At 34.6% G+C, this 246,531-nt stretch overlaps 25 protein-coding genes and 3 long non-coding RNA genes across 43 annotated transcripts; 15 read left to right on the top strand and 13 right to left on the bottom strand.

Annotated features, from left to right (window-relative positions):
- Positions 1 to 14,072: 14,072 nt before the first annotated feature.
- Positions 14,073 to 19,809, bottom strand: LOC123684060. The gene is made up of 3 exons (XM_045623162.1): positions 19,737 to 19,809; positions 17,386 to 18,438; positions 14,073 to 17,291 (listed from the first exon to the last, which is right to left on the bottom strand). Exons 1-3 carry the CDS (start codon positions 19,737 to 19,739, stop codon positions 17,193 to 17,195), a joined length of 1,155 nt encoding a protein of 384 aa, XP_045479118.1. The 5' UTR covers positions 19,740 to 19,809; the 3' UTR covers positions 14,073 to 17,192.
- A 4,787-nt stretch (positions 19,810 to 24,596) lies between these two features.
- Positions 24,597 to 25,364, top strand: LOC123684059. Its single transcript, XR_006748095.1, has 2 exons — positions 24,597 to 24,938; positions 24,997 to 25,364. It is a non-coding gene; the product is annotated as an uncharacterized LOC123684059 (long non-coding RNA).
- A 12,712-nt stretch (positions 25,365 to 38,076) lies between these two features.
- On the top strand, positions 38,077 to 40,274 carry LOC123684058 (uncharacterized histidine-rich protein DDB_G0274557-like). Its single transcript, XM_045623161.1, has 2 exons — positions 38,077 to 38,234; positions 39,262 to 40,274. Exons 1-2 carry the CDS (start codon positions 38,138 to 38,140, stop codon positions 39,933 to 39,935), a joined length of 771 nt encoding a protein of 256 aa, XP_045479117.1. The 5' UTR covers positions 38,077 to 38,137; the 3' UTR covers positions 39,936 to 40,274.
- A 1,093-nt stretch (positions 40,275 to 41,367) lies between these two features.
- Positions 41,368 to 49,439, bottom strand: LOC123684056 (glycogen phosphorylase). Its single transcript, XM_045623160.1, has 6 exons — positions 49,084 to 49,439; positions 46,847 to 47,085; positions 46,498 to 46,790; positions 44,493 to 45,123; positions 42,457 to 43,432; positions 41,368 to 41,732 (listed from the first exon to the last, which is right to left on the bottom strand). Exons 1-6 carry the CDS (start codon positions 49,324 to 49,326, stop codon positions 41,577 to 41,579), a joined length of 2,538 nt encoding a protein of 845 aa, XP_045479116.1. The 5' UTR covers positions 49,327 to 49,439; the 3' UTR covers positions 41,368 to 41,576.
- Positions 49,440 to 55,778: 6,339 nt separating this feature from the next.
- LOC123684054 (coiled-coil domain-containing protein 85C-A) lies at positions 55,779 to 62,927 on the top strand. Its single transcript, XM_045623157.1, has 3 exons — positions 55,779 to 57,231; positions 62,121 to 62,434; positions 62,626 to 62,927. Exons 1-3 carry the CDS (start codon positions 56,226 to 56,228, stop codon positions 62,668 to 62,670), a joined length of 1,365 nt encoding a protein of 454 aa, XP_045479113.1. The 5' UTR covers positions 55,779 to 56,225; the 3' UTR covers positions 62,671 to 62,927.
- A 101-nt stretch (positions 62,928 to 63,028) lies between these two features.
- Positions 63,029 to 65,808, bottom strand: LOC123684055 (serine/arginine-rich splicing factor 7-like). 2 transcript variants are annotated; one of them, XM_045623159.1, is made up of 3 exons: positions 65,228 to 65,808; positions 64,996 to 65,169; positions 63,029 to 64,383 (listed from the first exon to the last, which is right to left on the bottom strand). In XM_045623159.1, the coding sequence occupies exons 1-3, from the start codon at positions 65,560 to 65,562 to the stop codon at positions 64,254 to 64,256; spliced, it is 639 nt and encodes a 212-aa protein (XP_045479115.1). In that variant the 5' UTR covers positions 65,563 to 65,808; the 3' UTR covers positions 63,029 to 64,253. The 2 variants fall into 2 exon arrangements, with proteins under 2 accessions (XP_045479115.1, XP_045479114.1); XM_045623158.1 differs by having other exon boundaries at positions 63,029 to 64,223; positions 65,228 to 65,803.
- A 394-nt stretch (positions 65,809 to 66,202) lies between these two features.
- Positions 66,203 to 66,741, top strand: LOC123684053 (mitochondrial import inner membrane translocase subunit Tim10 B). Its single transcript, XM_045623156.1, has 2 exons — positions 66,203 to 66,332; positions 66,388 to 66,741. The coding sequence occupies exons 1-2, from the start codon at positions 66,306 to 66,308 to the stop codon at positions 66,676 to 66,678; spliced, it is 318 nt and encodes a 105-aa protein (XP_045479112.1). The 5' UTR covers positions 66,203 to 66,305; the 3' UTR covers positions 66,679 to 66,741.
- Positions 66,742 to 67,136: 395 nt separating this feature from the next.
- LOC123684051 (zinc finger and BTB domain-containing protein 24-like) lies at positions 67,137 to 68,943 on the bottom strand. Its single transcript, XM_045623153.1, has 3 exons — positions 68,706 to 68,943; positions 67,926 to 68,646; positions 67,137 to 67,649 (listed from the first exon to the last, which is right to left on the bottom strand). Exons 1-3 carry the CDS (start codon positions 68,871 to 68,873, stop codon positions 67,369 to 67,371), a joined length of 1,170 nt encoding a protein of 389 aa, XP_045479109.1. The 5' UTR covers positions 68,874 to 68,943; the 3' UTR covers positions 67,137 to 67,368.
- Positions 68,944 to 69,393: 450 nt separating this feature from the next.
- On the bottom strand, positions 69,394 to 73,452 carry LOC123684049. Its single transcript, XM_045623150.1, has 6 exons — positions 73,175 to 73,452; positions 72,268 to 72,620; positions 71,721 to 72,168; positions 71,346 to 71,655; positions 70,297 to 70,718; positions 69,394 to 70,136 (listed from the first exon to the last, which is right to left on the bottom strand). Exons 1-6 carry the CDS (start codon positions 73,258 to 73,260, stop codon positions 69,632 to 69,634), a joined length of 2,124 nt encoding a protein of 707 aa, XP_045479106.1. The 5' UTR covers positions 73,261 to 73,452; the 3' UTR covers positions 69,394 to 69,631.
- A 2,058-nt stretch (positions 73,453 to 75,510) lies between these two features.
- LOC123684050 (tRNA pseudouridine(38/39) synthase) lies at positions 75,511 to 77,468 on the top strand. Its single transcript, XM_045623151.1, has 9 exons — positions 75,511 to 75,673; positions 75,727 to 75,851; positions 75,908 to 76,109; positions 76,160 to 76,372; positions 76,514 to 76,661; positions 76,718 to 76,865; positions 76,922 to 77,068; positions 77,127 to 77,263; positions 77,338 to 77,468. The coding sequence occupies exons 1-9, from the start codon at positions 75,599 to 75,601 to the stop codon at positions 77,412 to 77,414; spliced, it is 1,272 nt and encodes a 423-aa protein (XP_045479107.1). The 5' UTR covers positions 75,511 to 75,598; the 3' UTR covers positions 77,415 to 77,468.
- Positions 77,424 to 78,579, bottom strand: LOC123684052 (TIP41-like protein). Of its 2 annotated transcripts, none has more exons than XM_045623154.1 (3): positions 78,282 to 78,579; positions 77,830 to 78,229; positions 77,424 to 77,768 (listed from the first exon to the last, which is right to left on the bottom strand). In XM_045623154.1, the coding sequence occupies exons 1-3, from the start codon at positions 78,455 to 78,457 to the stop codon at positions 77,466 to 77,468; spliced, it is 879 nt and encodes a 292-aa protein (XP_045479110.1). In that variant the 5' UTR covers positions 78,458 to 78,579; the 3' UTR covers positions 77,424 to 77,465. The 2 variants fall into 2 exon arrangements, with proteins under 2 accessions (XP_045479110.1, XP_045479111.1); XM_045623155.1 differs by having other exon boundaries at positions 77,830 to 78,237; positions 78,282 to 78,551.
- A 166-nt stretch (positions 78,580 to 78,745) lies between these two features.
- LOC123684497 (TWiK family of potassium channels protein 9-like) lies at positions 78,746 to 103,735 on the top strand. The gene is made up of 7 exons (XM_045623783.1): positions 78,746 to 79,603; positions 84,414 to 84,629; positions 90,757 to 91,018; positions 99,440 to 99,608; positions 99,703 to 99,884; positions 100,109 to 100,329; positions 103,421 to 103,735. Exons 2-7 carry the CDS (start codon positions 84,453 to 84,455, stop codon positions 103,733 to 103,735), a joined length of 1,326 nt encoding a protein of 441 aa, XP_045479739.1. The 5' UTR covers positions 78,746 to 79,603; positions 84,414 to 84,452.
- Positions 103,736 to 104,995: 1,260 nt separating this feature from the next.
- On the top strand, positions 104,996 to 111,792 carry LOC123684047 (lipid storage droplets surface-binding protein 2-like). Of its 5 annotated transcripts, none has more exons than XM_045623145.1 (6): positions 104,996 to 105,154; positions 106,313 to 106,444; positions 106,959 to 107,156; positions 108,544 to 108,823; positions 111,022 to 111,132; positions 111,403 to 111,792. In XM_045623145.1, the coding sequence occupies exons 1-6, from the start codon at positions 105,146 to 105,148 to the stop codon at positions 111,444 to 111,446; spliced, it is 774 nt and encodes a 257-aa protein (XP_045479101.1). In that variant the 5' UTR covers positions 104,996 to 105,145; the 3' UTR covers positions 111,447 to 111,792. The 5 variants fall into 5 exon arrangements, with proteins under 5 accessions (XP_045479101.1, XP_045479102.1, XP_045479105.1 ...); XM_045623146.1 differs by having other exon boundaries at positions 104,997 to 105,154; positions 108,556 to 108,823; XM_045623147.1 differs by lacking the exon at positions 104,996 to 105,154 and adding an exon at positions 105,749 to 105,906.
- Positions 111,793 to 113,281: 1,489 nt separating this feature from the next.
- LOC123684046 lies at positions 113,282 to 116,934 on the bottom strand. Its single transcript, XR_006748094.1, has 2 exons — positions 116,056 to 116,934; positions 113,282 to 113,551 (listed from the first exon to the last, which is right to left on the bottom strand). It is a non-coding gene; the product is annotated as an uncharacterized LOC123684046 (long non-coding RNA).
- On the top strand, positions 113,447 to 115,817 carry LOC123684045. Its single transcript, XR_006748093.1, has 2 exons — positions 113,447 to 113,843; positions 115,662 to 115,817. It is a non-coding gene; the product is annotated as an uncharacterized LOC123684045 (long non-coding RNA).
- Positions 116,935 to 120,307: 3,373 nt separating the features above from the next.
- Positions 120,308 to 123,106, top strand: LOC123684044 (cytochrome P450 4g15-like). Its single transcript, XM_045623144.1, has 6 exons — positions 120,308 to 120,462; positions 120,920 to 121,149; positions 121,297 to 121,677; positions 121,732 to 122,454; positions 122,513 to 122,698; positions 122,785 to 123,106. Exons 2-6 carry the CDS (start codon positions 120,933 to 120,935, stop codon positions 122,955 to 122,957), a joined length of 1,680 nt encoding a protein of 559 aa, XP_045479100.1. The 5' UTR covers positions 120,308 to 120,462; positions 120,920 to 120,932; the 3' UTR covers positions 122,958 to 123,106.
- On the bottom strand, positions 122,963 to 134,661 carry LOC123684042 (DENN domain-containing protein 5B). 2 transcript variants are annotated; one of them, XM_045623140.1, is made up of 20 exons: positions 134,400 to 134,661; positions 134,231 to 134,340; positions 133,993 to 134,169; positions 133,670 to 133,914; positions 133,550 to 133,616; positions 133,244 to 133,466; positions 132,993 to 133,127; positions 132,670 to 132,875; positions 132,308 to 132,613; positions 131,657 to 132,247; positions 130,800 to 131,061; positions 130,522 to 130,587; positions 129,787 to 129,898; positions 127,408 to 127,658; positions 127,214 to 127,353; positions 127,038 to 127,156; positions 126,224 to 126,432; positions 125,919 to 126,098; positions 125,519 to 125,714; positions 122,963 to 125,146 (listed from the first exon to the last, which is right to left on the bottom strand). In XM_045623140.1, exons 1-20 carry the CDS (start codon positions 134,473 to 134,475, stop codon positions 124,951 to 124,953), a joined length of 3,867 nt encoding a protein of 1,288 aa, XP_045479096.1. In that variant the 5' UTR covers positions 134,476 to 134,661; the 3' UTR covers positions 122,963 to 124,950. The 2 variants fall into 2 exon arrangements, with proteins under 2 accessions (XP_045479096.1, XP_045479098.1); XM_045623142.1 differs by lacking the exon at positions 130,522 to 130,587.
- Positions 134,662 to 134,923: 262 nt separating this feature from the next.
- Positions 134,924 to 142,170, top strand: LOC123684043 (integrator complex subunit 6-B). Its single transcript, XM_045623143.1, has 14 exons — positions 134,924 to 135,084; positions 135,134 to 135,282; positions 135,348 to 135,563; positions 135,742 to 136,007; positions 136,064 to 136,271; positions 136,328 to 136,533; positions 136,594 to 136,740; positions 136,853 to 136,961; positions 137,410 to 137,558; positions 137,612 to 137,845; positions 138,976 to 139,176; positions 139,234 to 139,436; positions 139,519 to 139,900; positions 141,564 to 142,170. The coding sequence occupies exons 1-14, from the start codon at positions 135,035 to 135,037 to the stop codon at positions 141,822 to 141,824; spliced, it is 2,781 nt and encodes a 926-aa protein (XP_045479099.1). The 5' UTR covers positions 134,924 to 135,034; the 3' UTR covers positions 141,825 to 142,170.
- Positions 142,171 to 144,318: 2,148 nt separating this feature from the next.
- On the bottom strand, positions 144,319 to 147,547 carry LOC123684041 (proteolipid protein DM beta). 2 transcript variants are annotated; one of them, XM_045623139.1, is made up of 6 exons: positions 147,371 to 147,547; positions 146,956 to 147,112; positions 146,744 to 146,903; positions 146,308 to 146,458; positions 146,107 to 146,255; positions 144,319 to 146,002 (listed from the first exon to the last, which is right to left on the bottom strand). In XM_045623139.1, exons 1-6 carry the CDS (start codon positions 147,372 to 147,374, stop codon positions 145,874 to 145,876), a joined length of 750 nt encoding a protein of 249 aa, XP_045479095.1. In that variant the 5' UTR covers positions 147,375 to 147,547; the 3' UTR covers positions 144,319 to 145,873. The 2 variants fall into 2 exon arrangements, with proteins under 2 accessions (XP_045479095.1, XP_045479094.1); XM_045623138.1 differs by lacking the exon at positions 147,371 to 147,547 and adding an exon at positions 147,163 to 147,340.
- A 141-nt stretch (positions 147,548 to 147,688) lies between these two features.
- LOC123684040 (NEDD8 ultimate buster 1-like) lies at positions 147,689 to 151,988 on the top strand. 2 transcript variants are annotated; one of them, XM_045623136.1, is made up of 10 exons: positions 147,689 to 148,044; positions 148,107 to 148,366; positions 148,580 to 148,781; positions 148,937 to 149,094; positions 149,155 to 149,351; positions 149,448 to 149,609; positions 149,661 to 149,787; positions 149,838 to 150,078; positions 150,627 to 150,768; positions 150,855 to 151,749. In XM_045623136.1, exons 1-10 carry the CDS (start codon positions 147,916 to 147,918, stop codon positions 151,025 to 151,027), a joined length of 1,791 nt encoding a protein of 596 aa, XP_045479092.1. In that variant the 5' UTR covers positions 147,689 to 147,915; the 3' UTR covers positions 151,028 to 151,749. The 2 variants fall into 2 exon arrangements, with proteins under 2 accessions (XP_045479092.1, XP_045479093.1); XM_045623137.1 differs by having other exon boundaries at positions 147,691 to 148,044; positions 151,662 to 151,988.
- Positions 151,989 to 152,042: 54 nt separating this feature from the next.
- LOC123684039 (cilia- and flagella-associated protein 44) lies at positions 152,043 to 176,049 on the bottom strand. Its single transcript, XM_045623135.1, has 27 exons — positions 175,716 to 176,049; positions 175,267 to 175,429; positions 171,301 to 171,458; positions 169,920 to 170,083; positions 169,416 to 169,546; positions 168,730 to 169,053; positions 168,024 to 168,266; positions 167,560 to 167,670; positions 166,162 to 166,356; positions 165,837 to 166,107; positions 165,241 to 165,352; positions 164,779 to 164,892; positions 164,478 to 164,720; positions 162,935 to 163,459; positions 161,905 to 162,091; positions 161,568 to 161,759; positions 161,199 to 161,477; positions 160,507 to 160,706; positions 157,627 to 158,048; positions 157,296 to 157,464; positions 157,061 to 157,199; positions 156,811 to 157,007; positions 155,037 to 155,313; positions 154,745 to 154,975; positions 154,490 to 154,689; positions 154,050 to 154,302; positions 152,043 to 152,606 (listed from the first exon to the last, which is right to left on the bottom strand). Exons 1-27 carry the CDS (start codon positions 175,871 to 175,873, stop codon positions 152,133 to 152,135), a joined length of 6,132 nt encoding a protein of 2,043 aa, XP_045479091.1. The 5' UTR covers positions 175,874 to 176,049; the 3' UTR covers positions 152,043 to 152,132.
- A 2,394-nt stretch (positions 176,050 to 178,443) lies between these two features.
- Positions 178,444 to 195,428, top strand: LOC123684037 (G-protein coupled receptor moody-like). 4 transcript variants are annotated; one of them, XM_045623131.1, is made up of 3 exons: positions 178,444 to 178,581; positions 191,755 to 191,895; positions 193,768 to 195,428. In XM_045623131.1, exons 1-3 carry the CDS (start codon positions 178,565 to 178,567, stop codon positions 194,597 to 194,599), a joined length of 990 nt encoding a protein of 329 aa, XP_045479087.1. In that variant the 5' UTR covers positions 178,444 to 178,564; the 3' UTR covers positions 194,600 to 195,428. The 4 variants fall into 4 exon arrangements, with proteins under 4 accessions (XP_045479087.1, XP_045479086.1, XP_045479088.1 ...); XM_045623130.1 differs by lacking the exon at positions 178,444 to 178,581 and adding an exon at positions 182,307 to 182,446; XM_045623132.1 differs by lacking the exon at positions 178,444 to 178,581 and adding an exon at positions 187,542 to 187,665.
- A 479-nt stretch (positions 195,429 to 195,907) lies between these two features.
- On the bottom strand, positions 195,908 to 198,258 carry LOC123684038 (UMP-CMP kinase-like). Its single transcript, XM_045623134.1, has 2 exons — positions 198,104 to 198,258; positions 195,908 to 196,537 (listed from the first exon to the last, which is right to left on the bottom strand). Exon 2 carries the CDS (start codon positions 196,516 to 196,518, stop codon positions 195,922 to 195,924), a length of 597 nt encoding a protein of 198 aa, XP_045479090.1. The 5' UTR covers positions 196,519 to 196,537; positions 198,104 to 198,258; the 3' UTR covers positions 195,908 to 195,921.
- LOC123684035 (probable methylmalonate-semialdehyde dehydrogenase [acylating], mitochondrial) lies at positions 197,640 to 201,835 on the top strand. The gene is made up of 5 exons (XM_045623128.1): positions 197,640 to 197,951; positions 199,782 to 200,142; positions 200,390 to 200,670; positions 200,728 to 201,150; positions 201,231 to 201,835. The coding sequence occupies exons 1-5, from the start codon at positions 197,928 to 197,930 to the stop codon at positions 201,699 to 201,701; spliced, it is 1,560 nt and encodes a 519-aa protein (XP_045479084.1). The 5' UTR covers positions 197,640 to 197,927; the 3' UTR covers positions 201,702 to 201,835.
- Positions 201,836 to 203,195: 1,360 nt separating this feature from the next.
- On the top strand, positions 203,196 to 204,446 carry LOC123684034 (proteasome inhibitor PI31 subunit). The gene has a single exon (XM_045623127.1). The coding sequence runs from the start codon at positions 203,322 to 203,324 to the stop codon at positions 204,171 to 204,173; it is 852 nt and encodes a 283-aa protein (XP_045479083.1). The 5' UTR covers positions 203,196 to 203,321; the 3' UTR covers positions 204,174 to 204,446.
- A 1,721-nt stretch (positions 204,447 to 206,167) lies between these two features.
- Positions 206,168 to 208,174, top strand: LOC123684033. The gene has a single exon (XM_045623126.1). The coding sequence runs from the start codon at positions 206,218 to 206,220 to the stop codon at positions 207,844 to 207,846; it is 1,629 nt and encodes a 542-aa protein (XP_045479082.1). The 5' UTR covers positions 206,168 to 206,217; the 3' UTR covers positions 207,847 to 208,174.
- Positions 208,175 to 209,349: 1,175 nt separating this feature from the next.
- LOC123684032 (general transcriptional corepressor trfA-like) lies at positions 209,350 to 230,375 on the bottom strand. Of its 2 annotated transcripts, XM_045623125.1 has the most exons (4): positions 229,970 to 230,375; positions 222,676 to 222,802; positions 214,156 to 214,247; positions 209,350 to 211,603 (listed from the first exon to the last, which is right to left on the bottom strand). In XM_045623125.1, exons 3-4 carry the CDS (start codon positions 214,239 to 214,241, stop codon positions 209,662 to 209,664), a joined length of 2,028 nt encoding a protein of 675 aa, XP_045479081.1. In that variant the 5' UTR covers positions 214,242 to 214,247; positions 222,676 to 222,802; positions 229,970 to 230,375; the 3' UTR covers positions 209,350 to 209,661. The 2 variants fall into 2 exon arrangements, with proteins under 2 accessions (XP_045479081.1, XP_045479080.1); XM_045623124.1 differs by lacking the exon at positions 209,350 to 211,603 and having other exon boundaries at positions 211,771 to 214,247; positions 229,970 to 230,371.
- Positions 230,376 to 235,629: 5,254 nt separating this feature from the next.
- LOC123684022 (ADP-ribosylation factor GTPase-activating protein 2) lies at positions 235,630 to 241,370 on the bottom strand. Of its 3 annotated transcripts, none has more exons than XM_045623113.1 (10): positions 241,206 to 241,369; positions 240,936 to 241,127; positions 240,751 to 240,879; positions 240,494 to 240,607; positions 240,243 to 240,386; positions 239,900 to 240,186; positions 239,558 to 239,844; positions 239,308 to 239,499; positions 239,131 to 239,252; positions 235,630 to 235,834 (listed from the first exon to the last, which is right to left on the bottom strand). In XM_045623113.1, the coding sequence occupies exons 1-10, from the start codon at positions 241,281 to 241,283 to the stop codon at positions 235,751 to 235,753; spliced, it is 1,629 nt and encodes a 542-aa protein (XP_045479069.1). In that variant the 5' UTR covers positions 241,284 to 241,369; the 3' UTR covers positions 235,630 to 235,750. The 3 variants fall into 3 exon arrangements, with proteins under 3 accessions (XP_045479069.1, XP_045479071.1, XP_045479070.1); XM_045623114.1 differs by lacking the exon at positions 235,630 to 235,834 and adding an exon at positions 238,584 to 239,077 and having other exon boundaries at positions 241,206 to 241,368; XM_045623115.1 differs by lacking the exon at positions 240,494 to 240,607 and having other exon boundaries at positions 241,206 to 241,370.
- Between the last annotated feature and the right edge of the window lie 5,161 nt (positions 241,371 to 246,531).

Here is a 246,531-nt window from a genome sequence, read left to right as displayed (position 1 = left end):
GAGACCTCTGACCTTTCCGAAATACAAAATTCTGAATCCATTTGATATTCAACAAATTCACTGTTATTCCGGTATTTCAGCTGTACGTAGGAATCTGAACGGAAAATGCAAAATATTCATTTTCCGTTTTGTTAGGTTGCATTATTCAGTTTAACTCTCTAGGTGGAATTTCGTGAACAAACTGGAGAACATAAAGTGTGTCAGTTTGGAAAGTTACCACCAAAATCAGAAAAAATTCAAAAAGGAGGAAACTTTGGTTTGTTTGGTTATACGGTTGGTTTCAATCAATTTGTATCAACCGTGTGACATGAAATTTTGATTGGGAAATGAGATTGAGTAACCCCTTTTTTAAGGTAATTCGATAACGAGAAATACTCTGGCCGAATCTACCAAAGATGGATCACTCCAAAAAGTTTCTTCTCAACTTCAGTACTTTAAGATCCAAAAAATAGTTGGATCTCTGTAAGAAAATTGGATTTTGATTTTGATCTAAGGGAGGTATCAATGTATCGCTATCTTATGGTCTTTGGTGTCTCCCATCAGAGCTATTTTGGCCATTAGTCATCGTAGTCTACTGCTCACCCAGTTCTAGAGTTCTGATGAACTCCAATATATAGAACATCTTCAAGGAGGGTACTTCCTCACTATTACAAGTCTCTTGCCCAAAGCATTTTTAGGTTGGCTAGCGATGAGGAGGCATTCCATCACCAGGTGATCCGGAGTTTCTTCATCCTCCTCGCAGAATCTGCAGTCATCGTTTTCTGCTAGACTTATTCTCATGATGTGCTCCTTGCTGAGGCAATGTCCTATAAATCTGAGTGAGACGGTGCAGCATGTTCTTGCTGAGATCAAGATACTTCTTAGATCTTACAGTATCAAATTTCGAAGAAACTCTTTGGATGATCCAGCCCAAGAGGATTCCACCAGATTGTTTCTGTTTTAGATTTTTTCTTCTTCTGAAACTCGTTCTTGTAGGTACATTTACGTATACCACAGAAAGCTTCTGGTCTAACGAAATGAGTATGTGTTCCTTTTCTGGTCTCTTCATTCCCTTCAATTGCTTAGTGATCGGGAACCAAGACTGAACAGACCTTGTTCTTCTTGCTTACTTCATTGAGTTTCTTTCAGCACTGCAATACCATCTTAGAATCGATGATATATGAGCTCAATGCTAACACATGCTACACCTCCTCACTGGCTTCCTTACAAAGCATTGCCACCTGAGAAAGCACCTAATGAGAATATTTGACTTGTACAGATTCTATGAGAAAGAGGAAGAGGCTCCTGAACACCTAATATTTGCAAGCCAACCTAAAAAATACTTCGAACGAGAATTTCTAGGAGTGAGGATGTAAGCTGCTTGAAGCCATCCCAGATACTGGATGTCTTATGACCTCTTGAACTGAAAGACTAGCTGTAGATGGTACAGCAATGTAAGGTAACCCCAAGACATTCTCCGATAGAAATCCTCTCACTAGAAAATGAATTATGTCTATATTAACAAGATGTTACAAATTCGATGTCTAGCTTAAAAAATGTCACTTTTTACGTAAAGGATTTGTTTATTGAGTTTAATGAACTGGAACAATTGATTGCGTAAATCACTCTTACAGTTAATCAAGTGCTGATTAGTTATTTGAAATGCGCTCAGTGGAAATAATTCTCCAGACCTGATATTGATCTGAAGCTGAACTGTCTTTCATTATTCAATTTCAGACCTCCGAGAGTTCTTTCTAAAATTAACCAGACTTGTAAATTGACCTGAGTAGATATTGACGTCACTCTACTCGAACAGAAATTCAAGTGGATGCCACAAATCTATTGCTTTAGGCTCGTTCACAAAGAGGGTAGAACGTAAGTCGAAAGCAATTGATGACGCGAAAAACATTATGTTGAGAGATAGGGTTTTACATAAAGGTGTTCCTATAGGAAAACGTAATATTTAGGTATATCAAAATAAATGAGTTTTATAATATGGTGGAATTTAATTAATGTCTTTTCTGAAGTCGGAATCTCATTTATCGAAAAGATTCATGCACTGATGACGAATAAAATTGATAAATTTAAATATGTCTGTCAGTCTGACCGACTATAAACACGATAACTCTTTGACGGAATCTTGAAATATTCAAGGTAGCTTTGAATCTCAAATTTCAGTTTCAAATTTTAGTTTCCTCATAATTTCAGTACTATAGATCCGATCTATAGAAATTTTGCATTTAGATGTAAACGGTGTTTTTTTCGAGGTGAATAACTTTAAGTTTGCATTACTTTTCAAGATGACGACCGATTTAAGATCTGTCAAGTGATTTATTCTCAGTTGGGTTTGGCAATTCATCATGAATAGACTCACGCCTGAACAACGCTTGCAAATAATGAAATTTTATTTCGAAAATAATGGTTCTGTGCGGAATACGTATCGCGCACTACGTCCATTTTATCGTTTAGCGATGAAGCGCACTTCTGGTTGAATGGCTACGTCAACAAACAAAACTGCCGCATTTGGAGTGAAGCTAATCCTCAAGTGTATGTCGAAACACCGTTACATCCAGAAAAACTGACTGTTTGGTGCGCTTTATGGCCTGGTGGAATCATTGGTCCGTACTTCTTCAAAAACGATGATGGCCAGAACGTTACAGTCAATGGTGATCGGTATAGAGCCATGATTACTAACTTTTTCATTCCTGAATTGAACAACCATGATGTCCAGGAGCTGTGGTTCCAACAAGACGGCGCCTAATTTCACGTTTTGGACCTGTGAATTGATCTTGTGATTTAACACCGCTAGACTACTTTTTGTGGGGCTATGTAAAGTCATTGGTCTATGCGAATAAGCCAGAAACCATTAACCATTTGGAAGACAACATTCGCGGTGTTATTGCCGATATACGGCCACAAATGTTGGAAAAAGTCATCGAAAATTGGACGTCCAGATTGGACTACATCCGAGCCAGCCGTGGCGGTCATATGCCAGAAATCATATTTAAAATGTAATGCCACAAGATTATCTTGCGGATAAATAAAATTCATGTCAATCGAATAATCCATCGTTGTTTAATTGCAATTTAAAGTTCTATAGCTCTAAAAAAAACACCCTTTAGAATGGCAATTCCAAGTCATTGAATTGAGCTGAATGCTCAATGCTAAATGTCTTGTGGCTCGCGTGATCAAAACCAGAGAGAATTCAAGAAGAATATCGGAAAACTAGCTCAATATTTCTCATCTCACCAAGTTGAGATTCTGCATGTATTTATGAAATAAATTCCTGAATGGAAGTTAAGTTTTGATTAGAAATGCATTGGGGGTAACGTAAACATTATGTTTTGCTTTGTGTTTACGTTCGACATGTTTCACGCTCGGTGTGATTGTGAATGAGCCTTTACCTATATTAGCCTCTGCTCTCAGACTCTCTGACGCAAATTGAAGGGAAGGGTTGTCTTGGTTTCGATGCAGATGATCATATTTTATGCAATATATATATTCTTTCAGGTAAGAGCAATACAAAAAATTGTTGACTTCAAACAATGGAGCATGTGTCGATAAATCTCAGTATTAGCAAAGGAAATGTGAAAGGTGCATCATACATTTCAACGTATGATACAAAAGAACAGATAAAAACATCAGCAAAAATTCTGTCTCCCTGTATAGGTGTAGTGATTGGTTTGTGTATTTGTTTACAGAATAAGCTAACATATTTATATTCAAGGGCTCCTTCTTCATTCAAACAGAATCCTTTCATCCTTCCTTTGCACCAGAAGTTGACAACGCATATAATATAATTAAATCTGAAAACAAGAAAGAAAAGAACCAGAAAGGAGAAATAAATGTTTTAGTTTCCATTATGTACCACATTAAATGATGACAATTGAAATCACCACAATAAATTGAAGGATCAGAAAGAATAATAGGCCAAAGAGTATTAAGGGGTTTGTACATATTGAAGACGAAAATAACACAAAATTTGAAAGTATTAAAAAAATACTCAGTCAGCTTTGCCTTTCTGGACCAATTTAACAATACTAACTAATTATTTTTCGACATAACAAGCCAAATCACACACATAACTCAATAGGAAATCTATCAATACATAACCTGCTGAACATCCTCTTTCACTGAGTTCTTCAGTTGTCATGCGAGTTTCTTGAACAAGGATCACCACCGCGTCACCATCTTTGACCAATGTCGACAAACAAAATTACTCCTGTCCTTAGAAATTCCTTCAATATTCAAGTAAATAATATAAAACCTACTCTTCAACCAGGACCCCTTCTCCAAACGATGATTTTTCGAATCCTCAGGTGTACCAGGATCGCTACAGGTCCCTTATAAAGGGTGATTTTTTAGAGCTATAGAACTTTAAATTGCAATAAAACAACGATGGATTATTCGATTGACATGAATTTTATTTATCCGCAAGATAATCTTGTGGCATTATATTTTAAATATGATTTCTGGCATATGACCGCCACGGCTGGCTCGGATGTAGTCCAATCTGGACGTCGAATTTTCGATGACTTTTTCCAACATTTGTGGCCGTATATCGGCAATAACACGGCGAATGTTGTCTTCCAAATGGTCAAGGGTTTGTGGCTTATCCGCATAGACCAATGACTTTACATAGCCCCACAGAAAGTAGTCTAGCGGTGTTAAATCACAAGATCTTGGAGGCCAATTCACAGGTCCAAAACGTGAAATTAGGCGGTCACCAAACGTGTCTTTCAATAAATCGATTGTGGCACGAGCTGTGTGACATGTTGCCCGTCTTGTTGGAACCACAGCTCCTGGACATCATGGTTGTTCAATTCAGGAATGAAAAAGTTAGTAATCATGGCTCTATACCGATCACCATTGACTGTAACGTTCTGGCCATTATCGTTTTTGAAGAAGTACGGACCAATGATTCCACCAGGCCATAAAGCGCATCAAACAGTTAGTTTTTCTGGATGTAACGGTGTTTCGACGTACACTTGAGGATTAGCTTCACTCCAAATGCGGCAGTTTTGTTTGTTAACGTAGTCATTCAACCAGAAGTGCGCTTCATCGCTAAACAAAATAAAAGTAGTGCGCGATACGTATTCCGCACAGAACCATTATTTTCTAAATAAAATTTCACTATTTGCAAGCGTTGTTCAGGCGTGAGTCTATTCATGATGACTTGCCAAACCAAACTGAGAATAAATTACTTGACAGCTAGTAAATCGGTCGCCATCTTGAACAGTAATGCCAACTTAAAGTTATATACCTCGAAAAAAAACACCCTATATTAAGGAATCATCTCCCATAGATTTACACTGATGCAATCCATTAAAAAAACATTACAAAAATACAAAATCAATATGACAATATATGTATTTGAATGAAATGAAACAAAAAGATGTGCCGATTGATTTAATCTTTTTTTTTTACAAACAAAATTTACATTCCTTAGATTGAATCAATTTTCAACATATTCACGCTATTTAGAAACAATATAAAAAAATTTACATTGCTCTTCGGGAAAGTAGAGTTTTTTTTACCACTGTATAAACAATGTCTATATTAAGTACTTGATTTACGGAAAAACCTGGCTGTAGGACTAATACTGTCGATGGCCATTGTCATTGTCATTGTCATTGGGTCAATAAATTGCGTTTATTATTATTATTTACGGAAAAAGTTTTTGTTGAGAAAATTGAATGTACCTATCATATATTTCAGTATTTATTTTCCATTTGCCATCAAGTTAGCTGTGAGTATTGGATGAACGAGTAGGCAAAAACCCTCGATTTTACGTCCGTGCTTCCCTCAAATTTCCTGTTCGGCGAGATGCCTCTGAAATTCGTTATTTCAAAAGCTGCATGGTGCCTCTAATTTCATTATTCGCAAGGTAGCAGAGTGAAATCATAATTCAGCTTCCGAGAAGAATATCCTATCAATAATTAATTTACTGTCTAGAGTAGCATAGCGTCTGTATCAATTACCCATTTACTGTATCGTACCAAGTTTGTGTTCGTTATATAAGAATATTGCCTCTACTTGCTTTTACGCGGAACTACGCTCACGTGCAGATGTCAATATTACTTCCATTGCCTCCAGAAGGAAGTTGAAATATTGTGACCACTTAAAAAAAATATTTTGAACTCCGCTTTCAAATTTTCCACTACCAAAATTGCGTTGTGAGTGTAGCTACTGTTGTTATTTGAAAACACATGAAAAAAAAAGAATTTCGTGTGCTGATAAAAATATTGCTTTTTGAAGGGAAAAAAATACAATTGAAGCAAAATCTTGGCTTGATGAAGAGTTTCCGGGGTCTGCACCAGGAAAATCAACCATCATTGATTGATATGTTAAGTTTAAACGTGGTGAAATGAGCACCGAAGACGGCGAACGGAGTGGACACCAAAAAGAGGCTGTCGCCGAGGAAAAAATCAAAAAAGTTCACAAAATAATTTTGAATGACCGAAAAGTGAAGTTGTCAAGATAGACATTATGAAGATATCATCTGAACGTGTACATCATATCATTCACAAATATTTGTACATCAGAAAGCTGTGTGCTAAATGGGTGCCGCGCGAGCTCACAATCGACCAAAAGCAACAACGTGTTAATGGTTCTGAGCAGTGTTTGCAACTGTTTAAGTGCAATAAACCTGAATTTTTGTAAATGTAACAAACTACAGGTTGTTACATTCAAAACAATTGCCGCTAGACATTAAGTATTTTTGATAATATTGTTAATTTAACTAATAAAGAATGTTACGCATTTTATGAGCACACACAAAACTATTGTATTTTTGTCCACCCTGTACCAATTGGAATCAACATGTGATACATTTTTGGCATCAGCTCAGCTAGAGTAATCCGAAAATTGAGACAAAATGGGGGTGTTCTATTCCAAAAAACTGACGGTGACTTTCGGAAAGCACAAGAAGAAACTAAATCATCATTGATTGTTATGCTAAGTTAAAACGAGGTAAAATGAGCACCGAAGACCGCGAATGCAGTGGACGCCCAAAAGAGGCTGTCACCGACGAAAAAATCAAAAAAGTTCACGAAATAATTTTGAATGAACGTAAAGTGAAGTTCATCGAGATAGCAGACATTGTGAAGATATCATCTGAACGTGTACATCATATCATTCACAAATATTTGTACATCAGAAAGCTGTGTGCTAAATGGGTGCCGCGCGAGCTCACAATCGACCAAAAGCAACAACGTGTTAATGGTTCTGAGCAGTGTTTGCAGCTGTTTAAGTGCAATAAACCTGAATTTTTGAGTCGATATGTGACAATGGATGAAACATGGCTCCATCATTTCACTCCGGAGTCCAATCGACAGACAGCTGAGTGGTCTGCACATGATGAACCGAATCCAAAGCGAGGAAAAACCCAACATTCAGCTGGCAAGGTTATGGCATCAGTATTCTATGATGCGCAAGGTATTATATTCATTGATTACCTCCAAAAGGGCCAAACCATCAACAGCGATTGTTATATAGCGTTATTGGATCGTTTAAAGGATGAAATCGTTAAAAAGCAGCCTTATTTGAAGAAAAAAAGGTGCTGTTTCATCAAGACAATCCCTCGTGTCACAAACAATGGCAAAATTGCATGAATTGGGCTTCGATTTGCTTCTGCATCCACCGTATCCGCCAAGTCTAACCCCCAGCGACTTTTTCCTGTTCTCAGACCTCACAAGAATGCTCGCTGGAAAGAAATTTAGCGCCAATGAAGAAGTAATCGCCGTAACTGAGGCCTATTTTGGATCAAAAGACAAGTCGTACTACAAAAATGGTATCGAAAAGTTGGAAGATCGCTATAATCGCTGTATCGCCCTCGAAGGCAACTATGTTGAATAATAAAATCGAAATTTGCCAAAGAAATGTGTTTTACTATGGTATACCGGGGACTTTTCAATTGGCCTGTTACATATAGACAAAACGTTCGCTTAGTCCCAATTGATCGCCTTACTGGAGTATCGGACTAGAAATTCGGAGGTTGCGGGTTCGAGTCCCGCTCGGGGAGGTACTTTTTTCAGAATTGAAAAATTGTCTGAATGCCATAAAATTAATTCAATTTATTAACACACCGACATTAAACGATTATTCAATAGTCCTAACCTAACGCTGTAAATGTTTACTCAAGGACTTGATAACACCAAATCTACCCTTTCCAAATTCCAACTTTTATCGACCATGGAAGCAGGCGACGCATCCCTTAATTTCTATGGTATCAGAATTGAAATGTTTGTGAATCAACCTAGAAATCTGAGGTCGTTGGCCCTTCGTAGAACCCGGCTCGAGGCTTTGTGCACCACTTGCATCCAGTGACCCACTTTTCAATGCTCCATCGACTAACGACCCCATTCCAGGTGTTGTGCCGATTTGTCGGCTAGCAACAGCCTACTTTCGGTGGAAAAATTCGCCTCTAAAACAATTCTGCCACAGGGAGAATCTGGTGGTAACGACCTCTCCTCCACCGGAACCGGAAAGATCGGGCGTGCAGATCTTAATCGTTCTATTTTTAACGTTTTCGCGAAGGTGGTGAAACTATGAGTCGAGATTCTTTCGTTGTTCACAATTGTTGTTCTATATTTTCGATATTTTCTAAGAATTTTCTGTGGTTCTGTTGACGCGATCAGCATGAAATTTTGCAAAATATTTAATTTTTTTTTCAATCTCAAGTTGAGTCAAGTATTTATTTATCAAGTACTTGAATCATATCAAGCTACTTGATTTTTAGCAGTTTTATTGCGTAGTGTCACATCAATCAAAAATAATAAAATGAGAAGGAACCTTGCAAAAAACACTTTCATTCATCAAACTTATTGGATAAAAGAACCGAAAATATCAACTTTTTTGAAATAGAAACATAAATTACATCACTATAAATCATAACAAAATAAAAAACGATTAACATATGAAGTTTCTTGATGTTGAGAAACCTCCAGGCTTTGTTTGATTTCATAATTTTCCATCCAGGATCTAAGAAACATGAGGCATATTATAGATTTGTCGCCTAACCTATTGCGGGTTTTTGTAACTGTAAGAGCAGCTCTGGAAAATTGTTTTTGAATAGGAGCTGAAGATGCTGGCGTTGACGAAAAATCCTTGGCCATTTTTGCCAAGTTTGGAATAGTTATTTATAATACAAGTGCAGAAGGCATTGATATTCTTCCACGAGTTCAAAATTCAAAAACGAGCCACGAAGTGGCGAGTTTTGGAATGAACGAGTGGTAGAATGAGCCTTCTGTACGAGTATTATACATTATTTTCTCTAATTCATTGCATTTTCATTGAAATTAATGAAATATTTCCATAAATATAATTTAGTGATTTTTGCATTGAAAAATGTTGGTTAGCAGAACTGATTTCTTTAAGGCAAATTGATGAATTGACAGATAAAGCCGTGGCGGAAAGTTCGGAGTGCCAACATAGAATAATAAAATATAACCATGAAAACTGTGCGTTTCTGATATATTCTCGCACGATTTTGTTCTACAAGATGTGGAAGAATGAACGGAATAACCACAGAATTAGAGAAAGATATTTTTGAAACTACCAAAATCTACCAATGGATTTCATAGAAATGTGAGAAAACTACTAATAAAGTCACCCTGGCATTCCCATGATTTTCAGGCATTTTGAATTGAAATTGAAATACTTTCAATATTCTCATAGCTTCTTGCAAAAAGTCAGGTCTTAAGTATTTTAATCTGCAGTCGTGTCTTCGCTGATTGGGTCCTTGAAATGCATCAAAATGATCCGAATTTTCTTTTTTAGCGATGAGGTTCATTGTCACCTCGGAGGGTACGTTAATAAGCAGAATTGGAATTCAGAAAATTCAAGAATTATTGCTGTAAAGCTTTTCCATCCTCAACGTTTCACTGTTGAGTGCAGTTTTTGAGCTGATGGTATGATGGGACCTCACTTCTTTTGAAAATGAGGCTGTTGCAATTATTAGGGTGTCAAGAAGAAGCTTTATATATGGATACCACACAAGTTAACGCAAAAAACTCATGGACCTAATTTTCATCTGCGAATAGCTGTTCAATCGCAACAAAGTCGACCAATTTTTGAAGCGGTTGGTGAGTGGTGATGAAAAGTGGATCACTTACGACAACGTCGAGGTACAAACGTGGTAAGCTGTTGGAAACGGTGGCCAAGCTAGGATTGAGGGCCAGGAAGGTTTTACTGTGTGTTAGGTGGGATTGGCAGGAAATTATCTACTATGAACTGCTCTCCTAGGACACAACTGTTAACTCAGAACTGAACTATCAACAATTTGACCCTCTGAAAGACGCAATCACCCAGAAGCGACCAGTTTTAGCCAATAGGAAGGGAATTGTGTTCCATTAGGACAACTCCAGGCCACACAGATCGATAGTGACTCGCCAGAAGCCCCATGAGCTTGGTTGGGAGTGTCTGGACTTGGCACCAAGTTAACACTTGGTACCAAGTCCAGACTATAAGGTGGTTGCATAAAACCCTCCCATAGATGCTTATCATCATCTATTCCTGTCCATGTCGAACAATTTTGTTGGTGGAAAATTCGTTTCAACAGAGGCTTGTGAAAATCGACTGTCTCAATTTTTTGCTAATAGGGACGAGGGCTTCTATGAAAGAGTCATAATGATATTACCTTCGAAATGGCAACAAGTTATCGAACGAAGAGGCCCATATTTGACCTTAATCGGATCATTTTAACTTTGGCGATTTAAACCTTGTTTTACATGCAAAAATAATGGATTTCTTTTGACTACACCTTATAATATGACTTTTGAAATTCTTTTCTGTGAAGTTTCCAATTTTGTCAAGAATAACCTTTTCCTAATAAGGTGAAATTCCCAGTGAATTGATCGCTTCATATCGGTTGTCCCAAACTCGATGGCCTATTAGACGTTTCTGGAAAACTAATCATAATTTTGAACTGAAATTTACATATTGGGGTTTGAGACAATGATCTTTCTCCCTAAAATATTTTGAGATCTCTACAACTTCCGGTTATACCGGAAACAGACTACTACTTCCTTATTTCAAATGGCACACCCAGTATATTATTGCATCATTAGATAGCTTTTTTGATGGCAATTTCGGCAATATGCCATACCTTGGGTAAAAATTCAACGGTTCATGAGTTATTGGGATTCTTATGAAAAAAAAGGTGGCGATGAGGACTCACATCTTTTTGAATATTTCAGCAGAAAAAGCCTTTTTCCAAAAAAATTTGTTTTTTTTCGTTTACGCAAATACGTAGTGTTATAAGACTGTTTTCGGCTTGGACCAAAAATTTACAGGGTGTTTATAAGAGGATCATGAACTTGGACAACTGAAATTCATCAAAACTCAAGATTTTCAAATTAGAACCTATATTTTTTATTATTTCTGTCGATTTTACGTACAAAAATAGTGGGGGTTACTTCAGCAAACCCTATACCTAAAATGAATTTTTCAAGAGTTATCGGGGAAGAACTTCAAATGAGGACAAACCGCTATTTATAACTGTGGGAATAACTGTCTGTTATTTCCGTAAAACACAGAAAGAAAATAAAATTCGATGTTTGGATAACTAAATTTTACATTTCATGAATTTTAATTAATTTTTCGTTGGTATTGTTGAGAAATCCATAAACCAATACAATTTTCAATTACGAATAATTCATTACAATTCTTGATATGTCAAATTTAGTTATGGAAACATCGAATTTTATTTTCTTTCTATGTTTTACGGAAGTAACAGACAGTTATTCCCACAGTTATGAATAGCGGTTTTTCCTCATTTGAAGTTCTTCCCCGATAACTCTTGAAGTATTCATTTTAGGTATAGGGTTTGCTGAAGTAACCCCCACTATTTTTGTACGTAGAATCGACAGAAATAATAAAAAATATAAGTTCTAATTTGAAAATCTTGAGTTTTGATGAATTTGAGTTGTCCAAGTTCATGATCCTCTTATCAACACCCTGTACATTTTTGGTCCAAGCCGAAAACAGTCTTATAATACTACGTATTTGCGTAAACGAAACAAAACAAATTTTTTTGGAAAAAGGCTTTTTCTGCTGAAATATTCAAAAAGATGTGAGTCCTCATCGCCACCTTTTTTTTATAAGAATCCCAATAACTCATGAACCGTTGAATTTTTACCCAAGGTATGGCATATTGCCGAAATTGCCATCAAAAAAGCTATCTAATGATGCAATAATATACTGGGTGTGCCATTTGAAATAAGGAAGTAGTAGTCTGTTTCCGGTATAATCGGAAGTTGTAGAGATCTGAAAATATTTTAGGGAGAAAGATCATTGTCTCAAACCCCAATATGCAAATTTCAGTTCAAAATTATGATTAGTTTTCCAGAAACGTCTAATAGGCCATCGAGTTTGGGACACCCGATATACCCAGAAAAATTCCAGGTATTCACCTGGAATTACGCAATGAATAGTGCAACGCAGATAATGTCCTGGAGGAATTAATTAATTGTTCTGTCAACGAATTAGCTCAGAATCTAGATTGCGTTACTCGGAAATCATTGAGAATAATAGAGAGTGGGCTGGTGGAAACATAGTGGGAAGTGAGCAAATTCCGGGGAAGACTGAAAATGTCAAAGGTCAACGAAAATCCGAGGTAGTCTAACAAGGTGGGTTTAGAACTGCCTACGCAGAATTTGGGCCGCCGTTCTCCCTGGATATTGCTGCTCTCATTCGAGGACTTGGAAAAAAACCGAAATAACCAGACGGCCTTAGAATTACTTCTATACCTTTTTTTTTCTGTGTCCGTAAAGTATGGAACGAATTCATTTTTAGCTAAACAGACCATTTTAAGAAATAATCCTGAAACACGTCGATTTTTCATTTCAATTTACCGTATTTTAAAATAATAATCTAATATGCAGGGTGAATTACGTTCGAGTAATGATGCACCGTAATTTTTTTTAAATAGAACACCCCCATTTTGTCTCAATTTTCCGATTACTCAATAGCTGAGCTGATTCCAAAAATGTATCACATATTTATTCCAATTGGTACAGGATGGACAAAAATACAATAGTTTTGTGTGTGCTCATAAAGTAACGTGTAACATTCTTTATTAGTTAAATTAACAATATTATCAAAAATACTTATTGTCTAGCGGCAATAAACAAATATGACATTTCACAAAAAACTACTTTTAAATTGATAAGAAATAATTTCTTTCATATTCTGTCTGCTAGACCACAAGTACCAAACATGTTTGGAAACAGCTCATTTTTACTAATCTAAAAATGTAACAAACTACAGGTTGTTACATTCGAAACAATTGCCGCTAGACATTAAATATTTTTGATAATATTGTTAATTTAACTAATGAAGAATGTTACGCATTACTTTATGAGCACACACAAAACTATTTTATTTTGTCCACCCTGTACCAATTGGAATCAACATGTGATACATTTTTGGCATCAGCTCAGCTAGAGTAATCCGAAAATTGAGACAAAATGGGGGTGTTCTATTCCAAAAAACTGACGGTGACTTTCGGAAAGCACAAGAAGAAACTAAAATTCAATGTTTCGATATCTAAATTTGACATTTCAAGATTTGTAATCAATTATTAGTTATTGAATATTGTTATAATTCATTAAAATTTAGTTTTCCAAACATCGAATTTTAGTTTTTTCCTCTGATTTCTGAAAGTCACAGACCACTCTCAGAGTATTCATTTTAGGTATAGGGTTTGCTTAGATAACTCCACTCTTTTTATACATAGATTCGACTGAAATGATAAAAAATATAGGTTCTAATTCGAAAATCTTGAGTTTTGATGAATTTCATTTGTAAAATAGAAAATGAAAATGGTTGTCACTATTTTTTCAATATTCTGCTTTATTCTTCACGCTTCTGATAATGCTATAATGATTATTCTATATACACACGAGAAATCACAACTTGATCTGAAATATAGTCATATAAATATTGGATTTTTTTTTCAGTATTCTTTTTAAATTTCTATGGTTCTGATTATGTGATAAGCTTTACATTTTGAACGAAGCTTGCATCTCGTGCTGACGTTCATCTTCATCTCAAAATTATTCTTATTCTATTCATGGGAGTGAAAGACGATAAAGATAGAATAACATTTATTATATCAGTCAGTGAATTACATAAGTATAATTTATTTACAAAGACATCAGCAAATATATTTATATCTTTCGTACAGAAGCGGCTCATTCAAAATTCCATAAATTCTATCTACAATACATATCAAAATATAGTATTTACATTTATCATCAAATATGAGGGAGATATGTACACTTCATAATATAACAACCAAAAACAATAGGTTAATAAGAAATCAACTGAAATTATTCATCAGTTATCATCTGCAACAAGGAACTCGAGAAATATATAATATGAGCAGTAACCTTACACTATAAGAAAAATAATATTTCAAATTCAACAACAAATCACAATCCGAAATACAACAATGTTACAAAAAACTCCTGGATGTCCTTTAGGCTTTTCAAAGTATCTATATGTATACCTGAGAAGTTAGTTCAAATGGAAATTCTCCTATACACTTCCTAATTTTTCAGGACAATGAAGGTAAAAGGTTTGAATAAATACGAAACAAAACATTGAACACAATAATGTTGAAATTGGATTCAACTGTTGATATGTTGAAAATTGACAATTTTTTTTGCAATTCCGAAGGATTCCTATAAAAACTCCGGCACTGGAAACTTCCAACTCAACATTAACTGATGAAAGAGTGAAAATTCGAGAAATTCCAAAGTTTTCCAATTATCGAAGAAAATTAGAAAATTTTTCTGATTTTTAGATCCATCGAACGAACACACTATATTTTCTTAATCTACATTGGAGGGTTTAAAGATCCTTTCAGGAATAGGAAAGTTCAATTTATACTAAAATACTCTATCCTATGAAAATATTCAACTATCTATGGAAAAATAGAAGAGCGTATGGCTGGAAATATCTTATACTTTTTTTTTAAGCATCTGAAAGCTCTAGTCGACTAAAGAGTCATTTTAAAACAGTTCTGCGTTACAACAAATATGTATGTTCATCATGTTTAACAATGAAAAGGTATCTGAATGGTTCAGTGAAATCTATCCCAATTTCAAAATCAGTAACATTAGAAAATATATACCGGTTGTCCCAATTTCAAGTGTTTTTGAATTCTGAAAATTGGGATTATGATATTATTCGATATTGTCAAGCTCAAATGTTTTTGCGACCTAAGTACTTCCAGTTATACAGGGACTAAGAAGATTTTTTTCTTCAATTTTTCTCCTCGAATAATATCGAGTTTTCCAGAATTATTATCTTCATATCCTGTTAAACTGGTAGTATTTTGGTAGCGAATATATTTGAGCTTAATAGAGAATATCGAATAATATCGTAATACCACTGTTTTCGAATATGATCAGTTTTCCAGAAACTTTAACTTGGGACACCTTGTATATATTTGATGTAGTTGAATGAATAAATCGTGAGGTTCAACAATTAGAGTAAGAATAATGTTAATAAGAAGTTTTATCACAACTAAAATCCAAAAATGTCCAATATAAAAGATGTAATACTCGAAATATATAAGTCTGAAAGAATGAGTTAACATATTTCGATAAATATAACTGCCCTAATATAATACTGCTTTCTTTCGATCTCCTCGATTTCGTCGATTTATTTCGACAAACTACCGCTACCCCAAAATTTAAATTCACCCAGACGAAAAACTCCACCTAAGAAGAAAAAGTCGAAATAGAAACACAGATATTTACAGAAATTGTGCTCTAGTGGAAATGCATTCGAACAGTTTCGATTCGTTACCTCGGACAAAAGATCAACGACATCAATGATTATTATTGAACATTTAAACGGCAATATTTCTGTTTGAAATAAACTACCATGAAGACAGTCCTTGTTCTCTGTATCACAGAATGAATCTGTAATATGAAGAAATTAAATTTGCGCCGATTATCATCTTTTTTCGGTCAATATACATTCAGGTTGACTCTGTTAATGATTCAACATAAAAACAAGTATTTAGCAATGACCTACATATCGATGAATTCGCAAATATTGCACCAATTCGAATTCTACAGAATTTGTACAAGTCCGACATAATGAACAGCCCTATTTAAATGTAGGTTCTATAACAGCCACAAAACTGTGCTTAGTCGTTTGATTGGTTGAAAAAGAGCCCACCCAATTGACTAGATTCAATATTCAACGTATGTATGGATTAAGCACATATACAATTCTCCATCAGCATAATGAAGGAGTACAATCGACATTAATTATATTTAATACTTAAATAATCTGCATATACATATATCTCTATTTGCAATAAATAATCTGATCCAATCCTTTATCCTGTATTACTCTTTCTCTTCAAATCATCTACCTATATTAAAAAAGCACCGCATTCGATGACCAAAAAAAATGTGTAGCATTCCCAAAAAATATTTCGAAAATTATTCTTGATTTAAGGGAATACACTGCCTAATTACTAACTTCTGCCACTATATTGACACAACAACTCTTACCCTGATACACCAAATAGTGATATGTGCGAATAATTTCAAAAAATTTTCTGGGAAAAGAAGATATTCCATAGAGAAATGAGTATTTTGAATGAATCAGATGATTTTGTGAGTATTCTTTTGTAAATATAAAGTTGATTTGAGTCATCAACAATTATTGTCCCTCCACTTTCTACCTAGCCTTTAGAAAATTGAATATCAGTCTTATACATTCCAGTGGCGTAGGCGAGTACCTCCCTCCTGTTGAATTCCTTTTTGGAAATTTCATTTTCAGACGAATTCAGTCATTTCACGGTTCATTCGTTTTTCATTACAATTCAATTCTTGCTAGAGACTTTTTCTTGAAATCTCTGAAAAATCAATTTCCAAAATTCCCTACGCCACACCCTTCACATTTTTAATTAAAGCCTTCTTTCCCTTTTTTTTCTATCTGAAATCCTTCATTCACGTATGAAATACTACATACAAGAATAAAGGATACCGTTAAAAAACTAAAAAAAATCAATAACATCTTCATATTTCACGTCAAAAAGCTTGGCATATCAATGGTCCAAGTACGAAGTTGAGGAACTGACCTAAATTTCAAACCATTTGGTTCAATTTCTGAATAGTTGTGAATTCTTAAGAATCAAGATTTATTCTAAGTCAGTCTTGAATATCGTCAACTAACGCTTACGTTTACTGAGACTTCTTCAGCACAGATAGCTGATGGGTGAGACTATCTTCGTCAGAAACAATCCTTTTCTTCATTGGAGGCCTGAGATCTTCTCTGTATTTCTGAAACAAAGAAAAACCTATATCATCAACAAGTCCTAAAAGAACTCGATAACGTTAAGAATGTTAAATATTGATTCAGAAAGTGCACACTTACATTCTTCAGGCTCTTCTCCATTTCCAACATCCTTTTCAAGGTATCGAATACAGAAGGGCTTCTTTTCCATTCGTCATTGCTAACAACCACATTCATGATGGGGGCACTGAAGGGATGCCTCACAGGAGTTGCAGGTCTCATCATCACTTCTTCCTTTTGCCCTCGCATAATTTTTTTAGGTTCAAGAGAAACTGGCTGAACAGTGGTTGATGCTGGAACCTTGATAACTGGACCCTTATCAGCGCCATCTCTACTCTTCAGTTGAGTTTTAGGAACGCTGCTAGTTATCTCATCATTCTGGACATTCGAACGCTTGTAGTTTTCATGTATATCATGTCGGTATTCATTCTGCTTCTTTTTGTTCTGTTTGTTCCTGTAGTTTCTATTCTTGAGTTTTTTCAAATCTTGTACTTCCTTGTCTTCTCTTTGGTGATAGGGAGGAAGTCTAGTTGCTGGGATGTCTTGCCATTCGTTATCGTAATCCAGGTAATCCATGTATTGTTTGTTCGCTTGATTGTTATAGGTGTTTTTATGTGATTGAGCGAGCATTTTTTGAAAATAAGCCATGCTCGCCTTATCGTACTTATTGAAATTGTTGGCAGCGTAATCTTCGTTTTCGTAGAGCATTTCGTGTCCTATTGGTTGAGATTCCTCTCTTTCCTCTCTCTGAACTTCCTGCAGAACTTCATCTTGGAATTCTTGAGGATCCATACCATAGTAATAGCTGTCATAGTTATCACTCAAATCCGATACTGGCTTCTGGTAATATGTAGGTAGTACTTGGTATATGTCGTACTTAGAAGTACGAGGGTAGTACACAGGGTAGGTTTCTTGAGGATAGTAGCGATAGTAGTCGTCCAGATATGATCTGCTGTAAGGGTAAATATTGTAGTAGCTGTAAGGACTTCTTTGGTCTCGAATGACAGGGTTGTAAGCTGACCATTGATAACCATGTCCACGGTTGCCAGAGCTATACCCTTGTCCGCCATAATATGAAGCATAAGCCGCTTCTAGTGAAGAAATCATAGGTAGCCATATCAAGAAGTGGAACATCTGCAAAAAAAGATTTTTTTCGTTTCTTTCTGATTTGGAATATGCGGATAATATTATTACAAAAAGAATATATTGACTTGAACCTGTTACATGGTAATAAATGTTGTTTATTGACCTGAAAAATGTGAAGAAGGGTCCGTGTTTCTTGTTACCATGGCGATGAGTAAGAAATATAGACAATCTCAAGGACATCCGACAAGAGTTGATTACGATTATTCTAGAAGAGTGGATGGATGTGACAAAAGTATTCAAACAGAAATACATCAAATGGATTATTGATCTGGTCTGGTGCGTCGTTTGCTGTTAGCGTCTTCAACAAGTTAGCAACAGGTATAAGCCTCAGCAATTCATAGCGGTGACAAGAATTCATGTTGAACTTCATGGGATTGTAAGTATTCCTACAGGTTTTTTGGCATCATTTCAATTTAATAGCTTTTATAAGAGTTTAATTCAAGAAATGTCTAGGGTGTTCTCCATTCATTAGATGTAGATTATTAATAAATTGTTTTGATGTGAGAAATAGCGAATTGACTTTGGATATGTTGAGCATAGACATGTATTTTCATTATAATGTTTCACCTTATAAGTTTATCTAAAGCTTTCATGTTCAACAAGGGTCGACAAATCGCTCTAAAGACGTCATGAATAGGTAAACACTTCATGCCAGACTATTGACGTAAATAGAACAAAATCGATACAACTCTTGATGCTAAACGATTAATACTTTATGCGTTTTCTTCGGAATTATTTTTAGAACACAAACACTCTTTTGGTTTACGGTGCTTCATTGAAAGGAGGATCAAAGTTTATTTCTTTGGGGAGAGAAAGACAGCGCGTCAACACTGAATAAAGTTTCTCACAAAAATTAATCAACTGCTGAAACTTTTAGGGTTGCGTTTACCTTGATAGAGTTGAGGGTAGAAAGCACATTGAAAGTCGGCATCTTAGACAACATACATATGGACGTTCTGAAGTGCGCGGACGAAGAAAAAATGGTAGTAAAAGATTTTAATGATTCGGTTATTTTCTTTTCACGATTTTTGAACCAAAACAAGATATTTGGTTGTTTGAAAAAAATTTTGAATGAAATGATCGTAGAGAATTTTTTCGAAGAATACGAGTTTTTTGAAAAAGATCAATATGTGGAATATTGACAGTAATAGGTATAATTTGAAAGTAATTTTTTGATTATTTTTTGGATTATAAAATTTTCAAAAATTATTCAAATTAAAAATTTTCGAACAAGGTTATACTAAGTTTAAGATTCTTGAAATATATTATTGATAAGACAATCTTACCATATTCCTGTGAATCTCACGTAGGTATTTCAACACACTAAGAAGTTATCAGTACCGACTGTCGGTGATGAAATGATTCCCCTTTAATAACCACCCCTATTTATAAGAATGTATTCCCCTCTTCGTTCACCCACACGTTATCAATGAACTTGGTGCTTGGTGGGGATGTGGAATAACTGAATTGCGACAGCACACGGTATTGGTAGCACGTTCAACAAGCTGTTCGCGGATTGGTCACTTCTCCAAGGAAAATATTGATCCAGAGGATACTACGGATGCGCCAAATTTTTCAGAGAAACATCTTTTTTCAAGGCATTTCCGGGCTATGCCCAAATTTTCAGTTTCCATTCATAAACGTAGCTCTGGAAAGGATTACCCGACGGACTACAGGTTGTTCTGGATGACGTCATCGTCTAGAATTCTACTACTCATAAAGGATATCATGATTCATGCAATCGGTTCTAACCCCTATAGTAGTCTGTATGTCTAAAGCAACATAAAGTCTGTGCAGATCACATTTGTTTTGTTAGAGAAGTATTTTTCGATTTTAAAGAACCGTTTCTTGTCTTACAGGATACTAGTAAACTCTAGCAACTCGTAACAAAAAGAATATGTTACAACTTTGCTTTCGAGGCTTTATTGTAAAAAACTGGTTATACATTTATGATTCGAAGTATTGTCCATCGCTGGCTAATAATTTCTTACATCTTTCGGGCAGTGTTCGAATCCAGTGTTGAAAAAACTGGTCATCTTTTGGAGTGATCCACGAATTGATAAAATTTTTTACTTCTTTATAAGACCGAAAATTGCTGGTCAGCCAGGCCGTATGCCATTCGTCGAAACAAGTGATGGTCCAAGGGAGCAACGTCTGGAGAATATGGCGGGTGGGGTAGGATTTCCCATTTCAACGTTTCCAAGTATGTCTTGACCACTTTCGGTACACATAAAATCACTTTATCATGTCTCTTGTTGTATCGCGGCCGTTTGTCTTTCAATGCTCGGCTCAAATGCATTGATTCCGTTCGATAACGATCGCCTGTGTTTGTTTCAGTTGGTTTTAACAACTCCTAATATACCACGCCGAGCTGATGCCACCAAGTACTGAGCATGACCTTGGAAACGTATATGTTCGATTTGGCCGTCAACGTGGAAGCATGGCTGGGATATCCCCATGATTTTCTGCACTCGGGAATATCGTATTGAACCCATTTTTCGTCTCCACCCACAATGCATTGCTGAAACCCCAACTCGTACGGCTCCCAATTTCCTTGTTTCTGAATCATTGCCATGACTTTCAGGCTTTTTGAAATTTCTTGTTGGTCTCTCCCAATGATCCTTCCAATTCTTGTTGCGTTTGACACGAGTCTTGATCAAGTAATGCCTCCAATTCTGCATCTTCGAAAACCTTCTCTCTTCCACCGCCATGCTGGTCTTCGACGTGAAAATCACTGTTCTTGAAGCGTTGAAACCATTCTCGGCACGTTCTCTCACTAATAGCGGCCTCACCATAGGTATTTGAGAGCATTCGAAGAGCCTCAGCCGCAGATTTCTTCATATTAAAGAAGAAAACCAAAACCTCCCTGCACGAGAATTTGGCTCTTAAGCTGACATGTTTAAACGAGAATAACTTAAAGATGCAGACATAAATCGATTAATATTTCGATGGCGTTAAGTTAACAAATACCTAAGCTTATTATATGACATCTACGATCTAATTATTTCGACTACCACTTACGGCTACAGCCATCTATTGCAAAAAGGCGGAAGCAATGTTGAACACCCAATATGTATATCTAATGAGTTGATTGAGCGTGAAATAAAAAGCACACAAATATGAAATTAATAAATTCATTAATTCTCCAAGTAGTGTAAACAAATTGATTTCTTGTCAGACACAAATATTAATAAAAAAGTCACTTCGAATCAGTAATAGACAGCCAAATAAATATTCCGATGAAATACATTTTTTTTTTCGTTTCCTTCCAGCAAACTCATTATTGGATTACGATGCAACGGAAACGGAACCAAAACACGTGTCAGAAAAAAAAATCGAAATGCCGAACGTGATTTAAACAGGATTTTCCTTTTCCACAAACGAATATGCTGGAAAGAAAAATGTTTTTTATGTACACCACAATCGACACGTGGCACCCTTGTTCAGAAGTTGTTGGTAGGTGGGCTTTAAGCATGGATTTCAACCCACTTTTGGTGTTTCCTATTCAGGTAGCTTTTCTGGAAACGGAAGCTCTTCGGTTGAATATGAGAATCATTCGTGAAAATGTTCATTTTTTTGCTGTGCTGTTCAACTTGGGATGGGCATGTGTCATATAAATGTTTTCTCTTTGTGTTATTATTTTCATTGATGTAAAACAAATTTTTTGTTATCGCTATTAAAACTAAGGTTTTGGATTGATTCGACTATGTAGATCAAGAAAATGCTTGCAGTTGGGCGATTAGTAGATTATTCCAGAAATCATAGGTGAAAATCTGAAACTTTCGAAAAAAAACTTGATCATATTCCCGAGGATGCAACTTCTCCTGGACGTAAGCTACCCCTTGAAACCTCACTATGTTTCAGATCAGAACACGATGTTCAAGAAACGTTTTTATTTGAGGGGTCTGTGACAAATAATAAAGGAGATTTTTAGAGGCAAATTCAATTTTTTTCCAAATTTCGAGTTCAAATTTCTTCAAAATCGTGAGCTCTACAAAGAATCGGTGAGCGGTGCCAGAATTGACGATCTCTGATTAGCCGAATTTCAATCTCACCTGAAAAATTTTTTGTCCAAATATTTTCGTAAAATTTTCCATACCTAACCCTTAGCAAATTTAAAAAAAAATAAAAATTCCTTCATGGGAGAATTGTATCATCTTATTGATTGATTCGACTATGGAGATCACGAAAATGCTTTGCGTTGGGCGATCGGTAAATTATTTCATAAATTATAGGCAAAAATCTGAAATTTTCAATGAATTATAATTTTCCCGAAGCTGCCACTTCTTCTGGAGGTGGGGTACGCACTTGAAACCTCACTATGATTTAGAGCGGAACTTGTAGTTTGAAAAACGTTTTTATTTGGCGGTCTGTGATGAATAATTCAGGAGATATAACGATTTTTAGAGGCAAATTCAATTTTTTTCCAAATTTCGAGTTCAAATTTCCTCAAAACCGTGAGCTCTACGAAGAATCGATGAGCGGGCCAAAATTGACGATCTCTGATTAGCCGAATTTCGATCTCACCTGAAAAATTTTTTGTCCAAAAATTTTCGTAAAATTTTCCACACCTAAGTAACCCTCAGAAAATTTAAAAAAAAATAAAAGTTCCTTCATGGGAAAATTGTATCATCTTATTGATTGATTCGACTATGTAGATCACAAAAATGCTTTGCGTTGGGCGATCGGTTCATTATTTCATAAATTATAGGCAAAAATCTGAAATTTTCAAAGAAAAAATTGATAATTTTCCCGAAGCTGCCACTTCTTCTGGACGTGGGCTACGCACTTGAAACCTCACTATGATTAAGAGCGGAACTTGTAGTTTGAAAAACGTTTTCATTTGAGTGGTCTGTGGTGAATAATTCAGGAAATATAACGATTGTTGAAGGCAAATTCAATTTTTTCCCAAATTTCGAGTTCAAATTTCCTCAAAACCGTGAGCTCTACGAAGAATCGGTGAGCGGTGCCATAATTGACGATCTCTGATTAGCCGAATTTCGATCTCGAAAAATTTTTTGTAGAAAAATTTTCCAGTACAGTACCTATTTTCAATTGTTTTCCCAGTTCTGGGTAGTGGAAGAACTGCCTTCAGAAAAAATAAATAATAATAGTAATTTACGTAACAAGTCCAGAAAATAGGGTTTTTTGGACGAATAGACAAAATTCCAGGACGAGCGTAAGCGAGTCCTGGAAGTCTGTGAGTCCAAAATAGTAATTTACGTAACAAGTCCGGAAAATAGGGTTTTTTTGGACGAATAGACAAAATTCCAGGACGAGCGTAAGCGAGTCCTGGAAGTCTGTGAGTCCAAAAAAACCATTTTCGGGCGTGTTGCGTACAATATTTTTTCGGCAACCATGTAAAATAACACTATCGCTGCTGCTTTCCATATTTTATTGCGATTGCGATCGAAAATCATGCAAATTTTTGACAACTAATTTCATATGAACTGTCAGCCGTTATCTCGGTTTCTATGGATTCTATGATTCTTTTCCGGCCTAGTCCGGGAAGTACGTACTTTCCGGACTAGGCCGGGAAATGCTACTTTCTCAGAGAAAAAGCGTCCGGGAAGTGAGCACTTCCCGGACGGTTGCCGAAAAAATATATTATCCTTACACGGAACTTTAATTCCTTTTCACGAATTTTGAATTTTTTCATCGATACTCACTGCCAAGTCCTTGCGGGTGTTCCATTAGAAATCCTCAGGACCTGCTTGAGGGAAATTTCAAATAGGATCTGGGACTTGCGCTGAGAACAGTGCGGGGGCGTCAGCTATATCTGGGGCCAGTTGTAATATTTCAAAGCTCCGCTGAAATTCGTACATAATGCATGGCCCTGAAGCTAAGAGCGTGGTCGTACGTTAATGCTCACATTATTTGTGTTATTTCCTTGCAACACAAAGGGTAATTAGGATAGGAGGATGATGCTTATGAAATGTGAAATGGGGATGATTAAGGATTGAAGATCTGGTTCCAGTTCAGATGAATACAAGAGTTCTAACAAAATTTTTAGTATCAGATAATAGTATATTATTTCACAAGGAGGAGAAGTGTCACTTTTCATGGCGAGCTTATTCCCCGCCTCACTCCGTTCGGCGGGGAATTTAAGCGAGCCATGAAAAGTCACTTCAATTCCGAATGAAATATGCTATTTTTTTTTCAAACGTTTTGTAATTCATACAATCAAATTCTGAACAAAATCGTACGAGAATATATCAGATTTGCACAGCTCTCATGGTTACATTTTATCATTTTATGTTGGTACTTCCAACTCTCCGTCAGCCGTCACGGATTCATGTGTCACTTCATCGTTTATTTTCATTTCTGCTCAGAAGTCAAGTCGTGAACAATAACAAATACAATATCTACTCTACACCTAGTAATATCGATATTCCTGGAACTTTTCTAAATAGAAATATATCAAGTAGATCCTGTGTTATCTCGAACTTATCTAATAGTATAGAAGAAGTTGTTTCATAAAATGGAAGGTAGAATCAAGCAAAATTATTACATCTCGTATGGCTACTATTTACATTTATTTTGCAGAATTGTTGAACTCTCCAGGGTGAAAAGATTCGAAAATACTATTACGTACAATCCACACATAAGTATTTATATATTTAATAACTGCATTGGATATCCAAAAGGATTGAAATAACTAGAAATATTTTTGATGAAGAATATTGTTTACAATGTTTTCTTTACGGATAAGTTATCGTAAAGCATTGATGAAATATATTGTAACATAACTAACCAATTTTAGCAGATATATCATTAGTGTTCAGAATAAATGATTGAGAGAATTTTAATTCTCATCAACAATATTAATGCACTTATATTTTTGATTACTAAAGAAGAATTACTGCAATTGTGCTAATATGTGATTTTATGAAAATAAATGAGATTTGTTTTGATATATTCTATTCATTCTATAATAATTTGTAGATTGAATGAACTCTCAGTCCATATTTTTGAAATTACAATTATTGAAAACTTTGATTGTTACATTAGAATGCATAATATATCCCTGCATTGAATGATAATCCAGGTATGAAGTGGTTACGTTTGTAGTACCTTCGCAATTGTATTTATAATGGGAACGTTCAAAATTTGACTACTCGATGCAAGAATATAGCTAGCCAAAATTTTAGCAATATCCAGTTTTTTCTGTGCTGCAGTTCTACATAACTTTCAGCAACAGAAGAGCTCCTCCATCCTCCATGTCATTTCAAGGATATTATATTTTCTCCTTTATTTAGCAGGTGAGAGGTAGATAATTATTTATTGTTATACTGCTCAACTCGATTCTTCTGAATGCACCAGAATATCTGATAATTAATATTATCTGCAATTTTGTCCCAAAATTATGATCATGTCCTGCCAAAATTCAGATAAGATAAAAAGATAAGATGATATTGAGGATGATAAACATATCTTGACATCGAGGAATTCAAAAACTTTTCTATGTCTTCAAATTCTAAAACTACAGATTTTTTTGGAAACGCTTTTTTTTTTCAAACGTACAATAACAACGTCTTTTCTCGACTGACAGGATCATCGAAAAGTTCTACTTTTCCTCCGCCGGAGGGAAAAATACTTTTCCCTCCGGCGGAGGGAAAAGTGGTTGCTAAGGAAATGATTAATTGGTTACTAAGGACAAGAATGAATAATTCTAATTCAAACGTCATTTTTATTGACCAAAGTTATATTGTACAATTGATTAATATTGCATTATGAAAATTGAAACCATATAGTAATGGACGGTTAGAATTATGTTCAAAAGTTGATGGCTCAATGTGGTCAAATTTGTGGAAGAGAAAACCCATTCGTTGTATTGTTGTATAGGTACTCAACCGATAACATAATATTGATTTTCGAAATCGAATTATTCGAAATGACAACCTTTATTGAAATCTTTGTCAAGAAAAGCGTTTTTATAACTGCATGATAAGTTTCGATGGTAGTTGTCTATGACTTGACAGTTGAGAGGAGTCTTTATATACGTTATTCTAACCTGAAAAAAGTCACGTAGTGCTGGGTCACCCAGTATATCTATCATATCATAAAAATAGTTATTAGAATGACTTGAAATAATAGTTATTTGTTTTACTAGACAGCAAAGTAGTGGATTGACTGCCTTGGCTGAATTCCTATGACTTGACAGTTGAGAGGAGTCTTTATATACGTTATTCATACCTGAAAAAAGTCACATAATGCTGGGTCACCCTGTATATCTATCATATCATAAAAATAGTTATTAGAATGACTAGAAGTAATAGTTAATTGTTTTACTAGACAGCAAAGTAGTAGATTGTCTGCCTTGGCTGAATTCCTATGACTTGACCGTTGAGAGGAGTCTTTATATATTCTTTATATCTGAGAGAGAGCCACGTGGGGAAGGGACACCCTGTATTCTCCTTCAAATTTCATTTTCCGCTATGTATATATGGATTTTATGGATTGCATTTACCCCTATATTCACATTGGTAGGACACAATATAGAAAATAAATCTAATATTTATACCGAGGTATACCTATTCACTTCTTCGAAACGAACATTTTTAGCAGAAAATTCAATTTTTCTCTCGAACAGGGAAATCAGCTAGCGAATGATATCATTTCTTGGAATCGAACATGCTTCTAAACTCGTTTGATCGTGTGTTGATTCAATATGTTTTTACCTTGATAACAGTATGAAAATTCCCATACATAGAAAACTCAGTCGACCTGATAGATTCAGAGCTTCTTTAAATACTATTTGAAGTTAGAATCCGAAGATTCTAATGGCGTGTTCTAAAGGGTGTTTTTTTTAGAGCTATAGAACTTTAAATTGCAATAAAACAACGATGGATTATTCGATTGACATGAATTTTATTTATCCGCAAGATAATCTTGTGGCATTACATTTTAAATATGTTTTCTGGCATATAACCGCCACGGCTGGCTCGGATGTAGTCCAATCTGGACGTCCAATTTTCGATGACTTTTTCCAACATTTGTAGCCGTATATCGGCAATAACACGGCGAATGTTGTCTTCCAAATGGTCAAGGGTTTGTGGCTTATCCGCATAGACCAATGACTTTACATAGTCCCACAGAAAGTAGTCTAGCGGTGTTAAATCACAAGATCTTGGAGGCCAATTCACAGGTCCAAAACGTGAAATTAGGCGGTCACCAAACGTGTCTCTCAATAAATTGATTGTGGCACGAGCTGTGTGACATGTTGTGCCGTCTTGTTGGAACCACAGCTCCTGGATATCATGGTTGTTCAATTCAGGAATGAAAAAGTTAGTAATCATGGCTCTATACCGATCACCATTGACTGTAACGTTCTGGCCATCATCGTTTTTGAAGAAGTACGGACCAATGATTCCACCAGCCCATAAAGCGCACCAAACAGTCAGTTTTTCTGAATGTTACGGTGTTTCGACATACACTTGAGGATTAACTTCACTCCAAATGCGGCAGTTTTGTTTGTTGACGTAGCCAGAAGTGCGCTTCATCACTAACCAAAATAAAATGGACATAGTGCGCGATACGTATTCCGCACAGAACCATTATTTTCGAAATAAAATTGCACTATTTGCAAGCCTTGTTCAGGCGTGAGTCTATTCATGATGAATTGCCAAACCAAACTGAGAATAAATCACTTGACAGCTGTTGAATCGGTCGCCATCTCGAACAGTAATGCCAACTTAAAGTTGTATACCTCGAAAAAAAGCACCCGTTACAAGCTCTATGACAAAATTCTACATATGATAGTCGTGCTCATTCTGAACAATGTTTTTTCTATAAACATAACTCCGATTCATTTCCGTTTGGAAAATAGAAATATGTATGTACATAGGAATCTGTCAAAGTTTGTCATAGAGCTTGTAGAACAGCCTGTATATTCAAATCCCGAGACTACAACAACTTTTGGGGGATTTTTTCGGGATAATCAATAAAAAATTGAAAAAAGCACTGACTTGGCATCAGGAGCTTTGACTCTGACCACTCCACTATATACCTACCACTTGGTTGATAAAAGGAGTTGTCTATAGACCTATCATGGTAGAACGAATAATTGGAGTTATAATTGAATTTTGTAATTTCATGTTAACAGTTTTAATTCAACTCTGAAACTGACATATAACTCCTTATCTCCAAATGCATATATTCCCCTAAAGAGCGCAATATTTGAAACCATTTCAAATATATCGAAACATGTTCTGCAACAGCTAGCAACTTGTAAACAGGTCAAGTTCCAACGCCATGTTCCAGAGGAAAAATTTGTGTGAGTTCTTGACCTAAATATCGTCAGACAAAAGCATTACACAACACCAGAGTGTGTGCGTCAATTAAAGTATCTGGCTGCATCAAATTCAGCCTCGTTTACTGAAGTCCTTGGACGTGTATAAGGGCATTTTAAAGGGGTTCGAGCGAATCTTACCTCTAAGCAATAAAATACTGTATTATGAAGCCGAAATCTTTTTTCTTCTTCTAATTATTCATCATGAAATGCTATCATATCAACGGTAAAACAAAAGCTTAGTTCTGACATCTTTCGACACATTTCGATGGTTTACCAGTAAAAGTTTGCTGATCTTAAATTTTAAATTGCTCTCAGAATCGTAGGTATCAAAATAAACCCTTCTGAAACATTTAGCTAACATCAAGTGAATCTAAAATTTGTTAATTTTGAAGCATTCAAAGCATGGATTCAGTCCCCAAATAAACAATTGAATTATGCATGTTATAAAACCCAATAATATAATAAGCAAACAACTTTTTGAGTACATATTTTAAAAGAGGAGTCATACAACACTTTGAGAAGGTTGGTAGAATAGCAACGATTGTTCTGAAAGCTGTAAAGGTGCTGTTCCTAACGATTATTTCACTTTCCATAAACATATATAAATTTCTGTCTCCACAATGACTTTTTTTCTTCTTCTGCTATTTACCTATGATTTTTTGGCATCTCTTGATATAACCAAATATTTTGTGACCCATAAACTACAATTGAGCCTAAATTGAGGCTTTCAATGCCCCTAGCTCATAAAACCAATCTTGCAGGCAGAAACTCTGGTTCCCTGTATATGTGCCCAAGAATCTCAAAAAAGTCTAAGACCCTGACCTAAACAGTGAAAATACAAAATTTCCAACGCTTCTTCTTCTTTCCAATACCTTTTCTGTAGAAAGATTCATCTTTGCTTTCGAAATAGACTTGAATCTAAGCAATCACTTCTTCATTCATCAAAAATAATGTATAGAATGATTTTTATTGCTGGATCCACTTCAAATCTCGCCAGAATCTCAAAAAAAAGTTCCCTGAGGTTATTTCAAGCACAGATGTCCTATATCTTCAATTGGCATTACAATTTTCCTCTAGAATGATTCAAAAGACCCATTATTGAAGAAATAAAGATTCCATCCGAAAATTGAGGAATAAATTACTCTTGCGCTTAGTTAAAATGAAATCAGGAATTCCTGCAGCTCGACAAAAATCCATTTCATACCACAATAATGTCTTTTCTGTTTTTTGGTGATGGCGACGTTTGTTGTCTGAAGTACGGAATCTTTGTTCGCTCAAGGAGCAAGCAAATGGAGGATAGGCCGAAAAGAGAAACTATTCAATTTTTCATGGGTTTATAGAGAATTCATTTACTCAGGCCAATGAGTTATTTATAGAAATAAATATAGCGGGTGTCCTTCAAGTTATCGTATACAGGCAATTTCTAGCTTATTTGACAAGATAATACAAAAAAAAAAATTGATTCGAATAGCATCGAAGTACCTTTCCAATGATGTATAAAAATGGTTCGTACATTCGACAGCCTTGTGGTAGCTACCCCTAACTTTTTATTTTCAAATGGCAACCCTGTATATTGTCAGTGGAAATTACGTGTGCTTCTATTTGGAATTCAACGATAACACAAACTTGGTATTTTTGTATTAATAACAACAAAAACATTAACATTTTGAGAAGTATGAATTGAAACCAAAATACCTAAAAAAAAAAAAACGAAGAAACATTTAAGGCAAGTTTTTTACTATAAAAAACATCGGTTTTTTTAAAACAAAAATTCATCTACTTCTCATATGTGAAGTTTTTAGAAATATTAGTGAAGGCATTTCATTTTTATAAGGATATAAGTAAATAACGTAAAAGAAGTCATAAAACATTAATGTTTTTGTTGTTATTACTGAAAACATACCAAGTATGTGCTATCGTTCTATTCCAAATAGAATGACACCCAATTTTCTCTGACATTATACAGGGGTGCCATTTGAAAATAAAAAGTTAGGGGTAGCTACCACAGGGCTGTCAAATGTACGAACCTTTTTTATACATCATTGGAAAGGTACTTTGATGTTATTCGAATCAATTTTTTTTATGTTATCAAATAAGCTAGATATGGGCAGTATACGATAACTTGGGATCAAAGTTGAGTTTCCATCAAGGAATAGTTATTTATAATACAAGTGCAGAAGGCATTGATATTCTTCCACGAGTTCAAAATTCAAAAACGAGCCACGAAGTGGCGAGTTTTGGAATGAACGAGTGGTAGAATGAGCCTTCTGTACGAGTATTATACATTATTTTCTCTAAATCATTGCATTTTCATTGAAATTAATGAAATATTTCCATAAATATCATTTAGTGATTTTAGCATTGAAAAATGTTGGTTGGCAGAACTGATTTCTTTAAGGCAGATTGATGAATTGACAGATAAAGCCGTGGCGGAAAGTTCGGAGTGCCAACATAGAATAATAAAATATAACCATGAAAACTGTGCGTTTCTGATATATTCTCGCACGATTTTGTTCTACAAGATGTGGAAGAATGAACGGAATAACCACAGAATTAGAGAAAGAAAGTTCGGAAAAATATACAGGATGTTACTAAATAGGAGGTTCAAAACAAAATGAGAGATTTCTTGGATAATTTCAAGCAAAAAAACGATCTATAGACAAGGGCCTGCAAATGCTTTGTTCTCGAGATACAGGGTGATTCATGTAGTCCTACTTTTTTATGACGAATATACTAGTTTATTGAATCTTCATTAATCTTCGCTACAGATTGGGTAAATAAGTACAAAAATTTATAATTAATTTACTCATCACATCCTGAGAATTTTCCTGAGAATCTTTTGAAATTTTTTCTTGATACTACAGGAAACCAAAAAGTGTAGTACTAGACCAAAGTTTCATTCTAAATTTTTCTTAACTACCAGTGTTCCACCAAAAAAAAGTTCTGGAAGAAAGAAGCGGGCACTGTTCCAGAAAAAATATCACCCTGTAGATTTGCATTCAAAATTAGCATATCACATGGTGAAAACTTTTAATTGAAATATTTATACCAAATTTCAGTTAAATATCGTGTGAATGAAAGATGCTATAAGAAAAAAACTAAAAACAAAATCAAACTTCAACACCCTGTATCTCGAAAACAAAGCCTTTGCGGGCCCATATTAATGGGACTTTTTTTTCTTGAAATGATGCAAGGAATTTATCATTTTTTTTTTTTGTAGCTTCAATTTAGGAACATTCTGTTTTTACCGAATGTCGGTCTGTCCTAATTTTTAGGGGCGCACAGCACCCTCCAGATTTCTACCTCCATGGTCCTAATCCTCCTCCGCGTTTCAACTCCCACGCCCAGAGAGCGTTCTATTTATAGATCCTCCCGCCCGAAATTCATTCACCAGGTCACCAAGGAAGGGGTTCGGTGGCCTTCCAAAATTTCCAGACTCCTCGTGAACTGCGTAGTCGAGCTAGATGTGAGAATCTGGGGTGCTCAAATCCTGGCCTGTTGACCGAGGCTAGGTTCACATCGAATTCAAGTTGAAATAACGATTCCTTCAACCAAGAGATTCTTCACATTTGGTGGGAGATCTAGCGGTTCATTTCACGCATATCCCACAAAGCTGCAAAATTTCAAATTATGCTTCATTAATTATCTTTATTATATTATTAGGCCGATTGAAAAGTCATCAACATTAATCAAAGTAGGTAATTAAGAGGTGATATATCTATCTAAACATTCTAAACCAATAAGTAAAGTGATTTAAGTAAGGTCTCACTTAAATGTCTTCTGGGATTTCAGGACACAGTCGTAATAAATTCAAAGGCAAATAAGAAATATATCATCTAGTTTTTATTCGAATAGATTTTACTGATATTAGGCCAATTGAAAAGTTCCGGTCTGATGCACAGATGGCGGTGCTAGTATTAAATCCATATGATTTTTAGTTAGTACCAACCTTCAAATGATACATGTCCAAATTTGACAGCAGTCCGATCATTGGTTTGTGAGATATTGCGTTGTGAGTGTAGCTACTTTTGTAATTTGAAAAAAGATGGAAAAAAATAATTTCGTGTGCTGATAAAATATTGTTTTTTGAAGGGAAAAATTACAGTTGAAGCAAAATCTTGGCATGATGAAGAGTTTCCGGGGTCTGCACCAGGAAAATCAACCATCATTGTATGGTATGCTAAGTTCAAACGTGGTGAAATGGGCACCGAAGACGGCGAACGCAGTGGACGCCCGAAAGAGACTGTCACCGACGAAAAAATAAAAAAAGATCACGAAATAATTTTGAATGACCGTAAAGTGAACTTGATCGAGATAGCAGACATTGTAAAGATATCATCTGAATGTGTTCATCATATCATTCACGAATATTTCTACATGAGTGAGCTGTGTGCAAAATGGGTGCCGCGCGAGCTCACAATCGATCAAAAGCAACAACGTGTTAATGATTCTGAGCAGTGTTTGAAGATATTTAAGTGCAATAAACCTGAATTTTTGCGTCGATATGTGACAATGGATGAAACATGGCTTCATCATTTCACGCCGGAGTCCAATCGACAGTCAGCTGAGTGGACTGCATACGATGAATCGAATCCAAAGCGAGGAAAAACACAACAGTCAGCTTGCAAGGTTATGGTTTCAGTATTCTGGGATGCGCAATAGATAGTTTGTAATATTCATTGATTACCTCCAAAAGTGCCAAACCCACAAACAGTGATTATTATACAGTATTATTGGATCGTTTAAAGTATGAAATCGTTAAAAAACGTCCCCATCTGAAGAAAAAAAAGGTGCTCTTTCATCAAGACAATGCATCGTGTCACAAATCAATGAAAACCATAGCAAAATTGCATGAATTAGGCTTCCAATTTCTTCTGCATCCACCGTATTCTCCAGATCTGGCCCCCAGCGACTTTTTCCTGTTCCCAGACATCAAAAGAATGCTCGCTGGAAAGAAATTTAGCACCAATGAAGAAGTAATCGCCGTAACTGAGCCCTATTTTGAAGCGAAATACAAATCGTACTACAAAAATGGTATCGAAAAGTTGGAAGATCGCTATAATTGCTGTATCGCCCTCGAAGGAAACTATGTTGAATAATAAAATCGAATTTTTCCAAAAAAAAATGTGTTTTACTATGGTAGACCGGGTACTTTTCAATTGGCCTGTTTAATATCTCAGATCAAGTCATGTCAAGCTCAACTATGTAATTTGTTACGAGAATGATTTTCAAGTCGAGTAGTTGGTTAAAATATCAAGCTACTTGATTTGATGAACCCCTAATTTCAGAAATTGACGATTCTGAAGTTATTACTGAAAAAATGAACCAATAGGAGATACAATTCCCATCTCTATAAATCCTCTCAGCTTTATTGGATAACAGCATCCAGAAAATCATAATGGAAAACACTTCACCTCCAACAAAACGAGCAAGAACTGAAAATAGGAGGTGAAGTATTAATCAATTTCACGTTAACCTGAAAGAAAAAGGAACAGTGCAGATACAATAGATATCAGGTAAGACCACTCGGGATAAAAATAGCTTCTATCGGGATATTGGGGGGATGTAGTCCAGTCGAAAACTCCAGGCAGGGATAACGCGACTGTCTGGAGCCAGGGGCGACATAGCACGTTCCAATTTCCATGCATCCTGTCTGACGGGACTTCCCAAAATTGGAAAAACACCCTGACATGTCTCGACGTATTTTGATAGTTTTTCCCATTCATTCATTATTCATTTAATCTCCGAATAGACGTCTTCGATGTGGGTTGCTGGAGAGAAGGAGATTGGAGAATCATTTCTGAATTTTGAGAGCTCATCTAGGTCGAATAGAAATTACACAGGGTGTCGGTAAAAAAGGGTGGCAAACTTTAGAAGAGAGAGAAGATTCTGCATATAAATAACAGGCCAATCGGAAAGTCCCCGGTCTACCATAGTAAAACACATTTTTATGGCAAAATTCGACTGTAACGGGTGTTTTTTTTCGAGGTATATAACTTTACGTTGGCATTACTGTTCAAGATGGCGACCGATTTAACAGCTGTCAAGTGATTTATTCTCAGTTTGGTTTGGCAATTCATCTTGAATAGATTCACGCCTGAACAACGCTTGCAAATAGTGCAATTATATTTCGAAAATAATGGTTCTGTGCGGAATACGTATCGTGCACTACGTCCATTAGCGATGAAGCGCACTTCTGGTTGAATGGCTACGTCAACAAACAAAACTGCCGCATTTGGAGTGAAGCTTATCCTCAAGTGTATGTCGAAACACCGTTACATCCAGAAAAACTGACTGTTTGGTGCGCTTTATGGGCTGGTGGAATCATTGGTTCGTACTTCTTCAAAAACGATGATGGCCAGAACGTTACAGTCAATGGTGATCGGTATAGAGCCATGATTACTAACTTTTTCATTTTTGAATTGAACAACCATGATGTCCAGGAGCTGTGGTTCCAACAAGACGGCGCAACATGCCACAATCGATTTATTGAAAGACACGTTTGGTGACCGCCTAATTTCACTTTTTGGACCTGTGAATTGGTCTCCAAGATCTTGTGATTTAACACCGCTTGACCATTTGGAAGATAACATTCGCCGTGTTATTGCCGATATACGGCCATAAATGTTGGAAAAAGTCATCGAAAATTGGACGTCCAGATTGGACTACATCCGAGCCAGCCGTGGCGGTCAAATGCCAGAAATCATATTCATATTGTAATGCCACAAGATTATATTAACAAGATAGTTGCCTTCGAGGGCGATACAGCGATTATAGCGATCTTCCAACTTTTCGATACCATTTTTGTAGTACGATTTGTCTCTCGCTTCAAAATAGACCCCAGTTTCGGCGATTACTTCTTCATTGGCGCTAAATTTCTTTCCAGCGAGCATTCTTTAAAGGTCTGAGAACAGGAAAAAGTCGCTGGGGACCAGATCTGGCGAATACGGTGAATGCAGAAGAAATTGGAAGCCCAACTCATGCAATTTAGCTATGGTTTTCATTGATTTGAGACACGGCGTATTATATTGATGAAACAGCACCTTTATTTTATTCAAATGGGGCCGTTTTTTAACGATTTTATCCTTTAAACTAACCAATAACACTATATAATAATCGCTGTTGATGGTCTGGTCCTTTTGGAGGTAATCAATGAATATTATACCTTGGGCATCCCAGAATACTGAAGTCATAACCTTGCCAGCTGACTGTTGTGTTTTTCCTCACTTTGGATTCGGTTCATCGTCTGCAGTCCACGCAGCTGACTGTCGATTGGACTCCGGAGTGAAATGATGGAGCCATGTTTCATCCATTATCAGGTTTATTGCACTTAAACAGCTTCAAACACTGCTCAGAATCATTAACACGTTGTTGTTTTTGATCGATTGTGAGCTCGCGCTGTATGATGTACACGTTTAGATGATATCTTCACAATGTCTGCTATCTCGATCGAGTTCACTTTACGGTCATTCAACATTATTTTGTGAACTTTTTTGATTTTTTCGTCGGTGACAGCCTTTTTTGGACGTCCACTGCGTTCGCCGTCTTCGGTGCTAATTTCACCACGTTTAAACTTAGCATACCAATCAATGATGGTTTATTTTCCTAGTGCAAACCCCGGAAACTCATCATCAGGCCAAGATTTTGCTTCAACTGTATTTTTTCCCTTCAAAAAGCAATATTTTATATATAAATGAAACCTTTTATTGGAGAACTCTTCATATATTATGTACAGTACAGTTCTGTGGTCTCCAAGGGTGCAATTGGTGAATGAATGAACGAACGGTATGCATTAGTCAGTGTCTTACTCATTTTTCAATTCTTGAGAAATATAAATATAGATTTTATTCATGAAGCATTCTGATCACTTCATTGAATTTTTTTTGGAAAATTTAAATAGTTCCACTGGGAGTTCTAGGATATGTTTACCTCGTTAAAACAGTAAATAATTCAATTCACTCCATACATAAAACCGTGACCTATCCTAGTTTCCAGAATAAGCAAAAAAAAAAATATTACCTACCTATTACCATTTTAATTATTAGCGTGAAATGTATCTTGGGATTCCATCATAGGTAATTGAATAAAACAACAGGACTTCCGTCTTAGATGTAGATTGATTAGGTATGTTATGGAAATTGACGTGAAAATAACTACTGTTGACTCATCAAATGTAATTAATTCATTTTACCGCAAAGAGCATAGTTAACACAGAAGATCCATTGAAATTTCGAAAATAAGCAATAATTATTTAGCGATTGTTCTCAAATCAGATCGAATTTAATCAAAACAACATGTGGCATGTAGATGTAAAATTATAATTTCAAGCCCTATTAAAAATTTCATCTTGATCTGAAAGAAAATGCAAACAAAAAATATCGAAAAAAAATTCCAATATTCACTTGACTAAGAAACCGACGATGTTGAAATTTTAGATGTAGATATGAAATAAGAATTTCAAGAAGCTTCATTCAAAATTTCAAGCTGTCACATTATCAAAAACAGAATTTTCGAGGAGAATCTTATACCCGATATTTCCCTGACAACAGATCTCAGCTATGTTGTTTGGACTTGGGCAGCGTAGTCAGAATCACAGAAAATTCAGGCAGAATAACGAAAAAAAAATCTAATTTCTTGTAGAGTTCTACCTGGCGAATTTATTCGCTGATTTCTCATTTCATTGAAAAGACCTGTCAAAACTAGTGTGCGTTCGTATATGTGAAGAGATTCTGGATAATATTCTGTTTCATATTGATTGTGTACCAGAACCGTGAAAATTCAAGAGGGATATTTAAAAAAATCACCTAATATTTTCGTAACACTTAGATTGAATAGGTATAAATGTTATAATATATGCAAAATAAGCACCTGCATGTGAATGGTATTTCGAATTTACTGAATGTTGATTTTCAGAGTTGGAAGATTCATTAAACAAAATTAATAAAATGGCAGAAAAATTTTTAGGTACTTCGTTATGAATATATTACAGGAACATTGAAGATTTGATGAAATTCTATCTAATTGATTGAATAATGCAAGAATAATTTTTGTATTGCTTATATTTAGACCTGGACTAACCAAGCGATCTTACTGCGGTTGTAAGACACAATAAACCAAGTTTTTTCCAATTTTAAAAGAGGCCATTTACACTGCTCAGAATTGTGGCCGAAATTTCCATAAAAACTCTTATATCTTCAGAGGATCAGAGGTAGATGAATGTGTCTTGTATGAATAAATACCATTGTGTCAATTTCATATATGAATCAGACGTTCCCAAACCGGTAGTTTTGCAGTCATTAACATCTGTATTTTCCTCCAAGGAATACTCAGCTGATAAAACCACTGATCTGACATTGATTTTATTCAGTTTCAGTCCACATCCGAAGCTCGAAGATGTTTTCGTTCAAAATTGTCTTATTTTTTATAATTTATGTTTATATCGGTGAAGTGACTTCGAGAAGTGTGTATAACAACGAAAATAGGGAAAATGGTTAGTGATTTTTTTCTATAGTTATTAACTTTGTATACTCGAACTGTATTGGTTTTGCTCCACGATTTGTTATTTTCTCTTTTATCGCATAATCATATCTAAAAATCAAAAAAATTTAACGAGATGCACCGGGTATTAAATTTAATGATTTTATTACTAAAAACTATACGGGCTTGACTTTTGTAGTGAAAAAAATATTAAATTCAATACAACTATTACCTACAATATAGGTTCTCAATTTCATGAACATAATATGTTATATCATCAAGTTTCCGAGAATTTTTTTTTAATACAATTCCTTGTTTTTTGCCTTAAAAAATATAACACCTGATTGTTACTTTCAATTCAAACTTCATGCATATTACTTTCATAGTTTTCTCTACTGCAAAAAAACCTAGCCCTTATTCAGATTAGATACTAGAGTTGCTTTAGTTATTATATTAGTACGCAGTGGAAGCGTGCTGGGCCCATAACCTGTAGTTATTTTATTAGTACCCAGTTTAAAGAGTGATGAACTGAACGCTATTATTTTATTTCAACAACTTAATTGACATCGAAAAAAACTACTATCAATTTTACATAAGGTAACTAAAAATAATCAATAGCAGGAGTGCATATCAACAATGTATTTATCAAGAGTTGCTACTGTCACTAGGCTTTTTTTCCATACGGATTGTGTATTCTGCTATAGGGAGGAAATAATGAATCATCATCATCGTATCATCAAAACTTCTATCTATATAAACATCAACATCAAAAAGGCGTTCGATTTTTTTGACCAATCTTGGCAGAAATGTTTAACTAGTTAAATGATCTATTATTCATGGGAAATTTGACTTTTCACTTGTTGTTACAATTATCTGGTATATTCCTGGAAAGATTAAGTCGATTTCGGTTTTCCCAGTATACATTTCTAAAATATCAAATATTCAATATATTCCATTCATCTCAAAAGATTAAACTTCCAATTGGTAACTATGATGAATTCAAAATGACTATGGTTAACGTCTTATTAATTTTTTTTCAGTTGATATAAAGGATGTGCACACCATAAGAAGAAGAGCTGCATTCGTCAAACAAATAATTGGTCATATCGCAGGACATTTTGGACTCCACCATCCTAGACATCCAGATTGCGAAGACAAGCACTTTCATCATTTTCATGGATCGACCCTGGATCATCTACATAATTCACATTTCGGACATAAATTTTTAAATCACGGAGACGAAAACCCATCTTACGGGTATAACCAGAACTTTCCTGAAGAAAAGAAACATGGATTCGACTTGCAACCATCTACGCCACATGTAGGTCCTGATATTCATCATACCAATTTCCATAACACCGGCAATCCAGACTTTCATGGATTCAACAAAGATAGACCCGATCATAAACAAGAAACCCCTGAAGAAAAAAAAGTTGAAAAGGGTAAGCCTGCAATATATCCACCTTTTCATGAGCATGATGGTGATGACAACGACCCTGTCAGTGATTTCGATTGGAATAATGATGAAAAACCTGTAGTTGGTGAAAAAGGAACAGTTGATCGGAAAAACAATTTGCCGGGAAAACAAGAAAATGTCGGGAATGGAGAAGACGATCATCACGTTTGGATGGATCCAGAAGAGGAGGACCAAAATAACGAAGGTGGTGTGATACCTTCAACATCACAAATAGATATAAGGTTTCGAAAACATTGACTTGTTTAATAGAAGCAGAACTTGATATTAGGCTAAACTAAACCTCTATTCGAAGAAACCGATGTTATTATAAAATATTACAACAGGGAAACAAAGTGAAAAATCCATCAGGTCTTTGATTTAATGACAACAAAAGGCTGTTTTGAAGGGTAACTGGGTAGAATGCCATATTCCTCTGCAGAAGTTGGTTGTCTTATCATAGGATGTGATGTTTTCTCTTTCTGTATAAGTGATTCTTATAATATTTGTAAATAAATTATTTATTAATAATTTAATAATGTAATTTAAAATTGAAAAGAATATGACCTGACTCGAAAATAAAAACTTGAAACTATTGAATTACAGTGTTTTTTTCTGTATTCTCAAAGTAATTGTAAAGGGTGTTTTTTTTAGAGCTATAGAACTTTAAATTGCAATAAAACAACGATGGATTATTCGATTGACATGAATTTTATTTATCCGCAAGATAATCTTGTTGTGGCATTACATTTTAAATATGATTTCTGGCATATGACCGCCACGGCTGGCTCGGATGTAGTCCAATCTGGACGTCCAATTTTCGCTTACTTTTTCCAATATTTGTGGCCGTATATCGGCAATAACACGGCGAATGTTGTCTTCCAAATGGTCAAGGGTTTGTGGTTCATCCGCATAGACCAATGACTTTACATAACCCCACAGAAAGTAGTCTAGCGGTGTTAAATCACAAGATCTTGGAGGCCAATTCACAGGTCCAAAACGTGAAATTAGGTGGTCACCAAACGTGTCTTTCATTAAATCGATTGTGGCACGAGCTGTGTGACATGTTGCGCCGTCTTGTTGGAACCACAGTTCCTGGGCATCATGGTTGTTCAATTCAGGAATTAAAGTTAGTAATCATGGCTCCATACCGATCACCATTGACTGTAACGTTCTGGCCATCATCGTTTTGGAAGAAGTACGGACCAATGATTCCACCAGCCCATAAAGCGCACCAAACAGTCAGTTTTTCTGGATGTAACGGTGTTTCGACATACACTTGAGGATTAGCTTCACTCCAAATGCGGCAGTTTTGTTTGTTGACGTAGCCATTCAACCAGAAGTGCGCTTCATCGCTAAACAAAATAAGATGGACGTAGTGCGCGATACGTATTCCGCACAGAACCATTATTTTCGAAATGAAATTGCACTATTTGCAAGCGTTGTTCAGGCGTGAGTCTATTCATGATGAATTTCCAAACCAAACTGAGAATAAATCACTTGACAGCTGTTGAATCGATCGCCATCTTGAACAGTAATGCCAACTTAAAGTTATATACCTCTAAAAAAAAACACCCATTATAAATTAGGGCTATTGCAAGAATGTGCGGACACAGACTGACAGACATACACGAAGCCAAAGTTGTTAGATATGTTCTGAAATCGCAAAAATCAGTTAATAAAAAAAATGAACTCATAATAAAAAATACTTTATAATTTAACATATTATGGCACTAACAAACACATAAAGAGTATTGTTGTTGAAGAAACATTTGTCTGAAAGAAACATAGATATTATATAATATAAATTGTTTCTCTAAAAATTTAGAAATACTACATCTGATTCAATACTTCAACGAAAAATTACTGAAAAAATTATATGAAGTAAATATCACAAGTTTTTCAATCTTTTGGTGGTTCATGAGGAGCTGGTAGTTTTTCATAGCTGGGTTGGACACCCCAGATGTCTTTTCCGTATTCTATGATGGTCCTATCGCTTGAGAATTTACCAGATGATGCAATATTGTTGATTGCCATTTCTGCCCATTTGGATTGATTCTAAAAAGGGGAAAAAGTCGAATTATTTTCAGTAATTAAAACATATTTTTTCTCTAATTCTGTGGTTATTCCGTTCATTCTTCCACATCTTGTAGAACAAAATCGTGCGAGAATATATCAGAAACGCACAGTTTTCATGGTTATATTTTATTATTCTATGTTGGTACTCCGAACTTTCCGCCACGGCTTTATCTGTCAATTCATCAATTTGCCTTAAAGAAATCAGTTCTGCCAACCAACATTTTTCAATGCAAAAATCACTAAAATATATTTATGGAAATATTTCATTAATTTCTATGAAAATGCAATGAATTAGAGAAAATAATGTATAATACTCGTACAGAAGGCTCATTCTACCACTCGTTCATTCCAAAACTCGCCACTTCGTGGCTCGTTTTTGAATTTTGAACTCGTGGAAGAATATCAATGCCTTCTGCACTTGTATTATAAATAACTATTACCATATTGATCAGAATATAAAGGGGTGTTTTACCAAACCAAAGACATGAAAGTAGTTTAGGAGGGTCTGAAATGAATATTGCGAGTAAAAAATTTGAAGTCAGAGAACAAAAATTTTTACTAATTCATTATTTCAAATAACTGCGGGAATAGAAGCTCTGAAATATAATTTTCATCCAGCGCCATCTGACCTCTTCACTCAAAATCAAAAACATTGCACACCTCAACTGATGTCACACAACTAATAAAAAAATGATGTTATTACCTGATAAACCTCACTGACTTCTTCCTGTTTCTTGATATATGCCTCATAATCAGCCAATAGGTAGAATCGATCCCATTTGAGCAATATATCAGTCAAGTCCTGGAATTCATTCGGATTTTCCGGACTGAAGAAACCATTTTTGATCTGATCCACAACCTGTTTGAGCTCGGGATTCGAAGAATAATAATCGTTGGCATTGTAGCCTTTCTTCTTGAGTTCCTCTACCTCGTCCACTTTCATACCGAAGATGAATATGTTGTCCATGCCCATCTCTTCAGCCATCTCGACATTAGCGCCGTCTAGTGTACCGATCGTCAAAGCTCCGTTCAGCTGGAATTTCATGTTTCCTGTTCCCGATGCTTCGGTACCTGCTGTAGAAATCTGCTCGCTAAGATCAGCCGCAGGAATGATTTTTTCTGCCAAAGTTACCCTGTAGTTTTCGAGGAAGATAACTTTCAGTTTGTCCCCGACAATAGGGTCGTTGTTGACAACCTTAGCAACAGCTAAAATAAGTTTGATGATCTTCTTGGCAGTGTGGTATCCAGGAGCTGCTTTACCTCCAACCATAACCGTCCTAGGTGTGATTTTAGCCTTAGGATTCTTTTTTATCCTGTTGTAAAGGGTGATGATGTGCAAGCAGTTCAACAACTGCCTCTTGTATTCATGGATTCTTTTAACGTGGATGTCAAACATCGAAGCTGGATTGATTTTCACCTTGTACTCGCTCTCTAGGTATTTAGCCAGCTTGAGCTTGTTCTCTTGCTTGACTTTCACAATCGCGCGTTGGAAATTGGAGTCCTTGGCGAACTTTTTTAATTTCTGCAACTCGTCCAAATGGATGATCCAATCCTCGCCTATTTTTTCGGAAATTACATCACTAAGACCAGGGTTGCACAGCAGTAACCATCTTCTGGGTGTTATACCATTAGTTTTATTCTGGAATTTCTCTGGAGTCAGTTCGTAGAAATTTCTAAACCTGTAAAGAAAGAAGAATATTCTTTAGGTTCATTCAAATTATGATGAATGCAAAAAATTCTAAGAACTGACGATAGCCATATAATTTAATGTTTTCTATCGTGATTCTACAAGGCCTCTATGAGACCTCTTCGAAGCTTCTAGCCTAGGAGCTAGAGGTTCATTTGGCTAACTCATACATCACAAAGCTTGAAAATTCTTAAAAAAGGCTTTATTATCAGTTGATTAAGAAAAATTTGTTCTGGCAGGCATCTCTCTAATCCAAAGAGCCAGTTCTGCAGGTGCATTCCCTCTCAGAGACCATAGGGATCTTTTATTCTTAACCCTACCTATTCCTTCTACCCAAGGATGCTGGCAGTTACCTCGTGAGTATCCAAGACTGACTTTCCCATATGCCACCATGTGTTCTGTTGTTTCTACCTCCGTTCCACCATTACCCAAATCTCAGCTCCAGGGAGCTTTAAGAGCTTCTGGTATATGATTTGCCTGAGCAAAACCAGGACTGTTCCTCCAGAGGGTTACTCATTATCCCACTCCCATTATTGGACCGCTGTCTTAAATTGATCTTTTCCAAGCCCACAGAAAGTCTCAGGGCAATCAAGTGTTAATTTTGATGCTCTTTCCGCAAGGTCATCGGCTTTTTGATTTTCTTCAATAACACAAAACCCCGGTAGCCATAGTTGAGTTACTTTATTGCCTCTGGACAAGCTTTATGGTTTTAGGACACTTACATGTCAGCAGAGACCCCAGGCTATGTGATGCCAGGGACCTCAGTGTAGCCTGGCTGTCTGTAGTGATATAAATATGCGCCCCTTTGAGGTTTCTTTTAGGACATCCTTGAGCGCACGTATGGACAGCTAGTGTGTCGGTTTGTAAGATAAAGGACTCACTTTCCAGGGCTTTAGAGATCCTCATTTTAGGTCCCACCCAGACTTACAATTGGAAAAATGCAGACATTCTGACAACCAAAATGATGAATAAGGCATCGTCAATTCAAAAACAATTCAATGAATAAGTTAAACAACTTCTCTTGGTTAAAAATATTAATCTACTTTACTCACAAATCATTCTTGATGATATCCGAATGAATTTGGGCCACTCCATTGACAGCATGGGACCCAACAATAGACAAATGAGCCATGTTAACTCTCTTCTCTCCGTCTTCTTCTATCAAAGACATTTCTCTCATTTTATCCCAGTCTCCAGGCCATTTTTTCTCGACATCTTTCATGTGAAGGAAATTAATATGATAAATGATTTCAAGGTGTCTTGGCAGGATAGATTCCAGCATAGATACCGGCCATCTTTCTAGAGCTTCCGGTAGAACGGTGTGGTTGGTGTAGGCACAGGTACGGACTGTGATACCCCAAGCTTTTTCCCATGGAAGACCCTCGATGTCCACAAGAATTCTCATCAGTTCTGGGATAGCCAAAGAGGGGTGTGTATCGTTGAGCTGTATGGCCACCTTGTCTGGTAGGAACTCAAAATTGGTTCTGACGCTCTCTCTCGAACCAAATTTGGCAGCTTTGTATCTGCGGATGATGTCTTGCAGGGTTGCTGCGACCATGAAATACTCTTGTTTCAAACGTAGTTCTTTGCCTTCGAAGAAGTTATCGTTGGGGTATAATACTCTGGAAATATTCTCCGCCAGGTTTCGGTCAAGGACTGCTTGGATGTAATCACCGTCATTGACTGGAAAGAATATATAAGTTTCAAAACCGTACCTACAGAATGAATTGGTCTGCGAATTTGTCAGTAGCAAGTCTAATTGTATCTGTTAAGACCATTAGATGCTAAAAATTCGAAAAATACAAGCATCGAGACGAAATGCTTGAAGAACTCTATAGCTTAAAGATGTATGAGCTTAAAGTTAAATATGCTGAGTGAACTTGTACTGAAATGTTAGCTGAACGCCTTTTTGGAAAGATAATTCGACTTATAACGGTGTTTTTTTTCGAGGTATATAACTTTAAGTTGGTATTACTGTTCAAGATGGCGACCGATTTAACAGCTGTCAAGTGATTTTTTCTCAGTTTGGTTTGGCAATTTATTATGAATAGACTCACGCCTGAACAACGCTTGCAAATAGTGCAAATAGGCCCAAATTGAGATTGCCGTTGTTCCCGATTTTCATAAGCGAATTTTGTTTAGCGATGAAGCGCACTTCTGGTTGAATGGCTACGTCAACAAACAAAACTGCCGCATTTGGAGTGAAGCTAATCCTCAAGTGTATGTCGAAACACCGTTACATCCAGAAAAACTGACTGTTTGGTGCGCTTTATGGGCTGGTGGAATCATTGGTCCGTACTTCTTCAAAAACGATTATGGCCAGAACGTCACAGTCAATGGTGATCGGTATACAGCCATGATTACTAACTTTTTCATTCCTGAATTGAACAACCATGATGTTCAGGAGCTGTGGTTCCAACAAGACGGCGCAACATGTCACACAGCTCTTGCCACAATCGATTTATTGAAAGACACGTTTGGTGACCGCCTAATTTCACGTTTTGGACCTGTGAATTGACCTCCAAGATCTTGTGATTTAACACCCATAGACTACTTTCTGTGGGGCTATGTAAAGTCATTGGTCTATGCGGATAAGCCACAAACCCTGGACTATTTGGAAGACAACATTCGCCGTGTTATTGCCGATATACGGCCCCAAATGTTGGAAAAAGTCATCGAAAATTGGACGTTCAGATTGGACTACATCCGAGCCAGCCGTGGCGGTCATATACCAGAAATCATATTTAAAATGTAATGCCACTAGATTATCTTGCGGATAAAAAAAATTCATGTCAATCGAATAATCCATCGTTGTTTTATTGCAATTTAAAGTTCAATAGCTCTAAAAAAAAACACCCTTTACAAGGTAGAGGCAGCAAATGTTACAGAATGATTCTTTTTCAGGTTTGATTTTTAAGTCTAAATGAGTCCAATTGCTCATAATCTTCCACCTTGTAGGTTTCTTGAGTTTTTTCAAATAGAAGCTAAATTTGACCAGATCATTACACATCAAATTCCACGTTTGTCAACTTGATATTCATCAAAACTTCTACTCACAAAATTTCAGGTTGAAGTCGACTGGTGACTTGGCGCTCCACAACCTGAGGGTGTTGACCACATTGTTCTTGTAGCCAGGAATTGGATTGTCATATGGAAGAGCAAACACTACTTGGGTATTGACCCATTGTCTTCCCCCCTTTGGTGAATCAATAACGTTCCCGAAGAAATTAACAGGAATCATATATTCAGGACGAGCTTTCTCCCATGGATTACCAAATCGTAACCAGTCGTCTGGCTCTTCTTTTTGTTCTCCATTCACTATTTTCTGATTGAAGATACCGTACTCGTATCTGCAGAGAGAGAGAGAGGTATCAGTAACCTGTCAAACAAATTCACTTGAATTCACCTTATGCCATAACCGTAGGCAGCCATGCCTAGCGTTGCCATGGAATCGAGAAAACATGCAGCCAGTCGACCAAGACCGCCATTTCCAAGACCAGCATCTTCTTCTATGTCCTCCAGTTCTTCAATGTCCAAACCAAGTTGGTAGAGGGCTTCATCCACTGGAGACTGAATGCCAACATTGATCATGGTGTTGGACAGGGATCTTCCCATGTAGAATTCTAGGGATAAGTAGTAGACCCTCTGAAATTTGAAGTTGTTTGAATAATACGAGAGGATGTCTTCATTTTTCTAAATAGAAAGTTATTAAGTGTTTCTGAAGATGGAAATATCGTTGTCGAAACTTCTTTAAACATATATAAAGATTACATGGATGAGTACTTTAGTAAAAAGGTCATTGTTTGGTAAGAGCACAAGCTATTAATTATAATGAACCAAAGATTATTACTTTCGATCTAAGCAGCATAAAATCATAACATTTGAATATTTGAAAGGTGTGATGACGTTTCATTCCGTTTATAAATGATTTTTTGTGCAGATGGGTCCAATTCCAATCGTTTAGGAGTTATGAAATTCTAAATTTCTGAGAATATTGTCAACTGAATTGAACGATAGATGAAAATTCAGGAAGAATCGTGATGTCTATTATTAAAACACAATAAAGAAGGATGTTTATATTCGAGAGGCTCGAAGTTGGCGTTGACTCGAAAAAAGGAATGATAGAAGCCAAAACATAAGCTGTCTGTTACTGCCAAGATTATAATATATTGACAAGATGCATAACAATTCTGATTTCTCCCACTATTTCCATTTTTATCTCATTTCTGATCTTCGATAATAGATTTTTGAAATCGAGACTTTTATATTTCAAAAAAAATGGCACCGCCAGTACCATACTTCTTTTTTTTCTCGTTAGTACAAAGCTTCAAAAGATACGTTTCAAAATTTCATAACATAGAATTAAGTCTGGATCTAGATTTTGGAGGTTAAGTGCAGCTACATTTGTTGTTGTTTGAAAAATGGTTAAAAACCAGTTACGTGTATAAAAAAAACTGTTTTCAATGGTGAAAAATATTGTGAAAGCAAAGCAATAGCTTGATAAGTACCTTTTATTTGCAATCTTCTCCATATAGAGTGTTAATATGACAAAAATCTTGTTTTTCCCTAGTTTGGTAGATTTTACAGTAATTGTTATTATTATTTGATTGATTTTCAAATTCTATTTATTTCATTAAGTTTTAGATATTCGCTCAAGAATTAAATAAGACTCTATATTTATTCATATTAAATTTGAATTTAAATTTTTCATACACTGACTGAAAAAATTTAAATTGTGTATAAATTTTTTATACACTGACTGAAAAAATTTGAATTGCATCTGAATTCTTCTAAATCTTTTCAACTCTTCACAAAACTAAGTACGCCACTGGATGGAGATATATTGTTCTGTTTCTATCAGAGTGACTTATTTGACCGTCAAATAAAATTTTGAATGATTATTGCATTGAAAATCAATAGTATATGTTAAAAAATTCAGAAAAAAGTCGGTAAGACAAACATAAACTGTGACATTGAAAAAGTGTTATTGCTGACACTATTTTAAGAAAAAAGGTCCATGAACTTAAGTCCGCAAACGCTTCCTTGCCAAAATACAGGCTGTAACCATTTTTTCGTTTTGGTTTGAAAGTCTTAGTTTCAGAACTGAAATTAGTACTTTTTCAGGAAATTATTCATCGAAAAGATTATCTTTATTCATTTTGGAATTTCCTTCAACATTACGGATAAATAACCCCCGCATTCTCCGTCCCTGAATATTTTTGGAACAAATTCGACACTAGTTTGTAGAGTTTGAAAAGTAATAACAATGCTACAAAGGTCATTTCGATATCTTTTGTGGTTTCCAAGATATAAAGAATAAACTTTTATTTTTAACTTCAACACCCTGTATTTTAGTAAGGATGCATTTGCGGAGCTACATTCATAAGAAGTTTTTTCCTATCAAGACTATCAAGAGTAGCGCCTTGAAATTATCTGACGTTATTTTAGAACCACCTGTATATTCAACAAAATCTGAAAATGAATATTTTTGATAGCAAGTTATCGCATAAGCTACAGTATTATTTTCTAGGAGAAAATATTCATAATTCGTGTAGCAAGGATTAAAATATGTCCTAATACCTACATAACAGAAAAGAAAATAAATATACTGATAAGAGCGATAAAAATAGTGACAGCTCCTACCTTTGGGTCTTTTTCGTAGTAGTATTGTTGGGTCCTTATCCATCTTGAAACTAGATGATCCCTGACTGTATGAGCAAGGGCAAAATAATAATCCCTAGGGGTTGCAACATTTCTGTCCTTAACCAGAGTATAGTGCAAATGCCTATTGAATGTTTTTTTAATAGCAGTCACATCTTCTACTTCGGCGATACCACGTACACTGATCTGCTTTCTTTTCTCGAAATCGCTCTGAGGTTTGGACATTTTTTTTTAAATCAACACTTCGAATATATCACAGATTTAAGAACCGACCATACACAATACACAGAATGTACTGTGTTGTGTGTAGTCTGAAAATACCAAATTGTTACATTAGAGGTCACCTTCTCAAAATCTTGAATTTATAAAGCGGTACGCATGCCTTGCTTATGTGGTTGAACGTCAAGTGTTAATACCATAGCCGTAACATACAAGTGGACGACAGTTTCAATGCTTCATTCTTTATAACAGTTTTTTTAGTTATTCAAGCAAATGTTTGCAATACGAATTTCCATCTTGATGATATCATTCTTATATACCTAGTCCTAGCCCAAAAGGCTAAAATTAAAATCAAATATACAGGGTTAGAACTAACGGGTGTATTTTTTCGAGGTATATAACTTTAAGTTGGCATTACTGTTCAAGATGGCGACCGATTTAACAGCTGTCAAGTGATTTATTCTCATTTTGGTTTGGCAATTCATCTCATATAGACTCACGCCTGAACAATGCTTGCAAATAGTGCAATTTTATTTCGAAAATAATGGTTCTGTGCGGAATACGTATCACGCACTACGTCCATTTTATTTTGTTTAGCGATGAAGCGCACTTCTGGTTGAATGGCTCGTCAACAAACAGAACTGCCGCATTTGGAGTGAAGCTAATGCTCAAGTGTATGTTGAAACACCATTACATCCAGAAAAACTGACTGTTTGGTGCGCTTTATGGGCTGGTGGAATCATTGGTCCGTACTTCTTCAAAAACGATGATGGCCAGAACGTTACAGTCAATGGTGATCGGTATAGAGCCATGATTACTAACTTTTTCATTCCTGAATTGAACAACCATGATGTCTAGGACCTGTGGTTCCAACAAGACGGCGCAACATGTCACACAGCTCGTGCCACAATCGATTTATTGAAAGACACGATTGGTGACCGCCTAATTCCACGTTTTGGACCTGTGAATTGGCCTCCAAGATCTTGTGATTTAACACCGCTAGACTACTTTCTGTGGGGCTATGTAAAGTCATTGGTCTATGCGGATAAGCCACAAACCCTTGACCATTTGGAAGACAACATTCGCCGTGTTATTGCCGATATACGGCCACAAATGTTGGAAAAAGTCATCGCAAATTGGACGTCCAGATTGGACTACATCCGATGCAGCCGTGGCGGTCATATGGCAGAAATCATATTTAAAATGTAATGCCACAAGATTATCTTGCGGATAAATAAAATTCATGTCAATCGAATAATCATCCATCGTTGTTTTATTGCAATTTAAAGTTAGCTCTAAAAAAAACACCCTTTATTTAGAGGGGCCACTTCAGGGATATCGATAACCGTTAGAAAGACAGGGTGGCTTAAATTACAAAAAAATTGCGTTATTTAGGGAAGAGTGTGTTGGTGTGAACAGATCTGAAATATCTCCATTGGTTTCCGATATATCTCAAAAAAAATGAAAATCGAGAATTTCCTTTTTTTTCTGTACAACCCATTTGTTTTTCAAGATAACTTCACGAAATTTGGTTTATAGCCATTATCCAATATTGAGATACTAAAGGTATCTTAAGTTTTATTCTGTTTTCCATTGTTTCAGAGACGCGATAGTCAAGTGATGATTTCACATAACAACTCTTCAAATTTGCGTACGTAGACTCGATATTTTTGTGAAGTGTGATACATTGTTGAGTTCGTAATTTTTTTCTTTATCACCTCATAAGGAGAACCAATATGGAGTCCATAAAAAAAAATTGACTATCGCGTCTCTGAAACAATGGAGAACAGAAAAATATCTGACGGCACCATTGGAATCTCTATATTGAATGATGACTATAAACCGAATTTCGTGAAGTTATCTCCAGAAACAAATGAGTTATACATAAAAAAAGAAAATCTTGATTTCCAGTTTTTTCGAGATATCTCGGGAACCATTGGGGATATTTTGGATCTGTTAAAACCAACACACTAATACCTAAATAACGCAACTTTTTTGTGAATTAAGCCACACTGTATCTCTAACGGTTTTCGATATCCCTGTAGTGCCCCTCTGAATAGATCTAACCCTATATAATAATTTATTTATTTTTCCCTGAATTCAAAGACAGATTTCTGAATTTATTTTACATTCAATTACAAACCATTTTGTAAGTAAAGTTTCTACGCCATTGTAAAAATGTTTTCGTAATAATTATGATAAGATTTCAATTGTCTGGCCTCTCCCAAAATGCTTAAATTCACCAGAAATAACATTCAAGGATGGATAGTGAAGAAAGAAAGTGTCATCCTCAAACATTCCATTAGCACATGATATTACTGATTAGGTAAACATCGAATCACTGACTTCAAAGCATGATATTATCAAATTGTTCATGTCATAGAAAAGTGGATATAGATAAAAACCATTCAGATTTTATTTATGTTTTCAAATCATTCAGAAAGATCGGCATATGACAGAAGTTCAGAGAAAATCAATCAGGGAAGCATAACAAAATAAAATATAAAAAAAAATTAATTCGAACTAGAAGATATGTTGTCAATTTCATCATTGTCAGCTTATCCACGACAACAATTTTCAGAATTTCACAATTCTAAAAGGTAAAATATGTGTCTGATTAATGATTTTGCTGACTTTTTTTTGACTTATAAGTATCCTGTATCGGAAAAATAATTGCCACTTAGGAATTTAGTCTAGGTTAAAATTGCTTCGTACTAATTCAAGAACTCTTTTTTTTTTTTCAAATGAAACTAGCACCTGTTACAATACATTTTTAATCATGTCATTAGTTATTGTGTAACAATAGTTGATTCCATCTCAAGTATACATCGATAACGATAGATTATGCTTTTACATTCCAGTAACACAATTAAAGCAATATCCCACTCGAGAAAAAATATTTAAAAATAGATTAGTGCAGTAACAAACATAATTATTTCTTGCAACTCACGATGATATCTGATCGCTTAACCATAGTAAATACAACTATTTCTTTATGAGCGAACAAACAATGTGATGACATTCCAGAAGAAATACATAAATGAAAACCTGAAAAATGCGGAAATAAATATTAAGATCTCAACATAAATTGACTTTGAATGTACCTATAAAAGGGAGTGCCTCCATAGTACCTGAAGTATCGTTGACAACGTTTTATCAAGGTTTTTGAAATGCCCATTATCATCAACATTAATCAAAGTAGGTAACTACGAGGTGATATATCTATCTAAACGTTCTAAACCAATAAGTAAAGTGATTTAAGTAAGGTCTTCTTAAATACGCGACCTCACTTAAATGTTTTCTGGGATTTCAGCACACAATCGTAATAAATTCAAAGGCAAATAAGAAATATATCATCTAGTTTTTCTTCGAATAGATTTTACTGATATTAGGCCAATTGAAAAGTCCCCGGTCTGATGCACAGATGGCGGTGCTAGTATTGAATCCATATGATTTTTAGTTAGTTCCAACCTTCAAACGATACGTGTCAAAATTTGACAGCAGTCCGACCATTAGTTTGTGAGTGTAGCTACTTTTGTTATTTGAAAAAAGATGGAAAAAAGAATTCGTGTGCTGATTAAATCTTGCTTTTAGAAGGGAAAGAATACAGTTGAAGCAAAATCTTGGCTTGATGAAGAGATTCCGGGGTCTGCACCAGGAAAATCAACCGTCATTGATTGTTATGCTAAGTTTAAACGTGGTGCAATGAGCACCGAAGATGGCGAACGCAGCGGTCGCCCAAAAAAGGCTGTCACCGACGAAAAAATCAAAAAAGTTCACGAAATAATTTTGAATGACCGTAAAGTGAAGTTCATAGAGATAGCAGACATTGTGAAGATATCATCTGAACGTGTACATCATATCATTCACGAATATTTGTACATGAGAAAGCTGTGTGCAAAATGGGTGCCGCGCGAGCTCACAACCGATAAAAAACAACAACGTGTTGATGATTCTGAGCAGTGTTTGAAGCTGTTTAAGTGCAATAAACCTAAATTTTTACGTCGATATGTGATAATGCATGAAACAAGTCTCCATCATTTCACTCCCTTCCAATCGACAGTCAGCTGAGTGGACTGCACACGATGAACCAAATCCAAAGCGAGGAAAACAGTCAGCTGGCAAGGTTATGGCATCAGTATTCTCGTATAATATTCATTGATTACCTCCTAAAGGGCCAGACCATCATCAGCGATTATTATATAGCGTTATTGGAGGTTTGTATAAACATAAGTGTTAACAGCGTCTTCAAAACCATAAAAAATTCAATCTGAATATCGAAAAAAAACTACGAAAGCACTGACCTGAAGTCAGGAGTTTTTGAACGCTATATCATCTTGCTCCAATTGCTCTTCTGGAGGCCACATATATAACTAGATACATTGATATGGTCTCCAAGGGCGCATGAATGACGAGCGCTAAAAGTCTCCTGACTCATTTTTTGTTCAGTTGCAGGATGTTGCTCCTCTATATCAATACAAATATCATCTAGATTTTCAGGAATACGAAAGAAAATTGGCCAAATAACTGGTATTGTTTATAATAGTAAATGAAATATAACTATTTATTCCCCAATATTCGACTCTAAATTCCTATAAATAACCTTCACAAATTCGAGCAATATATCCCAGAAGAGCAAATTTTTTTTGGGTGGTTTAAAAATAAGTTTTGATGCATATTTATTTTTCGGACAATATAAATTAAAAGAAATTCAAATAACACAGAATACATTAACTAAATATCGATTGAAGTGACCCAGTTTCCTATGAATTCATAGAAATTCAAATGAATTTATCAAATAAAAACTTTAACTGAATGAATAATTACCTACCTATAGGTAAACATTTACTAAAAAAAATTTTACATGAATTATTCATCATCAATTATCATACTGTTATGAAAATCATTACGCTAAATTTTTTGAACTCTTATACCTTCCCATGCATGATCATATAGAAATTCATTTTTGACACTACAAACAAACATCAACCCTGAAAATTGGAAGATAGCAAAAGCCAATTCTCTCATCTGCTTCTACCAACCTAGTTTTCTATCTTTTCTTCGAATGTGTAAATGCCAGAAATTTTCTTACCTACCACTATTGTGTGTGAATGAAAAGGAATCTTGGGTATAGGACATTTACACCATGACAATACAATCCAATTAGGTGCAAGCTTAAAAGGATTCCTCTATTTCTCGAATTCCTGTTTGAAACCAGTATTTATGGAAATTAGAAGTGTAATTTTCGAACGTTTAGTTATAATGGCAGCAGTGTGGATTTTTTTTGACATTTTTATGCCATTTATGGAATTTGTTCATGGAAACATACAAGTTTCAAGAACGTTCATAAATTGTTGAATTGTTTAATCGAAATCAGTGCTAATTGTGAATACTGAAAAAAATTCTAGGAGAAATCACCGATGACATTAGTTAGTTAATCGGCATTATTATACAGGTTGATTTTTCGCATAGGTATTTTCTACACCGATTTTATTTTCCCTTTTTTTTAGATTCAGAATTTATGAAAATAATATAGATATCAATTCAAAAATCATTAAATGTGTTTCTCTATTTCAGTATCGTAATGAGTTCATTACAGTTCTAAAAACAGTGCTGTAATGAAGTCATTACAGCACTGTATTGTCTACACAGACGTCAAACTTCCAATCCTATCAAAATTCAACACACGTCAATTATTGTCAATATAATATAATTTGGATAATTAAATGATTTGCGATATTATTCGCAATTTCTCTCAATTCTGTTGGTGTTAAATGGATTTTGTTAGACATTATTCACGAATTCAATGCGTAATATTAAATTTTTTCAAAATTCGAAACATACGATTCAAATTGAAATTCCGTAATCTGTCAATTTTTGTAACAGTCGCACCAACTGCCAAGATACAATACAAATTTCCCTAGGATATATGATCTGAATTTTTCATTGAATTTCGATGATATTTCACAAAACTTGACTGAAATAGAGAAAATATCGTCTAATACTATTTTAAGTGTAAAATTTTCAGAAATTATTATTAATCAACCTGTATCAACCATTTTTTTGGAACCCTTTTTTGGAGAGTATTTTTTCACCCTACAAGTGTGATATAGTCGTTAATTTTTTCAATGATTCATTAATATTAATAGGAAATTCTCTGCGAATTGTTGGTATGAACACTCAAAATTTTCGAAAAAACCCAATTAATTCAGAAAACACCAATAATATGAAAAATATTCGAACTGACTTGTAGTCAAAAAACCAGTCAATCCAATTCATAAAAACATAGTGTAAGTATGTGAAATTTTTTTTATGAATCATATGACCGAATTTGAAAAAGAACTCCGTTTAAATTCTAAATACAAAAACCGAATTCTCCTACCCAAAATCGGACTGAAAGCAACACGTGACAAAATAAAAGAAATTCCATTATAACACAGAGTCAACTTCTTCAGAAAGTGTTCGTACCCGGAATGAATAGGTCGGCCAACTAGACGAGTGCAAATAACCTTTCACTATCGCGTAGCCTCGCTTAAACTCTCAAACCAGTCTACCTGATGACGTTCTAAGTAACACCGCGGCCATGTTGCCTTACCGTAGTCAAACACAAGCCCTTAAGTCAATTCGCGAAAACAGCGGGAAAACATACGAAACAAATACAAAGGTTCAACAGTGAAACTGTGACAATAAAGTGAGAGTCAAGTGCAGATCGCCTCAAGTGACCAACGTATCTCCACAAGAAAACAAGACACAGCGACCAGTGAAACTCTCAATATGTGATTTAAGTGTGTACTACTTCAGTGACCCACTTAAATTTAAAGTCAAATTGAACTGGTACACAAACAGACAGTGAACATGTTGATGTTGAAGTGACAAAATGGTACCGTTCTGAAAAAGTGATTAACATGTCAAGTAAAAAACAGCCGTTTATAAAACCAGCGAACGAAGCTTCTGGAAATTCTTTACCCCCGAAATACCAGCACCCTCCTCTGCCCCCTAATTCGATTAACAGCCAAGGTATCCTGAAACAACCGCCAGTTAAAGATGCCAAAAATTATCCATTGAAAACTTCGGAGAAAACACCTACCAGTTTTCAACTACAACAGTTACAAGAGCAAGGTAAATACTACCCGAATAATATCAAATTTTCGTATCCCGCGTATCCTCCCCAACACAGACCAGAGGAGTTGAGGCACCCTAACATTGGCACTACCCAAGCGCAGATCCATCAAGAACTCAGACCTATACCATTGGATGAACCTGGAATTCCCCAAGTTCCTCACGGAGATCCTAGGTTGCTGCACCAACAAACTCATCATCGACAACCCTACAGATACGAGGACGAACTGTTAAGAGCGGATATGTTGAAATTCGTGAGGAAACCGGAAGAATCCAGGGTGATATCCAGCAACCAACAGCATATACAAAACATCCTTGCCGAGCTCAGGTCTTTAAAAGAAGCAAATCAGAGATTGGCTGATGACAACCAGGAGCTACGAGACTTGTGCTGTTTCTTGGATGACGATAGGCAGAAAGGTAGGAAGCTGGCTAGGGAATGGCAACGTTTCGGAAGATACACAGCTAGTGTGATGAGGCAGGAGGTGTCAGCCTACCAGAATAAGTTGAGGGAATTGGACAACAAGCAGCAGGAACTGATAAAGGACAACTTGGAGCTCAAGGAACTGTGTCTTTATCTGGATGAAGAGAGAGGTAATCACTCGATGTGTCCATCCTGTGGTAGTGCACCCTCCGGTAATCTTAGGGACGATGGAGATGGTTCTAGTTCTAGTACAAATGCCGATGAGCCAGGTCTATCTCAGCAGTTTCCAGGGAACAACCAACCCCGTAGATCTGCTAGTAGAGAAAGGATTCTGCATGAAAATCTAGCCCGCCAACGGAGCACCTTTAACGGTAATTATTTTTTCACATAGCTATCGCTTTCTTCCTCCGAGTAACATTCTGAGCAGAGCCGGATTTAAAAAAAAATGAGCAGAGCCACTGATTCAGGAATTCTACCTGAATTTTCTATGGTTGTGGAGCCACTATTATCACGAATTTTGCTCGAATCTTGAAATTGCTATTTTATGTACAAATTTCTACTATACAATGCACGTAAAATCTATACCCGATCGGATTTGGATTCACAGAAATAATGTATATTTATTTTCCAATATTCTTCTTGATTTTCTATGGTTTTGCACAAAACTTCTTGAAATGGTTGTTTTTTTATATTTTGCACGGAGCTTGAAATCTCAACTTTGTCGTCATCATTTTTCGATATTCTTCTTGAATTTAGTTTTGGAAATTATACCGTCCTAATGGTTTTCGACCTTTTTGCCAATAAAACAATTTATCATGACGTTTAGGCTGATATATCTCTAATATTTTTTTTACCAAATTAATCTTTAGTAACATGAGACTTACACTCAGATAACCCTTAGAAAAAAAGACACGGTGTTTATAAATGATAAATCTCTTCAGACAATTAACTGAATCATTTTTTGGAGATTTATTTTTCCCATGAAGAACAATGTTTTATCAATACACGCAACTCGTTTCATCCATTTTTCAAACAACAACAAATGTAGAGTATGAAAGGAAATATTGAATCTCCCTCCAGACTTAACTCTATGCTCCGAAATTTTAACATGCGCATCTTTCGAAGCCAATCTCATAAAAGAATGAATGTTTTATTCATTGTATACAGTAATGTGCATAAATAACTATAATATACATTAGTATTATTATTAGTGATGACGTCACACACCGCCATTTTAGTTCTCCTGTCAGTGTTCGGAATCCAAACAAACAAATTGTCATTCAAATTAGTACTTTGTCGTTGAAGAAATTGGCTTATTTTGATAAATAAGATTATTTAAGGAACGATTTTACTATTAATAGATAGATTAATGCCGGTAAGTTCGAACTTGAAGTTCAACTAATAAAAACGGCTTTTTACAAAATCTGGGGAATGATACAGGATTCAAACTTACTGGTATCAACCTCGTTCCTTCTGTCTATCAATTAATATTGAAATCGTTCCTCAAACACACTCTTATTTATGAAAATAAGCCAATTTCTTCAACGACACCGTACTAATTTGAATGACAATTTATTTGTTTGGATTCCGAACACTGACAGGAGAACCAAAAATGGCGGTGTGTGACGTCACACTAATAGAGCGTATTGCATCAAAAAGGATATGTAGTGTCAAGGACTTGAATATTATAGGGAAAAACAATTCTTATTTTCATTTTATCGGTCTACTTGAAAAATTGGATATTTTTTAAGTAACGGTTTTTCTGTAAAGGTTCAACTTTATCCAGTGCATTCATAAAGTGTATTTTGAAGAATGGAAAAGACGGCACTGATTTCTAATAAGCTTGGGAATTACGACGCTACACTGATTTTCAACATTCCCTAGAATTAAATCACATAGTAACAGGTGCATCTTAAGTTTAGGTCACACGAGACATCTCACCATAATCCTCGAATTTCTCGGAAATGATGAGAAAGTCAGCACTTCGCAACTTCTGTTGATAAAAATGTTCTGACCTGGCGAAAGTTGCAATAAGGGAAAATATCGCACTTAGTGTTGAATCAGGTTTCGGAGAATGGTAATAATGTTAGAAAATCGAATTGAGGGAATTCAATAGTGTGAATAGTGAATTAAAAATATGACGAATATGAAGCTATGCATGTATCCAAACATTGCGCCCTTGCAACATTTCTTAAATGATAGATCTGGAAAACTTAATTTCCTTTCCATTTGGAATACCAATACAGGGATCTGCAATGACAGGTACCTACCTAACATGCTCCAGGCTATCTTCAGTTAAACATTCCTTACCTTCAAATTTCTACCATACAAAGTACCAAAACGTACATACAAAGTACCTACCCAAAAACTAAAGAGATCTCTAATAGATTCAAGGTGAATTTAATTTGAAAATAGTCTGAACAATACCTCTTCAATTTTTTTGTAATCACACTAACAAGATACAAAAAAGTTGTACATTGAATTTGTCTTTTTGGATTAATTTTTCATTTTGCTTCAGTTCTGATGCGGTTTGATTTTTCATCACTTCAATATGATAAAATTTCGGGATGAAAAAACTGTCAATAAGTGATATTTAATTGGCTTTCTATAAGAATAAAATTTTATTTTTCTAAATTGTTCCATATAGAAGACATTCGATAAAACCAAACATTTTCTTCCAATTTAAAAACATTTTGAAGTTATTACCCAATAACTTGGAGGAGAGGAGACTAAAAAGAAAAAATATATATATAGAAGCCACCCTGTATAATTATGATGAAATTCAATACAAAAAGATGCAAGAAAACGATTTGTGAAATTAGTTCTCGAGAAACGATTTCGACCACGCTGTAGATAAATATTACTACAAATGAATATTAATATATTTCAGCTCTCATAAACGGTAAAATGAATATTCAAAACTAAATAAGTTTTTATTGATTTAGACACAAATCTATAAATGTTGACGATTACCTGAAGAAGAGAAAGTTTGGTGTAATTTATGTTGTAATAAAAAACTGTATAATTGACATCAATTATCGAAAATAAACTCTCTCTATTGTGAAAACGCTGTAACCTGTAATTTTCACATCAACAAAACCTAAACTTATCTTAACCAGTGAATCAAGGATTAATAGTGGAATGGGTAGTTCTTCTAAGCATTCGACTAGACATTTTTTTTAATTTTTTTTTTGTTTATTGATTATTCATTCCTTTTTTTCCTTTTCTTCGTCAATTTGTTCATATTTTATATCGCTGTTTTATCATTATGAATTGTTCAGTCGACCACCCTTTGAACCAAAATCCTGGTTGCGCCACCGGTCTGTAGTTTCAATCCATTCTTCATCACTTCCTATGAATACCGACGACGAACTTTTAAAACACTAAGGCGAACTTCTTACAGAAAAATAATGCATTTTAGACCATACTGAACAACGTTTCGTGTGTATCCGTCTGTCTGTGTGTCCACATATCTACTAGAACGAGAATAACGTACTGTAGGGTGCTGAGAGGAGGACGAGTAAGCATAGTTCCACACCAATTGGCAGATATTTTTGATAACAAGAACTGACAGTCGCAGATAAAATCTGAAACTCTAATATTAGTGAAAAATATTAACAAAAACCTAAAATAGAAATTCAATGGCGACGCATAACGACTGAAATTCTTTTATATTTGTATTTAATATTTTTTCATTGGAGCAAATACCCATATTGAACTACTAATAACCCAAGCATCCAGTTCATTTCAAACAGGAAAGAATGCAATTATCTTTTGCATATTTTCCACGAGTCGCAATCAATACCGGAAGTCTACCTACTAGCTAATAATTGTAATGAATTCTTGGAATACCGCTAGTTTCATAAATGAACTAGAATGCATTCACCTTTTGAAATCTCAAGGGAAGCAGAATTACTTGAACAATGACGGATTATGTCGAAAAGGCAATAGATACCACAAACGATCCATTGTTGTGAGGAAGACACCCATTCGAGAGGGCATTCATCAGGTATTTCTTGACAAAAATCTTCAACCGCACTCATGCCTTTTATTCCTGGTTCTATCTCAGGTAAAGCGAAACGGCCAGAGCCTTATAATCACTTATGGGGTGAATACAGGGGCGGATCCAGGATTTCTTCAACTCTTTCACTTACATCATGCAACACTGTATTATTTTTTGACATTTCTTATGTCATTTGTCATTGTTGGACCACAGATTACTAGTCTGTGGTTGGATCATCCCCAAATTTCTGTCAGTATTCACAAATGAGCAATTATAAAGCAATTCTTACAATAACTAAACGAGTTAAGTCGCTAATCTTTCCATGATTGAATGCTATAACCTCCTGAACACAAATGAAATAAGAAATGTCAAATATTAATACACAGCGTTACCATTATAAACATTTTAGTTTATTTTAATTTTAGTTAGGAACGTAAAGGGGCCTGTGAGAGGAGGAGATATCCTCAGCTTGCTGGAATCTGAAAGAGAAACTAGAAGACTCCGTTAAGAATGCCGATGACGATCTGAGGAGTTTTATTGACTAAAATAAATAGCTAAAAATAGTTCCTATCGTGGGCGCCCGCAGGGGGGCCATGGCCCCCCCTGAGATTTTGATTGTCTCATTTTTCAGCACAACACCCTAAATATAACTTTCTCAATCCAAAGGGCAAGGTAAAAAGGAAAGTAATGGATTCACAACAATTTTCCGGTTTTCAATGACAATCATGGACGCCTTATCGTTTTTCAATAATTTTCATTCTGCCCCCCCTGAGAAAAATGTCTGCGGGCGCCCATGGTTCCTATTGGGAAACCCTATATTTATGATAGATGAGAGTATTGGAGAATTCAAAAACTAGTGGTCCTAAGGAATAATATTTGTTAAAAAGTATTGTGAAAAATGACTCTTTTTCAATTCAAACATTGATAAATAAGGAATAACAATCAGCCATTCTATCTCTAACTGCAATCAGAACAAATCCAGCCCTAAATTCAAATTTGATAAAAAAAAGTATCTTATTTGCATTAAAACTCAAGTTTATCGGCCCAGTAGATATATTCCTACATTACAAAAAGGGAATTTCAAATTATATCATCTAGCCATTGGAAAATATCTACTCTTTATGTGCTTAATAAGCAACCCTGAACGATTTGGGGGGATTAAAAAAAATATTCAAATAGCATATTACACAATTCCATAAAATATCTGTAAATAATATTATAATTAGATAATATAAAATATACATTTCTCCATTTCAGATCAGATAATGCAATATGTTAGAAGTCTTGAGCAACGAGTCAACGAACTCGAAGAGGACAAGAGGTCTCTAACCCTCAAAATAAATCAAATAGCAACTTCAACCGGAGATCCAACTCTGACAATACCACAAGATAGTGCAGCAGGGGGTTTGAGTGGTAGGCCAGAAGCTGTCGTCAGGGCTCTTCAGGTTCTTGAAGTAAGAGAGCAACTGGAGAGAGAAGGACGTATGCCAAATGAGAATAGAGATGTACAGGACAACTCCGGACAAGACATGGATGATGGGGAGAAAGCACTAGTTAGAGAAATGTGCAATGTAAGTTTAATTTCTCGAAGAGTTGATAAGAGAATGTGTCTTTACACCCCCAGATTAATTGAAATTCCTTAAGAAACTTGACCATGCTCCTCAACTATCATTTCCAAAGAGTTTTTTCACTAATTTAGCACAAAAAAATTGAACATCAAATTAAAAAGTGAAATTTGTTGGTAATATATCAAACTTTTCAGGTTGTCTGGAGAAAACTCGAGGAAGTTCCTGTTTCTCGAAGATAGATGTAGACCAACACCTTCCTAGCAAATCAACGTGTAGCATTGAATTTGTACAAATGTAGCTTGCCAATGTAATGAATTATTTAAATGAAACTGTGTGAATGGTTGAAACACGAATTTTAAATGGAGTTCTCAGAAAAGAACTGCTATTTTAATTTTCGTACTGTTTTAAATCTTTTTATTTATTTTATTTACTATAAAGTAGTTTTGTTATTTATATTTAAATATTTTATTCAGACAATAAAAATTTCAGTTCCAAATTCCTTTATGTGGTGTTTCCCTCTATTATTATTTCAAACTAGTTTGAAGGACTAAAACTTCATTTCAGATGGTTCACTTCTCAACAAAAAAAAAACAAATATGAACATAACGCCAAAAATTTATTTAGTAGTGCAAATTCATTATGAAAATACACCTATATTAAATACGAATCTACACACACTAATACAACTCTTCAAATTATTGAGAATACAATGTATTTGGAATTAACCATAAAATCTAAGTTGAAATATTAAAGACGTGGCTTTGAAAAACTTCTTATATCAAGAATTATTGATAAAATTGCAGGGGACACAATGATGAAAAATAATTCTATATTTTCATAGTATTGGATGCACGGATATAGCAGAATGGCAAGAACACTATACAATTAACAAAAAAAAAACTAATATTTATAATTTTTGTTCTGCCTCTCAGTAATATTTGGTCAAAGTTTCATTTCAGACACTACAGAAAAGAAACATCCGGACCGAAAATATACAACTTGCACAGAAAAATTTTTACAAGGTAACCCAAAAACATTTTTTTTGTGGCAGAAATACAAAGTTTCAGAAGAATGAAAAAATTTTGACTCAATAAGTTAGTAGTAAGAAACTAAATGGTGATTCAACTAAAATTAAAAATATCTACCTATTGTCAGTCACATAAAAAAATTGTAATTCTAAGGCAATTCAATTTGATATAACCAATTCATGAACAGTATACTACCAAAAATGTTCTCACCACATCTTTCAGAGTAAAAGAACCAAATAATTTATTCTGGCAGTTAACGAATATTTCAATTACTTATGGAGTTTTTTCAAGAGAATATGTTTAAATCATGATAGTGTGAATTGTTGTACTTCCATACAGGTTAATGGCATCTGGAATTGATATCGATAACATAATTTCTCTTGGAAATTATCCATCAGTTAATAATGAAAACTTCACTGTTGAGGAAATTTCCATCGAAATGGAAACAATCCTGACTGAAATAAGGAAAAAATCTGTTTTGAACAATTAAGTATTTACCTAAAAACCCTTTTTCATGTCCACAACTTAAATCAGCAATTTTGACATCCGATTCTGTAACCAATATTTTGCTTTTCGGTTAGTATCCCCTCTTTTACCATAATCTAACTGTGCCTGGTCAGTACCGATGCTTCCTGCTGCTCCTTGAGGGGCGGTAATCTTCGTACCTCCTAGACGATCGGCGCTGGCTCCTCCTACCATCATGACGGTAATCATCCCGATCCCTGCGTTCTCTACGGCCCCTTCTGCCACGTTCACGGTCGTAACTAAAAAGATGCAGCTAACATGAGCCTGGTCTAACCAATGGCACCAAGTAACATGGCCATAAATTTATGTATCCAAACCCATTGACATTTTACATGGACCCCATCATCTACAAGTCCATATAATTTGCATAACCAAACCATACAATTAAATACCATGTGCCTGACAAACCACAAACAACAATTAGCTCAGAATGGATAGTTCAAGTGCTTGTCAAGAAAACAAATTAAATATGCAGAGCTCACAAATTCAGATTCTTGATATGATTTTTTTTTTGTTTTCGCAGCTGTTTTTTTAGTTTGTGTGATGGCTGTGCTAACAAAAGATGAACAGCATGATTAAAATAGGGATACCCTTGCAGAAAAATAAATTATCAATGGTATCAGTTGAAAACATTTGTCATGAGGAACAAGTATAACTTATTCGAAACTGCTAAACAATTTCAGGCTAACCATGTTATCTTATCATAACTTTCTTATCAGAACAATTATGCTGGTAAGAATAAATCAATAAAACTACAAGTAGACTACATGTGACCTAATTATATAAGACATAATCCCACAAGGAAGCCTTAGTTGATTTCTTTATCCAAGATACTCCATTTTTCTACCTATTCATTTTTATTGCTAAAAGTATTAGTAAAATGCCTACGATGCCTACAAAGAGTCAATTTAATCCTAAAAATTTCTCATTCCCAATAACAACTGTTCCAACCTATGCAAGAACTCATAATACATTGCTATTATATTATATTCACTCCCTAAAATAACTTACTGTGAATCCCTCTTATCTACAGGTCCTCCGCCATTCATATCAGGACAATCTCTATAAAAATGTCCAGAATATCCACACTGGTAACACCTCATGTTGGTGTTGAAGAATCTTCTGCCAGAACCTCTTGTCCTTGGTCGAGCATGTGTTACTCGAATGCGACATCCTGCAACTTCACTAGAATACAAAAATTAAATACCAATACTTCCATCAAAGTTATGAAAATTAATCTTACATTCCATCGGTAGCTCTGAGCGCTGCACTGGCGCTTTTCCTGTCTTTAAAAACAGCAAAACCAAAGCACGGAGTACTATTTGTCATCCAGACTTCTTTTAGAGTCCCATACGGACTAAAAACTTTCTCTAAATCTGATTTTCGAACGTCTTCTCCAATATCGGCAATATGCAATCTATAACCATCGGCTTCGCTACTTCTGGATCTAGACCTTGAACGCGATTTGGAATAACTGGAACGACTTACAGCACTTTTTATACTTTCATTGCTGCTCCTAGACGTACTTCTGCTTTTTCTCGCAACAGGTGATGTGGAATTTTCCCGATCGTCCCGCATTATCGTACACAGTAATCTTTGAACTGTAATTAAAGCCTAAATGATACTCACTTTGTACAACGGGTATGTTAGAAAATGCTCTTATTTATAAACAAAATGTACAAAAATTAATATTTTATAATATAAGCATGATTCTCTAAGAAGCTTTCAGCAATTCGACAACAACGTAACTAAACGATTCTAAAACGCAGAATAATGAAAATTGGAATCAATTTTGTTTGACAACTGACAAATGCACGTAGGAAGTTCAAAGATTACACAAGGACAACACAACCCAGAACAACCTGATCATAATTTATATTTCTTCTTTTATGATGAAAATTGCTATCTTTACAAAGTGGCTGTTGTAATATACTCTACAAGCTAAATTACTCAATTAAATTGGATATATTGCAAAACATATTTATACTGCAAAATATGCAGAACTCTTTATTTTCCTTAAATTCAAAGATTCTTTAAATCCTATTGTTTATATTTCTGTTCGAAGCTAATTCAGAACTCTCACAAATATTTTTATCGCAAATTCATATATTTTTCGGATCAAAACTTTTATCTTTCAATTCAAAGAAGAAAAAGGTAAATAAGAATAATATTTTCTTCTTCTTTTCCTTTATTTGTCAAGGTTGAAGGAGAAGAAGAATTTGTAATCTTCTATTATCTATGACTCTAACCTATAAGCCTACAACAACAAATGAGAATTTTAATTCAAGTATAAATAATAGAAATAATTTGTAAAAATTGAAATGGATATACAAGCGAATATTCGGAATGTAATATATTTTTTCAAATTCTTATGCCTTCTTCTATCAATTTGTTTCATTTCAGTTCAAAGACTTCCTTCAACTGTACAATCAAATGACTGAAACCTGCTTCAGTAAATGTATCGACAATATAAACTCAAGAAAATTAGATCCCAATGAAATACTGTGTATAGAAGACTGTTCTTCAAAATTTATTAAATTCAATCATAGGTTGATGGGTACTTTCGTAGAAGTTCAAAATGTAATTGTAAACCAAAGAATCAAAGATGTTGAGGAACAACAAGCCAAATTAGCAAAGGTTAATGCAGATATCGCCAACTCAAATAATATTCAAGGATTATCTGTGAATACCTAGTATTGTTAATGTAACTAGTACTATAAGTAGTTAGCTATGAATGAAGAAATTATGTCCATATAATGTAATTGTTTTTTTTAAACTCTTCTCTAATTACTGACAAATTTCATTCTATTGAAAGGTGTAATATTCAGATGCCATTATGTATATATATATATATATATATACAGTCTGTAATTAGCATTTATAAATGATACATCAATTAGTTAAAAACTATAAATTTCACTGGAGGAAATCAATTTATTGATTCTTATTGTACAAAACTATAACAAATATTAACAAACCTAATTTTTCTTTAAATAAATAAATGATTAAAATTCAGAGGACATTCTATTAAATTTAAAAAGAAATATTGCTAACAAATGAGAACAATTGTAAGCCCTCTTGTTGATAACTTCCATAGTAATATGATTTTTATTATCAAAAACTTAACAGATTATATATTATAAACTGGGTAATGAAAATGGAAAAATAGTATATTTACTTTACATATATGTACATCATATCAATATCTGAAAGTTAATTGATATAAAATTTGAAAATATTTTAAACAAAATTATTTATATCCTACCTCAGCTTTCCATACAATTGAATCTTGAATTGTGTTGGTATAAATTAATTATCAGTTTGGTGTAGTGCACTTAAAATTCTTTTAAATGTAATGGAACAAATTCAATCTAGTTATACTTCTCAAGTAGATTCTGGATTCTCATATTTGATGCCATGTTTGGATTTTAAATGGGAGACAAGAGATACTTTTTGAGGGTAAGCAGAAGAACAAATATTACAAACATAGGGCCTCTCATTTGTATGTTGTCGAGTATGAACTTTTAAAGCATAGGGACTAGTGAAACCTTTTTGGCAGAAGTTGCAAATATGGGGTCTTTCACCTGTGTGACTATGCATGTGTTTCTTCAAATCTCGTACCTTCTTTCCGCAAATATTACACATCATTTTTCCAATTTCCGGATCTAAAAAATCATAATTGGATATAAATAATAACAGGTCACAATAATTGGAAATTTCAATTGTAAAAAATTAATAAATTATAGATGTTTGTATATAAATAGTATTTAGCAGCTTTTTAGTAGAGCTGATGTGAGCTAGTGAACTATTACTTTTGTACTTATTGTTTTCCTATTGGAGTTAACCAAAAAAAAACTTAATTTTTACCACATACAGCCCCAATATTAAAAAATAATAATATTAAATGAATCCATTCTTTTAATTACTATGATGAATTTTACCTGCATGAGTCTTCATATGTCTTCTGTGCTCTGCACGAACTTTAGACGTCTTGCCACATTTCTCACAAGTGAAAATGTGACCTCTATGGATCAATAAATGGCCCCTTAAGGATTCTGAATTTTTGAACACTTTTCCACAATGATGACAAGATGCTGGTCCCTCTGAGTGTAATTGAACATGCCTTCTTAAATTATCTGCCCTAACAATAATACCACAAATACTACAAACTCCTGGAACAACATGATTTGTCCTTCTGTGATTATAAAGTTTAAATCGTGAAGAAAATTCAATTCCGCACTCTTTGCAATAACATTTCTTGACAGGCATCAACAGTCTAGAACAGTCTTCAGCTTCCCTCAAATTAACTTCCCCAAATAATTTGGGATTAGAATCTTCCTCTGAATTATAGTCATCATTTGTTATATCTGGATCTGGTGACCAATCATTTTCATCTCTAGTATTATCTGCTTCAGTAGCATGCTCTAATTCAGTCTTAATGTAAATCAAAGGCTTCTCGTCCTCTTCATCAAATTCAATTTTTTCTCTATGTTTTTGAGATTTCTTATCTTTAATTGTGGATTTATCCCTTTCTTCTGCAGCGAATCTCTCGCGAAGTTCTAATTCAGAATTCTGAATCACCTTACGAAAGTTGTATAATCTGTTAACATTTGAAAGACATTCTTCACAAATTTTTGTTGGATAGCCATATATATCAGTTAACTAAAATTTGAATTTACCAATTAATTAACATTACGAGACTATCCAGAGAAAATCATTACCTGAACAGAAGATATATCTTTTATTCTCATTATCAAATCTTCCTGATCAAATAAGGAGGACAAAGATTCCTGAGTTCTTAGGCAAGTTCTGCAAATACTTTCCATGTTATAATTGTTTATTATATGCCGTAAGTTCCTTGCTAATAGATCTAATGCATCATAATTCATAAAAAATAATTTACTCTTTACTTTGATATGTGAAAGAACAAAAAAATAATATAATTATTTTTGACAGTTAAACTTGAAAAATGACATATTTATGTCGTTGATATTTACTTTTCTTCTTCTTTAATTAAAATTCCCATTGATAAGATTTTATTTAAGATAATCTTGAATTTTTTCAGGAGTGAGAGGGCACACCATTATTTGTAGGATATTTTACAAAAATATTATTGTTTATAAAATAATTAATTTGAGATTTCATCCAGGTTTATGGACATTATTACTTTGCAGATTTTCGCCAATTTTTTATTTTGAGAACCTAGCAACCTAGTATTCCTAATAAGCCTATATGAATACCCATTTTCAAATTATTTTTAGATGATGAAAGTCATTTATTTTCAGTTATAAAAATTTAAACTTATTGCAAAGGCTTTAGATTTTCCCTATATTAGATGAAAATAAGACTGAAGTAGACTGCCATTTCAAATTCATATCATATTATCCACTATTTGATGAAAGAAATCTATGGAATGGTAAATTATATTGATATAAATTTATCAGAATTATAAAAACAAACTTATTATGATAATATACAGGGTGTTTCCTAACTAAAATAAGAAATTTCAGTTATTTGTTAGGTAGTTTGTTCTGTGAATGTATGTTAAGAATTAATATATGAAATGAAAATGAATGCTTAAAATACTTTGAAGATGAATAAAAAAAAAAATATGTTCAATTATAAAAAGTAAAAGTAAAATTTCTATTTACAAATTTTTCATGTCATAGGTCAACGCAGCAGAAGCTTCTTGTTGCATAAAGTTCATTTGCTTTTCAAACTGTTTTTCTTTTTTACCACCTCTGTAGTTTGATTCATTCTTCTTCTTATCAAAATTGTTTTCTTCAGACTCCTCGCAACTTGTTTGTCCACCACCAACAAAATAGTTTTTGAGTCGTCTTCCATAATTGCTGATGATTCCTTCCTTTTTATGATTTTTTCTCACAGCATATTGTTTATAATTATTCGTCCTTTCTGCATTCATTGCAGTAAATTGGGATTTGTAAAGCTTTTGTATTTTTTTACCAGTGTGTTTGAGTTTGAAAAGTTCATCGACACTTCCTTTTATAGATTCAGGAGTGATCATACCATATGTTTGGTTTTCAATGTTGAGAGCATTATCGAAAACTTTTTTAGCCTCATCATATTCATATTGACATTTCTTCAAATATGCTATATTGGTTAGATCTGCAGCTTCGCCATTGGATTTTTCTCTACGAAATACATTACAATTAGATAAATATTTCACAACTCAAACAATTCAAAAGTGAATTATTTTCAGTAAAACAAAACAATTTCCCAATATTTGCTGGAATGTACTCTATAATCTCACATTATAAATATTGCAATGAAAAAGGTCACTAATATACTCACAAATCTATCAAATATTCGATGTATTGCCTGTAAACATCATTGTAAGGGGTAATAGCATTTTGTTGAAGGAAATTAGCAAATTTTGCAATACAAATAATAATAGCCTTGTGTTCATCTTCTAGCTCATCTTTCATTCGATTCATTTTGTCAATTACTCTCTGTTTTTCTCTTTTCAATTCTTCCTTAGTCAATATACTTTGCTTGACATGATCATTTTCAATCGTCTTATCAACTGTTTTACTTTCATAATAAATATGCATATGGGTGGAGAAAACACATCCACATAGGTTGCACATTTTATTACTATTCATTGCCTCACAAAGGACCAGAGCTGGAGCACCAATCAATTCTTTGGGAACATTGTTAAGATAACATGGATTATGACAACGTTGTCCATAATGCCACTTCTTCACATTGCGCACCTATAATTTGATTGAAAGTTGAACGGAAACTCGGGATATTCATCCAAATCCATTTTTTTTCAAATTTAAGTTGACCTTTTTCATATAATTCCAATAGAAATGATGCAATTCAAAATGATTATACTGGCAACACTGGGTATTATTTTTTGACATTCCTTATGTCATTTGTGTTTAGTAGGTTATGCCGTTTAATCATGAAAAGATACAAGCTTCAACATCATTAAGAAACTGTTGAATTGTATCATGAAAATAAATGCTCATTTGTGAATTCTGAGAGAAATTTAAAAGGAATTCAACGTATTTTAGACGAATGTCAAAGTAAAATTTCTTTACACAATAAAAGGATACTATTACCAAGTACTAAGCTGTACTTGGTACCCCACTGAGATTTGTTGACAATGCGATTAATAGTGAATCGATCAACTGAATAAGGTCATCCTTGAATTCTTGAATTTCACTAATGAGCATAAACTTTAATAAAAAAATTTCTAAACATTGTTGAAGCATGTATCTTTCCATGATTAAATGTCATAACCTAGTTAACACAAATGACATAAGAAATGTCAAAAAATAATGCAGTGTTGCCATTATAACCATTTTATATTTACAAAATCAAAATTTTCTTACCATGTATATTTGAGCACATTTGGCACTGGTACACACTGTAACAGGTTGAGCCAATTCTTCTGATTCAATGTCAATGATAGGGACGACTAAATTTTTCTTTAAATCATTTATATCCAAATCATTAAGATGCAAGAGTTCCGTTTGCTTTTTTAGTACTCTCAGTTGATCTTGAATAAGTTGTGTAATATCTGCCATTGGTTGTTTCAATTGATTAATAAGACTTCTGGCTTCATTAACACACATAGTATCTGCTACTTTATGAGGTTCTAAAGGTTTCTTTACATCATCTCCAATGATATGAATAATCATTCTACAATAAAAAATTATAAATATATACAAATATGTTATCAACATGGAAAGTTGAATGAGAACTACCTCCAAGATTCTTCAGCAGATTTATCCCAACTCTCTACAAAATATTGTCTTTCTCTTTCAGTGAAGCCTATTCCATCAGCAATTGCTGCTAAATATCGGAAAGCCTCATTGTCCAAACAAAATATATTTGCTTTGCTAAGTGGAATAGATACATAAGGAGGTCTTTCACTTATGTCTTCCAAAACCCTCCTCAAACAAGGAAGAGTTTCCCCAGGTCTGTAGCATGTACCACGAGTATTCGTGAAAACAAAGAGAAGGTTATTACTTGCCGATTTCTCCAATCTAGAGAGGATCTGCTTCATACAGAATTCAAAAAGTACAGTGATCTTGCTACTATTGGGCTTCATCAAAAACATGATACCATGTATCATTTTAAGAGGAGCTATGTAATCAATAATTTTTTGACAATTTATTGTGTCTTGATCGATACCACGAGTGTCTCCAATTCCTAAAATGAAATAATAACCATTAAAATTGAACATATATTAACCTTGGCCAATTTCACATAGACTGAATTCAAAATGATTCAATTTATAATCATTCTTACCAGGTGTATCTATGAGTTGAATAAATCTTTCACCACCACTTATTGGGAAAGTATAATTTTTGGGATCTTGTGTCGATGATTCACCAAGATTATTATGCTCATTGGAGTCCGATCCTATGGAAATTTCCCGCAATTCGTAATTTTCATCAGTGACTGTGAACTTGCAAGGTATCAAAACTAAAGGATTTTCTTTTTCAACTTGATCCAAATTATCAAATCTCAAATAATTGGCAAAAGCATTGATAAAAGTAGATTTGCCTACTCCAGTTTCTCCTATGATCAATATATTGATGGTATTATCCTCAGAGGGTTCAATCATTTCAGTATCTACCGTTTCAAAATCATCAATCAAACTGAAAAAAAGGCGTTCCCTTTATACGAAGTGAAAATGAGATCAGATGTTATAAAAATTAATTATTTATTTCCTTATACAACGTTTATTTGAAAAAGATAGGAAATATATTGAAGAAGACATAACATATAAGATAAATTTCCCAGATAAAAAGAGGTCATATGAAATCGGATTAAGGCGATAATAAAAATTCAATTCGGAAACTAACATCAAAACAAAAAATGAATTTTCTGAGAGTACAATTGAATTTTATCAGTTTAGTACATAATTATTCTTTGAAAATTGTTTCCATCAATCTGTTACTAGCTATTGGTATTTATCAAGGTTAAGTCGGTTATCAATTATATAGGTATTTCTGAATTGAATAAAAACCGAAAAAGATACAGTCAAATAAAAGATAAATAAACAAGTGAATAGTGATTATAATAATGTGTATCGAAGAAAGGAAAAATCTTTGTGAAGATATTTTACTTTCCCATTCAACTTAACCTAGAATTTGATTATATTTTCGAAAAAATCCCTCTACCAGAAAACAAAACATTTCAATTATTATACCTATCCATTTGAGATCCCTTGACTGCTGAAGAATAAAGCGGATTTTTGGACTGCGAATTACTACTAGTTGCCATTTCTGGCTGCATTTTAAAAATTAATCGAAAACTTTCAGGCTATCACTATTGAATGAAAAATATTTGATATGAGGAATACACAATACAGCAACGGCACTATTTGCAATATCGACTGTAAGCTAAGTACCATAAGCATTTAGCAAATTGGCAATTTCAAGAACTTCTTAAGTTTATATAGCGTTAATCTGTAATAGCCGTTTCCTATTGGTTACAGAGCTGCGTTGTCTTTCCTCTTTGATCGTTTGGGGGAAATCCCTACTTTGGAATTGGACATCGACGATGGAATTGGATCTGACAAGTTCAAATTTTTCACTTTTCAATAAGTCAGGGTTGCCATGTTGGGGTGCTTTCACCCAAATTTTGCGTATTTTGGATATTTTCGGAAATTTTGGGGACAATATTCCATGGAGGTATTTTTTGGGGGTTTCAATTTTTTCACTGGGGATTTTTGGGGTAGAAATATTATAATTTGATATGATTTGTATTGAAATCGTTCGCTAACAATTCATTACTATATTTATTAATGAAAATAAACAAATCTCTAACAAAATTTTGAAACAACGAATTATGAACGAACTCATGTTTACGTCTAAATCTCTCCCACTACTATGTTATTATATTATTATTATATGAATTGACATATATGAGTTGACAGTTGTAAAAGTGCTGTATTCTGAAAAAAAAAATTGATTGGAATTATTATACATAATATTTCATGGATGAAAACATCCTTTATATAGGCTACTCCTATATAGTTTCAATAGAGAAGTGGAAGCAGCTACTTATGCAAATTTTGATATGAAGATACAATTAATTTTTTAAATCTGTTCTGGGGGTTCACAGATGTATCATAGTTATATCGTTAATAAATGGTTCTCAACATTGAATATCCAATGATAAACATGATAAGAAACATATATCAGTAACAAGTGCTCATTGAAAGTTTAAAAAGGAATTTCAATCCCAAAAGCAATATATTCATGACTTGCAGAGAACATATTTTGTTTTATCTTTGATAACAGCATTAAGCATTTTTTTCTCAATATTTTATTTCAGTTAGAAGAAATTCAAAAATCTATGTCATTACAAAACATTCATGCCATTTATTTCAAGTGAATATGATTTGAAAATATAGGGACAAACCTCAGAGGAACAAACACTATACACATTTGAATATTACACATTATATACACAGTGTGTAATCATAAACTGGACAAACATATACATATAGTCATCTAGATGACACCAGGAGAATTATTTTCGCTTTATGACAAGGAATTCTAGAGAAAAAAACAGAAAAAATATTGAAAAACTTTATATTGGAAGCAATTCATTAAATGAATAAACATATAATTTGAAACGAATTGGTAGAAACTACTCTGGAAGGAATCTAGAACCTTGGAATATAGATGAATTTTATCATGATTCATTAAGAATTTTGTCCCAAATTTTTTCTCTTGAATTCTTCTTCTAGCTTTTTCCATGGATCTTCTATAAACGAAGGATGTAGAAATGATGAAATATCATTCGAACCATTAGAATTATTCTGAAAAATTGTATGAAGTCATTAATGAGTTTCAATGAATAAATTAATAGATTTAGTGCTTACATAATTCTTAGACCAAGAATTGTTTCTTGAATTATTGAAATTTCGGTTATAAGGGCTTGAAAACCTATTAGAAGAATTATTGTGTGATTGATTATAATTATAATTTGGACTTTGATTCCATTTTTTTCTATAATTATTTTTTACAGGACTGCTACAATTGCTTGGAGTGAATCTTGATTGAGGTGAACTACTGAATGGTATGAAATCTTGATTTTTAGATCTATTTTGATTACAGCTTCCTGAAGAATCTGCCATAATTCTAATTCAATAAGTTATTTTAACAGAATAAATTATATGAAACAAATTCTAAACATTATTTTAAAACCAAGTTATATGCACTAACAAAATGTCACTGTTTGTTTACAAACATAAACCAGATGACTGAACATAGATAGCACAGAATACTAATAATAATAGATAGATAGACCCTCAGTCTTATGATGTAGAACACAAAATTATTCAATATCATAGAATATTTTTTATATTTATATGCTTTGACTTTATAATATACCTAATATCAGTTATATATAATAATATTAATTAATTAATATATAATAATAATTTATATCAATTATAAATTGATATTAGGTCCATGACTTTATATTAGTGTTTCATTCATTTATTCTATGCCCTGAAGTTGTATAAAATAACCTAAAAATTTGACCTGTTGATTAATGATCACTACACTTGCACTACGATTTAAGTTTATTTCAAATTTTTATCGAAGAATTCAATATAAACATGGACGGGATAAAAGGAATTCAAGTAAATAAACCTAATAGAAATTGTGACAATTTGGAAGAATTATCGAAAGAAGTAACATTTTTTTTACTGAATGTAATCGAATGATTATATGAATTAAATTTCAGGAACTAATTTCTCGTGTAAAAAGCCTTCAGGCTCATAATGTTCAGCTCAAAAGTATACTATCGAAAAATTTGAAAGATAAAGGAGTCGTTCATTGTAAAAAATTGAAACCATTTGATTTTACAAAGTAGGTTAATTAGGACTATATCTAAAGTGAATAATAATCTTAATCATTAATTTCAGATGTTCAATGAGGCATGTTTTATTGAAATTTTGTTATTTAGGGTGGGATTATCAAGGTTTCACTACTCAGGAAAACACAAATGAAACAATTGAATATTATTTATTCAAAGCATTAGAACAGACATGTCTCATCAAAGACAGGGCTTCTTCAAATTATCATAGGTGTGGTAGGACAGATAAAGGTGTCAGTTCTTTTGGGCAGGTAGGAAAATTATTCTCCAGGTTTTCCTTTGAAATCAGTTCTTATTTCAGGTCATATCAATAACTCTCAGAAGTAAATTAGATGAAAATAATTTAGACAAAATTGAAGAAGAAATTAACTATTGTCAGATACTCAACAGAGTATTACCAAAAGAAATTCAGTGTATAGCATGGAAACCAGCTCCTGTAGGATTTAGTGCAAGATTTGATTGTAAAAGTAGAACATATAAATATTTTTTTCCTATGGGGAAATTGAACATTGAGGTAATTTTAAACCTTGAAAGATTTATGGGAGAATCAATGGTTCTATGAAAAATGTGGTTGATATTGAAGATGAATATTTCTCATTCATAAAATATTAATTTATTTTGGCTGGCAAATATTCACTCAATTTTTAATTTCTAGAATATGAAGAAAGCATCTAGTTATCTTCTTGGAACACATGATTTTAGAAATTTGTGCAAAATGGATGTAGGGAATGGTGTGGTAGAATTTACACGGACCATTGCAGAAATATCTATTGAAGTAGTGTTTCCTCACCTTGACTTGGACGGTAATATACATCCAAGATTTATATACTTTTAATTGCAATAATTTATCCAATTACAGAGTATAGTATGTTTGTTTTAACAGTAAATAGTGGAGGATTTTTATGGCATCAAATAAGATGTATGCTGGGAATATTATTTTTGGTTGGTCAAAACAAGGAATCCCCTGAAATTATTAAAGAACTTTTAAACATAGAAAAAAATCCTTGGTAACATAGTTCAGAATTAGTTTGAGGATTTCTTATTAAAAAATTTTATTTCACAGCAAACCAGATTATAATATGGCTAGTGAAATTCCATTAAATTTATATTCATCTAGTTATGACCTGAAATGTGACTGGTACTATGAAGAAGAAAATTTGAATACTGTTTTAGAAGAATTAAAAAGAATATGGACTATAAACTCTGTTAAGTAAGTGTTGTATTCTATAAATAATGGAAATAATATTGAATTCATCAAATAATTGTAGGTCTGATATGATAAGAATAATGATAGAAGACTTACGAAATGAACTAAAAACATCAAATGAAAAATGTTTATCTGAAAATCTCATTCAAGGTATAAAATCTAAGAATTATATTCCTGTTATGAAAAGAAAAACATGTGGTAAGTTACACGGTTCTGTAGAACGAAATATGTAAATATATTCTTGAAAATTAATTATATTGCTCATTTTACAGACAGTTTAGAGAAGAAAATCGTCCACTACCTCAAGAGAAGTAGACTTGTGGTAAAAGATCAGGAGGATAATATATAAAACAACTTCTGAAGAATTTATTGTATTTATTTTTAAATAAACTTTAAATAGCTATTCTTGAATTCCATTTATCGATTTACCACTTGCACACGCTTCACTTTTCCTATTGTGAAAAGTAAGTTTTTCATATACTGCTGTTCTTAATGGCATATGGGGTGATAGTAGATTGGGATCACCAAAGCATGTAAGAGGTAATTTAACAAGGTTGAATGCACATTCCTTACTACTATATTCCCTGATAATGTAGTTCGTTTTGAATTCATGATAATATCTAGTATCGTTAACTCGTATCATAACATTATCCACTCTTAGGAAAAATCGTAAAAGTATAAAGAAACAACTTGGCATCACTCTCTGAAAATTATTTGTGATCAGCATAAACAATTTCAAAGAAACAAAAATGAAGAGATCTTACTATTTTGATGGTACATGAGGAAATACCATTATCATGTAGTTCATCCTCAAATAACATTAATTCTTGATAAAACAGGATTTTTTCTTTGACTTTAAGTTTTTCTAGATCAATTCTTTCCTCAGTTGATTCAATTGATATATCTTCCGATAGTGTTCCTTTGTAGTCTGTGGAAAATGTCCAATCAAATGGTCTGATTTTTTCTTCCAAATGATCTGGTGACCTACTTTCTTTCCATGCTTCTGCACATGCAACTTGAATAGGCAGCCTTCCATTAGATACTAGTTTAAGTGCATCTAGAGTATTGAATTCTATTTTTCCTCCAGCAGGGTGTATCAATGTGAGAATATTATTAGGAAACACCATTTCAGGTAGATGAGGGAGTTTCAATGTTTTGTTGTACCTACGAAACTATTTGAGCATTTTTACATTCTGCTATTAGTATACCAACTTACGTGCATAATATACAACAATCTTTAGTGGTATCACTGCAAATATTAGGAGTTGTACACATTGAATTCAATATATGAGATTTTTTGAATTTTATAATCCAATTGTTGAATGTGTATTGTTCGGAATTTATAGGCAAACGTTGAATAGGGCTATCCTCATTCACTTCAGATTTACTCATGTTTGTAATTAATAAATATTTGTGTTTTCTTCAATTATTTAGCTTGTATCCTTTATAATAAATAAACAATGATATGAGGTGCAAAGATTGAAGGGACAAATGTCAAAGTTGTCAAAATTCCTGGTTAAAAGAGTTGAAATTTGAATTAAAGTAAAAATAGGAATTTCACGAAAACAAGTTATGTTAACATAGAAAAAAATATCCTACTTGCAAATCATGGTAACCGATCATATTCACGGAACCTATATTCTAGGTCAAATATTACCTGTTAATTAAGATGTTTGAAAATACATGGGTGTCCATTGTTTAGATTTTCTTCAATTTAATTCTAGTGTTGGCTGGTTTCTCTCTTTCTTCCGTAGGTTGCGCTTTCTAGCTTATTGCTATTCGTGTTGATTGCGTCATCAGAATCATAGTAAGGAGAATATTTATTATTTTCTGTATGACTGCTGGAATCCAAGGTTTGGCAACTATTGCGCGCTTATTGTCAACCTAACTTTCACGTCGAATGGAATATACTTAGAACATTAATATCTATATTCTAAGGGAATATAGAATTGAGAGGGATATAGGTACTGCTCCATAAAAGTTAAGGGTGTTCATAAATTTTAAAAGTTGCCGATTCTTGTCCACCAAATCCTTTGATGCCCAGAAATCACGTACCCAATTGTTGGTGCTTGATGCTACCATGGATGTGCAAATTTACATTATTACATAGACCAAGCTAATTACAACATTATTCCATTGTTTCATGCTGCTATTATAGGCCAATTTTCATGTTTTTGGACGATAATGCGTCACCCCATCGTGCGAGAATTGTCAATGAAGCTGTGGAAATCCACGATTGGGATCAGCTACAAAGAGCTTTAGATTCTCATCAATCTCTTCCTCATACGTATCAAGAACTCAGACGACTATTACCACAACTCTAGAGAGAAATTGATCAAGACTGCTTCAACAATCTGATCGAAAGTATGCAAACGCAATGTCAAGCTATGGTTGATGTTCGAGAAGGCTATACGCTTTACTGAACATTATTTTTAAATTTTTTGAATGAACTGATTTTGTATTATAAATACTCGAAATAAATTTTCAACTGCAACTGTGAAACTCATAAAGGAATGGGCAGAAAAATAAAACAGATAAGTGAGTAAACATTTATTATTATTATTATTATTTGAAAAATTGCTGAAAACTTTTGGAACAGTCTCAAAAGCCCTGAACTTCCTCAACTTTTGTGGAGCAGTATCTGTCTATGTAATTGAGTGAAATATATCAGTGATATGTTATTATTTCCGCGCGCTCCTTGTCAAATTTTATAGTTCATGTTGGGGACAAAATTTGCTTACTGAAAATGACATATGCTCCCTCTATCTATGTTTATTACTCTGAGATCTATGTTTATTACTCTGAGGTTCGACACATAGACTAACTAAACTTTTAGTTTGTCTATGGTTCGACACAAAATTAGAAAATGACAGATATCGTGTCAAAATCATGGATCGTAACGAGTGCAAAAAAATGAAATATCTGCCAAATCCATATTACGATTCCAGTTCAACAGTAATCGTAGAGAATAAGATCCCAAACATATACAAATCGCGTTTTAAACGGCCTTCTTACACGGATTCTTGAATAGCAAGCGCCTGTTCGAATTGATACCAAAAACCCTAGTGTCCCTAGTTTACCGCAGTCAATCGCCGTCGCGGCGTCGGTTTGGTCGTCCCAAGGTCCAGACTTTTCAGCATCCGCGTTTGCGATCGACCTCCGATATATTTTGTCGGGCAGAAATTCTTATTCCCAAATGTTGCGTCAACAATTCCCTGTACTGTTGAACTTTGGAAAAGAATACATATGTTGTCTTCGTTGATATGCGTTTTATCGATCAATTTTCTACGAATTAACGAGCTTTTTTGAAGAATTTTGTTTCCTCTTGTCTCCTCTTCCAAGTGCTTTGGATTCATGATGGAAGGAAATTTTTATGGTATGAAACATTTTTTTATTCACTGCTAGAATTTTTTTTTAATTTTAAATAACAGGCCAATTGAAAAGTCCCGTCTACCATAGTAAAACACATTTTTTTTGCAAAATTCGATTTTTTTATTCAACATAGTTGCCTTCGAGGGCGAAACAACGATTATAGCGATCTTCCAACTTTTCGATACCGTTTTTGTAGAACGATTTGTTTTTCGCTTCAAAATAGGCCTCAGTTTCGGCGATTACTTCTTCATTGGCGCTAAAATTCTTTCCAGCGAGCATGCTTTTGAGGTCTGAGAACAGGAAAAAGTTGCTGGGGGCTAGATCTGGCAAATACGGTGGATGCAGAAGCAATTCGAAGCCCAACTCATGCAATTTTGCCATTGTTTTCATTGATTTGTGACACGGCGCATTGTCTTGATGAAACAGCACCTTTTTTTCAAATGGGGCCGTTTTTTAACGATTTCATCCTTCAAACGATCCAATAACGCTATATAATAATCGCTATTGATGGTCTGATCCTTTTGGAGGTAATCAATGAATATTATACCTTGCGAATCCCAGAATACTGATGCCATAACCTTGTCAGCAGACAGTTGTGTTTTCCTCGCTTTGGATTCGGTTCAGCGTGTGCAGTCCACTCAGCTGACTGTCGATTGGACTACGGAGAAAAATGATGGAGCCATGTTTCATCCATTGTCACATATCGACGCAAAAATTTAGGTTTGCACTTAAACTGCTTCATACACTGCTCAGAATCATTAACACGTTGTTGCTTTTGATCAATTGTGAGCTTGCGCGGTGCCCATTTTGCACACAGCTTTCTCATGTACAAATATTCTTGAATGATATGATGTACACGTTCAGTGATATCTTCACAATGTCTGCTATCTCGATCAACTTCCCTTTACGGTCATTCATAATTATTTTCTGAACTTTTTTGATTTTTTCGTCGGTGACAGCCTCTTTTGGGCGTCCACTGCGTTAGCCGTCTTCGGTGCTCACTTCACCTTGTTTAAACTTATCATACCAATCAATGATGGTTGATTTTCCTGGTGCAGACCCCGGAAACTCTTCATCAAGCCAATATTTTGCTTCAACTGTATTTTTTCCCTACAAAAAGCAATATTTTATCAGCACACGAAATTTTTTTTCTATAATTTTTCAAATAACAAAAGTAGCTACACTAACAACGCAATACCTCACAAACTAATGGTCGGACTGCTATCAAATTTTGACATGTTTCGTTTGAAGTTTGGTTCATACTAAAAATCATATGGATTTAATACTATGGCACCGCCATCTGTGCATCAGACCGGGGATTTTTCAATTGACCTAATATAGGTCTGATCTGTGTTAATCACAGAAATATTGGAAATGGACAGGTATTTCTTCACCAATCTTTTCGTTAATTTTGCATCGTCCGAAATTTTTCACATAGCTTTCTTTAAATTGTCTAGCTAATCTTTCTGCATGCAGATATTAAATTGAAGAATCTTGTTTTTAAGGTAGCTATGGATTATTTGAAAAAATTGAAACAGCCATTTCAACGTTGGCCATTTGCCAAAGAATCAATCTTTGGATAATAGTTGTAGTAGGTAGGAGAATCGATAGACATTGAAATTAGCTGGGTTTTAAGCATACTCAATAATACATCGAGTGAAATGTTATCTGTAAGTTGAGAACCCTTTGATATTCGAGATTAATAAGAAGGATTTTCAGTTCAAAACATTCATGAAAGGATATTAATCTGATTTTGGCCGATCCATTGAATTCTTTACAAGATTGAGTTGATAACTTTCCTCGTTAAAATCGAATGAATAGCAAGGACTTTCATACTTGATCTCTGAATCGAATCTGATGCTGATCTTTCAGTTTTCGAAGACTGTAGTTACTGTTCAGATAACGAACAATTTTTTATGTTTTCTTCATTTAACAAAATGAATTCAATTAAATTCAAATTAAAAAATTCGAAGTCAGTTCAATTCAAGCAATCTTTATGTTTCTGTATGCAAGATAGAAACAGTTTCTATATGCAATAGACACAACTGATCTACTGGTGTTGTTCGAACCATGGGAATCTTACTCGAACAAATAGTTCCTCAACTACACAACCTCAAGAGTATTTCTACGTCTGCTCCCTCAAATTATTCATTCAACACCACCACGCTTGCTATAGTTGATCAAATCCTTGATTCCTATCTGAGCGAACATAAAAAATGCAAGCCGCCCCAGATTTACGTGTTAATGTTCAACAAACTGCCTGAATATCGATTGCATTGCAGATTCGAAGTTTGCGAAGTCAAGAAAATCTTACACAAACTCGAAACCAGGCTAATTTATAAAACACATACATAAACAAGGATGGCAGTATTTCTGAAACTAATGCAATTTAAGTTCGCATTAAAGGACATATTGTGAATAAAGGCTAAATGTGAATTTATATACTAACTGACTGAGAAACTGCAATACCCAGAAGGAGCTGTTCAAATTTTAATTTTTTTTTTGTAACACAGATAGTTTAGCAAGGAGTAAATGAATGAATTTGGAGAAAAAAATCGTGAAGATTTTTTATGTGAACAATTTTTGTTACCCAAAAATTGTAGTCGTTTCTTGCAAGTTTTTTAAATTTTACAACAACCCAGCTTTTCGAGGAGATCCAAAGTCGATGTTTAGTTGTTGTTAAAATGCCTAGAGCACGTGTACGCGGAATTTATCGCCAGCTAAGTGAATTTGATAGAGGTCGAATTATTGGTCTACGGGAAGCGGGGTTGTCATTTCAAGAAATCGCTAACCGTACGAACAGAAATCCAACTACTGTTATGAGATGTTGTCAAGCGTGGTTTGATAATGCCCAAAATCGAAGAAGAGTAGGCACCGGACGTCGAAGGGGCACAATTGAAGTTCAAGATCGACGTCTAAAACTTATGGCTATTAGAGACCGATTTGCGACAACTCGATCATTGGCTGATGAGTGGTTAGGAGAACAAGGCCATCCTGTAACTGTCCGAACGGTTTACCGCCGGATAAGGTCTTTTGGACTGCAGCATTATCGAACCCATCTTGTGTTACCTCTGACGGTTGAGCATCGCCGGCAACGATTACAGTGGTGCAAAAAACGTCAACATTGGAATTTTGAATGACATCAGGTCGTCTTTTCTGATGAATCCCGATTCATGCACATGATGGCCAAAAAATGGTTAGACGACTTCGGGGAGAAAGACGTGAACCCCAGTTTGATGTTGAGCGTCATAGGGTGCTATTGCACATGCAAGTAGATCTTTATTCGCGGTTACATGACAGCGCTGCGTTACCTCCAAAAAATGGTGGAGCCATATGTTCTCCCTTACCTTAACCGGCTCTTGAATCCAATATTTCGGCAAGATAATGCCCGACCTCATGTTGCCAGAGTTAGTTTAAACTTTTTCGAAGCGACCCATGTGAATCTTTTGGCATGGCCGCCCAGGTCCCCCAATCTTTCGCCCATAGAGCATGTTTGGGGCATCATGGGTAGAAGGCTTGGAAATATACCCCAGCCCCCACGGACTTTGGCGGCTCTGAGACATGAAGTACAGGTAGCTTGGGACAGTATCCCTCAAAAAGAAATAGACCATCTTATAACATCAATGCTGAGACGTGTTGGGGAGTGTATAGATAATCGCAGTGGACAAACACATTATTAACAAATCTATTAAAAAAACTGTAAACCCTTCGTTTTTTCTCAAAATTTCAATCATTTACTCCTTCCTATACTACCTATGTTTTACCAAAAAAAATTCTAAAGTTAAACAGCTCCTTCTGGGTGTTGAAAAAACTTTAAAAAGCATCTAACGGTTATCATTGTCTTGAAGTTTTATTACTCAGTCGACGAATTTCTAGAAGATCGTTCCAAAATAAGTTGACGCTTCTTTGTTACCTGCTGTTTTATAATGATTTGTTGAAGGCATTTGAATCAATGATATAATTGTTTTCGTTGCAGATTTCAATCTTATCATTTTGTAAATGAAGAATAGAAGCAATGAGTTACCATCAAATTCATCAGCACCTTGGTGCAGACTCTTCAGTCATAGTAACAACACCACCTGATTGGAAAACAAGACTGAAAAATTTTTGGAAAAATTTACACCTAAAATCTGCCTGCCAACACATAGGCCTTCTGGTCATATTAACTGTCTACACTGTTGCAGGAGGTATGGTAAGTAATATCAATAAAAGATAAATAGGAAAATGTAAAAAGGAAATTCTTTTGAAATCATCAAAATTACTTCTGAGAGGTATCACAAAGACCTAGATATTCGGGATAGAAAAAAAAAAATCAAATCATTCAGAATTTAGAGAAATTGATTAAAAAGTTTGTTTATTTCGGAAAACACGTGACTATCCAACTGAATTTTACGATAAGATGATCTCATTCACCTGAATATGTAGGTAGATAAGATCAATGGATCTTCGTTTCAAACACTGATCAAACCCAGCAGAAATAAATCAGGCCCCAATAAAAATTACCACATCTCAAACGTGTTTATCGATTTGAGTAGAAAATATGGTTTACTGCACGAGTGAAGAGTGATTTATCTCTTAGCAAATTTACATCCACTTATTACAAATGAATCTAACTGAAAGTTGAGCGTTTTATTACAAGCAAGATAAAAATAATTTCGAAGTGGGCTCAACCCAAATATTGCAGAGCAATTCAAGAATGATCCAATTGGATATTCTGTTTTCTTTTCCAACTTATAATCATTTCAATTAGAGTCATTGAAATTGGATTGGTAAGAATCAATTTCAGTGTTTTTTTAAATATTTCGCAGACAACTCGATATTCAATCGGAATTTTTCAGCTTATCAGCTCATAGGAAACGGTGAGGCAAATAAATCACCTAACTTGTTCCCCAATTTTCCGATCCTAACGATGATCAGAAACGTGATCTGCAAAAACACACAGGAAAACTTAAACGGGCTGAAGATAGACGACATGCAGCATCACGTCTTATCCCCCTACCAGTGGCGGATCGAGATTTGAAGCGCCCTGGAGCTGAATGAATTTTGGCGTCTCCTTTAAAGCTCCCTCATGAATTGCTCAATGTCGTTTTCAACACTATTAGCATAATTTGAATACTAAACTAACTTATATCAAGCAGAAATCAAAAAAATCTTCTGTGTCAACTTATTCCCTGGCTGTAGATTTCTTCAGCATCTTTCTAAAGGGTGTTTTTTTTAGAGCTATAGAACTTCAAATTGTAATAAAACAATGATGGATTATTCGATTGACATAAATTTTATTTATCAGATAATCTTGTGGCATTACATTTTAAATATGATTTCTGGCATATGATCGCCACGGCTGGCTCGGATGTAGTCCAATCTGGACGTCCAATTTTCGATGACTTTTTCCAACATTTGTGGCCCTATATCGGCAATAACACGGCGAATATTGTCTTCCAAATGGTCAAGGGTTTGTGGCTTATCCGCATAGACCAATGACTTTACATAGCCTCACAGAAAGTAGTCTAGCCGTGTTAAATCACAAGATCTTGGAGGCCAATTCACAGGTCCAAAACGTGAAATTAGGCGGTCACCAAACGTGTCTTTCAATAAATCGATTGTGGCACGAGCTGTGTGACATGTTGCGCCGTCTTGTTGGAACCACAGCTCCTGGACATCATGGTTGTTCAATTCAGGAATGAAAAAGTTAGTAATCATGGCTGTATACCGATCACCATTGACTGTAACGTTCTGGCAATCATCGTTTTTGAAGAAGTACGGACCAATGATTCCACGAGCCCATAAAGCGCACCAAAAAGTCAGTTTTTCTGGATGTAACGGTGTTACACTTGAGGATTAGCTTCACTCCAAATGCGGCAGTTTTGTTTGTTGACGTAACCATTCAACCAGAAGTGCACTTCATCGCTAAACAAAATTCGCTTATGAAAATCGGGAACAACGCCAATCTCATTTTGGGCCCATTCGACGAATCTACGCCTTACTTGATGATCGTTTGGCTTCAATTCTTGCACGAGTTGGATTTTGTAAGCACGCAAACCAAGATCTTTCCGCAAAATCTTCCATAAAGTGGATGGACACAGATCTAATTCCTGTGCTCGATGGCGGATAGACTCATTCGGGTCTTCCTCAATGCTACGCTCTACAGCAGCAATAGCTTCTTCTGTACGCACCGAACGGCGTCTCTGGGGATGCGAGTTATCAATAAGAGTAAACGTGGTGCGAAAACGTTCCATGGTTAATCGAATTAACTGCTCTGATGGACGATTTTGTCGACGATAAAATGGACGTAGTTTGCGATACGTATTCCGCACAGAACCATTATTTTCGAAATAAAATTGCACTATTTGCAAGCGTTGTTCAAGAGTGAGTCTATTCATGATGAATTGCCAAACCAAACTGAGAATAAATGACTTGACAGTTAAATCGGTCGCCATATTGAACAGTAATGCCAACTTAAAGTTATATACCTCGAAAAAAAAACACCCTTTATTATTATTGTTTGAAGCTGAGAAACTAATGGGCAGAAGACCACCAGGACGTTCCATCAAAAGATGATGAAATAGCTGGCAGTCGAATTTACATCACAAATACGCCTACTGAACTAAGAGATCGATAAGAAACAGGACTAAGGCCTAAAATATGAAGATGAAGAAGAATCTGGGTTGTTGCGGCTCGATCAGCCTTCCGGGAACTGCGACCACATGGATCTTTTGTTCTCAACTCTATCCATTCATACAAACCCAAGGAGGCCATCTTAGGAGCTTTGACTGTTACATCGTGAGTATCCAGGACTGACTTTCCCATATGAATGGTTCTTATGCCAGTCAACCCTGGACATTTGCACACCATGTGTTTAGATGTTTCCATCTGCTGACTTTCTCATTTCCAACAGTCAGCAGTCTCACCATTAGCCTAACCTCAGCTTGTGGCAGTTTCAAGAGCTTTCTGGAATAGGTCGATGAAATCACCACAATTTTTTTGCCTAAGCAAGACCAGGAGTGTTTCCCTATTGTCCAACTTCCATTGTTCCATATTGGTCTTTTCTATGCCCACAGAAAGGCTCAGGGCCAACAGGTGTTAACCTTGAAGCTCTTTTCTCAGAATCATCGGCTCTTTAATTTTCTTCAATACCAAAGTGCCCCAGTACCCATAGTAGAGTCTTTATTATCTCTAGGCAGTTGCTTCATGGTATTACGACAGTCCCTTGGCTATATGATTCCAGGGACCTCAGCTTGGCCTGACTGTTCGTAGCAATATAAATGTCAATTCAAATAAAACGCAACAAATATCATTTGGTGTCCATCTGCACAATAATACTGCCAAATCATGGTTTTAGAAGAGACCGAAGTATAGTATTCAACTTTGATTGTTCAAGTCATTATCCTCTTTTCATCTGCTCCAATCTCTTCCTGGTCGCTACGCCCCTGTCCCTAATAAATCAGGATTTGAGTCTAGTGTCCCCAAGATAAAACCCAAAATCGAAGAAGCCAATTCGATTTCACCTATCGATTTACGAAATTACCATCATGGGTTCCAATATGTAAACTCGCGTTGGCCTACACTATGACAAAAAAGTTGGAATAATCGATTTCAACTTGGAAAAGTTCCAAACACAGGAAAACGCTAATATACCTTCCTCAAATGGGATCTAATTTTAACGAGCAATACGAGAGAAAGCGTAGGAATTAGGTAATACGATAAAAAAAACCAATAAAAAACGCTATTCGCATTCTTGAGGTTAGCATAATAAAGAGCCCTTTTAAGATAAAACTTTCTGAATATCATTAGTGTCATAGGAATTAATAGTGTCGCATGAGCAAGGTGAATTGATTTTACTGACTTTGACAGAGTTGCGGTTGGATAAAGGTATTTTGAATATACATATTGTAAATTTTTTCAGTTGTATGAAGGGAATTAAACTTTACTTTATCCTTTACCGATCTACGGTGAACGACAAGACGACAGACTATCTTCCTATTGTATCTGGGGTCCCTCAAGGAAGCGTCTTAGGCCCTCTGTTGTTATACGCAGTCGATCTACCAATGCACAAAAACACAACGACTGGTATATTCGCTGATGACACCACTGTACTATCAAGCCATGAAGAGCCAGTCATAGCATCACAAATGCTTCAGAACCATATTCTTGAATTTAAGAATGGTCTGGCAAGTGAAGATTTGAAATTAATGTGACAAAATCAGTTCAAGTTAATTTCTCACCTCCTAAGGGACACTGTCCTCCAAAAAAACTTAACAACATCCAGTTACCCAAAACTTCACATAATATAATGCATCTTGACTCTTTTGGCAAAAACGTATTACAAAAATAAGGGAACAAGATTGCCTTGGTCTTAAAAAACAATCGTTTACTCTGTTTAGAACTTGATTTTACTTTCCACAGTTTCAATTATATTCGAAATAAGCTACGATATAATATAAACTTCACGCGGAATCGAATATTGAACCCAATAGAATTATTAGTGATCGATAACTTTAGAGACAAAAGTTGACTATTTCACGCTCTACTAACTTGAGGAATGTTAGGGAGGTTGAGCATTCGCCAATGTTGACACATTGCCAACTAAATGAAATTGGGAAAAATCAATATCTGTTTATCACCTTGTCTGATATACATATATGTACAGGGTGGGCAAATTTCGATGTTTTAGCAATACAACTTTTAAACCAGAGGAGATAGACAAAATCTGATACCCTATTCTCGTTCTCTTTTTCTGAGAAACAGGAAACTCACAAGACTAGTATTCATTTATGGCCTCCTTCTTTTGTTTTCGAGTTATAAGCGAAAATTGAAAAAATGGCGATGTCGAAAAAAATTTATATCTCCGCTAATACTGATCATATAGCTCTGAAATTGAAATATTATACATGAACTTTTTTACGTAGAATCCAGTGGCGTGCTAGTCTTTTCAACAGGGTTTTTAATCACGAAGCTATGGCCCAAAGTTATGTTTTTTCAAATAGAAACACTAGATTTCTGTGGCATTTTTAAAAGCTCAATTTTTTCTGATTTCAAAAAGATTTATATAAATATTTACATCGTTGATTCCTCATAAAATATACTCGTTTTTTAATATTAAAATGGAACTTCTTATAACAACCCTAGAGTCAGTTCTTTAAAAAAAACTCCAACACGAAGCAATTGCTAGTAAAAGTTACACAGGGTTAGAACTATTCAGAGGGGCACTACAGGGATATCGAAAACCGTTAGAAATACAGGGTGGCTTAAATTACAAAAAAGTTGCGTTATTTAGGGATCAGTGTGTTGGTATTAACAGATCCAAAATATCTCCAATTGTTCTCGAGATATTTTGAAAAACTGAAAATCATGATTTTCTTTTTTTCTATATAACTCATTTGTTTCTGGAGATAACGAAATTCGGTTTGTAGTCTTTATCCAATATAGAGATTCTAATGGTGTCGTCAGATTTTTCTGTTTTCCATTGTTTCAGAAACGCGATAGTCAATTTTTTTTCTTATGGACGCCATATTGGTTCTCCTCATGAAGTGATAAGGAAGAAATTACGAATTCAACAATGTATCACACTCCAAAAACATATCGAGTCTAGGTACGCAAATTAGAAGAGTTGTTATGTGAAATCATCACTAGACTATCGCGTCTCTGAAACAATGGAAAACAGAAAAAATCTGAATACACCATTAGTATCTCTATATTGGATAATGGCTATAAACAAAATTTCGTGAAGTTATCACCAAAAACCAATGAGTTATACAGAAAAAAAAAAGAAAATCTCTATGTTCAGTTTTTCGAGATATCTCGGGAACCAATAGAGATATTTCGGATCTGTTCACATCAACTAATTCATCCCTGAATAACGCAACTTTTTTGTAATTTAAGCCACCCTGTCTTTCTTACGGTTTTCGATATCCCTGTAGTTGCCCTCTAAATAGTTCTAATCCTGTATAGCAAACTGTAATTATTTTTTTGAATGCAGAATCACCCTGTATAATAATCTGACTTTGTTCGCATAACGATGCTGAAGACACCAAATAATTGCTCATACCCCCTCTATCTACATATATGTTTATTACTCTGACGATTTGACCAATCTAAAAATCGCCTAAAGTTCTATTGAAATTTCCACTTCAAAAACTGGGAAATAGTTAATAGTCAACAGCAGAAACCATAAATCCATTATAATAATTAGATCCTCTCCACGAACTATTTACTTTGGATCTAGAAATAAAACGTTGAGGGTCTCCCACAACACTCTAACTTTGTTTATTCGATGCATTTCTACATAACGAAAATTTCTGTTATAAGTATTTACGTTTCAGGTCTTTCGCAGGCTGGAATATCCAGCGGAATTAGAGAAAATAAACGTCTACAACGTTACTTTGTCTACGAGTAGGCGTTTGTTGATACAGAGCATCCTCGATAAGGAGAATTTCACGACATTCGAACGGGAACTTCAGAATTACGAGGAGATCTTGAGGAGGGCCTTCGAGGCTGGAGTGTCGATTCGACCGGAAGAGCAAATCGCCAAATGGACCATCTTGAGAGCGGTATTTTTCTCGTCCACTGTGCTCACTACGATAGGTATGTTTTATGGCTTATATGAAAACGATATTTAGGCTTATTTTCTTTATAAATATCAAAATTATCCCGTCAAAACCTTCAGTATTTGATAAATATTTTTGATATATACTTTCTGGTGTAGAAGTCCAATCCCTAACTGACAAAATATTATAAACTAGCCAAAATATAAACTTGAATTCTCTAAAATTGTTATTCCAATTCTGAATGTTGATTTGCATATCCCATTCATAGAAGAGTAAGAGCCTAATGAATTGAATGAATGTATTAACATAAAGACAGGCATACGTTTCGGAATCTTTGTATTTTTAATACAATTTTTTTCCATCAGTGTCCCATAGTCCAATTTTTGAATTAACAAACTTATTAGGCCACTCGAAAAGTACCCGGTCTGATGCACAGATGGCGGTGCTAGTATTAAATCCATATGATTTTTAGTAAATACCAACCTTCAAACGATACGTGTCAAAATTTGACAGCAGTCCGTCCATTAGTTTGTGATATATTGCGTTGTGAGTGTAGCTACTTTTGTTATTTGAAAAAAGATGGAAAAAAAGAATTTCGTGTGCTGATAAAAATATTGCTTTCTGAAGGGAGAAAATACAGTTGAAGCAAAATCTTGACTTGATGAATAGTTTCCGGGGTCTACACCAGGAAAATCAACCATTATTGATTGGAATGCTAAGTTTAGACGTGGTGAAATGAGCACCGAAGACGGCGAACGCAGTGGACGCCCAAAAGAGGCTGTCACCGACGAAAAAATCAAAAAAGTTCAGAAAATAATTGCGAATGACCGTAAAGTGAAGTTGATCGAGATAACAGACATTGTGAAGATATCATCTGAACGTGTACATCATGTCATTCACGAATATTTGTACATGATAAAGCTCTGTGCAAAATGGGTGCCGAGCGAGCTCACAATCGATCAAAAGCAACAACGTGTTAATGATTCTGAGCAGTGTTTGAAGTTGTTTAAGTGCAATAAACCTGAATTTTTGAGTCGATATGTGACAATGTATGAAACATGGCTCCATCATTTCACTCCGGAGTCCAATCGACAGTCAGCAGAGTGGACTGCACACGATGAACCGAATCCAAAGCGAGGAAAAACACAACAGTCAGCTTGCAAGGTTATGGCATCAGTATTCTGGGATACGCAAGGTATAATATTCATTGATTACCTCCAAAATGCCCAGACTATCAACAGCTATTATTATATAGCGTTATTGGATCGTTTAAAGGATGAAATCGTTAAAAAACGGCCCCATTTGTAGTAAAAAAAGGTGCTGTTTCATCAAGACAATGCGCCGTGTCACAAATTTATGAAAACAATGGCAAAATTGTATGGATTGGGCTTCGAATTGCTTCTGTATCCACCGTATTCGCCAGATCTGGCCCCAGCGACTTTTTCGTGTTCTCAGACCGCAAAATAATGCTCGCTGGAAACAAATTCAGCGCCAATGAAGAAGTAATCGCCGGAATTGAGGCCTATTTTGAAGCGAAAGACAAATCGTACTACAAAAATGGTATCGAAAAGTTGGAAGATCGCTATAATCGCTGTATCGTCCTAGAAGGCAACTATGTTGAATAATAAAACCGAATTGTGCCAAAAAAATGTGTTTTACTATGGTAGACCGGGGACTTTTCAATTGGCCTGTTACCACAAGCGCTTCCGCCAATTTGCAACAGAATTAAAAACTTCCATTTCCTCTACTTAGTACCCTTCATTCTTCAACTTAAAACGATATATTTACTTTCATTCTCCCGACTTAACTAAGAGCGTTCTTTTAAATTACACCATTTGCTGACCTAGTTACATTTCCATTGAAACGTCTGGATTTTTCCCTTTAAAACTTCTATGGCGCCAGACTAATTTCCTGGGTAACTTCATAAAGTCATTTTGTAGTCCACACATTGAAAATTGAATAAAGGAAACCATTTGTTGGCTGTCACATCCAACCCAAAATGTAGTACGATAACCGAACAAGACTTGAAAATCCAATAACCATTTTTCTTGCAAAGCAAACGATCCAGTTATGATGTAAGAATAAGCTTTATTGGAACATTAAACTTCTGATGGCTTTGTCAAACCGAAGGATTTTACGAGACAGTTATTTATAACAGTCGAGTTTGGACAAGGTCGAGGAAGTAGCTATAAACTTTCTATTTTCTTTCACGCACACTCTCCTCCCAGTTAGGAAAATGTTGGAAGATGTTCTCTTTGTATAATATTAGGGGGCGTTCCATTATGAGTTTCCAGATGTTTTTATTTTGGCTGGAACTTAATAAGAAAATATTATCTTTGGAATTATGAGTGAAGTAATCACTAATATCTGAGTATTCTGGGTTGTTAGGGGTTGATTTCCAAATTAACGTTTTTTAATAATGAACTTCAATATCCATATACAACAGACAAAATCTCAACTAAGTTTGTAGTTCATTTTCTTCTCAAAATCTCTCAGTATTAAAAAATGAGCACTGCTTTCGATAAAACAATTTCTTAATATTGTTGAAGCGTGGTATATCTCCATAATTAAATTGTATAACTTACTGAATCCTTCTTGAATTACTCTCAATATTCACAAATGAGTACTGATTTTGATGAAACAACAATTTCCAAACTTTGTTGAAGCTTGTATATTTTCACCTACTGAACACAAATGACATAAGAACTGTCAAAGAATAATACACAGTGTTGCCGTTATAACGTATTTAAATAATTTCTATTGGAAAATCCTTCACAGATCAATAGAGTTTTATGTCAATGTGCTTTCCTCAATTTTTCTGCATTATTCTTATATACTAACTGAAAAATAAACTGCAACACCCAAAAGGAGCTGTTTAAATTTTGATTTTTTTTTGGCGAAATATAGATAGTATAGCAAGGAGTAAATTATTGAAATTTGGAGAAAAAAACGACGGGCTTACAATTTTTTTCAATAAATTTGTTAATAATGTGTATGTCCACCGCGATTATCTATGCACTCCTCAACACGTCTCGGCATTGATGCAATAAGATGGTCTATTTATTCTTGAGGGATACTATCCCAAGCTACCTGTACTTCATGTCTCAGAGCCGCCAAAGTCCGTGGGGGTTGGGGTAAATTTCCAAGCCTTCTACCCATGATGTCCCAAACATACTCTATGGGCGAAAGATCGGGGGATCTGGGCTGCCATGGCAAAGATTCACATGGGTCGCTTCGAAAAAGTTTAAACTAACGCTGTTAACATGAGGCATTATCTTGCTGAAATATTGGATTCTCGAGCCGGTTAAGGCAAGGGAGAACATTTGGGTCCACTGTTTCTTGAAGGTAACGCAGCGCTGTCATGTTACCTCGAACTAAGACTAAAGGTGTCCTACTTGCATGTGCAATAGCATCCCTTACCATAACGCCTACTGTCCGGTGTACATGACACTCAACATCAAACTGAGGTTCACGTCTTTCTTCCCGACGTCGTCTAACCCTTCTTCGGCCATCATGTGCACTCAAGGAGAATCGGGATTCATCATAAAAGACGACCTGATATCATTCAACATTCCAATGTTGACGTTCTCTGCACCACTGTAATCAGTGCCGGCGATGCTCAACCGTCAGAGGTAACACAAGATGAGTTCGATAATGCTGCAGTCCAAAAGATCTTATCCGGCGGTAAACCGTTCGAACAGTTACAGGATGGTCTTGTTCTCCTAACCACTCATCAGCCAAAGATCGAGTTGTCGCAAATCGGTCTCTAATGGCCATAAGTCTTAGACGTCGATCTTGAAATTCATTTATGCCCCTTCGACGTCTGTTGCCTAATCTCTTCGATTTTCTACATTATCAAAGCACGTTTGACAACATTTCATAACAGTAGTTGGATTTCTGTTCGTACGGTTAGCGATTTCTCGAAATGACAACCCCGCCTCCCGTAGACCAATAATTCGATCCCTTTGAAATTCACTTAGCTGGCGATGAATTCTGGCGTACACGTGCTCTAGGCATTTTAACAACAAATAAACATCGACTTTGGATCTCCTTGAACAGCTGATTTGTTGTAAAATTTAAAAAACTTGCAAAAAACGATTACCATATTCAATTAACAAAAATTGTTTACATGAAAAAACCTTCACGATTTTTTTCACCAAATTCAATCATTTACTCATTGCTATACTATCTATGTTTTACCAAAAAAAATTTAAAATTTAAACAGCCCATTCTGGGTATTGCAGTTTCTTTGTCAGTGAGTATATTTTGCCTAATTAACAGATTAATAGCTCTAAATAATGGAAATCCCTTGGAAATTATTGTTCGGTGATAACCAGGCTTCATGAATATTGAATGGAATCCTCGAATTTTCCCTATAAATCATATTCATCAGTTTTCCCATCCAAAGGCCGCTAAGGTCTGAAAAACACATTTATTTTCTTCTATCGATTTATTTCGAAGCCCGTCGAGAAAACCCATCCAATTCGATTGAAGGGATGAAATATGTGTATTAACTTTCAACTTTCGCTTTTGAAGACGAATTGCACACGTGAGGATTCTGTTACATCAAAGAGATGCCTTATATATCGCACTCGTAACTTCTGTTAGTGTGAAAAAGAAGGAATAACTGACGAGATCCGTAGAATTATAAATGAGAATACTAGAAGTCCAATGTCTCTATGGAACACGACCGTACTTCACGACTCTGTGGCTTTGAAAAATGTGACTTGTATCAATTAGAGCTCTATGTCCTATACTTTTGATGTGTTAGTATTTCGTTCAAGTTTCATTGTATTCAAGTTGTTCCTGAAATTTTCCATATCAAATACTGAAAAAAGAATAAAAGTTCCTTCATGGAAATATTGTACCTTCTCATTGATCGATTCGACTATGTAGATTACGAAAATGCTTGCAGTAGGGCGATTCGTACATTATTATAACTTGATGTTTAAAAAACGTTTTTATTTGAGGGGTCTGTGACGAATAATTCAGGAGAAATAAAGATTTTTAGAGGCAAATTCAATTTTTTCCCAAATTTCGAGTTCAAATTTCCTCAAAACCGTAAGATCTACGAAGAATCGGTGAGTGGTGCTAGAATTGACGATCTCTGATAAGCCGAATTTCGATCTCACCTGAAAAATTTGTTGTCTAAAAATTTTCGTAATAGTAATTTACGTAACAAGTCCGGAAAATAGGTTTTTTTTGGACGAATAGACAAAATTCTGTGAGTCCAAAAAAACCATTTTCGGGCGTGTTGCGTACAATATTTTTTCGGCAATCATGTAAAATAACACTATCGCTGCTGTTTTCCATATTTTATTGCGATTACGATCAAAAAACATGCAAATTTTTGACAACTAATTTCATATGAACTGTCAGCCGTTATCTCGGTTGCTATGGATTCTATGATTCTTTTCCGGCCTAGTCCGGGAAGTACGTACTTTCCGGACTAGGCCGGGAAATGCTACTTTCTCAGAGAAAAAGCGTTCGGGAAGTGAGCACTTCCCGGACGGTTGCCGAAACCTAACCCTTAGAAAATTGAAAAAAATTAAAAGTTCCTTCATGGGAATATTGTATCATTTTATCGATTGATTCGACTATGTTGATTACTAAAATGCTTGCAGTTTGGCGATCAGTACATTATTTCATAAATTATAGGCCAAAATCTGAGATTTTCAAAGAAAAAATTGATAATTTTCCCGAAGCTGCCACTTCTTCTGGACGTGGGCTACGCACTTGAAATCTCACTATGTTTTAGAGCGGAACTTGAAGTTTGAAAAACGTTTTTATTTGAGGGGTCTGGGAAGAATAATTCAGGAGATGTAACGATTTTTGGAGGCAAATTCAATTTTTTCCCAAATTTCGAGTTCAAATTTCCTCAAAACCGTGAGCTCTACGAAGAATCGATGAGCGTTACCATAATTGACGATCTCTGATTAGCCGAATTTCGATCTCATCTGAAAAATTTTTTGTCCAAAAATTTTCGTAAAATTTTCCATACCTAACCCTTAGAAAACTGAAAAAAAGTTGAAAGTTCCTTCATGGGAATATTGTATCATTTTATTGATTGATTCGACTATGTAGATTACGAAAATGCTTGTAGTTAGGCGATCAGTACATTATTTCATAAATTATAGGCAAAAATCTGAAATTTTCAAAGAAAAAATTGATAATTTTCCCGAAGCTGCCACTTCTTCTGGACGTGGGCTACTCACTTGAAATCTCACTATGTTTTAGAGCGGAACTTGAAGTTTGAAAAACGTTATATTTGAGGGGTCTGTGACGAATAATTCAGGAGATTTAACGATTTTTAGAGAGAAATTCAATTTTTTCCCAAATTTCGAGTTCGAATTTCCTCAAAACCGTGATCTCTACGAAGAATCGGTGAGCGGTGCCATAATTGACGATCTCTGATTAGCCGAATTTCGATCTCACCTGAAACATTTTCTGTCGAAAAATTATTGCATAATTGGTCTTTCCTAGTTCTTAGAAAATTAATGCTCAAGTGCATCACGTAGATTGTTGGCCTTACTTATATTGCCTCTACTCCATGATATAACTTTCCTGACACTGTCGCTATGAAAATATATTTCCATCACATGTCAACAAACTTTACGATGCGTCCTAGGTGAAAACATCCTTTATCTTCCCCATAAAGGGAGATGAAACGCTGTAGAATAACGTATCCAAATTCTCCAGGAAAGAAATAGAAAATAACCGAAGACAAGTGAATTTTGTTCGTATATCAAATTGGCGAATTCACCCAATACATTTTCTTGAGAGAATTTGATAGCCTGTATCTTTTTACCTGAGCTAAATATCGAAAAATGGTAAATTGAAAAGTATTTGGCTATACAATTCCGAGATTTGTGCAGCATTTGACGCCATAAATCAGTTTATCAAAGAGCCACCACTAGTATTTTATTTGATGAGATAAATCTATGCATACATTCAATGTACAGCTTGAAGACTCGCCCTGTATATTAGTTCAAATTTCCTCCTCATGCAAGGTAATTCCTGTCCTCATAATGTTAGGATGGAAAATAATTACACCTACCCTATGGGATAGCCAGCATATTGCCTAGACGAATCAACTGTGCAACTTGGAGGGATATTATAATATCTGTGGCGTCTTTTAATTGAAATTTGGGATAACTTGGACCAACTTGCGTCGTTGTAGATAGGTAATTCGAAATAGGGATGAAAATAGGCGATATTAGCCTGATGAAAATTAAATACTTTTGATTTTTTTAATGTTAGAGGTTATTTATAACTACTCTTCATCAATCATCTTTTGGGAAATGTCTGGGATTCCCCGAAACTTAAAAATTGATATTTTTAAGTGGTACCTCAATTTCTTGGAGCAGGATATTGTGATATTAAATGGTTATGAAGTATTAGGCCAATCGGAAAGTCCCCGGTCTGATGCACAGATGGCGGTGCTAGAATTAAATCCGTATGATTTTTAGTTAGTACCAACCTTCAAACAATACGTGTCAAAATTTGACAGCAGTCCGATCATTAGTTTGTGAGATATTGCGTTGTGAGTGTAGCTACTTTTGTTATTTGAAAAAAAAGAATTTCGTGTGCTGATAAAATATTGCTTTTTGAAGGGAAAAAATACAGTTGAAGCAAAATCTTGGAGTCTTATAATGATTCTGAGCAGTGTTTGAAGCTTTTTGAGTGCAATAAACCTGAATTTTTGAGTCGATATGTGACAATGTATGAAACATGGCTCCATCATTTGGCTCCGGAGTCCAATCGACAGTCAGCTGAGTAGACTTCACACGATGAACCGAATCCAAAGCGAGGAAAAACACAACTGTCAGCTGGTAAGGTTATGGCATCAGTATTCTGGGATGCGCAAGGTATAATATTCATTGATCACCTCCAAAAGGGCCAGACCATCAACAGCGATTATTATATAGCGTTATTGGATCTTTTAAAGGGTGAAATCTTCAAAAAACGGTCCCATTTGAAGAAAAAAAAGGTGCGCCGTATCACAAATCAATGAAAACAATGGCAAAATTGCATGAAGTGGGCTTCGAATTGCTTCTGCATCTACCGTATTCGCCAGATCTTGCCAAAAAATGTGTTTAACTATGGTAGATCGGGGACTTTTCAATTGGCCTGTTAGGCATATGAAAATGATGATTTGGATCACTTCCATAGCTTTGGATGCGTACGTAATTTTTCAAGAACTGTGATCTATATGAGGTGGTAAAAACACAGCTTTCAATACTCCGGTGTACTTCAGCTTCTGTATATTTCAAAATACCCATTCAAAAGTAAATAAAAGAACTTTTGGAATATTTATTAGGAAGATTCTGAATTGGGAGATCAAAACATAAACTAGTATTTGCGAAAAATACATTCGATATAATATTACCAAAATAAATCAATAACTTTTCATCATAATTCTTATTTATTCTCGAAATCACTTAATATTTTTTTCCAGGATACGGAAATATAACTCCAGAGACAACAGAGGGTCGAATTTTTTGCATCGTTTTCGCATTAGTTGGAATTCCATTAACTCTGACTGTTATTGCCGATTGGGGAAAACTTTTTGCACATGCTGCTTCAAGTTTCGTTAAACATATTCCACCACTGCCATATGGACTGAGGTAACATAAAAAAATATTGATATTTTATTTTGGAATCGGCTCTTTTTGAAGAAAAACCTAGCTGATTCAGTCTTATGTGATAAGATTTTTTCAGGTGTGCGTTCCTTGTACAAAGAACCACTTCTTACGCATTTTTGTCAGTCTGTTTTTTATTCCTCTATCTTGCAATTGGAGCTGCTGCTTTTGTAGAGTGGGAAGAAGATTGGACTTTCTTCGAAGGCTTCTACTTCTGCTTCATCACGATGACCACTATTGGTTTTGGAGATTTGGTACCAAGTAAGGGAGAAAAATACTATATTTATAATTACTAGTAGTTAGAGCTCCTAAGTAACAAGAGTCATACCAAATTTAAAGATTTTTGCAGATTTATTTTCGAAGAAATTATTCTTTCTAATATACCTGAGTTTATAACTATATAAAATGAGGTAAATGTAAGTAGTAAGATTTTTAACAAACATTACATTTTATCTATCCCTAACAGTCCTTTTGTTCATTTACAGAACAGCCCACGTACATGCTTCTCTGTACTTTGTACATACTTATCGGACTGGCTCTTACCTCAACTATCATAGAGCTTGTGAGAACTCAATATGCCCAATCTTGGAAGCAGCTGAGAGCTCTACAGGGTCCGCTCGCTGACCAGTTCAGAAAAATAGCTGACAATGCCACAGGCTTGGATGTCCTCTCTTTCCAACAAGATTTCATGAAAGTTATTACTGCTGTGAGTATTTTTTTCACAAAGAAATGATAAATGATATTTTGTAGAAAGTATCACATCATTCTATGTTTTCATGACGTTCTTAGATTAAGGCCATCAGATTTTTGTTCAGAAGACTGAATAAATTCGATTGAAGCTAAAATCTACATGAGAAGTGATAGGAACAAACGCACAAAAGCTCTCGATTCATTTCGATTCTTTTCTAATTTTCTTTTTATTTTCAATATTCTCTTATTTTGCCCGTCAGATTGGGAGTTCCATTAAACATCAACTGTACAAGTTTCTAAAAACGCATTAATTTCAAAAGTTGTCCAAATCGCCTTCTTCAGCCAGCATTGTAGGCAGCTCCAAGCTTTCTGTCGAGTAGGTTATAATGAGTAGCCAAAATGGAGCAGGAAATGGAGAATTCCGAGGTTATGAACGGAAAACAGAACTGAAATATACGATGCATTAGCATAAAACACGAAGTGGCTGTTTTCCAGTCTAATAATCACTTTATTATAGCAGAAAATTCTCTCGTACTCTTCATCAAAAACAAGGAAAATACTGACTTGAAATCGGGAACTTTTGAGCGCTCTTACATTAATTGAATTAGAGTACCTTCTTTCAACACAATGTTATTTAGCACAATGTTGAAAAAATTTTTCTCTAATTCTGTGGTTATTCCGTTCATTCTTCCACATCTTGTAGAACAAAATCGTGCGAGAATATATCAGAAACGCACAGTTTTCATGGTTATATTTTATTATTCTATGTTGGTACTCCGAACTTTCCGCCACGGCTTTATCTGTCAATTCATCAATTTGCCTTAAAGAAATCAGTTCTGCCAACCAACATTTTTCAATGCAAAAATCACTAAATTATATTTATGGAAATATTTCATTAATTTCAATGAAAATGCAATGAATTAGAGAAAATAATGTATAATACAGAAGGCTCATTCTACCACTCGTTCATTCCAAAACTCGTCACTTCGTGGCTCGTTTTTGAATTTTGAACTCGTGGAAGAATATCAATGCCTTCTGCACTTGTATTATAAATAACTATTTTGAAACGAAAAATTTTAAGAGAAAATTCTAAAAAACCTCAGTTATTTCATATCATTCAATCTTTTTCTTCAGATGATCAACACACATTCTGAAAAGAATCATCTCTCTAACTATCATGGTTCCAATTTTGTATAGTAACTTTTCAGCCGAGACTGGAGAGGGAGTCACTACCTATATTCGTCAAGAGTCAGTCGAAACTTATCGATTGAGACCATTCTAGACACAAAATTCGAAAAATACTGACATTGTGATGAAATGTTTACTCATAAAAAATTTAATGGATTTCTGACTAGTATTGTATCTAATTTCGGTATTTACATTAATTTTCTTGTTCAGAATCCAGGGAGTATACATTAATTAGGGTGACCATACCACTAATAGAGGGCGGAAAATTTGTAGACATAAATTTATCTAAGTTTAATCTTTCAACTTATTTCTCCCTCAAGAATTCAGTGAAAATATATCAATTACTCTGAGCATCTAAAAACTTGGAAGATAAATGAGACATTTCCTACAGATAAGAGTTTCATGTTTAGGCTTCAATAAGGAAACGGATGTATTTGTCAGAGTTGACTTGAGATCAGTTTATAAAATGAATAGTTTCATGTCGAAAGATCGATTGAAGTCTAGCAGTTTGATTTATCTAGTACAGCAGATAGATGCATCATTTTGCTTCAAAATATAAATTTTTGAAATTTTCAATCGAATTTCCAATGATGATTTTAGATTTCTCCTTCATAAGATGAGCTATTTAACGTTGAATCATTAACTATCGGTAGAAATTTGCATTGTTTTTTACTTTGGATACGGAAAACCTTTTTATTTGTTTCTCATTTGTAAACGTCAGTTTCCAAAAACACAATATTAATCAAGAAAGTTCATTTTATCAAGTCACTAACTTGTAAAACTGACAGTTAACTTGCAAAATTTTTACAAGTTAGTGGTATTATTTACATTAGAAAATTTTGTTTCATCGTCATATATGTTGAAAATCATGGTACAATTGTTATTTCCAGTAACACAGATTTTTGATGATGAAAGAGTTGATACTGATGATGATGAACCATCTGTTGACTCAGAAACTGCTGAACTCGAGGACTGCAGAACATTTGTACTCTCCTTACTACCAAATAATTTGCTAGACATTTCGATTTTTTTGTTGACCGTATCATCTCCATAACTCATCGCAATTTCGGTGCTCTTCCACCCTCCTGCACGCTTTAGTGCTAAAATATCTCCACCCGAATCCGCAACCATAGTGGCTCCAGTTCTGCGAAAAAAGTGGCCGGTGTATAACTCTGGGTCTTTTAAACCTAAATATTTCGCTATTTGCTTTGGGATACCACCAATAGTGTGCTGGCCAGCATTAAGGGAAATGCACTTTCCATGTTGGTATGTCAAAAAAATCCTAGGCTTTCTGTTCCAGGAGGCCGAAGATTTACATATTTTCTGTATAACATGCAAGGCTGGAAGCTGCAGCCATCATCGGTTATGGTGAATCTTTTTGTTGTTAAATTTTTTGTTTGCCGCAATGTCACAATAACGTATTTTCCCATATCTTCTACATCATTCATGTTTAAGGAGAGAATTTCGTCACATCGACAACATTCAAAAATCCCAAAACGCTCATTTTTTCGTTTCAGAAACGCTATTACCTTTTGAAATCTGCAAATGACAACTAAACGTCATATTTTTCAATAAATGTCTATGAAAGCTTACGACATTTGAGACAAATTATTGAGATTTTTTTGGAATTTATCTAACCTTTTTACAAATGAGAAACAAATAAAATATAAAACAATACACGCAAGGTAACGGGTTTTACTGGCTCAAGGAGGTAACTGACTCGCCTGCGGCTCGTCAATTATATCCTCTATTCGCCAGTAAAAACCCTCTTACCTTGCTAGTAATGTTATATACTATTTTTTCACTCAGCTTGTCAATTTGAGATAAAAAACCACAACAGATGAAAACACAATATATGAAAATATTGAATATTGACAAAGACAGACATAATTTTAAATGGTTGCTTCCATTTTTTGCAGGTATCAGTACCTAAGAAGTTAACATCTGTTGGTTCAACGAAGAGAGACAAGAAAGTCAAGGTTACCGATTGGGAAGATGCGATGGAAGCTGCAATCAGGGATATGATCGTTAAGAGTTCCAACAGCCAAAATTTTCCACCTGTTGTACAATTCATAATATACGAAACTTCAGTTTACTTAGATTTTTATCGAACCCTTCTTCCTATCATTTATTTCAACATTTTAATCAATTTTTCGAGAGTTATCGCATTTACAAACAGATGGCTTTATCATTTCTTCATCAATACCTATCAGAGGTTCTCGTCACTCAAATGAGGCGCCAACAATTCGTCTCATTCGGAAATGGGTAAGAAAGTTTGGGAAAATAGATTCAACACTAGATAAACCAAAACCCGGGCGCTCAAGGTTATTGAGAACGTAGGAGAAGGTGTCTGTTTGTGATGATCCCGACCTCCATTCGAATTTGATTCCAAATAAATATATTTCATTCAATATAATATAAATTCATAATGATATAGTAAAATTGTGGATTCGAAAATATATCACAATCGGACAACGTAATCTAACCATGTTGATGGGGACATGTAAAAATTGCGATACTCCCTGTATCTATGTTTATTACTGTATGTTTTCGAACAATAAATTGGTGTATGAATTTTCATAATAAATTTACACAGTTTTTCGACAAACGGCTTATATTTTGTTCAATCGCATTTTTACATAATATCAATTTTTTTGAGACACCTTGTACATCAATTCATAATTTTACTAGGAAATTCAATAGGTAAGTACGTATTTATTCATGTTTTTCAATTTAGCACAATCAAGTCGTAGGTTTTGATTTAATACCATTCTGTTTTCAATGCAGAGATAAATTGCTTTGAAAACTGAGTCATGGAGAGTAAAACTGGAATTAGGTTTGAATCTTTGAATTTTATGGATGTTTTCAAAATTAATTGATAAAAACACGGTTTATGTTCAGATTGGAATACAGTACAGTATGCATAATTTCTTGACATGAAACAATTCATCTTGCATTTTCTTAATTCGTAAAACTCAAAATTCCCTTCAGTTTTTGTCTAAATTATATGATCCTTCACTTTTGCTAGGACTCAAATGATTATCAAAGCATTTATCCACATATGACTTATGGAATATAAAGTATGAAGGAATTTCACAACTTTACCACATCACACTGAACTTAGTACAATAAATTTTGATCAGGAGATGTATGACTAAGGAATCACCTTTTGCTCACTATACTCCACATACTATACGATGTGGACTTTGTACCAACAGTCTGATTGAAAAAGGATAGATATAACAACATTCCCCCAACCAGAGCAGGACTTATACTTTCCAACACACAATGTGTAGGTCGATATATTCTACTCAAAAGAAAGAAATACTAAATCTTCTGGTAAAATTTGTAGGGTATTACTTTTGTATTGAAATGATAATCCTGTTTGATATTTTCACCTTTCTATTCGTGAGAAATTGGATTAGAAGCTTCGAAAGTTGGTCTGAATACAGACCTGTCTTCAGTCTAGAGTACATGAGACGCGTCATGCAAGTTCCCCTTTTATATATTGTTTGTTGGGATATCACATTATCATAGTTCGCATTTTGCCGGTAGAAGATTTATACATAACAAAATATTGACACTATTACCGAGTGAAAGTTGTCTTACGTTCTGAATTAATTTATCCTTATACAAAGTTTGAAATGGTTGAGGTGAGTTGTCATTTAGAATTAGATTCATTAATTTACAATTCAACTCAAAACAATAAGAAAATTTAGACCAGAATTTCACAAGAATAATGCCAAGAGTTACTGATATGTTTTTTCAGAAAATATTTGAAAATTAATTTTTAGGTTTCTTTGTTCTTTCTTTGTCAGGTAGATACATATGTTTTCTATCCAGTTCAATGAACAAAGGACCTTGTTTTGCTGGTATATTAATGCTTTTGTTGTTTTTATTCAGAGTTGTATTTCTCAGAATTTCAGTGATATTTTTTTAATAATGTACCAAAATTCTAGAGTTCTCATTTCGAGGATCTTGAAATATTTTCATTCCATATAGGTACGGAAGAAATTCATAATGATATAAAATCAATTCCATATAATGAAACAGTTGCTACTATAAAGATAAAACCAATAAAATTATTCCCAGATAAAAAAATATCAACGCCAATTTAATGCATAGATATCATTCATCCTAAATCGTTAAAATGAATGTATCTGGTTACAAGAGACTATTCAGATTTCTTATCAAAAATAAATGCATGCTTCCTCCGAATGAATACGTAAAAAAACCAGAATGATAAACATTAAATTTTTTCTCCTTGGCATTATCTGATCAAAGTCCTTCCTAACTAGAGATTATTGTCGATTTAAGTGGAGATTGTCACTTCTGTAGAGCCTCATTCCTCAACTGACTGTTGCATTGTATTTTGTGTTTTGTGTTTAATACGTGTTAAAACTTTGTGAGTAAAATAAATCAATTTTTTTCAACAAACCTTTCACATCAGTAGTTGTTTATATTTATTCCATTTCGAAATCAAGCGTAGAATATACGTGGAGTTGAATCTACGACTGATGAGATATTCTAATTATTTGAATTTTTTCACTATTTTTTCGTAAGTAATTATAATTAAAAATAGATGTGAATCTAAAATGAAGATCGAAAGGAAAAAGGAATATCTTTCCCGTTTGAGTCCAATATTCATTCTTTCTACACGTAAAAAAAGATATATCACTTGAACTTTGAATTCCATCCACTTCAATTAATAATAATCACTTTAATACAATTGGAGATGAATTAGCTCAGTATCTGGATACAAATTAAAATAGCACTCGAAAACAGTACTTTGACTTTGTTTTTTAATTCAGATCATGGCAGAAAATACACAGAAGACAATTGAGATGGCTCCAACCTGTATGACATCAGTGAACAGGGTTGTGAAGCTTCCAGTGGTTGAAACTACCCTTCAGACTGCATCCAATGTTTACGAGAAGGTTAAGGTAAGATATTTAACTGAAAAATATTAAAAAAATCCTTACGTTTATGATTACTTGATGATGAAAGGCGATCATAGAATTGGTGCATTGCATAGATTCGAATATGTAAAATTGATTTAGTACTGACTTGAAATCAAGAGCTTCTGATGCTATATGCATTTTGTCAAATTTGAAAAGTGAAAAATTAGGCAGCTGTACAACAATCACAGAAACATTGCCTCTAGGTCTCACTTCGCACTTTTCAATTCAGAATATTTTTCGTTTTCATAGGACTCAATGTGTTACTTTCAACACAATGTCATTTATCACTCTTTAGAAACAATTTTCAGGATAAAATCAAAAAACATATGAATTTTATGTGATCCAGAATGTTCTCAGATAAAAAAAAACTTTATTATTCCTCCATTGGAAAGTAACATACCTAAATTTTTAACTAATCCATTTTTAATTTCATTATTCCTTTTTGACACCCCTATATACATATATAAATTAATAATGATATAATTTCACTTTTCAGGACTTCAATGGATATGCTAAATGGGGATTCGAAACAGTGGAAAATACTTTGTACTCCGTGGTAGAAGCTGGAAAGCCCTATGCCATTGATGCTGCTGTTAAACTTGATGGTCCAATCAAAAAAGTGGATGGTGTCCTTTGCAGCGGTTTAGACTTCGTCGAAGCCAAGGTTCCTGCAGTCAAATTACCACCATGCGAGGTAAGGAAATAAATTCACCTCACAACAACACTCTGACAAACATTTCAAGGTGTTCTGTTCGTTTTAGAGAGAAACTAAAGTTTCTACATAGGCGTACAACTTTGTTTCCGCCGTTTTTCTGAAATTCGAGGCTTTATTGTAAAAAACTGGCTATTCATTTATGATTCAAAGTATTGTTCGGTTTGGCCGGGATATCCCCATGATTTTTGCGCTTGAGATTATCGTAATGAACCCATTTATCGTCTCAGTCACAATGCGATGCAGAAATCCCTTCCGTCTTTGCCTTGCAAGTTGCTGTTCACAAGCAAACAATCGCCGTTCAAAATCTCTCGGCTTCAACTCGTACGGCACCCAATTTCCTAGTTTCTGAATCATTCCCATTACTTTCAGGCGTCTTGAAATAGCTTGTTGCGTCACTCCTAATAATCCTGTCTATTCTTGTTGCGTTTGACACGAGTCTTAATCAAGTAATGCCTCCAATTTTGCATCTTCGAAAACCTTCTCTCTGCCACCGCCATGCTGATCTTTGACGTCAAAATCACCGTTTTTGAAGCGTTGAAACCACGCGTTCTTGCCCTAATAGCGGCCTCACCATAGATATTTGAGAGCATTCGATGAGCCTCAGCCGCAGATTTCTTCATATTAAAGCAGATGACGAGAATTTGGCACTTAAGCTGACATGTTTAATCGAGAATAACTTCATGATCCAGACACAAATCGACTAATGTTTCGATGGCGTTATGTTTAGAAATACCTAAGCTTGTTGTATGACATCTACGATCTATTTATTCAGACTACCACTTACCGCTACAGCTATCTATTGCAAAACGGCGGAAGCAAAGTTGTACACCTAATAGTTCAATCGATAGTATTCTTTTTGGTATTATTCACACCCAGTGAAATTACAATTATGAATTATGAGTTTGAGCTTCAAACCTGTGAAAAAAATCAGAAAATCAGCTCAAAGAACTTGTCTTTCATCCGTCCAAAATTTCAATTTTGGTCTATTGATTTACTAGCTCTAATAATCTAGTGGCTCTACTGATCTACCGGCTTTTTGGTTCTAAAAGCTTCTGGCTCTATCTACACTATAGATCTATCGGCTATTTGGAGCAATTAACAGATATACTGACTTTTAAGATGTATAAGTTTTTTTTAATCTATTAACTTCGGTGTACAAAAGCTTTTCTAACACACTCAAGCCTTGGTCTTCAGAAAACTCTAACAAGAGGACTTGGTAGAAGTCGAAACCCTAACAAATTGCCTCTTTTTTCTCTCAAAGACCCTTGGCAGCGCACCGAACAGCACATTTTTCTTCTAACACCGTAGACAAAAAATTAACACATGACACCATCTTCACCCGTTCAATAATCCTACCCTTATTCAGATCATTTCACAGTTATACAACTCCACGAAGGGATATGTTAGCGATACCGTCACTCCAAGGGTGGACGCAGCTTACAAAACCGTTCATGCAGTTGTAGAACCGGCAGTCAATGCAGCTATGACTGTTGTTGATCCCGCTGTACAAGTTGCTAGACCAACTGTTGAGGCTGCATACAAGATGGTGGAACCTGTGGTGCAACCAGCTGTCGATAGAGCTACCGCTTTGAGGGACAGGCTCTTCAATGGTGAGGTCCAAGAACAGGCGGAAGATCAAGAGGAAGGTCAGTATCATGATATGCAACTGTTGGATTTTGTCTGTAGTTGACTAGATTGGAGTTGTAGTGAACACACTCTCATCCACAGAACTTTTATAATCCTAGATTCTGCGTTGAATAGCGAAGTCATTTTAATCTCATGGAGTCAAGGCCGTACGTCATACATGACAATATACACTATACAGGGTTATTTAGAAAGGCACTGCAGGGATATCGAAAACCGTTAGAGATACAGGGTGGCTTCAATTACAAAAAAGTTGCGTTATTTAGGGATTGGTGTGTTGGTGTGAACAGATCCAAAATAGCTCCAATGATTCCGGAGATATCTCGAAAAAACTGAAAATCGAGATTTTTTTTTCTGTAGAACTCATTTGTTTGTGGAGATAACTTCACGAATTTCGGTTTGTAGTCATTATTCAATATAGAGATTCTAATGGTGTCTTCAGGTTTTTTCTGTTTTCTATTGTATCAGAGACGCGATAGTCGATTTTTTCTCATGGACGCCATATTGATTTTCCTTATGAGGTGATAAAGAATAAAATTTCAAATTTAACAATGTATCACACTGTACAAAAATATCGAGTCTAGGAACTCAAATTTGAAGAGTTGTTATGTGAAATCATCACTTGACTATTGCGTATCTGAAACAATGGAAAACAGAAAAAATCTGAAGACTCTTTAGTATCTCAATATTGGACAATGGCTATAAACCAAAAAGAATATCGATATTCCTGTAGTGGCCCTCTAAATAGTTCTAACCCTGTATAGTATATTGTTATTGTCAATATTCCCAGTTTCAGGAATAATTCTTTGCAGCTTCTCGCACACAGTGCTCACACTTTTTCTTCAAAAGTTTTTTGCCAGGATTTTGCTTGTGCCAGAAAGTTATTTGTTTTTTCTCTAACATTGATAATATTTGGACAGTGGTTCCAAATACTTGTGCTCCTGCTGTGAGGTTCTATGGAAGATTGTTAATGTAGATGAGAAACAATAGTGGGTCGAGCACCGTTCCTTGTGGTACGCCACAATTGGCTTCATTACTGATGTCTCTCCATATACTTCAATATTAATGGGTGTTAGGTAAAATTAGGTAAAAAAAAGCGTTTGAACGATTTGTTAAACGTTTATAGAGATTCTGTTGATTAGAGTGTGGCCACTACAAGTTCAGTATATGTAATATTATACCATGTGAATTCAAAAAATGTCATATTCACTATAGGTGACTAGAGTGAACAAAAATATAACTAAAAACATTACTGCGAAGGCCTATAAGAAACCTTGTATATGACCTGTTTTCTTAAATCGGTTACTTAGAAAGTATTCAATGTTTGTTTTAGGTGAAATAGGGTTCTGATATACGGGGAGTTCAAAAAGAATGTCAAAATTCAGAGTCTGAGGTCCGATTGCACCGGTTAAGTCCATTAAGAATAACATATATGTAAAATAACGACATAAAGATTGCTTCTCAAAAAGGTATTTTCATTCATCATGAAGGAATATTGCGTTACCTAAAATTTTTTTCATTAGTCCAAGTGATGGCTGTTAAATTAATTAATTAATTATCTTGTGGCATGAAAAGATGTATGGAAGATCTTGGATTTTGTATCTCATTTCATAGCCAATGTGGAGCAGTGTATAAAAAATTATCGATAGCGGTGCCAAATATAACCAAGGAAGATCATTTCTCAGTCGGGTTCTGGCCGCCGAACATCCAAATTCCATCAAAACCAGAAATGAGAGCTCCCCGATTGATGAGCAAAAACCCCGAAAATTGCAAAAAATCCATTTTCAAAGCTCTATATCTCGAAAACTGTCCATTTTTGAGCTTTGTGGCTAAGGACTTTTCTGATCAGTTCATCAAGAACTACAACATATCAAAAATTCAGCCAAATTCACGGAAAGCCATTTCTCATACTAAACATGCGGGGTCCTTTCTATAAAGATGATACTTTTTGCTGTTAGTAGAAAAAACTATTTTTTTCTTAATTTCTATTAGTTCTTTTGAGGAATTGGATGAGGGTACAAAAATTGCTTGCTTTTCGAATTTGTTCATTTTTTGATGTAGTAGAAGAGCCCCACCGATTTTCTTTATGTGTATTAGGTTTCCATTTCCTTTGTCACTTTGTCCAAAATATATTTTAGTACGTTTTTTCCAAATTGTTTGATATTTTCTGGGACTAATGCGTTAATTTATTCACTTCTAGGAAGGATACCATTAATTTTAATTTCTTGGAAACTTCACATATATACCGAATTCTACGAGTTAATAGTTCATATTTACTATAGTCTCAGTTTACTTTCGCCTTCAATACTTGGTAGGTGTAAATTTTTTCATTTTTACGGGGTGCGATCAAAAAATTCAAGGAATCTTCGATCAAATTTGAATCCAGCGAATTATTTATTGAATGTTGAATTAGTTTATCAAGTTATTAATAAATATTCCTTGATTTATATGATTTTTACCTCGCCGTTAACTAGCAAACCTTTCATATAGAAAATAAAAGTTGATGAACAATTTTTTTAACGTAAAAAATAATTTTTCAATAGATTCGGTTGTACTAACAATATTTTTCCTTTGATTCTAGACAACCTAGAACAAAGCCATGAAGATGAGAATGAAAACCACTAAAAATGTTGTTGTTATGTTTGTGTGAACAGTCGGTAGAAACAAAAGCGAGGAAATCAAAAACGACATTGAGGAGTTATCAGCAATTATCCAGATATCTTGGGAACCGATACATATATATCATATATTAAAAAAATATGAGATTGTGATATTGGAGTATACTTTGTTTAAATCAGGATAATTTTCAGTTCTCACCTTTGTATTCTTGGACTTGTCTACATTTTATAGTTTTTAGGTTATTATTTATTTTATAATTTGTATGAGGAATCCATCATTTTGAAAGACTGTATTTTTCTCATACTAGAATGTTAAGTACATGAAATTTTAAAAATATAATTTTTACTTCTTATATTGTTCTATGATTCCACATAATATCAAATGAAAAATGGTAGAAAAAAATCACTAATTAGTGAGTTTAAAATAGACTAAACACCAACAAAGCTGGAGTTAGTAAGAAATTCCTAGGTTAGATAAAGTTTTATGAAATCATTTAATCTAAACCTATTTTTACATAAATGGTTCAACTGCAAAGGTTTTCTAATTTTGGTGAACAAACGTCATCAAATAGAAGTTGATAGAAAGTTAATGTATGCATTCCATCAATCAAAGCAAGTGCTGAATTATTTTGGAAAGTACATCTTCAAATTTTAGAACACAAAAAAAATTGTTTGAGTATGTTATGTTAGAAGCCTTCCTCAGTTAAATTAAACTATTTCCATTAAATCGGAAAAGAAAGTAGTGTTAATAGGACGCTAAATTGCTTTTGTCGTCATTGAGTAGGTATCTATACGAAAAAATTGGTGGTGTTATCTATCATACATCTATATATAATAATGATGTAGGTAGAGTTTATTCTATGAAACTACAGATATAGAACTTACGTGATTTACACCAAAACAAAATATGATGCAGTAGCCAGTAATGAAATCATAGAATAGTTATTTATAATACAAGTGCAGAAGGCATTGATATTCTTCCACGAGTTCAAAATTCAAAAACGAGCCACGAAGTGGCGAGTTTTGGAATGAACGAGTGGTAGAATGAGCCTTCTGTACGAGTATTATACATTATTTTCTCTAATTCATTGCATTTTCATTGAAATTAATGAAATATTTCCATAAATATATTTTAGTGATTTTTGCATTGAAAAATGTTGGTTGGCAGAACTGATTTCTTAAAGGCAAATTGATGAATTGACAGATAAAGCCGTGGCGGAAAGTTCGGAGTACCAACATAGAATAATAAAATATAACCATGAAAACTGTGCGTTTCTGATATATTCTCGCACGATTTTGTTCTACAAGATGTGGAAGGATGAACGGAATAACCACAGAATTAGAGAAATATAATTCAAGGAACGAGAAAGAAAAATAAGAGATCATACCATCTACAACAATATAAGTGCTGATGAGTGAATAGAATTTTATTTTTATAACAAAAACATAAGTAATTGGATATATTGAGTCCAGATCAATATCACTTATATTTAGTGATTCTCTCTTCCTCTTATAATAATTCTGTAAGTATCTATGTTTATCTCATTTTCATCCAATTTTTCAATTCATTTTCTTTTTGGTTCGAATTTTTCTAAAATGTTCAGTTCCTTAAGAACTGTGGCCTATGCGTGTTTCTCCCTTCTTGATGTAAGGTTTTTATTCATTCCTCTTGATTTCATATTCAGAATATAAAATACTTTATTCATGTTATAGAAAAAAAATCCCGTATATTCGTCAGTTTTTAATTTATAAAAACTGACGAATATACGGGATTTTTTTTCTATAACATGAATAAAGTATTTTATATTCTGAATATGAAATCAAGAGGAATGAGAATGAATGAAATAGAAAACCTACATTTTAGGCCAGTGTTTGATTAAATATCTTTATTGTTGATAATGAACCTTTTTCATCTGGTTGATAAATAATTCCATTATACAAGGTTTTTTAACAATTCTCTTAGAAAACGATAAATTGTTATTGAGCATAATCAATACTTGGAAGGTGAAGATAGATAACAATATTATTGGAAATTCCTATTATTTTTCGTAAATGGGTTAAGAAAACAACTTAAACTTGAACTCCAACAGGTCACTTCTATATGAAGGGCTCCTGAAATAAACTAAAATTAATCATACCACTGAACAGTCACGTTGCAAGTTGCAAAACGTTCAAATAAAAAAAATTAAAATGAGGTTTTTCGTGATTGTCCCACTACTTCTTTTCGCTTTCATGGGTTTGGTGAAATGTGGTATCATACCAACATACCAAAATTGCGATCCAATGTTATGTCATCGAGTGAGATGTTACAATGTTGATGAATCAGTTTGCGATAGAAACAGTGAGGTCTTCGTACCTAGAGATGGTATCTGTCATTGTTGCGATAGCTGCATGTCAGTGGACAGTAAGTACCTGCTAAATTCAATATTAAATCCAATTTGAAAGAAATCTTTTCACATTTTTTATATTCGAAACGTAAAACCATCAGCAATTTAAAACCAATTTTGAGTGTAATGATGCTCCACTTATTCTATTATACACATAAGAGTAGGTAGTTGCGCAGCATTATTGCGGTGAATTGTTTATTGCAAACATGTTTAAATAACCCAAGTTGCCAATTGATATTCTGAGAATTCATTTGAGAAAAACACTGACTTCGAGCCAAGAACTTTTGATTTTCGATCATTCGTGAGATCCTCTTTAAATTCAGTATGAACAATTTTTTACATATACAGGGTGTCCCAAAATTGATGCTCACTGAAAGCATCTCGAAAACTAAAGGGTGTTTTTTTAGAGCTATAGAACTTTAAATTGCAATAAAGCAACGATGGATTACTCGATTGACATGAATTTTATTTATCCGCAAGATAATCTTGTGGCATTACATTTTAAATATGATTTCTGATGGCATATGACCGCCACGGCTGGCTCGGATGTAGTCCAATCTGGACGTCCAATTTTCGATGACTTTTTCCAACATTTGTGGCCGTATATCGGCAATAACACGGCGAATGTTGTCTTCCAACTGGTCAAGGGTTTGTGGCTTATCCGCATAGACCAATGACTTTACATAGCCCCACAGAAAGTAGTCTAGCGGTGTTAAATCACAACATCTTGGAGGCCAATTCACAGGTCCAAAACGTGAAGTTAGGCGGTCACCAAACTTGTCTTTCAATAAATCGATTGTGGCACGAGCTGTGTGACATGTTGCTCCGTCTTGTTGGAACCACAACTCCTCGACATCATGGTTGTTCAATTCAGGAATAAAAAAGTTAGTAATCATGGCTCTTTACCAATCACCATTGACTGTAACGTTCTGGCCATCATCGTTTTTGAAGAAGTACGGACCAATGATTCCACCAGCCCATAAAGCGCACCAAACAGTCAGTTTTTCTGGATGTAACGGTGTTTCGACATACACTTGAGGATTAGCTTCACTCCAAATGCGGCAGTTTTGTTTGTTGACGTAGCCATTCAACCAGAAGTGCGCTTCATCGCTAAACAAAATAAAATGGACGTAGTGCGTGATACGTATTCCGCACAGAACCATTATTTTCGAAATAAAATTGCACTATTTGCAAGCGTTGTTCAGGCGTGAGTCTATTCATGATGAATTGCCAAACCAAACTGAGAATAAATCATTTGACAGCTGTTAAATCGGTCGCCATCTTGAACAGTAATGCCAACTTAAAGTTATATACATCGAAAAAAAAACACCCATTATAAGACTTGGAGAAAAAATCTTCAAGAATCCCCGATCTCTTTTTTCAAAATAATGAGATATCAGAAAGGAGATCATAGATCTCTTGCTTCGTTCTCAAAATACAGGGCGGTTCTAAAAAATCACCATTTCCAATATTTCGCTTAATCTTGGTTTCTGTTCGAGATATTCGAAAATTCTAAAACACTTTTTACAGTAATTTTTGTGGTTTATACGATAATCATAACAGATTATAGAAAACATTGAGTTTCTGATATCCAGTATAGGATCTTCTTTCAGTGTTTGATTTTCATCAAGAGATTCTATCTCATATAAACTTGTATATAGTTATTTGTTTTCCAAGGGCGCAAAAGGCGCTCGAATGAACAAGTATTCAAAAGCAGTCAGTGTTTTTCTCTAAATTTGTATAATCAAGCTAAGATATTGAGTTTCGCTCACATTGTTGATAAAATCAGTATTTAACAAATGATAGCAATTTAATTTGATTTTTTTTTCTTTCAGAATTCCTGATGTATTCCAGAATAGGTTAGCCTTTTTTAAGAAGAATTCCATTTCGATTTTCAGAAATGAGAAATATTTTACGTTGAATTGAATTCAACTATTATAAGAATCTAATGTTATTATACTATATGTTAAGATAATAAATTATTTATTCGACAGTTATTTTTTTTTGCTAGGATTGCTTAAAAAAATCTACATTGAAGCAAAATTCAAAATTTTCGAATTTTGAGTCTTAATTTATTGTGTGAAAAATAAAAGGACAAAATAGATTCTATCGAAAAGAATGTGACACAGACCCTTGAAATTTTCATGAAAGGTTCAGATCCCTAGAATATCTCAGTTGAGTTGGTTAATGGGACAATTGAATGAACACAAATTTAGTACTTCTACTTACCACCAAAAACATACCACCATTCATAAGATTAATACGAACATCTAACTAATATGCTGCCTCATTACAATTCGAGCAGACTTTCATTCGAAAACAGCCAACAACCTCGAAGGTGCACAAAGCAGGTCACCAACACACTTGTTAATCCTCAGTTTTTAATTTTTTAATCAATGCTGTCTGCTACTCCCTTATTTGGATAGTATCAGACTCCATCTCAAGAATTGTAAATCAGAATGTTTTTTTAACATTTCCAATACAATAACTTTTTCTTTGAAGTTTTAAAAGGAATTTCACCGAAACTTTTTGCAATTTTTCGAAATATTCCTAACCTTCCAAGTAGCCATTGTGCTACCCTACTGACCTTTCTATTAGCATTATCTTGAAACAGGTACCTCAAAGTCTACAAATCAATGAAAATGTTAACTTGCGACATAGGTACGCAAAATTCTTAAACATTCAAATTTATACGAGTATGTTGATACTTGTCCACTTCAGTGGCATGAAAACAATAACATTATATGAATTGAATGAGCCTGTGCTGTAGAATATGATAATGTGGTTAGGTGTTTCACATTGCGTTTTTAATATATTCTTTGATTTTTGCGGAAAATTTCGTTTTGATATACCTTATCGGTATCATAGAAATATAATAGATTATTGCGGTGTTTCATCCTGAGATACAGGTGGAATCATCAGTATGGAAACTCAGTTGTCCCTGTCTTATACACCCACCACCCCTAGAGCAGAGCGTGGTAACATTGCCGTAGATTATTTGGGTGCTGTTCTGCCGAGAATTTGCCTCTCAAGCTAGCAAAGAGTCTTTGCATATGAATTAAAAAAAGCTAGTTTACATTTGGAAAGATTTCCGTAGAATGCCAGTCATCAACTCTTTCATTGTATCCCATTCGTTTTTATTATGATAAAACCAATTTATCATCAATAAAATAGAATATTAACTTGAGTACAAAGGAAAATGAGAGAATCCTTGGAAAATTTTAATAGTCTGATAAACATCATAGACCCGCAAACGCTTTTTTTTTCGAGATAAGTACAGGGTGTTTCTTGTAGTCCTAGTTTCATTTGAAAATTTATTAATTATTTGTGACTCGTATACATTTACTATTCTTCTAATAATTTTCATATTCTGCTTGAAGTGTAGGTACTATTAACCCTACTTCATTATGCTAAATGATTAAATGAATGTTTCTAGCTACCACCAGAGGCGTACGTATGGGCAAGTGGCTTGTTGATTCTCCCCAAATTCTAATCCACTATCGTAATTGCAATGTTACAAAAATTTTTTTTTCCTCCAACACTCTCACGTGAATATTGTACTCCACAATAATGGCGATAAAGTTACTATTTCCAGAGATAATTCGAGTTAAACATGAAACAACTAAACGATTATTTTGATGTTTATGTGTATACATTATTTCGGTATTTGGATCATTAGGTTATAATTATCGCTCAAATTGAACTTCAACTAAAATAATGGTAAAGTTCTGGAGAATCGAAGAGGTATGTGATAATATTGTGATTCCGCCAGTGGCGTATAATTTGAGAAGAATCAACTTGTCTCTTGCCGCCGTCGGCATATAATAAATTAAAATTTATTTATTCATCGCAGCTTATCTACTTACTGGATATTTATAATAATATGGATTTTCCTGAGGATTACTAGAGAATTGTTTGAAATTTTTTCGAAATGGATAGCAGATACGACAAAATTACAAGAAACTAAAAGTCTAGTACTGAACCAAAGGTTCTATTTCCATTTTTCTGAACTGAAGGGTGTTTTTTTTAGAGCTATAGAACTTTAAATTGCAATAAAACAACGATGGATTATTCGATTGACATGAATTTTATTTATCCGCAAGATAATCTTGTGGCATTACATTTTAAATATGATTTCTGGCATATGACCGCCACGGCTGGCTCGGATGTAGTCCAATCTGGACGTCCAATTTTCGATGACTTTTTCCAAAATTTGTGGCCGTATATCGGCAATAACACGGCAAATGTTGTCTTCCAAATGGTCAAGGGTTTGTGGCTTATCCGAATAGACCAATGATTTCACATAGCCCCACAGAAAGTAGTCTAGCGGTGTTAAATCACAAGATCTTGGAGGCCAATTCACAGGTCCAAAACGTGAAATTAGGCGGTAACCAAACGTGTCTTTCAATAAATCGATTGTGGCACGAGCTGTGTGACATGTTGCGCCGTCTTGTTGGAACCACAGCTCCTGAACATCATGGTTGTTCAATTCAGGAATGAAAAAGTTAGTAATCATGGCTCTATACCGATCACCATTGACTGTAACGTTCTGGCCATAATCGTTTTTGAAGGGGTATGGACCAAAGCGCACCAAACAGTCAGTTTTTCTGGATGTAACGGTGTTTCGACATACACTTGAGGATTAGCTTCACTCCAAATGCGGCAGTTTTGTTTGTTGACGTAGCCGTTCAACCAGAAGTGCGCTTCATCGCTAAACAAAATAAAATGGACTAAGTGCGCGATACGTATTCCGCACAGAACCATTATTTTCGAAATAAAATTGCACTATTTACAAGCGTTGTTCAGGCGTGAGTCTATTCATGATGAATTGCCAAACCAAACTGAGAATAAATCACTTGACAGCTGTTGAATCGGTCACCATCTTGAACAGTAATGCCAACTTAAAGTTATATAACTCGAAAAAAAACACCCGTTACTAAAGGTCTACCAAAAAATATAACCCTGCAGAGTTGCATTTAATATTAGCATATCACATGATGAAAACTTTGAATTGGAATATCTATACTAAATTTAAGTTGAATATCTTGTGAAGGGAAGGTGCTATGAGAAAAAACTTGAAAAAAATAAAGTTTAACACCCAGTATCCCAAAAACAAAGAGTTTTCGGGACCATGTTTATAGGAGATTTTTTTCTTAAAATGATCCGAGGAAGCTATCATTTTAGTTTGTTCCTCGAATTTAGGAACACCCTGTATATATAAGGTCTCCAAGGGTACAATTATGGCATGAATGAAGGAACGCTCAAAAACTCTAGACCTCACGTCAATTTTTTTTTCACAAGTTGAGAGAAATACGCATAAGAGTCATGCTATCTGATCATCACTTTCTTGAGATAATTTATACAGGGTGTTTCCTAAACATGCGGCAAAAATTCAGGGGGTTGTTCCTTGGACTATTTTAAGCATGTTTTGTCCTTGGATGATTTTTGAAAAACCTCTTTGTTTCGAAGATACAGGGCGAACAACATTTTTCATATTTTTGAAATTAATAATAGTTTAAATAAAAATGCGTACCGCACTGTGTTTACTAAGTAGGTACAATTTATTTTTAAATTTGTTTAACAACATTCCAATTACTAAAAAACGGCCAGTTTTTTGACTAAAAATTGATAAGTGCAGATGGTAAAGGAATACAGATTAAACACGGTTTTCATTTGAATTCGTTTTGTGATGTATTAGCAATTTTTAGTCAAAAAACTGGCCGTTTTTAGTAATTGGAATGTTGTTAAACAAATTTAAAAATAAATTGTACCTACTTAGTAAACACAGTGCGGTACGCATTTTTATTTAAACTATTATTAATTTTAAAAATATGAAAAATGTTGTTCGCCCTGTATCTTCGAAACAAAGAGGTTTTTCAAAAATCATCAAAGGACAAAATATTCTTAGAATAGTCCAAGGAACAACCCCCTGAATTTTTGCCGCATGTTTAGGAAACACCCTGTATATTGAATCGAGTTATTTCCTAAATGAATCTACTTTGTACTTGCTTCTTATTTATTATTACTTCTAGTACCTAAAGATTCCGAATCGCTTTGCTCAAAAACTAAGAAACAATGTAAATATTTCTCTTCCACTTCATAAAATATCTTCAAATGAAAAAAAAAGTAGCTCAAATAATAAAAATCGTGAAAATAGTCGGCATCAATGAAATAACAATTCTCTAAACTTATTTATAAGACGAAACTTCTAATTGTGGTGAAAAATGATGAAAATTACGTTTTGATATTGAAAATACTGAATGGGTAGATTTTCAAGTGGAATTTGGGGTGTTTTCAGGTTATCAGAACCCAAAAATTTTGCAATAAAAACATCACTACATCGCTAGATGTCAGGAATTAACAGATCGAAGGTTATTTAATTTTTACCGGAACTTTGCATAAATAAACTAATTATTCTCTTTTGTTTATCGATGATCGATTTCACCGATATTGTTCTTATTCATGATATGAAAAATTTACACACAATATTCAAGAAACAACGTCAAACTTTGCCAGGATAAAACCTCCGTCAGGATTCCTAAATGTACTATAAAACGTTTTGCATTCAAACTGATCACAATTCGAAGTGTTTCAGTTCTTGAAACACAAAAATAATTCAAGAAAATTAACGCATAGGTGAGTTCATTAATATCAAATATATCTAATCGCTATTTTCGAAGCTTCGTACTTCTAAACATATTAACGTTTTTCATATTTAGAAGATTTCAATTTTGAAAATTTAGAAAACTATGAAATCAGAATTTCTGTTCATTACAAAAGTTATATATTTGAAAGAATATTATTCAATTTTATATAAGAATTAAATCGAACTGTTTTTCAAATTATATTACCAAAAATCCTCAGGAGAATTTTTTTTAGTGAGAATCATTTATATCATAAAATATACTTCATAGTTTGTTATTTATAAATTCTTCGAAATTTACTTTCTTCGTTCTAGGTCTTTTGATTTTTTCCACTAAAGATCTTGAATGTTCAGTATTGAAAATGTTAAATCAAAATTTCAATTTTCGGTAGAATTATTTTTTGTTCCTAAATTGTCCTTGTTACCTTAAAATTTTTTGTTTTATTTCAGGTTCCATTTAAAAATGTCGGCTACGGTAGCAACTCCAGTGCTGGGTTCAACCCCCGGCATTGCTTCAGCCAGTAATGTCTTCTATTTCCTCTTGGTACCAGCAATGATATTATGGTATGCTTACTGGAAAATCTCAAGGAAGCACTTGGAAGAACTTGCAGCAAAATTACCAGGACCACCTGGTTATCCTTTGATAGGAAATGCTCTAGATTTTTCTGGCACCTCACACAGTGAGTATAAACATGAAAAAATTCTGCCAATGGGTGTGAACTATGCTTCCTACTCCTAAAAAGTCTTTTTTTCATATCAATTTCCAAAACCTTCGGTAGACTCGGAGAATGAAAGATATCAATTAAAACACTTTTGTGTTCTTTCAGTTATCTTCAACCATATGATCGAGAAATCAAAGGAATTTGGAAAAATAATCAGGATGTGGATTGGACACAAACTCTTCGTATTCTTGATGCATCCAGACGACGTTGAGCTCATCTTGGGTTCTCACGAACACATTGACAAGGCTCCCGAATACAGATTCTTCAAACCATGGTTGGGAGATGGTCTTCTCATCTCAACTGGTCCCAAATGGAGGGCACACAGGAAACTGATTGCTCCCGCTTTCCATTTGAACGTACTCAAATCTTTCATCGACCTCTTCAACACCAACAGCTTGGACGTTGTTAATAGGCTGAAGAAGACAATGGGAAAAGAAATCGATTGCCATGACTACATGTCTGAGGCTACCGTGGAAATACTTTTGGGTAAATAATATACTAAACTAATATTTGCAATGACTGAATTTTGCAATTTTACAGAAACTGCCATGGGTGTAAGCAAAAAGACTCAAGACCAAAGCGGTTACGACTATGCAATGGCTGTCATGAAGATGTGCGACATCCTCCATCTCCGTCATACCAAAATGTGGTTGTACCCTGATGTCCTCTTCAACCTCTCCAAATACAAGTCATACCAAGATAAACTTATCAACACCATCCACAGCCTTACTCGTAAAGTAATCAAATCGAAGAAAGCAGCCTTCGCCAAAGGAATCCGTGGATCCATTGCTGAGGTCCCAGAAAATCTTAAATCCAAATCCGTTGACAACACCGAAGTTAAAACTGTCGTCGAAGGTCTATCCTTCGGACAATCAGCTGGATTGAAGGACGATTTAGATGTTGACGATGACATTGGAGAGAAGAAACGTATGGCTTTCTTGGACTTGATGATTGAAGCTTCCCAGAGTGGCGTTGTCATCAATGACGAGGAAATTAAGGAACAGGTCGATACCATTATGTTTGAAGGTCACGATACAACTGCTGCAGGATCTAGTTTCTTCCTTTGTATGATGGGCTTGCATACCGACATCCAAGATAAGGTATACGAGGAGTTGAATGAGATCTTCAAGGGATCCGACAGGCCAGCAACATTCGCTGATACTTTGGAAATGAAATATTTGGAGAGATGTCTTATGGAGACCCTTAGGATGTACCCACCAGTGCCACTTATTGCAAGGCAGCTTAGGAGAGACCTCAAATTGAGTAAGTAACTTATTTTTCTGTGCCGAAAGGTATATGTTTAACTTGATTTTTTTGACAGCCTCCGAGGACCTTACTGTACCAGCTGGATGCACCGTTATAATACCTACATTCAAGATCCACCGTGACCCTGTTACCTACCCCAACCCTGAGAAATTCGACCCTGATAACTTCTTGCCAGAACGCACTGCTAACAGACATTACTACTCTTTCATTCCCTTCAGCGCCGGACCCAGGAGTTGCGTTGGTAAGAACAATAAATGAAAATTTGGAAGATTAACAATTCTGATACCATCAACTAACTCAATATATTGAAACTCATTCATTTTTCAGGTCGTAAATACGCCATGTTGAAACTGAAGATCCTTCTGTCTCATCTCTTGAGAAACTTCAGGATTGTGTCTGATGTTCCAGAGGCAGACTACAAACTGCAAGCTGACATCATCTTGAAACGAGAGGATGGTTTCAGGATAAAACTTGAACCAAGAAAGAAGGTTGCTGCTTAATTTCACGACGTGATAAATTGTGTATATGCTGTATAAAAACAAAACTATGAAAACATAGGAATTGTGAAGTGATCAAACGTATTTTTATTTATATTTATAGAATTATATAGGTACAATGATGCATAACTAATAAAAGTTATAGGGACTGACTTTTGTCGTATTTTATATCAATTCATTCCTAAAAAAAACAACAAGAAGAAAAGACTTTGAAAAGCCGCAAAGAGAACAAATATATATTGAAAAAGCACAAATACATAGAGAAATGAAAATCTTAAAAATATGATAGATTTGCATCCGTATTAACACATTACAAACTGTCAAGAAAAACCTATAAAGAATCATCTAAAGAGAATAATATCTCAATCAAAAAGCTCACATGAATTTTCAGAACCTACCAAGTGTGTATATAAAGTATATTCGCAACTATAAAATCTTGATAGTGAAATAAAAATAGTAGGTATAGTATGTTGCAGTCTTTCCCTTTCCAACATCGCTTTGAGAGAAGGAGGTACATGTAGGCGTGTTCGAAATGATTCGGTCTAGTTTATTTGAATTCTGATTTGCAGAGAGCGAGAGAGGGAGATGAACTCTTGTTTTTGATTGGACTTTCACTGTTTGAGGAAGGGGAAATATTGTTGCTCCCTGTTTTACTTACGGCATTTTGTATCCATTTCTTTCTGACGCGTAGATAATACATCTTAAAATACCGACTTGCCAATTCCATACAATTTTTTTTTATAGTGAACTTAGTATTCAACTTAAGTTGAAATAACTAAGTTTCGACAACGGTGTTGTCTCATTTTCAAAAAATTCGCAGATTAAAAAAAAACAGACATTTGACTGAATTCGAGGATTGATTGAGCAGCTGATATTAAAGATAATAAAAAAAGGAGGGGAGGTTGTTAGTTATTGAATAATTAAAAATTATAGAAATCAAAGATTTCTAAAATATAAAAAAAATCCAATGTGAAGAATATATTTTATTTTCCACAACAAGAATCTTTTCAACAAAAAAGAATATTATTGCCTCTAAAATCTCTAAAGTAGGCCACATATAAGTCGAATCCAAAAATTGATTTCTAATATTATATATTCTTAGATAAGGTCATAAAATTACATTATTTAATATATTTTTGGTTTCATAAAAGAGTTGAAACGGAAAACACATAAAATTACATTCAACATCTTATTACATGTTGTTAAAATATAATAAGTATCATTTTTTATATCAATTTCAAAAGTGCTAATTCATAAATGAACATTCAATTTATAACATCATAAAATTGTGAAGATTCCAGCTCCTGGCATTTTTTACTTGAGGTTTTTTTTTCATTTTACACAATTTCACTTATGTATATGTTGAGTTTGATCAGTAAAACATTCATTCAAATGGTCAATAAATCACATTGAAACTCAACCCCTCCCTCGAAGTTGATAAAAACATTTCCAAATATAATATTATCATTCAAGTGAATCATTAAGATAATTGCTTTGCTAATCCAGAAATTACAAAAATATTAATGATCAAATTAAATACATCCATGCCATATCAGAGAGACCTTTCAATAAAATGAAATTCCTAAAAAATATAGTTGTTTAAAAGTCAAAAAATAAAATATAACTACGTAATATCATATGGTAACTTGGCTGCCTTCAAAATATATATTTTTTCAACCTAATTGTTAAATTGGCACATAAAGCATTGTTGTTCTTCAAAGTTGAGTGAAATAGGAATAAAAAAAATCAGATGATCATTTTTACCAATATCAAAAAGGAACAACATTTAAGATTATTCAATGAACATCATATAGTAATATCATTCTTGTAAAATATGCAAATTCTCATCTGAATTTTCTCAGAAAATTATTGAAAATAGGAAACTATAAACCAACTTAATTCATAAAAAATTGACTAAATTCTCTAAACTGCTATGATTTTGTCATTCTTATAAATCTTTGGATTGTACTTAGCCTCTCACTAACTTCCCACTTGTTCAACAATGTGAAGGTGAAGAGATTCCGTGTGTTACAGAATTTTCTAAAACAACATCTAACTCATCTAAGGGAAGCAATATTTGCCGAAGAAAAGTAAGTAGACCACGATTCTTCAAAAATGAATAATCTTCATACATCTCTGAAGTTATTTTGCAAGCTGACATCGGAACCAGCATTCTGTGCAAAAGATGTTCCCTAGAAATTGTAATTTATACTTTAGAGACTGTTGACTAAGTTTAGAAAATGGTTGGATCTTTTCAAAACAAGTGCCTTCTGTACAAATATTATACATTTCTCTAATTAACTGAATTTTTATTGAAATTAATGGAATATTTTCATATATATCATTTAGTGATTTTTGCATTGCAGAATGTTGGTTGGCAGAACTGTTTTCTGTATGACAAATTTGACACTTCATAGATAAATCCTTATACCAACATATAATGATGAAATATAACCATGAAATATGTGTGAAACTGAGCTATTCCCGCACGATTTTGTTCTACAATGTACACTAGAATGAATGTATTTGCCACAGAATTAGAGAAAGCTTGAACTGAAACTCACCTAACACTCAAGCATATGAATAACTGGAATTTTCCATCTTTTCCTAAAGCCTTGCTGCTACTCAATATTTCCTCTACAAGATGGGAGTAACATCTCCAAACAGCCACAGTTTTTTGATGATTTCTTTCTAAGCTTGATGACCTTGTCCCAGTGTGTTCCTCCATTAAATTCGATTCAAACTCTTCTTTGACCCACACTACAAAATCAATTCGTTTTTTGTTCATTCAAAAATGAATCGAATATTTCGCAAGTCAAAAAAAAAATTAAGAATTCAAATTGAGATTAAAATTTTCACTAGATTTTTCAATTGTACGCTATTCAAAAATACACTTTCAATATTCGATACTTTTGTTACCAAATGATAACTATAAGAAATAAAATAATTAACAAAAACTCGTACCTAAGTAATCCCACAAATAATGTTTTCCCATAAAAAGCTTAGAAGATTTGAATCCGAGTAGAAAGACGTTTTCCATACTGTGGACTAATCCTTTCTCTCCACACAATAAGGCAGTCAGCGTAGTATTCCTTTCAGAACTTCTCCTGTATTGCCATTTAACAATATTATTGATACAATCACCTAAAAACGAAGAAATTGAATTCTAGATTACTCTAATCGTAAATTATGAATAATTTCAATTCCACGATTCCAAAAAATTAAGGATATTATTGAGAAATAAACAAATTCCAAAGTATGATGTTTACTTAGCATGTGTTGTATTTGAGATGGTTTCAGCTCAGTCTTTGGAGTTGGTGGTGCTGGAGATCTTGATCTTGGAGGTGTTGTGACCTTATTCTGCGAAGAGGTAATGTTATCGTCTCCTTCCTTACTTGGAGGAAGCAAGCTGCCAACTAAAAGTCTTTCTGTTGATCCATCATCTACTCCTCTTCCTAACCATCTTCCACAAGCAAACCTAATAGGTCAGTCCCACAGTGGAATCAAACGAATCACGAATACGAAAATAAATTATCCGATGATTTATATCCCAGACAATTATCAGGTACAGTGGTTATCATTTATGTGTTTTTATTGCAAATTTCGACTTTTTCTACGATAAAATGTGCTGATTATTCAGGGATTCTGATTCCCTGATAAAAGTCTTTGAAAACTTAGGGAATTTACAACAACGTTGAATTCTTACCACAAACATATTGCTATATAACAAAAAAACACAAAAAAAACCGTTGAATCAATAATGAAAACAAACATTTTTATATATGGCACTTGATTGGTTATTCATACTTCCAAGTGACGTCACTAATTTCACATTTGGCAGCCTATTTGAATTTTTTTCGTGAAATATTTATGCTTATTAAAAATATCCATTTATATAAGCTCACTAGACATAAATAATTGTATTGTATGGGATCAAAACCGAGATTTGTTGTATTTTAGGCAGCTCTCACCACTGCTAAACCAAAATTCATACTGCACAATCGGAACTTTTTTAGAAACGACCAAAGATCAGAGCTGTGTTACTGAAGCATCAACACTAATATGTATATTTTCAAAACTCACTTATAAACATGTCCTGTGATGTCATTTCTTACAAGCACAAAGTCTATCATCCATTTTGCATGCATGCCCGTATTATCATGCCCAATTCTGAGTGTTGTCAACACGCCAAGATTTTGATTCTAAGAAAAAAAAATTAAAATCAATGTTTCATCATTCAAAATAGGAGAAATACTGACCTTATGTTCAAAGTTTATTGCAGCTTTCGGTACATTGACTCTCTTGGTTTCTGACAATGTTCCCGATAAAACTATCCAAACATTAGCTGATGTAATTGTGCCCTTTTTACTTGGTACTATCACAATTCTATATGGTATCACTGGAAATAGGCATGATTAATTGAGTTAAATGAATTAAATCCGAAGAAGCTCACCAGTTGTCGGATAGGTACTAGTGAAACAAAAATAATCTACAGCGTTTAGAGAGAGCAAATGGTAGAGAAATTGTTCCCTTTCTTCATCACATCTGAGAAATGCAGACCTTTTGTAGAGATTCTTCAACAGAGCTTGGTCAGATAAGAGAGTCCTGATGTGTTTGGAGAGCAATTTTTTTTCTAGGGCTAGACGGACCCAAGCTCTTGCTTTACCGATGCATGTTTTGACATCTAGCATTGCTTGTACGTTACTGAAAAGGTTGAGATTTATCTTCATGGTAAATTTCTCCATATATCGGGTGTCCCAAGGTGAGTGGCCTATTAGATTATTATGGAAACTATTGATGGTAAAGATTTCAAATTTTGTGGATAGATATTTGGCCATGTAAGGTACATTTTTAAAATAATTTCACATTTCCAGTGTTGCCGGATGTATGACAATTTGGCAACAACTTTGTTATTTTGAATAGGACATCCGGTATTTCTATTTTTTTTATGATACTCCATAAAATATTGAATCTATTCACTCTTACTTGTCCATCCCTATCTTCAACGGTTTTTGAGTTATTAATTATTTTTCGAAATTTTAGATCAAATTGGCGTATTACGAAAATGACTCTAGTTCGCTCAATATTTGAGATTTAAGTCAGAAATTTTGCAAGTCGTTAGATATTGATCTGATCTGTGTCACTGCTTTTGAATTATGGTTGTCAGTAATACAGGACGGACCAAAAAAAATCATCATTTGCCAAGTTACAAAATTGTAAAAAAGTCTATTTTTTCAAATTAGACACCTAGTATATTTTTCAATTTTTGTAATCAGTACAACACACTCTACAATTTTTCTATTCACGTCCCTATACCTATCTCAACTGGATTCCGAGTTATATGCGTTATATGTGTATATCTTTCTTGAGCCATTATTTATAGAAAAACCTCGGAACAAAACACCTGTTAGGCAATTATTGTTTATTTTGACATTTATGGATTGAACTGATTCATTGATATATCGATCTATGAACCACATAGAGAACATAACAATACAAAAGATATTAACACTTATTGAATCAATGTGAAATCTAATAAACGCATATAACTCGGAATCCAGTTGAGATAGGTATAGGGACGTGAATAGAAAAATTGTAGAGTGTGTTGTACTGATTCCAAAAATTGAAAAATATACTAGGTGTCTAATTTGAAAAAATAGACTTTTTCACAATTTTGTAACTTGGCAAATGAAGAATTTTTTTGGCCCGTCCTGTATTATTGACAACCATAATTCAATAGCAGTGACACAGATCAGATCAATATCTAACAACTTGCAAAATTTCTGACTTAAATCTCAAATATTGAACGAACTAGAGTCATTTTCGTAATACGCCAATTTGATCAAAAATTTCGAAAAATAATTAATAACTCAAAAACCGTTGAAGATAGGGATGGACAAGTAAGAGTGAATAGATTCAATATTTTATGGAGTGTCATAAAAAAAATAGAAATACCGGATGTCCTATTCAAAATAACAAAGTTGTTGCCAAATTGTGGTACATCCGGCAACACTGGAAATGTGAAATTATTTTAAAAATGTACCTAACATGGCCAAATATCTATCCACAAAATTTGAAATTTTTACCATCAATAGTTTCCATAATAATCTAGTAGGCCACTCACCTTGGGACACCCGATACAGCATATGCCTAAATTGGAGGTACAAATGAAAGTGAAAGATTCTTCGGATCATTTTAAAAAAGGAAGTCCTATAAACATGGGTTCGAAACGCTTAAGTTTCCAGATACAAGGTGTTAAAATTTGATTTTCTTTCAAGTTTTTTCTCAAAGCACCTTTCCTTCAAAGATATCGAACTTAAACTTTGGCATAGATATTTCAATTCAAAGTTTTCATCATGTGATATGCTAATTTTGAATGCAAATCTACAGGGTGATATTTTTTCTGGAATAGTGCCCGCTTCTTTCCTCTAGTATTTTTTTTTAGTGGACCACTGGTAATCTAGAAAAATGTAGAAAGAAACTTTGATCCAGTATTACACTTTTTGGTTTCTTGTGGTTTTGAAAAAAATTTCAAACAATTCTCCAGTAATCCGCAAGAAAATCCAAATTAATATAAAGATCCAGTTATTGAGCTGTTATGAATAAATCAATTATAGGTGTAGTACTTATCTACCCAATCTGTAGCAAAGTTTAATAAAGATTCGATAAACTAGTATAATCACAAAAAAGTAGGACTACAAAAGAAACACACTGTATCTGAAAACAAAATGTTTGCAGGCCCATGTTTCCAACAATTTTTTTCTTAAAATCATTCAAGTCATCTCTCGGTGTCCTTTGTATCTCCACACCTAGTATTTATATGAAGACTTACGTTATATCTACAAGTAAAGTGTCGGGTAAATGAGGAAGTTCAGTTTTCATATTTCTATCACTACCAGGGCTGGACCAATAATCTACTTGAAGAGCCAATCTTGACATCTCAGCTGTATATCAGAAAACAATAATCAAACACAGACGCACATGTTTAACAAATCAAATAATTAATTTGTATTTAAGGAAAACTTTTCTACGAGTTTCTGATTGATGAAACTTTTACTTCTGAATATTTGATCTATTTTAAGTGCAATATAATATTGTTATTAATAAAAAGAAAAAATATTAGATTGAAAGAAAAAATAATCATACTGCTCCAGTATTTAATTCAATTATTAGTAGAAAAAGCTCTTATTCGTGTTTTTGATATGTTATATTCAACTATAATAGAAGAAAAAACGTGAGTTACTTATTAAAGCAGGTGCACCTGAAACCAAGCCTAAGATATAGTTTGACAAGAATGCATGAAAATTGAGAAAAAAAAAAGTACGAATTATTTCGTGAAAACTGTTCTGCAGTTCAAATTTTACGCATTATTCAAACATAACAAACTTGCCAAACTACAAAAACTGTTTTTTAAAAGATTATAGTCTCCACCATGTTAAAGCTGTGTGTTTAATTCCAATCATTAATATCGGACCTTCACCGTAAATAAGCCATTTATTAATACAGACAATAAAAAAAAAATATACAAAACAATTTTAAACCTGGAATGCATTCTGGTCTCATGTACCTACAACACTTCGACTCAACAACGTCGGCAAAGATTCCTGTCTTGAGTTTTCTTCTTTCTTTTTCTCTACAGAGAAAATGTCATTCAAAATATAATTCTTTGAAGCCACCTGAGATAAAGTTAGAAAATTGTAAGGAGATGTGTACAGAATTAGTAGGAATTGAGGAGGATCAGAAATGGAAAATTTCCGAACAATACATTTTTTTTCGGGAAGAGGATATTCACACAGAAGCTCAAAGTCATGAAAATGATCATATCGAAAACAATTTTCCAAATACCTCGGGACAGATAATGGTTTTCCTTCATTGAGAGAGGCTGATGTGTTTCTTGATATGCTAATAAATGAGACCATAAGGCTGATTTTCCTCTTTTCCTTTGAAGGGCGTGAGACCATACTCTTTCTAGAAAATCACATAACGAAGCTACCAGAGTACTTTCTTCGACAGCTCCAGAGTTGTCTGAAGCATTATTGCTGGACAAAGTTACACCTTCTGCCCCTAATTTAGCCAGTAACATTCTTTTTGTTTTGGCTTTGCAGTCCTGTAATTTAAAATTTTTTTTTATGGAATTACTCTTATTTAGATAAGATTTTGCTTCAACTGTATTTTTTCCTTCGAAAAGTAATATTTTATCAGCACACGAATTTTTTTTTTCACCTTCTTTCAAATAACAAAAGTAGCTACACTCACAACGCAATATCTCACAAACTAATGGTCGAACTACTGTCAAATTTTGACACGTTTCGTTTGAAGGTTGGTACTAACTAAAAATCATATGGATTCAATACTAGCATTGCTACCTGTGCATCAGACCGGGGACTTTTCAATTGGCCTAATATTCTATTTTTAACTACCTTTTCCAATAAATCTGGCCATATGGCGGCAATGGTGTTTGAATATTAAATGAACCAAACAAAAAAATGACCAAACAAAAATGAACAGATTTATTTTTTCGAAATAAATTTCTAAAATTTAGAAGCATTGTTCTGCCGTTAAACGATTCATGATGAATTGCCAAACCTTACTGAACAGAAGTGTCAACACAGTTTGACATCCAATTGTCAAACCATAGACAACAACCATCGAAACTTTCAAATTCAAAGGGTAACAATATAAACAAAATCAATCTTACTTACTTTTAACAGTTTCTCTACGAATGTCCAGTTAGTTTGAGCTAAGAGAGCCGGAGACATATCTTGAGTATTTCCTGACTTATTTGCATTGATTCGATCCCCAGTTAAGCTTACAGGTCTTGGGATATTCATGTCTTTTTTCAGAGCACTAGCCCTCGGTATACTCCCTTTGTTGACAACAGGAGTCTTATTGAGTATTTCTTTATTCAACAAGGGGAAATTTTTTGATGAAGTTGACTTTGCGTTCATTATTTCTCTCGGTAACGGAGATTCGAAATCCGGATTTGCCAATCTTCTCTCCAACAACTTTTGAGTATCATGAGCTATTGTGCAAGGTTCGTAACACAGAGAACGCATGAGATTTTCTCCTCCGTATCTTTGTTTGAGTAATTTTATTCTATTGTCGAATATCACCAAATTATTGTCCACATCTCCCCAACTGGACAAGATTTTATTGTCGATCAGGGTCGCGAACATTTGAGATTCAAGGAAACGCCATAAATATGTTCGGTGCTGCTCTGGTTGATCGCTCAGGAAAGACGACTTATCGAAATTTTGCATCGAGTCCCGATTATTGACCCAATCTTCTTTAGCCTGAAATATTTACCGATGAATAAAATTAACTGTGAATTTTCGTCACCTTTTCATCCTTACTTGATTTGGAAAGATGACAAAGTTTTCGTAGGACTGAAATATATGAACAAATCTATTCAAGAAAATTTCTCTTATCGAATTGTTGAATCTCAGATCCTCTATGTAAGTGTCAACAGGTAGACCAGAATCGTTCTGATCCAAAGTAACCCCAGTTCTCCTTACTATGTCGGCAATTCTTTGTAAAGCTTCTGATCTTGCAGATCCCGGGGGTGATGGTGGACGTTCACAGTCCAAAGTGTCATGTATGGATAGTTTTCGTCTATTTTGTGGTTTAACGGGTAATGTGCAACTTCTGGAAGTAATTTCCTGAAAATAATTGAAAAGTTGTATGACCCCTCACATAAGTTTGAGTTCCGTTATACCTGAGGATTAATATTTCTGTTATTTTCGGAATTCGGCACTTGAATTCCAAATTTATCCAAAGCCGACCAAATTTCAGCCACAAAATCTTCCCGATGTGGAAAAGGCGTAGTTTCCTCAGGAAGCTGCACTTTACATTTATCGATATCCACATAACAAAGACTAGCTTCTGAGGCTACTTTTATATTTTCACCGGAGGCATTGAGGCCTAGAACAAAAAAAATTCAAACTTTATCGTTTTGGTTTTTTCTTGTTCCAAATTTTACATAGATCCAGCAATTTTGACAAAATCAACATACGACTACTTTTCTACTAAAATACTTACCCATAAGAAAAGGAACAGGAGCATCCAAAAAATGATGCAGTGATGCTGGCAAGATTGGCACATAAACATGAGCCCATGTGAATGGAAAAAGTAATGAGGTTATACCTTCAGCTACCACCATTAACTTATGACAATCTGAAAAAAATCAAATCATAATTCTTTCTGATGAAAGTTATAAGCACAATTTAACAGCCACTTATGTAGACAAAAGGAAGTAAATAAAGTAATGAGTCAGTTCAACTCATACTCACCAGTACTTCTCAAAAGGATTTGATTTTCTAATAAAAGGCATGTGAATAGTTGAACTACAATATCAACTCCTAACCAAACAAACATCAACCTCAATGAGTAATCCGAATGTGGTAACTCCAGTGGAGGAGCAGGGCTTTGTAACACGATGCTAGTAGGAGGTAATTGAGGATCTGAAGGAGGTAGATGTACTAAAATACTTTTCCCAGGAGCAGGCAATTCAATCTGTAATAGAACAATCGAAATGATTTAACAAACAAATACCAATATCACAATACAATAAATAAATATAAACATGATGTACTCACTTCATATAAAAGATTGAACACATAACTTTCTAGAGAATATTGGGAAGTCGACAGTCTTTTAGAACACCTAGAATTGATATAATTGAAATAACTATTATTAGATGATTCATGATTTCAAACCTGTATAGATTTTCTAGAAAAATCTTTGCTGCCTGAACATAAGCACTCCTACATAATATTGCAATGCTTTTTGAGACAAAAAGTTTGTCTCTAGAAATATCATAGTATTGTAGAGCTGCACCTGTTGGGTTATGTGGATTCAATTTGAAATGTCTTGGCAAAGACCTTGATTGGGGTACCTGATTCTGATTATTAAGTACTGGTCTTGTTTTCAATCCACTAGATAATTCTGTTATATACATTGCCTAAAAAATATTTATTATAAGAAATCAGGCTATTAAATTTGTACTAGTAGAAATTTAATTGTGCCAAGATATTTTTACCTGTAATGTTTGCATAGCTGTACAGATATCTCGATTTCTAACTTCCTCATAGAATATCAAACTGAACCCATAAAAACGTCTACCATCCTCTTTAGTGATTAAAAATGAATGAAAATTAGGAGCTTGTGTAACAGAATGCTTTTGGGTTCGAAATTTGAGACCATTCGGTAGACATAACTGAAATGAAAAATGGCTCAATGTATTTTGTTATTCTTTAGATAATTATTAAATTTTTCACCATTCCAACAGCTTGTTCATCAAGACGATAAGCTGATATATTGTCAGGATAATGACTGAGGACTTTAGTTTTGTAGGATCTTTCCAAGGGAGATACTTGTAAATTGTCTTCTGAAAAATTCATCATCATCAGGTTCTAAAACCATATATGTTGGTATGAAAGTTCAAACCTGCATATTTATCTGGCTCCAATCCAGAACTCAAATCGAGACCACTTATAACAAAGTAATCAGCAAATTTGATCATGATTTTGAAAACAATCTAATCCTTGATGTCCAAAAAGGTCACATTTGTATTTATATCAAATGAGTATTATATTACTTTTGTTTCTAATTATTATTTCAGATCTGCGTTATATTTTTGCATGCTCTAATTGATTCAAAATAAATGAGGATAACGCCATTTTGCACTGTATGTTTATGTTTTTTGACAACTGCTTAATAAAGAGAATATCGAATTTGGACTACTGAATTTTTATCTATCAAGGTCCGATCTCTAATAATAGATATTTCATTTCAATTATTTGTGACTGCTGACTATTATTTTGCTTCTAATAAAAAGCATTAAAATTCGGTAGAGTGATATTTTTCTACACAAGTAGAAAAATTGTTGAATGTGGACAAACAAAAAGAAATTTATAATAGAAATGTCTGTGGTGCACTGGCAACATTGGAATAACATAAACATAGTAAACAATTGTCACTGTTCGATCGGCTTTCTTGGAGGAAAGATGTTAGAAGCAATAAGAATTGGTTTATTTAATTAATGAAAAATATTTTATTTGAAGCTTAATTTCTTATCAAAAATGACGATTATAGTATTTTTAATTGATACTTCAGCATCGATGTTTCAAAGGTATTTGAATAGCGCTAGTAAATAACATACCTAACCAAATTTGTTTCAGGACCTATATAGGAGGTAGAAACACTATTTTAGACGTTGCCAAATCAGCTGTTGAAACTTTTGTAAAAATTAGACAGAGAAATATGGATAGTAGAAATGATAGATATATGCTTCTTACATTTGAAGAATATCCGAATAATATCAAAGCGGGTAAGTATTCAATAGAGTAAACTTTAGAATGTAATTTGGTTTTAACATTAATCTGACATTTTCAGGATGGAAAGAAAATTTGGCAACATTCATGAACGAATTGAAGAATCTACAATCTTGTTCTATGACTACGATGGGTATGGCTGTGAAACAAGCTTTCGATATTTTAAATATAAATAGAATGACTTCTGGTATTGATACCTATGGTCAAGGGAGATGTCCTTTTTTTCTAGAAACTGCCATTATTGTTTTAATAACAGATGGTGGGAAATTAACTAATGGTAAATAAACTAATCTATGATAATTCTTCTTCTTTTTAAGTTGATCTTGATAAAAAGGTACTTTTGAAATTTCAAAAACTTTTTCCAATTTGCTCTAGACAAGAGTGCTAATGGAATTTTTAGTACAATTAATATAACTAAAGCAATTGATTTAATTGTAAATATCCTTAATTTCAAGCTACTGGAGTTCACGAGGATTTCTCCCTACCAATGCATTTACCAATACCTGGTTGTGAACTAACTCGAGAGCCGTTCCGTTGGGACCAGAGATTATTCGCTTTAGTCTTGAGACTTTCGGGGACTCCCGCAATCGACAGGGATATTGGTTTAGTCCCAAGTGACAACAATCCTATCGATATGATGTGTGATGTTACAGGGGGAAGATCATACTGCATTACATCACATAGAATGTTGAATCAATGTATCGATAGTTTGGTGCAGAAGGTAAATTTTTTTATTGGTGATTTATTATTATGAATATATGTAACTAGTTATTTTAGGTTCAAAATGGAGTGGTTATTCATTTTGAAAAAGTTGGGCCTGATCCACCACCTCCCATTTTCGATAAAAATGAAGACGGAAAAGATGAGGGAGGAATGACGAAAGAAGAATGGTTGGAAACAATGCAGAATCCCCCAAATACATCCTGGCGCAATTGTAGAAAAATGATCTATGTGCCTAAGCCTATGCCCAAAACTTTTTTTATGGGTAATTATTGAGTTAGATCAAGTTTTGACACATGAATTGACAATATAATCTTTCAGGTTTTTGGCCTATTCCCGAGTCTTTTTGGCCTGAATTAACTACCTCCGTATTACCAGGAAGATTAGCTCATCCGAATGTGCGGTTCACATGTACCAGTCAAGAACCTCTTGTTATCGAGAACCTACCGTTTGACAAATATGAATTGGAACCTTCCCCTTTAACACAATACATTTTGTCCCGGAAACAACCCAAAACTTGTTGGCAGGTAAGTTTAGAAGTTAATATTCACCCTAACCAAACTTAATCTTTTTTTATTTGTTTATAGGTTTTTGTGGCAAATAGTTACAAGAATTCTGAAGTTGGCCATCCTTTTGGTTATCTGAAAGCAAGTACAAATTTGACATGTGTTAATTTATTTGTAATGCCTTATAATTATCCCGTCCTGCTACCGCTACTCGACGAGCTATCAAAGGTGAGTTGTTTGAAAGTTTCACGGTGAATTCAACGAAATTTCGTTTGCGAAATGTGAACCGTTGTATTTTTATTGAATTTTCAATGAAACCGTAATAATCTATTTGTTTTAGATTCACAGATGGAAACCAACCCAGGAGTGGAGAAATCAATTTCAGAACTATATGAGAACATTACCCGCTTATTATGCAGCACCATTGAGGAAAGCCCTAACCAGAATGGGTAAGTTTTAATTGCTATGTTTCTTCTATGTTTTAATTTTTTTCATTTTTGGTGGCTTTATTTCCATATCGTTCAAGAAAAAAAAATCTGTCTGCTAAGTAGAGATTTTCTGAGAAACTAAAATCGGTGGCTGTACCGCATTGATGTTACTTGCTCCTGATCTGATTGAAGAATTTCGAAGACAAAAAAAAATAATAATTTTCAGCTTCCTCGGTAGCTTAGTGGTTAGAGTATCGGACTAGTTATTCGGAGGTTGCGGGTTCGAGTCCCGCTCGGGAGGTACTTTTTTCAGAATTGAAAAATTGTCTGAATGCCGTGAAATAAATTTCATGTAAAGAAATAAATTGTGAAAAAATTATAACCATCACTGTAAAATTTGCAGTGTCTTTTAGATTTAAATTTTTTTATCAATTCATATCGTAACATTGGGATTAATTATATTTTGAAGGCACACCCATGCAGCTTGCGCAGACCCTGATACCGGAGAATACAGAAGCACTTAGTTACACAGTTTCCAATTACCTCAAAAGGATAAAAAACCACGCAAAATCAGAATATGATAAAATGTGCAACGATGTAGCACAAAGGCAAAACAATGTAAGTAATCAGACTAAAGGGTTGATAGGAAGTTTTTAATTCTAACATTTTAGGCGAATAATCATAAAAACAATTACAATGTCCCAGAGAAAGTACAAGTAAAGGTGGTTTTGAAAAAGGACCTGATAAGTCATCCGCTAATTGCTGATAAATTCACTGCTCAAAGAGATCAATTATTGCCCCAAGGGAGCCCTATTAATCTTTCTATATCGGTGCTGGATAAAAAAAGACAAAGTATAAGTTTCAAGAATTCTTTCGAAATACCTAGAAATAGGTTAGTTTACCAAGTAAGTGATCTTTCATCGTAATAAATTTCTATAATATTTGAAGTAGATTTCTGAACATAGATAGTATAGCAAGGAGTAAATGATTGAATTTGGAGAAAAAAATCGTGAAGGTTTTTTCATGTGAACAATTTTTATTACTTAAATATTGTAGTCGTTTTTTGCAAGTTTTTTAAATTTTACATCAAACCTGCTGTTGGAGAAGATCCAAAGTCGATGTTTAGTTGTTGTTGAAATGCCTAGAGCACGTGTAGGCGGAATTTATCGTCAGCTAAGTGAATTTAAAGGAGGTCGAATTATTGGTCTACGGGAGGCGGGGTTGTCATTTCGAGGAATCGCTAACCGTACGAACAGAAATCCAACTACTGTTATGAGATGTTGTCAAGCGTGGTTTGATAATGTCCAAAATCGAAGAAGAGTAGGCACCGGACGTCGAAGGGGCACAAATGAAGTTCAAGATCGACGTCTAAGACTTATGGCCAATAGAGACTGATTTGCGACAACTCGATCTTTGGCTAATGAGTGGTTAGGAGAACAAGGTCATCCTGTAACTATCCGGATGGTTTACCGCCGGATAAGGTCTTTTGGACTGCAGTATTATCGACCCCATCTTGTGTTACCTCTGACGGTTGAGCACCGCCGGCAACGATTACAGTGGTGCAGAGAACGTTAACATTGGAATGTGGAATGGCATCAGGTCAGGTGATGAATTTTGATTCTCCTTGGGTGCACATAACGGCCGAAGAAGGGTTAGACGACGTCGGGGAGAAAGACGTGAACCTCAGTTTGATGTTGAGCGTCATGTACACCGAACAGTAGGCGTAATGGTATGGGATGCTATTGGACATGAAAGTAGGTTACCTTTAGTTTTTATTCGAGGTAACATGACAGCGCTGCGTTACCTTCAAGAAATAGTGGAGCCATATGTTCTCCCTTACCTTAACCGGCTCGATAATCCAATATTTCAACAAGATAATGCCCAACCTCATATTGCCAGAGTTAGTTTAAATTTTTTCAAAGCGAACCATGTGAATTTAGTTAGTATATTTATCTTTTATGTGTATACTCCTACAATTGTTTTACCAGAAAAAAATCATATCTTTTGCATTAATTATTGTAACTTGTCTTATTAGGTTGTTCGGATGAGAAATAACTTCTTGCAACCCGACTGGATATCACACGATCTTGACAGTGCCCACTCTTTACCAATATCGCAAATGGGTAACTATCAGGAACATCTGAAGAGGCAAACGCCTCAACTTAGAGAGATCGAAAGCACACCAGTTAGACAGCATATGTTCGGCAATCCATTCAAGATTGATAAGAGAATGATGGTGAGAAATTTTCAATTTTTCTCTTTAAATTTTGTCTTAACAATATGAGATTTTCAGGTAGATGAAGCTGATATTGATCTGGTGGGCTCACCAGGAACTAACAGAAACAACAAACGCCCCATTTCTAGTATTGATACTAATAACAGGGCCTCCAAGAGAAAACCAGGACCGTTACCGAAACAGTTTAAATTTCGAAGACCCAGCGAGACTTTGAGCTCAGCACCTTCAACTCCGGAGCGTTGTCCATCACCATCTCCATGGTAATAATCTCCCATTACACCTCTTTTAGGCTTTTGTCGAAAATAAGTCATCGTTTAGTGCATAACTTTTCTTATTTTTTAGGTTGAACTCGATTGAAAGGGACATCCCAAGTTTTGACGAGCCGCCAAAAATAATCGAGAACGGTTTAGATTGTCCCTTGAGTCCATCGTCGAGTGAGAGGTCGCGATCGCCGTCTCCACCGTTAGAAGTGCCGAATCACAGTGTACCAAGCGCAAGCGAAAATCACGTATTGTCAAGGACTAATCCCGTTCAGTATAACTGTTCGCCGATAGTCGAAGTGAACACGAACTCGTCGAATAGTTTAACTTATTCCAATTCGTCATTGCCAAACTACAATAGCGACGATAAAATATCACAAATTTTGAAAGAAGTTAATAGTTTACCATCCGTTGCCTTGAACCATAATAATCACGAACCTCCTGTCTCGGAACAAAAAATATTGGTAGGTGTTATAAGACAGGGTTAGTACTATTTAGAGGGGCACTGCAGGGATATCGACAACCGTTAGAGATATAGGGAGGCTTAAATTACAAAAAAGTTGCGTTATTAAGGCCCAGTTTCACCAAACAGCACTTGATCCCAGATTGATTAAACTCCGCTTGTTACTAAAGCAGGCTTAACAGTGTTTTCTGTTTCACCATGCATCAACCCGTCCGAAGATGATCGCGATTAACCAAATCGCGATTAAATAGTCAGACCATTTGGCAACGTTGTGAACAAAGAGTTATATAGTGTTCTGTATCGTATTAGCAGTGATGACCACCATTGGCGCTAGGTGTCAGGTGTCATTCATTCATAACTCATAACATTTCAAAACATTTGTCATCTTGTAAACAAAAAACAAAGTTAATTTTTGCCGAAAATGTCGAGTGATGTGCTTCGAAATGTCGGAAACTTGCAGAAGTTAAAAAGAAATTATCCCATTTCACAAAACCACACATTCTGGAAAAAAAACTATATAAGTAATTTTATTAACTTATTTATTTTTATTAACAAGTTTAACTGCTTCTTAAATAATATTTCAATCAAACATATCAATAAATTATTCTTTGCAATAAATTTCATAAAACACAAAAACAAAGTTTACGTGTATTTTAAATGGGAAATATTGAGCCTATACATATAGTCATATTTTGATAAAATTGACCCAAAAATTAGAAATTTCCGGAAAAATAATTACATAGACAAGAGTTCCATACTGATAAATAATTATTAATCTCAACTTGAAAGGTTATAATCCTCTAAAAATGGCCGATTAGTGCTAAATCGCGATTGGTCGATTAAATGGCGCTTTGGAGTGTGGTGAAACGCTACATTACATTAATCGTGATCTGAGGCCTCACTTAAGAGCCAAGTCAAGATTAAAGCATTTGGTGAAACTGGGCCTTAGGGTTTAGTGTGTTGGTGTTAACAGATCCAGAATATCTTCAATGGCTCCCGAGATATCTCCCAAAAATTAAAAATCGAGATTTTCTTTTTTCTGTATAACTCATTTGTTTCTGGAGATAACTTCATGAAATTCGGTTTGTAGTCATTATCCAATTCAGAGATTCTAATGGTGTCGACGGATTTTTTCTGTTTTCCATTGTTTCAGAGTCGCGATAGTCAATTTTTTTTTCTTATGGACGCCATATTGGTTTTCCTTATGAGGTGATGAAGAAAAAAATTACGAATTCAACAATGTATCACACCATACAAAAATATCGAGTCTAGATACGCAAATTTGAAGAGTTGTTATGTGAAATCATCACTTGACTATCGCGTCTCTGAAACAATGGAAAACAGAAAAAATCCGTCGACACCATTAGAATTTCTATATTGGATAATGGCTACAAACCGAATTTCTTGACGTTATCTCCAGAAACAAATGAGTTATACAGAAAAAAAGAAAATCTCAATTTTCAGTTTTTTCGAGATATCTCGAGAACCATTGAAGATATTCTGGATCTGTTAACACCAAAGCACTAATCCCTAAATATCGCAACTTTTTTCTAATTTAAGCCACCCTGTATCTCTAACGGTTTTCAATATCCCTGTAGTGCCCCTCTAAATAGTTTTGACTTATTAGTTCCGATGTTGATTTATCATTTTCAATTATATTACAGGTACAATCCGAAGAAGAAATGGAGGATATTAAAGCACAAAACTTCCAGATAAGAAAAGCACTGAATAAATTAGTGAGACGGCCAGGAAAGAATTTCTCGGAATTGTTTGACACAATAAGAACACTAAAGGGTAATGTGGATATACAAGTTAGTGTTGTTAAGTTGATAATTAAAGAATCGTTGAGATTCAAAAGACAGTATCTGGCTTCTTTGCTGGAAGACCATATAAATACTCTGAAGGGTATAGAAAACAAGCAATGAGTTAAGGAATACAATTTTTCTAATTTTATACTTTGATACAAGACAGAAATGCAGCATCCTCCAGCTCAATTAATTATATCAAATTTTACAGTTGGTTTTTGATTGTTTGTTGTTATCAACTTTAAAAATTTCGAATTTCACTTTGAAACATTGTACATATTTTCCCAAAGGAGTGCCTTAACTGGCTGAAATTCGATAATTTTGTGTTGCAATAACTTCACCTGACAATTTTGTAAATATATAAAAATAATTAAATTTGTTATTTTTTTCTTTCGAATTGAGTTTTGTAAATTAAAGATGTTTTTAGATGTTAATTTTATAAATAAATTATTTATTCTACATTAAATATTTCTTTATTATAAATTTTTCATTCTCCTCCTAATAACGGAGATGTTCTTGTGTTGTTACTTCGTACTTGGAAAAATTTGGAGAAAAACATTTTTTATCTTGAAAATTGATTGATAAACCGATGAACCATAAACCTTATGATCTAGAAGAATAGTTGACAATCGAATTATATCGGTTTTTTTCAAAAAAAACAAGCTTTAATCAGGAATTTGGTTGTAGGCCATCTATAGCCATCTTATTGAACTAATTAACCCGGCTGCTAACCAAGTATAGAATCCTGTAATGTGCTAGCCATACCAAAACCTGGTTCGTGCTACTTTTCCTAGATGTCGCCGTATAGGCAAATTTATAACATTTTGGTGGATAGACTATATTGAAGCGCATCCGCCGAAAAGATATATAATATTCCTATTTGGTAATAATACTTTATGAAAAGAGTTCAAAATTGGATATAATGAGTAAACTTCTATGCTGAATATCTATCTATCTGCAGTCGGTTTTTTATTTACATACCACTAAACTGGAATATTGTGAATTTTATAGAAAAATGTTGTGCTTTGAATGTGTAGAAATTATTTTCTGCGCGAAATCGATGCCTAATTTGGAATCTACAACTTTGAAACCCTCTTAATCAATTGGATCGGACAATTTTGCGGAAATTTTTCCGCATAAAAAAGTATTTGATTCAGACTTCCAAAATTTGATATTATGAAGAATTTTTCATGTTGAATTCCTATTCGCAATCAGTTCCTCCCTAGAAACCCCCAAAATTGAGTTATTTCGAGTTTTGTGGGAAAATTTGAGCGGAGTTTGGTGTGCCCTCTGGTGGCATAAATCTGAGATTTGAAAATGGGAAAAATAATACCCCACAACAGTTGTATGTAAATTGTGCTTTTAAGGTGTAGAAAATTTTTTCTGGGGAGAATCGATGCCTAATTCGGAATCTACGACTCCGAAACCCTCTAAAACTATCAAAAAATGTTCGAATTCGATCGGTCGTTTTTTTCGGAAAAACCAAGACTATAACCTTGGATATTTTTTCGCCAAAAAAAGTTTTTTGTTCTGATCGACTTTAAAATTTTATATTGAGAAGATTTTTTTCTGCTGAATCCGTATTTGCAATCAGTTTCTCCCTAGAAGTCCCCAAAATTGAGTTATTTCAAATTTTGTGGGAAAATGTGTAGGGGGTTTGGACTGCCCTCTGGCGGCATAAATCTCAGGCTTGTAAAATGAGTATGCCTGCCCCACAACTGCGACTTTCCAGTTCTGTGAAAACTGTGTTTTTAAGGTGCAAACAAATTTTTCTGTTAAGAATCAATGCCTAATTCGAAATCTACGACCTTGAAAGCCTCTAAAACTATCCTTATAGAACCTTGGATGGATTTCGCCAAAAAAAGATTTTGATTCAGATCGACTTCATAATTTGATATTACGAATAATTTTCTATGCTGAATTTCCATTAGTAATCAATGACTCTCTAGAATTGCCCAAAACTGAATTATTTGGATTTTTGTGGGAGGAATTTTCAAGGGGGTTTGGTCTTCTCTCTGATGGCCAAAATATGTGGATTGTAAACTGGGCAAGTATAAATTTACATGTCTCAAAACTGGGACATTCCCTTGAATAAAATTCGAAAAAAAAAATTTTTGGCTCAAAAATGTTGTAGATAGATCATTTGACCACACCGAATTGCAATCTGTAATCTTCTTCTAAAGTGTTCAATTTCGAGATATTACGAGTTATGTGGAAAAATTTTCTAAAGAGTTTGTTTGGAGAATTTTTCACCGATAAATCTTAATCCTTATAAGGCAGAAGTGATGGTACATCTGATTTTTTCTTTAAAATTTCAAAAATTAAATTCAGTAGAGAATACAGTGTACTGTAGTCAGGAATTCTGCTGTAGGCCATCTATACGAATCTTACTGAACCATTTAGTCCCACGTTCATTTAAGTATAGAATCCTGTACTGTGCTATCCATACCAAAACCTGGTTTGAGCTACTCCTCCCAGATGGAACTATTGCATATAATCTTTAAAAAAATCGAATAGTATAAGGAAATATTACGAGAAAATCACAAAATTCTGAAACTACAGACATATTCTGCTTGTACCCTGAAGGAAGGGGGTAAAAATAAAAGTGATACAATAGCAATAAAGTTTTTTATTTTATTCAATAGTTCAGAAAACGGATATAAAAATATACATATATGCAACTAATTGTGAAATATAATTTTGCTCTTATTTTATACTGGATGTTATCTTTTTGGCAGTACCTAAATATGTCAATTCAATTGAGTAATAGTTTACAGCAACGTCTTTCATAAGAGATCTTTAGGATTTGCTCTAAAAATATATTGTTTTGAAATACAGCTAATTTTAGTAATTTCTACTGTTGTGTAATGATAAAGTATCTAATATAATGATGAAAATTGCATATTATATGATTATTATTAAAAATTAGGTAGGAAGTCTTCAGCACTTCATGATATCAATATTGGACTGAATCCAACAATAATTTTGCGGTAAGACACCTTGAATTGTTCCCTTTTATTGCGTTATCAATATTGATTATAATCTATTTATAGGCTGCCAAAAATATTAACATTGATTACAACTTGTTTTCACACAAAATCGCAGGGATTTTGAATTTCAATGGTCATCGGAAATATTTTGGAATCTAATGTAAGCATTCGATAACTTCATACGCATTTCTTACAGATAAATATGCCTACAACTGCTTTAACTTATTATGATTAACTGTACATATCGTTATATTTATTATGCACTTATATACTAAGAATATTTATATCATTAAATTTATTCAGGTCATCATACTGATACCAGTATTATTTTGATGGGGCTGGTCATAAATTATAATTATATCTAAGGGTTATATCTAATTATTTAGATATGCAATTCAGCACTGCAAACTGCAATCTCAATAGAACTTTCCAAAATGAATATTTGTTATGAATTGTCTGCTGCAAATATAAATAGCGAAAAAAATAAATAAATACTTGATAAAAAGATCGTTACAAACCCCTAATTCTTCAGTTTTGGTCAAAATAAAGCAGTAATACATGAAACATCACATTCTGTAATAAAGCTAAAATACTTGTTGGAATGAAATGGATTGAAATGAATAGAAAGTGAAAATAGAACCTAGACTAATAATCAACACTGGGAAACCAGTAATTCAAGTAACTACTGATATCTATATCTTATATCAAACAAATTGATACACAATATTCGTTTTACAATACTCATAAAATTTGGCCACTGATGAGCTTAAGGTCATTCTTAACTATTATATAATTCAATACTTGGAAGCCTTAATCAGTCTTGCACATATGCAGACTTGTCTCAAATTCTTAAAGTTATAGAGTAATTTAATGGGTGATATGTGTATAATATCTATATATCTTTCAACCGAATCTAAGTGACCAATAATTTAAAATTATAACCAGTAGAACGAAGCAAGGAATTAGGACAAGTTATCTTAAATACCATAAACCTCAACATTCATATTGGACGGATAAATGAAACTTAGGAGTACCCAGAAAATACACCTTTCAGAACGAAGTTGCAAAGTTATCGCTCAACTTGCAACCTTCAATAATCAGGTGAGCAGAATTCCCTCAGAAAGTTTGATGGGGGGTACCCCATCTAATTTCTGGTAGGTGTATCTCCTGGGCCGTATCCTAGAATCGATCTTTCGCAGATAGCATCTCGTGGTCACCTTGCAGCATTTGAAGATCTTCCAGTTCTTGGAATTTTTCATGGTCTCTTATATGCGCGTAATTTGCCGAAAGGCACATCAAGTAATGAATCTGAGTTACGAAATTATGAAAGTCAATGTGGATATTAAAAAAAACTAATAAACCTAATACTCGACAACACTAAATGTTAGAATAAGAAAGCTTGAGATACTTACCAAACTTAAAATCACCAATACACAGGCTACAGTAGCAAATATAAACATGATTTCAACTTTTTCAACGTAATCTATACAAAAGCTTTTCACTTCTTTTTCTCCACTGATTTTCATTCTTTCTTGGGGTGTATTATCTGGCAGCAAAAAATCTAAAAAAACATTCAGTTGGCTAACATATTTACACCTTATTACATTACCTACAGAATTGTGTTAAATCAATAGGATCTTGATATGTTGCCACCCTAGGGTTCTCACACATTTTCCAAAATACGGTATAAACAAACGTAACCAGAACTAGAAAAGTGAACTTTACTATCCATACCAAAGTGAGAACATACGTGATTGCCATAAACTGAAAAAATAATCAAAATCACTCAGACGAATTATTTTATTAATAGAAATATATTAAGCAATATCAACAGAATCAAAATCTCATTTCTCCTCTAGCTATATTTCTGAAATTTAATTAATTAATTGACAATGAAGATATCATCACAGTAATGTTATATTATCCTGGATTTTAGAGATATAGCTAGAGAAACAAAGATGAAAAGGAAGGTGCACCATGAATCTATGACACAGATTGAATATAGTTAAAAGAATATAAATTGTTTCAACAGAAATGATGATTACTCACTATCGCACAACTTATTCTTCCTCCAACCCTGTGTCTCCATGCTCTATAAACTTTATGTCTGGTAGCTCCAGTTGCCAAACATCCAACAAATAGAATCATCAAACCAAGAGCACCCATACAGGCTCCAATAATAACAAAAGTCATTTTCACTGCTTCAATCCTAAAATATTAACGGTAATTAAATGTTGACCACGGATATTATTAACCCTTACCAAAAAATGTTAAGTTTAAATATTTCTCGAAACATTAGAACTGCTAAGGTGGCTCCCCTGTACATTGTTCCACAAAATATTGATACCCCCAAAGCACACATGATGGTGGCAATGAGGGTTGCATATGGAATTCTAGTGAGACATGCATCACATCCGCCTGAAATATCATTGGATTATAATGAGAAGAATATTTCAACAGTATGTTACTTTTCTCAACTTCTAAGTAGGTTTGCACTGAAAAAACACTCTCTTCAGATCTACTTCGAGGTATATCGAAAGAAGTTTCTTGAATAGGTGCTCGACGATAATTATTCATAATTGACGCAATAAGTTGGAATTACTCATATTATTAACTAACCACACCTTTCATAATAAAAGCCTGATAACTTCAGATAAGATAAAGAGTTAATCTTACCCATCTTGTAAACAAATTTTATAAATGGACAAATTCTACGAGATAACAGTTAGTCAAGTACCCTTGCCTAGGGTTAATGACTTGATTCTCTCATAATAATTGGAGCAAATCGACGGGAGTACAACAGTTTCTTACGTAAATAACAACAATTTACCAATTGTAACTGTCACTTAAATGCAAGTGTCAGAATTGTTAATTCTCATAGAATATTCAGAATTTTGAATAATGGATATTTTGAACTACTACCCAAGGACCAGAGAAAACTTTTGACTTGGAAAAAACCTCTTTTCTGTTATATGACAAAAAGTTCTTTGGAAACAAGACATTGTTTATTTTATTGACAATGGAAAAATTTCCTTTCTCTATGAAATATTAAATTTCGTTTCTGAAATCTCATTCTTTGTCTTTTTTGACCAATGCAGAGCTGCATTGTCATCTAATGCAAGTGTACTCATGTGTTTAAAATCTTTTGGTATCTTCAAAGTATTTTCAAGTTTATAAATTCTTTCATCAATTTTCATGGACATCATATAAATTTAAAAAAAATGTATTTCGATTTAAAAAGAGAAGATGTGCTTATGCAGATTCGTGAAAAATTGAGAAATGACAAAATCAAGTTATGGTTAGAACCGTATTATAATAAAACAAAGGGTTCAGTCGAAGAGGAATTAAAGGTACGAGATCATAAATTCAAAGGAAACTAGTTGAAAAGTTGCTTAATATTTATTTATTTCAGAAATTAGCTGAGGATTTCGCTACGTCTTTGAATATTGATTATAGTACTTGTTTAGAAGTTCTGACTGACCTACAAGAAAGTTCAGTTGAAAATTTAAAACAAAATACAAGATATAAAGAAAGTGGACTAGCCACATTGAAAATTAAAATTTTGCACCAACAAAGTCCTGCAAAAATAGTTCGTAAAGAATTATTACTAACTATAAAAGCAATTGAGCTCAAGACCTTACTTATGCCAGATGTAACTGTTTCTGAAAGTGGGCAAGTATAAATAGATATATTTCTTACCAATAACAGTATGGGTTGAACTGCATTCTAAATACAGTCCTGGGTGTAGCTCTCCAACATTAGACCAAAAATATAAAAGATAACTAAATTATGGATGTGCATCAACCTGTAATGTTCTCAATTCCAAATTTCTAACTGAAAAAAACCTATCAGAACAAATATGCATGACTTTAATCTTAATTCTAGGTTGAAGTTGATTTCATCAGGCAAAGTGTTGCTTGATAATGAATCGTTGATCAATCAGGGTGTCAAACATGGAAACATGATTTTAGCCATCATTGTGGGAGATGCCCAATCTGAAATAAAAGAAAATGAAGATCAAATCAAAGAATTAGAAGGGATTAAGTCGGATTCAAGATTACTGGCTTTGGATGATCAATACATGGAGGTGAAAATCCATAATCACAATATCATTCAGTAAATAATGGCCCATTTGACATAGTTCCATTTAAAAATTCGGCTTAAAGATGAATATTCCTCCAATAAAATGAAATAAAATTGAATGAATGAATATCCCTACTACTTTAATAAATTTATTTTTAGTTACAAGATCAGTTTGGGAATACTATCAGGATGCCTCCTTCAGAAAAGGAAGCCTTTGTTATTGCCATGACTCTTCAAAAAAAAGGAGAAGCTGCTATGAAAAGAGGAGACTATTCCAAAGCATTGGTTATGTTTTTAGAGGCTGATGAAGAATATAAGTGGGACATTCATTCGAAATATTCAATTCAATTTCCATTATATGAATAATAATTTTTCAGACAATGTAATTCAAAATGGTTGGCTGCAGTTGATAATTACGGTTTGTTGGATTTGGACATAGCCTGGTGTTACCTGTGTCTTCAAAGTGTCTCAAACTTACCTGATGCTCAAGAAAGACTGAAACGTTGTGAAGAGGTTTTCAATAGAACATATGGTCGTAATTTTGAAAGAGTTGTTGCAGTTAAGAAGTATTCAGGTAATTTGACAGTAGTCGAGTAAGTCTGGAAATTTTCATCTCATCCAAAGCTTTATGTGATTTTGTAAACATTTACCGTAATTTTTTTCTTTTCAGGAATTGAAGAAGCTCAGGTTATGAGGCTACACTTACTGCAAGCAGTCATTTTTTATCACCAGAACAAGAGGAATGAAGCACTACGCATGTTTCAAGTTACTGAATCTGAACTCAAAAATCTTAAAATTGATGAAACTAGCGTTCTTCATCTATTAGAATTAGGTACGATCTGTTAACATCTATAACATTGTTTATTGATGATTTTTCCATCAGGTTACACCCTAAATGAAGCGAAAAAAGCATTAAGAGCTACAAAGGGTGACCTCAGTCAGGCAGTAGCGTTCATCAATGAAACAAAAGAGCAAGAACAAAGAGCCAAAGCGAAAGAACTTCTTGAAAAGTAAGGTGCTAAATTTTCTTTTTTTTTGCATTTTCATTGGATAATTTTAGGGAAAGAAAAAAATTAGGATTGTGCGCTGATGGTAAGCAATATGTTGAAGCCAACTTTCTTCAAATATTGGTAAATATGGGTTACAACAGAGAAGCTGCTAGAATTGCCCTGCAAAAATGTAACAATATCATAACCAATAGCATACAATATATCCAAGATAATCCACAACCTGGACCTAGTACATCTAATACCCTGGACAAGGAAGAACTTTCAACTTTGGTCAATAATCTTCTACCAGATGTAAGTGTCAATTTATTTTCTTTTCAGCAACAGTATGGTCTATATATCACTTAGGTTACCACGGTTAGTAAGTTGGTGGTCCGTATATGTCAAATTCCTCAAAAACCGGTGACAATTTCCTCAAACTTGGGTGAGTTATCTGTCACCAGAGCAACCGTACTTTTATTCTGGTTAGGTTCGGTAACCACGCCCACTCCGGTTGACAGTTGTCATTTTAATTTTCAGATTATTGCTTATGAATATATTCCATAACATCTAACACTCAAAAACTTTATTATTTTAATTTTGAAACAAATACCCTTCAGAGCCATTAATAACTATTAGTTATTTACAAATTAAAAGAGATCAACCATTTATAACCTCCAAAATTCTGTCAATAAAAAACTTAGTTGACCATTGACAAGTGTCAAACGGTTCGTAAATAGGAAGCAGGTTACCTCAAACATTGAAAACCACTAGTAACCGCTCTGAAATTTTCGGCAATATAAGGACCATACCCATTGTCATATCAATGTTTTTTTTTCAATTGGTGTAATCATCTTTTGCAGTTGATTGCAGCGGGATTCAGTACAGAAATGGCTACATTGGCGCTCTACAAGCATTGTGGTAACATTTACAAAGCAGCAGAGGATCTACTCAACAATAATGGTATCATAGATGAAAAAACAACCGGACTAACCCCAGAAGAAGGTAAATTACTTTACATTTTAAAGGAAATTCATTTTTTTTTTAAAAACCCCAGTGATATATAATTTTTCATAACACCACATTTCTAGTATATAGGTTGATACCACCATCATCAGAACCACAAAGATTGGAAGGAGGGACACCTAAAAATGACGCTTACAATCGTTTATTGACTGACTTGTCTAATAGTGAGGTGGATGTGTCTCTTCAACAGGAAGAGCAGTATTTAGAAAAGTTTATGAGTCTCCTCCAAATTCGATAATTAATATTTACATATATTTGCAATATACATACAGGGTTTTGAATTTACGACTCCACTGCTGCTTACTTCTTGTTCTTACATATAAAAAAATGCAATCTAATTTTCAAAGATACTTTTTAACGAGGACACCCCTTTTGAAAATTGCAATACTTATATTTATAATGAATTCCACCAATTAGAATGTAGAATTCATTATTTTTTCAGTCTACAATTCACACCTTGTACTTTACTCTTTATTAACTTTATTTTAGAATTTTTTAGTCTACAATTCATACCTATTACCTTTTTCTTTATTAACTTCATTTTAGAATTTCTTCACTCAAATTCATAGTTTGTACTTTTTGTTTTATCAACTTAATTTTAGAATTTATCCAGTCTCCAATCCAGAATTTGTACTTTTTCTTTTTTACCTTGGGTTTAATCTTTTGAAAACTTCTTTGCCTTTGTCAAGACACATTTCTTCTCTGGCCCTTGCAAGAACTTCCTGTGTACGTAAGCTAGTTTCAAAATGAAGAATTTTTAGGTATACCAAGGTAGCTGATATAAGGATTATGTTTTACAAGACTGATTATCTAAATCCTTTATATTGATACTGCAATGATATCCTTTTTGAAAATATTTATTATATTTTCAGTAAATAAGTTGAAAAAGCCAGCTAAAGCTGGAAAATCGAACGAGGATAAAAATGAAGCTTACAATCGTTTGGTAACTGATATGAATCTTGAAGAAGATCTGGATTTGTCTCTTCAGCAAGAAGAACAGTTTCTACTTATGTTTTTGGATCTCCTTCAGAACTGATTATTAACTTTTTCTTTATAATTTTATTTCTAAGAATTTGAATATAATATAATTGTTTTAATCACCTCAGGATATTTCAAACTGTAATAATGTTTACCTATATTAGACTGATGATTTGTATTTCATAGTTTTATAATGATGAAAAATATATTTCTGATCCTAATTGACTTTTATATTAATTGAAACTTTTCACCTTGGTTTTTTAAAATAGTTTTTCAAAAAGCTTTATTATCGCCAGATTGTCCTTGAATAATACAAAAGTAACAAATATAAAATAATAAATAAGCGTAATAAAAGACAATACGACTTATTTTCGAAAAGTAATTATATCCAATCCAGTTGCAAACACTCTGTTCAACAATTCGTCTACCATTCTTCTTACAGGGGCATGCTCATCGTCCCAATCGATCTCCACTTCTGCAAGCTCCACCTTATCGATGGAGTCTTTGGATCCACATAGGCATTCTTCCCAAACCTGTATAACTTCCGCTAATTTCACCTTATCGATTGAATCTCTCGAGAAGCACGAACAAGAGCTCAGTTTCTCAGATATTATATCAGCAGCTTCGGATCGCTTCAATACCTCTATGGGTATTTCCTCTACACTCCTCATCATAATATTGCAGAGGGATATATGATACTTAAACTCTTCCGTTTTAGACATCATGTCCTTGAGGATATCGTCCATGACCAATCCGACATACAATCTTATCTCGGATGATGTCATCTTGGAAATGATAGGTGCTGGTTTGGCGGACTCCTTTTTGAAAACGTGGGTATCCTGGAAGAGTGAACGAAATCAATATGAATTCCAAAAAAGTTCTGATCTTCATTAATGTGTAGCGACTCCTCGGAAGAGGATATGAACCCAACCGTTCTACGTCAAAGTCACCACGCTCCGCTATGGAGATGGTAGGTGTATATGGCAGGGAACACTGCTAATGATTATTTTGAGGCATTTCTAAAACTATTAGGTGTACAACTTGGCTTCCGCCGTTTTGCAATAGATGAGTGTAGTCGAAATATATAGATCGTAACTTAGGTATTTGTAAACATAAAGCCTTCGAAATATTAGTCGATTTGTGCCTGCATCATAAAGTTAGTCTCGATTAAACATGTCAGCTTAATTCTCATCATTTGAAGGAGGTTTTAATTTTCTGCTTTAATTTGGAGAAATCTGCGGCTGAGGCTCATCGAATGCTCTCAAATACTTATGTTGAGGCCGTTATTAGTGAAAGAACGTGCCGAGAGTGGTTTCAACGCTTCAAGAACGGTAATTTGGACATCGGCGAAGACCAGCGGTGGTAGAGTTTTCGAAGATGCATAATTGGAGGCATAACTTGATCAACACTCGTGTCAAACGCAACAAGAATTGGCAGGATCATTGGGGGTGACGCAACAAGCCATTTCAAAACGCCTGAAAGTCATGGGAATGATTCAGAAACGAGGAAATTGGGTGCCGCACGAGTTGAAGCCGAGATATGTTGAACGGCGTTTGTTTGTTTGTGAACAGCTGCTTGCAAGGCAAAGAATGGAGGGATTTCTGCATCGCATTATGACTGGAGACGAAAAATGGGTTCATTACGATAATCCCAAGAGCAGAAAATCATGAGGATATCCCGGCCATGTTTCTACGTCAAACTGAATATATATTCACGGTTCCAAGGCCATTCTCAGTAATTGGTGGACCAGCTCGGCGTAGTGTATTATGAGTTGTTGAAACCGAATGAAACAATCACAGGCGATCGTTATCGAACGTAATTAATGCGTTTGAGTCAGCATTGAAAGACAATCGGCCGCAATATAACGAGAGACATGATGAAGTGATTTTACAGCATGACAGTACTCGACCTCATGCCGCGAAAGTGGTCAAGACATACTTGGAAACGTAGAAATGGGAAGTCCTACCCCACACGCCGTATTCTCCAGACGTTGCTCTCTCGGACTATCACTTGTTTCGATCAATGGCACACGGCATGGCTGACCAGCACTTCCGGTTTTATGAAGAAGTAAAAATTGGATCGATTCGTGGTTCGCTTCAAAAGATGACCAATTTTTTCAAAGCGGGATTTGTACGCAGCCCGAAAGATGGGAAAAAGTAGTGGTAAGCGATGGACTATAGTTTGAAGCATACACAACTAGTTTTTCACAAGCCTCGCATTTGGGAAAAAAATGGCGGAAGCAAAGTTGTACGCCTATTAAAAATTATTTGAAAACAGATTACCGAATCAAAAAGACTTGAGCTGCTAGCTTTGATGAATTCTGCACTGGCTTTGATTTGGTCCATTTGCAACTTTGAAGATTCCCCTCCAATCTTGTTGACAATTTCCTTCACGATCTCATGTACACTGGCGTAGTTGATGAGAGGGATGATGGTTTCCCTGATAAAATTCTCCAATGACACCTGGTCCATTTTCACATCTAAATTTTCTTCAAGATGCTGTATAATGGCCTTCACGATTTCGTCTTTAGTCTCCCTGGAAATTTATTAACACTGAAATCAATTTGTAGAAGAAATTTGAATTTGCGGTAATGCAGTTAAACGTTTAAACTGAACGCTGTAAAGTCATCTGTATTTTTTGTAGTTTTGAGCCTGAGTGGAGAGGTGACTCTGCTGCAACTCGGCAACTCCCGTCAAAAATTATAATAGTGTATGCAACTCACTCTCTATGCGTTCCGATTATAGGCAACTCTATATCCGAGAACTCCTCTTCGCCTACCATTTCTGGATAAAGGTATTCTCGAGCGTGTTTTATATCGTCGAAGGCTTCTTTCTTGAGTTCAGTGTCTTTACCTTCCTGAATCTGCGTTCCAGGAGGAAAACGTGTCTTCGATTTTAGCATTTTAATCTCAATTTTCATAGACTTAAACATTGAAATATTACTTTAACTTTTAGATTTTACCTTTTAGAACTTTTACCTCGATTTCTTGCTCTTGTTTCTTCAGAATTTTTTTCAAATCTCCCAATTCCATGTCAATCTCTTCAGCTGTACCTTTACGTTTGGCGACCATCTCACGTTTTTTATCTTGATTCGCTATCTGAGAGCTAAGTTCTAGTTTCTCTTTTTTCAGCAGTCCCAAAAGGTCTAGTCGAGCTGTATTTTCTCTCAGCGTTTCGGTGAATTCTATCTCTGCCAATTCTAGTTTCCTCTAGAACAGTATGCAAATCGAATAAACATCAGAAAGACAAACATACCTTTCCTTTTCTCACCTCCCATAAGATCATTTCATCCTTGTATAACGATTTCACATCGGCCAGACTAAGACGAAGTTCATGAACCATCTTTCTCAATAGGGCCTCCATCAGGTCATTGACTATGTCATCGCCGAATGTCTTTTTCTCCAAATGTTCATCAATTACGCTAACGCTGAGTACCTTGCCGAATTTCAACAGCACCAAGTCTAAGATTTGTTGTTTCAGAACCATTATTTCTGTGTGCATATATTTCAAGTCGGTTTTCATCCTGGCCAGATGCCTTATATCTACCCTAAAATAATTTAAGGTTCCATATAAAATCAAGCTATCACGAAATAGTAGAAGTCTCCAAATTGAATCAGTTCATCAAAAATTGCTTGCAAAAAAAAATTATAAGGTGTGTGAATAAGTCTTTCCCGTTTTTTGTAAGAGATGGCGCCACCAATACTGTGCGAGTATTTAATGGTTACATATGTCATAATCCAAGCTTATTCATCTGTCAACAATTCCACACTATAACACATTAGTTGAAATTTTTTCGCATCATAAATTTTTGAAATCGTGAAAATGTCGAAATTTGAGCCGAGTCGACGTCATTTGCGGGAAGTTTCACTTTATTGGTTCAATTTGAATAAATCTGCTGCCGAGGCGCATCGGTTGCTTCAGGAAGCTTATGGAGAAGGTTGTGTCGATGATTCAAGTGTTCGCGGATGGTTTCGACGCTTCAAAAGTGGCGATTTCGACGTGGAGGACAAGGAGCGTTCCGGGCGGCCGCAAATCTTTGAAGATCAAGAATTGGCGACTTTGCTTGATGAAGATTCGTGTCAAACGCAAGAAGAACTTGCTGAAGCATTGATAGTTGACCGAACAACCATTTCCAAGCGTTTGAAAGCCATGGGAATGATCCAAAAGCAAGGAAATTGGGTGCCGTACGAACTGAAGCTGAGAGACGTCGAACGGCGTTTTTTCACTTGCGAACAGCTGCTTCAGCGACATAAAAGAAAGGGTTTTCTGCATCGTATCGTGACTGGCGATGAAAAGTGGATCCGTTACGATAATCCGAAGCGAAGAAAATCATGGGGACTACCCGGCCATGCATCATCATCGACGGCCAAGCCAAATATTCATGGCGCCAAGCTCATGCTCTGTATATGGTGGGACCAGCTAGGTGTGGTTTACTATGAGCTTCTGAAACCGAATGAAAGGATCACAGGCGAGGTCTATCGACGACAATTGATGCGTTTGAGCCGCGCACTGCGAGAAAAACGGCCACAATACTCCGACAGGCACGACAAAGTTATTTTGCAACATGACAATGCTCGCCCACATGTTGCACAGCCGGTGAAAACATACTTAGAAACGCTCAAATGGGAAGTCCTACCCCACCCGCCGTATAGTCCAGACATTGCTCCGTCTGATTACCATCTCTTCAGATCGATGACGCATGGCCTGGCTGACCAGCACTTCCATTCCTACGAGGAAGCCAAAAAATGGGTGGATGACTGGATAGAGGCCAAACCGGTCGAATTTTTTCGCAACGGGATTCGTATGTTGCCAGAAAGATGAGGAAAAGTTGTAGCTAGCGATGGCCAATACTTTCAATAATTCATTTGTAACCATTTTTTCACAATAAAGGCTCAAAATTTGAAAAAAAACGGGAAAGACTTATTCACACAAAGATCTAACTTGGCACCAGAAGCATTTGAGCGCCAGTTCATTCATGCTCCTATTGACCCTGGTAGATTGAGCATGGTTAACGTTGTTCAATTGAAGGTTTTTTTGAACTTACAGATGCCGGGTTTTCAGTTTCAAAGTTTCTGATTGTAACTCTCCCACTCTTCTATATAATTTCGATAGGGTGGTTTTTGAAAACACCAAGCATTCAGGTATTGGCCATGTTTCTCCTGGTGCTTTGAGATGCTGCATTTGATCCAGATTCAACATGATGGTGCATTCGACTTCATTCAGTTTCTGTTGCTTCTCTCTCTGTGGAAGATTGAAAGTTAGATTTTTGGGACATGCATCCAAGCTTTACTTACCTGATAACTGGTAAGCTCTTCTTGGCTGGCTTGTAGGGACAAATTCATAACCCTGAGTTTTTTCATGTTCAGTTCAAGGTCTTTCTTCATCCCTTCGATGTCTCTTTGACATTCTCTGACTCCTATTTCTAGTTGGTGCCTGAAGAAAATATAACAGATATAAAAAGCAAAATAAAGTAAAGAACTTAATTTTTTTGGTGGGAAGTACTACCCTTGAAGAAAAATTATTTAATACCTTTGTGAACGTAATGATATTGTATTATCGAATATTTCTTGCTCACAACCTTTAGGACAAACATTAAGATCTTGCTTTATGAAACCGAAATCTCTTGAGTCTATGCTTTTGGTGTCATCTTCCTCTTCTGATTCTGAGCTGGATGAAGACGAAGACTCAGAACTTGAATCTGGACAGAAAATACACCAATAAATAGAAACAGGGATCAAAATTAATTAGTCTATGCTAATAAAAAAATTGTTGCCTACTTATACAATTATTTCTTCTTGACAAAGAAGTAGAATTCTTGACGTTATTTGTTTTATTCTTCTTTAAGATTATTCGTACTTACCTTCACCATGTTGCACCTTGGGAGGCTTGTACTTCTTTTTGAACACCTTCTTCAAAAAATCAGAAAACTTATTGTCGTGTATGAGCTTGTTGAACTGCTCGTGTATAAGCCCTTGCTGTTCCAAATTCTTCTCGATCGCAGTGTTCTGACTCTCAATCTGCGATTTGACTTCGTGGATTACGTCTTCCATGTCCAGCACGTTTGTCATCCTAGCGTTGACCTTCTCTTGCAGGACCTCCTCGTGCGCCTCAAAATCCCTCAGGATGACGAGCTCCTGGTGGAGCTTGTGGATGAAGAGGTCGCAGAAGGATCCGGCCACCAAGGCTTCTGCCCGCTCGTTGTTGAGATTCTCTAGACGGTCGTCGAAATCTTCGAGAGCATCGTTCATCTTCTGTATGGTCTCCTCTTGTTCGAAGAGCATCCTGTGATGTTGAAATATTTACCCAGTACATTAGTAATATAAGTTGTCTTGTAGTATTTCTATGCGCGGCATGCGCAGTTGTATATTTATTCTGTGTAATTGTTAGATAGGCCATGTGCAAGCTATGCTCGCTCCTTTCTCTCGTTGGCCGTTGTTGAAGAGTATTATTGTATATTTGTCAGTGTGTCTACTACACAGTTATTTCCTATATTTTATTAAAGACTTTTAATTATTAAACAGTGCGTTTAATTTATAACATGTGAAAGAACAGTTGAGTTGGTATCGAAATATATCGTTTAATTCGGGTTTTGTGCAGTCCAAGACTAGTTAGTTTGGAACAGAAATGTTTTATTATCGTACACTTCAAAGGGATTCTCAACTCAATAAAATTATTTTATATTCAATTCGATGGCAACACAGATATCCATATGGATAAGAACTTAGTAGTCCTATTGTACTTCCCCTAATACTTTACTCAATACATACTTTGTTTATAACCGTCCTTTATTGAGGAGAAAGTTAGTTGTGTTGAACCAAGTTTGTATAATATTGAAAAAATGGTCTGAAGATTCATTTTTTTGTGAGGTCATATTGTACTTGATTTTCACAGGATTTTAGGAAAGTGGGTTATCCAAAACTAAATCCAACTAATGCCAACGTTTCGCAGATATATTTCCACTTCTTCAGGGCAAAGTTGAAACTTATGTTTTCCACATAAAAGATCTTAACATGAGCTTGTTGAGCAAATTGAAATTGATGTTTATTTCTGTTTCAATTTGCTCAACAAGCTCATGTTAAGATCTTTTATGTGGAAAACATAAGTTTCAACTTTGCCCTGAAGAAGTGGAAATATATCCGCGAAACGTTGGCATTAGTTGGATTTAGTTTTGGATAACCCACTTTCCTAAAATCCTGTGAAAATTAAGTAAAATATTGAAAAAGTTCAGTAGTCCCAAAGCTACTGGAGTAAATATATCAAAACAATCAAAACATACAATGGAACCTAGTCAAAGTGATTCTATTTTTAAAATATTTTATCAAACCGATGTTTTTTAACCAGGATTTGTAAGACGCAATGATATCAATGATTCATTAGTCTTATGTAACCATAAAATTATTCTGTTTGTGTTAAAATGGTTGCAGAACAATTGAAGTAATAATGGAGATATCAGTTGTTAATGTTCAGGTGACGTTTTTATATCTTGCTATACCTACGTTGTTATAATGAAAGTAATGAGTGATTGACAACATCTGGTAGTTTCGTTAGTCAGGTTATCGAAGAAAATTATTGAAATTCGTCTGTAAAATATCCAATTGATACACATTAAAATGAAATGAGGTCTAAGTTGTCTTATTCTAAGTATTCTAAGTTCCATCAAATGGAAGTTTTCACCAACAGCTTCTGCATAAGGTTGTACAATTGGTTGCAGAATATTTTCCAAATATTGCTGAGCTCTTAGAAAACCATCAGGAAAAACGAGCTCTGTTCTACCTCCAATGGAAATTCCTCCCCACACCATAATTGTACCACCTCTATAACGGTGTACTTCCTGGACGTGTCTCAAGCGTTCTAAATTACCAGATCGTCTCCATAGTCTTATTCGACGAGAATCTGGATGATATCCGAATCTTGATTCATCTGTGAATAAAACTGTGGACCACTCATTGACACCCCAATTTTGAAACTCACGACACCAATTCAATCTTGCAGCGCGATTTCCTCTGGAAAGTGGTGGACACCTAATGGGCCGTCGGGAATGAAGATCGGCTTCATGAAGACGATTCCTCACAGTATCTCGCCCAATGGTCAAATTATGAGCCCGTTGAAATTCCATAACCAACTCAGGAGCCGTTATAGTGGGTTGCCTTCGGGCGGTCAAAACCAAAAATCTGTCTTGAATAGCAGTTGTACAACGTCCACGTCCTGGATGATTTTCGGCAGGATTTCCAGTTGTTCTGAAACGCCTCCACAAACGACTTATAACACTTTGTGAAACACCCATTCGCTCAGCTGCATCGACTTGTCTCATGCCCCCTTCAAGTAAACCAACCACTCGATTCATCTCTTCCAAAGTTAAATGATGTCGTTCCATAATAAAAAGAAGTTGATAGAAAAATATTGTCGATGTTATAACCCAAAATCGATCTAACGAATGCATGAAATGATTAAAATCAAATACAGAAATTTTAACTGCGACATTCATTTTTTTTATTTTTATCATATCTCCCATATTTTCTTGGCTAGCATATGTATACAACCAAAATTCATTCCGCATGATGATTTCAATTGATAGTCTGTAAAAAACTTGAGATAAAAGCAATATGCGATTTACCATGCGAGATATACTGAAATATCCTTAGACTTTTCCGATGTGTGTATATTGTCAGTAAGCATGAATTCAACATCAAAGATGTATGCTCTGCTTGGGTAATCTAAGAGAAGAAAGATAGATGCAGACCTTTTGAGACGAAAAGCTCTTATTTCCAATTCCCAAGGGGTAGCTTCTGCCCTGGAAAGCTCTAGCAGTTCAGGAAAAGAAGACTCGCATACTTCTTTGCTCCTTTGGAGGAAAGCTGTATCTTGGAAGAAGTCATCGATGTTTTGGTCGCTTCCCAAACCGAGGATAATCTCCCTTTCAGCACTGTCCTCGTTTGGTTCCTAAAGAGAACATTGTTATCAAAACACATAAAGAGAAATGAAAAAAGCTACTTCACAAAATTTTTTGGAATAAAGCACTCGGTGAGAAAGAAGTTAGTCTTTCTTTTGACCTCTAAAGCCATGGGAAGTGAGCTCCCTATTTTGTACTAGCTGTCTATAGATGCGCTGAAGATTGTCTTAAGAGAAACCTCAAAGGGGCGCATATTTATATCACTACGGACAGCCAGGACACTATGAAGTCTCTGGAATCACATAGCAAGGGGTATCTGCTGTCATTAGAGTGTCGTAATACCATAAAGAAATTGGTCAGAGGCGTAACTTTACTATGGGTGCCAAGCATTGTGGTATTATAGGAAATGAAAGAGCCGATGAACGAAAAGAGCATCAAGTTTAACTCCTTTTTGGACTTGGAAAAGATAAGGCTACTGTCTCTGTAGATATGGTTATTGACAGACAACATTGAAGGTAGGTGAGGAGTATCTGATCACTCACCTCCACGAATCTCTGGATGTACTGTTGCGGAACGTACATGTAGTGCTCTTCGGCAAATTCAGCCTCTTCGTCTTTCAAAACCACCTGGAACTGCTTCTCGGGATGTTCAGACTCCTTCTGCGGAGGGATCGGAGGACCTTTTTTCCTTGTTTCCGGTGGTATTTCTTCGTGGATTTTCTTCAGATCTTTCTCGAACTTGAGCAAGCGCTGTCGGACTTCCTCCTTCTGATCCCTTAGGCTGTAGACTTTCTGACTGAACTTGTGTCGGATGTTGTATTGCTTGGATAAGAAAAAAACTTCTTGGTATGTACTTAATTTTGGGTGTTAATTTTTTTTCTGAAGGTCTAATAGAAGTGTTTTTGGGATTACCTTTCTGCGACTCATAATTATTTGCCTATATTTTTTCAGAGTAGTCTCTCTTTCTTGTGGGTTGGTAACTTTATAATTAGCATTTGTTTTCAGTTTGAAATCACCAATATTTTTCTCTGCATATGCCAAAGCCGCCACATCATCAGGATGGTCAAGACCTTCAACAGGTTGCAGTGCCATGAAATCTTCCCACTAAAAACCGAAATGAAATAAAGTTTCAAAGAATATCAACTTCTTATTAGATAATTATCTTTATCATGTTTACATAATGTAATTACTCAAAGAATTACATCTTGATGTTTATGAACGTCAAAATGCTGTGCAATTTAAAACCTACTTGTTCTTGTCTCGTTTCCCATTTCGATTTTCTCGTCCTGTATTTGTTGAGGAGTCTAGTAAATTTGGCGTCTAATCTCATGTCTAGTGTCGACTGAGACAATGTTAGCAGAAAGTATTCCAGTTCTTTAGCTTTCTTCTTCCTCGCAACTTTTGCTTTAGCTGCAGCAGCTGCCCTTTCCACGATCCTAAGGAGCAAAACCAAACAGTGCAAATATCAAATCTTCAATGAAATAGTTAAAACCCATGGACTACGCCAGACTAATGTATGAAAGCTAAACGTTTCTGTGTACAGCATTCCCAATAGGGTCAGGTATAAATAGTCCCTACAGAATTGGCATCATTGTGGGTGATAGAGGTGCAATAAATTGGGTTCCATATACTTCTCTAAATTGTTCTTGGATCAGTTAATATATTTTTTCATGTTTTGGTTCCCACGAAAGGAGATATCCTGTAATGTTCAGAGAACATCGTGAGAACCATGGGAAAGAAGGTAGGAATTAGTGTTCTTTTTGAATTCCTGAAGGTTATATTTCTCGGGGAACACTTCCCTTGGCAATGTGTTCCAGATCCTTTCTGTTCGTTGGATGAACGAGTCTCTGAAAAGAGATGTTCTGCAGGTCTCCAAAGGGACCACAAAGGGGTGTGAAGACATTGTTCGAGTAGGTATGTAAGTTTCAAAGCTAAAAAGAGTGTCTGTCAATTCAAATAACATGATTCGATAGTTGTCCAAGTAAAACTTATGATGCAATTTTGCCCAAATTTCATGCAACTTCAGCACCCGCCATCTGTCAAAGGTAGTGGATATTCCTACATGACCCCATAGGATATAAATTGCATACATCAGTCTGGTGTTCACTGGCTCTTAGACTATGAGTAATCACTGTACCTACTCGACTTTAGTTGTTTCTCCTGCTATTTTTAGTGTTTATGAAGCAGCATGTAAAATGTAAATATGTATATTGAATGGCAATTATGAAGTTTTCATCATAAGTTAACATAGTATAGTTAAAATTGAGAGGAATATTGACCTGCCTTTGAGATCCGCCTCCAAAATCTTCATATCGATGAAAGCATGCATGTTGAAAAGGGCTGGCGATAAACGTTTCTGGCGTAAACAGCTGATTTTGGTGTCTCTGACCAAAGCCGTGATGGTAACAGGAAAATAATCCACCCTGTTCAGATAATACGACTTGAGTTTTTTCAACAAGGTGTCCGCTTTAGATAAATCGAAGGCCATCTTTCGCCTTACTAGCGCCACTTTCCTCTCCAAAAGATTATGCAGGGCTTCCGTAACCCTCGAATCTATCTCCAGATGATCCTGCTTGATCCTTTGGCTTTCTGGCAAGGCGGCATTTCTCGCCAGGATAACTGCGTATCTGTCCCTCAGGACTGCGATCTTGTTCCTGTATATCCTCTTGTTTTCGTTGGCCACCCGCATTATTCTGTCCTGCTCCGCCTTTATCATGGCTTGCTCCAGGCTGAGCACGTCGTATCCTTTCTGGTCTTTTAGTTCGGGCATTTGATTTGATCTTGCTAGAGCTTCCGGTATCATGCTGAGGGAAAAATGAATTCATCAAAATGGAAGAAGATAAAAATACATTGACGTGAGATCAGCAACTTGTGCTCGCTTCTTCTGAGAAACAGAGAAAGAAGAAAAATACAGGAATATTATAGGAAAACAAAAGTAAAGGAACTGGAGAGAAATAGAAAGAAAAAGCTTGGAGAAAAGGTACATTCAAAAAGAGGGGGTAAGATTAGATAGATAGATCCTCCATAAGAGCTATCCTCGCCATAGCGTGATCTACAGCTCGCCTTCCATTGTCAAGAGTTCTAATGAACTCAAATATTTGAGATGGCTTCAAAGATGCTACTTCCTCACTCCTGAAAGTTTCTTGTCCAGAGCAGATTTTGCGTTGGCTAGCGATGGCAAGATATTCCGTCCCCAGGTGATCCAGTGTTTCTTCTTCCTCCCCACAGATTCCTCACTTGTCGTTTCTGCTAGACGGTGCTTACTGAGGCGACAATGGCCTGTAAGGTATCCAGTGAGGAGGTGTTGTATATTCTTGCTAAGATTCAGATACTTCTTAGATCTCGCAGTGTCCAAGTTTCGGAGAAACTTTTTGGAATGATCCAATCCAGAAAGATTTCGCCAGAGTATTTCTATTTCGGTTTTTCCTTCTCCTGAAACTCTTTCTTGGAGGTACATTTGCCTATACCTCAGGAAGGTTCCGGGCCATTGAAAGGAGTTTGTGCTTTTTTTCTGGCAAGTGTGACTAAACCCAGACTAAAAATACCTTGTTCATCTCTTAGAATCGATGATATGTGAGCTCAATGCTTTAATTTTCAGCCTAACTGGCAGAATGTATGGCTATATCACATTTATGATGGCTTCTAATTAGGTTAATTTCCACACATTTTTCTGTTGCAAGTATCTCTGCCAGAAAGACACTTAGACAGTTGCCTAAAGATAATGAGCATTTGGTGCCAATCCCGAATACTCCAGGGCCAGACTCAATAATGGTTTTAGCATTATCTAAAGAGAAGATTGAAGACAGAAAATGATAAACTCACCTCTTGGGCTTGTAGTCGTTGCCTTCAGGGTGGAAAGTATAGGCGAAAACGTTTCCATCATGACCACAGGAGAAGAAATATTTCTCGTCATAACTGAAGCACATTTCTGGTATGAATCCGTTGAGATTCTCGTGCATGGCCAATGTCCAATAGTTGCTGAGATCGCGGAAATCCTCTGGATTGAGCCTGTTAACGCGTATGGTGCCATCTTGCATTGCAAAAATCATATATTTCCTGTTATAACTGAAAAATAAATGTTTACGTTCAGAATGGTGGCTGTTTCAGTGATGCGCGCCATTACTTGTAAACGTAACTTGATATTTCTACATCATCTGCATCGTCTACCATCTTGAATTTCAGAGGAATATCGTCTTTTTGATCTATTTGGTATTCGTAGATATAGCCTGCATCGTACCTTTAAAAAGAGAATGTCTGTATGGGAAATTCAATGAATTTTTGCAAATGCTGTTGATGATAGGATTATTATCGAAGAGTTGTTGAAATGAGATGAAAGTAATATTATTATAGCCTTCAGCTACATCCAAAGATTGATGTTGCCATCAAAGATTCTTCCACACTTGAGTTCAACAAAAATAAAAAATCCGACTAGCAACTAGGTTAGGTGTTAACCACAAGCTTTCATCGAAGGTGAGCAGCGATAGACTTCGATGGTAGTACTCTTCCTTGTGGTTGATACCTAACCCAGATTCTGCTAGTAGGATTATATTAGGTAATTATTAAATTAAGTTCTTCATTTATTTACCCTGACATAGACAGCCAAATTGTGTTATCTGGGGTGTATTGCAACCAAAGTATGTCGCCAGGCGTTTCAGGTATAAACAAGGGATCCCATTTGATGGAGGACTCAGAATCAGCTGTGAAATGTATTGGAGTTCAGTCGTATGTTATCAGTTAGCTAGATGTCTAATACTTATTCAATCATTATTTTGATATATCTATCAAATCAATGTATATCACGAACGTTTCATTAAATTAGTAGATTATAGCTAGACCAAGGGAATAAAATCCTGAAAAATTCACGAAAAGTCTTCCAAGGAATTTTGTCAAAGGTTCTGATGAAACAAATGGTGAATATTCATAGGGAGAGCGTGTTACTAGTATATTTTTCTAAGAAGACGAGCCATTTTAGGGCTTCCCCGCTTCTAACTAAGCTCTAGCTAAGCATCTCAACCTAGTGCTTGTGAAAATTTTTTTTAAAAACTGGAAAACCTGCATTGAAGGTAATAAGTCTGCCTTAGGGTGGTAAAACACATCTTAGACTCATCATCTATTCAATAAATAACGAACCCGAGCTGAAAAGCAGTTTAGAAGTATCAAACAAAATGAGTTTCGACTTGCCTAAAAACAATTCCTCATCAATTTCCAATCCAGGGTTCTCTTCCTTGACTTTCATCATTTCTACCCTTTTTTTATCTCTCTTCTCGGCCTTCCTCGCTTCAATGATAGATATCTCGATGTCTCGTCTGATCTGAGACTTGTAGCTGAAGAATTTCCTGGCCTTCGTCTTGACCTTCAGTAAAAACGAGACCGTTGTGTAGAACTGCGGCTCTGTTGGTACCTCTGCCTCGAAGAAAGAGCCGTGAAGACAACCGACACACACTGTATTCGGCTGTAAACATAGAAACATTTGAATAGTCCGTTATTACTCTCGGAAACAACTTACATGGTCTGGTTTCCATATGATGCAGCTAGGAGTGTCTGGAGAAGGTATATACCCAATGGGAACCAGGAATGCGCAGTCCTCTTTGGTATCGAGTTTGAACACGAAAATTGTGGAATCTGCACCACCACTCACTAAGACAGTGTTCGATGGGTTTATTGAAATGCAGGTCACAGGTTCGCTATGAGGTTTGATCATCTGGGAGAAGAGTGCAGTGAAATTAAAAAAAAAAAAATTAGACTGTTTCCTTAACGAGAGCTTATTATTTAGAAGACCAAATAGCCTTTGAACAGAAGAAAATAAATAGCAAACGGAAAGCTCAATTCCAGAACTGCTTGCCGTAATAATATTTGTAATAGACTTATTTGAATAACGCTGAATTTTATTTTTGTTTCTTTAACGAGAGCTTATTATTTAGAAGACCAAATAGCCTTTGAACAGAAGAAAATAAATAGCAAACGGAAAGCTCAATTCCAGAACTGCTTGCCGTAATAATATTTGTAATAGACTTATTTGAATAACGCTGAATTTTATTTTTGTTTCTTTAACGAGAGCTTATTATTTAGAAGACCAAATAGCCTTTGAACAGATGAAAATAAATAGCAAACGGAAAGCTCAATTCCAGAACTGCTTGCCTTAATAATATTTGTAATAGACTTACTTGAATAACGCTGAATTTTATTTTTGTTTCTTTAACGAGAGCTTATTATTTAGAAGACCAAATAGCCTTTGAACAGAAGAAAATAAATAGCAAACGGAAAGCTCAATTCCAGAACTGCTTGCCGTAATAATATTTGTAATAGACTTATTTGAATAACGCTGAATTTTATTTTTGTTTCTTTAACGAGAGCTTATTATTTAGAAGACCAAATAGCCTTTGAACAGAAGAAAATAAATAGCAAACGGAAAGCTCAATTCCAGAACTGCTTGCCTTAATAATATTTGTAATAGACTTACTTGAATAACGCTGAATTTTATTTTTGTTTCTTTAACGAGAGCTTATTATTTAGAAGACCAAATAGCCTTTGAACAGAAGAAAATAAATAGCAAACGGAAAGCTCAATTCCAGAACTGCTCGCCGTAATAATATTTGTAATAGACTTACTTGAATAACGCTGAATTTTATTTTTGTTTCTTTAACGAGAGCTTATTATTTAGAAGACCAAATAGCCTTTGAACAGAAGAAAATAAATAGCAAACGGAAAGCTCAATTCCAGAACTGCTCGCCGTAATAATATTTGTAATAGACTTACTTGAATAACGCTGAATTTTATTTTTGTTTCTTTAACGAGAGCTTATTATTTAGAAGACCAAATAGCCTTTGAACAGAAGAAAATAAATAGCAAACGGAAAGCTCAATTCCAGAACTGCTCGCCGTAATAATATTTGTAATAGACTTACTTGAATAACGCTGAATTTTATTTCTTCCGGGTCGTCTTGTAGCTCTAGCAGGCAAACTCTCAGATTCCCATCGTCAAAACCCATGATAATTTCATCTGCATGCCGAACCAACTGAAAGTTAAAGAGCTGTTAAATAGTGTAGTGACTCTGTCTGCTCAAGAGATGGCGTTATGGGTGTCGCGCTACACTTTACTTTGGCTCCGGCGGATTTATAGGGGTCACAGTGTTGTAGCAGAGCCACCTCTTCACGATGGTGTGAGAGGGGGTAGAGATCGCTGGATTGCCTAACTCAAGAGTCCACCAGCGATCTCGGGACAAAGCACCGTAATCCTCTGGGAGAGGGTGCATCTATGTTATTTGGCTCGAGAAAGCCTCGCCAAAAGTGTATGGCAACAAATTTATATGAAGTCAGAGAAGAATCGTCACAAATAATAATTAATTGTATTTCTTCGTTTTCACCTTACCGAGACAGGCAGCCATAGCATGCATGCTCCTTTGGCAGGAAACTTATTTTCAAAAACGATCTGCCTCTGCTCATAGTTATAGACCAAAAAACGGCCTCCAATGCCAAGAGTGACGAAAAAATGCTTGCAAGGTGACGCTGCCAAATCCATTACATCTCCTGCATGACACTTGACCAGCTTTTGGCCCACCTCTGGGGTTACATAGACGTTGCAATCAATGAGCCAGATACCTCCGTTACCATCCTGTATCAAAAATATTTGCTATAAGCATCTTCAGGGGTTTCTAGGTCGTAGATTGTAACTTGAAGCTAGATTTCTTAGATATCTTTCTTAACGAAGAAAAGCTGCTTCGAGTTTCAATCTAGACCAGTAGTTTGCTCTGGGATACACTGTATCTATGAAGGTTGTCTGTATGAAGATTTAAGAGGCTAATTTTTCAGGTAAAAATAATACGTTTTTGTTCCAAAAACGTTTCGATATTTTGAAGTGTCGAGTGCTTTTAGATTTTAACATGAAGATCAGTAACAATCTACATGGAGATATTTCTCAGGGATCAAGTTCTTTTTCACCCCATTACAGTTTATGATGTGTCGTTGAAGCTCTACGAAAATAAATTTAAAAAAAATCTTGAAACTTCAAAGATATGTAGGTCGCCTCTAAAACCTTGATACCAAATTTTGGAACAGCCCGTATAGATGAGAATCACCTGCGCGAAGTAGTGGTAAGAATCGGGATCATGTCTGTATCTCTTGATGATGGATAAAAGCATGGTGCCAGGAGTATAAAAATCGTACGAAGGCTCTAGCATCACCACCCTATCGTCTTCTGGAGGATCAGCCTGGTCAATCTTTTCGTACCACCAAACCTTCACGTGACCGTCTTGAGACACTGTCCACAGCTCCCCGTCTAGATAGAATATCTGCACGATTTGATCTTCGTGAAGGGGCTTTCTGTTGTTCCTCATAACCTCCACCTTTATGAGACCACCCTCCCATACCAGCAGGTTACCCCACCTACATCCAGACACCACCTGAAAGAAAGTGGTGAAATCTTTGATTATTCTTCATCATGAAAGTCCCCACAAGATTTGGTTGTGGCAGGTTTTCTAATTAACGAAATAGGGAAAGTACAGACGTGAAGTAAGGAGCTTTTGATGGGCCAATTACAGTCCTGTGGTCTTCAAAGCTCAAAAAGGCTCAAAAGCTTCTAACTTCATGTCCCGGCTCAAAATTTGAGAATTTCAGACATTTGGACAAAACTAAAAAGCGTCCAGGGACGAGCTCTCAAAAACAAGGTTTTAAAAACACTCATTTGTCCTTTCTGTTCTGTGACTGGATAAAGATACCTTCAAATTGATCTAGATAAGTTTCGAAAATAGAAGAATAATATCACCTTCTCATCTGGCATTGGTATTACTCCAACGATGTCTGTGTATTCAGTTTTGCCAAATCGACCAACTTCTCCTTTCAGTTTCAGACCAGTGAAGGTAGTGCACATCTTCCAGAACTTGATATGGGCCACACCTTGGAAAGAAGAAAACAATACTTTAGATTGAGGGTACCACCCTCTATTTGTGTTTGAACTTCACGACTTTAAATACAAATGAGTTGGATATTTTACTGAATTCGCACCACCAATTATCTAATAATACAAAGATGCGCTCTTGAGCTCTTGGGCAGTGTTGAGCATTTACTCTAACATTCTAACATCCTTATCCTACCAGGGCTTAATGTTGTTCTTCCTAGAAAACAACATTAAGCCCTGGGTCACGTGACCACGAAAGAGAGGTTAAGGATGTTTGAATATCAACCAATAATAAGCCAGGGTCTTATTGAGTGTTACCATGTCTTCCATGAACTCTAAAAACTTCATATTGGGTCTTTCACTTCAACTTACCTGCTGTGCACAATTGGCCAGGTACACTCTCAGAGAACTTCACTCTGTGCACATCGTTCACGTAGGATTTTGCTCTCAACAAAATGGTATGTCTAGTCCAATCGTAAATCGTGATAAGGTAGTCAGGTTCCCCAGCTTGAGATACTAGTAGCATACCATCTGGACTGAAATTCGAAACGGTAAGAAATGAAGTTCGGCAAGCTATAGGGTGTTTTTTTCGAGGTATATAACTTTAAGTTGGCATTACTGTTCAAGATGGCGACTGATTTAACAGCTGTCAAGTGATTTATTCTCAGTTTGGTTTGGCAATTCATCATGAATAGACTCACGCCTGAACAACGCTCACAAATAGTGCAATTTTATTTCGAAAATCATGGTTCTGTGCGGAATACGTATCGCGCACTACGTCCATTTTATTTTGTTTAGCGATGAAGCGCACTTCTGGTTGAATGGCTACGTCAACAAACAAAGCTGCCGCATCTGGAGTGAAGCTAATCCTCAAGTATATGTCGAAACACCGTTACATCCAGAAAAACTGACTGTTTGGTGCGCTTTATGGGCTGGTGGAATCATTGGTCCGTACTTCTTCAAAAACGATGATGGCCAGAACGTTACAGTCAATGGTGATCGATGTAGAGCCATGATTACTAACTTTTTCATTCCTGAATTGAACAACCATGATGTCCAGGAGCTGTGGTTCCAACAAGATGGCGCAACATGTCACATGCAACAATTGATTTATTGAAAGACACGTTTGGTGACCGCCTAATTTCACGTTTTGTACCTGTGAATTGGCCTCCAAGATCTTGTGATTTAAAACCGCTAGACTACTTTCTGTGGGGCTATGTAATGTCATTGATCTATGCGGATAAGCCACAAACCCTTGACCATTTGGAAGACAACATTCGCCGTGTTATTGCCGATATACGGCCACAAATGTTGGAAAAAGTCATCGAAAATTGGACGTCCAGATTGGACTACATCCGAGCCAGCCGTGGCGGTCATATGCCATCAGAAATCATATTTAAAATGTAATGCCACAAGATTATCTTGCGGATAAATAAAATTCATGTCAATCGAATAATCCATCGTTGTTTTATTGCAATTTAAAGTTCTATAGCTCTAAAAAAAACACCCTTTAGAAGATTGTTTTATCATACAGGTTGGAGAATCGGAATAGCAAGTTGCTTATTTGAATTTGGCATCTTGGAACTACGGTTCCTCTTTTACTGAGAAAAATCCGTCAAGTTCCAAATTGGCTCACTGAATAAGGAAAATCAAGACTACCAACTTGAATCTTCTATTGCGAAATTTTTTATCACATTTCAAATTTGAATTGTTTTGGTTCGGTTTGTGTTGAAATGTTTTATGACATATTTACCTGTAATCTAGGTTCGTGAAGGACAATGTGGAACCTCCTTTTAGAACGCAGATAATGTCTAGCGATGGCCATTCATAAATAACCACCAGAGGCTGGGAGCCAAATTTGTTCCCGTTTTCTGCAACTGCTACATGAGGGAATTCAGGATTAGGATTGGTCTGCAAAAATAGAATATTCAAGAAGCACATTGAACATTTAAAAGATGTGTGTGTATATTAAATAACAATTTCAAGATATGTGCAAAAGTTCCAGCTGATTACATCATCAGAACCTTAGGAAAATTCAAGAAGAATATGCGGAGAGACATGCCCAATTTTTCCGTGATTGAAGATTCGATCTGGTTGAGATTTTGCAAGTTGGCAAATAATACAATCATTACAAGCTTCGTTCGAAATTTCAGTGTCATTAGAAGTACACAAAATTTCAGCAGAATATTGAAAGACTTCACCAATGGTTCTTCTACAACAGTTTGAAGAAAAAGAAAGAAAAAAGCACTAACGTAGTCAGGAGTTTTTGAGCGCTGAGCGAATCATGCGCCTATTACACCCTTGGTGATTACAGAACTGTATTTGAGTCTATGTGGTTTCTAAGGACGCAATTTGTGAATGAATGATGATCGCTCAGAATCTCATGTCAGAGATTTTCTCATATTTTCCTCACACCTGCTCAAAAGATGGTTGTAAGTAACGGGTATTTTTTTCGAGGTATATAACTTTAAATTGGCATTACTGTTCAAGATGGCGACCGATTTGACAGCTGTCGAGTGATTTATTGTCAGTTTGGTTTGGTAATTCATCATGAATAGACTCATGCCTGAACAACGCTTGCAAATAGTGCAAATGGTTCTGTGCGGAATACGTATCGCGCACTACGTCCATTTTATTTTGTTTAGCGATGAAGCGCACTTCTGGTTGAATGGCTACGTCAACAAACAAAACTGCTGCATTTGGAGTGAAGCTAATCCTCAAGTGTATGTCGAAACACCGTTACATCCAGAAAAACTGACTGTTCGGTGCGCTTTATGGGCTGGTGGAATCATTGGTCCGTACTTCATCAAAAACGATGATGGCCAGAACGTTACAGTCAATGGTGAACGGTATAGAGCTATGATTTTTCATTCCTAAATTGAATAACCATGATGTCCAGGAGCTGTGGTTCCAACAAAACGGCGCAACATGTCACACAGCTCGTGCCACAATCGATTTATTGAAAGACACGTTTGGTGACCGCCTAATTTCACGTTTTGGACCTGTGAATTGGCCTCCAAGATCTTGTGATTTAACACCGCTAGACTACTTTCTGTGGGGCTATGTAAAGTCATTGGTCTATGCGGATAAGCCACAAACCCTTGACCATTTGGAAGACAACATTCGCCGTGTTATTGCCACAAATGTTGGAAAAAGTCATCGAAATTGGAAGTCCAGATTTGACTACATCCGAGCCAGCCGTGGTGGTCATATGCCAGAAATCATATTCAAAATGTAATGCCACAAGATTATCTTGCGAATAAATAAAATTCATGTCAATCGAATAATCCATCGTTGTTTTATTGCAATTTAAAGTTCTATAGCTCTAAAAAAAACACCCTTTACTTATTGCTTTTCGTATCTCTCTTGTATTAATTTCCTTTTAGAGGCTCTGAGTTGATCTCATCTGCGGCAATTGTTATTCCAACAAAATAAATACGAAAATGAGACAATGATAACTATGGATAAAATCAATGAATTGGACTTGACAATTGGAAACGGGTACCTAAAGCGCACGGTCGAGGAAAAAACACTTAATAATTTCGATTGGTTATTCCTGTTCTTCTTATTTCTCTAGAGAATAGTGCCTTCCAATACTAAATGAAAGTGCTGTAATTATCAAGCGAATTGATAAACATATCTTTAATAGAAACCCTCATTCATTATGACAAACAATCAATTTAATGCATAAATATTTCCGAATAATCGATAATAGATAAGATAATAGATATAAGATAATAAGAAGAGTAAAAATCAGTAGAGTAAAATGGTTTCAACTGACAAAATCCTCAAGAACTTTCATATCATCAACTGTTTGACACGAATTTTAACAATCAATTCTCCTAAATCGACTGCTATTCACACTCAGAACGATTTAAAACAACTTGGAATGCCCTATGTCAATTTGGATCTAAAAAATCCCATAATACCCAAAGATATCAGGACTTCTTATGAGTTGTTCATTTTGGACTATTTGAACGACGACCATCTGAGAAAAGTGCTGTGTTACGCGAAAAAATATTCTGCGATAAATCTCAAGACCAAATTCATTATCATAGGAGACAGTTTTACATCTGAAACTGTCCGTATTTTTTACCAAAATACAATTTTGTACGTCCTCTTCGTAGACCTGCAAACCCTAACAGTGTCTACTTACTTTCCTTATAAGACGTCTGGGAACACCAGAGAGGTAGATCTGGATTTGACAAGTCTTGGTAGTTGCCAAGATGTCCAAAACTTCTTCCCCGAGAAGAAGCCAAAAACTTGGAGGAATTTCACCTTACACCTTTCGTTTTTCAATAATTTCCCTTACGCAATGTGTACAAACTGCACCAGGAAAGGTATAGAAACTGAGTTTTTCCTCATAATTTGCGATATTTTGCAAATTAGCACGCATTTCACCATAGTAAAAACCAGAACAGATCCCGAATCGAAACAATATGATGTAGCATTCGGAAATGTGCTATACTCTCATACATCAGAACAATTTCTCTTTCCTTATTTTTCCCAATATATAGCCGTATTCACTCCAACTGGTGCTATCATACCTAGGTGGCACTTTATTGTGCATGCTCTCAACTGGAAGGTTTTTCTCCTATTTTTTCTGACCTCAACGCTTTTAGCTCTTTGTTTTATGGTAACACGGTCATCCAGATCAACATCCAAAGCTATTCTACTAGATATTTTCTCGATGATATGCAAAATGTTTCTCGATCAGAATGTTACAATACCAAAACTATTCTCTGGAAGGAAATCCTTACTATGTTCCGTATTGATCCTAAGTACCATGATGAATATTTTTTATAAATGCAGTTTCACGCACTTCTTCTCCTGCATATTGCATCGAAAAGGCATAGAAACTCTGGAAGAACTTTTCACCTCAAATCTGAAGATAGGCTTGACGAACAAATCCATAGTTTACTTCAATATATCTTCTCCTGCTGCTCGGTATTTAAATGATCACTTAGTCATCTGCGATTTGAGTGAAAGGTGTACCGAAAGAGCAGCTTTCAACAAAGACATAGCTGTAATGAAGCCAACGTTAACAGTTGAATTGTTTGGATTGGGTCAAGACCTAATCAAACCAATTACGCCATATTTCAATTTGTACCTAATTACAGCAAGGGTTTTGGGAGGTCCAGTTTTACATGAACTCTTTGACAGATTATGCCAGAGACTGGTTGAACATGGATTCCTCCAAAAGATCATTTCAGATTATTCAACATCAAACGTGCCGAAAATTCACCTTCCATTGGAGAAGTTGACAATGACGTACTTCAAAGTTCCTTTGATAGGCTGGTTTGTGGGTATTCTCATGGCAATCTTTATGTTTATCAGTGAATGGATGTCCGTATGAACAGGTTGATGTTTAGGGTATATTTTAATCAGCTTTTATTGAAAGTAGATATAAAATATCCAAGAAACTTTGTTTTTATTTTAACCTCTACCTTGTTTAACATCTTTCAATATAACGTTTCAGTTAATCAAATAAGAGGTTTCCCTCAAATTCTGATAAAGGAATGGAAAACATTTGAGAGATGACATCAAATAAACAGTTATGATGTATAAAGGAAAAAATTCTCTATATATCAAATCCGACCGAGTTGTGATTCAGCTCGTAAATATAAAATAACAATTTCAAACCTCGTGAAGAATTTTGTTGCTAAATTTTAAATTGTATGAATGAATTGATCAAATGGTTGTTTGAGAGATGACTTACCCTTATATTTCCTATACCACCTCCGAGAGCTGTTCTTCTGAATATCATCTCCCTTGTTGGTACGTGGAAAATATGGATGATATTTCCTGAGGTGAATAAGAGATGATCAGGATCAGCCATAGCCAAATTGAAATACTTTCGCAAAGTGAATCCATAGGAATAGCTTTGATTGGATGTAAGGAGAAAAGAACTGAAGTTGAGTAACTTAAAAGACACTGTAAAATAGATAGTATTTGTATCAATTTTTTTTATGGTTGTCCTGCTAAGCTTTTGAGAAGTTTATAAAATTAATGGATAGATCTATGAGCTTCAACTTGGCATAGCAACTCCAAGTAAAATCTCTAATAGTTTCCAAGAAAGTTTTGGAATTTTCAAATTCTATATCAAAATGTTTCACGTCGAACTATTCCAAAGGTTTTGGAAAAAAACCACCATCTTCAAAAGGATACTCGAACTTCAGGATATCTTCGTGGATCGTACAATTTTCACTAAATCTAGGACCTGAGAGGAAGGTTGCACTATCATAGACTATTTCCTCTTCTTCTTCTAACCCTTCTTCATTTGCATCAAGTGATATATCATCAACATTACTTTCTGTATCAGTCATTATTACTGTTTTCTATTTTCCGAGGGGTATTTTAGACATTTGATTGAAAATTCAACTCTATGTTTCTAGGTTACGATGCAGAATTATTTGATCGATATACCTTTGGGAACGAAAAATGCTAACGTTCTTATTCTATTTAGGGTGTTTTGGTGTGTTTCAACCAATTTGAAACTTTTCTTATTTGGAATTTGATCGCAAATATTAGTTTCCATCACTTGATATGTTATAATAATACTGCAACACTTGATTTCGTGAACTTTTTGACTGAATTTTATTCCATGACTTATGGAAAATTATGGAAATATTTCGATGACATAGAGAATAAAATCTATCTGTGATTCGAATTCATTGTCAAATTCATTGCAATTTTCAAAACGTCATATTTATTCTTGAATTACATGATTCAATATTTAGCGTTGAAACAAACAAAAATGGGTGCATCAAGTGAATCAGAAAACCATAGAAAATTCCTGCAAAATATCGAATAAACAACTAATACTTTCGTAATATTCTTATCATGAAAATATTACTAGTTTTTTCGATATTTCGCTGAAATCTTCTATGGATCTGATGACATGATCAATACGAAACAGTAGGTACCTACTAGAGTAGACTAGGTTGAAATTTAGTTTGTATATGTAAAATATCCAGTCAAATGTTTTCAGGCGCGGATCCACGGGGGGGGGAACTGGGGAAACGTTCCCCCCCCAAATGGCCCGGGCACCTCTTAAATTTTGCCGGCCCTCTTAGAATTTGACATACTAAGGCTCAAATAATTACAAGATCAGCTCTAATTCAACCTTCAATACAAATTGTGAAAACCCATATTAATGAACGGCAAAAAATGACGTCCCAAAATGGCGGAAGTGTCTGGGGTCCACATTTTCAGTATTTTTAGTATATAAAAGTTCCCCCCCCAAAAGTGGGTCCTGGATCCGCGCCTGAATGTTTTAAGAGTCATCAAAACAGAAAGTTTCTAGATTAACTAACCGACAGCTATGACGCCATACTAAACCATATCTTGTTTACCTTCTGAATAATCAAACTCAATATGGTTTTTATTTTCTCTTGAACAGGGAACAATAATATTTAATTTGATCCTATTCTAACAATTCGAATTTTTTTTTACAATTCAAAACATTTCTTTTATTATTGAAAATATCAGATATACGCAAAAAATTATCTTTAGCTACATAAACAGTAAGTATCATGTTGCCAGACGTGTTGAAATTTTGACGGCGGATGTATTTGAATTTTTTTTATCGAAACAGGATGAGGAATCTTGAAGTTTACGCAAGTGATAAGGAAATCGCTTTGCAAGTTGATTTTATTTTGAGCTTATCACTTAAAATGGCAAATTATGGATGAATGCTTAAGTTGAGTCAATTTACATTTTCAAAGCTAGGCGATATTCTTTTGGCTGTATCTTTTTGGTGATTTTTGAAACAGAATTTTATTACCTATATCCAGAAATGTTCGTAAATGTTTTATCTATTTCTGATGATTTAATTCGAACAAATATATTTATTCTAATCATATAGCATGATATTTCTTCAACTTATAGAAAACTAAAAGATGGCGACTAATAAATAAGTGTACCAAAACAATTTTTGTTTCCTGTATTGAAAATTGTGGAAATTATATTTTTTTAAATAATAAATTGGTAATTGTGAAAATGGCGTGTATCTTCAAAGGGTTGAGTAATTATTGAACATTCATATTATCATCGATTCTCTTTAAATTTGTAAATTTTTATGTCGATAATCTTATATTTATGAGTCTTAGTTTTAGGTAGGACTCGATGAATATGTTTAAATCTAACAAAAAGTTCTACAAAAGAAAATGAGTAACCAACACCGCTTTTATTTCTTTCTATTATCAATTGAGGAAGTCTGTTGTATTGTAATCCAAAAGAAAATTTATCTTTTTCCTGTATGCAGTTCTTTCACAAGCAGGAATCGTATATTTGACAGGTATTCATTTTAGTTTTCTCGTGACAAAATGTTTCAATCTGGATTTGGAATTTTAGTGAGGTAGGTAAATCTGTATTTTTCGAATTTTGAATCTAGGGTGGTCACAAATATGAGATTCGACTTGCTGATATTGAATTTGAACGTAGTGTTCAAATTTTAAGCCCCCAATTGAATTTGACTCCACTTTTTTGAAAATAAAACTCTGTTTTGAAGGCAGTGTTTCTCTATCTGAATAGATCACCCATTGAAAGTGTGGAAACACCGAGATTTGTACAGCATCCCTGTTTTCAATTTAAATACCATCAACTCCAATCACTCATCTTTTATACGAAACAAATGTTGAATCTCTGAACAGCATCTCTTGGTAAACCAATGCCGGACATACGATTACTATCTTCATTTTAACTGCATCCATATGTACCTACTTACTATTAAGTTAAGATCTCAACTAGTTAATGTCGATTTTGCCGATAAATCAGTTTGATTGTTTCCTGTATGAAATGATTGCATTGCATTTTGTTAGCACTGAGCTAGAGTAAAAATTTATGGACCTTTCAAACCCATAATAAACTGTAAGCGTTAACAAAGACGATGAAAGAGGTGTTAGCTGAGAAGAGAATATAAACTAGATCAGTATCTGTGAAACCTTCGATTGGTTATTTTGTGTAATGTACGTTCTTGGGTAAAAGTGATATTTGTGGAATTGAATGGAACAATCATGATACCAGCCGTAAGGTAAAATTGAAAAACATACGCCCTAGATATGAGAAATTACTGGTGAAAGGCTTTATGGTTAATTTACTAATTGAAGTTGAAATTAGCAACGATATCTATCTTCATTTCAATTATGGAAATTGGAGGAAACGGATATTGGCAACTCAAAATAATTGCAAGCCGATCAAAACAATGGGTTCAATGATTGGTTGAAACTTGAGAATGCGTTTCTATTTTAAAACATTGAAAAATTATGCCATTCAATTTCCTATCGCGAAATGAGTGATATAGAGATAATACGTTAGTGTTCGATAACGTTTGTTTGAGTCTTAACAAAATCTAAAAAAAATACTGAATATTCTTGATTGTTCAGCGATAACTAGAGAAGAATTGTAAATTTCTCAGGATTGGAAATGCTTCATATGATGTTTGACTAAATTGATTAGGTACATTCTACACTGTGTCCGTAAAGTATGGAACAAATAAAATTTTCACTTAACAGACCATTTTTTGAAATAATCCTGAAACACTTCGATTTTTGATTTAAATTTACTGTATTTTAAAATAATAATCTATATGTCAGCTATATGGATGATTTCCTTCTTACGTTTCTTGCTCTCATCTTTTTTTTTTGTGATTCATTTCAAAGTATCACTGTGATATTATTTCTAATTTTTTTTTATTAATTTTAATCCACAAAATACACAATAACTATTCATTAAGTGGGAATCTGTAAATCACCTTGAAGCAGTGATCAAAACAACCAATGCTCCTCATAATATATTTATGTATGGATTTAGGCCATTATGAAAAGAAATTAAGTTGAGTCTACAATTTATTTGAAGTTCACGAATTTCTGTTTTTAGTAATTGGTTGAACTTTGCTAGCTTTAGTAAATTTAAACAAGTAATATTTCAAATTTCATATAAGGCAGAGACTATTACAAGTAGGACAATAAATCCAAATAACCAATGCAATTGGTTTGATTGTTTATAATCAATATATGATGAGAGCATTGAACATATAGTTCGGTAGTCATCAATTCACTTTCAAAGTTCATGAATTTTCCTCGGAGGACCACTGGTAGTTTAGAAAAATGTGAAAGGAAACTTTGGTCTAGTACTTCACTTTTTGGTCTCTTGTAGTTTTAACGTATCTGCTACCGATTTCGAGGAAAAAAATTCTAACAATTCTCTAGTAATCCTCAGTAATTCCAAATTATTATAAAGATCCAGTTAGAAAGCTGTGATGAATAAATTAATTATATACATATTTCGATACTTTTTCACCCAATCTGTAGCGAAGTTCAATAAAGATTCGATAAACTGATATAATCATCACAAAAAGTAGGACTACGAAAACTCCCTACATTTCGAAAACAAAGCGTTTGCGGGCCAATGTTTATGTGATTTTTTTTTTGGGGAATTTCTCATTTTCCTTTTGACCTTCAATTTAGGAACACCCTGTATAATTGTAGGTAGACATTCTGTACACTAGGAATGAAGAACACACAACAAGGTTTATCAGAAACACGATATCCTTCAAGTAAACATTCACAGCCTTGTTTTGTATCGATGCATGTCCCTATGGTGTTCACATCTTGCTAAAGACGTTTCTTTATCTATTTCCCCATCTGTTGGCTCGATTCTCTAGCATTTCCACCCATAAAAACGACGTCCTATTATATGAACGGTACATGGTACATCAGTTTCCGTTGTAACACGTAATGATATCTGTTTCACAGAACAATTACTATAAAATATCGTTAACGATCTTCCAGTTACTATGTACGTCAATAACTGATGTCTTATTATGACTCATAGTTTTGGAAACGGTGTAAGAATTCACTCTTGATCAATCCAAGCAGTCTTGACGCATATGAAATGATTCCATTTCACGTTTAATCTACTTTCCATTTCGTCAAGGCGAAACAGGTTGAGATATTGAAATTGGTGATAACGCACGGTCATAAGTGACACTTATGTGATTGTTGGAAACGGTCTTGAATATTGCGATGTTGACCGAGAGCAAAGGTCGAATTTAAAAATTGGAAGACGTATATGTGCATTGAAATTTCGTCATTGGATACTGGAATTTTGACGATTTCGTGGAAGATAAGCTATCAGAACTGCGAAATTCATGGTGTTCCTGAATTGGAGTTGCAAAGGAAAATGAGAGAATTCTTGGATAATTTTGAAAAAAAAGTCCTATAAAGATTGGCCCACATATGCTTTGTTTTCGAGATACAGGGTGTTTTTTGAAGTCTTACTTTTTTGCGACGTTCATACCAGTTTATCGATTCTTTATCAATCTTCGAAAGAGATTGGGCAAATAAATATCAAAACTTATAATTAATTTAATCATCTCATCTTACTGACTGGATCTCTACAATAATTTGGATTTTCCTGAGGATTACTAGAGAAAAGTTCCAAATTTCGTTATTTTGATCACATGAATTATAATTTCATTTCGATATTCATTAAACAGATTCTGCAACGTTTCTGAAGAGTGTTTTTTTTCGAGGTATATATCTTTAAGTTGGCATTACTGTTCAATATGGCAACAGCTGTCAAGTGATTTATTCTCAGTTTGGTTTGGCAATTCATCGTGAATAGACTCACGCCTGAACAACGCTTTAAAATAGTGCAAAATGAGATTGCCGTTGTTCCCGATTTTCATAAGTGAATTTTGTTTAGCGATGAAGCGCACTTCTGGTTGAATGGCTACGTCAACAAACAAAACTGCCGCATTTGGAATGAAGCTAATCCTCAAGTGTATGTCGAAACACCGTTACATCCAGAAAAACTGACTGTTTGGTGCGCTTTATGGGCTGGTGGAATCATTGGTCCGTACTTCTTCAAAAACGATGATGGCCAGAACGTTACAGTCAATGGTGATCGGTATAGAGCCATGATCACTAACTTTTTCATTCCTGAATTGAACAACCATGATGTCCAGGAGCTGTTGTTCCAGCAAGACGGCGCAACATGTCACACAGCTCGTGCCACAATCGATTTATTGAAAGACACGTTTAGTGACCTCCTAATTTCACGTTTTGGACCTGTCAATTGGCCTCCAAGGTCTTGTGATCTAACACCGCTAGACTACTTTCTGTGGGGCTATGTAAAGTCATTGGTCTATGCGGATAAGCCACAAACCCTTGACCATTTGGAAGACAACATTCGCCGTGTTATTGCCGATATACGGCCACAAATGTTGGAAAAAGTCATCGAAAATTGGACGTCAAGATTGGACTACATCCAAGCCAGCCGTGGCGGTCATATGCCAGAAATCATATTTAAAATGTAATGCTACAAAATTATCTTGCGGATAAATAAAATTCATGTCAATCGAATAATCCATCGTTGTTTTATTGCAATTTGAAGTTCTATAGCTCTAAAAAAAACACCCTTTATGAGGTTGATTTGTTTAGAATGTTTATTATTCAAAATAAAAATCACAAATCAATTTCCTTCGCTTAGTAATCTAGAAAACGAAAGTAATTTATGCAACTATTGGGTAAATCGAATATTGTTTTGACAAATTGTGACTTTCGTCAAAAGTAAAACAAAATGTTATTGTGGCTGTTTATTTCTGTGTTCATCAATTCTTGAAAGATGCAATTTTGTTCACATCGAGTAGGCATGAACGTCAAATATTTACAGTGCGCAACACTTTCACAAATTCCCTTGATTTTGTTATGATGATTAAAATGTTCAAGAAACTATTCTTCTCAACTGGAAATTCCACAAATTACGTTGATAATGAGCCACCAGGAAGTACCTAATAGTTGAATTAACCGAGTAATTTTGAATTTTTGAGTGTGCTTTTGAACATCTGATTGATGTAGAAGAATGGAACTACAAGAGTGGATTGAAAATCATGGGTAAGTGAAAATATTCTGTGAAGAAGTACCTACTAAGTCTTGTTGTGTGGTAATTAATTGAAAACGAAGTGATTGAACCTTAAGAATATTTAAAATTGAAACACTTGTATTGCAATTTTATATTTAATACGATAGTTTTGCTGAAAGATTATGAAAAATAAGATTTTCTGCATCGTTCGAATGACCTGAATTGATATTTCTAATTTCGATCGAATTTTCACAAAGATATTTTGATAGGAAAGTGGCAATACAATGGAATTTCGAAGGTATACATGCAAACTTTGCTTAAATGGCTTTTTGAATGAATTTTTGGGGTTAATCTTCCAAGAAAATCAAGATAAATACAAAATTTAAATGGCTATCATACAAAATGCATAGAATACCGACATGGAGTGGACACTCGTTGACATAATTCGTTGAAATTTTGTATTCCTAATTGGAAGTACAAAAGAAAATAACAGATTTCAAGGAAAAAAGTCCTATAAATATTGGACCGCAAATGTTTTACTTTTGATATACAGGGTTTTAAAGTTTGATTTTTTTCAAGTTTTTTCTCATAGCACCTTTCCTTCACAAGATATTGAACTTTAATTTGGCATAGATATTCCAATCTAAAGTTTTCATCATGTGATATGCTAATTTTGAATGCAAATCTACAGGGTGATTTATTTTCGAAAAACGGCCCTGTTACTATGTAACGGTAATAGCTATGGTTTTCGCCAATGAGTTTCTTTTGAGAATACGCTCTATTAGTGCTACGTCACACACCGCCATTTTTGGTTCTCCTGTCAGTGTTCGGAATCCAAAAAATGAATTGTCATTCAAATTAGTACGGTGTCGTTGAAGGAATTGGCTTATTTTCATAAATAAGAGTATTTGAGCAACGATCAGTATTAATTGATAGACAGAAAGAACGAGGTTAATACCATTAAGTTTGAATCTTGTATCATTCCCCAGATTTTGTATAAAGCCGTGTTTATTAGTTGAACTTCAAGTTCGAACTTACTGGCATTAATCTCGTGCCTTCTGTCTATCAATTAATAGTAAAATCGTTCCTTAAATAATCTTATTTATGAAAATAAGCCAATTCCTTCAACGACACCGTACTAATTTGAATGACAATTTGTTTGTTTGGATTCCGAACACTGACAGGAGAACCAAAAATGGCTGTGTGTGACGTCATCACAAATAGAGCGTATTGGCCCCAGACATTGACATCAGTTTTCGTCTATCTAGTATAGAAATACAATTTCTCATTCAAAAGTGCCCAATTTGGTCCACCCTATACCTTCAATGAATAGTTAACTTTCACTTATGCATAAACAGATGAAGGAAAGTTGTAATTGTACACGCAGACTTGACATGGAAAGTGAGTAGTTTCTGCAACTGGCCAAACAGCAGCATCCATCTCCTACTCCTACGCTTTGCCATATGTTGCCCATTAATTTCGCTGGTTTAACAAGGAAATTATCAAGCATTTAATCTCATCTCGGGCGTTTGATACGAACCCAAGATACAGTCAGACCTGCCTAATAGTCCAGTGACTAACATACAGAATGGCAGAGTTAAAAAACGTCACCAATTAGTGCAGATCATTGGAATCGTCAACAAAGATTAATTGTAATTTGTGAAGGCAATGAGAGGTCATCATTCCCTCTGGCATTGTTTAGGTTCCAGTCGAGTTACATCAGACCTCGATTAGGGAAGAAGAAGAGAACGCTTCAACATAGAGGAAGCGAGAGAGATCGGATGTAAAGCTCGATTAAAATTTTCGACGTTGAATCGAATCGTTGGTAATGCGATATCATGATGAAACCACAGAGGGTGACCCATCGATATTTTGAGAACCAAAAATCGGACGTCTCTGAAATGTTGCACGTAATTTTTGTCAAGTAATTTGGTGTGGAACGTAGAGTAATAAACATGGATAGAGGGAGTATATGCAATTTTTACATGTTCCCAACATGGTTAGGTTACGTTGTCGGATTGTGATATATTTTCAAATTCACAATTTTACTATATCGTTTTGAATGTATATTATATTGAATGAAATATATTTATTTGAGTGATTTCCGATTAAATATGCAAATTTGGAATCTGATATTTTTCCTTATTGTCGAATTTATAATAAGCAGAATATTCATGTTTTTCTGTATCTACCTGCTGAAATCCAAGGTTTGGCAACTTTTGCTCTCCTAGTGTCATCGGTTGTTTTCTGAATTTCTGATATATTTAGGTTTTTATTTCAATATATTCTGAGCTAATATGAAACGTTGATTCACTATGGAACATAAGAAGTGCGTTCTTTGTGGAGAAACTCGCGAATTGAGTGAAATATCGTATCACTGATATGTTTTCATTTCCGCGCGCTTCATGTCAAATTTGATAGTTCATGTTGGGGACAAAATTTGCCTACTGAAAATGACATAAGCTCCCTCTATCCAAGTTTATTTCTCTGAGAAGACTAATAAAGCAATGTGTAGAATTTGCAGTTTATTTAGGAGTAGAGTAGAATAAGTAGAGTGGTTCTCACTTATTGTCAGACTTTTTCACCTACTTCAAACTAGAATTACTGTTCTGTTCAATTTGGTGACCCCAATCGAAATTTTTCGTTTCACCAAATTTTCCCAGGTGGGATCTCCGATAAAACTCCTGACCTATGCCTCCATTAACGATATTACAGAATTAATTAGATGATAATTTAAGTCCCACGCAAGTTCCGGATTTAACTTTTTTTCCTAGGCGTGGAAAATGGAAGTAGTTCAGTCAGCTGTTGATACTTTGTCTAACTTCCAGACCTATTTATCTTTGATAATAAGGAGTCTCGTGTCTTTTTTATGTTCAGTCCTCGATTTAATTGGAATCCAGTGATCTTTTTCCGCCGTTAACTTGTTACTTTATGGGTTAAACGTTTGTTTCTTCGTCTAAAAATATCTTTGTGCTACCTTAAGTTGTATTTCTCAACGAGTATAGTCTGAGAGTGCCCCAGCATCCAATCGCCATTGGTTTCAGTAGGTATCGAATTAACATATTTTCTGAAATTTATCACAAATGAGCTGAAATTTGAGAAATTTCGACAACAATTTTGAATCGTTTGAGGGTATTGTAATTGCTCGTTCGAATGTTTCAGATTTAGATTTCAGAATCTTTAGTGTATATGGCCGGACGGACAGAATCGAATTTGATGACAGATTCGTCTGATAGATCTGAATTCAAGAAATACACACATTGTGTCGAAATTGTTTGAAAAGATTTAAAATTAATCACTTTTCTAAATCTGCGAAATTGAATTTTCTACTTCCTCTTCATCGCCACAGTTGGGAACCCATAAGATATAATCTAAAATGGGTCAAAATGCACCTATATAAAGTAATATGTACTATCTATAATGCAACAAAACAAACTACTAAATTTTTGGAATGTTTTTTGAGTGTTCTTCAAACATGATTTTTTCAAATTTATTTGTGTAAGAAAAAAATTGAACTCGAATCAAATATTTATCAAACATACAGATAAATTTTGACTAATTTTCGTGTGCATGTGTATAGTTACTGTAGATATCATATCGATTTTGAAGTATCAAGAGTCAAGGAACAATTATTTTTCAAATACAGGTCATTGAAAAATTGGTTTAATTGTTGACAACAAATTAATTTTTCACTAATTATTTACGTGATTAACGTTCCGTTGATTGGAAATTACTGTAATTTCTGATTTGATCCATTATTTCCAATTCTTTAAAGATGGGAATTTCATTTTTTTGGACAAAGTACAAGGTGTTCCTAAATTGGGGGTACAAACATTGGAATTTAAAAAAAAAAAGTCCTTCAAACATGGACCCACAGACGCTTTGTGTTACAGGGTGTTTCTTGAAGCTCTACTATTTTTGTGATGAATTTAAAAGTTTAACGAATCAATTATAGCAAAAATAAGCTGCAAAACTAATCATTAGTCTATTAATTACATCTTGCTAACTCGATTTCATGATAACTTGGATTTTTCTGAGGATTTCGAGAGAATTGTTTGTTTTTCTTCTCGAAATCGATAGCAGTTACGAATAAACTATAAGAAACCAAAAAGGTTATTACTGCACCAAAATATCATTTACATTATTTCAAACCACCATTAGTCCGCAAAAAAAAGTTCTGGAAGAAAAAAATTGGTGCTGTAGATTTGCATTCAAAATTAGAATGTAATATGATGAAATCGTCAAATTGGAATATCTATGACCAAATTAAGTTGAATACCTTGGGAAAATGAGAAAAAAAACCTGTAAAAAATCAGATTTGAACACCCTGTATCTCGAAAACTGAACATCTGTGTTATGGATGAATCTTGATAAAAAAGAAATCTTTCGTATACAGGGTGGTTCAAAATTAAGTATCAAGATTTCAGGACCGTATTTTTCAGGTCATAATAAGACTTTTTTCAATAAACATGTGTCCGCTATGAGAAAAAACTAAAAAAGAAATCAAACTTTCACATCCTTTGAGAGCGGTTGCGGGCACATGTTCATAAGACCTTTTTTTCTCAAAATATTCCAAGGAATCTCTCATTTTATTTTGAATTGTTTGAAATTTTTTAATCGAAATCGGTAGCAGATACAATATACTACAAGAAACCAAAAGTTTAGTACTGGACCAAAGTTTCTTTTTACATTTTTCTACTACCAATGGTCCACCAAAAAAAAATTCTTAATGAAAGAATCGGGCACTGTTCCAGAAAAAATATCACCCTGTAGATTTGCATTCGATATTATCATATGACATGATGAATATTTTAAATCGGAATGTCTATGTCAAATTTAAGTCGAATATCTTGTGAAGGGAAGATGCTATAGAAAAAAACCTGAAGAAAAAAATCAAACTTTAACACTCTGTATCTCGAAAACAAAGCGTTTGCGGACCCATGTTCATAGGACTTTTTTTCCTTAAAATAATCCGAAAAATCTGTCATTTTCATTTGGATCTCCAATTCAGGAACACCCAGTATACCGTTCCATGGGAATTTCGCCTTGTTTAAATACATTTTTCGGATCATTTGACAGCCATTTCGGCACATAAAACCAGCCTAACGAAAAGGGTACCGAAAACTGTGCAAACACAAGATAGCAACATCTGAAAACGCGCGATAAGAAATCCAAAATCAACAAGAAACACCAAAGGTATCGTGTAGTCGAACACAAAAGCGGAAGATAACGTCCAATATCGAGTTAAAAGGTAAATCAGTGTTAGTCATGATCTTGGAGAGTTCCAATGGTACTTCCAGCGAAATGATTACTAACAAATGACTAACAACGTAATGCGGACCTCGATGGTTCGCTTCATTCAGTCACTCGAACGTTGCATTTTACAACTACCACTCGCGCTGATGTTTATTACCAGTTAAAGCTCCAATTAAAATTAATTTTTAACCATCCTGTGTGTGTTGTGTTGTGTTATTTGACAAAAGGGACGGTCCCCTATGTGATGCTCCGTTAAATTATCTCTTCTCTGTGTTCAGTGATGGATCGAAATTGTTCTATGATGGACGAGGATGTTACCGCGCGTTCGCACTTTTCGGAATTGGTGAGGTAAAAAATTTTTTTTGTTTTTGTTTTTTTTTTTCACGAACGGTGGTGATGTGTTTTTGGAAGTGTCATTGATGTGCGGTTTGTTTTGTTACGTTGGACATGTGTCCTACATATGTGGGAATATTTTGGGCGACGAGAAAACGTTCGGTTTGTTTTTGCGCGCAAACTGATTTGCATGCCGGAAATTGATGTACAGGATGTCCTGAATTGGAGGTCCAAACGATAACGACAGATTCCTCGGAATATTTTAAGAAAATAAAGTCCTATGAACATGGGTCTGAAAACGCTTTGTTTTCGAGATATAGAGTGTTGAAATTTGATTTTTTTTTTCATAGCAATTTCCCTTCACAAGATATTCAACTTAAATTCGGAAGAGATATTTCAATTCCAAGTTTTGAATGCAAATCTACAGGGTGATATTTTTCTGGAACAGTGCCCGCTTCTTTCCTCTAGAACTTTTTTTTGTTTTTTTGGTTTAGAAAAATATGAAATAAAACTTTAGTCTATTAATACAACTTTTGGTCTCTTGTAGTTTTGTCATATCTGCTACCGATTTCGAGAAAAAAAATCAAACAATTCTCTAGTAATCCTCAGGAAAATCCAAATTATTATAAATATCCAGTTACTAAGCTGTGATGAATAAATTAATTATAAGTTTTGGTACTTAGTTGCTCAATCTGTAGCGAAAATTAATAAAGATTTGGTACATTGTTATAATCATCAAAAAAGTGGGACTACAATGGAACACCCTGTAGCTCAAAAACTAGGTGTTTACGGGCCCATGTTCATAGGGCTTTTTTCTCAAAAGTATCCAAGGAATCAGTAATTTTCGTTCGTACCTCCAATTTAGGAACACCCTGTATTATTAAGGGAATAAGAGTTTCTGTTTGCTGATGAAAATTTTTGTAGGGGAAATAATGAATTATAAAAACTTCTGGTTCATTTTCGAAAATATTGATTTATTATACCCAATAAGAATAGATTCGAAAAAAAGGAACTTAAACCCTGTGGAAATTTATCGGTAAAACTTATGTAAATTTGACAAAATGGGAATTTTTTCGGTTCTTATTCTTTTATCGAATATTAGTATCCTTATTTGTTGATAAATATTCAGATACAGTATTTGAACTATGCGCTATTAGCTCCAAATCAGATATAACTTCGAAAATATAAGACTGCGATAAGAAATCATCGTACGAATATGCAAATCAACTTCATGATTTTATGTCCTATGTTTGTATTCAATGAGTTGTTTTATTTATCTACTTCCTTCTTGATATTCACCTTCATCTTGGGAAGTTTTGACTTAAGGAAATTGATTTATCATTTTCAATTATGAACCTTTGAATAGTTAGACGAAAAATAATTTTTTTTCATAGTTGACGTTTTGAAATGTATAGAATCTTAAAATTCAAAGAAAGATTTCCTTGGAAACTATTGAAGCAATTCGTGTGAAATTTGGTATAAAAAGTAGTTATGATACCGCATTGATCACGCTAATGATAACGATCCATAAATTTTCAAGGTAAAAAATCAAGGATTCAAATTTTACAGAAATTGATCCTGCACTTTTATGAAATTTCAAATCTGTAATGATATTGTTGTACTGAATAAAATTAGGGATTATTCGTATTGAAAATTGTTAATCAAAATCTGTCCATCTGCCGTCTAAAGCTTGGAGACTATATTATATATGAATCTTGATAAAAAAGAATTGGTTGGTACATATATCTTATCTATAGCTGAAGATTCGATCAATGATTTTTGCACTAAAAGCAGAAGAAGTCAATTCAGATCAATAACAAATAAATTTAAAACGATAGGAGTATATATCACCAGATTTCTTTTCGATTAATATAACCTAATATTTAGAAAGGTATCGAAAGTATGATCCAATCTTATCTGTGTCTTAAAATTTCTTAATTTTTTTCAATTATATACAAATCATGTTGGCATTTAGAAAGTCATATTCGAAAGAAAAAGCAATAAAACCGATATTTCAGAAGAAAGTTACCGATTATTGTATCATCCTCGTTATCGAAAATATGTTGGAAATCGAGAATTAATTGCAAAATTCAAATCAGGTCAGTGTTGGAAAGATTTCACTGAATTTCACTAAATTTTTGTTAATTGTTCTTATTTTCGTACGTTGTACAATTTTTTAATGTAAACATACAACGATCATTCTTTCACAACTATTTCGGATTCAAAATGATATGATATCAGAGGAGACCACGAGCTTATAATATGTGGTTATGAACAGATTAATATGAAGAAAAAATATGTCTCAGAAAAGGACAAAATTTCATTTATCGTAAATCATCTCTTAATCATTTCCGAGTATTTTTTCTCAGGAAGTAGTTTGTAGAATATAGTATCATTATATTGATATAAAAACAACAAAAATCAATCTTCAAATACAGGTATATCCTTAGCGAATGACGCAGTAGATAATCTTTCTAACTGCCTTCTAATCTTGTATTCAAATATTCTCTACTTGTTGAATCAATCAACTGGAATCCAAACAGAAATGTCCATTGAATAATTGGAGTTGATTCATGGATTAAAAACTCAACAACGTTTTATAAATCATTGCTAACAATCATATTCATTTTTCTGATATTATATCCAAATAAATATTTACCAAATAGGACATGGTTATAATGAGTGTCCTTGAATCTCTTTATTGAAGTATGTCGATGTATGAACAAATAACTAGAAATATTTCATTACATTTATGGTGTTCTGTGAATTTAAAATCGCAACATTGAAAATTGCATTCCAAACATGTCCTTTTCCAAGGTGCATATGCATATAATGAGATTGATGTAGTATTTTCTCTTAATGGTGTATGTATTGCTGTTTGGTACAAGTTTGTTATACCTCAAGTTATCTTCGGAAGAAATTATTGATGATAAACTACAAATTATCTATTTTGCAAGAACGAAGTATAATATATAAGTTCTATAAGTTAAATGCGAGCTTATTCAGCTTAAAAAATAGTTTCTTTTCGTAATTATTGTTTTTCACAAAACTAAACAATAAATTCTCAGATATCAAGGAAACGAATTTGAATTCATCTGCTTTCACCAAACATTGGTCCACATTTTTTACAAGAATCTTCCTAATAAGTAGTTATGCATTTGAAAATACTTAATTTAATCAAGTTGTTCATTTGGGATGCCTCCAACCATTGTTCTTCAAATTCCGTATTCTTCAGTTGTTCACGAATTTAATTCAATACAGTGCCCCAGAAAAAAAGTTGATATGGAGGATATATCAATTAAGCTAATTGATCAAGCCCACTTGGTCTAAACGAACTCGTAATTAAGTCTTGAAAAACATAATACATCCTTCTTTCAAGACAAATTGGAGTAAAACCTAATGTCTAACAAAAGAATAAGGGAAATAAAAAAAGTCATGAACAATAGAGAATAAGAAAAACTTTCAGAATATATTTCTCTCCATTTTACAATAGTCAAGAAATAAAATATTATTTACACAAATCAGTAGCGATAAATATGAAGATAAACTATTACCACTTCACAACCATATCAAAGTTATTCTAATTTGGAGAGAAATGATTATATCAGGGTAACGGAAGCATCCCTTATCTACAATTGTAAGGGCCTAGCTCAGTGAAATCATACTGGCATTGCCTGGTGGTATTCCACAAGGGGCAGTTCCGTTCGTGTGTTTCCCAAATGAATTTGTTCTTCAGAGATAATTTTTTTAGGTACTCCCGGCCGATGCTAACTGCTGCCGGTGTGATCACCCTCATCATAATGGTGATAGGAGTTGTGGGGAATTCCTTGACAGTTGTTGCTCTTATCAGAAATGCCAAGATCAGGACGGTTGCAGCTGCGTTTATAGCCAGGTAAATGATTGTTTATTTGATGTTTTTTTGAGTGTGGATACTTGAGTCAATAAACTTATTTTCATACTTAATCTATTATCTCCCCAATATAGATGGCGATACTAATATAATAAGTGTCGCCATCTACAATGGTTAAATAATGTATGAAAATAAGTTTATTATGTATTGTTGGTTAGTTTTATGTAAACGTAGATCAAATATGTGATCTAGTGTAGGTATTATACGACTGTTGATCTCGTGGTGAAATGTCTAGAGTTTAAGTTTATGTTGAGTTATTTGTTGGGAGAACGAGAGTTGAAAAACAATATATGCGGAATTATAGACGCAAAAAACCTTTACCTGAATTTTATGAATCAGTTTCAACTTTCTATCGAGTGATTCATCGGAAATATAACTGTTTTACAATCGAGTTGTGGTCTGCAGATATATTTCTCGGAATTTCAAGGAAGATACGTCACCTCAATGATTTCAGTAATGTGTGAAACTCTCATTGGGCAGAATATATTCATAACTGTTGAAATACTACAGTACAACATTATTAAATTGTGCGAAAGAATGTTATGGCTCAGAAAAGATTCAAATTTTCACAATTTTGCATGTCTGTATTGAAGCTATAGCAAAAAAAACTTGTGCTATATGCGAGCAAGAGTCAAATATTCTAAATTCATTCCATAAAGACTCTAGATCTTCTATGTAAATGAAGTAGTTGAAAGAATCAATGATTACTGTGAGACTGTTGTATATTCAGCACTCTGTATATTGATGAGTGGATGTGCCTATATACCTTGTTTGAATAACAAAATATTTTATCTATATAGGTATTTATCAGTTCATACATAGCTGTATAAATATTTAGTAGGAATTCAAATTAGCAAAATTGAATATGATAATCTCCCTTATGTGTTTCCGTTCAAAGGAAGTCACACTTCCTTCAAATTTCTTGATTTTCTCTTTATATGGAATCTCCAAAAATAGAATATTTCTATTTATCATGAGTGTTCCGAAAATGAGCATAAGAACATAACATTGTTGAATATGTATGCAAAGAAAAATGTTACAGAATATATAAAAATGAAACACGTTTTTCTACATTCATGCAAAAAGCAAAACTTTATTGAACTATATTTAGTGGAAAAAGAAGTTCTTTATTGCACTAGTGCAATAAAGTTTTTATTGCACTCATCTGTCAAACAAACTCAGTGTTGCAAAACAAATATTGCAGCCTGAAGGAAATAACGATGTACAGTTACCAAGTACTAGTACGTTTACAGCAGTAACAAATCAAGAAGTGAATTTAAAAAGTATTTCACTACGAAATATTCATATTGAAAATTGCACCAATTGTTCATTCACTTTCAACATTGAGGGTAAAAATAAAGTTTGAGTTAAATTGTTCGTAACGTATTAGTTCTTGTTTCAATGCAAATCGATATTAATAATAAAGTATTCAAGTTGCGCTTTTCATTTTGCTACACCTAGTGCCGCACCTCAATAAATCATTTTTTGCTTTTTGCATGAACGTAGAAAAAATGTTGTATGCAACTCGTGCAAAAATTGTTTATTGTACTCGACGTGTTGTCCAACTCGGCTTAACGGCCTCGTCGGACAATTTCACGTCGAGTGCAATAAACATTCACTTTTTGCACTTGTTGCATAAATAACTAATATGTGTAGAGGTTAGTTTAAATTCGATGTCTAATCTAAATACAGATTATACAGTACGCATAGGATATCTACAATATCAAGACGTATCATTGCCAATACTGTATATTAACTCCCGAACAAACTGCTGTAGTTCGAATTTTGAACCATCTTTATCTATTATGACATTAACTGATTACAATGAGAATAATTTAAGTGTTATTGTTTCAGCCTTTGCATTTCCGATCTCCTGTTCTGCTTCTTGGTGGTACCATTTGCAGCGAGTCAGTTCTTTCATGGGACCTGGATCCATGGCCAAGTGCTCTGTTCCATGATCCCCATGCTGAGGTATGGTAGCGTTGGTGTATCCCTCCTGAGTATCGTCATCATCTCCATCAATCGCTACATCCTCATCGCTTGGCCATCATTATACCCGAGTATCTTCACCAAGACCAAAGTTACCATTTACATAATCGGGATATGGGCATTCAGCTATGGAATCCAGATACCCACATTGTTTGGAGTTTGGGGAACATTTGGTTTGGACGAGAAGCTTGGTACTTGCTCAATAAAAGAAGATGAAAATTGTCGGAACCCTAAAAACTTGCTGTTCTTCTACGGCTTTGCCACACCTTGCATCGTCATTATTATATGTTATGCCAAGATCTTCTGGGTGGTGCACCAATCGCACAAGAGAATGGCGGAGCATACCAGCAGTACCAACTATAAGAGAAGCGAAATGCACATCACCAAGATGGTTTTGGTCATATTTATCTGCTTTGTTGTGTGTTACCTTCCTTTGGCTCTTGTGAAATTGTTGGACAGTCAAGTTACCCATCCTCCTCTACATGTCTTAGGGTACATTCTCCTCTATTCGGCGTCGTGTGTCAATCCAGTGGTGTACGTCACGATGAACAAGCAATACAGGCAAGCGTATTTGAACACCATAAGGTGTGACTTCATTAATAACATAGAATCTTACAACACACAACCGCAGAATAGTAGGACACACTTATCAGTGAACTATCTGAAGAATATGGTGATAAAATCACCTAAAGCGTGAACAACTGAAGCAATGATGAAGGCTCAAAATGTTGTTTTTCTGTTATTGAAGAGTGCACATTGCACAGTATTATGGACTGAAATCCACAAACCCAAAATTTGACTCAAACCAATGCCTATGTGATATTACGATAGATTGTAGAGATGGGTCATGTTGTCTGCGATTTCAATTAGAAAACCAGATATTCGAAGAAGAAGAAAAACTTTTCGTTTCTATAGAACACACTATAGGTGAAAGAAGGTTGTGATTTTAGATACTGAAGGCACAAAATGGCAGGTCATTTTCAATTTATGTTAATAATTTGTATCGATGATTCACATGAATCTTTTTATGAAAAAAGTATGTTTCTTTTTCTTAATTAGCGAAGGTTTTTTATTGAAATCGCAGAGTTACTATCTGAGAGCACTCACATTCTGCTCTACAAAAGACTGTAAAAAAAAACTGAAACCTAGAATTTAGATCGAAGATTTCCTCCATTTGAAATAGCAGTTAGAATTATTTTTGGTAAGCAAGCATCTTCGTTGTGATATATCAATGCCATTTCAATTAAAATTTGTATATAATTGAAATAATGTTATTTATTTTTAGTTGAGATAAATTAATTTTTAATCGATTTATGTTGAAAAGTACAAAGATAATATGATATCATATACCATTGGATGATCTGCTATGTTTTAAGCGGAAGATTCCACCTTACAATAAGGCTTTTTTTTATTTCGTTACATACCTCGATGTAAATAATTTTATTGCAGAAATTTATTGTACTCTGAGAAATTAAATTTATTCGATTTTGAAAATCGAGATAAATTACAGTAAAATGCATGTTTGATTTGTTTTATTGCTCCTTCCATATGTCATGAATGATATCATTCTCTTTTGGCAAGGCGTTCTCAGCTAATTTTAATGGCGGTCCCTGCCATGTACACCCTCAACAGCCTCATCTCCATAGCGAAGCATATCGACTTTGCCTAGGAGACGATGCGGAAATCGAGTGGAGAACTGGAAATTCATATGATTTTTCGAATAGTAGAATATATTAGCGTTTTCAAATCTTCAATGAAATATTGTAATACTTCCCCAGAAAAATCTTAGCCTACGCAACTATTTGATTGAAGGAAATTTATGCATCTTCTAGTTATTTAATGTGGAGAAAAAACCAACTTGACTCCAAGATCTCTGAATTTATCTAAATATTTTCGTAGAGGACGTACACTAAATATTTGGGTATTGTATCAAATCTTGTAAAAAATATTAAGGAGCCAATTCTAAACGTCGCGTGAACCACTCTAATATGATTGATACAAATCAAAAGAGAAAGAATTTTAATTATATTTCGACATAATTTTCTTAACACATTTGTACACTTCATCAGGTTCTTTGGATGCATCAATGCTATGAACAAGTCTCAGCTTGGTGTAATGCTGAATAATAGGACTAGTTTGGGACAAGTAAGTTTCTATCCTTTTCCTCAGACTTTCTTCGTTATCATCAGTTCTTCCGCTTCCTTCTGCGCCCCTCTTCAAGCACCTGTTTATGCACTCCTGCAGAGGACAATCGAAGAACAAGACGCACTGAAGATCCACGTGATCTGCCACATCTTTAGTCCAACCTTCCACGTTGTCTTGGTTACGTGGAAAACCGTCGATGAGGAACTTTTCTTTTTTAGAATCGAACATGGCCTTCTTGAGTAGACCACAACTTATAGCAACTGGTAATATTTTGCCTTCTTTCATGTAGCTGTCTATCATTTTTCCATATTGGGAATCTGGCTTGGTTCTTTCTTCTCTCAGAAGATCTCCGGCTGATAAGTGAACGTAGTTATATTCTGATGCTATTTTGCTACACTGGGTGCCTTTGCCTGCCCCTGGGGCACCAAGCACGAACACAACTTTTGGTCTTATCACTTTACTACCCATCATCTTGCTACGTGTTGAGAATCTGAAAATAGAGAATGAGAATTTGAGAAGAGACATGAAGGAGATGGATCAAAGTTCTGATGTACTGGAATTTGAAATGGAGTTCAACATGTTTTGTTGAACTTTAGTATCTCGAAAAACAGCTTCTTTCAATATGACATATTTAGTTTTGTCAAAAAAAGGACAACCTGAATTTTTTGTAAGTATCATTAATGTGAGCTGTATCATTATTGAAGACAGGAAAAGCAGAGGAACTTACTATTGCATCTAACTTAGGATAGGAATGCTAAAGGGTACTTATCTGTATCAAGTGTCAATATAGCTTGTGTAGCAGATCTTTCGGTTATGCTATATTGGTAAAGATTGACCTTTGAAATCTATTGGAATTATATTAAATATTATTGATTAACGAGGAATACAGAATTATGATTTTTAAAAGATGTCAGGGAATGACTTTGTCTAGTTATATTTTGAATCTATCCTCATGGTAACGTCTAAGATGCATAGAAAACCTGGTGTCTACTTATACCTGTAAAAATTTCATTAAAAATTTAATAGGAACTCAATTGTAATTTATTGTGAAAGTTTGTAAAGTCTAAAATCAGTGTTTCATTTTTAAATGGCGCCAGGCAGATAGCGGAAATTCGAAAATCATTGAAGAGCGCCACCTCACAGAACTCTGGTGAAGCAGAACACCAAAGCAACAGGTGGATATCTCAAAAAGTCTGAAACAAAATCGAATCAGTACACACACCAGGGATTCTATGCATCTTAGCAATAATGCATACTATCGATTGACAGACAGAATGATAAACATCAGGCGGTCAGGAAAAATAGACCTACACGAAATCAAAGTTGTTCAGGATGGTCTGAAATCCATTTTGCGAGTACCTATAGATTTCAAAAACGCGGACCAATTTTTTTTCTTCCCAAAAGTCAACACAATGAAGGTTTGCAGACCTAAAATACCCGTTTGCTGAGCCAATGAGTTCCTATCCATTATTTTCCTCTCAATTTGCCCCTTCAAATCTCCGCCCCTGGTCCTATGGAAACATTGAATCAATTTCGTAATTTTATCGTCGACAATCATTCGTTTCAACTTATCCTGAATTGAATTAACTTAACAATTGAAGCTTTTCCAACATATCTTATTCTATCAGTTTAACGATCGCCATTTGCGCTTGAGCTCTGATGAAATCGGTCGTAGAAATAAATTGAAAAATAATACATTTGGAGCTATTCATATATGATAATTTCTTTGGGTGACCTTCTATTCATTGGGTTGTATCTACCTACCGAGAAGGGGAAACAGGAATATCGAATCACTAACCAGACTTTTGTGTCCTAAGTCCTAACAACATCAACATCGACAACATCACTATTTTAAATTACTGTTATTACACTCATAGAAAATGCTACCTTTACAAAGGACTTTGGTAAGTGCAATACCAACTCATTCTATAAAATAATCATAGTGTCTCTATGTTTCAATATTAAATTGGTACCCAAAACTAACCTCAAAACTGATTTAAGTTGATTTTGCATGTAAAATAATAACATAAGGATATGGAATGAAATTTGACCTTACTTTTCAAATAGAAATCTTCCGGGATAAACCTAAATTCATAGTTCCACTCACTTCAACATAACATTACAAGCTGATATACGATGGGAATAATTTAACGAATCGATTCACGTTAACAAGAGATTTATCATGGAACGCAGTGTCGCCGACAGCTCTTGGATTTCGGGGTTCTAAGTAGGACTGGATTATCTCGCAAGACATTTCAATTTTTAACCTTGAATTGCTAGAATTTTGTTCAGTCCAAAATTAAACTCATAAAGATAATGGAAAGGTCCCCTATTCAATTGAGTGGAATAGTCCTTAATGAACGTTTATTGATCTATTACTAGACTGTTTCAATAACAAGCATTAGGTATTCCAATAGTCCAGGAGTGAATAAACCCACAGCTGCATAGAGCACATAATAGAATCAATAACCCTGTATAAAATCATGAATATGAATAAAACAGGAATTTGATTTAACGGACACTGAACGCTAATGATATACAGGGATGAAAGGAAATGTTGCAAAAATTATTGAAAATTTCATTATTTGCTAATTCATCAATCTTATATTACTTGCTTATAGTATTCTAATTTTGAATTGCAAAATAATCGTCTGGGAATGGCACTTTCTGAATTGAATGATTTTGTGTCACCAAAACCATAGAGAATTCAATAATTTGTATTTAGAATGACAATTTCATGTCGATCACATAACCAGAACAATAGAAACTATACACAATATTTTCGTAAAGAAAAATCCAATTGAATTGAGATCCTGCACATTTATGAACAATAATCATGGCAATATTTGCTCGAAATTTCGTTTTGATAGTGTCATCAGAACCATAGAACATTCTGAGCGCTCGTTCTTTTATTTGCCAATTGCATCCTTGGAAAACACATAACTTTATTTAGGTAAACATTATGTGGCATCCAAGAGTGAAATCTGCGAATGAATGACGAGCGCTCAAAAGCTCCTGACTTCATGTCAGTGCCTTCCTCAAGCTTTTAGATTTTTCAATTCCGAGTACTTTATTGACCCAAAGTTTTTCTAAAAATACTCATAATTATCGAGGCATATCAATATTGTATGTGATAATGGGATGTGTTTTTATCGATATTCATTGCTACATGTCTGTATCTTCCAAAATGCTCTTATCTGGAATTGACGTCAGTATGTTTCTGAAATGTATATATAATTTACTCATAACATCTTACGATAATAATTAAGTCCAGAGAAATTTTCAAAACCAGTGGCTTACACTTATGAACTCAATAATAATTATTAAAACAAGTTTTATAGTTTCTGTGTTTTTACTACCAAAAATTGCATATGAATAATAGACGCAATAAAAACATAAAAATTATGAAACTTGTTTTAATTATGGTCAACCACCAAATAGTAATAGCTGAAACAGTTTAATATTTAATAACTATTCATATGAAGGTAGGCCAATTTTTTTGCATATGCGCTCTCAGCCTGTTAAAACGCCAGTTTCCTAACTTTAGGATTGTCCAATACTAGACCATCAAAAAAGATTTTCGAAGGTTTCCAGCCAGAGTGAATGAATATATCTCAATAGTACTTATTGCGTCTTGATAGACTTCATCATTTGCGAGATGAAATGATAAACTTCTCTTTCAAATTAGCTCAAAACGGATTCAGATAATACATCACATCTTCTTCTTTTTGTAGCTTCAACCATTAAAGCACAGTCTTAGGAACTATTCAAATGTAGCTCCAACAACAAAACTCTTCATCGATGGACAATTCGTCGAATCTAAAACCTCCGATTGGGTTGATCTGCATAATCCAGCCACCAATGAGGTAGTTACAAGGGTACCGCTGACCACTGGAGAAGAAATGGAAGCTGCTGTCGAGTCCTGTAAGAGAGCTTACGAATCTTGGAGTAAAACTACAGTATTAACCAGACAACAGTATATGTTAAAACTACAAGCCCTGATCAGGAGAGATTTGAAGAAGATCGCTGCAAATATCACCACGGAGCAAGGGAAGACTTTAATAGATGCCGAGGGGGACGTCATGAGGGGAATTCGTAAGTTGATATTTAGTTCATTTCTCTGAAATATCATGAACTTGAAGAAAAGAACACCCAATAAAAATGAAATAATCATTTTGGAGAAACCAACCATTGGAAAAAATATAAAAAAATTAATAACGTGTTTGCGCTCCAATTTTTCTGAAATTTGGATCAATTACTAACCTAACCCTAAAAGAGATCACTTAACACATATCCGAAAATAATTCTTAAACGTTAACTTTGCTGATGGTTTTGTTTGCAGAGGTGGTAGATCATAGCTGCGCTGCAGGAACTCTTCTTCAGGGAGAATCCTTACAAAACATAGCCAAGGATATGGATATTGTGTCATACAAATGCCCTCTTGGAGTCACTGCCGGAATATGCCCCTTCAACTTTCCTGCTATGGTTCCTCTTTGGATGTTCCCTCTGGCTCTAATCGCAGGAAATACAATGCTGGTTAAACCTTCCGAAAGAGATCCCGGGGCTACTATCATGCTGATGGAATTGATGAATGAAGCTGGAGTACCACCTGGTGTGGTAAACGTAAGATTACATACGAGTTAGATACTTTAAGACGTTTTCTAACGATATTTCTTGAAGGTGATCCATGGAACCCACGACTCCGTCAACTTCATTTGTGATCACAAAGATATCAAAGCTATAAGCTTCGTTGGCTCTGATAAGGCTGGTAAATACATCTACGAAAGAGGTGCAAGAAACGGCAAGAGGATTCAATCTAACATGGGTGCTAAAAACCACGCTATCATAATGCCTGATGCTGATAAGGAAGCTACAATCAACCAGATCATCGGAGCTTCCATGGGAGCTGCTGGTCAGAGATGTATGGCTATCAGTGTTTGCATTCTGGTAGGTGAGAGCCAAAAGTGGATCCCAGACTTGGTCAAGAAGGCGCAAGAGTTGAAGGTCAATGCAGGGCACGAACCTGGTACTGATTTAGGGCCAGTTATTTCTCCCCAAGCGAAGCAAAGGATTTTGGATTTAGTGGCAGCTGGAATCAAGCAGGTAATCTTATAAGTCTTGTGTTGGTGTGTGATCTTCTCTCTCCAAGTTTGTTAATTCGAAATTACTTCTCTGTCTTTTAGGGAGCAAATATAGCTTTAGATGGAAGGAATATCAAAGTTCAAAAATACCCCAATGGTAACTTCGTCGGGCCTACCATCCTCACAGATGTGACTGTGGACCAAGACTGTTACAAAGAAGAAATCTTTGGCCCTGTTCTTTCCGTAATGTCCGCTGACACCCTCGAAGATGCCATCAAAATCATTAACTCCAATCCCTACGGGAATGGTACAGCCATATTTACTTCCAATGGAAGTTCTGCTAGACATTTCGTTGATGAAGTTGACGCTGGTCAAATTGGTGTAAATGTTCCTATTCCGGTTCCTCTACCTATGTTCAGCTTCACTGGGTCCAGGGGAAGTCATCATGGTGATTTGCACTTTTATGGAAAACAAGGTCTTAATTTCTATACGCAAACGAAGACTATAACCTCTTTGTGGAGGAAAGGACAAGCAGTGACGAAGTCTTCAGTTTCCATGCCTGTTCATAATTAAAGATAGAACGGTTGAAAAAGAACTGGTATCAAATTTGTCTTCCATAATGATATATTTGTATCAAAACACATACTCATATTGAAGTACGACTGATTACTTGAATTTTAAGCTATTAAAATAAATATTATGTATTTCAAGAGAGTGGTTTTTGTTAACCGAATATTGTCAAAAGGATTCAATTCCTTGTAACGTGAATAATATACCTATGAGTTAATTATTCTATGAATAACGGGAAATTCAAACTGAAATTTCACTTTCTTCCAATTATATAAATTACTGAAACATTTTAATATCTCCATTGAAAGACACATAATTGTTCTAGAATGGAATTAACATAGGGTCAACAACCATGACAAATACATAAACAAAAGAACTGCACATAATACAAAGATTATAATACATTTCTTTTTCATTACATATGAAGTTATTATGTACTCTTCTATTACTTCGAAGGTTTTCACATTTGTCTTTGAATTGAAAAAATAAATGAATACGTAGAAATCATAAAAATTTGTTTTCAAACAATTGAGTGATATATGTATAATTTTTTTGGGAAATTACACGTTACCTTCAAGATAGTGATATTTCAACTTTTATCACTCTATGCTGAGTAGATAATTGCACCTAGCTAACAGTTTTTATAATTTCGACACTTTCATTTGATGTTAACTAAGCATGTCAGAGTCAAGAATTTTCGTTCTATAAATTTCGGCAGCGTATTAGAGGAATTTATGAATTGATCATAATTCGACCAAAATTGCAATAAACTGTTTGATTTTCTGGGGCGAGACTGTAAATAATACGTAATATTTAACGTAAAAAAAAGCACTTTTGAACGCTTGTTAATTCATGCGCCTATTGGAACCACAAAAATAAGGAAAACGCTCATGTGAAGTCATGAGCCTTTGAGCGCTAGTTCATTCGAATTCAATCGAATGTCCCACAGATAGATAATATCATGAATAAGATATGACGCCATGTATCTTCCCTAGAACTTTCTTTATCGAAGTAATTGATGCGTACAAATGCTGAACCTACTTTTCTCCAATATGTTAACTAACTTGGATTTATTGAATAACAAAAATGATCTTGTTCGATTTACTCTATAAGCATATGGTATCCGAGATTTTGCTAGAAGTAAAATGACTTATTCTTCCAACAAAAATTTATGCCTATGCGATACCTATCAGCCAGGTGCTTTCTATGAATTTTTCTATTGAATTAAGTCTAATCTCAATTTTAATTCATACACGTATTGGTACGAATTTTACATGGATTTTCATCCATTCTTGTCTTTATGTGTTTTATAGGAATTTTTCATTAACTAACTTCAAGGGAAAAAATAGATATTTTGCCGGTCCTCCCAAGGTGAATTAGTTTTCAGACTGACCCAAATAATTCGCCATAATTTAAAAATTCACATAATTTAATGATTCACAAGAACATACCCTAAGAATAGAAGTAAAACTACTTCACAGAGCTAAAATCATAAGCACAGATCACTCAATCATAACATAACCTATATTGAAACCGCTTTGTCATACATTTTCATAATATTTACGTTCTTCACATTTAAATCTATTGTGTCATTCGATTTGGTTCACAAATCCATACTCGAACATGGCAGACAATCCCTTTGGATGGGATTTACTCTTCGAAAGTATAAAACATGACTTACGAAACAACCAAGATCTTCTGTTGGGATTAGTGCACTACACTCTCGTTTCTAGTGGCTTTAAATGTATTGGTCTGGGAGAATCAAAGGTTCTAAATGGTGATGAAATTAAAAGTGAAACTTTGCCTGACGGTTGGACCGACAACTATGCAATGAGATATATTTATCAAGGTGTCTTATACAATATGAAAGGTACTAACTTAGATGATGCTATTATGGTAAATCTAATTAGAACTGATGAAAGAAGTGTATCTTTTGTACAATTAAACACTAGATCAGTACTGAAACGTTCAGGTCCTTTGAATGAAATGATACCCGATTACCTTGCTATGATTGATGTAATCAAAAAACAATTAATAGACAAAGTCATTATATCTAAGAAAAGCAGAGATGGTTCAACTCAAACAAATCCTACTACTTCACAGCGATGGCAACAAAGTATTGCTTCTAATTCTCCAAATCATTCCCAAAATGCTATGTATGATAACAGGGAATACAGAGAATCTTTTGGCCAATTCTTGGACCCTGTTGGTAGAAATGATTTGGATCCATTTGGTGCAGATCCTCTGAGGATAGGTCGTCCTAATCGTCCAAGTGGAGGAGGGATGCTCTTTCAACCTCCAGGATTTGGTCCTACTCATCCCTTACAACCAGGTCTGCCACCTGGTGCATTACCTCCTGGTGCTAGGTTTGACCCTTTCAGACCTCCAGATACAGATCGTTGGGCTGGTAGAAGACCAAATCGTCCTGATAATGATGAATTTATGCCACCAGGATATGATGATATGTTTATGTAATGGAATATTGCATATTTGCAATGTGAAATGATTCTACCAATAAAAATTATATTATTTTTCAATGTATGTTCGCACATACTCTTGGATTATCTTTATTAACTACTCAATTGAGTATTATTTGATTTGGTTTGGATGTTAAGCATTTTATAGGTAGAAGAATTAAGATTCAAAAAACTTCCATTGCACACTGTATTTTCTGAATAACAGGAAACATTTTTAATGTATGCCTAATTCTAGTGTTGATAAATTTTGTAATAAATATCTTATGTTGAATGTTATATATTTTCAATTCAAATATATTTTGTAGATGAACAAAATAATTAGTTATGATAATTTGGGTTTCTAAGTGTCCGAAGAATATCTGAAATTCTTGTAGGAGTGTTGAACCCCTTTTGCGACCATTAGAAAGTGGAAGAGTATCCCAATTTTTGAAAATTATTATTTTTTTTTTCTTTTGGTTGATAGCAATCATTGCTCATTAATCTTTGGGAATTATTGAAATCTGATAAACATGTACCTAGTGTTTCGGCATTTACTTATTTTTATCACTTTTTATACTTTCTGTTTTTTATTACTAATAAAAGTGGAAAATAACAATTTCAGGATTACCATTGGTGTCTGAAGATGAAATTGAAGTAAGTTCCAAACTCTGTAATCCTCAAATTGTTAATATTCAATTTTATTGGTAGCAAAGACACAGTATAGAACTTGTATTAATTTAAGGAAAATAGGAAACATTTTTCTTGATTGAACCAATTCATATTTAATTTAATATACAGGGTGTTCCTTAACTGGAGTTTTCACAGGTAATTTTAAGAAAAAAGTCCTATATACATGGACCTACAAAAGCTTCGTTTTTGAGATACAGAGTGTTTAAATTTTTATTTTCTGATAGCATCTACACTTCAAGATATTTAACTGAAATTTGGCATAGATACGGCAAATTAGAGTTTACATCATGAGGTATGCCAATTTTAAATACAAATCTACAGGGTGATATTTTTTCTGGAGCAGTGTCTGCTTTTTTCCACCAGAACTTTTTTTAGTGGTTCAATGGTAGTTTGAAAAAAAATTTGGTTCGGTACCTACTGAACTTTTTTGTTTCTCACGAATAATTAATGGGACGGATTCATTAAGTTATACTTTATACAGGGTGATTCACCGGGAAGGCCTATTAGACGTTTATGGAAAACTAATTTTGAGCCGAAAATTTGCATATTGAGGTCCCCTATTAACTCATGAACCGTTGAGTTTTTGCCGAAATTGTCGCCAAAAGAACTATCTAATGATGCAACAATGTACCATTTGAAATAAGGGAGTATTAGTCTGTTTCCGGTATAATCGGAAGTTGTAGAGATCTGAAAATAATTTAGGGAGAAAGATCATTGTCCCAAACCCCAATATGTAAATTTTCGGCTCAAAATTATAATTAGTTTTCCATAAACGTCTAATAGGCCATCCCGGCGAACCACCCTGTATACAGAGCCATCTCTGTGCGATTCGTGTAAAATTGTTCGTACAAAACTTTCGCATTTTTTTCTGTAGGATACGAATCTGCAATGAAAAACAGGGGGATTTCGGAACAAAAAAAAAAGGATGTTTCCTTTTCGAGATTTTCGACTGGATTCGACTAAAAAAATCACCCGGTATACTTACTGCATCCAATGGTAAGAACAAGCGTCTATCACCTCTCGAGAACGTTGATTTTTTGTTCTAAAACACGAAGTAATTAAAGTCAGAACCGTGACGATTTCCATTTGTCGTGACAATATAAGACAAAAGTTATTAATAATAGGATACTGACGATCTATTGAAGAGAGAAAGCATCTCACGTTTTGTTCGAGTAAATCGCTTTGCGCTTTACACTTACAGAACTTTCTATCCTTTGGACAAATAAAACACTTATAATCTGCAATGTCATTTCGAATCCATCTCCAAGGGTAGGGGATCTTGTAACACATTTGTGATTATAGGAGTGGAAAGTATAATACCAGAAGATAACGAAGTTCCTCGCCAGTTGGGGTTAAGATTCAGTTGTGTTAAAATGTTATTTTACATATTAGTGACTCTTTTCGTGTTGTTTACTAAAAATAATGCGGAACCTTCAACAACTGTAGATGAAATCGAGCTGCCTGGTTCAAAATCAACAGTTAAAATCTTCGAGGATGTTTCTCCTTGGGATGACAGTGATAGAAGAATCAGCAAATATCCAAAACGTCGAGCATCAACAGACAGACAGGATACTACATTCAGCGATCCTTCCACTGAAGAAAATTTCAACCAGTACGCATTAGAGAAATTCCTGGACACCTACGCTGAGAAATTTAGAAGAAAACATTACCCAAGCAACATGAACACCAAGTACGAAGACAACGAACAATCAACAGACAAAAATGAAGCATCTTCAAGTGACAAAGACGAGGAATTGAAAAAATGGAATTTGATGCGTATCCGAGAACATAAACATCCATATGAAGATAAAAGTGGATGGGTGAGTCTGGAACCTGTGCCTTGGTCACTTTCGAAAATATCGAAATGGCATAGTGAGAAAAAGCCAGTCAAAAAACCAGAGATGTCGTACGACGCCATAGAAAAACCATGGGAAGCAGATTTGGTGACGAGTGAATACAACGATGTACCTTCTAAACCAACTTGGTACCAGAAACCAAGACCCTATAAGATCAAACCAGCTTCACAATACAAACCAGTGCAAACCAACAATTATAATGAGGATGAGGAAATCGAGCAGGATAACTATTACCAGATGAACAGACCGACCATAGTAGTCCAACAACCGGAATATTCAGAAGCAGATTCTTCTTACGATCACAAAGTTCAGATTCATTACAACATGGATCCAGGATATGAGGGACATAAACATTTCATTAAAAGACCGAGCCATCATACTCACAGATACGACACTAAAACTCACAAAAACTGCCATCATGATCATTCATCTGAAGAAATAATAACCGATGATCAACCTTCGAATTTTCCAAATAGAAGGAAATCTTCAGAAATACCAGAAAACCATCCTTTTACAGGAAATGGAGATTGGATACTCCTCTCTACCACGAAAGGCTATAAAAGCCCTAAGACTCGCCAGAGATCTCTTCAGATAACTTCGAGCCCAATGCAAACTGAGTCCACAAGAAAAAGTATTCAGATTATTCCCAACTCTATAGCAACCACACAGAAGGACATGAATGTTAAACAAGGTGTTCAATTCTCCACGGGCTTGGATGACAGAGAACCTGATTCAGTTGGTTTCAAGAAAGGGGTTCAACTAACTGTTCTACCTCCTCTAAAAAGTTCCAAGGTCAATATGACCACATCCCATGGAGGTTTACTTCAAGTGGAATCAACCTTTGAGACCGTCGAACAAGCACAGCAGAGACACGCTAGAAAAGTTAAGGGTAACTTCAGAAAGAAACCACTGAGAACTACAGTTGGAAAAAAAGTTATAAGAAGACCTGCTGTACAAAAACTAAATGTTGCCTTGCCGGTCACCACTTTGAACGATCGCATGGGAAGACCTGATATATCTGCAGTTTTAGCAGCTGCTGGTGCTGGTATGATACCAGCCACGATGGCCATGCTTGTTCCAATGGCAATGGGTGGGAAACGAAGACGGAGAGATACAAGACATCAATATAGAACATTCTTATCGTAGTTCAATTAGATTTCTCGAATTTAGGTTTATTTATTAAGTTAATCTGTTTGGATTCACTTGAGATGCGTCTTGATTCTAGGTGACTGTTTTGATCAGGTCTGTTTAATTCGTGTCAATTTTTTGTTATTATATCAGTAGGTGTGAAAAATAATGAGCATCAGAGCATAACTCATGTTGACGAAATTATATCTGTGATATATTCTATATTTTTTATTGGTGGTAATTAATTTTACTGTACTCATCAGTAGATAATTGAATAAGTACAACATATAGGTACCTTGATGATGAATATCTAAAATAAAATATAATTATTTTTATTCAGAATTCATTTGTCGTTCTTCCATCTATCAGAATAGTTTGTAGGATTATGTTACATCCGAAGAAGATCAGTTTCATACATTATGTTGGCATGTAAGTATATTTACTCGTATACTCTATATTTTTTCGATTATTTTTTCATTAGACAATAAAATATACAGTGTATACCGGACAGTATATTAATATACTAATTAAATTTTTTCTTACCAATTTCTTTGAATGAGAAAGATGACCTTTGTTTAAACTTATGTTATTTTTTTATGTTTTGACTGCGGAAAATACAAGAATTTTTCTAATAGCAACTTGATTGGAACTGTTGTGACGGAAATATTGGTTGGGTTAGGTTTTCGATAATCTGCTTGAATTTTCCTGTGGTTCTGGCGAACCAATCAAATTGACATTGTTTTTATACATAACATGTAATATTTTGATGGAATCAATTAGAGAAATATCTGTAAAAATCTGTTCGGGGAACGAGTGCTCCAAAAATAATGGAAAAAATAAATCAATTAATCGATCTCACTCTTAAATTATGGAATCGATATTTGTTACAAAAATTAATTCTTATTTTGTAATGCTATAATAATATTGAGAATTTGTCAGAAAACGGAAAATCGAATTTTTTCTATACAACATGGAATTATATGACAGTACCTAATGGTATGATGGTACCAGTCGAAATATTTTACACATTATTTAATTTTGGTTAGGATTTAAAGAGATTCATAAATGATGCCGAGTTAAATATTTATAGAGAAAATTTTACACGTATGGGACAAAGAAGATTATTTTTTAATCCTATGTTTCAAATTGAAAACGATTGCAGTCCTGTGAAATTATCATTTGGTATTTTATTGATTTAACAAACTCCCATATCAAAAAAGCTTGGTTCTTAGAAAAATTTTAAGAAGGTATAGTATATCCAAAGTCACTTGAACTAGTCCATAGAAACGCTTGGCCAGATGTCTCTTTTAAGTGGATCCGCGATCCTCTAAATATCGGGGTTAATTTGAAAGTATTGTTAGGCAATAAATTCACTGGCCCCAAAGGAATTTCTGGAAACTTGGATAACCCTTGTAAAATCGAAATATTCTGGCTTCCTCCAAGTGACTTTGGATATATTATACCAAAAGAAACCAATTCATATGATTCGAATTATTAGATGACTATAATTGAAACACGTCATACCTAAAACATAATGTTTATTTCATTTATTTTAAATTACAGTCTCTCTTTCTTACATTACATTATATTACATTAATTTTTTGGTCTTTTTTGTCAAAAAAACCTGCCTAATATCCCTTCGATCTACGTACTCTCAAAATTCATTTATACATTCAAACGATGAAGCTCAAATTACCAAGGTTTATCATTGAAAACTCAAGCCAAATTTCGAAAGCACATAAACTACCCCAATATAAATTAAATGATGACTAATGTTTATGATTCTTGGTGAATGAAATGATGAAATTGCGATTAAATTTAGGTTTGTTCAACCTAACGAATGAAAAAGCTATGCGTTGTTCTGTAATGTGTATCAAGCTTGGTTTGAACTTTGTCTATATAATTTGAGATCGACCTAGTGGCATTTTTGACCAATTCTAGTCCCAAACTTATTTTCAAATGAAAAATGTCTTTAACCAAATCAAAAACTGAGTGTACTTTGTCATCCAAAGATTCTGTGGCAGTTGAGGTAGTGCTGATAGGCAGATCAGTTGTGAATACATCTGATTTGTCATCGATTGTCGTGGGCATTTCTGTTGTTTCATTGATAATCATGTCAGTTATTTTCTTGTCGCTGTAGATATCATTCTCCATATCATCTACTTCTCTCTTTCTTCGTCTTAATTTCAACATCCTTGGTCCATGCTCTGGAACAGCAGCCGGTGTTACTTCTTCAATGCCTCCTTTAGGAGCGTTACCTACAACAAACTTTTTATCCATATTAATCTCAGAGTCTCTGGTTGGATCCACCTCATTGCTTTTGTAATTGACTAATTGGTAACTGTCTTTATTGAATGAATTTACAAGGTAGCTGTCTTTGGTTGGACCTAAAGGAACACTTTCTACGGTTCCTTGTACCATAACATTTTGTTTGTTATGATTGTGATTATTGAATTTCGGCTGGGCTTGGTAGGTTTTTGTGTTTTGCTGCTGCGATTGATGCTTGTGGTGGTTCTGATGGTTTTGTTGTGGTGGATAATAATTGTTCTGTTTGTGTCCCATAGGTCTTCTTGTAGGTTGTGTGTTGCTGTACAAGCTGCTCTGGAGTTTTTCCAGTGGCATACCAGCAATAACTTTGCCAAAGGCTTCTTCTTCTGCTATACCTCCTGAATAAATATCATTATAGTAATAGGCACCTCCTTTATCCTTCCTGTCAACTTCATAGACTCGCCTAGCAGCTCCAAATGGATACAGAAAATAGCTAGCTAGTCCAGCAGTTACCATTAGTCCGACTAAACCGACACCAAGAGTTGGCATCATTTCTCTTGACAAATAATTGTAAATTTGGGTCCCCAACGGTTTTTCTTTGATATGATTCTTATTCTTCGTTAGCTTAGTAGATGTTGAATTTGTTGTTTTTTCTTGTGGTTTCCTCTTTTTGTTCTTGTTTTTATTTTTCCTAGTTTTATTTTTCTTCTTCTTGTTACCTACTGGCGCTTCTGTTATATTAGAGTCACCTTCTTTGGCTTCTAATGTTAGGTGCTGTGAATCGATAGCATTCTTAATGGTAGTCGAAGAAATAGCTGATGTAGTCTTATCGCCATCCTTTAGGGTAGAAGTTTCTGAATTTGATTTTTCCGTTGTTGTAGTTTTGATGTTTGTCAATCGGTTGAAAAGGGTAACTTTAGTTTTTTCGGTTGGATGCTCAGTTACTTCTTTAATGGAAGTTCCTATAGTTTTCGTATCATTCTTCTTCTTGGCGTTATTGAGTGTGGATGCTTTAATTTTGACCAGAGGTGACGGTTTTGGTTTTCTTGTGGATTCCGAAGCGGCTTTGGTTTTTTGAGTTGAAGGTGTTGTTGGTGTGATTGTTGTTGTTCTTTGTTTGTTTTTGAAAACTGGTTTAACTAACCTTGTATCACTCAATTTGATAACTTTCATATGTTCTGTTTCGCTTTCGTTCGTTGTTTTAGGAGTTGTAGTAGCAGGATCTCCGCTGAGTAGAATCCAAGTTGAAAGACCACTGTTAGTTGTGGGACGTTGTACTTTGTAAAAGCTGAGTTTTTTAGTTGTTTCTTCGAGTTTTATCGAATCTTCATCAACTGGTATGGCAACTCCAGCATGAGAAAACTCCATTTGCTCAACCTTCTCTTTCTTTTTCGTCTGTGCTCTTATTTTAGGTGGTGTCCTCGTATCGAGAACCAAGTCATCTGAAGATTTTCTGATTTCCATGAGTTGATTTCCAGATCTTTCTATCGGCTCGAAGTGAAGAGATCTAAAACAGAGAATTCTAATAAAAATGTTGAATTTTTATAATATGTTCTCAAGAAGTTTTGAATAGCTGATTTCTTTTCAATTCCAACTACTGATCAAATTTATGATTAATTCTTGAGAACCATAAAACTCCTTAGTGTTGATAGAGGCCCAAAAATAAACACACAATTTTCTTCAACATTTATTTACATCTTCAAGTATAACAATTCACAAAAAAGTAAGAAAATTATGGCCAGAATATAGGAATAAATAAATAAATAAATAAATACCTTCACTCATCAAGTTTGCTAAACTTGAAATAGGATAACACCACAAATACTTGATATCATTTCAATTTCAAGATTGATCCAATCCAATATCCTAAACGATTTACTGAATCATTTGAACTGAGAAATATTTGTTAGATTCCACAGACTAGACGTATAATTTCCACTGAGATTTCTCTTGAGAATCTCGCTCTCTTGGAAAATTTTTCAAATATGCGTTTTTATTGATTTCAGTTTCAGATTATTAAACCCGTATTTTCTTCCGAACTGATTTATAGCTTCAGGTATATGATTTAGATTAGCATTATCTACTCTTCTCCTATGTAAGAAATCTTGTACATTTTCCCAAGTCTTTGTATTTTGGTTCCAGAACCAACCATCTGGGTGATGTATTGGTTTGTGTATATGTTTATGATGGGCAACATTAGGTTTATGTTTGGCTTTGATACCAACGAACAAGAACAACAAAGGTATCCACCAAGGAAACAGAGCCAATATTAAGAAAAATCCAAGAAGGAAAAATAGAGCCGCTGGTATGAGGTACAAATAAGGATTCCTCAAGAAACTGAAGAGATAACCAAATTTATTACCAAGCCAATCTACTGCATCCAACATTCCCTTTATGTCTGGCCAACCAAGACCAGAGCTACTACCATCTCCACCATTGCCCCCATTACCTCCATTAGCTCCAGAACCTCCAGTTCCACCAGTTCCAGGAGTTCCTCCAGCTGAATCTGCTTGGACAGGGTCAAACTGTGCAGCTCCATCTGCTACCGGTAGATCTGCTTCAGCCTGACCCACTTCCTCTACTGGATCTTCCACTGCTTCTACTGGTACATCTTCCTCTGGGTTTTCAGCTTGGTAAGTATCAATGGTTGGTGTTCTATCACTTGCAGTATTCTGGTGGAAATGTGAATTGATAACGAGGTTCAAATCTGAACACTCCTGTCTTTGTTGGGGGCTCAATACTGAGCTAGAAATATGTACTGTAGGACATCCACTACTAGCACTTCCAATGGTATCTTTGAGGTTGGTACCCGCAGGTCTCATATCGAGATTGAAGGTGCTCAAAGCGTTTGTTATAGGATTGTTTTCAGCAGCGTCTACTTGCACCGCCTCTAAATCTTCCTCTATCGGCAAGGTATCGATAGGAGGAAGAGCAAAAGTTGGCGAATTCGAACTTATCTCAGGCATTGGGTTGGGATATGGAACTCCGCTTTCATACCAATTCTGCTTTATTTCTTCTAATGTTGGTTTATGTCCGCGCTTTGGAACATATTTTACCTTATTCGGTTTTATTGGTTTGTTTCTGTTATTGGATATACTGCTTGTTAAAGTAGGTTTCCGTCTTGTATTCGAATTAGGTTTTTTCGATGTTACACTGTTATGTAATTCTGTGTAGTTTTTATATCTGTTCCAATCCTTCTTGTTTTTGATTTTGTTGTTTGGCCAACCGAAATTATTGGTCTTGGTGGAAGTTGTTGGGATTGGAGTAGTTGATTTGATCTTGCTGACCCAACCAGGAGTTCTTGAAATTTTTACTGTAGGTTTTCTAGTCGTTTGAAAACTGTTTAAGATCTGAGGAACTTTAGTGAGCTCTATTATTATCGGTTTATTAGTAATGGTTTGGAATTTTGTTGGTTTAGGGGTTATGGTTGGTTTTGGAACTCTTATTTCGAAAACTCCTGGTTTTTTCGCTACATTTTTGTTGTTATTTATATTTTGATTTTTGAAAGAAGAAATATTATTATTTGATAAGGGTTTCAACGTTTGTGTATGTCTAATAGGATTTGTGACGAAATTACTATAAAGAGATGAATTCTTCGAATTAGTGGTTTTTGATTTCGTATTGTTGATATGAATGGAATTTTTTGAAACGTTAATTGGTTTTATTGGATTTGAGTTAGTGGTTTGGGTTTTATTAATTTTATCATTCGAAGGTTTTCTTTCGAAATTTGAATACAGCTGGGGTTTCTTTTTATTGCTGAATTTTCTTGATTCGTCTTCACCTGATTCCTTAGTCAAATCAGTTGAGTTACCTAGAAAACTATCGTTTTTTCTAAAATCGACTGCTCTTAGATTCCTAATTAGTTCGTCTACGTGAAACTGTTGACTTCTTGGACTTTTCGATCGACGGCCTTTGAACTCATCACGTAAGTTGTCATGTAATGAAAAAATTTCTTCGGAATTGCTGATATCAAATATTTGAGGTGTTGTGTGACTATTTGAGAGGAGAAGGAGAGGTAGGGATCTATTGTCATGTAATTCTACTGTTTCTCCGCTGTACCTGGATGTTGTGAAGTCTAGTGGCACACATTGCGCCATTACAAAAGTCATTAAAAACACTACACATCGCGACTTTGCCGACGTCATTTTCACCTGAAAAAGAAAAAAGCAATTAGAATAAATATCTATAAGTTACTATCAAGCTTCAAAAGATGAATGTCAAAAATTTTGGAATATACAGGGTCTTTCACGAGGAACCTCACCCATATTTATACGGGAAACTACTGAACGTATTTTCATGAAATTCAGCACTTATAAGTATTTCACGATGCTGATGAAATCTAAAATATTTTCAAGGCATGAGCACCTCCGGTTTTTCCGGAAATGACGTCAACTTCCGTTTTTCAAATTAGAACACCATTTTTTTATTGCAGAAATAGATTCCTTAGAAAATTTCAAGTTATTTTGATGTAACATTTTTCAGTTTTGGTTGGAAAATTCTCTCTGAGCGGGAAAATTCGAAAAAAAAATCGAAAATAGAACTCCGCTGAAATAAGAATAACTTCGAGGTTTTTGGATGGAAAATTTTCATTTTTGGGATTTTTCAAGATGTAAGATTGATGTATCCATTTTGAAAATCGAAATCGCGATTCATGATACAGGGGGTGAAAAAATCGCTTTCAAAGTTAGGGATGACAAAATCGTGAAAAATCAATTTTTCAAATTAGAACCCCATTTTTTTATGGCAGATATTGAATCTACGTTAAAAAATAATGTGAGTGTATGCATCACACCCTTGCCCTAAAATGGATATTTTCTGAGTTATTCACAAAAAACTGTTTTTCGTCTTGAATTTTCAGCTATTTCTTTTCCCTTCACGCCAAAAAGATGAAATTTTCAGGAACGAGTCAGAAATGCGTTCAGGTTTGTTTAGATTTTTAGATTGATGGTTTTGAAACTCAATTTGGTTTTTAAACACTTTTGCAGATCTCTTCCTCCCGATGAAATAAGAAGAGCAACGCACGAAGCATTCCTGAGACGTATAAATAAATGTCTAGAAATTAACGGTCAAAACTTGAGCATCTTCTCTAGTTATAACTGCGAGAGTTTGCCATGGTTCTCCTAATAGTAACTTGAAGTCGGTTTCAAGAAGGGGTGAAAAATCTACAGCATGGTTCAAATAACAGTTCCTGAAAATTTCATCTTTTTGGCGTGAAGGGAAAAGAAATAGCTGAAAATTCAAGACGAAAAACAGTTTTTTGTGAATAACTCAGAAAATATCCGTTTTAGGGCAAGGGTGTGATGCTTACACTCACATTATTTTTTAACGTAGATTCAATATCTGCCATAAAAAAATGGGGTTCTAATTTGAAAAAATTGATTTTTCACGATTTTGTCATCCCTAACTTTGAAAGCGATTTTTTCACCCCCTGTATCATGAATCGCGATTTCGATTTTTAAAGTGGATACATCAATCTTACATCTTGAAAAATCCCAAAAATGAAAATTTTCCATCCAAAAACCTCGAAGTTATTCTTGTTTCAGCGGAGTTCTATTTTCGATTTTTTTTTCGAATTTTCCCGCTCAGAGAGAATTTTCCAACCAAAACTGAAAAATGTTACATCAAAATAACTTGAAATTTTCTAAGGAATCTATTTCTGCAATAAAAAAATGGTGTTCTAATTTGAAAAACGGAAGTTGACGTCATTTCCGGAAAAACCGGAGGTGCTCATGCCTTGAAAATATTTTAGATTTCATCAGCATCGGGAAATACTTATAAGTGCTGAATTTCATGAAAATACGTTCAGTAGTTTCCCGTATAAATATGGGTGAGGTTCCTCGTGAAAGACCCTGTATAGTTAGGTAAGTCTGGGCCGAGATTTTGAAGGATATATTCAATGTTGTTTGAAAAATGGGTAAAAACGTGTTTGGTGTATTAAGAAAACACTGTAAGACCTAGAAATTTGAAATGTTCTTGAAAAAAATACGTAACATAACTTTAAGGTTGGCCAGTTTTTTTCTTGATTTTTTTGTAAGTATTTTTATGCCTATTGGTAAACAATTATCATATTGACAAATTTGCAGTATTTTTTTAGTGAACAATTCCAACGTTACATTATTGGAAATAAACAAACATAATACTGAAGCAATGACGCATATACCTAAAAGAAGAGGTGTTGGACAAGAAGAAGCTGTTAAATTATGCTGTTTACCGCTACGGGCAACGACTTCGTAGCCTTTCTTTATCTTGGAGTCTCAGTCCAGGGTCGGATCAAAAAATTTGCATATATGTAGTGTTATTCGATCAACAAATATGGATAGAAAGAATAACAATAAAACCTTTATAGTTATACCATAAATGAATAATTTTTGCATCAAGTGGTTCTTTCTGAGTATATCTTTTCAAATGACCATAAGATTCAATTGTTGTATTGACCCAAATGATGATACAATATAGTTAGATACAGAATGACCCATTTGAAACTGTCGAGCCAGATTTTAATGAGAGTATGACTTTTTTCCGGAAATCGCAGGGATAGCCCATTTTGGTTTATTATTTTCAATAATAAACCCAAGGAATCGTTCGAAGAAATAAATAAAAAATTAGAACCAAAAAATGTTAACAGTTTACGTTTTGGAATGTATAGAATGAAAAAAAATCCTTTCGTCCTGCATCTCGGAAACTTTGAGAGTTATTGGCATGAAATAAGTAGTTATACCACATTGATCCTCCAAGTTCATGACCACGATCCATGAATTTTGAAGGCAAAAGAATCGAGGACTCAAATTTTGAAACATTTCATTTGCAGAAATCGATTACGCACAATCCTTCTACCTTAAATATTTATATTTTTTACAGATAATAGATAAATCTGTGACAGAACGAATACCAACATATAATAATGAAAAATTACCATGAAATGTGTGAAACTAAGAAATTCCCGGACAACTTTGTTCTAACGGGTGTTTTTTTTCGAGGTATATAACTTTAAGTTAGCATTACTGTTCAAGATGGCGACCGATTTAACAGCTGTCAATTGATTTATTCTCAGTTTGGTTTGGCAATTCATCATGAATAGACTCACGCCTGAACAACGCTTGCAAATAATGCAATTTTATTTCGAAAATAATGGTTCTGTGCGGAATACGTATCGCGCACTACGTCCATTTTATTTTGTTTAGCGATGAAGCGCACTTCTGGTTGAATGGCTACGTCAACAAACAAAACTGCCGCATTTGGAGTGAAGCTAATCCTCAAGTGTATATCGAAACACCGTTACATCCAGAAAAACTGACTGTTTGGTGCGCTTTATGGGCTGGTGGAATCATTGGTCCGTACTTCTTCAAAAACGACGATGACCAGAACGTTACAGTCAATGGTGATCGGTATAGAGCCATGATTACTAACTTTTTCATTCCTGAATTGAACAACCATGATGTCCAGGAGCTGTGGTTCCAACAAGACGGCGCAACATGTCACACAGCTCGTGCCACAATCGATTTATTGAAAGACAAGTTTGGTGACCGCCTAATTTCACGTTTTGGACCTGTGAATTGGCCTCCAAGATCTTGTGATTTAACACCGCTAGACTACTTTCTGTCGGGCTATGTGAAGTCATTGGTCTATGCGGATAAGCCACAAACCCTTGACCATTTGGAAGACAACATTTGCCTTGTTATTGCCGATATACGGCTACAAATGTTGGAAAAAGTCATCGAAAATTGGACGTCCAGATTGGACTACATCCGAGCCAGCCGTGACGGTCATATGCCAGAAATCATATTTAAAATGTAATGCCACAAGATTATCTTGCGGATAAATGAAATTCTTGTCAATCGAATAATCCATCGTTGTTTTATTGCAATTTAAAGTTCTATAGCTCTAAAAAAACACCCTTTACAGGGTATGGCACTTATGACAGAATGAACTGATTTGCAACAGAATTATAGAAAATATACTCGCGAGAATTCTCAGAGACTATCTATTGGTCTCCCAGTCAGTGAAACATTGATTTTCCGAAAATCGACAAATTTTTCTGAGGCCTTCCCTGATTACTTCCAACAATGATGTCCCTGACCATACCTCGAGCCAATGTATGAAAGTGGAACAAGAATTTTACCATTTAATGGACCGCTGAACTGTACCTTCCGATAACCATCCTCTGATGGAGGATTGTGGCGTGTTGTACTTTTGACGATTAAGTAGATCGTGAATTGGAAACTAGAATTGTTCTTGCATACCGGTCTGTATCAATATGAGGTAATAAAATGCCCTAGCTAGAGGATATACAGAAAATGCATGCATCTTAGAGGTCAAGGTTGTGTTAATGTTGTTCAGTTGTTCTGAGCTTATCTGATGAAAGAGTTAATTGGCTATTTTTTGTCGGTAATCATTTTTGGGTTAATATTTTCATAAATGAAATTTTGCAATCGTTATAGAAAAAAAAAGGATAAAAAAATCCGCTTCTATTTTCGTCAAAAAGCTACCTTTCAAAGATTTTTCATGAATCAGAAACACCCTACTTTGCTTCCTTCCCAACAATTCTTGAGGTATAGGTTTTCCTATATAGAGTGTTACTAAATTGGAGGTACAAAAGAAAATGAGAGATTTCTTGAATAATAAAAAAAAACATGGTCCTGCAAACGCTTTATTTTCAAGATACCGATGTGTTTTGTAGTCCTACTTTTTTGTGATGATTATAACAGTATATCGAATCTACATTGATCTTCGCTACAGATTCTGTAAATAAGTACCAATTAATTAATTTATTCATAACAGCTAACTAACTGGACCTTTAAAATAATTTGGATTTTCTTGAGGATTACCTACTAGAGAATTGTTTGAAATTTTTTTCTCGAAATCGATACCAGATACGAAAAAACTACATAATACCAAAAAGTGTAGTGCTGGACCAAAGTTTCTCTTTAGTTTTTTCTAAAATATCAGTGGTCCAACAAAAAAAGTTATGGAGGGAAGAAGCAGGCACTGTTCCAGAAAAATATCACCTTGTAGATTAGCATTCAAAATTAGCATATCACATGATGTTAACTTTGAATTGGAATATCTATGCCAAATTTAACTTGAATATCTTTTGGAGAGAGAAAATATCTGGAAAACCAAACTTTAACACCCTGTATCTCGAGAACAAAGCGTTGGCAGGCCCATGTTCAGAGGACTTTTCCCAAAATGATCCGAGGTAATTTTCGTTTGTACTTCCAATTCAGGAACCCATCTATTTTTCTTTCCTAGAGCGAAATAAGCAGTTTGTTTATTACCTCCTATCATCTATCTATAGGTACTAATTGAGTTTTTGATTTATTTTATTGTATTCAAATTATATTTTATTAGGCGGAAATCCGCTCCAAGAATGGATATCACTATTTATTCAGGTTGCAAAGTTCGTTGTATCGATTGGAATTTGTATTGATTTACATTGATTGAGTTAAGTTGTCCTTTGAATACAAAATATCCAAAGTAAATTTTGATTTTTTTCTTTTTCATTTCATTTTATTTTCTTCGTTTGGTATCTCTTTTTGTTAGTGGAGTTTGAAATCTAAATGTTCTGTGATTTGTGGTATTTATATCTATGTACCCATAGAACTTTTATAATCATTCAAATGTATCATGTAGGTAATGTGATAATGTAGGCACCAAATTTGCCATAATAATAATAATGACGAATAACTGAACTACAATTTGTCAGCAGTCATGAAGATTCCCGATGATGGCCCAGATTAGCAAGGAAGTTCTGCTATAAGATTATGACTAATCTTGTAGTTATTGTGAGAGATTGTATGTCACGTTTTTGTGCTTTATTAACTAGGTCGATTTGTTCAGTACTTATTCGTTACTCAGGTACTCTCACACGAAGATTTTTGATTTTCATTAATCCACAATGAAAAATCAAGCAGTTACTCAACTGTGCCGAAAAAAAAATCAGAATGATTTTCAGTGCAGCTCTCATAGTTTATACTCTAGCGATCCTCAAATCTGAATCTTATGAGCGCTAAATATTACCTATCAAATATATGATTAAAGAAAATGATTCTCTATTCGGAAATATTCAGAAGCTTCTGAGCGCTCGTCATTCAAGTGCTAATTGCACCCTTTGAGAGCACATAGCAGTTATGAGGTATATCTAAGAGTGCAATCGAATCATGAATGAACTCAAAAGCCATTGACTTCAGTCAGTACATTCCTTATTTATTTTTCGATATTCTTCTTGAGTTTTCTATGGTTCTGATGATGCTTTTTACACAAAATTCTGTATGGGGCTTGAAATGGTATTTCTATATTCACGCTACTCAATTGGATCTGTTATCACGTAAATATTGGGCGTTTTTTCCCAATATTCTTCTTGAGTTTTTTATGATTAGATATGATGTGACCTGCTTGAAATTTTGCACTGAGCTTGATATTGCTATTTCATATTAACATCCAAAATGTCAGCTCAAAATGAAAAAAAAGTAAAAAGAGAGCTCTCCTCGAAAATTATAAGACTTGATTACATGAAATTTATTGCAAAAGTGGTTATTATTCTGATATGATCCTTGCCAATAAAGAATTTGATTCGTGAATTTCAAAATTGAAGAATTAAGAAGTCGAACTTACAAATAATACAATAGGAATATATATAATACGTTATATTATTTGTGTTTTTGCATATGTTATCCAATAATTTTGAAATATGGTTAAATTTTCTTCACATGCAATACATACATTACTTAGTGAATTTAAATTGATTGATATTTAATACAGCATAGAAATACTTGTAATATTTGAATCGAGAGCTTTCTATAGGAACAAAAAAGCAATTTATCATAAAATTATTGTATCGCATCGTTCTTTCACGACGGAGAATCAGATCAAGAAATTTTAAAGACTAAAAACCAACTAATCAAAGAAATTCAATCCTGTGAAACTATGAATATGAGATGATTAAGAACCGTTGATTTCTCAGTTACAATACTTCGAATCTTCGACTGTTTACCTTACCACCTGTTTTTCCGTTAGCTGAAGAATATACAGGGTGGCCACTTTTTCAATGGGATTGTATTGGTAACTTTTAAACCATAAGAGTTAGAAGGTCGGTCAAATGAAGAAAAAGTTGCATTCATAGGAGCATTGTCAAGCAGTTCAAACAAATCGAAATTATCAGGGCCGGTTATTGAGATATCATAGGAAAAGTAAATTCTGTCATTTTGACTTTTCTTTTTTTCCTACTTTATTTCAAATATTATCAAAAAATGTTACAGGAATTTTTTATTCGACAGTAAATTGTTCCAATTTGACGTAATCAGATTTCTTATCCAACGTTTCGTGCTCTCTGGGCCACCCTCAACCTAATTTTTTTCAATACTACGGACCTGTTTATTTTATGACACTTTTCGAAATAACTTTTAACGCTGAATTCAACGATATATCATACAATATCATTCAAAGTTGATTTTCAGATGATTTTGACCCTTATCCAATTTTCTTTCGGTCGGATCTGTAGTGAATGCAATTTATCAAAAACTGCTGTTAATAAAATAGTCAAGAGACGCGAATACAATGATTTTAAATTTGAATACCAAGCCTTGCAAAACTTATATCATAATGATATCAAAATAAAGTTCGATTCTGTAATTTGTTTCAACGGAACAAATGACAAATCCAACAATAGTGATTTCTCGCGAGATTGAGAATGTATTGGAAGGTATTCAAGAAGACAAAATAAGCAAATGTATAAGAAGTATTGGTTCCGGAACCGTTAAGTGCATTTTACAAAATGTTGGACATTTTGAACACTTACTTCATTCATATTCATTTACTTTCGAACAATCATTCGATTTTTCTTTCATTGAATGATAATTCGTTTAATTATTATGAATTGAAATATGTAAATAATTAATACTTGTTTCTTGATTTGATTCTGATATGTTCCATTTAGTTCGAGATGAGTAAGATGATTTTCTCATCGAAATGTATTGCATGTTGTTAATTAAACTAAAGGTACCTAAATGTAATACAGATCCGACCCAAAGAAATTTGGATAAGGGTCGAAATCACCTGAAAATCAACTTTGAATGACATTGTATGGTATATCGTTGAATTCAGCGTTAAAAGTTATTTCGAAAAGTGTCATAAAACATACAGGTCCGTATTGAAAAAAATGAGGTTGAGGGTGGCCCAGAGAGCACGAAACGTTGGATACGAAATCTGATTAAGTCTAATTGAGAACAATTTACTGTCGAATAAAAAATTCCTGTAACATTTTTTGATAATATTTGAAATAAAGTGGGAAAAAAAGAAAAATCAAAATGACAGAATTCACTTTTCTTATGATATCTCAATAACCGGCCCTGATAATCTCGATTTGTTTGAACTGCTTGACAATGCTCCTATGAATGCAACTTTTTCTCCATTTGACCGACCTTCTAACTCTTATGTTTTAAAAGTTACCAATACAATCCCATTGAAAAAGTGGCCACCCTGTATGTAATAGACTCTTCGAAAAATTTGTAGCGAGTTCAGAAAACAGTTTTCCTCGTAAATGTAAATCAAATTGCCAACAAATTCCTATAGTGTCTAACTTACCGTCGTTGTGAGTGTGTCGAAGATGAAGATACGGCACTTGGCACTGGTACATCCGAAGAACTACTGCTGTAGGAACCCTGGTGGTGGATGGCCTAGCGCTCAACATAGCGGTACCCATGACTGGCACCTGAAAACCCAATGCTACGTATTATTAGGTTATTATAACTATTACGTACGAAATATTTCATAAAACTCATTGGATCAATGGGTGTTGAAAAACACACGGTGTTTTGGGAGCTTCAAATGGTTACGGGTTTTCCTAGAGGTACCGTTAGTCCAAATAAATAATAGGTGGATATACAGGATGTCCCAGTGAAAACGAGCCAACCCCCGATATTTGTCATAAGTTATTTTTGTGTCGAACTTTCTATTAACATAATTTAATTATACTCCCAAATATCTTGGAGATTTACTTGATCCTTCTTTGAATTTCAAGGTCCATTTGGAAAATTCAGAGCCCCCCCAACTGCGCGTGCAACGCGTGCACCGCACGCGGGCGCCATTCTAAAAGGGCGCCAAAACCTCTTATAGACCGCATGAAGAACCGATGGACCAAAGGTTTTCGAAAAAGATTCTTTCAAATTTTTTAAAAAATTTTTTTTCCAAACTTCTTTCTTGCAATTTATACGAGTTTCTGAACGTCGCAATCGCTATGAAATAGCCAGATATTGGTTTGCAAAAACGCATACTCGATGCTAATCTGAGGGCATTTTTTGCGCCATGTGCTGCACACAGCTTAAATTTAACTGAAAATGATGCTGCTAAGGTTTCAAATGAAAGAGTGGACTCTTTTGATATTGTACAAGAACTTTATATATATTTCTCTTCATCCACAAAAAGATTGGAACGTTATAAAATTTCTTATGATGTTTCATTCCAGATTAATATTGTAAGCAAAATGATGCAAAGTGACATTAAAGTGTGCCAAAACTATTTGAAGAATTTAGTTGATCATTTCAAAAGTTATAGGGATGATAATGTTCTCGAGGAAAAACTAGCGGCTGCTCTTGAGATAGATCAAGGTTTTTCTCTATTATATACTGTAAGACGAAAGTATAAACCAAAACTGTTCGATTATGAACAGACGGATGAGGCACCTCCAAGATCCAAAAATCTCTTTTGAAAATAAATTCCTTTTTGAATAATTGATCAAACACTAATTTCCTTAAATAGTAGGTTTGATATGATATCTGATTACGATAACATTTTTTGTTTTATTTGTGATATTCTCAAATTAAATGATAGATAAATATCTATTAAAATGCTGTCATGCTCTTCAACAAAAGCTAACTGATCAGGAAAAAAAGAGGCTGACGTGAAAGAAAATGATTTATTCAACGAGATAAAAGCCCTAAGATTGTTTTCATTATCTGAAGCGAAAATCCTCTTGAAATTCTACAATATATTTTTGAGAATAATCTTACTTCTTCTCTACAGAATCTTAGTATTGCCTCAAGAATCCTTCTCACTTTACCTGCGTCTGTTGCTTCTCACTTTACCTGTGTCTGTTGTTGTGAGAGATCATTCACTAAATTAAAAATAATTGAAAACTATTTGAAGTCTACCATGTCATAAGAAAGATTTTCTGGATTGGCAATCTTAGATATAGAGCAAGAGATACTCGATAAAATTGATTGATTATATTAAAAAATTTGCAACAGCATCTAGAAAAACATCCATTCAATTTCTGGGTGGATCCTAATTAAATGTTTATGCCTTTATGAATAATTTAAAGAAGAATACAGCTTAAGTTTTGAAACACATTCAAAATGTATTATGTTACAACTAACATCATAAGGTTCTTAAGGCAATGAAGGTTGCTGATAGATTTTCAACCATTCTACACTAAATTTTTAACAAAAAAAAAAAAATTCCGATTATCCAACAGTGCTTTTCTCCACCTCCCTCCTTTAAGGGGCGCCAAAAAATATGTTCCGCACGCTGGCGTTGATGTCCCTTGCGGGGGCCCTGGGAAAATTTGAGTATGAAATTGAAGCGAGGAGTAATATTCTTCAAGAATTAGCTGGTTCTTCAGGGGGTGCTGATGACAGCACTCTTCGTACGGCAGCTTTGACCTTGGTGTTTTCTGCTGCTGAATAATGTTATTCTATTTGGTTCAATAGTATCATACTAATGTTCATAAAAATTATACACAACTTAACGTTTCTATGGGAATCATCAGTGGAACTAATAGATACACACCTTTACATTGGTTACCAGTGCTATAACATATACTTCAGCCTCATATTCGTAGACAGGTTGCAGTCAAAAACTCTTGGGATTAATTTAATTTCTACCCGAACTCATTTTCAATTGTATCTTACCTCTAAGATATTACTAGAACTGCCAGATTAAAGTCACATAAAACTTTATTGATCAATACTTCCCTTCAATCTAATGAAAGTGATAAGGAAATTTAGCGTTCGGAATGGACTTCTTGTAATGGCTTCAACAAAAGTCTAATCGTTGATTCTTCAGAGGAAGTTCTAGGTTTCAATCTTCCCAGGAAGATTTAGTGTAGGTACTTTGAATCGACTTAGGACTGGTCATGGTTTTTACAATATTATGCTCTTCAAATGGCATTCTATTGAAAGCTCACTAGGTGGTAAGTGTGGTGTAGAAGAAACCATCGACCACTTGTTGAAGAGTTGTCGAATTTATAAATTTCATGGTGGTTTCCAAGCTATTCATTCAGTTTCAAGTTTTTTTAGAATGTGTCCCTAACACAATGGAAACATTGGAAACTTTAACATTCATTACTTTTTTACGTTTAATTTATTTTTGGTTTTCAAATTTAATCCTATTATAACTTGGCATTCAGGTAAAAGAAACAATACTTGGAAAATATTCGTCATTTCTTAAAAAATTCAAAAAAAAATATACGGTGGTCCAAAGAAAAAATGAAAGATCTGACAACAATGTACCACCAAAATATCGACTATATCACAAGATCTTTGCGCACAAAAATAAAAAAAAATCTTTTATAATCGATATAAATGAGGCGTTCCATCCAACTTAAAACAGAAGTCACTATATAGGCAACTAAAAATACTTCATTACGATGCATCAATCTGTCCTAAATTCCAATATTACGGAGGGCATTCAAAAAGTATTATAGCGAAGGAATTGATAATTCAAACTCTGCATATATTTGTGACTTCAACGCTTGCAGCCTTAATTCTGTTATGGTTACACTGACGCTTCCGATTTTCCCAGTCTACTGAAGATGGTGGAAACGTCTGGGATAAAAAAAATTGATCTGAAATATATTTTTTTCAACAGAAACTTTGAAATCGATGACGAAATTTTTTTTATCTCTGAATTTTTCTCTACCTTCAGTAGATTCAAAAATTCCAAAGCAATATAAGAGATTTACGACTACAAGCATTCAAGTCACATATATATGCGAACTTATTATCATTTCCTTCAATATATTCTTTATGATTGACCTCTGTAAGATTGGAATTTAGCACAGATTGATGCGTCGTGGTTGCATAATCAAGTATTTTCATTTCAGTTGTCTCTATTGAATACAGTTTGAGATTATTATTATTGTGAAGAAAATGGGAGAAATTTCTCAGTAAATATGGAGATCCAGCGTTCAGTAGAATTCGACATATGCAAAACTCGTGAATTTCACCTTTATACACATGCTCCTTTATCTGGAAAAGCTTGATTTTGTAACGGACTATCTACTGGTAAAATTCAATATCCGTACCAAGTTTTATTGAAATCGGATAAAAATTGTGAAAGTTAAGGATGTTGAAAGAATGAGGACATACAGACCGACCGACAGACAGAAGGTAACGAAACCCGCGTTTCATGGGATGTATTGAATGATTTTGCGAGTAGAGATGATGAAAACGTAGTCCAACAATTTTTTTACCAGTATTTCAGTATTTTTTCGAATGTAGACAGTACATTGATAAGAAGAATATTTATACAACGTCATCTTAATAGCTCAGATGTTTTAATTCTTAAAAGTGGTCAGATGCCAATGCTATATAAAATATCTTATTGGAAAACCCTGTATAATGAATAATCTACGAACAAATGGATCCGTTGTTGGAACCACTATTATTTCCCAAACTTTACGGTAGGTATTCATTTTATGGCCTCCTGTAATTCAGATGATTCAGTAATAGCCTAGATTTGATTAATTACAGGAATTGGCAAGCAAACAAATGGCAATAAAATGCTATACCTATACTAGAAACGAAAAATATTAGGGTCAATATAAACCCGAGAAAGTTTTTCAACCGGATTCGATAATATGATATGAGGTTCCAAGAAATTTGGTGCATTTCACTTGGAATTTCCAGCTATTTGCATAATTACCGCTGAAACTGGAAATAGAGGCAACTTGTTGTTTCTAACTGTCTATTTTCTACTAATATTCCAGATATTCACCAGAACTAGGAACAAATGACATTGCACCGTCTTTGGCATAAAGACTTAGGTCTTAAACAGCAGCAAATGTGCAAATTGGTCATGGGAAATTTCATTGATTTCTTCTCAATGAAATGAACATAAGATGAATCCTCTTATTTATTTGGTTGCCGATAATTTTTCCATCAAGTTATTCAAAGAATAAGAGAGAAGACATACATTTTCATTTTCTTCATACTCTTTATAGCTTTTCATACCAAAAATTTTATGTTGATACATGAAGAATACGGAAAAAAGAACATTTTAAACATCTTCAAGGACACTTCCTCAAAATTACCATCATTAAAAGAAAGTTCTTATAATTAAGTACGATTAGAGTTAATCATTGAACATCTCGGTAAATATTATCTCATCTCTTCATTTTTTGACAGAACGTTTAAGCATCATCATTGTCGAATTATTAGATTGTTTCATATTACGCGCATCAAGAGATTTGAGCACATTACCGCACAGCATTATAAATGAATAGCCCATTTTCACAAAGAAAAAATTATTATGACACATTTCGTGTTATGTTACTCTAATCAATAAAGACACATCTTTACGGTCTGTTTCCTTTAACCCAACGGTGTCAATTGAGACTAGAATTCATTCAATTCATGAAATAAGCGAGCATGTAATTGAATTTTTCTATTTTACAAGCAATAGAGACTCCGTTGAGTACCTATATTTTATTGAAGGTTCAAATTGTTCAAAACTACATTTGGCTCCAAATCGTCAAAAAAGCTATCTAATGATGCAATATTATACTGGTTGTGCCATTAGAAATAAGGAATCAGAAGTCTGAATCACCCTGTATAGGTAACTTTTTCAGCAAATTGGTTTCTGCTGGCGAATTATAGTTCCAAATCTACTAAATCGAAGTCACGACTTCAATTTTGTTGTGGTGAATAAAGAAATATTTCGAACAACTAGGTGAACTACTGGCAATGAATATTTGACCTTAACCTTCTTCCTACAGTTACAATTGGAATTGTGTAATGGTGTAAGTGATATTTGCCACAAACGAGAGTATTTTTGGTTTAGTAAGATAGTTCCAATCTATAGGAATGTTCAGTGAAAAAATGTATGTCAGTATAAGGCTAACTGTATAGTAGTATAGTCCTGAATACAAATTCCAATTTCCATATAAAAAGTGAGCTTGACTTCGATATGCAAAGAATGTACCTTAGATGTGGGTTGAAAATAAAATAAATGTTCTACGACTAATAGCTATGTACGAAATTTCATTGAAATCTTCTAGTTCACGAGTTTTTTCGAATTTATATGCAGAAAACAACTCTGTTTGCTGTTGATACTAAAAAGATTTGAAAATAAATTTTCAAAAAAATATTGATTCACCGAACAAAAAATATCGAATAAATTAAATTAATGAATAGCAATATCCTTATCGTAACCTTATCTCGTCTTTCTAAACCAAGAAGACACAACGAGAAATATTGAAATATGTTATTTCAATAGAAAATAAAAAAAATCATTTCAATAAATGGTATTTCCAGAATAAATTTCAAGCTTAGCAATTACCTACATTAATAAATTGTATGTATTAATGTGGAAAGTAATTTGAAGACGTTTTATGTTCCGAAAAACTGATTTATCAGATATATGGATAAAGAAATCGAAAGTTGTAAACATAATCATCGTGTTGGTAAATTAATTCACAATTGAAGAAATAAATATATGTTTAAAAGCAGTAACTTTCAATTTATGTTATTGTCTTGAAATTAATGATGGCGAGAATTGATCGATCTTGGATTTTATCATATACAGGGTGTGAATTAATGTAACAAGTAGATCCATCCCCAAAAGAAAATTTATGTGAAAAATATTCTAATATTTCATTGAAAATATTATCTGGTATGTATTCATTTCAAGACACTTAAAGTAGGAGGTGCCATGAAAATAAAACAACAACAAGGAATCACCCTTTGAGTTGTTTCACAGTTATCAACTTACACTCTGTAGGTATTATATACCCATTACATTCAAAAAGGTGCCGTAAAGAATTACTTATACAACCTAAATTATAGCTCATTCGGTACTATTGACTTTAATAGGTAGCTGCTAAGTGAAGGAACATTTTTATTATGTGTTATTTTGAAACAATGCTATTGAAACTAAACGAAACAATGATACACTGTTCATAAAATCTTTATACTTCGATTCTTTTTCTGAAGAGATAATTCTCTATCTATTGATTTACCTTTTTTTTTAGAAACTTAAGACATTCTTTGGAATTCAGACATCCGTCTTGAATTCGCAACCTGTTTTAAGTTTGGTGAAATCTTTTGTAGAATATTAACAGTATCATAAATCATTGCAATATGTAGGAACATACGTGACTAGAATTATGTATTTACTCTGAAAGATCAATTGTTAAAGTAGCTTGTTCCTAATTCATTTCCTTCAGTGAAATTTTTTAGGTTCAAATTTTCATTTCGAATATTACAAAAACTTTATAACGAAATGTTGGTGAAATGAATCTGTAAAAGGTTTTTGATCAGTTTTTCAACTTTTTTTCATATCCATCATATCAATTAAAGCCTCATTATAATCCTTGCACGAGTACCATACAATTGTTATAATTAATTCGAATGAGACCTCTGCTTCGAATCTAGAACCAAAAACTGGTATGGATTGAATTTTATAATTTTTTAAAGAACTGGGTTATGATCTCATTATTTTCAAAGATGTACAATTTCTTATAGATACGTATTTACAAAGGGTATGTAACAAATAAAATATATTCTGTAATTCTGAACTTATTATTTTTTATGACTTCCAACCCTCAAAAGTTTTCGGAAAATATTTTTAAATTAATAAATTTTGTAGAGTTGGTACTCACGTCATCCCAGTCCGTAGCCTTAAGTACTCAAATCCAACTGCCCTTGCAATTTTTCGAAACTACATCCATAAAAAAAGGGTTATGAAGATCAACACACACAGAGCACAGAAATTTCTTTTCACATTCTTTGGTCAGTAGAAAACTGGTCACTCCACAATTCCCAATATCTCAATAAACAGGTAAAGAGATGCTGCGTTACTTTTTTAATTATTCTAAAGGCGCATTAGCTATCTTGATCAGCTGAACGATTATCTTCATCGAAAACAAAATCACAATCACGTTTTAAGATGTTAATCATAGGCTTGTTCTTGCGGTTACTATCAGACATCAAGCAAGAATAACAGAAAGAGAGAATGTATTTTGCAGGCACCTCTTCAAGCAAGATCAGTGGGGACAGGTTACTTGTTTCGATTCTTAAGTTGCCGATGAAGAAGTCTTGCAAGCCCCACTTGATTCATGTACGAGCCAAATGTAGAAAGTGATACACCCTAGGTTGATACTTAATTGGGTACCACATCAAATTAGCATTCCATTTAACCAGCGTTGTTATATTAGTCCTTGAGATAACAGCTCTTCGTAGTCAGTCAGAGAGATTTCAGGAAGTTTCAGAAAGAAGTTAAAGTTCATACATTCCTTGGTATCTAAATGATTGAATTAAAATGAACGATTATTTTCGAATCAGCCAATCAATTGAATCAATGTCAAGGTTGATGGAATTCTTGATGAATAATAATAATCTGTGGTTCAAATCAATTTTATTCACGAAATTTTAAATTTCCAAAGTAGATTTGTGATTTGAATGTCACCTATAATCAGAAATTATAGGTGAAAATCTGAAATTTTCGAGAAAAAAAGGATGAAATTCTCGAGGCTGTAACTTCTCCTGGACGTAAGCAACGCCTTTGAAACCTCACTATGTTTTAGATGAGAACCCGATGTTCAAATAACGTTTATATTTGTGGGGTCTATGACGACTAATTCGGGAGATATAACGATTTTCGGAGGGAAATTCAATTTTTTCCCAAAATTCGATTTAAAATTTCCTCAAAACCGTGAGTTTTATGAAGAATCAATGAGCGATGCCAGAATTGACGATGTCTGATTAGCCGAATTTCGATCTCACCTGAAAATTTTGTTGTCTAACCCTTAGAAAATTGAAAAAAAATAAAAGTTCCTGCATGGGAACATTATATCATTTTGTTGATTGGTTCGACTATGTAGATCACGAAAATACTTGCAGTTGGGCGATTAGTACATTATTTCAGAAATTATAGGTAAAAATCTGAAATTTTCGAGAAAAATATTGATAATATTTCCGAGACTGCAACTTCTCCTGGACGTAAGCTACGCCTTTGAAACCTCACTATGTTTCAGATGAGAACCCGATGTTTGAAAAACGTTTTTATTTGTGGGATCTGTGACGAATAATTCGGGAGATATAACGATTTTTGAAGGGAAATTCAATTATTTCCCAAAATTCGAGTTCAAATTTCCTCAAAACCGTGAGCTCTACGAAGAATCGGTGAGCGATACCAGAATTGACAATGTCTGATTAGCCGAATTTCGATCTCACCTGAAAATTTTTTGTCCAAAAATTTTCGTAAAATTTTCCATACCTAACCCTTGGAAAATTGAAAAAAAATAAAAGTTCCTGCATGGAAACATTATATCATTTTATTGATTGATTCGACTATGTAGATCACGAAAATGCTTGCAGTTGGGCGATTAGTACATTATTCCAGAAATTATATGTAAAAATCTGAAATTTTCGAGAAAAAAATTGAAAATATTCCCGAGACTGCAACTTCTCCTGGACTTAAGCTACGCCTTTGAAACCTCACTATGTTTTAGATCAGAACTTGATGTTTGAAAAACGTTTATATTTGTGGGGTCTATGACGAATAATTCGGGAGATATAAGGATTTTTGGAGGGAAATTCAATATTTTCATAAAATTCAAGTCATTTTGAAATAATTACTAGCAAAACTTGTTAGGAGCCTCTATTTCTTTTTGTGATTGATTTTATAATTTAAAGAACGTTGAAAGTGTAACCTCCTTTATAGGTTAAAGTTTTATGTTTATCTCATTAGATTTCAGTAATCCCACGTAATTTTATATTGAGGTAATTAATCTCTTGAATAGTTGAGGAGTTATCCACAGTTTTCCTTTAATAACGGCCTTCTTATCAAGAAAACCAGATCTCGGTGAAATAAATAACTTAATCAACTTCACCTCTAAGGCATTTCAGATTTTGTTTTCACCTGCATTTCGTGGGTATAAACACGTGCCTATATATTTTCGTTGTGGGTAAAGTGTTACACTCGAGATGAAGATTTCGTAACCAAAATCGAAAGCAGGGCTATGTATTTTTTTAAGTTATTTGCATCGCACTGCATCGACTTTCCTCGGATGTTTACAACGAAATCTTGTAATTAATTGGTATGATGGAGTGTTGATTGCTACGATGCGATGATTCGAAGATCGTTCATCAATTTTGAGGAATTGGAACAAGGGGTCAGGATATTCGGGGAAAACAGTTTTCCGTTTCATTTTGTAATTGCCACATGTCATTCAAATGGCCTTGAAACCGATGCGGGTATCTTGATTGTAACGGTAACGTTTTGAACAGTAAGCCGAAAAAAAGTTTATAATATCGTTTTGAAGTACAGGGTGTTTTTTTTCGAGGTATATACTTTAAGTTAGTATTACTGTTCAAGATGGCGACCGATTTAACAGCTGTCAAGTGATTTATTCTCAGTTTGGTTTGGCAATTCATCATGAATAGACTCAGGCCTGAACAACGCTTGCAAATAGTGCAATTTTATTTCGAAAATAATGGTTCTATGCGGAATACATATCGCGCACTACGTACATTTTATTTTGTTTAGCGATGAAGCGCACTTCTGGTTGAATGGCTACGTCAACAAACAAAACTGCCGCATTTGGAGTGAAGCTAATCCTCAAGTGTATATCGTTACATCCAGAAAAACTGACTGTTTGGTGCGCTTTATGGGCTGGTGGAATCATTGGTCCGTACTTCTTCAAAAACGATGATGGCCAGAACGTTACAATCAATGGTGATCGGTATAGAGCCATGATTACTAACTTTTTCATTCCTGAATTGAACAACCATGATGTTCACAAAATAATTTTGAATGACCGTAAAGTGAAGTTGATCGAAATAGCAGACATTGTGAAGATATCATCTGAACGTGCACATCATATCATTCACGAATATTTGTACATGAGTAAGCTGTGTGCAAAATGGGTGCCGCGCGAGCTCACAATCGATCAAAAGCAACAACGTGTTAATGATTCTGAGCAATGTTTGAAGCTGTTTAAGTGCAATAAACCTGAATTTTTGCGTCGATATGTGACTATAGATGGATTATGAGTCCATCATTTCACTCCGGAGTCCAATCGACAGTCAGCTGAGTGGACTGCACACGATCAACCAACTCAAAAGCGTGGAAAGATGCAACAGTCAGCTGGCAAGATTATGGCATCAGTATTCTGGAATGCGCAAGGTATAATATTCATTGATTAGCTCCAAAAGGGCCAGACCATCAACAGCAATTATTATATAGCGTTATTGGATCGCTTAAAGGTTGAACTCGTTAAAAAACGGCCCCATTTGAAGGAAAAAAGGTGCTATTTCATCAAGACAATGCGCCGTGTCCAAATTCAATGAAAACAATGACAAAATTGCATGAATTGGGCTTCGAATTGCTTCTGCATTCACCGTATTCGCCAGATCTGGCCCCCAGCGACTTTTTTCTGTTCTTAGACCTCAAAAGAATGCTCGCTGGAAAGCGATATATTTTGCATCAAAATCGCTTGTTTATTTTTGTATTCTCAATGCATAAATAGTAACCCTAGTATTCTACCACCTGTTTAAAAAAAGACACGGCTTCGAAAACACCTTGTGACATATTCTGGATTCAGTAAGTGACCTTGCAAACGACAAAACTGAGTGGCACAGAATACGTCTAGAGTTGACAAGATGAAATGATTTGGAAAGAATCTAATTAACGGTAAATAAATGACCATTCGAATGAGTCAGGTTAGTGTTGAATGGAAAGAAGTTAAATTCTAACAGAAACGGACGACTGCTGTTCTCTAAATAAAGATCGAGTAATAGGAAAGTCGAGGAGATCAACATCTCTCGATTCCTCGGGAATTGGGTTACTTTATTGAACTTTTATTGCCTGAGGCCAGAAGACTGGAGGAAGTGAATAGAGATCGATTATTTCTCGTCAATAAATAGCTTTCATACTGATATATTCTTTGAAATTTTTTCTGATTTTGAGATCGAATGCAAAAATTTCCTTTTTTTTTGGAAATTATTCAGTTTCAAATTGGGCAATGTGAATTTCTCATTATTTCTTAACACATTATACACTGTGTCCGTAAAGTATGCAACAAATTCATTTTTAGCTAAACATACCATTTTAAGAAATAATCCTGAAGCACGTCGTTTTTTTATTTTAATTTACCGTATTTCAAAATAATAATCAAATATACAGGTTGAATTACTTTCGAGTAATGACGTCACCGTCATTTTTTTGAATGGAACACCCCCATTTTTTCTCAATTTTTCGATTACTCTAGCTGAGCTGATTCCAAAAATGTATCACATGTTGATCTAGACGACTATGTTTTTTTTTTAAATTGATAAGAAATAATTTCTTTCTTATTCTGTCTGCTAGCCACAAGTACCAAACATGTTTGGAAACAGCTCATTTTTATTAATCTGAAAATGTAACAAACTACAGGGTGTTACATTCAAACCAATTGCCACTAGACAATAAGTATTTTTGATAATATTATTAATTTAACTAATAGAGAATGTTACGCGTTACTTTATGAGCACACACAAAACTATTGTATTTTTGTCCACCCTGTACCAATTGGAATCAACATGTGATACATTTTTGGAATCAGCTCAGCTAGAGTAATCGGAAAATTTAGACAAAATGGCGGTGTTCCATTAAAAAAAAATGACGGTGACGTCATTACTCGAAAGTAATTCATCCTGTATATTAGATAATTTTAAAATACGGTAAATTAAAATCAAAATTCGACGTGTTTCAGGATTATTTCTTAAAATGGTCTGTTCAGCTAAAAATGAATTTGTTCCATACTTTACGGACACAGTGTATGAGGTTTAATATAAATTTTTGTTGAACCGGTCCTGGAATATACATGTTTGAATTAAAAGAATTTCCTATATTTTGGAAATTTGAGGAAAATCAATTTTTTTCGGGAGTATCAGTCTGTTTCTGATTAGTAGTTCTCCGAACATATCCCTCTATCATTTAGTTATGATGAAGGTGACTTTACGACATGAAGAGTGTTCCTAAATTGGAGGTACAAACGAAAATGACAGATTTCTCGGATCATAAAAAAAGTTCTCTAGAAAAACGCTTTGTTTTTGAGATACAGGGTGTTAAAGTTTGATTTTTTTAAGTCTTTTTCTCATAGCACCATCCTTCTAATAGATATTTAACTGAAATTAAAAAATTTTGAACAATTCTCTGAAAATCCAAATTAATGATATTAATGAACTTCAGGCGGTAATTCAGCCTGAAAACTAATGCCTCCCCCCTGTATTCAAAACTGATTCTACGTTATGGCTATGGCAGTTAAAAAAACAAACATAGATTTAAGTATTTATTACAAAACTTACATATACCTATTACTCACTTATAGCTTAACAATTTCCTTGTATATGACTTTCCAGCAGTGAGATTAGTAGTACCTATAGTACCATTGAAGAGCTCAGCCATTCTGTGGAAATCCTATCGCTTTTGGTATATCCGGAATAAGTAATTTAGTGCATGGGCCTGAGCTGGGTTGGTTAACCTAGTACAGGAAGGTTGATAAAGTTATAATTTGGAGGTATAATATTTGGCTAATTGAATTCTAATGTTGAGTAGGTCGATTTTGACTTTGAAGATATATTTATTTCTTTATCTTTGGCTAGTATCCAAACTAACATAAATCAACCTGTATATCAAACTAGAGGTGACGTTTTTGAAATCAGGAATTTCTGGGATAACAGTCAATGTCTCCAAATGGCCAAGAATATACATTTGTACACCTTAGCAAATCAACATTACTAAATGAATTTAAGAGGTTTACTAACAGGCTACAAATAGAGACGTCTTTAGAAGACATAAGCACAGTCCCAAACCGAAGACCATTTCACTTATGCTGATGAGGATAAAGTACCTTTATTTAATCAAGCAACGAAACGTGAACCATCGCCTTTGAATTTTTTTTTTTTTTTTTATTCCTTTACATGTGCTAGGCTTAACCATCCATACAACGAACATTTCATTTTCTATAAGACTCTTTTCAAATTTTATAACCCATCACCAGACATATACAACATCCATGACCTAGCCGGGATTCGAACCCGGTACCCTCGGCACCACAGTCGACCTCTCAGTCGACCATACTACCGAGGTAGTCAACCTTTGAATTTAGAAGAGGAATCGAATCATAGTATTCGTACTGCGTGGGTACCAGAATCAAAGACTTATTCTATGGCTGTACGAGCACGAGTACGATCAAAACTTGATCAGTTATTAAAACATGAAATTACCCTTTTTGAATGAATGCAGACTAAATAGGGGTACGGGTACATACTTGGAAGCTGTTCACAACTCCGACCCTCGACTTAGTTTCCACCAATCACAAACGCCCAATTTTGAATAACAAATGGTTTCTATTTGGAAAAACTGTGAGACAGCAGTTGTCGGCAGATTTTTCGAGTTTACCTGCGGCGACACCTTTTGCCATGAAATAAACACCTTTATACTATAGTATGTTTCTAATAGCACAAGACCTTTTTATGAGCAGCGGATTTGCAAGATTGATATTTTAGTGAGGGATTGGATTCCCTACTTACCAAGAACCAGAGAAAAATCAAGACGAATATCGAAAAACACTCAATATTTGAGTGATAACAGATTCGAGAGCATTGAGATTTTGCCAGCAAATAAAAATAGCAATTACTAGCTCGATTCAAAAGGGTGCAATCGGTGCATAAATAAACGAGCGCTCAAAAGCGCCTAATTTCACCTCAGTGCTTCCCTCATTTTTAACCATATGGAATTAATATCAAACCAAGTTTGATATTATGAAGAACAATTTTTATGTTAATTATACTCGTTGTTTTATGATCGCGTGACAAGATTTAAAGCCTTAAGATACCAAACTAATAATGTAACCAGCCTTACGAGCGTTACTGTTTAGTCGTCATAGCTCTTTATCTTCGTTATACATTGATGCCTATAATTGCTGTTATTAAATGAGAAAAATGCATTTTGTGATCTTTCTGTTCCATTTTCTTGAATATCCTTCATTCCTCGATACTTATTACTATAATTACTGAAAATGCTTGAGGCATGATGCATGACAATACCTACAATTATGGATATCTTTTTTTATTATGATTCCTTCGATCAGATATACAAAATTCGTATTCAAATCAGCCACTGGATCAATATACAACAAATAAAATTATACTCTACCAATTGGCGTGGCACTATAGTTCATTGTCCTTTGCTCATGAAAATAACAGAACCATAACATCCTAAATGTTGGATGTTAGAGATTTGTTCACATTTCAGTAGTAGGAAAATTAGGAATTTCAAATAACATACATTAAAGGAGATTACATCAGATGCCCAAAATGCTGTTTGTTTTCATCAATACAACAAACTATGCGATTTTTAAAACTTTGCAAAAATAATTTATTGAAAAGTCAAGGTTGTTATTGTAGCAGTCATGGCCATCTGTATATTTTTCTATAACACCTGTATATGTAGCTATAATACCAAAATTATGGCATTCAGGTATCGAAAAATATTCAGTATTTGTCAAGTATTTCAAAAGGCAAAAAATATACAGGGTGATCCATTCGAAATAAGAAAGTTCATTATTATTCCGGAAAAAGCATAAATCTGACAACAATGTAAATGCCACCATAGTATCCCCCATATCTCAAGATCTTTGTGCAACGAAATCTATAAAATTGGTGTTATCCGTTTCCAAGATAAATGAAGAGTTACATACTTAAAACTCACTCTGTACACCTTTTTTTTTTCCTAAGCCGAATACCCATACCAAAGTTGTTAAGGATTCTCTGAAATACATTTGGCAAACTGAAATTTTGAAATGAGAGAGCGAATTATGCTCTTTCAGTTACTTATATGGAGGATCAAAGAAATGCCAAAAGATGCAAGAAAACAACAAAAAAGAAATTGTCATAAGGTGTTCATGATAAGAAGATGCAATATTTATTTTTAAGGAATTTGCAAATCTCAATGAAATGAAGTATTGATTTCATTCGAAATAGACAAACTTGAATTGGACCTTATTGCATATTTTGAGAAGTGAAAAATCAAACCATCCAAGAAACCATTTTTTATTGAAATGAATTAAAATTTCTTCATGTACCTTTCAATGTATCATTAGAGTATTGACAAAACCAATTTTGATTGCTAGATCCTTGTGTTTTTTTTAAATTCTTTATTTCTCATATTCCATCTAAAAGGATTGCATCTTTTTCATCTTTGAGAATGTTGAAGAAATGATTCGAATGTATGTACAGATACTTTAATTGTAAAATAATTCCTGTATGACACAAAAACAAAATTGATCTACTCATAACATACGATATATATGTATAATATCAACTGACAAAAGTTCAACTGAAATATTTCTGGAGTTTCGAATTTTTCAATTTATTCAATAACAAATAATCTTAGTGAAAACTTATCACTAAATTTCAAAGAATTAAACTAAGGACTAAATTGATGGAAAAACAACTGTTTATAAGTTCACTGGTTTTTCTAAATTCGTTTCTACATGTTGTTAAGAAGAATATTGGACAATTTCAGGACAAGTTACACACGCACATTACAAATGTGAAAATCCCTGATATTTCAAAGAGTTATAGGAAACTACAGTTTCAAGGCACATTCTGCAATAAATTTACTAAATATTTCTCAATTTTTAACAAATTTAATGTTGGTTTATGTGCCAGGAAGAGCTTAACCAAAACATTCCAACTAAATGCTAATAACCATATTTGTCCTGGAATCAATATGAATTAGATAACAGGAAATAAAAATGGAAATCAAGATTACCTGTAACGAATTCATCACTCCATTTGCTAATGAACTTATTTTTCCAGCTACTTTAGACACACCTTGTCTTACACTTTCTCTAACATCGTCAGCATCAATATATTGGGGATTTCTTTGATTGTCTGAAACAACATCACTAATTCAAGAAAGGATTTCACAATATTCACTATTTTGTACCTCTGTTATTTCCAAAAAATTCTGAAGAAGATATGCTAGATGAGCCTTGGAATCTGTTAAGATTAGCTTTAGTCTCAAAATCTGTGCTTTGATCAGTGAAAAACTGATCTGAAGATATAGCTTTAGCGTTTCCAAACTTTTTTTGAGCAGCATCGCCAGAGGCAGCTTCATATTTCTTGGGAGTTCTCTCAGCTATAAAAAAAATATATTATAAAAAAAAATATCTCATTCAGAACATATGTATTCTTACCTTGACTTCTGATCTTTGGTTTCTCTGGAGGATCATCCACCACAACCCAGTCACTTTTAGAACTGCTGCTGCTGTTTGAGTCCAGAAGAAAAGACTCTAATTTGCTGTTGTTGAACACACCCATATTCCTGCTCATTCCAAAACCAGGACCAAATGAGAAATCATCAAAAAAGCTATCATCCGTCAACTTTAATTTACTGAGAGAGCTAAGGGTACTGCTTGAATTTGATTGCACATTCTCCTGTTCAATCGTTTGCATGTCACTAAATGCAGAATGACTGATCCCACTAGAAAAATTGCAATTATTATTAAATTACGTTATTTCGAAAATTAGGACCTGACCTTCTATTTCCTACACCCATTCCAAGTCGTTCAACCTGATTGGCCTTCTTCGGATCTATTTTCATTACTTCTTCCTCCTTCTTCTGTTGCTGCAAACTGAGATCTTTATAGGCAAGACGAACAGCTGCTTCCCGTTCTTCTTGTTCTTTCAACGAGAGTGCTGCAGCTTTAGCATTCTCTTCTATCATCCTTAATCTGCTTTCTTCTGCAAGTTCTGCCTCTCTTTCAATTTCAGCAAAGTTAGTTTTGACCTTGGTTGCACCCAAACCACTTTTTTTTACTCCAAGCTGGCAATAATTTCGAAATTAATTATAAAATTAGTAGTTTGTAATGAAAATCCTACCCCTCCTTTCCTTGCTGTTGGTTTTCTAGTGCCAATCGTTGATTTCCTAGGTTCAAAATTTTGATTGTTTGAAGTAAAATCGATTTTAGGACCTTCATCAGGGTTATTGTTATTGGAGTTGTTTTTTTTCACCTCGTTCTGTACCTGAAATTATTTAGTTGTATAAAACTGAAAAGTTATTCAATTCTACATTGATAAATGTTAAGAACCATTGCCATGAACAATGATTTTTGATAAAGTAAAAAACCTACTTTAACAAAATTCTGCTCTGGGAAGTCGGGTGTGGCAAAATTCTCATGTTCTGTAAAGAAATCAACTTCCTTTTCGTCCTCATTTTTCTCTTCATGATGTGGGTGAATGTGAAGCTGAGAATGTTAGAAAATTATTAAGAAAAGCACAAAATTTCAAATAAAATAAAACAAATTCAAAGTTAAACATTAGCATTATTAGAAACTGAATAAAATATTTTTATCGGAAATTTAATTAATTTCAGCCATGAAGTGCTCACCTGTTTATTGTTTAATAAAGATTTGAGAGCCAGCTGACTCAATTTATCTCTATAAAGTTGAGCAGCCCTGGAATTATACTTTTTTTGAGCATCAGTAGTATTGCAATTATGTTGGGAGAAGAATTGCATCTAGAAATGAATTAATGAGCAACTTTTTGATAATAGTGAGTGAATATTATTCTTACAGCATTTGCATTGCCTCCCAATTGCATTTGCCTGGTTTGTTGCCATGTCCAGTTTGTATCCAGCTGTGTCGATCGAACAAATGTTAAATGTACACCTAAGCTCCTATGTACAGCTGAACAATCTATACATATGAAGACACCATATGTTACACTAGACCAGGTTGGATTTTTAGCATTGCAATCGAAACAAACCTAAAATTTTCCAATAACTAATATACACGTCATTCTATGAAATCTGCTGCTTTATTCATTTATCAGGGCCATACTCACCTTGTTAGTAGGAACTGATCTGAGTCTATGAAATACTGCTTCAATTTCTTCCTTGCCTAATTGAGATTGAGGGTCCATTTTACTCTAAATAATCAAAAATGCTACTATTTCTACTTTGAGAAATGTTGACAACCTTGTCAAGCAATTCTGTTCTGATGACACACTTCTAAATGTCAAAGTTAAAGTGCCAACGTGACGTTTATCCATAGAAGTGGATAATTATTACCGTCTTATTAGATTGAAGAAAAAAAAATTACAATTACCTGCTAGCATAATTTGATTCAAGTATAATTTAGAATAGCAAAATTACTGAAGAAATGGTAGAGATGTTAATTTTGTGAGCTGTCATCGTAAACTACCACGATTCCTGCTTTCCAATCTGAAGCTTGAAGTAACTTTCACCAGAGGACTCTCATGAATTTCATTCATAAAAATGGACAGATAAACAATAATTACAAACTTGAAAGAGAGAATGACATAGTAAACAAAGATAGTGCCGTAGTTTTCAAAGTTTTCCCTGTGTTTTTCAAGTTGATATAATTAAAAAATATTAGTTTGCTCGGAGTGTCAGAATAAGGAATTCTCGTAAAAAGTGATCAACAACTGTGTAGACTTTGGTGTAGAAATTTCTAATTAACCTAAATGCAAATTAATTATCATTCCTCTGCACAATTTAAATTCATTGCAATTATTACGTGAAAATCTAATCATGGGAAATGTTGAGGAGGCGAAAAACGACGGGCTGGATTTATCCCCAACAACTGAGGCGAGCAAACTTTTGGAACAGGCATTAATGCAAATGGATGGGATAATTTCAGGTTAGTTTTGTTTTGTTCACCTTCAAAACTTTTTATCTTATCATATTTGTAGAGGGTGTTTCGAATTGAATACTATTAATTATACCTGTTTTGGATATTGTATTCATTAGATAATAATTACCTTGACTACGTGCTAATATTTTGACGAGTTGCTTGAAATGAAAGTATAGATAAAAGAGAAACTTCAATAATCAAAAAGTTGAACAAATATTTGAATGAAGTATTCAACTCATTATGTGAATTGTGTTGCATTCGTATTCATCACGATTAAATATCAGGAACTGAATGTAAACATTCAAAGTTATGATGTTGAAAAATGTCATTTCATTAAGTAGCTAAGTTTAGATGTTCTTGAAATAAAAATATTGTCACAAGAATATTCAGACTACTATTTACCTTTTTTCATTATCCACTAAATCATTACATTAAAAAAAAAGATCAACAAAGACGTCTGTTAGTTGGTCCATGTAGGTACCTAGGTATTGTATCATGTGCTTTGGTAATACATCTACTCTATTCTTCAATAACAAGTCTACTTGACGAATTATTCTTTCACTTCTGAAGCCTTGTACATATTTGTTAATAGGAACAAATTTAAAAATGTCGCCATAATGACTCTAATTTGCAAATTGACGAATTCATGGTCAAATTCAAGTGTATGGATCTTCTGTCCGGCCGCAATCATGATTATTCTCAAATGTTTCCGGTCGAAATTCAGTTTTCCTAATGAATTCAAAATCATAAATGAAACTCAATAGGAGTGCAACTAAGTTCCCGCTGTTTTTTTTTTATGAAAATGTAACTTTATTGTGAAAAAATGGTTACAAATGTATCATTCAAAGTATTGCCCATGTTAGTTACAACTTTTTCCCATCTTCCTGGTAGAGCTCGAATACCGTTACGGTAAAGGTGTTCATCTTTTGAAGCTATCCACAATTTTACTAAATCGTTTTGAAGGTATATTATATTGAATTATATATATTTATTTGAGTGATTCCCGATTAAATATGCAAATTTGAATATTCGGAATCCAATATTTACACTAATTGTCGAATTTATTATAAGCAGAATATTTATTATTTTCTGTATCTACCTTCTGAAATCAAAGGTTTGGCAACTTTGGCTCTCCCAGTGTCAACGGTTGTTTCACGTCGTTTGGCGCGCTTGAAGTTTGTTTTCTGAATTTCTGATATATTTAGGTATTTATTTCAATATATTTTGAGTTGATATGAAACGTTGATTCACTATGGGACATAAGAAGTGCGTTTTTTATGGAGAAACTCGCGAATTGATTGAAATATCGTATTACTGATATGTTTTCATTTCCGCGCGCTTCATGTCAAATTTGATAGTTCATGTTGGGGACAAAATTTGCTCACTGAAAATGACATATGCTCCCTCTATCTATGTTTATTACTCTGAGGTTCCTGATGTTGTGGATATGTCAAAATTCACCTGCATCCATTGATAAACAACGGAAACTTAGTTGTGCACCTAGTATCATATTTTCCATTGGATTAGTTGTACAAGCTAATCTACTGAGTGCTGTTGCCACTTTGTGCAGCCGTAACGAAGTGGTTTAATCATTTTTTAGGGAAATATTTCGACAGTTTCTGGAAATATTTCGTATAAATCATGAATGAAACCGATAATAATCAAGTTTAAATTCACGTTTGAAGTGAACACCAAAATTGAGTATGTAGCGACAAAATGTCTGTGTCGAGCCGAAATTGTCATCACAATACTTGATATAAATGTACCTGCATAAGTGTAACAATGGTCTTTCGTGGTACTTGTGCATATAACTTTCTCATTCATAATTCTATCAGAAAGATACAATAGAGAATATATTTTCCCTACCCTAATTAGTTAGTGTGCAGGTACCATGATATCATTGCGCAGGCATACAACTTAGAGAATAAGAAAAGGAAGAAGAAATTCTCGGTGTACAATATGATTTTATGTTTGTAACCCAGGTATGAACCTGGTAAAAGAAGAGTTCGGTGAAGTAAGTCACGAGGTGATGACCAGTTGAGTTAGTAGAGTGTTTCCAGATGCTGTACCACAATAAACTTCTCGTCTGTCGTCCATCAGTATTTTAATGATCCCCACGAAAACGCGATACTCTAAAAGTAGATTCCTCCGTCTATTTTTCCCTATTCTGTTATTGACGCTAGACCAGGATGTCGTTAAGGAATAGCGGGGACGGAAAAACAGAACAAACAGAGTCGGGTAGCAGGCGAAACTCAACCATCCGTCCAGAGTCTAGCGCGAAATCCCTCGCCAGAATCTGCCTCATTGTTGTCCCGTCTTCCGCTCCCCTCGGGCAGCGAATAACGAATTGTCTAGCCGGCTACGGTGGCGCATGGCCGCCGCCACCACCGCCACCCCTTCGTCAAACGCTCTTACGCGGTCCAGAGGCTGAGAGAGCGGTGAACCCGTTTTGTTCCGTCTCCCGACTGGCGGCTGTAAGTTGCGACTCGCCCGCTACGTGCCTCAACAGGTGATCGGACTCGCTTAGGTCCGCGTAGTCGTGTTCGAACCTGTCGCTGAGTGCGTGCTGTGATAGTAGTAGGAGTTGGAGGGGGTATAGAGTGACGGCGAATGATTCGAAGCCTGGTATTTGTTGAACGCGAATGATTGTGTTCTGGGTTTTTTAAAAGTGCAGGTTTATATAAGTTATACTCGCTACTACTCATGGGAACAGCTGTTTTGGTGTTGAGGTTTTTTTGAGCTGATTCTATGTCAGTTTGATGTCCTGAATTAAAATAACGTAGTCATTTTTACCTATAGGAGCTCAAATTTCTAAGATATACAATTTGAGAGAAATATAAGTTATTATTCCAACTCAAATCCGTAAGTTTATACTAAACAAAAGTAGATACAAATTTTTTCATTTTAGTTATACAAAATACAATATTATGTCGTACTTACAAACAAAAAAAACATTGAAGGAATCAAATAGTTACTCAACATTTCGAAAGCTTCTTTTCCGCGACATTCTTGAATGTTTTTTAAACAGTTTCTTTTTTAACTCCAGCAGTAATCTACTATCATGTGCATGTGCCATCTTCCTTGTTAGGGGCCCTCCATAACTTTAACATCTTGGTGAAATCTCTCACCTTGTTCCTCACTCACGTCTCCTAAATTTTCTGGACAACGGTCTAAATGGCTGTGTAAATAGTGTATTTTAAGACTCATTTTGCACCCTAAAACTTTGAAACTATTAAGCATCTTGTTAACCATGTCAACATAGTTGTGAGCTTTATATCTGCCTAGAAAATTGTCTACAACTGCAACAAATGATGTCCAAGCTTCTCGTTCAACTTGATTCTTTGAATTTATGAAGGCGGGATTCTTAATTGATTGTCTTATTTGTGGGCCATCAAATATCTCTGCTTTGAGTTTTTCTGTGCTCAACTGATGCATTTTTACCCCTATATATGCAAAATATGACCCATTCTTATCAAGAGCCTTCACAAATTGCTTCATTAAGCCCAACTTTATATCAAACGGTGGAAGTAGGATTTTTTTCTTTTACTTATCCGAGTTAGGGGAATAAAAGGGTCAGTTCAGGTAACAATAAAACCATTTTATCTACATTAATGAATATATAATAATTTTAGAACTCTCATAAATGAATATACTGAATGAAACCCACATTAGTAGATAAGTTGATGTATCTAAAAAAGTAGAGCTGATAGAGAAAAACGTGTTGCATGTACAGATTTAACGTCCCAAAATAGTTAAAATCGGCCCTAAAATCCCAGGACCAAAAAAAAATTTTTTTTTTGTTCCCTTTTTTATTATTGTTGTGGAATGTCTTGACTAGCCTGCCTCACTGGCTTCCTCATAGGACGTAGTCACCTCCAGAGGCATCTAATGAGAATTGAGCTATCAGAAACTGAGAGGTGCAGTTTCTTTGGGGAGGACAAAGAAACCTCTGATCACCTGGTCATAGAATGTCCCCCATTGCAAGCCAACGTGAAAAATGCTTTGGACGAGAAACTTGTAGAAGTGAGGATGTATTATTATTATTATTATTTGAACTGGGGTCGTTGTAGCTCGGTAAGCCTTTCGGGAACTACTCTTTTGTTCTCTACCCTACACATTCATGGAAACCCATGGAGGTCGTCAATGACGTTAATAAAACTGACAACCTCCTTAGGGGCCTTGGCCGTTACCTCTCGGGGATCCAGGACCTGCTTCCCCATATGAATGGTTCTTAGGCCAGCCAGCTCTGGACACTTGCATATCATGTGTTCGGCTGTTTCTGCTTCTGATCCAAAGAGCCTGCAAATCTCATCTGCTGACTTTCCCATACGGTACAAATGATGTTTGTACCGACAGCAGTCCCACCATCACCCGAAGCTCTGCTCGTGACAGCTTCAAGAGCTTTCTGGCTAGGTAGGTGAAATCATCACGAGTTTCTTGGCCTGAGTAAATCCAGGAGTGTTTGTCTAGTGGGTTATCCTGTATTCAACTCCCATCGCTGGACCGCTGCCTTG

Source organism: Harmonia axyridis, chromosome 7, assembly GCF_914767665.1.
Source record: "Harmonia axyridis chromosome 7, icHarAxyr1.1, whole genome shotgun sequence".
Classification (NCBI taxonomy): Eukaryota; Metazoa; Arthropoda; class Insecta; order Coleoptera; family Coccinellidae; genus Harmonia; species Harmonia axyridis.
The sequence above is the reverse complement of the archived record's forward strand: the minus strand, read 5'-3'. Positions and strand labels throughout refer to the sequence as shown.

What these genes read in the sequence shown, in the direction of transcription:
- LOC123684047 (XM_045623145.1), top strand. An exon ending in ATGTTTACGAGAAGGTTAAG is followed by an intron (nt 106,445 to 106,958) that starts GTAAGATATTTA and finishes TTCACTTTTCAG; the next exon opens with GACTTCAATGGATATGCTAA. An exon ending in GGCGGAAGATCAAGAGGAAG is followed by an intron (nt 108,824 to 111,021) that starts GTCAGTATCATG and finishes ATTCACTTCTAG; the next exon opens with GAAGGATACCATTAATTTTA.
- LOC123684043 (XM_045623143.1), top strand. Translation starts at nt 135,035, where the DNA reads ATGACGATTATAGTATTTTTAATTGATACTTCAGCATCGATGTTTCAA. An exon ending in GCCCAAAACTTTTTTTATGG is followed by an intron (nt 136,272 to 136,327) that starts GTAATTATTGAG and finishes ATAATCTTTCAG; the next exon opens with GTTTTTGGCCTATTCCCGAG. An exon ending in AACCCAAAACTTGTTGGCAG is followed by an intron (nt 136,534 to 136,593) that starts GTAAGTTTAGAA and finishes ATTTGTTTATAG; the next exon opens with GTTTTTGTGGCAAATAGTTA.
- LOC123684054 (XM_045623157.1), top strand. Translation starts at nt 56,226, where the DNA reads ATGTCAAGTAAAAAACAGCCGTTTATAAAACCAGCGAACGAAGCTTCT. An exon ending in CCAACGGAGCACCTTTAACG is followed by an intron (nt 57,232 to 62,120) that starts GTAATTATTTTT and finishes TCTCCATTTCAG; the next exon opens with ATCAGATAATGCAATATGTT. An exon ending in TAGTTAGAGAAATGTGCAAT is followed by an intron (nt 62,435 to 62,625) that starts GTAAGTTTAATT and finishes CAAACTTTTCAG; the next exon opens with GTTGTCTGGAGAAAACTCGA.
- LOC123684055 (XM_045623158.1), bottom strand. Translation starts at nt 65,562, where the DNA reads ATGCGGGACGATCGGGAAAATTCCACATCACCTGTTGCGAGAAAAAGC. An exon ending in CTCAGAGCTACCGATGGAAT is followed by an intron (nt 65,170 to 65,227) that starts GTAAGATTAATT and finishes TTTGTATTCTAG; the next exon opens with TGAAGTTGCAGGATGTCGCA. An exon ending in GTAGATAAGAGGGATTCACA is followed by an intron (nt 64,224 to 64,995) that starts GTAAGTTATTTT and finishes GCATCTTTTTAG; the next exon opens with TTACGACCGTGAACGTGGCA.
- LOC123684038 (XM_045623134.1), bottom strand. Translation starts at nt 196,518, where the DNA reads ATGATGGGTAGTAAAGTGATAAGACCAAAAGTTGTGTTCGTGCTTGGT.
- LOC123684035 (XM_045623128.1), top strand. Translation starts at nt 197,928, where the DNA reads ATGCTACCTTTACAAAGGACTTTG. An exon ending in TACCTTTACAAAGGACTTTG is followed by an intron (nt 197,952 to 199,781) that starts GTAAGTGCAATA and finishes TTCTTTTTGTAG; the next exon opens with CTTCAACCATTAAAGCACAG. An exon ending in GGACGTCATGAGGGGAATTC is followed by an intron (nt 200,143 to 200,389) that starts GTAAGTTGATAT and finishes TTTTGTTTGCAG; the next exon opens with AGGTGGTAGATCATAGCTGC.
- LOC123684032 (XM_045623124.1), bottom strand. Translation starts at nt 214,241, where the DNA reads ATGACGTCGGCAAAGTCGCGATGTGTAGTGTTTTTAATGACTTTTGTA.
- LOC123684041 (XM_045623138.1), bottom strand. Translation starts at nt 147,271, where the DNA reads ATGAATAATTATCGTCGAGCACCTATTCAAGAAACTTCTTTCGATATA. An exon ending in CTACTTAGAAGTTGAGAAAA is followed by an intron (nt 147,113 to 147,162) that starts GTAACATACTGT and finishes ATGATATTTCAG; the next exon opens with GCGGATGTGATGCATGTCTC. An exon ending in TATTGATTTAACACAATTCT is followed by an intron (nt 146,256 to 146,307) that starts GTAGGTAATGTA and finishes ATGTTTTTTTAG; the next exon opens with ATTTTTTGCTGCCAGATAAT.
- LOC123684037 (XM_045623129.1), top strand. Translation starts at nt 187,951, where the DNA reads ATGGATCGAAATTGTTCTATGATGGACGAGGATGTTACCGCGCGTTCG. An exon ending in CACTTTTCGGAATTGGTGAG is followed by an intron (nt 188,019 to 191,754) that starts GTAAAAAATTTT and finishes TAATTTTTTTAG; the next exon opens with GTACTCCCGGCCGATGCTAA. An exon ending in GCAGCTGCGTTTATAGCCAG is followed by an intron (nt 191,896 to 193,767) that starts GTAAATGATTGT and finishes TTATTGTTTCAG; the next exon opens with CCTTTGCATTTCCGATCTCC.
- LOC123684497 (XM_045623783.1), top strand. Translation starts at nt 84,453, where the DNA reads ATGAGTTACCATCAAATTCATCAGCACCTTGGTGCAGACTCTTCAGTC. An exon ending in ACACTGTTGCAGGAGGTATG is followed by an intron (nt 84,630 to 90,756) that starts GTAAGTAATATC and finishes TTTACGTTTCAG; the next exon opens with GTCTTTCGCAGGCTGGAATA. An exon ending in TCATGAAAGTTATTACTGCT is followed by an intron (nt 100,330 to 103,420) that starts GTGAGTATTTTT and finishes CATTTTTTGCAG; the next exon opens with GTATCAGTACCTAAGAAGTT.
- LOC123684056 (XM_045623160.1), bottom strand. Translation starts at nt 49,326, where the DNA reads ATGTCCAAACCTCAGAGCGATTTCGAGAAAAGAAAGCAGATCAGTGTA. An exon ending in CGACTTCAACCTGAAATTTT is followed by an intron (nt 45,124 to 46,497) that starts GTGAGTAGAAGT and finishes TATTCTTTCCAG; the next exon opens with TCAATGACGGTGATTACATC. An exon ending in GATATCATCAAGAATGATTT is followed by an intron (nt 43,433 to 44,492) that starts GTGAGTAAAGTA and finishes CTTTCTTTACAG; the next exon opens with GTTTAGAAATTTCTACGAAC.
- LOC123684034 (XM_045623127.1), top strand. Translation starts at nt 203,322, where the DNA reads ATGGCAGACAATCCCTTTGGATGGGATTTACTCTTCGAAAGTATAAAA.
- LOC123684039 (XM_045623135.1), bottom strand. Translation starts at nt 175,873, where the DNA reads ATGACTGATACAGAAAGTAATGTTGATGATATATCACTTGATGCAAAT. An exon ending in TGATGAGGAATTGTTTTTAG is followed by an intron (nt 165,353 to 165,836) that starts GCAAGTCGAAAC and finishes TACATTTCACAG; the next exon opens with CTGATTCTGAGTCCTCCATC. An exon ending in GAGGCGGATCTCAAAGGCAG is followed by an intron (nt 162,092 to 162,934) that starts GTCAATATTCCT and finishes TTTGCTCCTTAG; the next exon opens with GATCGTGGAAAGGGCAGCTG.
- LOC123684051 (XM_045623153.1), bottom strand. Translation starts at nt 68,873, where the DNA reads ATGAATTATGATGCATTAGATCTATTAGCAAGGAACTTACGGCATATA. An exon ending in AAGATATATCTTCTGTTCAG is followed by an intron (nt 68,647 to 68,705) that starts GTAATGATTTTC and finishes TTCAAATTTTAG; the next exon opens with TTAACTGATATATATGGCTA. An exon ending in ACATATGAAGACTCATGCAG is followed by an intron (nt 67,650 to 67,925) that starts GTAAAATTCATC and finishes ATGATTTTTTAG; the next exon opens with ATCCGGAAATTGGAAAAATG.
- LOC123684058 (XM_045623161.1), top strand. Translation starts at nt 38,138, where the DNA reads ATGTTTTCGTTCAAAATTGTCTTATTTTTTATAATTTATGTTTATATC. An exon ending in CAACGAAAATAGGGAAAATG is followed by an intron (nt 38,235 to 39,261) that starts GTTAGTGATTTT and finishes ATTTTTTTTCAG; the next exon opens with TTGATATAAAGGATGTGCAC.
- LOC123684049 (XM_045623150.1), bottom strand. Translation starts at nt 73,260, where the DNA reads ATGCAGCCAGAAATGGCAACTAGTAGTAATTCGCAGTCCAAAAATCCG. An exon ending in TCAACTCATAGATACACCTG is followed by an intron (nt 72,169 to 72,267) that starts GTAAGAATGATT and finishes ATTTCATTTTAG; the next exon opens with GAATTGGAGACACTCGTGGT. An exon ending in AATGTGCTCAAATATACATG is followed by an intron (nt 70,719 to 71,345) that starts GTAAGAAAATTT and finishes ATCAAATTATAG; the next exon opens with GTGCGCAATGTGAAGAAGTG.
- LOC123684044 (XM_045623144.1), top strand. Translation starts at nt 120,933, where the DNA reads ATGTCGGCTACGGTAGCAACTCCAGTGCTGGGTTCAACCCCCGGCATT. An exon ending in TTTTTCTGGCACCTCACACA is followed by an intron (nt 121,150 to 121,296) that starts GTGAGTATAAAC and finishes GTGTTCTTTCAG; the next exon opens with TTATCTTCAACCATATGATC. An exon ending in CGGACCCAGGAGTTGCGTTG is followed by an intron (nt 122,699 to 122,784) that starts GTAAGAACAATA and finishes TTCATTTTTCAG; the next exon opens with GTCGTAAATACGCCATGTTG.
- LOC123684022 (XM_045623113.1), bottom strand. Translation starts at nt 241,283, where the DNA reads ATGGACCCTCAATCTCAATTAGGCAAGGAAGAAATTGAAGCAGTATTT. An exon ending in TGGGAGGCAATGCAAATGCT is followed by an intron (nt 240,880 to 240,935) that starts GTAAGAATAATA and finishes ATTCATTTCTAG; the next exon opens with ATGCAATTCTTCTCCCAACA. An exon ending in CAGAGCAGAATTTTGTTAAA is followed by an intron (nt 240,387 to 240,493) that starts GTAGGTTTTTTA and finishes AAATAATTTCAG; the next exon opens with GTACAGAACGAGGTGAAAAA.
- LOC123684053 (XM_045623156.1), top strand. Translation starts at nt 66,306, where the DNA reads ATGGATATACAAGCGAATATTCGGAAT. An exon ending in TACAAGCGAATATTCGGAAT is followed by an intron (nt 66,333 to 66,387) that starts GTAATATATTTT and finishes GTTTCATTTCAG; the next exon opens with TTCAAAGACTTCCTTCAACT.
- LOC123684060 (XM_045623162.1), bottom strand. An exon ending in TGGAGAAGAGCCTGAAGAAT is followed by an intron (nt 17,292 to 17,385) that starts GTAAGTGTGCAC and finishes TCTTTGTTTCAG; the next exon opens with AAATACAGAGAAGATCTCAG.
- LOC123684033 (XM_045623126.1), top strand. Translation starts at nt 206,218, where the DNA reads ATGTTATTTTACATATTAGTGACTCTTTTCGTGTTGTTTACTAAAAAT.
- LOC123684050 (XM_045623151.1), top strand. Translation starts at nt 75,599, where the DNA reads ATGGACGGGATAAAAGGAATTCAAGTAAATAAACCTAATAGAAATTGT. An exon ending in TCCTCACCTTGACTTGGACG is followed by an intron (nt 76,662 to 76,717) that starts GTAATATACATC and finishes ATCCAATTACAG; the next exon opens with AGTATAGTATGTTTGTTTTA. An exon ending in AACATAGAAAAAAATCCTTG is followed by an intron (nt 76,866 to 76,921) that starts GTAACATAGTTC and finishes TTTATTTCACAG; the next exon opens with CAAACCAGATTATAATATGG.
- LOC123684042 (XM_045623140.1), bottom strand. Translation starts at nt 134,475, where the DNA reads ATGATCAAATTTGCTGATTACTTTGTTATAAGTGGTCTCGATTTGAGT. An exon ending in ATGAACAAGCTGTTGGAATG is followed by an intron (nt 134,170 to 134,230) that starts GTGAAAAATTTA and finishes TTTTCATTTCAG; the next exon opens with TTATGTCTACCGAATGGTCT. An exon ending in TTGTCATCTTTCCAAATCAA is followed by an intron (nt 132,248 to 132,307) that starts GTAAGGATGAAA and finishes TAAATATTTCAG; the next exon opens with GCTAAAGAAGATTGGGTCAA.
- LOC123684052 (XM_045623154.1), bottom strand. Translation starts at nt 78,457, where the DNA reads ATGAGTAAATCTGAAGTGAATGAGGATAGCCCTATTCAACGTTTGCCT. An exon ending in GATTGTTGTATATTATGCAC is followed by an intron (nt 78,230 to 78,281) that starts GTAAGTTGGTAT and finishes ATAGTTTCGTAG; the next exon opens with GTACAACAAAACATTGAAAC. An exon ending in CCTCATGTACCATCAAAATA is followed by an intron (nt 77,769 to 77,829) that starts GTAAGATCTCTT and finishes AATAATTTTCAG; the next exon opens with AGAGTGATGCCAAGTTGTTT.
- LOC123684040 (XM_045623136.1), top strand. Translation starts at nt 147,916, where the DNA reads ATGTATTTCGATTTAAAAAGAGAAGATGTGCTTATGCAGATTCGTGAA. An exon ending in TCAATAATCTTCTACCAGAT is followed by an intron (nt 150,079 to 150,626) that starts GTAAGTGTCAAT and finishes CATCTTTTGCAG; the next exon opens with TTGATTGCAGCGGGATTCAG. An exon ending in CGGACTAACCCCAGAAGAAG is followed by an intron (nt 150,769 to 150,854) that starts GTAAATTACTTT and finishes CCACATTTCTAG; the next exon opens with TATATAGGTTGATACCACCA.